The sequence below is a fragment of the Oncorhynchus nerka genome, linkage group LG10, assembly GCF_034236695.1.
Source record: "Oncorhynchus nerka isolate Pitt River linkage group LG10, Oner_Uvic_2.0, whole genome shotgun sequence".
NCBI classification, from domain to species: Eukaryota; Metazoa; Chordata; class Actinopteri; order Salmoniformes; family Salmonidae; genus Oncorhynchus; species Oncorhynchus nerka.
Genome location: NC_088405.1, coordinates 83212019 through 83432716, shown reverse-complemented (window position 1 = coordinate 83432716; position 220698 = coordinate 83212019). Strand labels below are relative to the sequence as shown.

The 220698-nt window shown below is 43.3% G+C and overlaps 1 protein-coding gene across 1 annotated transcript; it reads right to left on the bottom strand.

Moving 5' to 3' along the window:
• Positions 1–10632: 10632 nt before the first annotated feature.
• LOC115136289 (CXADR-like membrane protein) lies at positions 10633–135536 on the bottom strand. The gene is made up of 7 exons (XM_065023841.1): positions 135095–135536; positions 46827–46984; positions 43964–44162; positions 30534–30701; positions 26226–26348; positions 25945–26086; positions 10633–15148 (listed from the first exon to the last, which is right to left on the bottom strand). The coding sequence occupies exons 1-7, from the start codon at positions 135123–135125 to the stop codon at positions 14794–14796; spliced, it is 1176 nt and encodes a 391-aa protein (XP_064879913.1). The 5' UTR covers positions 135126–135536; the 3' UTR covers positions 10633–14793.
• Positions 135537–220698: the final 85162 nt, after the last annotated feature.

The following is a 220698-nucleotide window of genomic DNA, read 5'->3' as shown; positions in this document are numbered from 1 at the left end:
GCAAGCCACTGCTTTCAAGGTAAGGAAACAAATATCTAAATATGTAAAACCGCTGAACTATTCCTTTAGTTTAAGGGAATAACAGGGTTCATAAATCTTAATAAAAAGACAAGTGTTGTTTCCTCTCAGCACTTATCCTTGATAAGTACACAATGAATATCACCAAAACATGACCAGCATTTTAGCTCAGTGCTTTAGAAAGGCAAAATGTGGGTAATCAGGGTAATCAGCCGGAGAACATTAAACATCGGAGACGATAATGAAATCTACCTGACCGTGAGGTGAATTCATGCACTAGGCCTACTCTACTGTCAGACCAAGGACAAACAGCAAAGGATAAAGACATATCATCAGTGCTGGGCTGAACCAAGCACCTCACCTCTGCCACCCTCTTAACTCTCCCCATCTTGAAGCCAAGGTCAGGGGAACTAATGATAAGTTAATGATAAGCTAAACAAACCTGGTGGTCACCTTGAGTACATTCAGCAAATGTTTATAGGTCTCTAAAATGTGTTGAATAATTGTCCAATACTGAGTCACCTGCTATGTTGATCTTATATAGTGTGCATTACATTGAATATGAAGACATAGTTTGAATGTTTGATTGACAGACATTAAGTGCTTCTCTGTTCTGATTGGTTTGGTTATTTTTACTGTATGTGACTGCAATGACAACACACACAAAAAAAATCTTAATAGGGGAGAGGTAAAGTTGACATGTAATTGCTGTACACTGCATTATCAGGATAGCGTCCTACGTGTACAGTTTATTTGCAGGCCAACGCTGAAATAGAGCTGTTGTAGAGAGGGGGACATATATATCTGCACTGTTAGAGAGTGAATTATCCAGGAGCAGGAGTCAATACTGAGAGCAGGGGAAAGGGATCCAGCAACTACAACCCCCACTCTCCGCTGCCTCTCTCCTGGCCAAGCCGCTTTAAAGGTGCCCTTCAAGAGCTGCAGCCTCCAGAACAGCGGTGCCTCTGCTTCTCTCTCATAGGCTGTCTGTGTGTGGTGTGAAGGACGAACACTGTCTAACACCCAATACACAAGCCTAATGAGGGTAGGCTACTTCCCTGGTCTCTGCCTACTTGAGACTTTTGCCAGCAAAATCATCCAGGCTAACTTTTATGATACATCATTGCCTATAATTGTTTCAAACATAGTACTGTGAAGCATTGGTGTCTGATCATGTCATTGGGTTTCATTAAGTCTACCCTGGGTTATGAAAATCAATACTGTGTGTGTGTGTGTGTTGTGCTGATGTCTAAAATGTGATTGGGTTACATTGCTTGTGATTACCTGCTTGGGTTTGATTATATTCTGTATTATTCTAGCCTATTTCATTGCAATGTGTTGAGATACAAGTTATGTAGACTTCCAATTAGTAATGAAATTGTAGGGCTGCCAGCCTGGGTATTTGAGAAATGTGATGCTGATGAGAGTTTAAGCAAAAAAAATACTACAAAGCACAGAGGACAACTTCACCGAGTTGGCCAGACAATACGTTGTGTTAAAGTGCTTGGAATTGAAGTTTTAAATGCACAATAACTTTCAACAAAATGTTGTAAAAACGGTTTGAATGCAGTGTCAAGTTCACAGGATCAGGCTTCTGAATCCGTGTTTATAAAAAATAATACTTTTACAAAAGATCTCATCCATTGATGCCACTGGTTTTATTTTCAGTATACATATTTAAATAAATATGCAACTTACGTTTTACTCCAACCCAACAAACCTCACGCAATTTTTATTGCAATTTTCTACGTTTGAGTATGAGTATAGTGAAGGACGACAGTCTCCTGCCTACCTGTGTCCTCTCGAATTCGACGGAATTGGTGACGGCGGGTTGCTTCGTTGTTGTAGCTGCTGCAAGTACCCCAGACTGATGCTCCTCGTCAAACATTCGTCCTCAGCCTCTTCGAGCTTCAGCTCCGGGATCAAATGTCCGTTGTTTGCCATTTGATAAGTTTAATGCGAAGGGCTAATGTACACAATACATGCGATGTTGCACTTCGTAACGTTGTTAAAATGGGGCAGCTACAAACACCGTTAGAGGTTGCACCCGTGTGAAATATTCTGTTTTTGCTGTCCTCCCTGCATCGAGAGGTTGACCGATTCTCCGACAGAGTGATGTGACGAAGAGCACACGTCGCGGGGGTGGAGTGGGGTAAGCGACGCAAATTAGTACCTCACAGGCACCTGCCCCGTTGCCCTCAAGAAATAAAGTTTGAGCCATGAGTATGCCTATAAAACATAACGATACCCTTATGTTCTTCAATATAACTATTTTTACATTTGCACGCAAAACGTTCAACATTACGTGTCTTTATTTTTTGCCAATGCCTTCCCACTAGTGGAGCACAGCATCAATTCAACGTCTTTCCACGTTGGTTCTAAACTTTCGTTGAAATTACGTGGAAACAACGTTGATTCAACCAGTGTTTGGCCAGTGGGTTCTCGAGGGTAACATGGGGCAAAACGGCCCCATTAATAAAAATGTGTAATTTCTGAAACAAAAAAAGCTACATTTGTATAAGGTATGTCATGATGGTCATTAGGCAAGCAAACCAAAGGGATATGTGTGCGGGATAATCAGCAGCCTGCAGACCTAGAGGCCAGGGAGGGAGTATACATGACAACTCACCAGACATGTCACCCATTGAGCAGTTTGGGATGCTCTGGATCGACGTGTACGATAGTGTGTTCCAGTTCTCTGTGAAATATCTCACCTGAATCACTTAATCAAGGGCTTAATGATTAGTTGCCAACTGGTATGCTAGCTCTGAAATAGATCAAATACATGAACAGCTGCGGGTCCTCAAGGAGAAGTCCAAAAGAAACTTGAGATCTACCGCTCAGATAAAAAAAAATAAAAAACATGACTTAAAAAACTTAAGCCTATGCAACATTAACCAATAAAAACAGTTATGTAGCAATGAGGTTTGTGCAGTAGGCTTTTGGCCCAATACATTATCACATTTTATTGGCTATGTTTGAATTACCCTGCCATTTTGAAATTAAAATTGTAAGTATATGATCACACTGGTAATAGATAATTTGTTGTATTACTCGTGAGGCACAGCTGAGTGAGCATAATCATTTTTTATTTTTTTTATTTTACTAGACTGATGGCCTGCATCTGATGGTCATCTGATGGTCAGATGGCTTTACTTGGCTCATCGCGTTCTAGCGTCTCCTTGTGGCGGGCTGGGCGCCTGCAGGCTGACACCGGTCGTCAGTTGAACAGTGTTTCCTCCGTCAGTTGAACAGTGTTGTCTCTGACTCATTGGTGCAACTGGCTTCTGGATTAAGCGGGCGGGTGTTAGGAAGATTAGTTTGGCGGGTCATGTTTTGGAGGACAAGATCGAAATTGGGGAGAAAATACAAAAAAAGACCCGATGCTAATAAAAACAACGCAAGCTTATCTAAACACTTTGCGCTACTCATTCATTGCACTTTGCTGTACTCATTCATCAACTTGTAGACTTGTTTACGTGCTGCTGTGCATTTTGTTGCTAACCTTACTTTGCTACTTGACAACTTTACGGTTTTTACCTTTTAATTACCGTTTATATATTTTGTTTTTCCCCTCACTCAACTTTTTTTTCATTCAACTTTTTCACTCCGGACGCTTTATCTGGACGTGGTTCATCAGGACCTCCACCAGCCGAAGCTAAGTAGTAACATTAACATGGTGCCTTCTAATTGCAGTCGCTGTACTCATAATATACAGGAGAATGATCGCCTTACGGCGAGGACAGTTGTGCTGCAAGCCCAGCTTTATTCGCAATCGTTAGGCAAGGGTAATTTCAGTGTGGGAAAGGATGAAACAGCATCTGTGCCACCATTAAGTACAGATAGTAGTATATATCCCCTCGCACAGTCCCCGCAGCCGGACAACTTTCTTATGGCTTCTGGAGGGAAATGCTGTAGGAATGCTCAACCGGTGTCGCTCATTTATCCGAAGAAACTTTGAACTGGTTCTCCCCATTAAGCAGTGAGTCAGAGTCAGAGGCCGAGCCTTCTCTGGTCTCTACTCCTCCCGTTACGGGGTCTGAGACGTGGAAGCCTCCCACCATTAGCTCTGACAAATTGAAAACCCTAGTCATTGGCGACTCCATTACCCGCAGTATTAGACTTAAAACAAATCATCCAGTGATCATACACTGTTTACCAGAGGGCAGGGCTACTGACGTTAAGGCTAATCTGAAGATGGTGCTGGCTAAAGCTAAAACTGGCGAGTGTATAGAGTATAGGGATATTGTTATCCACGTCGGCACCAACAATTGCTAGGATGAAACAGTCAGAGGTCACCAAGCGCAACATAGCTTCAGTGTGTAAATCAGCTACAAAGATGTGTCTGCATCGAGTAATTGTCTCTGGCCACCTCCCAGTTAGGGGGAGTGATGAGCTCTACAGCAGAGTCTCACAACTCAATCACTGGTTGAAAACTGTTTTCTGCCCCTTCAAAGGACAGAATTTGTAGATAATTGGCCCTCTTTCTGGGACTTACCCATAAATAGGACCAAGCCTGACCTGCTGAGGAGTGATGGACTCCATCCTAGCTGGAGGGGTGCTCTCATCTTATCTACCAACATAGACAGGGCTCTAACTCCTCTAGCTCCACAATGAAATAGGGTGCAGGCCAGGCAGCAGGCTGTTAGCCAGCCTGCCAGCATAGTGGAGTCTGCCACTAGCACAGTCAGTGTAGTCAGCTCAGCTATCCCCATTGAGACCGTGTCTGTGCCTCGACCTAGGTTAGGCAAAACTAAACATGCGGTGTTCGCCTTAGCAATCTCACTAGGATATAGACCTCCTCCATTCCTGTCATTATTGAAAGAGATCATGATACCTCACATCTCAAAATAGGGCTACTTAATGTTAGATCCCTTACTTCAAAGGCAATTATAGTCAATGAACTAATCACTGATCATAATCTTGATGTGATTGGCCTGACTGAAACATGGCTTAAGCCTGATTAATTTACTGTGTTAAATGAGGCCTCACCTCCTGGCTACACTAGTGACGATATCCCCCGTGCATCCCGCAAAGGCGGAGGTGTTGCTAACATTTACGATAGCAAATTTCAATTTACAAAAATAAAAATGACGTTTTCATCTTTTGAGCTTCTAGTCATGAAATCTATGGAGCCTACTCAATCACTTTTTATAGCTACTGTTTACAGGCCTCCTGGGTCATATACAGCGTTCCTCATTGAGTTCCCTGAATTCCTATCGGACCTTGTAGTCATAGCAGATAATATTCTAATCTTTGGTGACTTTCATATTTACATGGAAAAGTCCACAGACCCACTCCAAAAAGCTTTCGGAGCCATCATCGACTCGAGTGGGTTTTGTCCAACATGTCTCCGGACCTACTCACTGCCACTGTCATACCCTGGACCTAGTTTTGTCCCGTGGAATAAATGTTGTGGATCTTAATGTTTTTCCTCATAGTCCAGGATTATCGGACCACCATTTTATTACATTTGCAATCGCAACAAATAATCTGCTCAGACCCCAACCAAGGATCATCAAAAGTCGTTCTATAAATTCTCAGACAACCCAAAGATTCCTAGATACCCTTCCAGGGAGACACTCAAGTATTTTAGTACTTTTAAAAACCAATCGGCCTATATCGAATCTCCCATTCCCCTAAAAAAATTTGCTGTTGTGCAGCAATTCACTGCCTTCCTGAAGACAAACAATGTATATGAAATGCTTCAGTCTGGTTTTAGACACCATCATAGCTCTGAGACTGCACTTGTGAAGGTGGTAAAAAAACTTTTAATGGCGTCAGACCGAGGCTCTGCATCTGTCCTCGTGCTCCTAGACCTTAGTGCTGCTTTTGATACCATCAATCACCACATTCTTTTGGAGAGATTGGAAACCCAAATTGGTCTACACGGACAAGTTATGGCCTGGTTTAGATCTTACCTGTCGGAAAGATATCAGTTTGTCTCTGTGGATGGTTTGTCTTCTGACAAATCAACTGTAAATTTCTGTGTTCCTCAAGGTTCCGTTTTAGGACCACTATTGTTTTCACTATATATTTTACCTCTTGAGGATGTCATCGGGAAACATAATGTTAACCTTCACTGCTATGCGGATGACACACAGCTGTACATTTCGATGAAACATGGTGATGCCCCAAAATTGCCCTCGCTAGAAGCATGTGTTTCAGACATAAGGAAGTGGATGGCTGCAAATGGACAAAACAGAGATGCTCGGACAAAACAGAGATGCTTGTTCTAGGTCCCAAGAAACAAAGAGACATTCTGTTGAATCTGACAATTAATCTTGATAGTTGTACAGTCGTCTCAAATAAAACTGTGAAGGACCTTGGCGTTACTCTGGACCCCGATCTCTCTTTTGACCAACATATCAAGACTGTTTCAAGGACAGCTTTTTTCCATCTACGTAACATTGCAAAAATCAGAAACTTTCTGTACAAAAATGACGCAGAAAAATTAATCCATGATTTTGTCACTTCCAGGTTAAATTCCTGCAATGCTCTACTTTCCGGCTACCCGGATAAAGCACTAAATAAACTTCAGTTAGTGCTAAACACAGCTGCTAGAATCTTGACTAGAACCAAAAAAAGTATCATATTACTCCAGTGCTAGCCTCTCTACACTGGCTTCCTGTTAAGGCAAGGGCTGATTTCAAGGTTTTACTGCTAATCTACAAAGCATTACATGTGCTTGCTCCTACCTATCTTTACGATTTGGTCCTGCCTACACAGACGCTACAGTCACAAGACGCAGGCCTTCTAACTGTCCCTAGAATTTCTAAGCAAACAGCTGGAGGCAGGGCTTTCTCCTATAGAGCTCCATTTTTATGGAATGGTCTGCATACCCATGTGAGAGACACAGACTCGGTCTACACCTTTAAGTCTTTATTGAAGACTCATCTCTTCAGTAGGGTCCTATGATTGAGTGTAGTCTGGCTCAGGAGTGTGAAGATGAACAGAAAAGCACTGGAACAACGAACTGCCCTTGCTGTCTCTGCCTGGCCGGTTCCCCTCTCTCCACTGGTATTCTCTGCCTCTAACCCTATTACAGGGGCTGAGTCACTGGCTTACTGGTGCTCTTCCATGCCATCCCTAGGAGGGGTGCGTCACTTAAGTGGGTTGAGTCACTGATGTGATCTTCCTTTCTGGGCTGGCGCCCCCCTTGGGTTGTGCCGTGGCGGAGATCTTTGTGGGCTATACTTAGCCTTGTCTCAGGATGGTAAGTTGGTGGTTGAAGATATCCCTCTAGTGGTGTGGGGGCTGTGCTTTGGCAAAGTGGGTGGGGTTATATCCTGCCTGTTTGGCCCTGTCCAGGGGCATCGTCGGATGGGGCCACAGTGTCACCACACCCCTTCTGAATCAGCCTCCAGTATATATGCTGCAGTAGTTTATGTGTTACACCCTCGACAACCACTGTGATTATTATTATTTGACCCTGTTGGTCATCTATGAACATTTTAACATCTTGTACATGTTCTGTTATAATCTCCACCCGGCTCAGCCAGAAGAGGAGTGGCCACCACTCATAGCCTGGTTCCTCTCTAGGTTTCTTCCTAGGTTCTGGCCTTTCTAGGGAGTTTTTCCTAGCCACCGTGCTTCTACACCTGCATTGCTTGCTGTTTGGGGTTTTAGGCTGGGTTTCTGTACAGCAGTTGTCGAGGGTGCAGCAAGTCAGCACCTCAGGAGTAAATGTCAGTTGGCTTTTCATAGCCGATCATTAAGAGTATCTCTACCGCTCCTGCTGTCTCTAGAGAGTTGAAAACAGCAGGTCTGGGACAGGTAGCACGTCCTGTGAACAGGTCAGGATTCCATAGCCGCAGGCAGAACAGTTGACACTGGAGCAGCAGCTTGGCCAGGTGGACTGGGGACAGCAAGGAGTCATCATGCCAGGTAGTCCTGAGGCATGGTCCTAGGGCTCAGGTCCTCCGAGAGAGAGAAAGAGAGAAATAGAGAATTAGAGAGAGCATACTTAAATTCACACAGGACACTAGATAAGACAGGAGAAGTACTCCAGATATAACAAACTGACCCTAGCCCCCCAACACATAAACTACTGCAGCATAAATAATGGAGGCTGAGACAGGAGGGGTCAGGAGACACTGTGGCCCCATTCGAACAATATCGCCCTAGTGTAATGTAATGACTATATTTTACCACTAGAGTGCATCATTGCACCTCAAATGTTTAAATGAGACCCCTAGTTGACCAGTGTCAGTGCCTACAGTGTCAGAGCCAATATTGGTGCAGGGGAATCTTAAGGACAGTGGTTGGTTGTCGCATCAAATTTAACTCGATCAATTATTAATTTGAAGATCAGCTGTCTTACTGTCCAGCAGTTTTCCTGATTGTAATGGTTATTTAAGATTTTACTTATAGACCCCCAAATCTGGAGGGACATTATACAGATGGACGTCGCTTGAGCCGCACTCAAGGGCACAACAGCACGCAGACCCCATCTGGTGTTTTCACACAGCAACCTTATGGCCAGCCGTCTACAATAGGCCTTTCACCGCCCCACCAAATGTTGAGATGGAATAGTCTGTATTCTGATTAGATCTGTGGGTATGGTCTGGGTCTGAGAAACCCCAGGGGTCAAACTAGATAATGATCTGAGATATCACCGGGAATTCGTTTATTTTTTATTTTTTCATATTTATTTGTAAGGTTTATTGGTTTTTGGATAGTGGCAGGCTTGAATAGAAGGGACAGGTGAGAAGGCCAGTCGGCCCGGGATTCGATCCCACGCAGGCAGGGGGACCATACATGTACAGGAGTGAGGGGCCTTAAACACTAGACTAGACTAACTCCAGGCACTAGTATGTGTATTTCAATACTTTACGGGCCAGTTTCACAGACAGATTAAATAGCATGCACATTATAAAATCTCCATTGAAATAGCTTAATACAGTGCATTCGGAAAGTATTAAGACCCTTTAAGACTATTTCCACATTTGTTACGTTACAGACTTATTCTAAAATTGATTCAATTGTTTACACACAATACCCCATACTGACAAAGACCCTTTACTCAGTACTTTGTTGAAGCACCTTTGGCAGCGATTACAGCCTTGACTTCTTGGGTATGATTCTTCAAGCTTGGCACACCTGTATTTGGAGAGTTTCTCCCATTCTTCTCTGCAGATCCTCTCAAGCTCTGTCAGATTGGATGGGGAGCGTCGCAGCACAGCTATTTTTAGGTCTCTCCAGAGCTGTTCCATTGGTTTCAAGTCTGGGCTCTGGCTGGGCCACTCAATGACATTCAGAGACTTGTGCCAAAGCCACTCCTGCGTTGTCTTGGCTGTGTGCTTAGGGTCATTGTCCTGTTGGAAGGTGAACCTTTGTTCCAGTCTGAGGTCCTAAGGGCTCTGAAGCAGGTTTTCATCAAGGATCTTTCTGTATTTTGCTCCGTTCATCTTTCCCTCGATCCTGACTAGTCTCCCAGTCCATGCCGCTGAAAAACATCCCCACAGCATGATGCTGCCACCACCATGCATCACCGTAAGGATGGTGCCAGGTTTCTTTCAGATGTGATGCTTGGCATTCAGGCCAAAGAGTTCAATCTTGGTTTCATCAGACCAGAGAATCTTATTTCTCATGGTCTGAGAGTCTTTAGGTGCCTTTTGACAAACTCCAAGTGGGCTGTCATGTGCCTTTTACTGAAGAGTGCCATCTGTCTGGCCACTCTACCATAAAGGCCTGATTGGTGGAGTGCTGCAGAGATGGTTGTCCTTCTGGAAGTTTATCCCATCTCCACAGAGGAACTCTGGAGCTCTGTCAGAGTGACCATCGGGTTCTTGGTCACCTCCCTGACCAAGGCTCTTCTTCATCAATTGCTCAGTTTGGCTGGGAGGCCAGCTCTAGGAAGAGTCTTGGTGGTTATAAACTTCTTCCATTTTAGAATGATAGGGGCCAATGTGTTCTTGGGGACCTTCAATACTGCAGAAATAGTTTGTTACCCTTCCTGACCAAGGCTCTTCTTCATCAATTGCTCAGTTTGGCTGGGCGGCCAGCTCTAGGAAGAGTCTTGGTGGTTATAAACTTCTTCCATTTTAGAATGATGGAGGCCACTGTGTTCTTGGGGACCTTCAATACTGCAGAAATAGTTTTTTACCCTTCCCCAGATCTGTGCCTCGATACAATCATGTCTCTGAGCTTTACAGAGATTCATTGGACCTCATGGCTTGGTTTTAACTCTGACACGCACTGTCAACTGTGGAACCTTTATATAGACAGGTGTGTGCCTTTCCAAATGTCCAATCAATTGAATTTACCACAGGTGGACTCCGAGTTGTAGAAACATCTCAAGGCGTATGGAAACCGGATGCACCTGAGCTCAATGTCGAGTCTCATAGCAAAGGGTCTGAATACTTATGTAAATAAGGTATCTGTTTTTATTTTTTATAAATTTATATAAAATCTGTTTTCGCTTTGCCATTATGGGGTGTTGTGTTTAGATTGATGAGGGAAAAAATATTTTAATCCATTTTAGAATAAAGCTGTAACGTAACAAACTGTGGAAAAAGTCAAAAGGTCTGAATACTTCCGAATGCACTTTGTGTCCAGGAAACCGTCCTTACACATGCCGGCGTGTCTGAAGTAGAGAACAATCATACCAAGTGGCTATTCATCAAATGCTTTATTACAAACCAAAACAGTAATTATTCAGATATTGTACAAATATACATTTTTTACTCGAGAAGGAGGTATGTACATTTCCTTTTTGGTTTACAACAACTCAAAGTAACTGCATGACATTGTCAATCAAAGAAAATAGAGTGAGAGAGAACATTTCCCCCCTAACACTGTTGGTGAAAAGGGCTTAACGCAAGCGGGACACAGAGAGCACAGTTTAAGAAAGTGCAAAGTACTTATGACTGAATTCTTAACCCAAAGGAGTAAACTCAAAATGAACATAACTTTCCTTTTTTACAGTCATAGCATTTGTTTTAACTGTAACATTTTTTTTGTACAAGATGATCATTTATATATTTATATAAGCATTGAGGCAAAAATACAGTTTTGTTCTTTCTCTAGTTAAGTATCTGTGACATGCATATCCATCATTTTTCAGCTTTGGGTGGATTCTTTCGCTCTTGAACATTACACTGTATGCATGATATCAAAGGTCCCATCACTCAAACCATAGTGGAGGTATTTAGTAGACAGACTAATAAATGACATCAAGATGCAAGTTTTGTTACCTATGGTAATGGCCTTTTGGAGTCGATACATGGTGAAAGGGCAACGTAACGCCTGTGGTTCACGTTGTTCCTATCCCCAGCATGGTTTGGAGCATTCCCATTCCTCCTGTCTGCCAAGCAAGACATTCAAACGAAAAAGGGTGGAAACCCTAATGATTCAGGACACAGAGCCCTCTGCCAGGGGAATTCACAGAGCCACTCAGATAACAGAAAAATCAATACCGGTGCGTATCCTACCCCATCAAACGGCCGTAAGAGCCACATTCAATCATCGGCCTCCCTGTATTGGCTTTTAAAGGTATAATGGGAAATTCAAAGGGGGTTGTGGTGGGTAATCAGGAGCTCTCCCTCAGGTGTTGTCCTCTCATCTCGCCACTCATCCGTCTCCTGGTTTAAAGGTGCTTTTCAACCAGCAGTGAGCAAGCTGGAAGTACTCGAGTCACAGAGACAAAATTGCTATTTTCTTTTCACTCTTTGAACTACCCACGATCATGAAATAATCTCATCAAAAATAGGCCGATTTTACAAAATACAATTATTGATACAAACTCATCTGGGTGATTTCAACCAGGCATGAACGAAAAGCCAGGTAAATTTTTAACCTTTTTCAAGAAGTATAGACTCTCGAGTCACCCGTCCTCATTTGAACCATTTCGGAGGCCAGAGTACGAGTGTGCTCTTATGCTCTGCACCGCTGGACGAGAAGAGCCCTCCCTCCTGGGTGATCTAAGATGAGTTTGCTGGGTTCTCCTGGAGGGCGCCACAGCAGTCACTCCAAATAGCTCCTGACATCTCATCCATTGCATTGCGATTGAGCCAGAATAACAGGGGTGTCTCTTTGGAGGAAGCAGTCATAACACTGAAGGACCAATGTGCTGCTGCGTAGAGGCAGAGAAGACTATCGCTAGGCAGAAGTCACGCATTTGGATCAGATGAAAGCTCAGGCAAAAGTTGACATTTAAATCAGAGAATGGTAGGGCATAATTCAACACTTTCAGCCAGGATATTTTACTGAGGTTGAGTGTTGTTTAAATTCTGTTTGGCCACCATGAAGAGACTTCACTCAAAGCCATTGTCCTTTTCATTCTGCTTGAAATGGAATCAATCTCAGGTGTACCGTAGAGTTAACCATTTAAAACTGTAAATCGGTGTTTAATTGTTTTGTGAATAATACTTTTTTGTGGTGTATTCAATTAAAATGTGTATGTTAACCCAAGGCCCTCTTTAGGATTATCATTACTGTTCTTCTATAATCACAAGATGGTGCTGAGCCAACGCATGTGATATCATATTATGATGTGTATGTTAACCCAAGGCCCTCTTTAGGATTATCATTACTGTTCTTCTATAATCACAAGATGGTGCTGAGCCAACGCATGTGATATCATATTATGATGTGTATGGCCCTTTGCTCGTTTTCTCATTATACAGAATATATTTTGTATTTTTTCAGACACAGTTCAACTGCAGGGGATTAAATGTATTGCTGCAAATCTCTGCTCATTAAAAAACAAGGATTCATCCAATGATTTTGGGCTGGAATTAATCTATATCGCGGAAGTATTTCAAATGTAAAGGTCATTTTCTATTCAGCCGACTGTGAATGCGGTCTCCGCGAACGCGGGAACATTGCCTTTCAATTTAAATGGAGCTATAACGCGGTTCTTGCACGTTAGTTGGTGAATCAAATTGAATCCAGCCCTTTATATACTGCACGGCATAGAACACATTCATATGTTAGTTCATTCATTTTGGATTAATGGAAATGTCATTAACACAACACAAATTAAAACAGAAATGCCATTAACCATCTTCAACAAACATCAACTGTGGCACTTTATCGATAGGGCTTAAGTTCACCCCTTTAATAACAATCTTTAAACATTCTGAAGGAATCTGAAATAAATGAAATAGAAAAAAGGAAACGTAGAATATTAGACAATACATATTAAGCAATAGATATTTCAGCCATTAATAATCCCCATAGTCACATATTCCTATGGCCTTAATTGACGCTGTCCATGAACGTGGGAAGATAACGTTACATAAGTCCAGACTTGTTGAGTGTATAGTGCTGGACGCACAGGAAAGATGGGAAATCAATATTGATATCTTTCGTGTTGCTGCGAGTGACCCATGTGCAGGTGTATAGGATGACAGGTGACGTGTCTAGGTGGAGTCTCTTACTTAAGCTATATCATCTTTGTACAATCACAGGCAAACATCCCTCTTGTATCAGCATCAAACTTTCCTCCACTCTCATTGGTGTGTCAATCGATCGGTGCACCCCCTGCACCCCCTTCCTTACTAAACCAATCACCATGCCTGCTGGGTATCCTGGAGGAGATTACATGGAGGTATGTGATGCCAGCAAAGAAGCCTGGGAGATATTGATTGGCTCGGTGTGGTAGGTGTGGTGCTCAGGCAAGTCCAGAGAGAGGTTTACTTTTCCTGTCTTTTTGTTTTTTTTTCTCTCTTTGTCTTGTCTGCCGTCTGGTTTGTCCTGGTTTGTAGCAGGTATTAGGTGTCGTAAGACAGCCAGACACCCTTGCCTGATCTCTGCTGAGCTATGCAGCCTGTGTATCTCCTTTGTTTGCTCTTTTCCAGTCCTGTTTGCTCTCACTCCCTCCTTCCCTTTGTCCATAGCCCATTCCGCTTTCATGGCTCTGTCGGTTTGGTTTAAAAATACCTCAACTCTACACAGGGTCCTCCTGTGATGACACACATCACTGACCTCGTCGGAGTATGATACACATCACTGACCTCGTCAGAGTATGATACACATCACTGACCTCGTCGGAGTATGATACACATCACTGACCTCGTCGGAGTATGATACACATCACTGACCTCGTTAGAGTATGATACACATCACTGACCTCGTTAGAGTATGATACACATCACTGACCTCGTCAGAGTATGATACACATCACTGACCTCGTCAGAGTATGATACACATCACTGACCTCGTCAGAGTATCATACACATCACTGACCTCGTTAGAGTATGATACACATCACTGACCTCGTTAGAGTATGATACACATCACTGACCTCGTTAGAGTATGATACACATCACTGACCTCGTCAGAGTATGATACACATCACTGACCTCGTCAGAGTATGATACACATCACTGACCTCGTTAGAGTATGATACACATCACTGACCTCGTTAGAGTATGATACACATCACTGACCTCGTTAGAGTATGATACACATCACTGACCTCGTTAGAGTATGATACACATCACTGACCTCGTCAGAGTATGATACACATCACTGACCTCGTTAGAGTATGATACACATCACTGACCTCGTCAGCAAAAACACAATGAATGTTCTGTTGTCATGGGATATCATGCGAACAAAAGATTTCGCTCTGTATTGTTTGTACAGGAGACAAATCCTCTTACTAAAGTCTTCCCTTCGTAGAATGCACTCAATTATACTTTTAGTTGATGATATGGCTGGTTTTCACAGGGTTTCTGGGGGCAGGCTGGGTGTTGCTATCAGCTGTGTACTGGGGCTTCTTGTGTCTGTCTGCGTCTACTCCCTCCACTTCTCCCTCCCTCCCTCCTACACAGTCTGAAAGGCCTGGGTCTGGGCAGGGATCATGACCGGCGTTGCTCCCATGCGGGCCAGGTTCCCGGGGCTTAGCTTTGGGGGAGGGCTGAGCTTGGCCGGGGCTGTGCGGGGCTCAGGGGTCTTGGGGACCACCTGTGTGTAGGCAGGGGGCTGTTGGGGGAAGCTGGGGGGCTGGCCGTTCTCCTTGAGGGCGGCGACGTCAGGAAGCCGGGCGCGGGGCCCCCGGGGGGCAGTGGTGTGGACCATGGACTGGGTGGAGGAGGTGCCCGAGCGGGAGCTTCCAGAACGGGACGAGGAGAGAGAGTTGGGCTTCACCAGTTTGGCTTTGGGAGCCTCCGCATCCTCCCTGAGACAGAAACAAAGACATGTGGCTCAGGACATCGAAGGATGTCACTCAATGAAACAAGATAATATTAATGAAATGACAACCTTCCGCATAATGCACAGTGAGTGCATTACAAGCACATCTATAATGGTTTAAATGCATGCATGACACATTATAACGCACAACGCGTACACTACCGGTCAAACGTTTTAGAACAACTACTCTTTGGTTTTTCTTTATTTTGACTATTTTCTACATTGTAGAATAATAGTGAGGACATCAAAACTATGAAATAACACATATGGAATGTAGTAACCAAACAAGTGTTATTCTTCAAATAACCACCCTATGCCTTGATGACAGCGTTGCACACTCTTGGCATTCTCTCAACCAGCTTCATGTGGTAGTCACCCGGAATGCATTTCAATTAACAGGTGGACCTTAATTGGTGGAATGTATTTCCTTCTTAATGCATTTCAGACAATCAGTTGTGTTGTGACAAGGTAGGGGGGTATACAGAAGATAGCCCTATTTGGTAAAAGACCAAGTCTATATTATGGCAAGAACAGCTCAAATAAGCAAAGAGAAATGACAGTCCATCATTACTTTAAGACATGAAATTCAGTCAACCATCAAGCGCTATGATGAAACTGTCTCTCATGAGGACCGCCACAGGAATGAAAGACCCAGAGTTACCTCTGCTGCCGAAGATAAGTTCATTAGAGTTACTAGCCTCAGAAATTGCAGCCCCAATAAATGCTTCACAGAGTTCAAGTAACAGACACATCTCAACATCAACTGTTCAGAGGAGACTGTGAATCAGGCCTTCATGGTTGAATTGCTGCAAAGAAACTACCAGAGGTGTGGACTCGAGTCACATGACTTGGACTCGAGTCAGACTCGAGACACAAATATGATGACTTACAACTCGACTTTGACTTTAACAACAATGACTCGTGACTTGACTTGGACTTGAGCCTCATGACTCGATCTGACTTGATACCGTCCCCAAGCCCAAATATTTTAAAAAGTTTGCAGCGCATCAGCTCTTCATTTAATGGATTACAGTTTGAATCAAATAGCAGCCAATCAAATTGAGCCAGCTGAAAAAAAGTTGTACGTGGCAGTGCAGAGGAATGTCAGCGGGTGAATTCAGATGGAGCCCTTGGAAAGATGATATATATATGATATAATTATTATTTTCGGATATAAAGACGATTCTGTATCAACAAAAAACAGAGTGCAACTTGCAAAACATGCAGGAAGAAAATTACAGCTGGAGGCGTAACAATTTCCAACTTGGTTCGACATTTGAAGCTGCACAAATAACGGTAAGTTGTGGCTAATATAGCCGACAGCTATATATTTGATTACATTACTGGTGTAGACTAACGTAACATTAAATCAATGAGCCTCCACACAGTCAGTCAGTGCAGGAACATGATCATTGCATCCAAGATTGAGCTACAAATGGCTAGGCAGTTGGTAGCCTAAATCCTGCCTGATGTTACTGCTGTTCCTAAAACCATTGACATACGTTAGCCTACTGTAACCACACAGAGAGAGAGAGAGTGTGTGTGTGTGTGTGTGTTAAGGTTGGGTGATTGTGTACAAGCCTATATCGCCCGATTGCGCCCCATAGCGATCCTCGATAGTCGATCACTATTGGGGGGGTGTGTCTTTCTCATGGCTATCCATGTATTTCCATGGAAATATAACGTTTATTTGGAAAGTAATAAATATATAGATATTTTTAAAAGCATTCATGATTTGCGTAACTGTAATGTACTATTACTCTTGTTAAAAATATGAAATGGTATTACATATGGTGAAGAGCACATTATGACTTGTTTAGGACTCGAAACTCAAAGTTTAGAACTTGAGACTTGACTTGATACTTGACGCTCTTGACTTGAGACTTGACTCGTACTTGCCTGTCTTGAATTGACTTGGGACTTGAGAGACTTACTTATGACTTGTAAAACAATGACTTCGTCCCACCTCTGGAAACCACTACTAAAAGACACCAATAATAAGAAGAGACTTGCCTAGGCCAAGAAACACGAGCAATGGACATTAGACCGGTGGAAATGTGTCCTTTGGTCCAAATTGTAGATTTTTGGTTCCAACTGCCGTGTCTTTATGAGACACGATGTGGGTGAACGGATGATCTCTGCATGTATATTTCCCACCGTAAAGTATTGAGGAGGAGGTGTTATGGTGTGGGGGTGCTTTGCTGGTGACACTATCTGTGATTTATTTAGAATTCACGGCACACTTAAACAGCATGGTTACCACAGCATTCTGCAGCGATACGCCATCCCATCTGGTTTGTGCTTAGTGGGACTATCATTTGTTTTTCAACAGGACAATGACCCAACACACCTCCAGGCTGTGTAAGGGCTATCTTACCAATAAGGAGAGTGATGGAGCGCGGCATCAGATGACCTGGCCTCCACAATCACCCGATCTCAACCAAATTGAGATGGTTTGGGATGAGTCGGACCACAGAGTGAAGGAAAAGCAGCCAACAAGTGCTCAGCATATGTAGGAACTCCTTCAAGACTTTTGGAAAAGCATTCCAGGTGAAGCCATTTCCGGTCACAACTTGCAGACTTGTTTACGTGTTGCTGTGCGTTTTGTTGCCAACCTTACTTTGCTACCTGACAACATTACGGTTTTTACTTTTTAATTACCGTTTATATATATATATATATATATATATATATATTTTTTTTTTTTTCATTCAACTTTTTCACTCCGGAGGCTTTATCTGGACATGGTTCGTCAGGACCTTCAACAGCCGAAGCTAAGTAGTAACATTAACATGATGCCTTCTAATTGCAGTCGCTGTACTCATAATATACAGGAGAACAATCACCTTACGACGAGGATAGCTGTGCTACAAGCCCAGCTTCAGACGCAATCGTTAGGCAAGGGAAATGTCAGTGTAGGAAAGGATGAAACAGCGTCTGTGCCACCAGTAAGTACAGATAGTAACGTTAGTATAAATCCCCTCGCACGGTCCCCGCAGCCGGACAACTTTCTCACAGTTTCTGGAGGGAAATGCTGTAGGAATGCTCAACCGGTGTCGCTCATTCAGCCGACAGAAACTTTCAACCGGTTTTCCCCATTAAGCAACGAGTCGGAGTCAGAGGCCGAGCCTTCTCTTGTCTTTACTCCTCCCGTTACGGGGTCTGAGACGCCGAAGCTTCCCACCATTAGCTCTGACAAATTGAAAACTCTAGTCATTGGCGACTCCATTACCCGCAGTATTAGACTTAAAACGAATCATCCAGCGATCATACACTGTTTACCAGGGGGCAGGGTTACCGACGTTAAGGCTAATCTGCTGGCTAAAGCTAAAACTGGCGAGTGTATAGAGTATAGGGATATTGTTTTCCACGTCGGCACCAACGATGTTAGGATGAAACAGTCAGAGATCACCCAGCGCAACATAGCTTCAGCGTGTAAATCAGCAAGAAAGATGTGTCGGCATCGAGTATTTGTCTATGGCCCCCTCCCAGTTAGGGGGAGTGATGAGCTCTACAGCAGAGTCTCACAACTCAATCGCTGGTTGAAAACTGTTTTCTGCCCCTCCCAAAAGATATAATTTGTAGATAATTGGCCCTCTTTCTGGGACTCACCCACAAACAGGACCAAGCCTGACCTGCTGAGGAGTGATGGACTCCATCCTAGCTGGAGGGGTGCTCTCATCTTATCTACCTACATAGACAGGGCTCCTGTCTAGCTCCACAATGAAATAGGGTGCAGGCCAGGCAGCAGGCTGTTAGCCAGCCTGCCAGCATAGTGGAGTCTGCCACTAGCACAGTCAGTGTAGTCAGCTCAGCTATCCCCATTGAGACCGTGTCTGTGCCTCGACCTAGGTTAGGCAAAACTAAACATGCGGTGTTCGCCTTAGCAATCTCACTAGGATATAGACCTCCTCCATTCCTGTCATTATTGAAAGAGATCATGATACCTCACATCTCAAAATAGGGCTACTTAATGTTAGATCCCTTACTTCAAAGGAAATTATAGTCAATGAACTAATCACTGATCATAATCTTGATGTGATTGGCCTGACTGAAACATGGCTTAAGCCTGATTAATTTACTGTGTTAAATGAGGCCTCACCTCCTGGCTACACTAGTGACGATATCCCCCGTGCATTCCGCAAAGGCGGAGGTGTTGCTAACATTTACGATAGCAAATTTCAATTTACAAAAATAAAATTACGTTTTCATCTTTTGAGCTTCTAGTCATGAAATCTATGCAGTCTACTCAATCACTTTTTATAGCTACTGTTTACAGGCCTCCTGGGCCATATACAGCGTTCTTCATTGAGTTCCCTGAATTCCTATCGGACCTTGTAGTCATAGCAGATAATATTCTAATCTTTGGTGACTTTAATATTCACATGGAAAAGTCCACAGACCCACTCCAAAAGGCTTTCGGAGCCATCATCGACTCAGTGGGTTTTGTCCAACATGTCTCTGGACCTACTCACTGTCACAGTCATACTCTGGACCTAGTTTTGTCCCATGGAATAAATGTTGTGGATCTTAATGTTTTTCCTCATAATCCTGGACTATCGGACCACCATTTTATTACGTTTGCAACTGCAACAAATAATCTGCTCAGACCCCAACCAAGGAACATCAAAAGTCGTGCTATAAATTCACAGACAACACAAAGATTCATTGATGTCCTTCCAGACTCCCTTTGTCTACCCAAGGACGCCAGAGGAAAAAAATCAGTTAACCACCTAACTGAGGAACTCAATTTAACCTTGCGCAATACCCTAGATGCAGTTGCACCCCTAAAAACTAAAAACATTTCTCATACGAAACTAGCTCCCTATTATACAGAAAATACCCAAGCTCTGAAGCAAGCTTCCAGAATATTGGAACGGAAATGGCGCCACGCCAAACTGGAAGTCTTCCGACTAGCTTGGAAAGACAGTACCGTGCAGTATCGAAGAGCCCTTACTGCTGCTCGATCATCCTATTTTTCCAACTTAATTGAGGAAAATAAGAACAATCCGAAATTCCTTTTTGATACTGTCGCAAAGCTAAATAAAAAGCAGCATTCCCCAAGAGAGGATGGCTTTCACTTCAGCAGTAATAAATTCATGAACTTCTTTGAGGAAAAGATCATGATCATTAGAAAGCAAATTACGGACTCCTCTTTAAAATCTGCGTATTCTTTCAAAGCTCAGTTGTCCTGAGTCTGCACAACTCTGCCAGGACCTAGGATCAAGAGAGACACTAAAGTGTTTTAGTATCTCTTGACACAATGATGAAAATAATCATGGCCTCTAAACCTTCAAGCTGCATACTGGACCCTATTCCAACTAAACTACTGAAAGAGCTTCTTCCTGTGCTTGGCCGTCCTATGTTGAACATAATAAACGGCTCTCTATCCACCGGATGTGTACCAAACTCACTAAAAGTGGCAGTAATAAAGCCTCTCTTGAAAAAGCCAAACCTTGAACCAGAAAATATAAAAAACTATCGGCCTATATCGAATCTTCCATTCCTCTCAAAATGTTTTGAAAAGGCTGTTGCGCAGCAACTCACTGCCTTCCTGAAGACAAACAATGTATACGAAATGCTTCAGTCTGGTTTTAGCCCCCATCATAGCACTGAGACTGCACTTGTGATGGTGGTAAATGACCTTTTAATGGCCTCAGACCGAGGCTCTGCATCTGTCCTCGTGTTCCTAGACCTTAGTGCTGCTTTTGATACCATCGATCACCACATTCTTTTGGAGAGATTGGAAACCCAAATTGGTCTACACGGAGAAGTTCTGGCCTGGTTTAGATCTTATCTGTCGGAAAGAAAGCAGTTTGTCTCTGTGAATGGTTTGTCCTCTGACAAATCAACTGTAAATTTCGGTGTTCCACAAGGTTCCGCTTTAGGACCACTATTGTTTTACCTCTTTTACCTCTTGGCGATGTCATTCGAAAACATAATGTTAACTTTCACTGCTATGCGGATGACACACAGCTGTACATTTCAATGAAACATGGTGAAGCCCCAAAATTGCCCTCGCTAGAAGCATGTGTTTCAGACATAAGGAAGTGGATGGCTGCAAACTTTCTACTTTTAAACTCGGACAAAACAGAGATGCTTGTTCTATATCCCAAGAAACAAAGAGATCTTCTGTTGAATCTGACAATTAATCTTAATGGTTGTACAGTCGTCTCAAATAAAACTGTGAAGGACCTCGGCGTTACTCTGGACTCTGATCTCTCTTTTGAAGAACATATCACGACTGTTTCAAGGACAGCTTTTTTCCATCTACGTAACATTGCAAAAATCAGAAACTTTCTGTCCAAAAATGATGCAGAAAAATTAATCCATGCTTTTTGTCACTTCTAGGTTAGACTACTGCAATGCTCTACTTTCCGGCTACCCGGATAAAGCACTAAATAAACTTCAGTTAGTGCTAAATACGGCTTTTTATCATATTACTCCAGTGCTTGCCTCCCTACACTGGCTTGCTGTTAAGGCAAGGGCTGATTTCAAGGTTTTACTGCTAACCTACAAAGCATTACATGTGCTTGCTCCTACCTATCTCTCTGATTTGGTCCTGCCGTACATACCTGCACGTACGCTACAGTCACAAGACGCAGGCCTCCTAATTGTCCCTAGAATTTCTAAGCAAACAGCTGGAGGCAGGGCTTTCTCCTATAGAGCTCCATTTTTATGGAATGGTCTGCCTACCCATGTGAGAGACGCAAACTCGGTCTCAACCTTTAAGTCTTTACTGAAGACTCATCTCTTCAGGTGGGTCATATGATTGAGTGTAGTCTGGCCCAGGAGTGTGAAGGTGAACGTAAAGGCTCTGGAGCAACGAACCGCCCTAGTTGTCTCTGCCTGGCCGGTTCCCCTCTTTCCACTGGGATTCTCTGCCTCTAACCCTATTACAGGGGCTGAGTCACTGGCTTACTAGGGCTCTTTCATACCGTCCCTTGGAGGGGTGCGTCACTTGAGTGGGTTGAGTCACTGATGTGATCTTCCTGTCTGGGTTGGCGCCCCCCCTTGGGTTGTGCCGTGGCGGAGATCTTTGTGAGCTATACTCGGTCTCAGGATGGTAAGTTGGTAGTTGAAGATATCCCTCTAGTGGTGTGGGGGCTGTGCTTTGGCAAAGTGGGTGGGGTTATATCCTTCCTGTTTGGCCCTGTCCAGGGTTGTCATCGGATGGGGCCACAGTGTCTCCTGACCCTTCCTGAATCAGCCTCCAGTATTTATGCTGCAGTAGTTTATGTGTCGGGGGGCTAGGGTCAGTTTGTAATATCTGGAGTACTTCTCCTGTCCTATCCGGTGTCCTGTGGGAATTTAAGTATGCTCTCTCTAATTCTCTCTTTCTCTATTTCTTTCTCTCTCTCGGAGGACCTGAGCCCTAGGACCATGCCTCAGGACTACCTGACATGATGAATCCTTGCTGTCCCCAGTCCACCTGGCCGTGCTGCTGCTCCAGTTTCAACTGTTCTGCCTGTGATTATTATTATTTGACCATGCTGATCATTTATGAACATTTGAACATCTTGGCCATGTTCTGTTATAATCTCCACCCGGCACAGCCAGAAGAGGACTGGCCACCCCACATAGCCTGGTTCCTCTCTAGGTTTCTTCCTAGGTTTTGGCCTTTCTAGGGAGTTTTTCCTAGCCACCGTGCTTCTACACCTGTATTGCTTGCTGTTTGGGGTTTTAGGCTGGGTTTCTGTACAGCACTTTGAGATATCAGCTGATGTACGAAGGGCTATATAAATAAATTTGATTTGATTTGAAGCTGGTTGAGAGAATGCCCAGAGTGTGCAAAGCTGTCATCAAGACAAAGTGTGGCTATTTTAATCTCAAAAGAAAATATATTTTGATTTGTTTAACACTTTTTTTGGTTACTACATGATTCCATTTATGTTCCATTTGTGTTATTTCATAGTTTTGATGTCTTCACTATTATTCTACAATGTAGAAAATAGTCAAAATAAAGAAAAAACATTGAATGAGTAGGTGTTCTAAAACTTTTGGCCGGTAGTGTATGTCTGCATCCATTATGAACTGGTACTTCTTCATATAAAACGGATGTGTTCTTTGCAGTAACAGCAGTAGCTGACCAAATACATGGTACTCTGAATGACAGAATAACTGGTATCCCCTTCTTACAATGAACCCTAGTTAGGTCAGGTAAGGACAGCACCTCATCGACATGCACATAATTGTCACTACTTCATTAACAACCCCTCACCTTCTCTAGTTAAACATCAGTTTGATATCAGACTGTGTGTATGTATGTGTTGCCGCTAATGCTCCATATGTCAACAGGACAGAAGTGACTGTCAGCTACGTGACTCTTCCCCTTGCTATGCCACTCCATTATTGGTGCGCAGCCATCCCCATGTGCCTGCTCCGCTATCGCCAAAAAATAGCTGCTGTTGTAACAAGCACTGCCAGCAGGCAGCAGACAAAATTTAGGACGCTCCGAGGGATGGGGAGGAACCTGCTCTGAGGGATGGCGAGGAACCTGCTCTGAGGGATGTGGAGGAACCTGCTCTGAGGGATGGGGAGGAACCTGCTCTGAGGGTTGGGGAGGAACCTGCTCTGAGGGATGTGGAGGAACCTGCTCTGAGGGATGGGGAGGAACCTGCTCTGAGGGATGGGGAGGAACCTGCTCTGAGGGATGGGGAGGAACCTGCTCTGAGGGATGGGGACGAACCTGCTCTGATGGATGGGGAGGAACCTGCTCTGAGGGATGTGGAGGAACCTGCTCTGAGGGATGGGAAGGAACCTGCTCTGAGGGATGTGGAGGAACCTGCTCTGAGGGATGTGGAGGAACCTGCTCTGAGGGATGGGAAGGAACCTGCTCTTCTGGATTGAGAGGAAAGGGGAGTGTATACACAGGCTGGAGAGAGGTTCCTGCTCTGAGAGTTGAGGAACCTGCTCTTGAGAGGTGAGGAACCTGCTCTTGAGAGGTGAGGCACCTGCTCTGAGAAGTAAGGGACGTGCTCTGAGAGGTAAGGAACCTGCTCTGAGAGGTGTGGAACCTGGTCTGAGGGTTGGGAACCTGTTATAAGAGGTGAGGAACCTGCTCTGAGGGATAGGGAGGAAAGGGGGTGGTACACAGGCTTGAGAAGGGATGCTACACAGTCTGGAGAGGGGATGCTACACAGGCTGGAGAGAGGATGCTACACAGGCTGGAGAAGGGATGCTACACAGGCTGGAGAGAGGATGCTACACAGGCTGGAGAAGGGATGCTACACAGGCTGGAGAGGGGGTGCTACACAGGCTGGAGAGAGGATGCTACACAGGCTGGAGAGGGGATGCTACACAGGCTGGAGAGGGGATGCTACACAGGCTGGAGAGGGGATGCTACACAGGCTGGAGAGGGGATGCTACACAGGCTGAAGAAGGGATGCTACACAGGCTGGAGAGAGGATGCTACACAGGCTGGAGAGGGGACGCTACACAGGCTGGAGAGGGGATGCTACACAGGCTGAAGAAGGGATGCTACACAGGCTGGAGAGAGGACGCTACACAGGCTGGAGAGGGGATGCTACACAGGCTGGAGAGAGGATGCTACACAGGCTGGAGAAGGGATGCTACACAGGCTGGAGAGGGGATGCTACACAGGCTGGAGAGGGGATGCTACACAGGCTGGAGAAGGGATGCTACACAGGCTGGAGAAGGGATGCTACACAGGCTGGAGAGGGGATGCTACACAGGCTGGAGAGAGGATGCTACACAGGCTGGAGAAGGGATGCTACACAGGCTGGAGAGAGGATGCTATACAGGCTGGAGAAGGGATGCTACACAGGCTGGAGAGGGGGTGCTACACAGGCTGGAGAGAGGATGCTACACAGGCTGGAGAGGGGATGCTACACAGGCTGGAGAGGGGATGCTACACAGGCTGGAGAGGGGATGCTACACAGGCTGGAGAGGGGATGCTACACAGGCTGAAGAAGGGATGCTACACAGGCTGGAGATAGGATGCTACACAGGCTGGAGAGGGGACGCTACACAGGCTGGAGAGGGGATGCTACACAGGCTGAAGAAGGGATGCTACACAGGCTGGAGAGAGGACGCTACACAGGCTGGAGAGGGGATGCTACACAGGCTGGAGAGAGGATGCTACACAGGCTGGAGAAGGGATGCTACACAGGCTGGAGAGGGGATGCTACACAGGCTGGAGAGGGGATGCTACACAGGCTGGAGAAGGGATGCTACACAGGCTGGAGAAGGGATGCTACACAGGCTGGAGAGGGGATGCTACACAGGCTGGAGAGGGGATGGTACACAGGCTGGAGAGAGGATGCTACACAGGCTGGAGAGAGGATGCTACACAGGCTGGAGAGGGGATGCTACACAGGCTGGAGAGAGGATGCTACATAGGCTGGAGAATGGATGCTACACAGGCTTAAGAAGGGATGCTACACAGGCTGGAGAGGTGATGCTACACAGGCTGGAGAGGGGATGCTACACAGGCTGGAGAAGGGATGCTACACAGGCTGGAGAAGGGATGCTACACAGGCTGGAGAGGGGATGCTACACAGGCTGGAGAGAGGATGCTACACAGGCTGGAGAATGGATGGTACACAGGCTGGAGAGAGGATGCTACACAGGCACTGAGAGTGAAGTCAAGTCCCTTTTTATACCAACTAGGTGACGTCTGTTCCCACCCCATCTGTTTATGTATTCACTTTTTGTTATTTCTGATTCAATATATTCTGTGTTTTTGTCTATCTGCAAACTGCCTTAACTAACCTAAATCTGTGTGTGTGTGAGCGTGTGTGCGTGTGCGTGTGTGTGTACCTGATCTCGTTAGGGGTCTCCTCCTCCTCGTATTTCTTCTTCTCCTTCTTGCGGAACACCAGCCAAATAATGAGAATGATGAGGAGGACACCGAAGGACACGCCCACCACGGCGCCCGCCACCACACCCATGCCCCGCACATCTAAAATGTACACAAAGATAAATATGGTTCACAGGTTGAAAGAATTGGATAGCTATTACTGTCCTACAGATCATCTTTGGTAACCCTAATGGGGTTATGTGTGTGTACGTGGGTGTTGGTTATAGCCTGGGTTACTCACAGTGCATCTTGACCTCTACGGTGCAGCTCTCCTCTCCCACATCGTTGCTGGCGGTACATTTATACACCCCAGCACTCTCCTTGGTCAGGTTCCTCAGTGTCACTATCTCTGAGTTTTTCAAATCTTACACGAGAACAGGACAAGGTCAAATTCAAATACAATTGTATTTGTCACATGTTTCGTGTAGACTAAGGCCCAGATTCAATCAGATCAAGCGTTACTGGAGATAGCAGACAGCCACATAGTGAGTGTTTTGGAGGTGGAACTGTGTTGGAGCTGTCAAATCGGTGATCAGCTCCTCTTGTGATCATTGTCACAAAGCCACACCCCCCCACTCAAATTAGAAATTCAGAACGAGAAAGTGTAGGCAATATAGAAATAATTTATTTTTCAAATAAATTGAAAAATCACAAATAAATAATGAGGGTTTCTATCATTCTAATGGAGGTGTAGATTACATATATCATCCTAATGGAGGTGTAGATTACATCTATCATCCTAATGGAGGTGTAGATTACATCTATCATCCTAATAGAGGTGTAGGTTACATCTCACGTTTCAAATGTATAAACAAGGCTGCATGGGATTTCTGTTAATACGACTCGGTGCAGCCAAAGGTAATGTCTGCTGTATGTAAACTCAGCGAAAAAGAAACGTCCTCTCACTGTCAACTGCGTTTATTTTCAGCAAACTTAACATGTGTAAATATTTGTATGAACATAAGATTCAACAACTGAGACATAAACTGAACAAGTTCCACAGACATGTGACTAACAGAAATGGAATAATGTGTCCCTGAACAAAGGAGGGGGGGGGGGGGGGGGTTTAATTCAAAAGTAACTGGTCAGTATCTGGTGTGGCCACCAGCTGCATTAAGTACTGCAGTGCATCTCCTCCTCATGGACTGCACCAGATTTGCCAGATCTTGCTGTGAGATGTTACCCCACTCTTCCACCAAGGCACCTGCAAGTTCCCGGACATTTCTGGGGGGGAATGACCCTAGCCCTCACCCTCCGATCCAACAGGTCCTAGACGTGCTCTATGGGATTGAGATCCGGGCTCTTCGCTGGCCATGACAGAACACTGACATTCCTATCTTGCAGGAAATCACTCACAGAACAAGCAGTATGGCTGGTGGCATTGTCATGCTGGAGGGTCATGTCAGGATGAGCCTGCAGGAATGGGTACCACATGAGGGAGGAGGATGTCTTCCCTATAACGCACAGCGTTGAGTTTGCCTGCAATGACAACAAGCTCAGTTCGATGATGCTGTGACACAACGCCCCAGACCATGACGGACCCTCCACCTCCAAATCTATCCCGCTCCAGAGTACAGGCCTCGGTGTAACACTCATTCCTTCGTCAATAAACACAAATCTCACCATCACCCCTGGTGAGACAAAACCGTGACTCGTCAGTGAAGAGCACTTTTGCCAGTCCTGTCTGGTCCAGTGACGGTGGGTTTGTGCCCAAAGGCGACGTTGTTGCCAGTGATTTCTGGTGAGGACCTGCCTTACAACAGGCCTACAAGCCCTCAGTCCAGCCTCTCTCATCCTATTGCGGACAGTCTGAGCACTAATGGAGGGATTGTGCGTTCCTGGTGTAACTTAGACAGTTGTTGTTGCCATCCTGTACCTGTCCCGCAGGTGTGATGTTCGGATGTACTGATACTCTGCAGGTGTTGCCTCCTTGCAACATGCCTAAGGCACGTTCACGCAGATGAACAGGAACCCTGTGCATCTTTCTATTGGTGTTTTTCAGAGTCAGTAGAAAGGTCTCTTTAGTGTCCTAAGTTTTCATAACTGTGACCTTAATTGTCTACCGTCTGTAAGCTGTCTTAATGACCGTTTCACAGGTACATGTTCATTAATTGTTTATGGTTCATTGCACAAGCATGGGAAACAATGAAGATCTGTGAAGTTATTTGGATTTTTACGAATTATCTTTGAAAGACAGGGTCCTGAAAAAGGGGCGTTTCTTTTTTTGCTGAGTTTATAATGCCGGGAGCCACTTGTGGATTTGACAGCTCTAATGCAGTTCCACCTCCGACATCTCCAAAACATCCACTATGCAGATGTCCGCTAAAGCAGATCTGATTGAATAGAGTCCTAACAGTGAAATGCTTTACTTACAGGGTCTTTTCCAACAATGCAGAGTTAAGATAAAACTTTGAAATAGAAATACGAGGAATAAATACACCGTGAATAACGAGTAAAAAAGAACATGGCTAATACAGGGAGTACCAGTACCGAGCCGATGTACAGGGGTACGAGGTAACTAAGGTAGCTATGTACAAAACATATAGGTAGGGGTAAAGTGACATAGTGTAACAGTATAACTTTAGACCGTCCCCTCGCCCATACCCGGGGCGCGAACCAGGGACCCTCTGCACACATCAACAACAGTCACCCACAAAGCATCGTTACCCAACGCTCCACAAAAGCTGCGGCCCTTGCAGAGCAAGGGGAACCACTACTTCAAGGTCTCAGAGCAAGTGACGTCACCGATTGAACCACTATTTAGCGCGCACCACCCCATTACAATAGCAACAGGATAGATAATAGACAGTATTAGCAGTGTGTGAGTGTGTGTGGGTAAAAGAGTTGGTGCAAAACGGGGTCAATGCAGCTAGTCCGGGTAGCCATTTGATTAGTTATTTAGCAGTCTTGTTATGCAGTCTTATAGCTTGGGGTTAGAAGCTGTTCAGGTTCCTGTTGGTTCCAGACTTGGTGCACTGGTACCGCTTGCCGTGCGGTAGCCAAGAGAACAGTCTATGGCTTGTGGGCTGAAGTTTTTTTGGGCCTTTTTTGGGCCTTCCTGTAGCGCCTTGCGGTCGGGTGCCTTGCAGTTGCCATACCAAGCGGTGATGCAGTCAGTCAAAATGCTCTCAATGGTGCAGCTGTTTGAGGATCTGAGGGCCCATGCCACATTTTTTCAACCTCCTGAGGGGGAGAGGTGTTGAGATGCCCTCTTCACAACTGTGTGGGTGTGTGTGGACACAAAGGAACTTTTAGTTCTCAACTGACTCCACAACAGCCCCATCGTTGTGGATGGGAGTGTGCTCACCCCTCTGTTTCCTGTAGTCCACAATCAGCTCCCTTATCTTGCTGACATGGAGGGAGAGGTTGTTGTCCTGGCATCACACTGCCCGGTCTCTGACCTCCTCCCTATAGGCTATCTCATCGTCGTCGGTGATCAGTTGTACCACCGTTGTGTCGTCAGCAAACTTGATGATGGTATTGGAGTCGTGGGTGAACAGGGGGTACAGGAGGGGACTTAGTACACACCCCTGTGGGGCCCCTGTGTTGATGGTCAGCGTGGCAAATGTGTTGTTTTCTACCCTTATTACCTGGTGGCGGTCCAACAGGAAGTTCAGGATACAGTGAGGTACAGTGATTGTGATGCAATTTAAAGCTTTTTTTCAACTATCAAGTGCAAGTGATGGTTATGTGGAGTGTTTGAACTTTGAACAATCATCGGATACATCAAATTAGATATTTTAAGAAAAATAGTGATAGATAATAATGGAAATGTATAAAGTTAAACTAATTCAGTGACCAAACCATGGTCTCTTTGACATTTTCCTGCAAGGTCCCTTTCATAATGTTTCTTCGCATGTGTGGCTCAGTTGGTAGAGCATGGCGCTTGCTATGCCAGGGTTGTGGGTTTTATTCCCACGGGGGACCAGTATTAAAAATGTATGCACTCACTCTGGATAAGAGCATCTGCTAATTGACTAAAACATTGTAATTGTAAAAAATGAGTAGTACTGTTCCCAGTTATAGACTGATTTTTTTACCTAAACTATTCAATAAAGAACAGAAATTCATTGGACGTCGGGCTGGTGTTTGATTTGGGATTGCTAAACTTAATCCTTTGCTGTGACAGATGGGAATGGACAGTTTCCCAGAACAAGTAGGAGTGCTATTGACCAAGAACTTGGCCGAGTCTTCATGTGAGAAATTACTCTACCAACACTTGTCACTAACGCTAACTGGACATGTGAACAAGGTCAAACAAGGATACCGGAGAAGGAGTATTTGCATTGAAATTGGTCTGGCATTCTGACACACACTTTCATTATGTAAAGTACAGTACATGTTCTGTCCCAAAAGTCCTTAAAAGGGGATCTGGAAATTACTCAATGTTTTCATCTCAAGTAGGACATCTTAGTTGGAGTTTAATTCAGTGTATGACTTATGACAGACTTGTCATTATGTCTTGAAATACATTCACACACACACACACACACACACACACACACACACACACACACACACAGAGCCTGCAGTGGACTAGAGGGCTTACCTATGAGGGCCAGTGGGGGCAGCTTTCCCACATACTTGCCCTTGTCCAGCAGCCTCTCCCATTTGTAGTTTATGGGGTCAGAGCCATCTGTAGACTTACAGCTCATCTTAACATCACTACCCTCCAACAGCCGGCCCTCCATCCAACACCGCGGCTTAGACGGCTTCACTGGGGACAGAGAGAAAGAGAGAGACAAACACACACATTTTTGTGTTAGATAATAACAGGTTCATATTTCCCACGACATACCTTTAAAATAACTAAAAAAATAATCTTATCCACAAATGATCTCGTCTTGAGTTCTTTGACTTAAATGAAAGTGCACCTAAAATAAAACAACAGTGATCTTATGTAATGGTTCAGGTACTGTATAAAAAGGACGAGAAGGTACATTAGAAGGTGTGAGTATTGTCAGAATGAGGGCTTCTGTAGTTCCACTGGTGGTGCTGCTGTGTGTGTCTGGGGCATCATGGGCTCAGGGAGACAGGGAGGAGGGGAGTGGAGTTCACTATGAGAGCCAGAAGACCAAAACTTCAGCCTTGACTGACAGTAAGACCACCACCCAACCTGACATCTGGACTGAGCTGAAACACCTGAGAGATGTGGTGCAGAATCTGAGAACCATCATGGTGGAACAGTGGAACATGGTGGAACATGGTGGAACAGAGCTAAAGACATTGAACACAGGTAATATGTGAGTTATATTTTACATTAGGCTGAAATCTAAATTGAGATCAGTGTACACCATTCAGACTTTGATGTAAGTCATGCATTGATGTCAATGGGAGACAATTATAATTATACCCATTGTGTATGAAGTGTACCATATAAAGTCAGTCATATATCATAATACTGACTGAATGTTATTTTAGCCATGGGGACCAGACTGACAACCAGTGAGACCAGACTGACAACCAGTGAGATGAGACTGACAACCAGTGAGACCAGACTGAAAATCAGTGAGACCAGACTGACAACCAGTGAGATGAGACTGACAACCAGTGAGAACAGACTGAAAATCAGTGAGAAAGAACACGACTACATAATGTACATACTGTATGTTAGCTTTGAGATAGTGTTATATGGACCAGAAGAAAGCCAAACATCTCATATTATTGGTTATTGTTGATACAATTACAGCACAAGCGGCAGAGCTGTCAACTATTGGGACCACACAGTGAGAAAGAGGTGGAGGAGCTGAAGGGAGAAAATGCAGGTATTGTAGCTATCCCGAATCTTAATAGTAGACTTAGTGGTTTTGATCCAATTAAGACTAATGTAATGGAGGCCAGGGAGACAGACAGTGAGAGGTGGAGGAACTGAAAAAGCATAATGCAGGTGAGAATACAAAAAATTCTATAACAGTATGTTGTTACAATTATGCTCTTCAGAAACCAATTACAAACAAGGCTAAATTATTAATAATAATAATGTATTCTTAATAAGATCCTCTTAGATGTAAAGTCCCCTGTGTGGTTCTGGTACTGCGTCCGACTGACATTTTTGCTTATAAATCGATCTTGTCAGGTCTTACCAACGTGCTTTCCCATCTTCCTTTTTCTCAAGTTCTGTTCGCTAGTTTACCCTGTCCTGCCCCCGAGCCTGCGGGTTAACTGTACGACAGATTTGTACCTTGTCAGCTCAGGGGTTTGAACTTGCAATCTTCCGGTTACTAGTCCAACACTCTAACCACTAGGCTACCCTGCCACCCCTTGTAATATTACATATTTTACTGTATTTAAGACACCAAAGTAGTAATAACATGTTTAGTGTGAGAAAAGTGATTTAGGACCAGTTAAATGTAATCAAATGTATTCTACGTAATCTCCAAAAGTAATTATTTATCATGACAGGGCCATAGAAAATAACTAGTAATGCAGGATATTCCAAGAAAATATAAAATCTCACCTTTCTGGTAAAAAATAGTTATAAATTGCTGAGGTGTAGCCACTTTTGAGGACACTAGCTCAAGTACACAGTACAAATATGATAAAATGTGATATTATGTATTTCCTATTCAACAAAACTGTATGAATAAGGCCGTCATACAGAATCATTAAAAACATTCATTAAGCACTATATGTCTGTCATTACTGAGTGCTTACAGCAGTATAAAGTAATCTACCAATATCAAATTAGCAATAATGACCAAGTTGACTGGTGCATCACTGACAAGTCTGAGGTCATAGAATCTCCTACTAGATAGACCAACCAGCATGTTAAGTCTCTAGACTAGAACTGTATGTACATGAACCAGTGGTTCTGTTGTATTTTTGGTACACCGGTTCTCTCACAATAACTTCACAACATATATCCCTATGAACAAACTTGATCAAGCACACATACACATTTAAACCATGTTTGAGAAATTCCATTTTTATTAGTGCAGTTTAAAAGGGTAATTTAGACTAGGTTTAAAGGGATGACATAATGCCCACTGGATGATGTCATTGGAAACACTTTTTTTCCGTCTACATTTGTATAATAAAAAACATAGAAAGCCAACGTTTTCACATTTGATGTTGGGTTGGTGCTGGAGATGATGAATATGAGGTTGAGAATTGGTGACAATTTCCATTTAATGTATGTCTGGGAGACCGCTCCAGAATGTTCAACTGGATACTGATGAGTTTTCTGACGTAAATTATGTTATTTTCAGTACTTAAATGTGTGGATGAGAGACCAAACATATTTATTTCCACTAATGAATACATAACAATTTGACAATGTCTCTGTCCTTTCTATGTGCCTCCAGATTTATATATTGTAACAACTTTATATAACCAGATATCAATAAATACAGACACTGTATTCCTCCAAAAATCTATATAAAATCCACCATACAGGATCTTGTCCATATACATTGCTGACAGTGAAAGTAATTAAGTGTTAGCCATTCAGTTATTTAAAATGCGTACTTCTTTACAGTTCCAATACATCTCCAATATCAATAGCCCAGTAAAATGGTATACTATAAATACAAAAGTATGCGGATAGCCCTTCAAATGAGTGGATTCGGACATTTCAACCACACCCGTTGCTGACAGGTGTATAAAAATCGAGCACACAGCCATGTAATCTCCATAGACAAACATTGGCAGTAGAATGGCCTTACTGAAGAGCTCAGTGACTTTCAACGTGCCACCATCATAGGATGCCACCTTTGGAACAAGTCAGTTCATCAAATTTCTGCCCTGCTAAAGCTGCTCCGGTCAACTGTGAGTGCTGTTAATGTGTCTAGGAGCAACAACAACTCACCCGCAAAGTGGTAGGCCACACAAGCTCACAGAACAGGAAAGCCGAGGGCCGACGCACATAGTGAGTAAAAATCGTTTGTCCTCGGTTGCAACACTCATTACTGAGTTCCAAACTGCCTCTGGAAGCAATGTCAGCAGAAAAACTGTTTGTCGGGAGCTTCATGAAATGGGTTTCCATGGCCAAGCAGCCACACACAAGCCTAAGATCACCATGCGCAATGCCAACCATTGTCTGGAGTGGTGTTAGAGCTAGCCGCCATTAAATTCTGGAGCAATGGAAATGCGTTCTCTGAAGTGATGAATCATGCTTCATCGTGGTAGTCTGACGGACAAATCTGGGTTTGGCGGATGCTAGAAGAATGGTACCTGCCCAAATGCATAGTGCCAACTGTAAAGATTGGCGGAGGGGGAATAATTGGGGCTGTTTTCATGGTTTGGCCTAAGCCCCTTAATTGCAGGGAAGGGAAGTCTTAACGCTACAGCATACAATGACATTCTAGATGATTCTGTGCTTTCAACTTTGTGGCAACAGATTGGGGAAGGCCCTTCCTTTTTTCAGCATGACAATGCCCCTGTGCACAAAGCAAGGTTCATACAGAAGTGATTTGTTGAGATCGGTGTGTAAGAACTTGACTGGCCTGCACAGAGCCCTGACCTCAACCCAATTGAACACCTTTTAGATGAATTGGAATGCCGACTGCAAGCCAGGCCTAACCGCTCAACATCAGTGCCGACCTCATTAATGCTCTTGTGGGTGAATGTAAGCAAGTCTCCGCAGCATGTTCCAACATCTAGTGGAAAGTCTTCCCCGAAGAGTGGAGACTGTTATAGCAGCAAAGGGGGGACCAACTTCATATTAATGCCCATGATTTTGGAATGAGATGTTCGACGAGCAAGTATTCACATACTTGTCATGTAGTGTACATTGTTCCACTGGTGGTTCTGGTGTGTGGGTCTGGGGCATCATGGGCTCAGGGAGACAGGGAGGAGGGGATTGGAGTTCACTATGAGAGCCAGAAGACCAAAACTTCAGCCTTGACCGACAGTCAGACCACCACCCAACCTGACATCTGGGCTAGAGGTCGACCGATTAATTGGAATGGCCGATTAATTAGGGCCGATTTCAAGTTTTCATAACAATCGGAAATCTGTATTTTTGGGCGCCGATTTAAGAACACATTCTTATTTTCAATGACGGCCTAGGAACGGTGGGTTAACTGCCTTGATCAGGGGAAGAACGGCAGATTTTCACCTTGTCAGCTCGGGGGATCCAATCTTGCAACCTTACAGTTGTAAGGTGGTATAGAGAGAAATGGTATAGAAATGGTATAGAGAGAAATAGTCCTATAAATACTATATTAACTACAAAGCTCTAACCACCTGCCTCTCATTGCACTCCACGAGGAGCCTGCCTGTTACGTGAATGCAGTAGAAGCCAAGGTAAGTTGCTAGCTAGCATTAAACTTATCTTATAAAAAACAATCAATCAATCATAATCACTAGTTATAACTACACATGGTTGATGATATTACTAGTTTATCTAGCGTGTCCTGCGTTGCAGATAATCAATGCAATGCTGGGGGACTATTCAACAAAAGCACATTTGTGAAAAAAGCACAATTATTGGACGACTGTACCTAACCTTAAACACCAATGCCTTGTTTTAAATCAATACACAGAAGTATTTATTTTTAAACCTGCATATTTAGCTAAAATAAATCTAGGTTAGCAGACAATATTAACCAGGTGAACTTATCACTTCTCTTGCGTTCATTGCACGCAGAGTCAGGGTATATGCAACAGTTTGGGCAGCCTGGCTCCTTGTGAACTAATTTGCCAGAATTGTACGTAATTATGACATAACATTGAAGGTTGTGCAATGTAACAAGAATATTTAGACTTAGGGATGCCACCCGTTAGATAAAATACCGAACGGTTCCGTATTTCACTGAAATAAAACATTTTGTTTTCGAAATGATAGTTTCCGGATTCGACCATATTAATGACCAAAGGCTCGTATTTCTGTGTGTTATGTTATAATTAAGTCTATGATTTGATAGAGCAGTCTGACTGAGAGATGGTAGGCAGCAGGCTCGTAAGCATTCATTCAAACAGCACTTTAGTGCGTTTTGCCAGCAGCTCTTCGCAAGCACAGCGCTGTTTATGACTTCAAGCCTATCAGCCTAATGGCTGGTGTAACCGATGTGAAATGGCTAGCTAGTTAGTGGGCTGCGCGCTAATATCGTTTCAAACGTCACTCGCTCTGAGACTTGGGGTAGTTATTCCCCTTGCTCTGCAAGGGACGCAAGTTTTGTGGAGCGATGGGTAACGCTGCTTCGAGTGTGGCTGTTGTTGATGTGGTCCTGGTTCGAGCCTAGGTAGGGGCGAGGAGAGGGACGGAAGCTATACTGTTACACTGGCAAAACTATAGTGCCTATAAGAACATCCAATAGTCAAAGGTATATGAAATACAAATGGTATAGAGAGAAATAGTCCTATAAAAACTATATTAACTACAACCTAAAACCTCTTACCTTGGAATATTGAAGTCTCATGTTAAAAGGAACCACCAACTTTCATATGTTCTCATGTTCTGAGCAAGGAACTCAAACGTTAGCTTTTTTACATGGCACATATTGCACTTTTACTTCTCCAACACTTTGTTTTTGCATTATTTAAACCAAATTGAACATGTTTCATTATTTGAGGCTAAATTGATTTTTATTGATGTATTATGTTAAGTTAAAATAAGTGTTTATTCAGTATTGTTGTAATTGTCATTATTTTTCGTCCTCCAATAATCAGTATCGGCGTTGAAAAATCATAATCGGTCGACCTCTTATCTGGACTGAACTGAAACACCTGAGAGATGTGATGCACAACCTGGGAACCATCATGGTGGAACAGAGTGGAGCTGAGGAACATGGAGGCCAGACTGAAGACCAGTGAGAGCCAGGCGGTTGATCTGAAAGTGGAGCTGAGTGTCACCAAGACTGAACTACAGTTCACAAGGAACCAGATGAAGGTAGAACAGGAGGAAAATGAAGGTAACTCCAACAGGTAGTGAATTTATGTTATTTCAGCCATTGAAGACGGATGAGAGGAACAAGAGACAAACACCCTGACAACCTTCTACACGAGACAGACAACCTGACAACCTTCTACAAGAGACAGACAACCTGACAACCTTCTACAAGAGACAGACAACCTGACAACCTTCTACAAGAGACAGACAACCTTCTACAAGAGACAGACAACCTGACAACCTACTACAAGAGACAGACAACCTGACAACCTACTACAAGAGACAGACAACCTGACAACCTTCTACAAGAGACAGACAACCTGACAACCTTCTACAAGAGACAGAGAACCTGACAACCTTCTACAAGAGACAGACAACCTGACAACCTTCTACAAGAGACAGACAACCTGACAACCTACTACAAGAGGCAGACAACCTGACAACCTTCTACAAGAGACAGACAACCTGACAACCTTCTACAAGAGACAGACAACCTGACAACCTACTACAAGAGGCAGACAACCTACTACAAGAGGCAGACAACCTGACAACCTTCTACAAGAGGCAGACAACCTGAAACCTACTACAAGAGGCAGACAACCTGACAACCTTCTACAAGAGACAGACAACCTGACAACCTTCTACAAGAGACAGACAACCTGACAACCTTCTACAAGAGACAGACAACCTGACAACCTTCTACAAGAGACAGACAACCTGACAACCTTCTACAAGAGACAGACAACCTGACAACCTTCTACAAGAGACAGACAACCTGACAACCTTCTACAAGAGACAGACAACCTGACAACCTTCTACAAGAGACAGACAACCTGACAACCTTCTACACGAGACAAACACCCTGACAACCTTCTACAAGAGGCAGACAACCTGACAACCTACTACAAGAGGCAGACAACCTGACAACCTTCTACAAGAGACAGACAACCTGACAACCTTATAAGAGACAGACAACCTGACAACCTTCTACACGAGACAAACACCCTGACAACCTTCTACAATAGGCAGACAACCTGACAACCTACTACAAGAGGCAGACAACCTGACAACCTACTACAAGAGGCAGACAACCTGACAACCTTCTACAAGAGGCAGACAACCTAACAACCTTCTACAAGAGACAGACAACCTTCTACAAGAGACAGACAACCTGACAACCTTCTACAAGAGACAGACAACCTGACAACCTTCTACAAGAGACAGACAACCTGACAACCTTCTACAAGAGACAGACAACCTAACAACCTTCTACAAGAGACAGACAACCTTCTACAAGAGACAGACAACCTGACAACCTACTACAAGAGGCAGACAACCTGACAACCTACTACAAGAGACAGACAACCTGACAACCTTCTACAAGAGACAGACAACCTGACAACCTTCTACAAGAGACAGACAACCTGACAACCTTCTACAAGAGACAGACAACCTGACAACCTTCTACAAGAGACAGACAACCTGACAACCTTCTACAAGAGACAGACAACCTTCTACAAGAGACAGACAACCTGACAACCTTCTACAAGAGACAGACAACCTGAAGCCAGTAAATAAAGCTGTCAAATTAGTAGTAACATTGTTTATCCTTTGTTTTTACTTATTTCAATATGTGTAGCACAAGCAGCACATCTGACAGCCAGTGAGACCAGATGTAACGGTTTTCCTCCTCTTCTGAGGAGGAGTATGAAGGATCGGACCAATATGCAGCTTGGTAAGTGTTTTATTTTATTCAATAGCACTGAACACTAAAATACAAAGTAACAAAAAGAATAACTGAAACAGTTCCGGCTGGTAACTAAAAACAAAGACAGAAAACAACTACCCACAACCCATAGTGTGAAAACAGGCTACCTAAGTATGGTTCTCAATCAGCGACAACGATTGACAGCTGCCTCTGATTGGGAACTATACCAGGCCAAAACCAGAAATACAAAACATAGAACAAAAACATAGAATGCCCATCCCAACTCACGCCCTGACCAAACTAAAATAGAGACATACAAAAGGAACTAAGGTCAGTAACGTGACACCAGACTGACAATCAGTGGAGGAACTGGAAAGAGAGAACACAGGTTGTAGTACATAATGTACATACTGTATGTTAGTGTTATATGGACCAGCAGATAGCGAAACATATCTCATATTCTTATTGGTTTTTAATAATACAATTCCAGCACTAGCAGCAGAGCTTCCAACCATGGAGGCCAGACTGACAACCACTGAGAAAGAGGTAGAGGAACTGAAGAGAGAGAATACAGGTTATGTCCCAAATGGTTGTCTGTATGCTATTAAAACAAAGTAGAATATAATATAAAAATGTTCTCAAACCAAAGTCGCTGAATAAAAAATGTGTGATTTTGCAGCATATGATAAGATAAAATATATGCAATAATAATATGTTTACTTGATAATTGTAATTGCTCTCCCATATTTAAAGACTGACCAAAGGTAGCGTTCTCCACTGCTCTGACTGGTACTGTAGGACCCATCAGCAGTGACACTACTCTGACCTATAGCAGAGTCTTCACAAACATCGACAAGGCTTACATCATGCAACATGTAAAGTGTTGGTCAGATGTTTCATGAGCTGAAATTAAAGATCCCAGAATTTTTCCATACCCACAAAAAAACGTATTTCTCTCAAATTTTGTGTACAAATTTGTTTACATCCCTGTCAGTGAACATTTGGCATGCATACTGAAGGAATGTCCACCAGCGCTGTTGCCAGAGAAATGAATGAGACCAGGATCATCAGAGACCAGTCACCCAGACAGCTGATGAAACTGAGCATTTCTGTCTGTAATAAAGCCCTTTTCTGGGGAAAAACTTCTGATTGGCTGGGCCTGGTTCCCAAGTGGGCGAGCCTATGCCCTACCAGTCCCACCCATGGCTGCGTTCCTGCCTAGTTATGTGAAATCCATAGATTAGGGCCTAATTTATATATTTCAATTGACTGATTTCCTTGTATGAACTGTAACTCAGTAGAATCATTGAAATTGTTGCATTTATATTTTTGTTCAGTGTATATATACATAAGAATGAATATACAATATAATATTTTTGTCATGCAGGTATCTTCACTACACCAGTCAGAGGAGTCTACTACTTTAGATTCACTGACTGTGGTATCATGGATGGGTGTACAATATACTTGACCAGAGAATAATGGTTTCTTTCATAATTTGTTTTATTTTGACTGGAACAAGATTGAGCTTATTCCTGATGTGGAAACTGCCTGGAAATTCTTTCATGATGGTTTTCTCCAAATAGTAAACAAACATGCCCCATTCCTCAGGTTCAGGGTTAAAGGGAGGGATAATCCATGGTTTTCTTCTGAGATGTCTTGTATTATTCACAACCATAATCTAGCCTGGGCTAAAGCAAGGAAATCATGTTCTGATGCTGATTGGCTTATTTTTAGGCAGTAACGAAACAAGTGTTCTTTTCTTCTCAGGAAGGCCAAGTCTGAATATTTTATGTCTGTTAGCACTGATAACCTGAATGACTCTAGACAGTTGTGGAAGGCTATTAAGTCTATGTCTGGAAACAGTAATGTTAATGAATTACCGTCATGTGTATTGAAGGACTTTGTTGCTGTATATGACAAAACTGAAATGCTGAATTGTTTCAATCATCTGGTAGGCTGTTTGATTCAGTGTCCTCTGTCTCTGTACAACTCTGTGTGGATGAACCAGTGTCCTCTGTCTCTGTACAACTCTGTGTGGATGAACCAGTGTCCTCTGTCTCTGTACAACTCTGTGTGGATGAACCAGTGTCCTCTGTCTCTGTACAACTCTGTGTGGATGAACCAGTGTCCTCTGTCTCTGTACAACTCTGTGTGGATGAACCAGTGTCCTCTGTCTCTGTACAACTCTGTGTGGATGAACCAGTGTCCTCTGTCTCTGTACAACTCTGTGTGGATGAACCAGTGTCCTCTGTCTCTGTACAACTCTGTGTGGATGAACCAGCGAGAGCTGGACAAACTTTTTGCTTTTTGTCATTCTCAGTGCAGGAGGTACATAAAGCCCTGAAATCCTTATATCAGAGAAAGCCTGCAGGTCCTGATCTTCTTGATCCCTGCCTTTTAAATCTGGCAGCTGATTTCATAGCTGAACCACTTACATATCTGTTCAATCTAACCTTGGAATGTAAAGAAATTCCAAAGATCTGGAAATCCGCATTTGTCCTGCCACTTTTAAAAGGGGGAGCTCCAACTATTTTAAATAATTATAAACCAATCTCAAAGCTGTCACCCCTGGTGAAAATACTTGAAACCCTTGTGAGTGAACAGCTAAAATAGTTTTCATATACTAACTCTACTTTATCAATGTACCAATCGGGTTTCAGGAAGAAGCATAGCACAATTACAGCAGCCATGAAGGTTTTAAATTATATCACTGAAGCCATTGATAAAAAACAGCACTGACTCTCACTTTTTATTGATCTCTCTAAAGCTTTTGATACAGTTGTTCATGCTATACTGAGGCAGAGATTGTCAAGTGTAAGTCTTTCAGAGCCAAGATAGGTCACGTTCTGACCTTTATTTCCTTTGTTTTGTCGTTATTTAGTATGGTCAGGGCGTGAGTTGGGGTGGGCAGTCTATGTTTGTTTTTCTATGATTTTGGGATTTCTATGTTTCGGCCTAGTATGGTTCTCAATCAGAGGCAGGTGTCGTTAGTTGTCTCTGATTGAGAATCATACTTAGGTAGCCTGGGTTTCACTGTTTGTTTGTGGGTGTTTGTTTCCGTGTCTGTCGCCACACGGAACTGTTTCGGTTTGTTCACGGTTTTTGTATTCATAGTGTTCAGTTTATGTTTTTAAATAAACAACCATGGACACTTACCACGCCGCATCTTGGTCCGATTCTTGCTTACACCTCTTCAGAGGAAGAAATCAGCCGTTACACCAGGACACTCTTGAAAAATATATTTCAAATCTCAATGAGCCCTTCCTATTTAAATATAATAAAATAAATATGTCTGTCATCACTGAGTGCTTACAGCAGTATAAAGTCATCTACTAATATGAAACGAGCAATAATGACCAAGTTGACTGGTGCATCATTAACAAGTCACAGAATCTCCTAATCTGCTACAGAATCTCCTACTAGATAGACCAACTATTTTATTTTTTATTTTTTTTATTTTACTAGGCAAGTCAGTTAAAAACAAAATTCTTGTTTTCAATGACGGCCTAGGAACAGTGGGTTAACTGCCTGTTCAGGGGCAGAACGACAGATTTTGTACCTTGTCAGCTCGGGGATTTGAACTTGCAACCTTTTGGTTACTAGTCCAATGCTCTAACTAGCAGTGGTTCTGTTGTATTTTTGGTACTTTGTAACTGTGGTCATTCCTGCAGAAAACCACATTGATATCAATGGAAACAGGATGCACCTGAGCTCCATTTCGAGTCTCATAGCAAAGGGTCTGAATACTTATGTAAATAAGGTATTTCTGTTTTTTATGTTTAATAAATGTGCAACATTTACTAAAAACCTGTTTTTGCTTTGTCATTACGGGGTACTGTGTGTAGATTGATGAGTAAAAAAACAAATGTAATTAATTATAGAATAAGGCTGTAACGTAACAAAATGTGGAAAAAGTCAAGGGGTCTGAATACTTTCCGAATGCACTGTATAAGTGAGATAAATACAACAATGCCTGCTTAGACCATTTGGGCCCTGTTAGTAACTCCTTAGACACATCTCCATAACATCCCCACCATCCACCTCCCTCTCATGGACCTCTCTTCCCCTGATCTCTCTTCATTTTGCTGAGTAGAGTGAATTCTAACCAGGATGCAATTGGGTGGGGTGGGGGGGGGGGCTGAGGAGAAGGGGGAGGAGGAGGCGGGGCCATCCATCTTGTTCCTGTGTCAGTTCCACTTCCCACTGCGCCCCAACCCCAATCCCCCGTCCTCTTATCTTACCGTTGAAGAAGGCGAACGCTAATGTTTTTCTCACAAAAAAATTGAAAGTGGCGTTTCAAAGCTGCGGGCCAATTTGTACAAATGTATGCATAAATGTGTGGTGCATTCTCTTAACGTCTTACTGTGGGAGACCGTGGGAGGGGAGGGCAGGCTGGAGAGAGCTCTATATCAGAGCCATACACAGCTAGATGCTGTATCACTGGTGCTACTTACGCTTTTATCTCTTATGCACAGTCAGGGATTTGGATCGGTAGCAACATGTGGCAGTGGTCCATTGTCTACCCTTTGGAGTTCATTTTCACTTTCACAAGTACGTGACAAGTAACTGCCATCTTATCCTTCAGTGACACCAACAGGATAGTTAGGTAGTGATTCAAACATCTCACCAACAGTGTTTGTGTGGTCATTGTCAGTCAACCACAGTATGAAGGGAGAAAGGATAGTATCTCCTAAATCATTTCTATCCACCACATTAGCATGTATGCCTTTCCTGCACTCAAATGACCTAGTGGCCTCATGGGTGGAATGTTATTCATATTTTTCATAATTAATACTTTTTTTTCACGCAGAAAATGTGTTGTTTCTATGTCAAACGGTTTTCTTATATTTCCGTCTTTTGTGATGTGTATAAAGTGCATGTAATGCATTTCAACTCTATATCTGACATGGTACAGGTGTCTTCTCTTTTTAAGCCCATAACCATGTGTGTGAGGTGTATACATTTGTTTCAAAGTAGATGTTTAAGACTATGAAGAAACACTCTGTGGGACCCTGATTTAGTCCAGTTTAGCAAAAGGTTAAACAATGTTAGACATTTCATATACCAGTGAAACCTTGCAGCAGTGGCGGGAACATCTCTTGATCTCTTGAATGTCTTACTAGATGCCCACCTGTACAGCATCCCTTCTCAAGGGACCTAAGAATGATACTGTATTGCAGTGAATTCGGTGTTAGCCCAACCAAACCCAATTCCCTGAGGGTTTTTTCTGTTTGTTTTGAATTGATCATCCAAAACCTTATATGGTGGTGAATGTTTTAATTTGTTTCTGTTTTGTTTGTTGCTGTGCATTTTCATTTTGATTGTGTGAAAAATCCCCCAAAATACACAGTGGGTCTAGAACTTACTATGAGGTTGACCATGCTCCATTCGTACTTACCAAGTACTATGAGAATGGCCGGGCTTCATTAGGACTTACCCTGTACTATGAGGTTGATCGTGCTCCATTGGTACTTCCCCCCATTCTTCACCTTGCAGCTGTACTCGCCCGAGTCGCCCAGGCTAAGGTCACTGATCAGCAGGGAGGCGTCCCCCTTGAGGTAGTCCCCGGCTAAGGACAGCCGGCCCGCCTCCGCCTCGTTGGGGTCGTACACCCGGCCCGCGAAGTAGGTGATCACCTGGCGGGGAGGCAGGGAAGGTGGCAAGGAGGGAGGGAATGAGGTACAGAGAGATAAGAGTTAGGGTTAGAGGTTCTGGCTGTGCATAGCAGGACTTGTGTAGGAAAGTGGAAATGGTGGTTCTGTACCCATGGTTATCTGGAGAAGGGTTGTGGATATGTGTAGGTGACACGCACATTGATACAGTACACGCACATATGCATCACTTAGGGGGAATGAACGAGCTATGCTATTGACCATTGTCAATCATTGTAAACACAGATATCATATCATTGTGATTATGTGGTGATGATACTACATGCTGTGCTACAATGCCTTCAGAAAGTATTCACACCCCTTTACTTATTCCACATTTTGTTGTGTTACAGCCTGAATTAAAAATGGATAAAACAACATTCTCATCCATCTACATATAATGAGAAGGTGAAAACATGCTTTTAGAAACCTTTGCACATATATTGAAAATTAAATACAGAAATATCTAATTTACCCCTGAGTCAAAACAACGTCACCTCGTATTTTCTGGATACGAGGTGACCTTTGCACACCTGGATTGTACAATATTTGCACATTATTCTTTAAAAAATTATTGTGAAATTGTTGTGAAATTGTCTCCCAGTGTCTGTTGGAAAGCAGACTGAACCAGGTTTTCCTCTAGGATTTTCCCTGTGCTTGGCTCTTATCCATTTAGTTTTATCCAAAAAAACTCCCTAGTTCTTGCCAATGACAAACGTACCAATAACATGATGCAGCCAACACCATGCTTGAAAATATGAAGAGTGATACTCAGTGATGTGTTGTGTTGGATTTGCCCCAAACATAAGGCTTTGTATTCAGGACATAAAGTTCCTTTCTTTGCCACACATTCTGCAATTTTACTTTACTGCCTCATTGCAAACAGGATGCATGTTTTGGAATATTTATATTCTGTACAGGCTTCCTTTGTCACGTCCTGACCTTAGTTCCTATTTTATGTCTCTGTTTTAGTTTGGTCAGGGCATGAGTTGGGGTGGGCATTCTATGTTGTGTATTTTAGGTTTTGTATTTCTGTGTTGGGCCTGGTATGGTTTCCAATCAGAGGCAGCTGTCGATCGTTGTCTCTGATTGAGAACCATACTTAGGCAGACTGTTTTCCCATTATGATTTGTGGGTAGTTGTTTTCTGTGTCTGTGTTTTACCATACAGAACTGTTTCGGTTTTCATTTATTTCACTTGTTCTTTTGTATTCAGTGTTCGGTTTTATTTCATTAAAATATGGACACTTACCACGCTGTGCATTGGTCCGATCTTTCCTACTCCTCCTCAGAAGAGGAGGAAAACTGTTACATCCTTCTTTTCACTCTGTCATTTAGGTTAGTATTGTGGACTAACTACAATGTTGTTTATCCATCCTCTGTTTTTCCCATCACAGCCATTAAATAACTGTTTTAAAGTCCGGGATAAAGTTAACCATAATTCCACTTTGACATTATGGGAAATTGTGTGAAGGACTGTGACACAACATTTCAATTGAATCAATTTAAAAATCAAGCTGTAACACAACAAAATGTGGAAAAAGTAAAGGGGTATGAATACTTTCTGAAGACACTGTATATAAACAAACTGTCTACCACTACATTATCTCAGACCCAAAGACAAAACAAGACATTACTTCATCACTTGACCATGTAGGGAAATTCATAAATTAACAAATGCAGGGAAGAATGCAGATTTTTCTCAGCCCACAGCACTTAAAGTTTATAACCCCCATTGCAGGTATTAAACATCACCAAGGATATCCAAGCAGAGCCTGTAAAGTGGGTGAATGCGATTTTATTTTCTGCGGATAAATAGCAGGCCTTGTAAACTATCCTTCACCGAAGGCAAACTGTAGCAGCACTTTCAATAACCTGCAGGGAGAGAGTGGAGGGAAAATGGAGGGGGCCATATTGGTCTAACAAGCTTGACGGTACCTCAGATATTAGCTTGACCAGTGGCCAAATGGAATGAAAACTCTGCTCACTTGCAGGAGTGCAAATGGGTTGAGTGAAACCAGAATGACTCTAAAAACAAGAAAGTTTGCTGAAAGATCTTCAAAGTTGAGAAAAGTGGATGAGCGATTGATTCAGTACTTTGGGGGTAATCCTAGTCATTGAGAAGAGTGGGTCCCTATATAGACCCATATAGGCCTCAATGAACTGGAGACAGTGACGTACTGTTTGTTATGTCATGATGGGGGAGAAGCTGTGTCTGTGTCCTGTACAAAGAAACAATATAAATGCTGTATTATAGCCTTGTTATGTAATTTTATTGTGTTACTTAAAAAAAAAAAAGGTTTACTTTTGTTTATTTAGTCAATTATTTCTTAACTCTATTTCTGAAACTGCATTGTTGGTTAGTGGCTTGTAAGTAAGAATTTCACCGTAAGGTGTATTCGGCACGTGTGACAAATACAATTTGATTTATAATTTATTTCTGGTTCTACGATCTCAATAGTCTGAAATTGCTTCCTGTTGGCTCCTCTCCTTCTGATCTGAAAACACAGGCAAGGTGACAGAAATATAGACGCCTATACCAGGAATGTGCTTTCACCTGTCTAGTTATGGAGGAAATGTGACAAGGGGAGGAAGCCCCTTTAGGCTGTTGAGATGCACCCAAAGTCAATAACCAAAGGGAGTCACTCACCACTCTCTGCTTGGAGCTGGGCTTGAGTAGGAGCCACTCGATGTCCAGTGTGGGGGCGTCACCTGCCCAGAACTGGTGGTGACAGGGCAGTGTCGCATTGTCACCGACAACCCTCTTCATCTCCGTCTGGGCGCATGCCGTCAACACACCCAGCAGAACTGTGGGGGCAGAGAGGAAAAGGAGCTTAGAGACACTTTACGTGCAAACACACGCAGACACACACACAGACACACACGCAGACACACACGCAGACACACACACAGGCAGACACACACGCAGACACACACGCCAGAACTGGGCTTAAAAGCCTGTATTTAATTATTTATTATTTTCCTTGTATTTGAGTATATTCAAATAAAGTGTCAGAAATAAACTACTTCTGTTGGAAGTATTTTCAAATAATTTCCTATAAATAGCTCACTATTTGAAAATATTTGTAATTATTTCCAAATACTCCTGGGACCAGGGTTAAAATCCGTGGGAGTATTTATTTGTATTTGAAATACTATGTGTATTTCCAAAAACAATATAACAACTACTTGTATTTTCAAATAAAATATATCTGAATACTTAACGTAATTGAAATAGTATTTGAACCCAGGTCTCTCTCACACACACACACACACACAGTAATTGAAGGTATTGGGGGTAATAGTGAGCCTTATACACACAGCATGTGGAGAGAAGATTAGCTTTGTGGTGCTTTGATACAGTGTAAGTAACTAGGTATTGAACCCGCATACTTCAACAATAACATTATCGCACTGAAATAAAGTACAGAAGTTAGCTGCAATGCTGCTCACACTTGTCTTCAAGTCTCAGACGGGTTATTCCTCAAACAAGGATACTCTCAAACATGGTTACTCCACACTCAATCATAGATGGGCCAACCACCTGAAAGAAAAGCATATTCCATAAAAGGTGATCAATGTTATTTTCAATGCCCTCTGCTTTATAAAATCTACCTCAACCCTACAGCACGTCTCCATACAGCTGAAGTGTAAATGTCTCCATTGAAATACATTGTAAACCTTTTGCAGCCTGTCTACAAGGCAGTCATTCCAATGAGAGACAAATGGCCAATGCAACACACCGGGGGCCTTGGTCTGGATTAACTGCACAATGCCAGGCGGTGGAAAGGGGCATGGATAGGATGGCATTAGACTGGCATTAGACTGGTGTCAGGGGGGATTTACACTGAGATCAGTCTCATCAAAATGGATGGCAAAAAAAAGAGAACGAGGAAAGAAAAACAAATGTCCCTGACCGTCCGAGTTTCTGTTGAGTTTCTGTCTGCGCCTCAAATGACACCCTATTCCCTTTATAGTGTCATAGGGCTCTAGTCAAAAGTAGTGCACTATGTAGGGAATAGGGTTAAATTTGGGATTTAACCTCTATCCCAATTTATTGCAGACTCAGTTCATCTCAAAGAGATACGCGAGACCAATCAAATGTGTCCGTCAACAGACAATAATATTGTCTGCTATATATTTAAGCAAAGCGGAGTGCCTGGATACAGCCCTTAGCCGTGGTATATTGGCCATATACCACAAACACCAGAGGTGCCTTATTGCTATTGGTTACCAACGTAATTAGAGCAGTAAAAATACATGTTTTGTCATATCAGTTGTATACGGTCTGATATTTGGGGTGGCAGTGTAGCCTAGTGGTTAGAGCATTGGACTAGTAACCGAAAGGTTGCAAGTTCAAATCCCCGAGCTAACAAGGTTGTTCTGTCGTTCTGCCCCTGAACAGGCAGTTAACCCACTGTTCCTAGGCCGTCATTGAAAATTCATTAGGTAATGATTAAGAACTTGTGAGAATGTTCTAAATCTTTATGAACATGAATGTTCCAAAACGTTTTCTGTCTTATCCTTTGGAATTGAATAAAAAACATTATTCAGTGTAAAGTCAGATATTATATATCAACCATTTACAGTGCCAGGTGAAGAGTTTTTTTGGACAAAAGTCCATTAATTTCATGCTTGTGTAATTATAACTGCAGTCGTATTGAATAAGATGCTATCGACAAGCAGGCTTAATTGTCTAGCACAGCTCAAGCGTTTGCTTTATTGATACACATTGTGAATTCATGTTTGCTGATTCTTGTCCATACATCCAGCCAGTCTCAGTATGCATACTTATAAATACTCCCACCACTTCTGAATCAAGACAACCTCTGCTTCTCTTCTCTCTTTCTGCCTGGGCCACTTTACATTGGTTACACTGGTATAGTCTCACACACACACACACACATACATGACACACACACACACACACACACACACACACATCCTATTTCAAATTCCCCACTTCATCCACTGACCACCACTGAAAATTATTTATACCCACCATGCACCTTGATTGGCGCCACAGCCCCGCCACAAGCTGTGTGTCGTGACCCCGAGAACACTAAAGACACATCACCTCTGCATATCGCCCACTCCCACATATCCTCACATATTCACATTGCTGACAAGTCAGGAGCCCTCGACGACACTAGCCTGCAGCTAGCCAGCTAGCTAACGTCCACCGTTAGCTAGTCCACCGTCTACCGATTAGCAGCACAACTATTACACTCAACTGAACGACTTGATTAGTGTAGTGTTAGCTAGCTACATAGTTGTCTTTGCTGTCTTCGTACCCAAGATAATTGTGTAGTTTAGAGTGTGTAGTTTTATGTAGTTTTATGTCGTCCTTAACATAGGAGACTCTGCTAGCTAGCCAACAGCTAGCCAACGTCTACCGAACAGAACTTCTGCACTCAACAATCCGGTCGCATTTCGCTTCGCTCCACAGGTAGTATCACATTTTTCATTTCATTTCATTACAGTACAACGGCTTGATTTGTTTGATCGTAGCTAGCTACATAGCTAGCTACATAGCCGTCTTTGTATCAAAGATAATTGTGTAGTCTAGAGCGATTTCCTAGGTTAGCTAGCCAGCTATTGTCGTTCTTTTAACGCAACGTAACGTAATCAACACTGCTAGCTAGCCAGCTAGCCCCGAATAGCAGCACAGTAGAAACTATTACACTCAACGGAACGACTTGATTAGTGTAGTGTCAACAACGCAGCCAATGCCAGCTAGCCTACATAGTCAACAACGCAGCCTCTGCCAGCTAGCCTACTTCAGCAGTACTGTATCATTTTAATCATTTTAGTCAATAAGATTCTTGCTACGTAAGCTTAACTTTCTGAACACTCGTGACGTGTAGTCCACTTGTCATTCCAATCTCCTTTGCATTAGCGTAGCCTCTTGTGTAGCCTGTCAACTATGTGTCTGTCTATCCCGGTTCTCTCCTCTCTGCACAGACCATACAAACGCTCCACACCGCGTGGCCGCGCCACCCTAATCTGGTGGTCCCAGCGCACGACCCACGTGGAGTTCCAGGTCTCCGGTAGCCTCTGGAACTGCCGATCTGCGGCCAACAAGGCAGAGTTCATCTCCGCCTATGTCTCCCTCCAGTCCCTCGACTTCTTGGCACTGACGGAAACATGGATCACCACAGACAACACTGCTACTCCTACTGCTCTCTCTTCGTCTGCCCACGTGTTCTCGCACACCCCGAGAGCTTCTGGTCAGCGGGGTGGTGGCACCGGGATCCTCATCTCTCCCAAGTGGTCATTCTCTCTTTCTCCCCTTACCCATCTGTCTATCGCCTCCTTTGAATTCCATGCTGTCACAGTTACCAGCCCTTTCAAGCTTAACATCCTTATCATTTATCGCCCTCCAGGTTCCTCGGAGAGTTCATCAATGAGCTTGATGCCTTGATAAGCTCCTTTCCTGAGGACGGCTCACCTCTCACAGTTCTGGGCGACTTTAACCTCCCCACACCTACCTTTGACTCATTCCTCTCTGCCTCCTTCTTTCCACTCCTCTCCTCTTTTGACCTCACCCTCTCACCTTCCCCCTACTCACAAGGCAGGAAATACGCTCGACCTCATCTTTACTAGATGCTGTTCTTCCACTAACCTCGTTGCAACTCCCCTCCAAGTCTCCGACCACTACCTTGTATCCTTTTCCCTCTCGCTCTCATCCAACACTTCCCACACTGCCCCTACTCGGATGGTATCGCGCCGTCCCAACCTTCGCTCTCTCCCCCGCTACTCTCTCCTCTTCCATCCTATCATCTCTTCCCTCTGCTCAAACCTTCTCCAACCTATCTCCTGATTCTGCCTCCTCAACCCTCCTCTCCTCCCTTTCTGCATCCTTTGACTCTCTATGTCCCCTATCCTCCAGGCCGGCTCGGTCCTCCCTCCCGCTCCGTGGCTCGACGACTCATTGCGAGCTCACAGAACAGGGCTCCGGGCAGCCGAGCGGAAATGGAGGAAAACTCCCCGCCTCCCTGCGGACCTGACATCCTTTCACTCCCTCCTCTCTACATTTTCCTCTTCTCTCTCTGCTGCTAAAGCCACTTTCTACCACTCTAAATTCCAAGCATCTGCCTCTAACCCTAGGAAGCTCTTTGCAACCTTCTCCTCCCTCCTGAATCCTCCTCCCCCTCCCCCCTCCTCCCTCTCTGCAGATGACTTCGTCAACCATTTTGAAAAGAAGGTCGACGACATCCGATCCTCGTTTGCTATGTCAAACGACACCGCTGGTTCTGCTCACACTGCCCTACCCTGTGCTCTGACCTCTTTCTCCCCTCTCTCTCCAGATGAAATCTCGCGTCTTGTGACGGCCGGCCGCCCTACAACCTGCCCGCTTGACCCTATCCCCTCCTCTCTTCTCCAGACCATTTCCGGAGACCTTCTCCCTTACCTCACCTCGCTCATCAACTCATCCCTGACCGCTGGCTACGTCCCTTCCGTCTTCAAGAGAGCGAGAGTTGCACCCCCTTCTGAAAAAACCTACACTCGATCCCTCCGATGTCAACAACTACAGACCAGTATCCCTTCTTTCTTTTCTCTCCAAAACTCTTGAACGTGCCGTCCTTGGCCAGCTCTCCCGCTATCTCTCTCAGAATGACCTTCTTGATCCAAATCAGTCAGGTTTCAAGACTAGTCATTCAACTGAGACTGCTCTTCTCTGTATCACGGAGGCGCTCCGCACTGCTAAAGCTAACTCTCTCTCCTCTGCTCTCATCCTTCTAGACCTATCGGCTGCCTTCGATACTGTGAACCATCAGATCCTCCTCTCCACCCTCTCCGAGTTGGGCATCTCCGGCGCGGCCCACGCTTGGATTGCGTCCTACCTGACAGGTCGCTCCTACCAGGTGGCGTGGCGAGAATCCGTCTCCACACCACGTGCTCTCACCACTGGTGTCCCCCAGGGCTCTGTTCTAGGCCCTCTCCTATTCTCGCTATACACCAAGTCACTTGGCTCTGTCATAACCTCACATGGTCTCTCCTATCATTGCTATGCAGACGACACACAATTAATATTCTCCTTTCCCCCTTCTGATGACCAGGTGGCGAATCGCATCTCTGCATGTCTGGCAGACATATCCGTGTGGATGACGGATCACCACCTCAAGCTGAACCTCGGCAAGACGGAGCTGCTCTTCCTCCCGGGAAGGACTGCCCGTTCCATGATCTCGCCATCACGGTTGACAACTCCATTGTGTCCTCCTCCCAGAGCGCTAAGAACCTTGGCGTGATCCTGGACAACACCCTGTCGTTCTCAACTAACATCAAGGCGGTGGCCCGTTCCTGTAGGTTCATGCTCTACAACATCCGCAGAGTACGACCCTGCCTCACACAGGAAGCGGCGCAGGTCCTAATCCAGGCACTTGTCATCTCCCGTCTGGATTACTGCAACTCGCTGTTGGCTGGGCTCCCTGCCTGTGCCATTAAACCCCTACAACTCATCCAGAACGCCGCAGCCCGTCTGGTGTTCAACCTTCCCAAGTTCTCTCACGTCACCCCGCTCCTCCGCTCCCTCCACTGGCTTCCAGTTGAAGCTCGCATCCGCTACAAGACCATGGTGCTTGCCTACGGAGCTGTGAGGGGAACGGCACCTCAGTACCTCCAGGCTCTGATCAGGCCCTACACCCAAACAAGGGCACTGCGTTCATCCACCTCTGGCCTGCTCGCCTCCCTACCACTGAGGAAGTACAGTTCCCGCTCAGCCCAGTCAAAACTGTTCGCTGCTCTGGCCCCCCAATGGTGGAACAAACTCCCTCACGACGCCAGGACAGCGGAGTCAATCACCACCTTCCGGAGACACCTGAAACCCCACCTCTTTAAGGAATACCTAGGATAGGATAAAGTAATCCCTCTCACCCCCCCTCCCCCTGAAAAGATTTAGATGCACTACTGTTCCACTGGAGGTCATAAGGTGAATGCACCAATTTGTAAGTCGCTCTGGATAAGAGCGTCTGCTAAATGACTTAAATGTAAATGTAAATGTGAGTGAATACAACAGGCTAATGATTACTCAATATGGGCCTAATTAGATTACATTGAGTGGCAGTCAGAAGCTCAGGTGTGACAAGCAGGTGAGAAAGAGACCTCTTTGTGATGGTAATAACTTTGCTTACAAGCTAGTGAAAGACTTGCTAAGTCTAGGCTAGGCCTCTGTACTCAAGAAAGATTTGAGTCTTTATTGCCTTTCGTGAATTAACACTCACTTTACTACTAGCACTGACTTTGCTGATACTGTAGCTACTTGATTGAGGAAAAAGGTACTTACTATGACGGATACTCTATGTGGTTGTCCTACCTAGTTACCTAGCTACCACTTAACTGTAAGTGGGTCGTTATGGATAAGAGCGTCTGCTAAATCATTTGTATTTTTATGTTGTAGCTAACTTAGTAACTGGCATGCTTTGAGAAAATGGCGGAAAGTCAATTTACTATACAATTCATTTCTCCAGCAAACCTGGCAACAGCCACTTTCTGAATGTAATAAAATGTCTGCCGCTAAAAGTATTGGGTCTCCACTCCCCACTCGTTCCTGTTTTAGCACTGTGTTTCGCGTAGTCATTCTTTGCACTTGCTAATGTCATGTTAGGGGAGGACCTGAGAGCTCAGTTAGGACTCAGGAAGTCTCTCTCTCTCTCTCTGTCTCTCTATATGCTTAATTGATTTGTGGAGAAGAGGCCAGTGTTGACTGTGGTTTATACATAGTACTAATGTTTGTGGGTTGTGGCAGAAGCAATGCAAACTGATGCCAGTTTTATGCAAACATAGACATGTGAGTTCATATTAGCCTAGTGGTTAGAGCGTTGGACTACTAACCGAAAGGTTGCGAGATTGAATCCCCCCAAGGTAAAAATCTGTCGTTCTGCCCCTGAACAGGCAGTTAACCCACTGTTCCTAGGCTGTAATTGAAAATAAGAATTTGTTCTTAACTGACTTGCCTAGTTAAATAAATATTGTTTTTGGGAGCTGTTCTGTGTCAACCACATCTCTTTCACAATGTCAATATATTCATTGTGACTTAACTTTCATATGAGTGAATAAATTGGTTGATGGCTATTGATAGAAAAACACATCTCTGGCTTTCATCTCACTTATTTCAAATTCTGAAATAAGTGAATAACTGTTATTCTGAAATAACTGTCACGAACAGATTCTTTAATGATTAAAGGAAATACACAATTACATTACACTACCATATAACGTTCTCTGAATTTGTCCTGTGCCATCCAGATACATGGTCACTCTATCATTGGGTGAAAGTGGCATAACAGAGCAGGTTAAGCCGGTTATGTTATAGAAGACATGCAGGCCAAAAAGAGAAAAATAGATGAGAGCGAGGAGAGGATCCAAGGGGATATATTATCTTACCAGAGGCTTACCAGCAGCAGCACAGTATACAGATGCTGACAGTGTAAAGGATAAAATGACCACGGGGCTATGGATAAAAGCCGACGCTTTCAATTGTTTGCCATCCTTTTTCAGTCAGTTCTCATTTGCACTGTGATCAACCATATGGCCTATGATGTTCTGGCTTGAACTGTTAGTATTGTTGGACAGTCGGTGAAAACAGTACAAAACAATTATACAAAATAGGAGTATGTGTGTGTGTGTGTGTGTATACACTGCTCAAAAAATAAAGGGAACACTAAAATAACACATCCTAGATCTGAATGAATGAAATATTCTTATTAAATACTTTTTTCTTTACATAGTTGAATGTGCTGACAACAAAATCACACAAAAATGATCAATGGAAATCAAATTTATCAACCCTCTGGATTTGGAGTCACACTCAAAATTAAAGTGAAAAAACACACTACAGGCTGATCCAACTTTGATGTAATGTCCTTAAAACAAGTCAAAATGAGGCTCAGTAGTGTGTGTGGCCTCCACGTGCCTGTATGACCTCCCTACAACGCCTGGGAATGCTTCTGATGAGGTGGCGGATTGTCTCCTGAGGGATCTCCTCCCAGACCTGGACTAAAGGATCCACTATCTCCTGGACAGTCGGTGGTGCGACGTGACGTTGGTGGATGGAGCAAGACATGATGTCCCAGATGTGCTCAATTGGATTCAGGTCTGGGGAATGGGCGGGCCAGTCCAGAGCATCAATGCCTTCCTCTTGCAGGAACTGCTGACACACTCCAGCCACATGAGGTTTAGCATTGTCTTGCATTAGGAGGAACCCAGGGCCAACCGCACCAGCATATGGTCTCACAAGGGGTCTGAGGTTCTCATCTCGGTACCTAATGGCAGTCAGGCTACCTCTGGCGAGCACATGGAGGGCTGTGCGGCCCCCCAAAGAAATGCCACCCCACACCATGACTGACCCACCGCCAAACCGGTCATGCTGGAGGATGTTGCAGGCAGAAGAACGTTCTCCACAGCGTCTCCAGACTGTCACGTCTGTCACATGTGCTCAGTGTAAACCTGCTTTCATCTGTGAAGAGCACAGGGAGCCAGTGGCGAATTTGCCAATCTTGGTGTTCTCTGGCAAATGAAAAACATCCTGCACGGTGTTGGGCTGTAAGCACAACACCCACCTGTGGACGTCGGACCCTCATACCACCCTCATGGAGTCTGTTTCTGACCGTTTGAGCAGACACATGCACATTTGTGGCATGCTGGAGGTCAATTTGCAGGGCTCTGGCAGTGCTCCTCCTGCTCCTCCTTGCACAAAGGCGGAGGTAGCGGTCCTGCTGCTGGGTTGTTGCCCTCCTACGGCCTCCTCCACGTCTCCTGATGTACTGGCCTGTCTCCTGGTAGCGCCTCCATGCTCTGGACACTACGCTGACAGACACAGCAAACCTTCTTGCCACAGCTCGCATTGATGTGCCATCCTGGATGAGCTGCACTACCTGAGCCACTTGTGTGGGTTGTAGACTCCGTCTCATGCTACCACTAGAGTGAAAGCACCGCCAGCATTCAAAAGTGACCAAAACATCAGCCAGGAAGCATTGGAACTGAGAAGTGGTCTCTGGTCACCACCTGCAGAACCACTCCTTTATTGGGGGTGTCTTGCTAATTGCCTATAATTTCCACCTGTTGTCTATTCCATTTGCACAACAGCATGTTAAATTTATTGTCAATCAGTGTTGCTTCCTAAGTGAACAGTTTGATTTCACAGAAGTGTGATTGACTTGGCGTTACATTGTGTTGTTTAAGTGTTCCCTTTATTTTTTTGAGCAGTGTATTTATGTGTGCGTGTGTTCATGCGATTATTAACACAAAAGGACCCAAGCTGCTTGGCTGAGTGAGAGTTCAAAGCAGCAGCAGCATAGAGAGAGAGACAGGGAGAGAGAGAGAGACAGAGACAGAGACAGAGACAGAGAGAGAGAGAGAGAGAGAGAAGGGACCTGGGTCCTCTGAAGATGCCCTAGGGGGAGTCGTGCTCCAGTAAATTGCCTCCTCTCCAGTCTTATTATAGGAGAGCATGGGAGCTGGTGGGACACATTGGGCCCCATACCTTTCAAACTGTCCAAAGTCACGCTGCTTGTCTGACTAGCCTGCCTAGCTTGGCTGCTCCCGAGTCAGCACATCACTCGTGCTCTCTGGCTCTGTCACAGAGAAATGCTCAGATCTGAGTAAAAAAACACTGCAACTTCAAATAGACAACTAAAAGAGAAGAGGGCTAACTTCAGCCTGTGAGCTCACTTTGAATTATTTCTGTTTGTCCCATCGTTTGGGGTGAAGTATCCCAGAATGCATCAGTGGGCCCAAAGCATGAGGGTTGAGTGTCGTCTGACTGCTGACTAACCGACTGTGTTAGCCGCACGTTGATATTTCTCCCATCCTTAAATTCAACACAGTTGACGCAGCTCCATGTGTATACTTACCACAGGAGGTTGGTGGTACCTTAATTGGGGAGGATGGGCTTGTGGTAATGAGTGGAATAAGTGGAACGGTATCAAATCCATCAATCACATGGTTTCCATGTGATTGATGCCATTCCATTCGCTCCATTCTGGCCATTATTATGAGTCGTCCTCCCCTCAGCAGCCTCCTGTGATACTTACAGTACTGATCTCAGGAAATGGCATAGGATGCGACTGACAAGAAGAAGAGTGTGTCACTTTGTGTTAGTAGTAAGTCTGCAAGCAAATGCAATGGCATGTGCCATATCTGCATAGTGAAACACACAGCCTGTGAGAGCGGCTATATCAATCACACACACACACACACCCCATGTGTAAGGCAGTTCACATAGCTTCTAGGCTTTGAAATACATCACTCATTACCCTTTAGGGGTTTGGTGTTACATACAGTATGAGTGACTAGCGACTATCGTCACGGTTCAGGGCCAGCCCATGTGGACAGCCTTGGCAAATTGAAAACACTGCTACCTGATGGTGCGACACCTTATATCTTCCCCCTGCTTGACAGACTAGTCTGCCGATAAAAAAATATTGAGTGTCTGTGTTGCATTAAGCCAAGTTCCCTTCAACAGGGCAATATATAGTTATTTAGCCACGAGCCAGAGTTCAAGCCATTTGGACTTTGCAGAGTTTCAGTCTGCGTGGTGACGGACGTAATACTCACCTCCACCACTAGGTGTGCTGTGCCTACTGTATAACTTCATGCCTGTTATAACACTTTTTAGTGGGAAGTTAGGAGAGTAACGAATAAGAAATTAATGACTTTAAACATTGAAAGATGAGCACATAATGTGGCAAAGCACTTTAGCGTGTCACATAAAATTACTGCACGTCAAGCATAATGACCTTTTCCCTGCTGTGCCACCAGCTCTAAGTGAATAGGCCTGAAGGCGAGATGGATTGGCAGGAAGGGGGGAAGTAGCATCTGGGTGACTCAACATCCACAAACACCTCACAACATCGCACACATCTGTTTTGTAAAAATTCACATCAATGCAATTAGACGTGAAACGAACTGACCAAATTAAGTGATATACAAAACCCAACATCCGACTTCCTACCTTTTTCCTTCTCCAAATCACACCCGTGGTTGCTCCTTCCGTAACCTCATTCATCTGCGAGGGGGTAAATCATTTTACGTGTTCCTGCAATTACTCGGCTGTCTCAATCCTGTATGCACTGCATCTGGCCTGCCGGAGAAAGGTTAGGAGTATTTCCTACTCAGTGACTTCAGACAGCACTTTGAAGGTGGGGGACTCTTTCCCATAATCCTTTGCTTCTACTACTGACAAGACCAGTTTCACTTTATACATCTCCTCCGTACCCCCCAAAAAGTGGTATTAGATGCCACCTCCAGGTTTGGAAAAAAGGAGAATAGTACAGTACCCTCTCATGTGGCCAAAAGGGGGGGGTCTAGATCAGCACTCCTACTCTTAGACGCTTTGTGAATACATTGAAGTACACCCACATTCCACACACGACACACACTGAATCGAGGGAAAGATTGAGAGAAGAAAACCAGTCGAAATGAAGCCACCTGACAAGTGGCAACCTTGAAATCCATCTTCAAAGGTAACTGAGATGGGTTCCGTGATATGATGTAGTGAAGCTAAGCCTCCCACTGGTCTCCCACAAAAGCAAGAAATCTGCGTAACCAATTAGATTATGGTAATCAGAGCCCTCATAAACATCACCGGCAGGACGTTCCGACAACTCTTGATTACAGAGTCCTCGTTCCAAATTCCACACTATTCCCTATATAGTGCACTACTTTTGACCAGGCCCTATAGGGAAGGCCCATAGGGCTCTGATCAAAGTAGTGCACTATTGTAGGGAATAGGGTGCTATTTGGGATGCAGTTGAATCTTATCCAACTTCTGCATCTGTGGGGATTCTACCTGAATAGGGGGGACTTAAACCAAAGTCTTGGACTGTGTCCAAATTTGAACTCCTTCCTTATTAAAGTTAACTACTTGTCTGAGCGTTGTCCTCAGTTAACACTTGAGGGTGGAACTCATTGAGATGCAGGCCTTACAGTGAATGCTGAAACTCTGATAAATTGATTCATTCGCTTCCAAAGAAAGATTCCACTGTGTTAATATCTTCCCTAAACAGAGGCAGGGGGAGTCGGTGGACTTGAAAATACTTCAGGTAGTCTTAGACACAGCTGTGTGTGCAATAGGATAGAGACACTATCTTGGCCATTGATTCGCCTTCCGTTCATAATTGTAAACAACTTCAAAGACTTAGACCTTTTCCTTAACTTTTACTGGTTTCACAGCATTGTGAATTGTGGGTTGAAACTCCACATGCCGGTCTATGTTGTGTAGAGACTAGTGTTAAAAGCCGTCACCAAACGTCAAGCTGCCTGCTCCACTGCAGATAAAGCCAGCGACAGTGACTACAGTACATATACCACACCATGAGCCTCAGTAACAATCAAGTCCAGATAAGTGAAGGAGAGGGAGAAGGTGAGAGAGAAGGGAGGGGGAAAACACATACACACACAGTCTTGTACAACTAACTTTGTGGGGACACAAAATTAATTCCCATTCAAAATCCTATTTTCCCTACCACCGAACCCTAAACCTAACCCTAACTACAAAACTACAAAATGTTTTACCTTGTGGGGAGTAACAAAATGTCCCCAGGTGGTCCATTTTGGGTTCTTTTACTATTCTTGTGGGGAATTCTGGTCCCCACAAATATAGTTAAACATGTCCACACACACACACACACACACACACACACACACACGGTAAGGACCAGATTGCTCTATTCCCTCCATGTATGCCACCCAAAAAAGGAGGCCACAATTAACACTAGAAAAAACTATTGGTTCATTAATTACTCTGACATTTTTAAAGTCATGTTCCCACGTCCTCGACTTTTCCTAAATAAGTCTATATAAAACACTGTTATTGTGAGAATCTTAATATCACGAACAGAATGTGTTATAAGCAGTTTTAAGAGGACCCTCATTCACCTGCAGTCATTCACCACGCAGCTGATGGCCCATCGAAACTACACCTAAACTATATTGAATCTAATTTCACACATATAATAATAGGGTTAGCCGAAAGACACTAGTCTGATGGGGTGACAATATTATCAATTGTCAAATTGTATATGAAGAGATGGGTGCAGCTTGGAATTCACACAGAGGCAGGGAAACAGAGTGCCAAAAAGTAACTTTTTAAAATCCTCCTATAGAGTCCCATGCAGGTTTTATTTATTTTTTTATTTAACCTTTATTTAACTAGGCAAGTCAGTTAAGAACAAATTCTTATTTACGGCCTACCTGTCATTGTAAAAACCAGTCAAGGGAAGACGTTTTGATTTCTATATTGTATCAGAAAGAGCAGATTCTGCAGTTTCTAAAACACATACCTTTGTCAAATAAATCTAAAAATTGAAGAGGTGAGCTCTATTTCAAAAGATATATTTTTTCCAAGAATAATTGCTGTTCCATGTGCTCCACACGTGAGCATACGGCAGCATATAGCACAGACTACTAAGAAAATGCTTTATGTATTACAACATTACCTAAGACCTTGATAAACACAACCAAATGAAAACAATTCCGATAGCATATATGAAATGTATTTATTAGACTGTTAGAATGTCATTGGCTCAATGGGGGGGTCAAGCTTTTCTAGAATAAAATCTGCTGGGGTTTCTAGAAAAAAGAGAAAGAAAATAAACTTATATAGGAAAAAAACAGAGGGTAGAGAGGTCAGAGACAGGGAACAGTGACTGTCAGAGAGAATCCCCAGAGAAACCCTTGACGCTCTTCAGAGGCTGCTTAGATCGTTGGTCCACACACACACACACACACACACACACACACACACACACACACACACACAGAGAGAGAGTATGTGTACATTGTTAGTGAACATTGCCTCCAGAAAAATAGATGGCATCGTCTAACAGCCTCCCCGATGAGAAAGAATCCTTTCTTTCCATCATTATCCACAGTCTGAATAATGATACTCTGCAATAAATTGTCTCCGTCTTCTTTCATTGCTCCTGGTGATACGATATGAACAGCTTTGCTGTTGTCTTTTGCTTTAATATGAAAAGGAAATATTCATCATAGAGACTTCATAGTTTATGGACATGCTCTCAGTCCCGACACACTGACTCCCCTCTACCTTCCCCCCACCCTGTTCTACACCCAGGAGGTCTGATCTAGAATCAGGTCCCCAGCATAGTCATTATGATTAAAAAAAGGCAAACTGATCCTAGATCAGCACTCCTACTCTGAGACGCTTTATGAATACCGGGCCATGAACATGGGACCTCTACTCACAACATCAAACCGCTGGGGCACTAAACATCTCACTACATCCCTCTGTAGCTATTATAGTGCTGCTGGTAGGTGATTGAGGAGCAAAGCACTGCAAAGAATGACATCCTGTTTGAAATGGTGAGTTTGTCATAAACCGCCAAGTCATATACATGGCTTGATGTGCTTTGATCCGGACGCTTAGATCTGCAACTCAAGTTGCAGATCTGATGTACAACACATTTGACACAACAATTGTGATAGAAAGGAGAGCTTTCGGCACAAAAGTAATTACCCTGCGGAGACACCCCACAATGGTTGTGGAAACATTTTGTGTACAGATAAACTCAACACAAAAATGTCAGGTTTCACAAGCTCTGTGTCAAATGAGTTGTACACCAGTTGTACAACCTAAGTGTGTACGGGGCCTCAGACTATTTGCTGTAAAAGTATGATTAGGGCAACAAGAAAAAATTCCTTATCAACTGCAATACCACTGTCATATCTGTTTTGCTGACTAAGCATCCGCCTCTATGAGCACTTTGAGTTTTCCAGAGGTATAACAGCGCTCGACTCATCCTTTGTAACTATAAGATATCGTGACTGTTAAATCATCCCCCAAATGTACCAATAAAGGAGAATTCCACCCTATCAGTTCTTTAGTGTCACTGTGAGCTTGACGTCAACTGGCACTTTTACTGTCTCTTAATATATGGCCCTATCACCATGAACAGCTGCTGCCTTAAGGATGCACTGCTGCTGCTGAATTGGAGAATTGACCTTTTTAGATCAATACTTAATACAGATTTTTGCAATTTGCAACTTTTGTGCCCATTAGGTGAAAAATATAGCTGACTGGTGGTTTACAAGTGTGTGTGCATAATGTGCATAATGTGTATATGCACTGTGTGTGGGGGGGAGTATGGGTGTATGCATGCTTGCGTGTGTGTGTGGGGGGGGTATGGGTGTGTGGGGGAGGGGTATGGGTGTGTGCATGCTTGCGTGTGTGTGAGGGGGTATGGGTGTGTGCATGCTTGCGTGTGTGTGTGGGGGGGTATGGGTGTGTGCATGCTTGCGTGTGTGTGTGTGGGGGTATGGGTGTACGCATGCTTGCGTGTGTGGGGGGTATGGGTGTGTGTGTGTGCATGCTTGCGTGTGTGGGGGTATGGGTGTACGCATGCTTGCATGTGTGGGGGGGTATGGGTGTGTGTGTGTGCATTCTTGCGTGTGTGGGGGTATGGGTGTACGCATGCTTGCATGTGTGGGGGGTATGAGTGTGTGTGCATAATGTGCATAATGTGTATATGCACTATGTGTGGGGGGTATGGGTGTATGCATGCTTGTGTGTGTGTGTGAGGGGTATGGGTGTGTGGGGGAGGGGTATGGGTGTGTGCATGCTTGCGTGTGTGTGAGGGGGTATGGGTGTGTGCATGCTTGCGTGTGTGTGTGTGGGGGGTATGGGTGTGTGCATGCTTGCGTGTGTGTGTGTGGGGGTATGGGTGTACGCATGCTTGCGTGTGTGTGGGGGGGGTATGGGTGTGTGGGGGGTATGTGTGTGTGCATGCTTGCGTGTGTGGGGGGTATGGGTGTACGCATGCTTGCATGTGTGGGGGGTATGAGTGTGTGCATGCTTGCGTGTGTGCGCAGGGGGTATAGGTGTGTGCATGCTTGCGTGTGTGGGGGTTATGGGTCTGTGCATGCTTGCATGTGTGTGTAGGGGGATATGGGTGTGCGCATGCTTGCATGTGTGTGTATGGGGGTATGGGTGTACACATGGGTGTGCATGCTTGTGTGTGTGGGGGGTATGGGTGTGCGGGGGGTATGTGTGTGTGTGTGTGGGGGTATGGGTGTACGCATGCTTGCGCATGCTTGCGTGTGTGGGGGGTATGAGTGCATGCTTGCGTGTGGGGGGTATGGGTGTGTGCATGCTTGCGTGTGTGTGTAGGGGGTATGGGTGTACACATGCTTGTGTGTGTGGGGGGTATGGGTGTACGCATGCTTGCGTGTGTGGGGGTTATGAGTGTGTGCATGCTTGCGTGTGTGTGGGGGGGTATAGGTGTATGCATGCTTGCGTGTGTGGGGGTTATGGGTGTGTGCATGCTTGCGTGTTTGTGTGGGGGTATAGATGTGTGCATGCTTGCATGTGTGTGTAGGGGGTATGGGTGTACACATGCTTGTGTGTGTGGGGGGGTATGGGTGTACGCATGCTTGTGTGTGTGGGGGGTATGGGTGTACGCATGCTTGCGTGTGTGGGGGGTATGGGTGTGTGCATGCTTGCGTGTGTGTGCGGGGGGTATAGGTGTATGCAAGCTTGCGTGTGTGGGGGGTTATGGGTTTGTGCATGCTTGCATGTGTGTGTAGGGGGATGGGTGTGTGCATGCTTGCGTGTGTGGGGGGTATGAGTGTGTGCATGCTTGCGCGTGTGTGCGGGGGTATAGGTGTATGCATGCTTGCGTGTGTGGGGGTTATGGCTTTGTGCATGCTTGCATGTGTGTGTAGGGGGTATGGGTGTGTGCATGCTTGCGTGTGTGTGGGGGGGGGGGTATGAGTGTGTGCATGCTTGCGTGTGTGTGTAGGGGGGTTATGGGTTTGTGCATGCTTGCGTGTGTGTGCGTGTGTGTGTACTTCTGTTTGTGTGCATCTCAGTTTATGTGTGAATTCCAAAAAGTCATCTTTGTCTTCCACAGATCAATTCTCTATCCCAGTTGGTTTGCTTGACAATAAAACTTTTATTATCATCATGACCCCTCCAAGTTGGTTTGGCTATCATTATCTGTAATGTAATAGCCTGAAGGTTTGATTGAGCGCCATAGACATTCTTTTAACATTTACGGAGGCCATAAAAACATGACTAAGGTTTCTTCCCAAATGGCACCCTATTCCCTATATAGTGCATTACTTTTGAGTCCAATAAGCCCTGGTCAAAAGTAGGGCACTATATAGGGAATAGGGTACCATTTGGGACTGGCCTAAACACCCCACACAGTAAAACAGTACTAATTGGAGATGCAGGCAGCTGCTCTGGACTGTACCAGCGGCCAACCATAAACTACCACCAGTGCATCGTAAAAACAGCTTCAGTTTGGGTTAATTAGCTCATCCTGTCATCTACATGGAAGCATAACAACACCGTGGCTAGAGGAAAGGAGGGATATTCTAATTTTGTCATTATTCCTCATCCTCCTTCTCAAACCGCACTGGAGGAGAAGATGTGAGGTTCCTTCACTTGGATTTTCTCTTCCAATGAGCTGTGAGAAGGAGGTCAAGGAAACAAGTACGCAAGGAACCAAGGATAGACCTTTGATATTCAGCCACAGCACCATGTTTGCAGTAATAGTGGCCCCTATAGACATTTTTACATTTAATTCCTTGACAGTTGGCCACAGGATATTAGAGTGAGGGCATCATGTGGCATGAAAAGCCAGACAGCTAAATGTCAGGCATTCCTGGAGTTAATTGAAAACAGGTAGCATACCTTCCTCGTTTATTAGCGCTCACTGTAGAGTGGAACATGAGCTAGCCACACTGCTACATAAGAACACATCAATGAGACACTACTTCATTAATAACAAGTGGTCTCTGGGTCCTGAAAAGGAGTAAAGGTAATATGATGTATATAAAACAGGAAGTGCCAGATCTATCCATGTTCCATACCCTTCCATGCTTTCTGTAAACTGGTTCATGGGGTAATAACGGCACATTTAATATAACTGGTTTTAACAGTGGGTGGTTTCTTAATAAGAAAGGGTTTATTTTCAGTAAAACTGATTGATTGAAACAAAGCAACAAGAATACATTAAAAATCAATGAAATATCAATGGAATTATGTGTAAATGAGAGAATGGATAGAAGAGATGGGAACATCATCACCTGCGAAAGCCTCGTACATGTATATCCTTCTCCTCTACTCTGTGCGTTAGCAGATGGAGAGAACACCCAATGGGCTGAGTCTGGTCCTCAAAGAGAGACAGAGGGACAGGAAGAGGAGCCTGTGGCTACAGGGCTAGTTGGGTTGGATTGATAACACTGTCCAATGCTCTTCTCCAGTACCATACTGACTGAGGCTTCCAGATGGTGGATGGAACTGAACTGGAGGATGCCAAGGTTGTATGGTGTCAGTGGAGATGCATGGCCATTTCAATTCAGTCAATTCAGGAAGTAAACTGTAGTTTTAATCTAAACTATTTCGTTTTGACCCTCTAAATTGACTGAATTGAAATTGAATTCACACCAATCCTACACCAAACAGTTTAACAGTAGTCACCCATAGTGTAGTAACAGCCCTGCAGCCATTTGCAGGAGTTAGCCGGACACAGTTGTGTGTGTGTGTATCTTAAAGGCATTGATTTTTCATACACGCTTAGAAAAAGGTGCTACAGTATATATACACTGAGGGAAAAAGCATTTGATCCCCTGCTGATTTTGTACGTTTGCCACGGACAAAGAAATGATCCGTCTATAATTGTAATGGTAGGTTTATTTGAACAGTGAGAGACAGAATAACAACAAAAACATCCAGAAAAACGCATGTCAAAAATGTTAGAAATTGATTTGCATTAGGGAAATAAATATTTGACCCCTCTGCAAAACATGACTTAGTCCTTGGTGGCAAAACCCTTGTTGGCAATCACAGAGGTCAGATGTTTCTTGTAGTTGGCCACCAGGTTTACACACATCTCAGGAGGGATTTTGTCCCACTCCTCTTTGCAGATCTTCTCCAAGTCATTAAGGTTTCGAGGCTGATGTTTGGCAAATCGAACCTTCAGCTCCCTCCACAGATTGTCTATGGGATTAAGGTCTGGAGACTGGCTAGGCCACTCCACGACCTTAATGTGCTTCTTCTTGAGCCAGTCCTTTGTTGCCTTGGCCGTGTGTTTTGGGTCATTGTCATGCTGGAATACCCATCCACAACCCATTTTCAATGCCCTGGCTGAGGGAAGGAGGTTCTCACCTAAGATTTGACGGTACATGGCCCCGTCCATCGTCCCTTTGATGCGGTGAAGTTGTCCTGTCCCCTTAGCAGAAAAACACCCCCAAAGTATAATGTTTCCACCTCCATGTTTGGCAGTGGGGATGTTGTTCTTGGGGTCATAGGCAGCATTCCTCCTCCTTCAAACACGGAGAGTTGATGCCAAAGAGCTCCATTTTGGTCTCATCTGACCACAACACTGTCACCCAGTTGTCCTCTGAATCATTCAGATGTTCATTGGCAAACTTCAGACGGGCATGTATATGTGCTTTCTTGAGCAGGGGGACCTTGCGGGCGCAGCAGGATTTCAGTCCTTCACGGCGTAATGCGTTACCAATTGTTTTCTTGGTGACTATGGTCCCAGCTGCCTTGAGATCACTGACAGAGATCCTCCCGTGTAGTTCTGGGCTGATTCCTCACCGTTCTCATGATCATTGCAACGCCACGAGGTGAGATCTTGCATGGAGCCCCAGGCAGAGGGAGATTGACGGTTCTTTTGTGTTTTTTCCATTTGCGAATAATCACTGTTGTCACCTTCTCACCAAGCTGCTTGGCGATGGTCTTGTAGCCCATTCCAGCCTTGTGTAGGTTTACAATCTTGTCCCAGACATTCTTGGAGAGCTCTTTGGTCTTGGCCATAGTGGAGAGTTTGGAATCTGATTGATTGCTTCTGTGGACAGGTGTCTTTTATACAGGTAACAAACTGAGATTAGGAGCACTGCCTTTAAGAGTGTGCTCCTAATCTCAGCTCGTTACCTGTATAAAAGACACCTGGGAGCCAGAAATCTTTCTGATTGAGAGGGGGTCAAATACTTATTTCCCTCACTGTACGTCTACTCATTTAACGTTTTTTCTTTATTTGTACTATTTTCTACATTGGAGAATAGTAGTGAAGACATCAAAACTATGAAATAACACATATGGAATCATGTAGTAACTAAAAAAGTGTTGAACAAATCAAAGTATATTTTATATTTGAGATTCTTCAAAGTAGCCACCCTTTGCCTTGATGACAGCTTTGCACACTCTTGGCATTCTCTCAACCAGCTTCATGAGGTAGTCACCTAGAATGCATTTCAATTAACAGGTGTGCTTGTTAAAAGTTCATTTGTGGATTTTTTTTCCTTCTTAATGCTTTTGAGCCAATCAGTTGTGTTGTGACAAGGTAGGGGTGGTATACAAAATATAGCCCTAATTGGTTAAAAGACCAAGTCCATATTATGGCAAAAACAGCTCAAATAAGCAAAGAGAAACGACAGTCCATCATTACTTTAAGACATGAAGGTCAGTCAATTCGGAACATTTCAAGAACTTTGAACATTTCTTCAAGTGCTGTCGCAAAAACCATCAAGCGCTATGATGAAACTGTCTCTCGTGTCCACACATTTCAAGGTTGCCTTGAAACAATGACTGGTAAATGATCCAAGACCAGCTCAGTTAATCCCTACCATTGTGAAAATGAGTCGTCATAATGCTGCATCAAATGTACATGATCTTAGGGGCATTGGCAAACACAATGTAAGTAATTAAATTTATGTACCCCTAATTGCACCGAATACATCTGTTTATCCTACAGCTATTGTAAGCAGTAACCACGAGCCTATAAACCAGAGTTACACTGTTAGCACTGAGGCGGTGTGCAATAGTAGGAAAACCAATTATGCAGCTCACCCTGCACTATCAGCTCCAATGTAAACAACATAAGTAAGTCTACCTCTGATACGCTTCCCAGTAAAGCATTAAAAACAATCAAGAAACCCAGAAAAGTGCTAAAATAGCCCATATTAACATATGTAGCCTAAGAAACAAGGTCCATGAAGTCAATAACTTGCTTGTAACAGATGCCATTCATATCTCTGAAACTCACTTAGATAATACCTTTGATGATACAATGGTAGCAATACATGGTTATAACATCTACCGAAAAGACAGAAATGCCAACGGAGGCGGTGTTGCGGTCTATATTCAGAACCACATTCCTGTTAAGCTTAGAGATGATCTAATGTTAAATACTGTTGAAGTAATATGGCTACAGGTTCATCTGCTTCACCTAAAGACCATTCTTGTGGGAAGCTGCTATAGACCACCAAGTGCTAACAGTCAGTATCTGGATAATATGTGTGAAATGCTTGATAATGTATGTGATATCAACAGAGAATTATATTTTCTGGGTGATTTAAATATTGACTGGCTATCATTAAGCTGCCCACTCAGGAAAAAAATTCAAACTGTAACCAGTGCCTGCAACCTGGATCAGGTTGTCAGTCAACCTACCAGGGTAGTTACAAACATCACAGGAATTAAATAATCAACATGTATTGATCACATCTTTACTAACGCTTCAGATATTTGCTTTAAATCAGTATCCAAATCCATAGGATGTAGTGATCACAATATGTAGTGATTCATATGTTGAGGATGTAAAGAATATTTGCTGGTCTGTGGTGTGTAATCAAATCAAAGTTTATTTGTCACGTGAGGAGCAACCAGACTCTGCACTTGACAAATTTATGAAACTACATATTCCAGTTACTAATAAGCACGCACCCATTAAGAAAATTACTGTGAAAACTATTAAATCCCCTTGGATTGATGAGGAATTGAAAAATTGTCTGGTTAAGAGGGGTGAGGCAAAAGGTATGGCAATTAAGTCTGGCAGCCCAACTGATTGGCAAACATACTTCAAATTAAGAAATCATGTGACTAACTAAATAAAAATAAACTACACTATGAAGCAAAGATATATTATATAAAGAATGAGAGTAAAAAGCTTTGGGTCACCTGAAATGAAATTTTGGGGAAAAAAAAGCCAACTTGGCTCCTTCAATCAGACGGCTCATTCATCACAAAGCCCACTGATATTGCAAACTACTTTAATGACTTTTTCATTGGCAAGATAAGAAAACTTAGGGATGCCATGCCAGCAACAAATGCTGACACTACTAAGTTTATCATACCAAGTTATGAAAGACAAGAATTGTACTTTGAATTCTGTAAAGTCAGTGTGGATGAGCTGAAAAACGTATTGTTGTCTATCAACAATGACAAGGCACCAGGGTCTGAGAATCTGGATGGAAAATGACTGAGGATAATAGCAGATGATATTGCCACTCCTATTTGTCACATCTTCAATTTAAGCCTACTAGAGAGCGTGTGCCCTCAGGCCTGGAGGGAAGCTAAAGTCATTCCGCTACCCAAGAATAGTAAAGCCCCCTTTACTGGCTCAAATAGCTGACCAATCAGCCTGTTACCAACCCTTAGTAAACTTCTGGAAAAAATGGTGTTTGACCAGATACAATGCTATTTCACAGTAAACAAATTGACAACAATTCCAGCATCCTTATAGGGAAGGACACTCAACAAGCACTGCACTTACACAAATGACTGATGATTGGATGAGAGAAATTGATGATAAAACGATTGTGGGGGCTGTCGTGTTAGACTTCAGTGCAGCTTTTGACATTATCGATCATAGTCTTCTGCTGGAAAAATGTATGTGTGTTATGGCTTTACACTCCCTTCTATAATGTGGATAAAGAGTTACTTGTCTAACATTACACAGAGGGTGTTCTTTGATGGAAGCCTCTCAAACATAATCCAGTTAGAATCAGGGTAGCTGTTTAGGCCCCTTGCTTTTTTCAATTTTTACTAACGACATGCCACTGACTTTGAGTAAAGCCAGAGTGTCTATGTATGCGAATGACTCAACAATATACACGTCAGCTACTACAGCGACTGAAATGACTGCAACACTCAACAAAGAGCTGGAGTTATTTTCAGAGTAGGTGGCAAGGAATAAGTTAGCCCTAAATATTTCTAAAATTAAAAGCATTGTATTTGGAAGAAAACACTCACTAAACCCTAAACCTCAACTAACTTTTGTACTGAATAATGAGGAAATTGAGCAAGTTGAGATGTCTAAACTGCTTGGACTAACCCTAGATTGTAAACTGTCACGGTCAAAACATATCGATGCAGTAGTAGCTACGATGGGTAGAAGTCTGTCTATAATAAAGTGATGCTCTGCCTTCTTAACAATACTATCAACAAGGCAGGTCCTACAGGCCCTAGTTTTGTCGCACCTTGACTACTGTTCAGTCGTGTGGTCAGGTGCCACAAAAAAGGACTTAAGAAAATTGCAACTGGCTCAGAACAGGGCAGCACGGCTGGCCCTTGGATGTACACAGAGAGCTAATATTAATAATATACATGTCAATCTCTCCTGGCTGAAAGTGGAGGAGAGATAGACTTCATCACCACTTTTATTTATGAGAGGTGAATCCGACATGTTGAATGCGCCGAGCTGTCTGTCTGAACTACTGGCACACAGCTTGTACATTCATGCATACCCCACAATACATGCCACAAGAGGTCTCTTCACAGTCCCCAGGTCCAGAACAGACTATGGGAGGCACACAGTACGACATAGAGCCATGACTACATGGAACTCTATTTCACATCAGCTAATAACAAATACAAATACAAATACAGGAAAGGAAGACTCAGAGTTACCTCTGCTGCAGAGGATAAGTTCATTAGAGTTACCAGCCTCAGAAATTGCAGACCAAATAAATGCTTCACAGAGTTCAAGTAACAGACATACCTCAACATCAACTATTCAGAGGAGACTGTGTGAAACAAGCCTTCATGGTTGAATTGCTACAAAAAAAACACTACTAAAGGACACCAATAAGAAGAAGAGACTTGCTTGGGCCAAGAAACACAAGCAATGGACATTAGACTGGTGGAGAAGTCCAAATTTGCAATTTTTGGTTCCAACAAAGTAAGTGAACGGAAGATCTCCACATGTGTGGTTCCCATCATGAAGCATGGAGGAGAAGGTGTGATGTGTGGGGGTGCTTTGCTGGTGATACTGTCTGTGATTTATTTGGAATTCAAGGCACACTTAACCAGCATGGCTACCACAGCATTCTGCAGCGATACGCCAACCCATCTGGTTTGCGCTTATTGGGACTAGCATTTGTTTTTCAACAGGACAATGACCCCCCAACACACCTCCAGGATGTGTAAGGGCTATTTGACCAAGAAGGAGAGTGATGGAGTGCTGCATCAGATGACCTGGCCTCCACAATCACTCAACCTCAACCCAATTGAGATGGTTTGGGATAAGTTGGACCGCAGAGTAAAGGAAAAGCAGCCAAAACGTGCTCAGCATATGTGGGAACTCCAAGACTGTTGGAAAAGCATTCCAGGTGAAGCTGGTTGAGAGAATGCCAAGAGTGTGAAGCTGTCATCAAGTCAAACTGTGGCTACTTTGAAGAATCTCAAATATAAAATATATTTTGATTTGTTAAACACTTTTTTGGTTACTACATGATTCCATTTGTGTTATTTCATAGTTTTGATGTCTTCACTATTATTCTACAATAATAATAGAATAATAGTAAACATAAAGAAAAAACCTTAAATGAGTTAGTGTGTCCAATTACTTGACTGGTACTGTATATATATATATTTCTTCTTCAGTATAGAACCTAAAGGGGTTAATCGGCTGTCCCCATAGGATTACCCTTTGAAAAACCCTTTTTGGTTCCAGGTAGAACCCTCTGGTTCAGGTAGATCCCTTTTGGTTCCAAGTAGAACACTTTCCACAGAGGGTTTTATATGGAACTCAAAGGGGTTATCCTATAGGAACAGCCAAAGAACCCTTTTGGAACCCATTTTTCAAAGAGTGTAAGAATCAGTCAATTGGTTTTAATGTAATTCCCCATGCCTTTCCTAACCACGGCCTAACCTTGGAGATCTGCACTCATTAGTCATAATGTCTGTAGAGACATATTATCTGCAGGCTAATGTTTACTGAGGGATATGAAACTAAACCTATTTGAGTTTGAATAAAGCAGTGTGCTTTCTAGTAAAGGGATAGTGTGATGGTTTCCTGCAGTTGGGGTTTGGTTTGATTGCATCACGACCACAGTAACTCTGGATTACCTGTCTGGCTGAGCTCACACGGACAGACAGAGAGACAGACAGACAGACAGACAACCCCCCCATCCCGGGCTCTGCATGCCCCAGATTCAGAGGATGTGCTGCTAGCTGGCCCCAGTGGAGGTGGGAGATGGAGACAGAGGAGATTGGAACCAGATGAATGTTGTGCTTACAGGCTAAAGCCCCATCCGTCCCCACACTGGGCTTCTATTCCATATCTCTATCACCTCCAATCCCAGATTAAAACAATGTAGGGAGACGCCATGTCAAACACTGGGCTAGAATAGGGTGTGTGTGTGTGTGTGTGTGTGTGTGTGTGTGTGTGTGTGTGTGTGTGTGTGTGTGTGTCCATGCGCGCGTGCGAGCAGGCGTCCGAGCATGTGTGTGTGTGTAAGAGAACGAGTTGGACTAAGCCCCAGAGGGTGTGTGGAGGATTCTGCTTGCCATAATAATCCTACTTCCAAGTACGTTGTTGGTGTTTAGAATTTTCATTTTGATGTTTAACGCTCTAGAGACAAGCTACACCAGACACATTAGTCAATGTAGTAAGACTGCTGTATTACAGAAAGGATGAAATAAACACGCTGGCTACAATCGAGCAGAGAAACACCAAAGGGGTAAATTGGGATTCAGACAACAACATGTACACCCCACCACTTTTTTGGTAAACAGCTGAGGGATAGGGAGAGTAAAACAGATTAACTAAACTCATAAGGCATTTATATGTTATATTCTTCAAAAATCAATAGCTGTATATCATTTATTTAAAGTCCAAACATGGATGTACCAATCCCAGATGGCCCCTTTAAAGGAGTAGGGAAAGGGATTTACCATAAATGAGCATAGACCGCTCCAGACTCATAATGTAAGTGGAAGTTGAAAAATTTTGAAAAAACTTGAACTCAAAGTCTGGAGGGAAAAAAAATCCCTAATGCGTGGGCTGTTATGATATCAAACTTGTAGATCGTTCGAGACCTTCTCTCTCCTTGTCTCTCAAAGACATGCAGACAAGCACTCACCACACGCACGCACGCACATGCACACACACACTCCCTCTCTTTCTCTCTCACTCTCTCATGATTAAAATGCATACCTGATCCTCCTTCATTACGATTTGGCCACATACCTCATAGATGGGCACTCAGGGCATTCTAATTACTTGAAACATAATCAATGTGCAACCCCTTTAAGCTATGAGAACCCTTGAGTACCAAATAAATGGATTTGCTTTCGGCACGAAGTGTAAAATCTCATTTCTGCTGCTCCGTCTAATTGTTCCACTTAACTAAAGAGAGGATTGTGTACAACGCCAAAGACGGATGTAAACCGTGACGTTCTGCTGTCTTTAAGATAAGTGAAGAAGTGAACTCTGGGCTGCTAGCCTGTCGCATTCCTCTGGTTTTGCTGACTCAGAGGTTTTGTCTTAAAATGAATGACTGAGGCCTGTGGCGCTGCAGTGCTGTGGTACTGTTGTACTGTGGCCTGTATAACTGTGGTGCTGTACAAACTGAGTGTGTACGGGGCATTAGAGTGTGAGTAATCACAAGGATATTTTAATGTCAATGGTGTTCAAGTCTCGAGACTGAGACAGTTATTTCAAAATGTTGATTTTGTGGTCAATTAACAAAAAAGTTGTGGACTTTGATTAGCGCTGGTGGTTATGTTTTTGCTGGAAGATCCACTTGCGGCCAAGTGTAAGCCTTCTGTCAGACACAACCAGGTTTTGGTTAATACTGATCTTAAGTGCCAAGGACTTTTGGAAGCCAAGTAGCCCCATAACATCAAAGATCCACTACTATATTTTACAGTAGGTATGAGGTACTTTTCTGCATATGCTTCTGTTTTTCAATGACAAACCCACCACTGGTGTGCATGGCAAGAGAGCTCTATTTTCATGTCATTTGACCATAGCACCGGCTCCAATCCAAGTGCCAATGCCGTTAATACAACTCCAGGCAGTGCTATGGTCAGACGACATGTGTGTGTGTGTGTGTGTCCACATCAGCAGACACAACTACATTCCTCCTTCTCAGCCCAGCACTACTGGGGCTGTGTCCCAAATGGCACCCTTTTCCTTATATAGTGCACTATAAACATAGTACCCTTTGCAAGGAATAGGGTGCCATTTGGGATGCAGACAGAGGCCCACTGAGGCACCTGAGAAAAATGAGCAGTGCAACTTGGCTGCGTTCAGGCCACTCTTGGGACAAGGAAATTAGAGTTTCTCTTCAGCAGGAAAAACAGGACTATCCACGACTCAGAGATCCATCATCTAGACCTGAGGGGCCGGGACAGGAGGGGGAGAAGGGGAAAGACACTCAGGGACCAACTCTATACTGCAAGTGCTCATTTTAGGCCTGTGTCCACACACATTCACATACAGTGCCTTCAGAAAGTATTGACACCCCTTGACTTTTCCCACATTTTGTTGTGTTACAGCCTGAATTTAAAGTGGATTCAATTGAGTTTTTTTGTCTCTGACCTACATACATTTTGTCTCTGACCTTGTTATGTCAAGCCTAAATAGGTTCTGGAGTAAAGATGTGCGTAAGAAGTCACATAATAAGTTGCATGGACTCACTGTGTGTGCAATAACAGTGTATAACATAATTTTTGAATGACTTCCCCCACACATACAATTAGTGAATTTCAAAACACAGATTCAACCACAAATACCAGGGAGGTTTTCCAATGCTTTGCAAAAAAGGGCACCTATTGGCAGATAGGTAAACATGAAAAAGCAGACATTGAATATGCTTCATTCTATACCTAGAGGGCTCTTAATATCTCCAGGACTGATAAGTACAATTTTAGTCCTTATCTGTTGTGTTTCTAGTACTGCCTTTTTGCTAGCTATGGTCATCTACTTTAAGTGCTGCCTATCTTCCCAGTAGCCTACTTGCAGTTGATTGTTGACACATCCACCAGGATTAAGGGGCAGGGCAATTTGTGACAGTTGTTTTCGTAATCAGTGGCTGTATTGGAAGGGGAGTGTTTTTTCTTCTCCTTCACAATCAACAATTAGTACCGGGAGGTGTGCTCTTCACCTTTGCAAGGCAATTAGCAATTAGCAATTAGTATTAGTTCTTCAGTCTCTCTTGTTTTCTCAGCGGCAACTGTTAGTGGCGGTCTTGTCGCAAAACTAAGACCGTTCTGCCAAGTTGTTATTTGTTGTTATTTGAAGAAGGCTCCACACCACTTTCTCACATGACTATTTTACCTAGTTCTTTTCAGATTATCTGAACAAAAATATAATTGCAACATGTAAAGTGTTGGCCCCATGTTCCATGACCTGAAATAAAATATCCCAGAAATGTTCCATACACACAAAAATATAGTTCATTTCACATTCTGTGCTCAAATTTGTTTATATCCCTGTTGGTGAGTATTTCTCCTTTGCCAAGATAATCCATCCACCTGACAAGTGTGGCATATCAAGAAGCTGATTAAACAGCATGATCATTACACAGGTGCACCTTGTGCGGAAGACAATAAAAGTCCACTAAAATGTGCAGTTTTATCACACAACACAATGCCACAGATGTCTCAAGTTTTGAGGGAGCATGCAATTGGCATGCTGACAGCAGGAATGTCCACCAGAGCTGTTGCCAGAGAATTTAATGTTAATTTCTTACCATAACCACCTCCAACGTCATTTTATATAATTTGGGAGGCCAAATTCAACGTTGTGAACCAAGCGGCCCATAGTGTCGGTGGGGTTAGGGTATGGGCAGACATAAGCTACGGACAACGAACACAATTGCATTTTATCGATGGCAATTTGAATACACAGATACCGTGACGAGATCCTGACGCACATTGTTGTGCCATTCATCTGCCGCCATCACCTCATGTTTCCGCATGATAATACACGGCCCCCTGTCTCAAGCATCTGTACACTATTCCTGGAAGCTGAAAATGTCCCATACTCACCAGACATGTCACTTATTGAGCATATTTGGGATGCTCTGTATCAACGTGTACGACAACGTGTTCCAGTTCCTGCCAATATCCAGCAACTTCGCACAGCCATTGAAGAGGAGTGGGACAACATTCCATAGGCCACAATCAACAGCCTGATCAACTGCATGTGAAGGAGATATTGCACTGCATGAGCAAATGATGGTCACACCAAATATTTTCTGATCCACGCCCCTACCCTTTTTTTTAAAGGTATCTGTGACCAACAATGCATATATGTATTCTCAGTCATATGAAATCCATAGATTAGGGCCAACAGAATTTATTTCAATTGACTGATTTCCTTATACGAACTGTACATGGATAAAATAGTTGTTTTTTCTCAACCATCTACACACAATACCTCATAATGACAAAGTGAAATGCATGGTTTTAAATTGTTTAGCAAATGTATTGAAAATTAAATATCTAATTTATCTAAGCATTTACACCCTACTTTGTAGATTCACCTTTGGTGGTGAATAGGGCTGTGAGTCTTTTGGAGTAAGTCTCCAAGAGCTTTGCACACCTGGATTGTACAATATTTGCACATTATTCTTAAAAAAATTATTCAAGCTCTGTTAAGTTGATTGTTGATTATTGCTAGACAGCCATTTTCAAGTATTGCCATAGATTTTCAAGTTGATTTAAGTCAAAACTGTAACTCAGCCACTCAAACATTCAATGTTGTCTTGGTAAGCAACTCCGGTGTAGATTTGCCCTTGTGTTTTAGGTTATTGTCCTGCTGAAAGGTGCATTTGTCTCCCAGTGTCTGTTGGAAAGCAGACTGAACCAGGTTTTCCTCTAGGATTTTGCTTGTGCTTACAGCCATATTCTGTTTGTTATTATCAACAACAAAAAACTCCCTAGTTCTTGCCTATGACAAGCATACTGTCACGTTCTGACCTAAATTTCCTTTGTTTTGTATTTATTTAGTATGGTCAGGGCGTGAGTTGGGTGGGTTGTCTATGTTTGTTTTTCTTGGTGTTGGGAATTTCTATGTTTCGGCCTAGTATGGTTCTCAATCAGAGGCAGGTGTCATTAGTTGTCTCTGATTGAGAATCATACTTAGGTAGCCTGGGTTTCACTGTGTGTTTGTGGGTGATTGTTTCCGTGTCTGTGTTTGTTCGCCACACGGTACTGTTTCGGTTTTGTTCACGTTTATTGTTTTGTATTCATTGAGTGTTCAGTTCATGTTTTTAAATAAACAACCATGGACACTTACCACGCCGCATCTTGGTCCGATCCTTGCTACACCTCCTCTTCAGACGAAGAGGAGGAAAACCCTTACACATACCCATAACATGATGCGGCCAACACCGTGCTTGAAAATATGAAGAGTGGTACTCAGTGATGTGTTGTGTTGGATTTGCCCCAAACATAACATTTTGTATTCAGGACAAAAAGTAAATTTTTTGCAGTATTACTTACTACTTATTATTACTTATTACTTACTGCAAACAGGATTCGTGTTTTGCAATACCTTTTTCTGTTCAGGCTTCCTTTCTTTCACTTTGTCATTTAGTTGTGGAGTAAATACAATGCTGTTGATCCATCCTCAGTTTTCTCATATCACAACCATTAAACTCTAACTGTTTTAATATCACCATCACCCTAGTGGTAAAATTCATGATCAGTTTCTTTCCTCTCCAGCAACTACGTTAGGAAAGATGCCTGTATCTTTGTAGTGAATGGGTGTATTGATACACCATCCAATAACTTCACCATGCTCAAAGGGATATTCAGTGTCTGCTTTTTTAACTTTTACACATCTACCAATCGGTGCCCATCTTTGCGAGTAATATAAAAAACTCCTTGGTCTTTGTGGTTGAATCTGTGCTTGAAATTCACTACTAAAGGGACCTTACAGATACTTGTATGTGTGGGGTACAGAGATGAGGTAGTCATTTAAAATAATGTTAAACACTATTATTGATTATTGAGTCCAACTTGTTATGCGATTTGTTAAGCACATTTTTAGTCCTGAACTTATTTAGGCTTGCAATAACAAAAGGGTTGAATACTTATTGACTGAAGACATTTCAGCTCTAAAATTGTCAACAACAAACAATCAAATTTGACATTATAGTTGTTGATTAGTGACACAAAATCTACATTTTATAAGTTTTTAATACAGCCTGTAACAAAATGTGGAAAAACTGAAGGGGGTGTATACATTCTGAAGGCACTGTAGATCACATCAAAGAATATTGCTACTCCAGCTGCGCTCTCTTCATCTGAATACGTTTCCTCTCATAGTCAAAAAGCATCTGGTATTTGCGGTGGGCTACTCATTCTCCTAAGTGGAGATTTTCTATTTTTCCCTATCTCACCTGTCCAACTTATCCTTTGAATTCCATGCTGTCACTGTCACTTGTCCACTCAAGCTGAACATTGTTGTCATCTATCGCCCACCAGATAGTTCCTCAATGAGCTTGACACCTTGATAAACACATTTTCTGACGATGGCTCACCACTCTTTGTACTTGGCGACTTCAACCTTCCGACGCCTGCCTTCGATTAATTTATTTTCCTCTCTTTCCTTTCTTTGCCTATTTTGACCTCACCCTTTTCCAGTCCCCTCCCACTCACAAAGCAGGCAATAAACTTGACCTCATCTTTACTAGAGGCTTCTTGCGTACTAATCTCACTGAAACACCCCTCCAGGTCTCTGATCACTACTTTGTTTCCTTTTCTGTCTCTCTTTCCTCCAACCCTAGCCACTCAGCCCCTACCCAGATGGTCATGCGTCGTCGCAAGCTTCACTCTCTCCTCCCACTACTCTTTCCTCTTCTATCCTATCATCGATCCCTTCTGCTAAATCCTTCTCATGCCTGTCTCCTGATTCTGCCTCTTTGACCCTACTCTCCCCATTTTCCGCATACTATGACTCGCACTGTCCCCTTTCCTCCCAGCCGTCTCACCCTCCTCTCCTGCTCCGTGGCTGAGTTACTCATTACGAGCTTACAGAACAGGGCTACGGGTAGCTGGGCGACAATGGAGGAAAACTACAATCCGGAGGACCGATCATCCTTTCACCCCTTCCTCTCTACCTTCTCTTCCTATGTAACTGCTGCTAACCCCTCTGCATCTAACCCTAGGAAACTATTATCCATCTTCTCCTCCCTCCTTTATCCTCCATCCCCTCCCTCCTCCCTCTCTGTGGATGACTTTGTTAACCACTTTGAAAATAAGATTGACAACATCCACTCCTCATTCACTCAGCCTATTGAGTCCACTGGTCCCACTCACTCAGAACTACCCTACGTCTTGACCTCTTTCTCCCCTCTCTCTCCAAATGAAATGCTGCAACTAGTGAGGTCCGGCCGCCCGACAACCTGCCCAGTCGACCCCATCCACTCCTCCCTTCTCCAGACCATCTCAGGACACCTTCTCCCATTCCTCACTTCCCTCATCACCTCATCCCTGATCACTGGCTGCAGAGGGGACTTCAAAATGTCCCGAGTCGCTCCCCTCCTCAAGGAACCAACTATTGGCTCCTCTGTGTCAAAAATTACAAACCGGTATCCCTTCTTTAGTTTCTTTCCAAAACTCTGTCTCTGACCAACTCTCTCACTATCTCTCTCAGAACAATATTCTTGACCCTAACCTTCAAGATGGCTCACTCAACCAAGACTGTGCTTCTCTGCGTCACGGAGGCTCTCCACACTACCAAAGCTGACTCTCTCTCCTCTGTTCTCATCCTCGTAGAGCTATCCGCTGCCTTCGACACCGTGGAACCATCAGATCCTCCTCTCCACCCTCTAAGGGCTGGGTGTCTCAGGCTGCTCCTACCAGGTGATGTGGAGAGTGTCTTTGTCTGCACCATGTACTCTCACTACGGGTGTCCCCCAGGGCTCGGTTCTGTGCCAACTCCTCTTCTCGCCTTAAACCAAGTCACTCGGCTCCATCATATCCTCACATTGTCTCTCCTATCACTGCTATGCGGTTTACACTCAACTACTTTTCTCCTTCCTCCTTTTCTTACAGCCAGATGGCGACACACATCTCTGCTTGCCTGGCAGATATTTCAGTTTGGATGTCGGCCCACCACCTCAAGAAGGAGCTGCTCTTCCTCCCGAGGAAGGCCTGCCTGCTCAAAGACCTCTCCATCATTGACAACTCCACGCTGTCTCCTTGGTGTGACCCTAGACAACACCCTATCGTTCTCTGCAAATATCAAAGCAGTGACTCGCTCCTGTAGGTTCATGCTTGAACACATCCGTAGAGTACGACCCTACCTCACGTAGGAAGCGGCGCAGGTCCTAATCCAGGCACTTGTCACCTCCTGTCTGGACTACTGCAACTCGCTGTCATCTGGACTCTCCGCTTGTGCCATCAAACCCCTGCAACTTATTCATAATGCTGCAGCCTGCCTGGTGTTCAACCATCCCAAATTCTCCCATGTCACCTCACTTCTCCGCACACTCCACTGGCGTCCAGTCGACGCTTGCATCCACTACAAGACCATGGTACTTGCCTACGGAGCAACAAGAGGAACTGCCCCACCGTACTTTCAGGTTATGCTCAAACCCTACACCTCAACCCGTGCACTCCGTTCTGCCACCTCTGGTCTCTTGGCCCTCCCACTCCTACAGGAGGGCAGCTCCCGCTCAGCCCCCGCTCAGCCCAGTCCAAGCACTTCTCTGTCCTGGCACCCCAATGGTAGAACCATTCCGAAAAAATCTGAAACCCGACCTCTTCAAAGAGTATCTTAAATAATCCCAAAGCAAGTTTTTCAGGATGAAAATGAAACGGAATGGAGCTAAGCACAGGCAAAATCCTAGATGAAAACCTGGTTCAGTCTGCTTTCCAACAGACACAGCAGGACAATAACCTAAAACACAATGCCAAATATACTCTGGAGTTGCTTATCAAGAAGACAGTGAATGTTCCTCAGTGGCCAAGTTAGTGTTGACTGAAATATACATGAAAATCTATGGCAAGACCTGAAAATGGTTGTATAGCAATGATCAATAACCAATTGGACAGAGCTTGAAGAATATTGAAAAATACAATGGATGTTGCACAATCCAGCTGTGGAATGGTCTTAGAGACTTACCCAGAAAGACTCACAGATTTAATTGCTGCCAAAAGATGCTTCTACAAAGTATAGACTCTGGTGTGTGAATAATTATGTAAATGAGATATTTCTGTACTTAATTTCCCAAAGACTCCTAACATTTCTAAAAACATATTTCACCTTGTAATTATGGGGTATTGTGTGTAGATGGGTGAGAAAATACATCAATTTAACCCATTTTGAATTCAGGCTGCAAAACAACAAAATGTAGAATAAGTCAAAGGGTATGAATACTTTCTGATGGCACTGTATATGTACACACACACAAATACTCCAACGCACACACACACACACACACACACAACACACACACACTACATAAATATTCACACACATCACAACCTCCCCCCAATCTTTCTCTCCTGCAGCCACTCTGCACGCGCACACACACACACACACAAACACCAGGGCTGTGAGAACATCACCCCCCCCCCCCGATCCAATTACAAGAAATTATGAAATCATGCTCAGCATTGATAGGAAAAAGTAATAGATCAAAGGTTGCATCCTAAATGGTACCCTATTCCCTATGGGCCCTGGTCAAAAGTAGTGCACTATATAGGGAATAGGGTGCAATTTGGGATGCAACACTGGGAGCTATGGAGCTGAAGGATCTGGAGCTATCATACACAGGCTAGGTCAAGGCGATTGAGTCTGCCTTGGAGTACCAGATGGGTGGCGTTTGAGCTTTTGTGACTATTACATTGGTTTCATTGCTTGACAAGGCAAGCTCAATCAAGCACAGCTAAAGTGAAGTATTTTAAAGAAAACAAATATCTGTCAAACCCAGGTCTGAGAAACGGGCTATATTGTTTAGCTTGTTTAGCTAGCCCTGGACACAATTTATAGGCTAGCCTTCCTCGTATCAGGAGGAAAAGGTCACGTCGTGTAATGTTACACACACATACATGGGGAGGAGACATTCTTTAAGATTTAAGGACTTTGGGATGAAAATATGCCTGGTGTGTCTGATAAGGGGTATGGAATATGTTCTCAACATAGTTTCTTAGTGTGTTTTGATGAGCAGACACACACATGTATGCATGCATGTAGATGTAGGCATGCACACTGTACACACACACTCAACAGCTAGTTTATTAGGTACATCACCCCGTTCACGTAAATGGTTCACGCCTACAGACAGTGAGTCACATGGCCATGGCTTGTTATATAAAGCAGGCAGACAGGCATCAAGGCATTCAGTTACAGTTCGATTAAACATTAGAATGGTCATAACGAGTGACCTAAGCGACTTTGAGCGTGGTGATCTAAGAGTGGTATGATTTAAGCCAGCAGCATACCACCCTGCATACCACTGCTGTCTTGCTTCTGAAGCTAGGCAGGGTTTGTCCTGGTCAGTCCCTAGATGGGAGACCAGATGCTGCTGGAAGTGGTGTTGGAGGGCCAGTAGGAGGCACTCTTTCCTCTGGTCTAACAAATATCCCAATGCCCCAGGGCAATGATTGGGGACACTGCCCTGTGTACGGTGCCGTCTTTCGGATGGGACGTTAAACGGGTGTCCTGAATCTCTGAGGTCATTAAAAGATCCCATGACACTTATCGTAAGAATAGGGGTGTTAACCCCGGTGTTCTGGCTAAATTCCCAATCTGGTCCTCAAAAAACCATCACGGTCACCTAATAATCCCCAGTTTACAATTGGCTCATTCATCCCGCTCCTTTCCCGTGTAACTATTCCCCAGGTCGTTGTTGTAAATGAGAATGTGTTCTCAGTCAACTTACCTGGTAAAATAACGTAAAAATTATCATTGGTACCAGGCTTGCCGGATCCAGTATTTCAGAAACGTCCGGCCTCCTGGGCTTTCCACGCATGTCTAGGGTTTACCGAGAATGGTGAGACAAACAAAAATCATCCAGTCAGCGGCAGTCCTGTGGGCGAACACAGCTCGTTGATGAGAGAGGTTGGAGAATGGAAAGAATCGTGCAAGCTAACAGGCGGGACACAAACAGACAAATAACAGCGCAGTACAACAGTGGTCATGGATTGGCTATTGCAGTAAACGACCACACCAGTGTCATGATGTTGCCTTCTTTGGGGATAGCGAGTACCATCCTCCTCTCTCTGCACCATCCCCCTCTCTCTCTCTCACCCCCTACCAACAGGCTCTGTTAGGCTAGTCATAAATTACTTGAGGAGTTCTGTCCTCATGGCCAGAGTATAAGAGAGAGTGAGTTTTCATAGGGAGAACAAAGGAACTTCTTCCATATCACAGAACTTGAGAACTGAACAATATTCATGTTCTGGAGAATGTATGAACGGTCGGTGAAGTAGCCAACTACGAACTGGTCCGTTTTGTACAATTTTGTGAAACTCGTGAGAGATAATACAGCCACATTACCATAACTCTGTTTATACAAGAGTCTCCGTTGTGAGGCTTGCATCTAATTGTTGTATAAAATGAATGAGTAAAGATTAAACTATTTGTGAAATTATGTCATGTGATTTTAAACTGTTTAATGAAGGAAAATACAATTCCCTTTGGAGTTTAACTAAATCATTGGCCCGCCCTATGAGCACAGACATTGATCTGGCATCATGGGGCAGCCCCTTTCTACGGTTACGAATATAACCCCACCGGGAGGAATTGCCTTTAGATCAGCTTACCTCGATAACCACGAGAGGGCTAAGGTTTCAGACCAGCTTACCACAAGAGGGCTAAGGTTTGAGGAGAGACCATAAACCTGAGTATAAGCTAAGGTTTGAGTAGATTGCTGAATCTTTTAACCATACCACGTGGTTGAACTCTGAGACTATCGATCTGACAGAATAAGAGCTACTCTTCGATACTAATTATTAGTCTGCAGCTAGAAATTATGTACCCGTGAATGCGAGGACCGACACAGCCGAAACTTCTATTCTATAACATTATTGCTGAATGTTACTCTGAACTATCCATTCTAACCACGGCAGAGAGAGAGAGAGAAGGCGGACAAACTCCCCAACAGAAACAAACTTTCCAACAGAGATCACGATGACACACTGAGCATAAATATATATATTGATTGCAATTATTCCCGAATGAGTGAGCATTCATGTGCAAAGGATTAGCATTTCAATTGTTAGAATTATCAAGGGTGTAGTGATTAATTTGCGTAATTCCCGCCTTTTGGGGCGGCAGGGTAGCCTAGTGGTTAGAGCGTTGTGGACTAGTAACCGGAAGGTTGCAAGTTCAAACCCCCGAGCTGACAAGGTACAAATCTGTCGTTCTGCCCCTGAACAGGCAGTTAACCCGCTGTTCCTAGGCCGTCATTGAAAATAAGAATTTGTTCTTAACTGACTTGCCTGGTTAAATAAAGGTAAAATAAAAAATAAAAAATTCTTAGTCTACACCCACTTCCCAAGCCGCAATGCCGGTTTAGCCCACTAGGGCACATCCCCTATCATTTCCTTGTAACCATATCAACTTTGTTTGTTTGTATGTGCATTTCTGTGATTATTCAGTTAGTTAATAAATAAATGATTGAGACAATTGATGTATGGAGGATTCATAGTGAAGACTGGGTTTGTGCAGATAACCAACTGCACAAACCCAGTCTTCACTATGAATCCTCCATACATCAATTGTATAGGGAGGTAAAGAATAATTCATTAATTAGAAGACTAAATGATCAGATATTAAAATATTTGAAAATTATATTAGCGAAATTATAACTTTGTAATCTGAATATTTTCCTTGGTGCCCCAACATCCTAGTTAATTACATTTACCTGATTAGTTAATCATTACAGAGAATTGATTTGATAAACTAACTGGCTTCAGTTTACTGATGCCAAAGACACGACACCGGGTTCCACTACTATCAACTAAATACAAGTAGAAGCAGTTCCAATGGGCACACGATCACCAACACTGGACAACTGAGGAGTGGAAAAATATTGCCTGGAAAAACAGCGAGCTCAGTTTACTTGAGTGGCCTGGTCAGTCCCCAGACCTCAACCCAATAGGGCGTCTTTGGTATGTGATGGAAGGGGAGGTTCGCAGCATGAATGCACCGCAATCCAATCTGCAGCAACTGCATGATGCCATCATGTCAGCATGGAACGTTTGACACCTTGTAGAATGCCCAAATAAGTCAGGCTGTTCTGGAAGCAAAGGGGGTCCAACCCGGTACCAGATGGGTGTACCTAATAAACTGACCGGTGAGTGTACATGCACTGACACGCGCACACACACAGTTTCCAAAAGTTTGCAACTATAATCACACTGAAAACATCTTTAACTACTGCAGAATTCCAGCCCAGTCCATCCCAAAACCACCAGTTCATATTGACCTCCCCCAGCCGTTACCGTGCACTGATGACAATATGCACTGATGATCCAAGCCACTGAACTGTGTCATTCACCACAGGCCAAATAGCCGGAGAGGTCCAAATTACCAGAGATCAACATATGTGCATAATGCTGATGATTCCCACCACAATCCTTTCTGGACCCGACTCAAGTCAGTCAAGTAGCAGTGGGTGAAAGATTTATTTACTGCCCAATGGATCTCTTGGAGACATCCCCTGCTTGGGTGCGGGGTGTGCTGGATACTTCCAGTGTGTGTGTGTGTGTGTGTCAGAATAAGTTTTTATGGCTGGTTTGGATAAAGAAAACAATGTACACTACCGTTCCAAAGTTTGAGGTCACTTCGAAATGTCCTTATTCTTTTAAGAAAAGCACATTTTTTGTCCATTAAAATAACATCAAATTGATCAGAAATACAGTGTAGACATTGTTAATGTTGTAAATTACTATTGTAGCTGGAAACAGATGATGTTCTATGGAATATCTACATTATCAGCAACCATCATTCCTGTGTTCCAATGGCACGTTGTGTTAACTAATCCAAGTTCATCATTTTAAAAGTCTAATTGATCATTAGAAAACCCTTTTGCAATTATGTTAGCACATCTGAAAACTGTTGGTCTGATTAAAGAAGCAATAAAACTGTCTTCCTTTAGACTGGTTGAGTATCTGGAGCATCAGCATTTGCGGGTTCGAGTACAGGCTCAAAATGGCCAGAAACAAAGAACTTCTGAAACTCGACAGTCTATTCTCGTTCTGAAAAATGAAGTCTATTCCATGCAAGAAATTGCCAAGAAACCGAGGTCTCGTACAACGCTGTGTACTACTCCCTTCACAGAACAGCTCAAACTGGTTCTAATCAGAATAGAAAGAGGAGTGGGAGGCCCCGGTGCACAACTGAGCAAGAGGACAAGTACATTAGAGTGTCTAGTTTGAGAAACAGAGTCCTCAACTGGCAGCTTCATTAAATAGTACCCGCAAAACCCCAGTCTCAACGTCAACAGTGAAGAGGCGACTCTGGGATGCTGGCCTTCTAGGCAGAGTTGCAAAGAAAAAGCCATATCTCAGACTGGCCAATAAAAAGAAAAGATTAAGATGGGCAAAAGAACACAGACACTGGACAGAGTTACTTTGCCTAGAAGGCCAGCATCCCGGATACTATTTAATGGAGCTGCCAGTTGAGGACTTGTGAGGCGCCTATGTAGATATTCCATAAAAAATCTGCAATTTCCAGCTACAATAGTCATTTACAACATTAACAATGTAGACATTGTCTTCCTGACAGAGAAGCTTGCTACATTTTTGTATGGTAACACAATTTAGTGACATATTTAGTGACTGTATATAGGTTTAATATTTAAGATACATGTTTCATTACTATGACAAAACTAAATTGTTTCAGGTTCACTACTTAAATGACAGAGGAGTATCTTTCTTGCTCATTGGGCTTAATTCCAAGCAAAGTCCATATTCTGACCAGGCTACATTGGGGAGATGGTGATTCATTGTCCAAAAATTCCAAACCATCAGAAACACTTTTAGAAGTCACGGCAACTGTGTGTGTGTAAGTCTGCCTGTGTGCGCTAGTGTGTGACAGACCACATTCCAATGAAGTGTGTGAGATCAGTGTTTAGATTACAGCAAGACCAGAGTATGAGGTAGATGTCTCGAAGTGGCACCATAGCAACAAAAAAACTAAAATAGCATGAAAATGTATCCACTCACTTTTGTACATTGCTTTGGATATGAGCTTCTGCTAAATGACTAAAATGTAAATGTAACCCCTGCTTTATGGAGACCCTCTTCCCCATGCTACACAATCAATCCCCTTATCTCTTCTCCTTTTCTATACCCCTCCTCTCCTTACCCTCTCTTCTCCTCTCTGTTCTTCCACAATAACCCTCTCCTTTCTTTCCTTTTTTCAATCTCTCTTCTCCTTTTCTTGCCCTCCATTCAGTTCCTCTTCTCATGTCACCTTCTGTAGACTTCTGGAGGTATGATGAGGGCCATCTGTTAAACTAGTGTTCCTCAACACGTTCTGTACCAGGTACAGGCGAGCTATGGTCCTCCTCAGGGACTCGGTGGATTAAAGGACTGACTGAATCTTTTAGTTATGATTTGATGGACCGCTTCTGAGCAGCTGACCTGGACTTAAGAAACACAATTTTCTTTAGCAGTCAGAAATGTTCATGGGTTGGATGGAAACTATTGTCCTTCAAGAGGATAGTTTTACTATCTGATACCATACTGTACTAACTATGAACTGTACTAATCACTGTATAGAAAGTGAGTCAAAAATTCTGCAAAAATATCATTTGAATGCCAATGTATTCGTTAGCTGACAAAGTCACGAAAACGATGTGCGCGATCCAATAGTGAAGAAGTCAGTGTGTTGTTGTGATTCTGGAGCATAGTAAGTAATCAACACAATAACTTAACCAAAAAAATTCCCCAGCGCTACTCTGAGCTCTCAGTGTACCTTGATTTGAAAAATGTACTTTGCAAGAAATGACTGAAACACATAGCTGCATAAATTTACATTTAAAAATCAAGGTCAGAATATTTATTCTTAAAACAGCTCAGGTAATTTATCAATTTCTTGCCAAGCAACAAGTTCCTCTGCATACGACCTCTGAAATCACAAACAACAGACAGCATTTCAACTCTTGGGCAGATCGTGACACTGATTTTAAGTCGCAGGCAGGGCTTCGTCATCACACGAGCGTGAGTCCAACTCACCTCAGCTATATTAACTATTCTTTCAATTCTGTCTTCATCACATAAGCAAACTTCCTGGATTCCTTAGGACTCCTTGTGTCTCAAGGCCATAGATGGGTTAGCTGACAAAGTCACAAAAACGATGTGCGCGATCCAATAGGGAAGAAGTCAGTGTGTTGTTGTGATTCTGGATGGTCAGATGGCAGCTTCTTGTCATTTTTGCTAGCTATGTGGAGAATCGTCAGTGGCTTGTTTCAGCTGTTTCAAATGTATCTTGTTCTTGATAACATGTCTTGTTTTGAGGTGTTTTGAATGATGTCATGTCTATGCTAATATGGCAAAAATTCACTAGCTAGCTAAGTACAAATGTAACAATGTATTTGAGAAACAACAAGTGTTCATTGTGCAAATTAATTTATGTTTTCAATAAACATTAGAGACAAAATATAGTTTACATGTTGTCAACAATCTAAGCCAAACCCGTCTGTTTTGCCCCATAGTTGCGCACGTGTCGGTTTTGTTGCTAAACAACCAACCGGTCAATAAAGGTTGTTATGTCTCTAAAACTCTTTCATAAAAGAAAGAGGGAAGGAAGGATGAGAACGAGGGAGGGGAGTGCTGACAGCCGAGAGATGGGCTTTGATCATGATTGATCTCTACAACATTTAGCGTTCACACAGGACACACTCCTCCGCGCGCGCACTCCTCCGCGCGCGCACTCCTCCGCACACGCACTCCTCCGCACACGCACTCCTCCGCACACGCACTCCTCCGCACACGCACTCCTCCGCACACACACACACTCCTCCGCACACACTCCTCCGCACGCACTCCTCCGCACGCACTCCTCCGCACGCACTCCTCCGCACGCACTCCTCCGCACGCACTCCTCCGCACGCACTCCTCTGCACACACACTCTTTTCCGCACACACACACACTCCTCCACACACACACTCCTCCACACACATACTTCCAGGGGACACGGACGTAACTGTGTGACGCACACAGTCCTGAAAACACCCAACACACTAACAGCAGAACCCATAATCTAAATCTCAAACTTTTCAAACCATCAAAGAGGTTAAATTTCAAAATACAGCTTAAGGACTTAACCATTTAACATTTATTTGGTGACATTGCCATCTGATTGTGTCCAATTGATCTGTTCAACTGCTAATAATGTGGTTTGGCATGGTATCCAGCTGTAAGGCTCGTTTAGCATTCACTAGATTTAATGAGGACAACAGTGACATGTAATTCCCCTGCACTGCAGATGGACTGACATCATCATCATCATTATCCTCATCATGTGCTGAGACTGTCTTAATGTGAACACTGTAATCATCAGCTGCAGCAGCAGCATCATAAGCCCCAATGGTATAGTGGTGGAGGTACAGCAGTCATGGTCTAGTCATGGTGCTATCATCAACGGTCACATAACCATGTTTGTTCTTGTCATGGGTCAAGATGAAGGCAACGAAGGCCACCTTATGCGTTGACTATCCACCGAAGAGTGCAGCTTGGGGGAGATGATTTGTACCCAATTGTAAGCAAGCTTGATTGTATGGTACAGGGGTAAATGACATTACTTTTCATCCAATCTCAATCAAACTTGATAGTAAGAAATGGTTGCATAACCACTCCAAACTTAACCTCTTCCTGTACCCGTGGAGAAGAGAAGAAAACAGGACGAACCCCACAGCCTTGTTTTTGTGCCTCTGTCTGTTTCAGTCAGTATGACTAACACTAACCAATGCAGGGACGTTGGCCTGCGCCCAGGGTGCCATTTGAGATTGGCACAGTCAGTGGCATGTTCACGAGCTGAGTTTGACACGGGGTGAAAAACATACAACGACTCTGATTGAAGCAGGATGCTGCTTGAAGCGCACGGTGCTGCAGATCTCCCAGCCACCAGGGTGGTAATAATACATCTCCACAAAGAAGATGAATAAGCGTGATTTAGAATAATGAGGTATTAGGGGATATTATGCCTCCTGAGAACAGAGGGAAAATACCAAATGACTGGTTGGTGCTGCCTGCCTCCTAGCCTCCTTCTCCCCTTCAACCACCCAACTCTATGAAAAACTCACCTGCTGTACAATTACAGACTTTTCCTCACAGCAAGTTCCTTGTCAAACAAATCTGTGTGGGGCTTTACTCTTATCATCAATGATAAGCGGGGACTGTGAAGCAACACAAACATTGGCATAGACACAAATGCGCACACACACACACACACACACACACACACAAACACTTGAAGTCAGAAGTTGACATACACTTAGGTTGGAGTCATTAAAACTGGTTTTCAACCACTCCACAAATTTCTTGTTAACTTCTTGGATATGGGGGGCGCTATTTTAATTTTTGGATGAAAAACGTTCCCGTTCTAAACAAGATATTTTGTCACGAAAAGATGCTCGACTATGCATATAATTGACAGCTTTGGAAAGAAAACACTGACGTTTCCAAAACTGCAAAGGTATTGTCTGTGAGTGCCACAGAACTGATGTTACAGAAAAAAAACAGATAAAAATCCAATCAGGAAGTGCCGCATTTTTTAAAACCGCCTCATGCCAATGACTCCTTATATGGCTGTGAAGGAGCTAGGAGTCAGCTTACGTTTTCCACGTTTTCCCCAAGGTGTCTGCAGCATTGTGACGTATTTGTAGGCATATCATTGGAAGATTGACCATAAGAGACTACATCTACCAGGTGGTCGCTTGGTGTCCTCCGTCGCAATTATTGCGTAATCTCCAGCTGCAGTATTTTTCCGTTTGCTTCTGATGAAGCCAACTGCCACCACTGATATATTATCGAATAGATATGTGAAAAACACCTTGAGGATTGATTCTAAACAACGTTTGCCATGTTTCTGTCGATATTATGGAGCTCATTTGGAAAAAAGTTTGGCGTTGTAAGTGACTGCATTTTCCGGTCTTTTCCTTAGCCAAACGTGATGAACAAAACGGAGCCATTTCATCTACACAAATAATCTTTTTGGAAAAAATGAACATTTGCTATCTAACTAAGAGTCTCGTCATTGAAAACATCCGAAGTTCTTCAAAGGTAAATGATTTTATTTGAATGCTTTTCTTGTTTTTGTGAAAATGTTGCCTGCTGAATGCTAGGCTTAATGCTATGCTAGGCTATCAATACTCTTACACAAATGCTTGTGTAGCTTTGGTTGAAAAGCATATTTTGAAAATCTGAGATGACAGTGTTGTTAACAAAAGGCTAAGCTTGTGTTTGAATATATTTATTTCATTTCATTTGCGATTTTCATGAATAGGAAACGTTGCGTTATGGTAATGAGCTTGAGATACGGGATTGCTCGACGCTAGAGGTTAACAAACTATAGTTTTGGCAAGTCGGTTAGGACATCTACTTTGTGCATGATACAAGTCATTTTTCCAACAATTGTTTACAGACAGATTATTTCACTTATAATTCACTGTATCACAATTCCAGTGGGTCAGAAGTTTACATACACTAAGTTGACTGTGCCTTTAAACAGCCTGGAAAATTCCAGGAAATTATGTCATGTCTTTGGAAGCTTCTGATAGGCTAATTGACATCATTTGTGTCAATTGGAGGTGTACCTAAGGATGTATTTCAAGTCCTTACCATCAAACTCAGTGCCTCTTTGCTTGACATCATGGGGAAATCAAATGACCTCAGAAAAACAATTGAGCACCTCCACAAGTCTGGTTCATCCTTGGGAGCAATTTCCAAACACCTGAATGTACCACGTTCATCTGTACTAACAATAGTACGCCAGTATAAACACCATGGGACCACGCAACCATCATACCACTCAGGAAGGAGACGCGTTCTGTCTCCTAGAGATGAATGTACTTTGGTGCGAAAAGTGCAAATCAATCCCAGAACAACAGCAAAGGACCTTGTGAAGATGTTGGAGGAAACAGGTACAAAGTATCTATATCCACAGTAAATTGAGTCCTATATGGACATAACCTGAAAGGCCTTGTCACGTTCTGACCTTAGTTCCTTTATCATGTCTTTGTGTTAGTTTGGTCAGGGCGTGAGTTGGTGTGGGTAGTCTATGTTCTTTTTTCTATGTAGTATTTATGTGTTTGGCCTGGTATGGTTCTCAATCAGAGACAGGTGTCGTTCGTTGTCTCTGATTGAGAATCATACCTAGGTAGCCTGTTTTCCCCATTTTAGTTGTGGATGATTGTTTCTGTCTGTGTCTTTACCAGACAGAACTGTTTCATTTTCGTTCGTTCTCCTTGCTATTTTGTTTTTGGTGTTCAATGTTAATAAATTATCAACATGGACACGTACCACGCTGCATATTGGTCCGATCCTTCATACTCCTCGTCAGAGGAAGACTAATATCGTTACAGGCCGCTCAGCAAGGAAGAAGCCACTGCTCCGAAGCCACTGCTCCAAAACCGCCATAAAAAAGCCAGATTACGGTTTGCAACTGCACATGACGACAAAGATCGTACTTTTTGGAGAAATGTCCTCTGGTCTGATGAAACAAAAATATAACTGTTTGGCCATTGTATATATATATATATATATTGTTTTGTTCACAGTGATTTTTATCATTAAACTGCGCCGTTGTAACAGTCTTTGCTCTCCTGCACCTGACTTCTCTACTGCCAGTACGCACTCCTTACAAGCTGAAATAAATCACTCTCCTATTATTCTGATGTTTCACATTCTTAAAATAAAGTGGTGATCCTAACTGACCTAAGACAGGGAATTTTTACTAGGATTAAACATCAGGAATTGTGAAAACCTGAGTTTAAATGTATTTGGCTAAGGTGTATGTAAACTTCCGACTTCAAGTGTACGCACTATACATACACATGGATTTAGTACTGTAGATATGTGGTAGTGGTGGAGTATGGGCCTGAGGGCACACAGTGTGTTGTGAAATCTGTGAATGTATTGTAATGTTTTAAAAATGGTGTAAACTGCCTTAATTTTGCTGGACCCCAGGAAGAGTAGCTGCTGTTTTGGCAGCAGCTAATGGGGATCTATAATAAATACAAATACAGTTAATTAATGTTTGGAGTGGAACAAAACAAAGCAAATCCTGCCTCACTGACATTCATGGATCCTCTCCCTACTCCCTATGGGAATACTCTCTTAGTGCTCACAGTTCTGCTTTCGTCTTCTACGCCAGCGTCCAGCCCTGCCCTGCCCTTCCTCTTCTTTTCTATTCTCCTCTGTCTGCTTCCCCTCTCTCCTTCACCCATCCACTCATCACCCCCTTCTCTCTTCTCCTCTGTCTGCTTCCCCTCTCTCCTTCACCCATCCACTCATCACCCCCTTCTCTCTTCTCCTCTGTCTGCTTCCCCTCTCTCCTTCACCCATCCACTCATCACCCCCTTCTCTCTTCTCCTCTGTCTGCTTCCCCTCTCTCCTTCACCCATCCACTCATCACCCCCTTCTCTCTTCTCCTCTGTCTGCTTCCCTCTCTCCTTCACCCATCCACTCATCACCCCTTCTCTCTTCTCCTCTGTCTGCTTCCCCTCTCTCCTTCACCCATCCACTCATCACCCCCTTCTCTCTTCCCCTCCTCTGTCTGCTTCCCCTCTCTCCTTCACCCATCCACTCATCACCCCCTTCTCTCTTCCCCTCCTCTGTCTGCTTCCCTCTCTCCTTCACCCATCCACTCATCACCCCCTTCTCTCTTCCCCTCCTCTGTCTGCTTCCCTCTCTCCTTCACCCATCCACTCATCACCCCCTTCTCTCTTCTCCTCTGTCTGCTTCCCTCTCTCCTTCACCCATCCACTCATCACCCCCTTCTCTCTTCTCCTCTGTCTGCTTCCCCTCTCTCCTTCACCCATCCACTCATCACCCCTTCTCTCTTCTCCTCTGTCTGCTTCCCCTCTCTCCTTCACCCATCCACTCATCACCCCCTTCTCTCTTCTCCTCTGTCTGCTTCCCCTCTCTCCTTCACCCATCCACTCATCACCCCCTTCTCTCTTCTCCTCTGTCTGCTTCCCCTCTCTCCTTCACCCATCCACTCATCACCCCCTTCTCTCTTCTCCTCTGTCTGCTTCCCCTCTCTCCTTCACCCATCCACTCATCACCCCCTTCTCTCTTCTCCTCTGTCTGCTTCCCCCTCTCCTTCACCCATCCACTCATCACCCCTTCTCTCTTCTCCTCTGTCTGCTTCCCTCTCTCCTTCACCCATCCACTCATCACCCCCTTCTCTCTTCTCCTCTGTCTGCTTCCCCTCTCTCCTTCACCCATCCACTCATCACCCCTTCTCTCTTCTCCTCTGTCTGCTTCCCCTCTCTCCTTCACCCATCCACTCATCACCCCCTTCTCTCTTCTCCTCTGTCTGCTTCCCCTCTCTCCTTCACCCATCCACTCATCACCCCCTTCTCTCTTCTCCTCTGTCTGCTTCCCCTCTCTCCTTCACCCATCCACTCATCACCCCCTTCTCTCTTCTCCTCTCTACCCCTCCTCTGTCTGCTTCCCCTCTCTCTAGCCCTTCCTGTCCTCCAACTTCTCTCTGTCTGGTGAGTTATAGGGCCATGGATCTGCCTGTTTTCAGGCCACAGCACTTCTGCTTGACCCGCTGGCCTTCCTTTATTAGACCCACCCCACCACTGTAAATTTGACCAGACCAAATCCCTACTAATGTTTGATTCATACCTCGAAGCAAAGGTCAAGTTATCCTCTCCTCAATAATTCAAGACAGCTGCTTTTCTAAAAAAAAACAGGACACATATTAGGAGGGGTGGAATAGAAGCCAAAGACACTCAATAAGCCACCTACTCAAGAACTGCCTATGCTTCTGTTTTTCTCTCTGCACATTTCTTGGCAGCCCTTCAGTTGAAACAAAACCACCAGTCATAGTCTGTGCTGCATTGCAGTCCAGAGCCCAACTCCCAGAGAGAAAGCTGAGTAGAGGTAGGGTGTGACTGAAAGTAAGAAAATAACAGTGGTATGGGAGCAGTGTGTCTGTGTGTGAGAGTACATGTGCACACGCATGTACGCATGTGTATCCATGTGCTCATGTGTGTGTGTTGAGCGATTTATGGCGTACACTGAACGCAGAGGAGAGCCAATGCAGTGGAGCCCATTGCAGCTGGTGACAGGACGATGGTGTGTGAAGGAGAGGTTTGACTCTCTGCCAGGTTAGTGTTGTCTCATGTACACCGCGATTAATGCCTAGCCCTATGGTACACAGCAGGCAACGCAGTATGGAAGGAACGGATACTGGGTGGCTTGGTCTCGTTCAAAATACAGGCACATCACAGTGTTTGGTGTCAGACAACCTAAGCAAGGACAGCAGGTAGCTTAGCGGTTAAGATCGTTGGGCCAGTAACCGAAAGGTCGTTTGGTTGAGTCCCGAGCCAACTAGGTGAAAATCTGTCAATGTGCCACTAAGCAAGGCACTTAACCCTAATTGCTCCTGTAAGTTGTTCTGGATCAAAAAAAGTGTCTGCTAAATAACTAAAATGTCAATGCAAGGGATGACCTTCACTTCACACGAATACATGCCTATACCAACCCTACAAACATCTTGTTTGTGAGTGAATACATCCAAATGACAGGTTATTCCCCCTCACAGCAAGAACCTATCCCGCACACAGGGCTCCATCTGCACCCACAATGCACCACTTTTACGGCTCTGGTCAAAAGTAGTGCACTACATAGGGGATAGGGTGCCATTTGTGACCTAACCTGAGGGTTTTCTAAGGGCCGCTGCCCTCGCTCTGAGTGTGTAAATGCTGCACATCACCTTGTATTTTAATCAGGCAGCGGAGATTGATGCTCACGGGCCGTCATGGGTGGGCATCCATCAAATATGCCCCCAGCGTTTCACTCCTGTCAGCAGGGCTGGAGGGAGACACACTGCCACCCCGGGTTGAGTTAGGAGATTCCCACCTAAGCATTATACAGTGGACACACACACCAGCATTGAGACACCAACATAAACACACACACGCACATGCATATACACGCGCACACATGCTCACAAACACCTGCATAAACAGACACTAACATTAACACACACACACACACCAACATAACATAGATCAGATCCATCCAGGCCACATTGACAGGTCATCCCAGGAGACAGATTTGGATGGATATGGACATTGATCAAAGCGCTTCACCTCTACTTCGCTTAGCAGTCCCGGTTAGCAGTCCCAGCAGCCCGGTTAGGCCCAGCCGAGGAACACCAGTCATTCAAGAGGTCAACTCATCAGAATATTTCATTAACACAACGGTGTGGGACACACACACACACACACACACACACACACACACACACACACACACACACACACACACACAGCAGGCAAATAATTCCTTTAGACAGATAATGCTCAATGAGAAAGAAAAACTGTGATGTGCTATTTCAAGTGTATTGTTCAAAATTGAGAATAGCTCTGGGACGTATTCAGTCAAACCAGGTGAGGTCGGGTTTCGAGGATGAGGGAAATAAATTATTACTAAAATAATATGTATTTTAATGTTGTTGTGTTCCATGTAGTAACCTTTTGATAGCCTGGGTGTCAGTCGATTTCTGTTCTCTCGCCAACTCCTTATGGAATTGTCATGCAAAACATGTTTGACTCGACAATGACAATGGAGTTGGTAGGAGCACAAACAGATCTGGGACCAGGCTAACGTTTAGAGTGCAAATTCAATCAAACTCGGAAGGAGGAAAAACATTTAGGACTGCAGTTACTAGTTTGTATTGAGCTCTACAGTATTCCACTTCTAACTCATTTCCTGTCACAATGACACACGCCTATAATCCACTGTTCTAGTGTAAAAATGGCATAGAAACAAGATGGAGGATCATTAAAATATAAAACACAGTGTTGAGTTAGCGTTCCTGCAAAAGCTCCAGCAGTCTAGCTTAGCAGCCATAGAGCCAGTTATGACCAATACCTTAAAAGCCCTATTGAGGCTGCTGTGTAACCCAACCCCAGCCATATGTGAACTTGTTTATAAGCAAGCAAACAAATGAGAAGGAATCTGTCTCACTCATACATGTCTGTATAAGAACGCAACATTCCCCCATCAACGTGACATAAACACACACTAATTCATTCATGGTCCAATTCCAGTGTTTGTCTTTTCATTACTCATATGGGATGACCAGGCCACTCTGGCTTGCGCTATTGAGTGCATCCTAAAGATAGTTGGCCTATATCGGTTTCAACTGAATGTTTAGGTGTTTACGGCCTATCACGTTGGTTTCCTTGTGGAAATACTGTCACCGTTGAAAGTGCTATAAAAACAATAGTTTTTCGTGAGTCTGAACCAAATCTGAAAGAATAGCACGGATAAAAATACATGGATGACAATCAAGGGATTGTAACCAGTAACTGACAGAGGGAGACAAAACAGGCAGCTTGAAAGAAAAAAGACAAATGGCGAGAGAAAGACCGGACAGGGCGAGCCGATGCTGACTAACTGAGTGAGCGAGCTAGAGAGTGGAGGAGCTCGCTAATGTAATTAATGCCCACTCGCCCTCGCCACGCTTCCTGTAACTGCCTAACACATTCTATCCCCCTCATGTACTGAAATGCATCTGCGAGTGAGAGAGCGGGGCTGGCTGTCTGGCTGGCTGTGCCGACGGGAGCAGCTGGTGTTTTTGCTATTTTTCGCAGAGGACGTTAACATAACCTTCAATGCGGTTCTCCTCTGTTTATTTTTCCCAAGCTTGTATCAGGGATATTAGCTAGCTAGCTATTTTCTATGCTTGGGCTAAGAAACATATGTAGCCTGCAGCCATCTGGGGTATTGGGGGTGGAATCCAAAACATCCAGGGGGGTGAGAGAGCCCAGAAGCCCGACAGCAGACTCCCCTCCAGCCCACAGCGAGTAGAGGAAAGTCCAGAGACATGAAATAGACTGTGTACCAAATAGTACCTTATTCCCAATCATGTGCACTGCTTTTGACCAGAGCTCCATAGGTCTTGGTCAAAAATAGTGCCCTGCATAGGAATAGGGTGCCATTTGGGTCGGATGCATGTAATGGCTCTTTCTCCAGTGCCAGGGCCATAAGCCAGCAGGAAATCCTGGATGAGTGTCTAACATTAACACTATAGAGAACTGAATCCCTCCTGTCCTGTCTAGAGGTGTCATGCCCATTGAAACTGATGGGACATGTGCCATTTGACCACTAAAAATACACACTATATGGTTTATTTTGTGCATAATTAATCTAACATTTGGCCATCAGTGCCCCCTTAAAAGATACCTCTGCTTCTATGTGTCCAAGAAATGACAGTGGTGGCTGATCACAATCTAGAGTCAGCTCTGTCTGCATATATTTTAACTTCAACATCAATAGAACTTTCAATCCATTTCTTCAATGTCCCTTCAACAGTGCTGACGCAGCAACAGTGTTGATTTAATCGGGGCACCATCGTAACTAACTTGCTCACCACTGTGTCATCATCACCATTTGAACAGGTACAGAGCTCTCTTTTAATCTAGGTGTTTGACTAGTTTGACAGAAGAGGGCTTTTGCATGAGGACAAGCTGAGATCGCTGAACCACTTCTCTGTCTGCATCCCCATGGGCCCTAGCTAAAATAATTGCACTAAATAGGGAATATGGTGTAATTTAGGATGCAGCCTCTGAGGAAGAAATCAAGACAGAGAGATGTAGAAACAACCCTAACTGGCCTGGTAGTGGTACATTCTTAAGAAAAATCTTATTGAATATTCTCATTGAGAAAGGAGTGAAAAATCCATTGAGGGTAGATCCCAGTTCACTAATGAACTACGTACTTTCACAGTCCATTGTTAGTGAGGACAATGTTTAATGCAGCTGTAGCGTTTAAATCAAAGAGAATAGGAATTGAATAGGGATATACAAAATATAGAGCATCAGAAAGACAGCCATATATTAAGACAATATACGATATACAGTGCCTTGCGAAAGTATTCGGCCCCCTTGAACTTTGCGACCTTTTGCCACATTTCAGGCTTCAAACATAAAGATATAAAACTGTATTTTTTTGTGAAGAATGCAAGGAGGAATGGGAAGAAATGTCAGTCTCTCGATGTGCAAAACTGATAGAGACATACCCCAAGCGACTTACAGCTGTAATCGCAGCAAAAGGTGGCGCTACAAAGTATTAACTTAAGGGGGCTGAATAATTTTGCACGCCCAATTTTTCAGTTTCTGATTTGTTAAAAAAGTTTGAAATATCCAATAAATGTCGTTCCACTTCATGATTGTGTCCCACTTGTTGTTGATTCTTCACAAAAAAATACAGTTTTATATCTTTATGTTTGAAGCCTGAAATGTGGCAAAAGGTCGCAAAGTTCAAGGGGGCCGAATACTTTCGCAAGGCACTGTATAAGAAGATATACTGTATATTAGTACATCACTGGGGCCGTGCTCCCACACATCCAGGATATGTAGTTGAAATGATGCCTGAGGAAGGCCCACAACATCATCAAAGACCCCACAAACCCCAGCCACGAGCTGGTCACTCCCTTACCGTCAGGCAGACTGTATAGAAGCATGAGGTCTGATACCAACAGGCTCAGAGACAGTTTCTATCTACAAGCCATCAGACTGCTGAACACTTGAACTGGACTGACCACCTGCACTGACTCTCTGCATCATAGCACACACGCACTCACCTCTTCCCAAAATAAATTGTTCCTTCCTGTATTTATTCTATTCTACTAAGCCATATACTTTATTCTATTCTACTAAGCCATTTACTTTATTCTATTCTACTAAGCCATTTACTTTACTCTATTCTAACTAAGCCATTTACTTTATTCTATTAAGCCATTTACTTTACTCTATTCTACTAAGCCATTTACTCTATTCTACTAAGCCATTTACTTTACTCTATTCTACTAAGCCATATACTTTATTCTATTCTGTAGTAATACAGATTGAAATGTATTGTCTGCTGAAGAAAAAGCACTAAACAGATATTATTGTTCAGGTTATAAGATATAAAAATAAATAATTTACTCACTACAGCACAATCTGCAAACAACCACAACAAGTATTCCCAACCAAATGAAGTGCACATTTGTCTGCATATTTGATTCACTTCACGTTGTTAAGCTGCTCCACAGCTCGTGAAGCGAAAACAAGTGAAAACCGCCAACAAAGGAGAACTTCAAAGGACTGTTCACTGACTAACCCACAAGAGACACTGAGAAAATAATTTCACTGCTTCAGAGAAAGTGTTTCTAAAGACATAGAAACAGAGGCTCTGCTTCATTAACTTTGCCATACCCTGTATGAATGAATATACATTATCCCTAAAAATACCCTAATTTCAAGAAAGTAGACTAATACCGCTAAACAAAATGCTTGGTTCCAATGCTGTTTTTTAAATGCATCAGTGATTTTACAATATCTAACAACCAAAAGAGGAGATGTAGAGGAGTGTATTTTTGTGCTGGAGTACCTCTTGAATGACTAACAGTTAACATACACTGACACTATTTCCTGTATCTACACTATATATACAAAAGTATGTGGACACCCCTTCAAATTAGTGGATTTGGCTATTTCAGCCATACCCGTTACTGACACATCTATAATATCGAGCACACAGCCATGCAATATCCATAGACATAGAATGCCACCTTTCCAACAAGTCAGTTTGTCAAATTTCTGCCCTGCTAGAGCTGCCCTAGTCAACTGTAAGGGCTGTTATTGTGAAGTGGAAACGTCTAGGAGCAACAATGGCTTAGCGCCGAAGTAGTAGGCCACACAAGCTCACAGAACGGGACAGCAGAGTGCTGAAGCACGTAAAAATCGTCTGTCCTCGGTTGAAACACTCATTACCTAGTTCCAAACTGCCAGCACAAGAACTGTTTGTCGGGAGCTTGGAAGGTGGAGGTGGAATAATGGCTGTTTTTCATGGTTTGGGCAAGGCCCCTTAGTTCCAGTGAAGGGAAATCTAAACGCTACAGCATACAATGACACTCTAGACGATTCTGTGGTTCCAACTTTGTGGCAACAGTTTGGGGAAGGCCCTTTACGGTTTCAGCAGGTCAATGCCAATGTGCACAAAGCGAGGTCAATACAGAAGTGGTTTGTCGAGATCGGTGTGGAAGAACTTGAGTGGCCTGCACAGAGCCCTGACCTCAACCCCATCGAAAACCTTAGGGATGAATTGGAACGCCGACTGTGAGCCAGGCCTAATCGCCCAACATCAGTGCCCAACCTCACTAATGCTCTTGTCGCTGAATGGAAATAAGTCCCCACAGCTATGATCCAATGTTCATGTAGAAGAAAACCTTCCCAGAAGAGTGGAGGCTGTTATAGTAGCAAAGGGGGGGCCCAACTCTATATTAATGCCCATGATTTTGGAATGAGATGTTCGACAAGCAGGTGTCCACATACTTTTGGTCATGTAGTGTACCTCCGCTGAGGCTACCACACAGGTAGGGAATGCAATGAGTAGAGTTTGTAAAATAGGCACAAAATCCCCTATCACACATACAGTACAGTAACATCAAAGTAGCCACCCAAAATAAGATGGAAAATAAAAAGCAGGGTATAAATAGCTCAGACCAAACTAAACATTAACAGTAACAAATGAATGTGATAAATAAGTACAGGTTAGACCCAGGGGGCATTAAAAACCAAATCAAAATTAATTTTATGTTTGAGATTCTTCAAAGTAGCCACCCTTTGCCTTGATGACAGCTTTGCACACTCTTGGCATTCTCTCAACCAGCTTCACCTGGAATGCTTTTCCAACAGTCTTGAAGGAGTTCCCACATATGCTGAGCACGTGTTGGCTGCTTTTTCTTCACTCTGCGGTCCAACTCATGCCAAACCATCTCAATTGGGTTGAGGTCAAATGATTGTGGAAGCCAGGTCATTTAATGCAGACAGTCCATCACTCTCCTTCTTAATCAAATAGCTCTTACACAGCCTGGAGGTGTGTTTGGTCATTGTAATGTTGAACAACAAATGATAGTCCCACTAAGCACAAACCAGATGGGATGGAGTATTGCTGCAGAATGCTGTGGTAGCCATGCTGGTTAAGTGTGCCTTGAATTCTAAATAAATCACTGACAAAGCACCCCCACACATCACTGACAAAGCACCCCCACGCATCACACCTCCTCCTCCATGCTTCACGGTGGGAAACACACATGCAGAGATCATCTGTTCACCTACTCTGCATCTCACAAAGACACGGCGGTTGGAACCAAAAATCTCAAATTTGGACTCATCAGACCAAAGGACAGATTTCCACCGGTCTAATGACCATTTCTCGTGATTCTTGGCCAAAGGAAGTCTCTTCTTCTTATTGGTGGTCTTTAGTAGTGCTTTCTTTACAGGCAATTCGACCACAAAGGCCTGATTCACCCAGTCTCCCCTGAACAATTGTTGAGATGTGTCTGTTGCTTGACCTTGGCATGGTTTACTGGAACACAAAGAAGCATTACCTGGGATAATATTATTAAGGACTATTATTAACGAATTAGCGTTTTTAGCTGAACATTCAGTACGGGCGTAGCTGAACATACAGTACATTCCTATCTGAAGGTGATCCTGTGTTACTCAGTTGGTAGAGCATAGTGCTCGCAACAGTAGGATTGTGATTCCTGCAAGGGCCACCCATACGAAAATGTATGCACGCACTACACTAAGTATCTTTGAATAAAATAATCGGTTAAATGGCATATCTTCTGTCTCTGACACTTCATAAATTCATACAATTTCTTCAAGTTTGTAAAATAGGCACAAAATCCCCTATCACACATACAGTACAGTAACATCACCTATACTGTGTGTAACGGATGTGAAAAGGCTGGTGGTGCGCGCTAAATAGCGTTTCAATCGGTGACGTCACTTGCTCTGAGACCTTAAAGTAGTGGTTCCCCTTGCTCTGCAAGGGCCGTGGCTTTTGTGGAGCGATGGGTAACGATGCTTCGTGGGTGACTGTTGTTGATGTGTGCAGAGGGTCCCTGGTTCGCGCCCAGGTATGGGCGAGGGGACGGCCTAATTATACTGTTACATGTGCACAAGTCTCAATAGTCAATATATTTTTAAACCCCAGTTGACTTGGTGCCATGCCGTGTTGTTCTTGTTCAAAGCAGACCCACTGTGGTGTCGTAGGTAGTTGAACCTGCGGTCTTCTCTGGTCATTTTGTTTTTACGTCTGCCTCCCAAATGGTAGCCTATTCCCTATATCATGCACTAGTTTTGACCAGTGCCCATAGGCTAGGGTAGTGCACTACCCCTAGGGAATAGGGAAACCATTTAGGGTACCATTTGGTACACAATCTGTGTGCCAAATGGCACTGGAGCAACTGCATGGAAGAGCACCAGTAAGCCACTGGAACGGCATTGGAGCTACGAACCACCCTTGATGTCTCTGCCTGGCCAGTTCCCCTCTCTCCACTGGGATTCTCTGCCTCTAACTGTTTGTCCCTGTCCGGGGGTATTGTCGGAAGGGGCCACAGTGTCTCCCATCCCCTCCTGTCTCAGCCGCCAGTATTTTTAAATTTTTTACATTTCACCTTTATTTAACCAGGTAGGCTAGTTGAGAACAAGTTCACATTTGCAACTGCAACCTGGCCAAGATAAAGCATTTGCAAATCGACACATACAACAACACAGAGTTACACATGGAATAAACAAAACATAGTCAATAATACAGTAGAACAAAAGAAAACAAAAAGTGCAAATAAGGTAAGATAAGGGAGTTAAGGCAATAAATGGGCCATGGTGGCGAAGTAATTACAACATAGCAATTAAAACACTGGAATGGTAGATGTGCAGAAGATGAATGTGCAAGTAGAGATACTGGGGTGCAAAGGAGCAAGATAAATAAATAAATACAATATGGGGATGAGGTAGGTAGATAGATGGGCTGTTTACAGATAGGCTAAGTACAGGCGCAGTGATCTGTGAGCTGCTCTGACAGCTGGTGCTTAAAGCTAGTGAGGGAGACAGCTTCAGAGAGTTTTCCAGTTCGTTCCAGTCATTGGCAGCAGAGACTGGAAGGAAAGACGACCAAAGGAGGAATTGGCTTTGGGGGTGACTAGTGAAATATACCTGCTGGAGCGCAAGCTATGAGTGGGTGCTGCTATGGTGACCAGTGAGCTGAGATAAGGTGGCGACGAGAATGAAGCGAGGGCCAACCAAGCGTACAGGTCACAATGGTGGGTAATGTATGGGGCTTTGGTGACAAAACTGATGGCACTGTGATAGACTGCGTCCAGTTTGTTGAGTAGAGTGTTGGAGGCAAATTAATAGATGACATCACCGAAGTCGAGGATCGGTAGGATGGTCAGTTTTATGAGGGTATGTTTGGCAGCATGAGTGAAGGATGCTTTGTTGCGAAATAGGAAGCCAATTCTAGATTTCATTTTGTATTGGAGATGCTTAATGTGAGTTTGGAAGGAGAGTTTACAGTCTAACCAGACACCTAGGTATTTGTAGTTGTCCACGTATTCTAAGTCAGAGCCGTCCAGGGTAGTGATGCTGGACGGGCGAGCAGGTGGGGGCAGTGACCGGTTGAATAGCATGCATTTCGTTTTACTTGCGTTTAAGAGCAGTTGGAGGCCACGGAAGGAGAGTTGTATGGCATTGAAGCTCGTCTGGAGGTTAGTTAACAGTGTCCAAAGAGGGGCCAGAAGTATACAGAATGGTGTTGTCTGCGTAGAGGTGTATCAGATAATCACCAGCAGCAAGAGCAACATCATTGATGTATACAGAGAAGAGAGTCAGCCCGAGGTTTGACTCCTGTGGCACCCCCATACAGACTGCCAGAGGTCCGGACAACAGGCCCTCCGATTTGACACACTGAACTCTACCCGAGAAGTAGTTGGTAAACCAGGCGACGCAATCATTTGAGAAACCAAGGCTGTCGAGTCTGCCAATAAGAATGTGGTGATTGACAGAGTCGAACGCCTTGGCCAGGTCGATGAATACCGCTGCACAGTAATGTCTCTTATCGATGGCGGTAATGTCTCTTATGATGTCATTTAGGACCTTGAGCATGGCTGAGGTGCACCCATGACCAGCTCTGAAACCAGATTGCATAGCGGAGAAGGTACGGTGGGATTCAAAATGGTCAGCAATCTGTTTGTTAACTTGGCTTTCGAAGACCTTAGAAAGACAGGGTAGGATAGATATAGGTCTGTAGCAGTTTGGGTCTAGAGTGTCTCCCCCTTTGAAGAGGGGGATGACCGCGGCAGCTTTCCAATCTTTGGAAATCTCAGACGATATGAAAGAGAGGTTGAACAGGCTAGTAATAGGGGTTGCAACAATTTCGGCAGATCATTTTAGAAAGAGAGGGTCCAGATTGTCTAGCTCGGTGGATTTGTCTGGGTCCAGGTTTTGCAGCTGTTTCAGAATATCAGTTATCTGGATTTGGGTAAAGGAGAAATGGTGGGGGCTTTTGGCGGGTTGCTGTGGAGGGTGCCGGGCAGTTGACCAGGGTAAGGGTAGCCAGGTGGAAAGCATGGCCAGCCGTAGAGAAATGCTTATTGAAATTCTCAATTATAGTGGATTTATCAGTGGTGACAGTGTTTCCTAGCCTCAGAGCAGTGGGCAGCTGGGAGGAGGTGCTCTTATTATCCATGGACTTTACAGTGTCCCAGAACATTTTTGAGTTAGTACTACAGGATCCAAATTTCTGTTTGAAAAAGCTAGCCTTAGCTTTACTAACTGCCTGTGTATATTTGTTCCTAACTTCCCTGAAAAGTTGCATATCACGGGGGCTATTCGATGCTAATGCAAAACGCCACAGGATGTTTTTGTGCTGGTCAAGGGCAGACAGGTCTGCAGTGAACCAAGGACTATATCTATTCCTAGTGCTACATTTTTGGAATGGGGCATGCTTATTTAAGATGGTGAGGAAGGCACTTTTAAAGAATAGCCAGGCATCATCTACTGATGGGATGAGGTCAATGTCATTCCAGTATACCCCGGCCAGGTCTATTAGAAAGGCCTGCTCACAGAAGTGTTTTATGGAGCGTTTGACAGTGATGAGAGGTGGTCGTTTGGTCGCAGACCCATTACGGATGCAGGCAATGAGGCAGTGGTCACTGAGATCTTGATTGAAAACAGCAGAGGTGTATTAGGAGGACGAGTTAGTTAGGAGGACATCTATGAGGGTGCCCGTGTTCATGGATTTGGAGTTGTACCTGGTAGGTTCATTGATAATTTGTGTGAGATTGAGGGCATCAAGCTTGGATTGTAGGATGGCCGGGGTGTTAAGCATGTCCCAGTTTAGGTCACCTAGTAGCACGAGCTCAGAAGATAGATGGGGGGGCAATCAATTCACATATGGTATCGAGGGCACAGCTGGGGGCAGAGGGAGGTCTATAGCAAGTGGCAACAGTGAGAGACTTGTTTCTGGAAAGGGGAATTTTCGAAGTAGAAGCTCGAATTGTTTGGGTACAGACTTGGATAGTAATACAGAACTATGCAGGCTATCTTTGCAGTGGATTGCAACACCGCCCCCTTTGGTAGTTCTATCTTGGCGGAAAATGTTATAGTTAGCAATGGAGATTTCAGTTTTTTTTGTGGTTTTCCTAAGCCAGGATTCAGACGCTGCTAAGACATCCGGGTTAGCAGAGTGTGCTAAAGCAGTGAGTAAGACAAACTTAGGGAGTAGGCTTCTAATGTTATCATGCATGAAACCAAGGCTTTTACCTGGGGAGGGGGAGTGGAGCTAGGCACTGCAGGACCTGGATTAACCTCTACATCACCAGAGGAACAGAGGAGAAGTAGGATAAGGGTACGGCTAAATGCTATAAGAACTGGCCGTCTAGCACGTTTGGAACAGAGAGTAAAAGTAGCAGGTTTCTGGGCACGATAGCATAGATTCAAGGCATAATGTACAGACAAAGGTAAGGTAGGATGTGAGTACATTGGAGGTAAACCTAGGCATTGAGTACTGATGAGAGATATAGTTAAACCAGGTGATGTCATCACATATGTGGGAGGTGGGACAACATGGTTGGTTAAGGCATATTGAGCAGGGCTAGAGGTTCTACAGTGAAATATTGACAGTAATCACTAACCAGGACAGTAATGGACGAGGCATATTAATATTAGAGAGAAGCATGCGTAGCCAAGTGAACATATGGGTCCAGTGAGAGGTTGGGCTGACTGGGGAACACGGCGATAGCAGTGGTTAGCTGATTGATAGCTGGTAGCTAGTTAGCTAGCTAGCTTCGGAATTCCAGAACGGAGGTAAATAGAAATAGTTTAGGAAAAAAAAAACTGATCCACACCACATTGGGTGAGGCGGGTTGCAGGAGAGTATTTTGAAGTTGAGGTTTAGGAAAAATATTAAAAAGAATGTGAAGAAAACGTGAAGAAAAAGATATATACACATGGGACGAGACAAGACAAAGACGTCTGACTGCTACGCCATCTTGGATACACCTATTTATGCTGCAGTCGTTTACGTTTCGGGGGACTAGGGTCAGTCTGTTATATCTGGAGTATTTCTCCTGTCTTATCCGGTGTACTGTGTAAATTTAAGTATGCTCTCTCTAATTCTGTCTCTCTTTCTATTTCTTTCTTTCTCTCTCGGAGGACCTGAGCCCTAGGACCATGGCTCAGGACTACCTGGCCTGATGACTCCTTGCTGTTCCCAGTCCACCTGGCCGTGCTGCTGCTCCAGTTTCAACTGTTCTGCCTGCGGCTATGGAACCCTGACTTGTTCACCGGACGTGCTACCTGTCCCAGACCTGCTGTTTTCAACTCTCTAGAGACAGCAGGAGCGGTAGAGATACTCTGAGTGATTGGCTATGAAAAGCAAACTGACATTTACTCCTGAGGTGCTGACCTGTTGCACCCTCGACAACCACTGTGATTATTATTATTTGACCCTGCTGGTCATCTATGAACATTTGAACATCTTGGCCATTTTCTGGTATAATCTCCACCCGGCACAGCCAGAAGAGGACTGGCCACTCCTCATAGCCTGGTTCTAGGTTTCTTCCTAGGTTCTGGCCTGTCTAGCGAGATTTTCCTAGCCACCGTGCTTCTACACCTGCATTGCTTGCTGTTTGGGGTTTTCGGCTGGGTTTCTGTACAGCACTTTGTGACATCAGCTGATGTAAGAAGGGCTTTATAAAAACATTTGATTTGATTTGCTCTATGGCATGCACCAAGCACATAACTCAAACACCTACGCAGCTGCTCCCCTGGTTTTGAATAGATTTTCCACAGATACTTCAACAATGAATTGACTTGCGCCAGCACATCTCTTAACGAGCGGGCGGAGGGAGATTAATTTTAGAAAGCTGCTGACTTAGGAACGAGAGGGCTGATGGACGTGACAGTGTGGAGGCGCTTCGATCACTGTGATGACCATTAGAGCCTTGTTTATTTGCTGTCAGCAAGTTGCGTGAATGGTGTCCTGTTTGCCAACTGGGGTGGGCCAGCGGGGGTGGGGCATGGATAGCCCTGGAATTCGAGGGGGTGGTGAGAGGGGGGTAAATGTGAGATGGTTCCTTGGTGGATGCAGCCCAACCCCATCATACCTTTCGCCCTCCTGAAACACACACACACATGAGCCCTCTTTACCCCAATGACTCACATGAAAATGTCAGGATTATGCCACGGAATGGTGAAGTGACATTAAGACAAGGGAACATTTACCGCATTTCTGGACCATTTGTTAAGGTGAGGTGGGGGTGGAAGGAGTCTGGTGGATGGATAGGTGGGCGGCTCGCGGGTACGGGGGTGTACAACACATGGGTGGGTCACGGAGCAGTTAGTGGTGGGCAACTTGCAGAGGGGCAGGCTGTTCTGCAGAGGGGGTGAGGGGGAGGTGTGTGTGGGTATGTTTGAGAGAGAGAGAGACTGTGTGTGTGTGTGTGTCTGTGTGTCTGAGTGTGGAGAGGTCCTCCCTGTGTGACGACAGTGCAGTACAACCCAGAACAGGTGGGGCCCATAGCAGTGTGCCAGCACTGCAGAGGGGATGTGAGAGGAGGGAGGGAGAGGTGGTGAGGTAAAAAGAGATAAAAAGAGAAAGGTGGAGACCTGTGCTCTGACAGAGAGAAGCTGGATGTGTGCTGTCCAGGACAGACAACCTTTCTACCTCTTTTTACTTTTAGTCTCACTCTCCTTCTCTCCTTCTCCCTCTCCCACTCTCCTTCTCCCTCTCCCTCTCTCCTTCTCCCTCTCCCTCTCTCTCCCTTTTCCCCACCTCTCCCCACTCTTCTCATCCCTCCTATCTTTCTCCCTCTCCTCTCCTCTCCCCTCCTCTACCCCCTTTCCTCTTCTCCACTCCTGCCTCCTCTCTTTTCTCCTAGTTGGACAGTGTAATAGGATAGTCTTCATTTGGCAGTAAGAGCCCAGCATGCCAGCCCTACCAGCATTCAGATCCATCAGCTACAGGGGGTTGGAGGGAGAGGCAGAGCTGAGATTTCTCTCTAAAACAGCATTTCCCAAACTTGGTTCTTGTTTTTTTCCCCTAACACTACACAGCTGATTCAAATGAACAAAGCTTGATGATTAGCTGATTATTTGAATCAGCTGTGTAGTTCTAGGGCAAAAACCAAAATGTGCACCCAGGGGGTGTTCCAGGACCAGCTTTGGGAAACCCTGCTCTACACACACACACACACAGACACACACAAACTTACTGGCAGATACAAACACAAGAACGGACACATACTCAAAAACAACCAAACACACACACAAACATTTCTCCGTTCGCTCACCGTCCTCAAGATGTCAACAGATTGATGGGGGTGGCTGTGCTGATTCATCACTCACATTAGCAGAGAGAGATGCAGTATTTGGAACAGACACCTACAGGTAACCGCTAAAATAAAGGAAATACCAACAAAGTGTCTTAATAGGGCGTTGGGTGACTATGTTCCAGAACAGCTTCTATCTGCCTTGGCATAGATTCTACAAGTGTCTGGAACTCTACTGGAGGGATGCGACACCATTTTTCTATGAGAAATTCCATAATTTGTCTCAGGCGCCACTCCAGAATCTTCCATAAGTGTTCAATTGGGTTGAGATCTGGTGACTGACACACACACATACACCCACCCTTTAACCCCCCTATGCTCCTTTGACACCCTCTTTCAAAGTCACAGAGACCTCTTCTTCTAGACATGGTAGCCAAAATAATGGGCAACTGGGATTTTTTTTTGTTACCTGTGTGGAAGCACATAATTTCAATATACTTTGTATCCCTCATTTACTCAAGTGTTTCCTTTATTTTGTTACCTGTATGTACCCTTCCAATGGGACAGACAGGCAGAGGAACGATGGAACCATATTCCCTATGGGCCCTGGTCAAAAGTACTGCACTATATAGGGAAGGGGGCCCATTTGGGATGCAGACACAGACATGGAGATGCTTGTCAAGGAGGGAACACAACACACCTGCAGTCACAGCGAGCAAGTCCTGGAGAGCAGGAGTGAGAGAGGGACAGAGAGATATACAGAGAAAGAGTGAGTGAGTGGGTTGTTGCATTGCCACAGAGAGAGAGTGAGTGACTGGGCTGTTGCATTGCCACAGAAAGAGAGTGAGTGGGTTGTTGCATTGCCACAGAGAGAGAGTGAGAGAGAGAGAGAGAGAGAGCGACAGAATGAATGTCAATGTCACAGTCACAGCTCCGTGTTCCTCTGTGGGCATGAGACGGCCAGTGTTCATGATGGATGAGCTGCACACACACACAAACACACACACACACACAATTGCGCACACACACACACATACACATACAATGCAGTCCTGGTGATGAAGAAGGAATAAACACACTCACACACTACTAGTAATGCAATACAATATGCATTTTGTATGTGTGTGTGTTTGTGCATAGTAGATATGTGAGTGTGTGTGTGTGTGTGTTAGGCTGTATGTGTGAATAACACTGCTTTGAGATACCATTTGTGAAATATGTACTGTCCCAGTGAGCAAGACAAGTGTCATGCCTGGGACTAATTTCATTGGCCTGTCTCGGTCCTGACTAGAGTGAGGGAGGAACCATAAGGAATTATCCCCACGGTAGTTTCCCAAATGGTACCCTATTCCCTATATAGTGCACTACATTTGATCAGAGCCCTATGGAGCCTGGTCAAAAGTAGTGCACTTTAAAGGCAGTGCCATTTGGGACACCCACGGTGCCTGTGTGTCTTTCCCCTGTGCTAGGGGTTCATGAAATACAGTGTCTGTTAGAGGGTGTGTACTACTGTAATCATGGGAATGAACCCCACACCATTGGATGTGAGCATGAAACATGGATGTGAGCATAAAGCTAAATGACTGTAATGTAAATGAATATGGATGCCTCCCACAACACTTCCCCACCTTGCATTTTCTATAGAATGAACAATAAATACCAGCAGTCATCACTGTTTAATTCATAACTAATGTATTCCGATAGTGTAGTGAGCTGTTGTCTCAGGTTGTGTGCTCTAACATCCAGTGAGCTAGCATCAACCCCAATCTGCTACACTGAGAGTCACCAGGACATGTCGGGAGGTAAGGCACAAACTCCATATTTCACACTGTTATTCCAGGTAACAGTGTCATCAACACAACCACGTCTAATCCCACGTCCCCACCCCCCAACCACCACTCTATACCCTGCTTTCTGCCCTATCAAGCCATCCTGAGAAGGGGCAAAACTGAACTACCGGCCCAATATCTCCTTAATAAGCATATTAAAGGTCAAAAGGTCATTTTACCATGTCTCACAGCTACACCACATGACCTCTTCACATCCCGGGAAACGTTGTATGTGACCACAGTGGTAAAAGTGAGGCTTAAAGAGTGACAGCACAGTACGGTACGTGTGCCGCTACAAGGGATATCTCATATTTGGAGGCTTCGTTCTCACAAATAAAGCATGAATGTACCATGTTAACTGGGATGGTAGAAATTGAATCCCATCTCGTGCCTGTGATCTGGCATCTCTTCTCATCTATAAATCCATTTCCCACCTCGCTCAGTCAGTTGTACTGTGACATTTGGGGACATTTAGAGTTGACGTGCTCAGTGGCGCTGACGACCAGGCCTCATCTGACCATGCATGCTGGGATTCCTTCACACACCACAGTGGATCTGCCGTCGTTTGAGTTAGGGAGTGGGGACATTAATACATTCTTAAAACATATTTGACACATTCTGCACACTCTATCCATTCATTCATTGACTAATGCACTATTTCCTCCAATAAAGTCGATCGGGTCTTTTTTCCTCCTTCATATGATTTAGACCGGATTATGTCTTCTTACTGAAAAACACTGAATGAAACCTGAAATATGCAGTGGAAAAGGGATTACTAGGTAATGGATTTATTCAAATGCTGAATGGAATACAAGATAAGACAATAAGAATATTTCCAGAAGCGGTGCTATCTAAGACAGAAAAACAATGAAATGTGCAAAAATAATAATTTGAAGGACATAAGAATGACATAGACCCCCATACAAGAGATCTTTTGGACTAGTCTTCACAATTATATCTCTATACTCGCAATCCTGTTAATGCTACACCTACGGCTCAGGCATTGCTATTAAAAAGTGAACAAAGATATATTAAGCCGATCAACGCCAAGACGTGGGAACACAAACAATTATCATTTGTAGGCAGGCTGATCCTATAAACAACATCTCCCTCATGCCCTGTTGAAGCACAAATGACTTAATAAGATTGGGTTGGTGTACATCATACCTCACAAAGGAAACAGAGGCTGAGAAACAAGAAGGGTGCTCAGAAGAGCCAGCCTGCTAAAGATGCCAGACACCTCTCCTTTAGGCCTTAGCAGTAACTCTGTGGGCTTGATGATGCATGTATGGGAAGCTCTACGTTTAATGATGGTTTCCACAGAATGTTATGGGGTTGAAGATGTCCAATGAGGCATTGTTTCCCGGTCTCTGTGAAGTGATACTGGGTTGGCGTCGTCTTTGAAGCGTTACGAGGCTGATGGTTTTCTGAAACGCTACCGGGTTGACACTTTTTATGAAAAACTATGGAGCGAGCATTGGTGATTCCTTTGTAACCTTAAAGAGTTGGGGCTTGCTGTGAGCTGTTGACGCCATACCACAGACATTCCCTTTGGGCAAATTGTGTAACGTTATTATGATGCTGCTACAGAATATGCCTTCTTTGGTTCTACCTATGGAACACTATGGGTTAGAGAGAGTAGCTGAGGCAGCAGGCATCTCTTTGGCTTTTCTCACAGCTAAACCAAACCAGAGTAGAGGGACATTTTATTGGCTTGTTAACAAGGATGGGGAGTGAGGGGATTGTGGAGGGAGGCAGGGAGGGCATGGAGGGTCCAGTGCTGGCTCATTATTCACTGTCAGGAGTGCATCCACGTGTAGTGGTTAATAAAGTGGATGGCATCTTCCCCGCCTGACAGGACATTTTTTAGACGAACATCTGTAGACCATCAATGCCACCGTAACGTCAGACGGTAGGAGTCACTCGTTTTATCCCATCATTCCACTGGGAAATAGTGCCGCTAAAACAAGGAGGATGCCATGAGCTGAAGATACTGGAGTTGTAATTGTGATTATTTCTCTATTCCATTTTTTGTTGTTGCTGTTAGCGAGGAAATAGTTAGTGGCATTAACCACACACGTTTCCGCTAAAACCCCAAACAGGCTCAATTTGTTTCTGCTATAAAAATGAGCAGCAGCGCATAACCACAATGGCTATTTTCTTTCTTCCAAGGAGGAGTCATGTCAGGCCTTAAAGAGATGTGATAGGAACTCAGGAAGTTTTTTCATTGAGGGAGATGTTGTGTTACCTCAGTCTGGGTCCATTGGAGAAAATCCTTTAATGAGACACATGGAGCAAATTTTGGGCCTGTGCCATGCCTGCCCAGAATCCAACCACCACACCACAGAAACATAAAACCAGCGAGGATACACATCTGCACGTCCAGCACGGTGGAAAGGCTCCATTTCACACCGAAGTTAAGTCTAACGACTCGTAAAGAAACAGGAATGGTGGTACCATCTGTTCGGGGGGAGAGCGAGATAGAGAAGAGGGAATAAAAAGAGCTACTTCAGCAGCATTTTCTGCTCTATAAGCATGGTGGTTCCCTAACCTAAGCTTAATAGTAGGTGACTTAATATCCTAGCACAAACAGGATCAATCCTATCCTATCGCCACTGCGTTTTCATTTTCACTTCCTTTCTGACACGCAGAGCAGAGCGGAGCAATCACCTACCGCAGGGAGTTAATGTCACTCTGCTGTGCATAAAAATAATTTTGTCATAAAAAAAAAAAGGTTCAGGCCTTCCGAGTGGTGCAGTGGTCTAAGGCACTGCATCTCAGTGCTAGAGGCGTCACTAAAGATCCGGGTTCGATCCCGGGCTGTGTCACAGCCAGCCGCGACCAGCAGACCCATGAGGCGGAGCACAATTGGCCAAGCGTCGTCTGGGTTAGGGGAGGGTTTGACCGGCCTGGATGTCCTTGTTCCATCACACTCTAGCAACTTCTGTGGCGGGCCGAGCGCATGCACACTGACACGTTGCCAGTTGGACGGGGTTTCCTCTGACACATTGGTGCGGCTGCCCTCCAGGTTAAGCGGGCAGTGTGTCAAGAAGCATTACAGCTTGGCCGTGTTTCGGGGAGGCATGGCTCTCGACCTTTACTTCTCCCGAATTCGTACGGGAGTTGCAGCGATGGGACAAGACTGTAACTACCAATTGGATATAAAATAAACTGGTTCTGGTATGATCTGTGCGATATAAACATTAGGACAACCTCTTGCTGAGACAGAGGCTGCCCTATTATGCAAACCGTATTTGTGGCGTCAATGAGTGTACATCTCAAAATGCCAAGATCTCTAGTCAATTAATAAAAAAGAGTTCCTAACATTGACCTTAATACAAAGCAACTCTAGACAATACACCATCAAATACAGAAAAGTCAAACTAAGGTGTTTGGATTAACGTAAATGAACAGCAACGGAATGAATCACTGCAACATACCATCACCATTATATTTCACTTTCATTGATATTTACTTCTCTCGCTAAACACTTTGGAACGACCCTGTTTTCATAGTTAACTCCAAACCCACAAGAATGACAGTAAATCATGCTGTTGATGTGAACGCATGCAAAAACACACAAACAAGACAGTGTCTAACTAGTCTATAAATCTGCAGGGTGGGGTTTACAATTTAAGACAAATATTTTGGAAGGGAATATTAGCTCATGAAAGCAAGATGTGGATATGGTTTGAATTACAGTAAACTCAAACCATTCAAAAAACATCTCTCAACGCTTAAGTACTGTAAATCTGGTTGTAATTTAATCACTCACAGCTCACAGTGAGGTTTGGTTAGTGGGTCACAGGTAGGGCTGTTGTGGGGCGCATTACCGCTAACACCTGCAGTCACTAGTCATGAAGGCAGTCAAATTTCATGTGACCGTTTAGTCACTGTAATTAGGCTTCTCCAAGCTCTGATGTTGCTGATGGTCATTAGTAGCATACCAAACTTGCTAACTGCCTGGTACTCAGCACACTAGTGTCCCTCTAATCACTCTGACATCAATGCAAATGTGTTCAAAAATCTAATCAAACACTTCATTAGAGCCCATGAGTTCATGTTGCGCAACATTTTAATAGGCTCTGCAATTGCGCAAGAAAACGGAGTGATGGTGTGTGAATCTCATCAGCTGTCTATAGGCTAGGCATACTATATTTATTTCTCAACCTTCCTAATATTAAGCACATTGCTTCTCTTTAAAAACAGGAGTATAGCCTACCTGGCTGGCATGAAAATGAACCATGGGAAAAGCCTTCTCCATTCGCTATTTAAGTGCATAGATGACATGTATTATTCCCGCTGCCCCTGTTTCGAGACAGGTGTATGATAATGGTCCATTCTAAATCAAAACAGATTTCACACATATATTATTTAGTATATGTAAAGACCAGAGTATATCAATAATAGTCTGATGCGTGACAATATTAGCCTGTCACTTGTGAATGATGCCCAGCATAAGAAACAGCCTTTTTTATGAAACTTTTAAAAAATCATAGTCACACATCTCACGTAGCCTAGCACACCTCATGTAGCCTAGCCCATAGGCCTATATGTTTTGATAAGGTTTGTATCACAACTAAAGTGGCCAAATTAAGCACAACAATCCGCTTTACAAGGAGTTTACAGTCTAACTGGCATACATAAGTCAGCTATGAAAAGCCAACTGACATTTACTCCTAAGGTGCTGACTTGTTGCACCCTCGACAACTAATGTGATTATTATTATTTGACCATGCTGGTCATTTATGAACATTTGAACATCTTGGCCATGTTCTGTTATAATCTCCACCCGGAACAGCCAGAAGAGGACTGGCCACCCCACATAGCCTGGTTCCTCTCTAGGTTTCTTCCTAGGTTTTGGCCTTTCTAGGGAGTTTTTCCTAGCCACCGTGATTCTACACCTGCATTGCTTGCTGTTTGGGGTTTTAGGCTGGGTTTCTGTACAGCACTTTGAGATATCAGCTGATGTAAGAAGGGCTATATAAATAAACTTGATTTGATAAGTAGCGTGTGAGTTTCAAGTTTGGATTATATCATTTCCACCATAAAAATGCACCATCTAATAAAAGTATTACATGTATAATTGCATTTGCAGCCACTTTCGATAATGATGTTTTGCCACGAATGTCTTACAGCCTACTGCACATTGCTGCACTTATTTTATTGATCTATTTCCCTTTATTTAACTAGGTAAGAAAAGTAAATGTGGACCATTCTTCAAATATCTTCAATATGCACCTTGGAATTGGATAAGAATGCGCACAGTTGCATCCCCGATATGTCTGTGTTCATCTGTAGCCTGTGAGAAAGACCCGGTCACGTGATGGGAGAAGAGCAAAATGGACACTGGCCACAAAATGCATGGATTATGCATTATGGCCACAAAGGGGATGCTGCCGTGAAATTAGAGGTATTATCAAGTGTTTGTCAAAGTGTGAATGACAGACTAATGAAGTGTGTACAACCTGCGTAAAAAACAAAGCACAGCTCAGGCCTTTCAAACAACTTTTTTCAAATCCTCATTAGAGTCGCATCATTAATACATTTATTTTTTGACCCCTTTTTCTCCCGAATTTCATGGTATCCAATTGGTATTTACAGTCCTGTCCCATCGCTGCAACTCCCGTACAGACTCAGGAGAGGCAAAGGTCGAGAGCCATGCGTCCTCCGAAACACAACCCAGCCAAGTAGCATTGCTTCTTGACACAAAGCTCGCTTAACCCGGAAGCCAGACGCACCAATGTGTCGGAGGAAACATAATACACCTGGTAACCGTGTCAGCATTCATTGTACCCAGCCCGCCACAAGAGTCGCTAGTATGCGAAGGGACAGCAACATCCCTGCCGGCCAAATCCTCTCCTAACCCGGATGACGCTGGGCCAATTGCGCCACCACATGAGCCTCCTTGTCGCGGCCGGCTGTGACAGCGCCTGGACTCGAACCAAGAGCTCTAGTGGCACAGCTAGCACTGCGGTGCAGTGCTATAGACCACTGCCCATTCAGGAGGCCCGGACAACTAAAGTTACATGAATAACTCTAAATTAAGCATGTAGGAGTACCTATTTCTTTGTTAACCACTCAACACAGAATAGCCGTATGTGTGCACTCCCTCAAATCATTTGGAGAAAATATTTATATTTTATTCAGCTTTGTTAAATTGTATTCTTCATACTATAAAATAATGCCACGGAATTCTAAGCAAATCTTGTCTGCTAAATTAACTAGTGAAGCTTACAGACATTTGGCAAAGCCAGATTCGGACCTAGGAAGCCACGGAATTTCGATGGGGTACCGTCATACTTCTCCAGAAGGAACAGTTGGGCATCGCTGACCTGGGCGGACGGCTGAGCAGACTGGGGGATTGGCTCACTGTGACAATCCATGGTAGGAGGCCTCCTCCATGGCCATACCTAGTTACGTCAGCTGGTGTTGGTGGAGTAGATGACCCTGTTCGTTGACCATCTGGAAGTTGGTTTTATCCTCCGCTGCTTCCATATTTTGAGGTAGTATTCTGTAACGTATATGCCGGGAGTCAGGAAGCAGGTGCAGAAGGTGAGTTTAATAATGGAAGGATACAAATGAACCAACATGAGAAGCGTACTGAACGTGAGAGAAAACAATAATACCTGATGACATGTGAGGGCTAAATAAAGGGTAAGAATCAAGGAGAAACTAATGACCAGGTGTGCGTAATGATGGGGAACAGGTGTGCGTAATATAGTTGCCAGGACCGGTGGTTAGTAGACCAGTGACGTTGAGTGCAGGAGGGAGGGAGCAGGAGTAGGTGGGACATTAACATAAGGACAACTCAGTATGCTATTCTGTTCTTCTGAAATAGACTACATTTTCTCTTTAGACCTGTCTAAAATAAATGATGTATTTATTGTGACGGCGTAGGCTATATTACATGGATTTATTAGACTTTTAAAAATGCACATGTTCCAAAGGTCTGCATCAGTGGCTTGTAGGCTATGTGTGGAAGCCATGTGTTTTTGTTAATTAGCTGTCAATTATTGTGAGACTGACAGTTATTTGCTTGACAATCACCGGCTGACAAAATTTTGTGACCGCCACAGCCCTAGTACTACAAGAACAAGTGTATTATTTATTGGGATCCCCATTTGCTGACGCCATGATGACAGCTAACCTACTTGGTGTTCATACACAACAACAACAAAATAGTTTACAGACTTAAGACTATAAAAAGTTTAGTTGATATTAAAAGACAGCCACACAGGCAGCCCCAGGCACTGCATTACAGTGTTGCGGAATCACTACAGCCTCGGGTTCGTTCGCCCGGGGGGGGCTTTACCTGGCTCATCGTGCTCTAGCGACTCTTTGTGGCGGGCCGGGCACCTGCAGGCTGAGCCGGTCGTCAGATGAACAGTGTTTCCTCCGACACATTGGTGCAGCTGGCTTCTGGATTAAACGAGCAGGTGTTAAGAAGCATGGCTTGGCGGGTCATGTTTCGACTGATGACGCATGACTCATCCTTCGCCTCTCCTGAGCCCTTCTGGGAGTTTCAGCAATGAGACAAGACCGTAATCATGACCCAAAAATGACTAACAAGAAAGACAAGTCACACAATTGAGTAAAGACATTAAATACATTTTAACAGGTGTTGTGTCTTTGGCTATGCCGGATTAAGTGATATGACATGCTATTCTATAAAATCCTTTCTCCGTAATTAATATTACCTGATTGAGCTAATCATGTAAATGTAATTAACTAGAGAGTCGGGGCACCATGAAATAATATTTATAGAGCTGTTATCTTCCCGAATAAACTCTTAAACTCTTAAATATTTTACATCAATAGCAGTCAATATTAATCGTCACCTTAATTCAGTCTCATCTGAAAGTTGTAAATTCTTGGTTACCTTCACGAACCCTGGCTAACAAGTTGAATCAGCAATACAAAATTGGGTTTTATTATTTATTTACTAAATACCTAACTAATCACACAGAATTACATATACAAAGAATGAATCATACCTTGATCACAAATTACATCATAAAGGAAAACGTCCCTAGTGGGCGGAACAGATATGACAGCTGGTTACACAAAAGAAAAGGGTCTGGGTTTGAGTGAAAGAACGGGAAGACTGAGGGACAAAGGGAGAAGCTGTGCTATCGTAAATACAGTATCTTATGCATTCTAAATTACCGCCCATTTGGAAAAGGAAAATGCAATAAATATTTATTCTGAGCTGCGTTTCGGTAGGTTGGTGGTAGATGGAAGGCTGTGTTGCCAAACCGAGTCCTTTGAAGAATGTCTCTGGTGGTCAATTGGACACGCTGTAGTAATGTCGTTGTGTGATAGACGGGATACTCTGTCTGTTCTTTCCTAGACCGCGTTTGCAGCTGCTGTTGCTAACTCAACGGCTAGGAGGTATCACTTCTGTATTGAATAAGAGTTAAAAGTTCATACCATTCGAAACCAAATCTCACGCTGAGGTTGGCTTAGTTCTGTAGTTGACATGTTAGTCCTTTTAACGCAGAGGCTGCAGACCTCACGTACTTGGAACCGGAGGTTATATTGTCGTCAAGGGCTTATATATTGGAGGGAGAAGGGCGTGTTTAACAGTCTACAGCCCATGTCTCTTCGCAGGGGCGGGTCACTGATTGAGCAGAGCCCTAACCTTACGAAAACCCAAATCTCTCATTGGAAGCTAAAATTACATTGAATCTTTTCACCAATAATTTTATATTCAAACATTTAAATTGAACAACAATACCATGTGAATCCAATAACTCTGATGTGTAGACTGTACACTGTAGAGTTTATGTCCTCCTATCATTGAGGATCATCAGATGACAACTGAACTGACATCATATTCATTAAGTACCACCGCATATGTTCAATTGTTCAATTGGTCGGATTACCAGAATATAGTTCATTTCCCCCCACCTTCTGATGTTCCCAGAATCTCTATGTTAACCAAGGGGTTTTCAAATTTACATCAGTAGGGTAGAGAGAGGAAAAAAGGGGAAAGAGGTATTTTTAACTGTCATAAACCTAACCCCAGGCCAACATCATGACACAGGACACAGAGACAATAAGAGTCAACAAACACTAGACGTGTTAAAATAACTAGAAGTGCTTTTATGGAAGAAAAAAAAGATACAAGTACAGAGCATCCATCGAATTGCTACAATTTGTGCAGAGCATGAATTCCATACCAGGCATTGTCCAGGGCAACCATACATGTAATTATGATTAGGTTGCATAAGCTGACAATAAACCGTATGGGGCATGTGAATGAACTTTAAATCAAACAAATGATGCATAGCATCTTTCCACCTACACAATAAAGCCCATTCAAGACCAGAACAGGCTAGATGAATGACATAAGGAACTAAAGCAGATTTTAAGGTAATCTTGTGACATATGTCACCATTCTACTGGGGTAAAGTTATCACCAGAAAATTGTAGTCAGTGCATGCCAGTGTTACTGGCCTCCAGTTTCAACAAGTTTGGCTCATCTCTCATAGGCTATCCATTCCTCTCTCCATTCATGCTATTTGAGACTAGTGCCAAGGGAGGTAGTTGCCTGCCGCATGTTTGGCTGTGATGGGCTAAAGGTGGGCAGGGGGGCGGGGGAGTCCGGCAGCAGCCGTGTCACTGTGATTTCTGTCAGCCACTGTGATTTCTGTCAGCCGACTGAAGTGACTCTCAGTGAGGTGGTGTGCCCCCTGTTGTGCAGCTCTCTTCTAATTAACACTGAGCCCCCCACCACCACCTCATCCTCTCCACGCGCCATCACCACTGTTTAGTTCAGCCACCACAGAGAAACACTCATCTCAGGCACAGAGGTGGCCTGGGTGAGAGATGTTGTTTACCACTACGGCAATACAGCAGAGGCATGAGCAGTCAGGAGTCAGGATTACAGTCTAGAGCACAAACTCCTCCAACAACACTTCTAATGAGATTTATAATGAACCAGAGGAAACTACTTCAGAATCAAGCACAGACTGTAGGTTTTATAGATTTTCCCTTTTGTCACTAGTATTATGATTATTCCTGTTTTGATTGCAGCCAAAATCCAAATAAGAATTCCTCCATAGGCCAATTGTGCAATATGCATTTAATTCAACTGGGACAAGACGAGGACCATCAATATTCCACCAGCTCTGCTGAGTTGACATGTCACGCCAGTGGGCTGGCCTGATGTGAGCATCTGAGCAAGACGCTAGCTAGCGCTAACGTGGAGTGCAAGGTGACTAATTGACTTGGAGAGGAGATGGTGTGTGCGTGAGAGGGAGCGCCTCCGTGGCAAAGTCGACGAATATCTCACTGTAAGAAAGAAAACAGAGCCCCTATCTAGATCCACTTGATTGCAGCTTCCACTGAGAGAGACAGAAAGAGAGGGAGAGAAAGAATGAGGGAGAGAATGGAGTAGAGAGAAAGAGAGAGCGAGAGAGAGTGAAAGAGGACAGAGAGAGAGCGAAAGAGGTGAGACAACAGAGAGAGAGAGAGAGAGGGAGAAAGAAAGAGAAAGAGAAAGAGAGAGATGAGGCCAGAGCACAGCAACATGTCACTCCCTAACCTCATCTCCACATTTGACAGATACTTTGCCTGCCCCTGGAGGTTCAGTCTAAATATAACCTAGAATAGGGGACAGATATGGTTTTAAAATCACTGTTTGAATTCATCTTGATAGATCACATGAAGGGGTTTATACACATGCATGTAGGCTATGTTGCAGGATAGGTCATTCTATGAGGCATGGTAAAGTGTGAGCTGTGGGACTCCATTCCTAGAAGTGTGATATTTCATATGTGGATTATTTGGAATGGAAAGAGGGATGAAGAAAGAGAAAAATCAAGAATCGTAAAAGGTCAAAATCTAAGTGTTCTAAAAATAGAGTGTGAAACGTTAACAAGCCAATGGGCAAAAAGACAAATCCGAGGGATGAACTGACTGGGGAGCAACACTGACTGCAAGGAGACAGAAGACTCATTTTCCCCATCAGCTCTCTGACACATGAACAGTGCCAGGGTTATTCACCATTCCAGTCAGTCATCTAAAAATGGTTTCCATTGGAAGCTTTCAGCTTGTTCCAAAATGGATGTCACAAGAGGATTCAATGTGAAATGCTTCTTACACTGTACTTCATTGTGTTTTTCTGATCATTAGTTTTGTTCCCTCTAAGCTGCACGCGTGGGTGGGAACCGAGACTGCCTCTCAGAAGAAATTTCACCCTGAGGAGAGAAGCACGAGATTCAACTTCACTCAAATTTCGCGAGTTTTCCCCTTTAGTTAACACTCTCAATGTTCCCTTTACTTTGAGAATTGTGATCGAATCAACGCAATATTAACCCCTTTTAATGGAACATACCGAAACAAAACCAACTGTGCAAGACTTAGTATGCAAAACAAACTATGCAGAGATTATGTTGTAGGCAGAACGCATCTGAGTAGGATTCTATTGCATTGACACAAACCACTTAGCCAGTACTCTACACAGACCTACACAGACCGGTGCAGCGTAACCAATCAGAACTGCAGTAGGCCTATATGCAAATACACCATTGCCATATATGGATCTGTGCCGTTCACTTTGAACTGGACTGTGTTTACAGCATGAGGATCATGAGTAGATGCGCCTGTTTTGAGATCAAAGCGGGAGCTGCATGTAGCCACGTGTGCACATCTGTTCATATCCTTTGCTAGTTAGTGAGTTATTATACCAGTTATAGATCATTTGTAGTCAGCAATAAGGGAGGGGGGGGGTTGCTTCCTACAAGAGCACAAAACGTGTGTACATTTCTATACATATTTGAAAAGCGAGTCGGGTAAATAGTTTGTATTTGTCTTAAAAGGGCAGTGTTGTATTTTGAGACGGGCTTAAATAAGATAAGTAGCCAATAGGCAGAGGGTAGCATAATTTGGCTGATTCTCTGTGATAATGGTATGGGAATAATAATGCATTTTATTTTGTAAAGTGGTTTCTTGCATCATCAACAACACAACAATATTTTCAGACACCTCCTTGTCTGAAGGACAAGTGGATTAACAGGCTATTCTTCTATTCAAAAGTCTAATGGAATGTAGGCATACATTGAACACCACACATTGGCTGCTTCTGTAGGCTGAATGATAGAACAGCTATTTCCATGTTAAAATGTTATGGGATGCCTTCTCTCCATTGTTTTTGATGTTAGGCCTACATTATAATCAAATAACCACAGTAGCCTATTTGACCACTGTCTGAAACTGTATCTGTAAAGTGGGTACAGCCTCAGTGCTCACAGTAAACGCACTTGAAGTTCCACAGAAATTTCACAACGTTCAAGACTTGAAATTTGCTCAGTACCACCAAAAATTGAGAGGAATCATTGGTTGGAGGATATTGGATGTAATGGATAATAATAACATTTAGCACTGTTTGGATATCTCCTCCTGAGGTGTGAGACTAGCCAGTGAATTACGACAAGATCATTAATCATTCTATAATATCTAGGCTGTTCTATACACTGAAAGAGGTAGTTAGCTCATTCAGATGTACTTTATAGCCTAGTTTAATATTATAGGCTATTGTCAGGGATTTATCAAAGGCACAAGTTGAATTACTTGTTAAAAACATACTTAGGCTTACATACAGTTCTGTGACCAAACTCATAAATGACAAGGTTGGATTAGCTGAACTTTCCCCAAATGTTTTTTTTCCTCACGGACTAGCCAACTTGTTTGGTTTGAAATGCTCCAAGGCAAACTGACTATATCATGAAACCATGTTGTTTCTGCCGCTTGGGCCGGGCTGCATGGCCTGTCTAACTCACTGCAATGATGCAACTAATGAACATTCAGTCTCATCACCCTATGGACAAGCAGGCTAATTGTGGTGACGTGCCCCGCTCTTGGTCTCTCCCGACAGTTCAACGAGATTGGGACATTACCACACACGTGTCTGTAGGCATGACCTGATGACAAACACACAAACAACATAGTTCAGGAGGACTTTCAGGATGACTAACATTACTCTCTTTCATATTTTCTGAATCCCATATGAATGTAAAACATTTCACATGATAATGAAAAAAAGTAGTTTTCTAAGTCAATAAGTAGGCTATAGCCTAGGCCTAACTATAGCCTTCTTGGATGAGATTACTAAGTTGCAGCAAATACCTAAAACTGTAGTCTATAGGGTGTTCACCCATGAAATTATTTAATTCAATGTTTCCCCAAAAATATATTACTTCAATGGAGAATTGCATTTAAAAAAAAAAAATGTCTTATGAATCACACTTGTGTAAAATGGCGCCGGAGCAGAATGCAGACATTTCACATGACCCCAACCGATTGTGTTTTTTGTTCGTTTATCTGCGATGTTTGTAACTTATTATAATTTCTTTACTCTATTTGTACATATTGTTGCCGCTAACGTCTATTTGCTACTATGGCCTATTTATTGCCATACTTCCTCATGCCATTTGCACACACTGTATATAGACATTCTTTTTTTCTATTGAGTTATTGACTGTACGCTTGTTTATTCCATGTGTAACTCCGTGTTGTTGTTTCTGTCACACTGCTTTGCTTGATCTTGGCCAGGTCGCAGTTGTAAATGAGAACTTGTTCTCAACTAGCTAACTTGGTTAAATAAAGCTGAAATTAAAAAAGAAAATTTAAATGACAGAAAATAACTTCTAGACATCAGGACTGTGATTACTCACCACAGACTAGCAGAATCCTTTTTCTTCTTTCACAACTCTGACGAGCCCGAGGTGGAGGATATACGGCTCCCTCGGGAACAGGCCCCGACCCCAGTGATCTGCATGAAGAGGAGGCGGAGAAAGAGAGACCGGAGAGCGGGCTGTCTTCTGAGAAGTCGGAGGCGATTGTATAAACCCCCACTTCCGTCAATTCTGCTAGCAAACATGCAATCTTTGGACAATAAAATGGACGAGTTATTGGGAAGATTAAACTAACAACGGGACATTAAAACAGTAACATCTTATGCTTCGCGGAGTCGTGGCTGAACAACGACAATATCAACATACAGCTGGCTGGTTATACGATAGAACAGCGGCGTCTGGTAAGACAAGGGGTGGCGGTCTATGTATTTTTGTAAACAACAGCTGGTGCACGATATCTAAGGAAATCTTGAGCTATTGCTCGTCTGGGGAGTTTCTCATGATAAGCTGCAGACCACACTACCTACCGAGAGAGTTTTCATCTGTATTCGTTGTAGCTGTTTACATACCACCACAGTCAGAGACTGGCACTAAGACAGCATTGAATGAGCTGTATTCCGCCAAAACCAAACAAGAAAACGCTCACCCAGAGGCAGCGCTCCAAGTAGCCGGGGACTTTAATGCAGGGAAACTTAAATCAGTTATACCAAATTTCTATCAGCATGTTAAATGTGCAACCAGAGAGAAAATGTCTCTGGACTACCTATACTCCACACACAGAGATGCATACAAAGCTCTCCCTCGCCCTCCATTTGGCAAATCTGACTATAATTCCATCCTCCTGATTCCTGCTTACAAGCAAATATTTAAGTTTTAAGTTCCTCGGCGTACACATCACAGACAAACTGAATTGGTCCACCCACACAGACAGCATCGTGAAGAAGGCGCAGCAGCGCCGCTTCAACCTCAGGAGGCTGAAGAAATTTGGCTTGTCACCAAAAGCACTCACAAACTTCTACAGCTGCACAATCGAGAGCATCCTGTCGGGCTGTATCACCGCCTGGTACGGCAACTGCTTCGCCCACAACCATAAGGCTCTCCAGAGGGTAGTGAGGTCTGCACAACACATCACCGGGGGCAAACTACCTGCCCTCCAGGACACCTACACCACCCGATGTCACAGGAAGGCCATAAAGATCATCAAGGACAACAACCACCCAAGCCACTGCCTGTTCTCCCCGCTATCATCCAGAAGGCGAGGTCAGTACAGGTGCATCAAAGCTGGGACCGAGAGACTGAAAAACAGCTTCTATCTCGAGGCCATCAGACTGTTAAACAGCCACCACTAACATTGAGTGGCTGCTGCCAACACACTGACTCAACTCCAGCCACTTTAATAATGGGAATTGATGTAAAATATATCACTAGCCACTTTAAACAATGCTACATAATATAATGTTTACATACCCTACATTATTCATCTCATATGTATACGTATATACTGTACTCTATATCATCTACTGCATCCTTATGTAATACATGTATCACTAGCCACTTTAACTATGCCACTTTGTTTACATACTCATCTCATATGTATATACTGCACTCAATACCATCTACTGTATCTTGCCTATGCCGCTCTGTACCATCACTCATTCATATATCTTATGTACATATTCTTTATCCCCTTACACTTGTGTCTATAAGGTAGTAGTTTTGGAATTGTTAGCTAGATTACTTGTTGGTTGCATTGTCGGAACTAGAAGCACAAGCATTTCGCTACCCTCGCACGAACATCTGCTAACCATGTGTATGTGACATATAAAATTTGATTTGAGTTGATTTTAAATTTAAGCAGGAAGCACCAGTGACTAGATCAATAAAAAAGTGTTCAGATGAAGCAGATGCTAAACTATAGGACTGTTTTGCACAGACTGGAATATGTTCCGGGATTCCTCCAATGGCAATGAGGAGTACACCACATCTGTCATTGGATTCATCAATAAGTGCATTGACGACGTCGTCCCCACAGTGACCATACGTACATACCCCAACCAGAAGCCATGGATTACAGGCAGCATCCGCACTGACCTAAAGGCTAGAGCTGCCGCTTTCAAGGAGCAGGACTCTAACCTGGAAGCTTATAAGAAATCCCGCTATGCCCTCTGATGAACCATCAAACAGGCAAAGCATCAATATAGGACTAAGATCGAGTCATACTACACCGGCTCTGACGCTAGTCGAACGTGGCAGGGCCTTCAAAGCATTACAGACTACAAAGGGAAGCACAGTTGCCCATTGACACGAGCCTACCGGACAAGCTAAACTACTTCTGTGCTTGCTTCGAGGGAAATAACATTGAAACATGCATGAGAGCACCAGCTGTACCGGAAGACTGTGTGATCACGTTCTCCGCAGCCAATGTGAGTAAGACCTTTAGACAGGTCAACATTCACAAGACTGCAGGGCCAGACGGATTACCATGACGTGTACTGTGCGCATGCGCTGACCAACTAGCAAGTGTCTTCACTGACATTTTCAACCTCTCCCTGTCCGAGTCTGTAATACAAACATGTTTTAAGCAGTCCAACACAGTGCCTGTCCCCAAGAACACTAAGGTAACCTGCCTAAATGACTACTGACCCGTAGCACTCACGTCTGTAGCCATGAAGTTCTTTGAAAGGCTGGTCATGGCTCACAGCAACACCATCATCCCAGAAATCCTAGACCCACTCCAATTTGCATACCACCCCAACAGATCCACAGATGATGCAGTAACTATTGCACTCCACACTGCCCTTTCCCACCTGGACAAAAGGAACACCTATGTGAGAATGCTATTCATTGACTACAGCTCAGCATTCAACACCATAGTGCCCTCAAAGCTCACCAATAACCTAAGGACCCAGGGACTGAACACCTCCCTCTGCAACTGGATCCTGGACATCTTGACGGGCCGCCCCCAGGTGGTAAGGGTAGGTAACAACACATCCGCCCCGATTATCCTCAACACAGGGGCCCCTCAGAGGTGCGTGCTCAGCCCCCTCCTGTACTCCCTGTTCAATCATGACTGCACGGCCAGGCACGACTCCAACTCCATCATTACATTTGCCAATGACACAACAGTGATAGGTATGATCACTGACAACAAAGAGACTGCCTATAGGGAGGAGGTCAGAGACCTGGCCGTGTGGTGCCAGGACAACAACCTCTCCCTCAACATGATCAAGACAAAGGAGATGATTGTAGACTACAGGAAAAAGAGGACCGAGCACGCCCCCATTCTCATCAACAGGGCTGAAGTGGAGCAGGTTGAGAGCTTCAAGCTCCTTGGTGTCCACATCACCAACAAACTAACATGGTCCAAGCATACCATGACAGTCGTGAAATGGGCACGACAAAACCTATTCCCCCTCAGGAGACTGAAAAGATTTGGCATGGGTCCTCAGATCCTCAAAAGGTTCTACAGCTGCACCATCGAGAGCATCCTGACTGGTTGCATCACTGCCTGGTATGGCAACTGCTTGGCCTCCGACCGCAAGGCACTACAGAGCGTAGTGTGAGTGAGAATAAAGACGACTTTCAAGTAGTAAGACGTATAAAAGCAACAGATACCATGAATATGAAGGAGCTAGAAGAGTCTTATATGGTGAACTACCGAGAGGCTAAGACAGGCAAGCCCCATACTATTGTGGAGAGCATTCTTTCTGCTGCCGCGGATATGGCTGGAACAATGCTGGGGGTAAAGGACAAAAAAACTATACAGACAATGTCTTCATCAAACAACACTGTTTCACAACGCATCAGTGACATGGCAGGAGATGTTTTGAAACAATTACTGTTTTGTATACAAGCCAGTGAATTATATGCGTTACAGCTGGATGAGTCAACAGACGTGGTGAGCCTGGCACAGCTCCTGGTATATGTTATGTTAATGGAGGTCAATTAAGGAAGACATCCCCTTCTGCAAACCACTGGAAACCAGGACAACATGAGAGGATATGTTTTAAGTACTGGACAGCTTTGTGACATCAAATGGACTTTGGTCGTCAAGATGTGTTGGTATCTGAACTGATGGAGCAAAAGCCATGACAGGGAAACATAGTGGAATGGTAACAGAAATGCAAGCAGTTGCTCCCGACACCACTTAGGTACACTGCAGCATCCACTGAAAGGATCTTGCTGACAAGGGAATGCCTGACAGCTTGAAAGACATTTTGGACACTCCAGTGAAAATGTTTCAATTTGTTAAAGCAAGGCCCCTGAACTCTTGTATTTTCTGCATTATGCAATGATATGGGTAGCGACCATGTAACGCTTTTACAATATACAGAAGTGTGCTGGTTATCAAGGGGCAAAATAGACAAGTTTTTTAAAATTGAGAGACAAGATTAAAGTTACGTTTTCTTTTCTGGCCATAATTTTCACTTGTCTGACCGCTTGCATGATGACGACTAGCCTATCTGGGTGATGAAACTCGACTAGCCTATCTGGGTGATATTTCTTCTAACCTGAATGATCTGAATCTAGGATTACAGGGACTCTCCACAACTATATTCAATGTGCAGGAGAAAACTGAGGCTATGGTTAAGAAGTTTGAGCTCTTTTCTGTCTGCATTAACAAGGACTAAACACAGGTCTTTCCATCATTGTATGAGTTTTTGTGTGCAAATGAACTCAAGCTTACGGACAATGACAAATGTGATATAGCGAAGCACCTGAGTGAGATGGGTGCACAATTATGCAGGTACTATCCCGAACGGACAATGCAAACAACTGGATTCGTTATCCTTTTCATGCCCTGCCTCCAGCTGCTTACCGATATCTGAACAAGAGATCCTCATCGAAATCGCAACATGCGGTTCTGTGAAAATTAAATTGAATCAGAAGCCACTGCCAGATTTCTGGATAGGGCTGCGCTGAGAGTAGCCTGCCATGGCAAATCGCTCTGCTAAGACACTGATGCCCTTTGGAACCACGTACCTATGTGAGAGTGGATTCTGGCCCTCACTAGCATGAAAACTAAATACTGGCACAGACTGTGTGTGGAAAATTATTTAAAGTCTGGGACTCTCTCCAATACAACCCAACATTGCAGACATTATGTCATGGCTTTAGAAGCTTCTGATAGGCTAATTGACATTGTTTGAGTCAATTGGAGGTGTACTTGTGGATGTTTTTCAAGGCCTACCTTCAAACTCAGTGCCTCTTTGCTTGACATCATGGGAAAATCAAAATAAATCAGCCAAGACCTCAGAAAAAAATTGTAGACCTCCACAAGTCTGGTTCATCCTTGGGAGCAATTTCCAAATGCCTGAAGGTACCACATTCATCTTTACAAGCAATAGCACGCAAGTATAAACACCATGGGACCACGCAGCCGTCATACCGCTCAGGAAGGAGACGCGTTCTGTCTCCTATAGATGAATGTACTTTGGTGTGAAAAGTGCAAATAAATCCCAGAACAACAGCAAAAGACCTTGTGAAGATGCTGGAGGAAACAGGTTCAAAAGTATCTATATCCACAGTAAAACGAGTCCTATATCGACATAACCTGAAAGGCCGCTCAGCAAGGAATAAGCCACTGCTCCAAAACTGCCATAAAAAAGACAGACTATGGTTAGCATCTGCACATGGGGACAAAGATCATACTTTTAGGAGAAATGTCCTCTGGTCTGATAAAACAAAAATATAACTTTTTGGCCATAATGACCATCATTATGTTTGGAGGAAAAAGGGGGGAAGCTTGCAAGCCGAAGAACACCATCCCAACCATGAAGCACGGGGGTGGCACCATCATGTTGTGGGGGTGCTTTGCTGCAGGAGGGACTGGTGCACTTCACAAAGTAGATGGCATCATGAGGAGAGAAAATTTGGTGGATATATTGAAGCAACATCAGTCAGGAAGTTAAAGCTTGTTCACAAATGGGTTTCCAAATGGTCAATGACCCCAAGCATACTTGCAAAATTGGAGGACAACAAAGTCAAGGTATTGGAGTGGCCATCACAAAGCCCTGACCTCAATCCTATAGAAATGTTTTGGGCAGAACTGAAAAAGTGCGTGCGAGCAAGGCGGCCTACAAACCTGACTCAGTTACACCAGCTCTGTCAGGAGGAATGGGCCAAAATTCACCCAACGTATTGTGGGAAGCTTGTGGAAGGCTGCCCGAAAACATTTGACCCTAGTTAAACAATTTAAAGGCAATGTAGATCCCGAGATAGAATTGTGATGAGGCATATATCTGGGGATGGGTATAAAACAAGTGGTAGTGTGTTGAAAGTTTCCAAAAGTACAGTGGTCTCCATCATTGGGAAATTGCAAAAATATGGAACTCCCCAGACTCTGCCAAGAACTGTCCGTCCGACCAAACTTGGCAACCAGGCAAAAAGGATCTTGTTCAGGGACGTGACCAAGAACACAATGACCACTCTGATAGAACTACACAGTTCCCTGGCTGAGATGGGAGGACCTGCCAGAACGACAACAGTCTGTACAGCACTTCACAAATCTGGGCTTTATGGGAGAGTGGCCAGGCGGAAGCCACTCCTGAGAAAAAGGCACATGAAAGCACGCCTGGAGTTTGCAAAAATGCACATGAAAGACTCAGAGACCATAAGGCAAAAGATGATGTGGTCTGATGAGACAAAAAATGTACTATTTAGCCTGAATGCAAAGCGCTATGTCTGGCGAAAACCAGGACAGCTCAACACCCGTCTAACACCATCCCTTCCGTGATTCATTGTGGTGGCAGAATCATGCTATGGGGATGCTTTTCAGCGGCAGGGACTGGGAGACTGGTAAGGATAGAGGGAACAATGAATGGAGCCGAATACAGACAAATCCTTAATGTGTACCTGCTTCAGAGTGCAAATTACTTTAGGCTGGGGTGAAGATTTACGTTCCGGGACAATGACCCCAAGCATACAGCCAAACAATGCTGGAATGAATTCAGAACAAGAATATCAAAGTCCTTGAGTGGCCAAGCCAAAGCCCAGCGTTGAACCCTAATGAAAATCTGTGGAAAGACTTTAAGATGGCTGTTTACCACCACTCCCCATCTAACTTAACAGAGCTTGATAAAATCTGCAAGGAAAAATGGGAGAAAAATCCCCAAATCCAGCTGCAAAATTGATACATACATAGCCAAGATGACTCAAATCTGTAATCACCGCCAAAGGTGCTTCTACAAAGTATTGACTCAGGGGTGTGAAAACTTCTGTAAATTAGATGTTTCTCCATTTCATTTTCAATACATTTGCAAAAGATTGTGCGTAGATGGATGAAAGATGAAATCCATTTGGGGCAGCAGTAGGGCTAGTGATTAGTGCGCTGGATCGAATCCCCGAGCTGACAAGGTAAAAATCTGTCTTCTGCCCCTGAACAAGGCAGTTCCCCTGGTAGGCTGTCATTGTAAATAAGAATGTGTTCTTAACTGACTTGCCTAGTTAAATAAAGGTTACATTCTTACAAGTTTTTTTATTTTTATTTAATCCATTATGAATTCAGGCCGTAACACAACAAAATGTGGAATAAATCAAGGGGTATGAATAGTTATTGAAGGCACTGTATATGTCTTCTTATGTAATCATAGAAAGTGTGCATGTTCAAGATAGCATACATAGGTCGCAGGTCTGTGAGATCTTCACAATAGGTGTAATAATCTGCACAGAATCTTGAGCAACATTGGGTCACTTGCATGTACGTTTAATGTAATCTCAACTGTAATCCAGGTCATTTGGTTGTGCTATTAGATGTAGCATAGTGATAACACATTAAGTTGTTTTCTAAATACAACATATCTGTCATATTCCAATTTGAATTTGGTTGTGCTTTAGATGGTTGAAAGCATAATGATAACATTGGGAAATCAACAAACTTATTGCTGTCTTTTTGAAAGGTTGAAATCTCATTATTTTTCCTTGCAGAACACCCAGTATCTTAGAGTCAGTGGCGGTTCTGGGGGGACGACGACGACGACGACGACGACGACAACAACAATAATGGACCCCCTTGTGGCCCCCCTAAATGTGGAGTATGAAATACATTTTCACATAACTAATTTTTGCTATCTTTCTTTTTTTTTTACCTCCGTTATTAGACAGTGGCAACGATGATGATTATGAACATGGTATTTTGCCTGCTAATGCCTGCAGTGAAGAAAATGATGACAACAATAACGTCTAATGTAACTGGCCCCTGTAACAGTACAACTGGCCCCAGCTTGCCCCCTCCCAGTTGAAATGGTCTAGAACCGCCACTGCTTAGAGTTGCCTTGCACTACACTTCACGGAGGATACATGTCTGCGGTCGTGCAGGATCCGTACATATGCCCCCTCACTCTCTCCTCTTTACACAGGATAAAAAGCGGGTGCAATAGCTGTGCGCGCAGCCCGCTGAAAAAGAGGGACCTCTACAGTTGCGAGCGTACACGGCACACATGCCCTTCCGGTGCCAGTGCGAGCGGTTTCACACCAACACATTTCCTACGGGACAAGAAGCACGAATATGATTGGCCACTCATCACATTTGCAAGGTACAGTACTACAGCAACATCACCGTGAACAAAGAGCACTGGAGTTGGAGTGACTGCAGTGGAGAGATCTCAAACGAAGCCCTCACAAATAGAGATTTGCACAGCATATTATAACATTATGAAAGGGACAATATACCTCTCTATATCCACATGCATGTTCAGGTTCATTTTAAAAATAGATGTCAATGTGACTTCCCTGGTTAAATATAGCATTCAAATAGAAATATGTATTTGTTTAATTTTGATGATATTTTAATCACCAAGCACTGTAAAATCATATGCACAAATTGATGATGATTACATTTTCAGATACCAATTATGGAAAAGATAATATTCAATCTACTTTATTTAGAAATTAGGGAAATGACAACCCTGATCTATGAGTCACCAACTGAACATTTCAGTACCTGTTCTGCTTGTTTTTGGGTATGTAATTCCCCTTCTCTGTTGGTGCTGAATGGGAATTGGAAGGGTAAGTATTGGTGCTGCTGGTGACTCCCATAGTGGAGATCACAGTGGCATCCAAAGTACTTCACTACAGGGGCTGACTGGGACCAGAAATGGCTAATTATTAGCCAAATAATGGTAATAAGTTGTGATATCTTTCCAAGTTGTTTCTTCATCACCTTGTATAGGCAACAGAAACTTTAAAAAAGCCTAAAAACACAATAGGCCTAGCTATATACATTTTAAGGTGTGTTCAAAATACCTGTTGGACGCTCATAATCACCCTTAGGACAACTTGAACATGCATGAACTCATGAATACGCAAATGTAAATCGACTTCGTAATGATTGTCTAGGCGACATTATTTATCATTAATTTGAATGAGCTTCAAAAAACACAATAGTTACGTTTTCAGATATGCTTGGGATGGATGGAAAGGTTCTTGCAATGGGGAGATCTTTAACACATCTTTAAACTGGGACGGCATTGTAAAATATTATTTTGATTCACACTTACCTATCATCTAAATTTCTATACAGCCCAGAATAAAGCATAGGCTACTATGCTAGTTCACGGGTAACATGGATTGCGCTACACTTTGGCACGTTCTTATTTAATTAATATAACGGCGCGTGGCTCATGCACTGAACTTACCCAGGAACAATGTGTGAAATGAGCCAGACATCACGACTCTCAGCTGGAGCGAAAATTCCACAAAAACCAGCAGAACACCACGTCTTCTTTCTTCCCTAAAATGAGTTTAAGTCATATACCTGTGCCCTCAAATCTGAATTAAATTGGAATCGTGCGAATGATGTTGGTCTATAGGTAGGCTACAACGCATATCACACATGTCATTGTGCTCATTCAGAAATAGAGCCGCACATGTTCATTGTTTCTCGCAGAACACCCGGTATCTTAGAGTTGCCTTGCGCTACACTTCACGGAGGATACATGTCTGCGGTCGTGCAGGATCCGTACATATGCCCCCTCACTCTCTCCTCTTTACACAGGATAAAAAGCGGGTGCAATAGCTGTGCGCGCAGCCCGCTGAAAAAGGGGGACCTCTACAGTTGCGAGCGTACACCGCACACATGCCCTTCCGGTGCCAGTGCGAGCGGTTTCACACCAACACATTTCCTACGGGACAAGAAGCACGAATATGATTGGCCACTCATCACATTTGCAAGGTACAGTACTACAGCAACATCACCGTGAACAAAGAGCACTGGAGTTGGAGTGACTGCAGTGGAGAGATCTCAAACGAAGCCCTCACAAAAATAGAGATTTGCATAGCATATTATAACATTATGAAAGGGACAAATACCACTCTATATCCACATGCATGTTCAGGTTCACTTTAAATATAGCATTCAAATATAAATATGTATTTGTTTAATTTTGATGATATTTTAATCACCAAGCACTGTAAAATCATATGCACAAATTGATGATGATTACATTTTCAGATACCAATTATGGAAAAGATAATATTCAATCTACTTAATTTAGAAATGAGGGAAATGACAACCCTGATCTATGAGTCACCAACTGAACATTTCAGTACCTGTTCTGCTTGTTTTTGGGTATGTAATTCCCCTTCTCTGTTGGTGCTGAATGGGAATTGGAAGGGTAAGTATTGGTGCTGCTGGTGACTCCCATAGTGGAGATCACAGTGGCATCCAAAGTACTTCACTACAGGGGCTGATTGGGACCAGAAATGGCTAATTATTAGCCAAATAATGACAATTCTGTGCAAAACCCCCCAATTTAGACTGGCCCACTGGGCTGAAATGGGCCAGCCCATCTGGCCTTTGCCAGAACTGGCCTATGGCCATTCTGTCTCTACTTCACTATCTATCAGTCCTTCCTTTGTTTTTCCACAGGGTTCCATTCAGGCAATTCAATTGTTATTTTGTTCTTGCTTCGTGACTTTTATTTTCAGAATTGAATTTCCTCACACACAGCTTGGCCTATGATGTATTGCTTTTGCTGATATGTACCAGAGCAAGCACAGCAGTCATGGCTGGATTACTAAATCCTTGATAAAACTGCAAATGACTGGCAAGCTCGCAGTCTTCGATCTAGCCACAACAGAATGAGGCTGTCATAACATGGGCACCGTACGCATGGCATATTGTCAAATCGTTCTATAACTTCACATTCTAGCAATTACTAGATCGCTTTTAATTTCACCCTGTCCATTTCTGATGAGAAGTCTAGCGCCACCAGAATAAACGAGACAAAAGCTGAACATGATCTTAAATGTGTTGACTGTGAATCTGTCTTGAAATAGCAGAGTGTGGAACAAAGACCTGGGCTCATTAAAAATGAATCAAGGGTATATTGGCCCTCATGTTTCCCCCTGCTCAGGGATTCTCAGTGTGGATCAATGATGGCTGAGGACATTACCATCTCTCCCAATAATAAAGCTTCACTTATTATAGCAACCATTCCAAAATGCTAGGAACGATCATTACAAAGTTCAGTGCCAAATTACTGCTTGGTTATACAAACATAACAAAACTATTATTTCTAAACAGACCTTAAAGTCATTCATCTACATTGGACAAACAGATGAAACGCCGGAGTCACGTTTCATTCCTGTCATGATTGCGCACAAAAGTGAAAATCGAGAGAGAGAAAATATGATCTCCTTCATTGTTTTTGTCAAGAGTGTCAAAAGTGAAACCATGAGAGAGAGAGAGACAGATATATACAGACAGAGACAGGGATATATCCAAACCAAGAGCAAACCTCAGCAGTCTATAGGATGATGATGATCTTATCTCAGCCATACTATAAAGAGTTGTCTACATACTGGACATGATCTCTCACCAATCGTTTCAAAGGATTCAGGAATGGACAGGATGTCACTGGTACACCACCATTGGACAAAACGGTTATCCTTTGAATTCTAATTGGCTCAGACAACTCAGCTCCAACTGGTATTCATCAATCAGTTATTCAGACTGAGAAGACTTGTCAACCTCAGCAGCCATTAGAATGAGTACTCTAAGGCAACAACAGTAATCACTAAAGGACATGCAGAATTCCCTATCTTAGGTCAGTGAGGATCACCACTTCATTTTAAGAATGAATGAATGCTGGTAGGGATCTGCTCTGACGCCAACCACACACAGAGACAGAGAGACAGAGAGAGAACTGCAGGTTAGGACGACACCGGATGGACACCAGAGGGCGTAGTTGTAGCAGTAGCAGATGTGACAGTACACCCCCCCCTCTCTACGGACGCCACGACCCGGCTTGTCTGGGTGTAAGGTGTAAAAATACTGTAAGAAGGAGGGATCTAGATTATGACAACGGGACACTCCTCAGGCCCGTATCCTTCCCAGTCCACCAGATACTGCCACCTGTCCGCAGTCCGCAGTCTCCCTGGAGGATGGAAGCTTGGAGAGGGGAATGAAGTGAGCCGCTTTAGAAAATCGGTCAATAATAGTGAGGATGACTGAGTTACCATATGATGGGGGAAGCCCAGTGACGAAGTCCAAAGCTATGTGTGACCAGGGGCGACTCGGTATGGGAAGAGGATGAAGCAGGCTGATATGAATTCTCTCCATGGTGGGCCACCAAAATCGCTGACGCAGGAAGGAGACTGTCCGGTTCATGCCAGGGTGACAGGTGAGGTGAGTAGAATGGGCCCATTGAAGAACATCAGAACAAACTGAATCTGGCACAAACAGAGCCTTACATGAGCCTAACGATGCAGGAGGATGGCATAATGGTCTCAGGCTTGGAACTCTGCGGTGAACTGTCGAGAGAGGGCATCAGGCTTGGTATTTTTAGATCCGGGCGACAAGTGAGTGTGAAGTTCAATCTTCCAAAAAACAATGCCCACCTGGCCTGCCGAGAGTTGAGACTTTTGGCGGTCTGGATGTAGGCTAGATTTTTATGATCCGTCCACACAATGAAGGGAAGTACTGAACCCTCTAACCAGTGACGCCACTCCTCAAGAGCCGGCTTAACAGCTAAGAGTTCCCGGTTGCCTATGTCAAAATTTCTCTCTGCAGGTGAGAGCTTGCGGGACAAGAGGGCACAAGGATGGAACTTCTGATCCGCGGGAGAACGTTGAGACAGGACTGCACCTACCCCGGTGTCGGAAGCGTCCACCTTGAGGACGAACTGGTGTTCTGGGTCTGGCTGGGTAAGGATTGGAGCAGAAGTGAAGCGGTGCTTCCCGGAACACTGCCTCTGCCTCTGGGAACCAGTGGAATCGAGTAGAGGTTGAGGTGAGAGCGGTTAGAGCTGCCAAACGACTGTAGTCACGGATGAATCATCTATAAAAATTAGCAAATCCCAGAAAACGCTGTAACTGCTTCAGATTCGCAGGCACAGGCCCCTCTGTGACTGCCCTAACCTTGGCAGGGTGCATTCATAGCTGTCCTTGAGCAATAATGTAACCCAAGAAGGACACAGAGGAAACATGAAACTCACATTTCTCAGCCTTGACAAAAAGCTTATTCTCCAATAGCCTTTGGAGAACTTGGTGGACGTGTTGCTTGTGAGCCTCAATGTTCTTCGAAAAAATAAGAATGTAATCCACATAGACAAAAACAAAACACCCAATGACATCCCTCAGGACATCCTTCAACAAGCCCTGAAAAACAGCTGGGGCGTTAGTGAGGCCAAAAGGCAAAACGAGGTCCTCAAAATGTCCAAGTGGTGTGTTGAACACCGTTTTCCACTCATCTCCCTCTCTGATGCGGACAAGATGGTAGGCATTCCAAAGGTCCAGTTTAGTAAATACTGTGGCACAATGGAGGGGGGCAAAAGCAGAACTGATAAGTGGCAAGGGATACTTATTCCTGACGGTGATACTATTCAACCAACAGAAGTCTATGCATGGCTTCAGTGACCCGTCCTTCTTCTTGACAAAGAAAAATCCAGTTCCCAAATCAAATCAAATCAAATCAAGAAAAATCCAGTTCCCACCGGAGAGGAAGAAGGCCTGACATGTCCGACAGCCAGTGAGTCCTGGATGTATTCCTCCATGGCCTCTTGCTCGGGGCGAGAGAGGTTATACAACCTGCTACTAGGGAGAGGAGCTCCAGGCTGAAGCTCGATAGCACAGTCGTAAGGCCAATGAGGCGGCAGAGATGGGGTGTGGTGCTTGCTGAATACAGGAGCTAGACCGCGATATTCTGGAGGAACAGAAGACAGGTCTTGAGGATCTGGAATGGACTGGGGTGCAGACAAGGCAGGAGGAAGGGCAGAAAGTAGACAATTAGAATGACAAAATGTACTCCAAGTAGTAACCCTTCCGGTAGACCAGTCAATCTGTGGGTTATGTAGCTTTAACCATGAATAGCCCAGAACCAGAGGTGAGTGAGAACAGTCGATGAAATGGAACCTGATCTTTTCCTGGTGATTACCAGAGAGACGCAGAATGACAGGAACAGTTCTCTCCAAAACACGGAAGAGTAGCTTTCCATTGAGAGTGTTGGCTTCCAGAGGTGAATCAAGCAAAACAGTGTCCAGGCCCAACTGCTTAACAACCCCCCGGTCCAGAAAACTCTCGTCGGCGACTGAATCGATGAGAGCAGGCAGAGGAAAAGCCTGCCTCTGCCACACAAGGTTGGCCTCAAGCAGGGGTCTGGGAGATGATGGGCAGGCGATTTGGCTCAACAGTATATCCCCCACAAATGCTGAGCCCTCTCTTTTGCTGGACACAGGGTACAAGTGGAGACCAGGTGACCAACCTGGCCACAATTTAGACAGCTCCTAGTACTGATACGCCGCTGCCTGTCCTCTGGAGATAGACGAGTCCGGCCGAGCTGCATGGGTTCAGGATTGGAACCTGCCTGGTGATGTGATGCAGTCTAATAATTTGAGCAAGGCATAGAAGCAGATGCTATGGGACATGCAACCCTACCCCCCCTTTCCCTCCGACACTCATGGAGACAGTTGTCAATGCGGATAGTGAGAGAAATTAGTTCATCAAGTCCATCAGGCTCCTCTCTGGATATCAACTCGTCCTTGAGGGTCTCAGTGAGTGCGTTCCGGAATGCTCCCTGAAGGGCCTCATCATTCCAGCCGCTCTCTGCGGCGAGGAACTCACATGCCATCTCAGCCACACTCTGAGAACCTTGATGAAGGGACAGAAGTCAATTAGCAACATCCTTTCCAAGACCTTCCTCATCTCATCTGTGAATCCACTGTAAGAGAAGCAGATAGATGACGGTCTCACAAACCGCAGTGGCACAAAATACATTTTGGAGCGTTCACTAGCATATGAGTAGGGCTGTTGCTCAAACCCTAGTAGCCTAGTGGTTAGAGCGTGTGACTAATAACCGGAAGGTTGCGAGTTCAAACCCCCGAGCTGACAAGGTACAAATCTTTCGTTCTGCCCCTGAACAGGCAGTTAACCCACCTGTTCCTAGGCCGTCATTGAAAATAAGAATTTGTTCTTAACTGACTTGCCTGGTTAAATAAAGGTAAAATAAAATAAATAAAAAATAAAAAAACATTGGACAATAAAGGCTCTGCAAAGCCCAAGATTGCCACCATAGCGCTCAGGAGTCGGGAACAAAAGGCTCCCGGAGTGGAGAAGAGGAACTGGAGACAGGTTGTGAATTCTAAACGGAGGTTCGGACCTGCAGGTCAGACAGGCTCCGTGAAAACTCCTTGATGTTCTCTAGCAGGGTTTTCAGGGCTTGGTCATGTTGGTCCAGAAGGGTGCCTTGACCAACAAGAATTTGGTGAAGAGCTGGAGAGTCTGCTGGGTTCATCTTCTGTCCAGATAGTACTGTTACGCGGAGCGAACACAGGGGAACCCAAGAGTGGACTCAGATGCAGAAGCAGGGATGAAGGAACCGAAAATGTTTATTGTACACAGAGAGATATGGAGTGCAGAACCGGGGTAGCTCAGATGAGTTGCAGAAAAACCCGAAGTGTAGAGTGAGGTTGTAGTTGACTGAGTTGAACAGGATAAACAGGTCCTGAGGGGAATCCAAGGTGGTGGTGGTGAGTGAAGTCCAGAGCAAGGTGGCTGGTGGTGAGACGTGGTACAGGAGACAGAGAGGTACTGCAACGAGAGGACAAAACTGTGTAAGGCAGGGAAACAAGCACAGCAGGGCAACAGGATCTTGAGAAGTGACAAAAGGCTAGGATAACAACTGACTGAGCAGAGATTACGATCTGGCAGAGTGGTGGTGGCAGGAATGAGTATATGTAGAGGTCTTGATTTATGGGATGATTTGCAGCTGGTAGGGATCTGCTCTGACTCCAGCACACCTGTCTCCAACCACACAATCACACCAAGAGAGAGAGTGTATGCAGGAAGAGAACTGCAGGTTAGGACAACACCGGGTGGACACCAGAGGGCATAGTGGGAGCAGATGTGACATCCACAAGGTTCCCACAATAAGTTGGGTGAATTTTGTCCCATTCCACCTGACAGAGCTGGTGTAACTAAGTCAGGTTTGTAGGTCTCCTTGCACGCACACTCTTTTTCAGTACTGCCCACAAATTTTCTATAGGATTGAGGTCAGGGCTTTATGATGGCCACTCCAATACCATGACTTTTTTGCCCTTCAGCCATTTTGCCACAGCTTTGGAAGTATGCTTGGGGTCATTGTCCATTTGGAAGACCCATTTGTGACCAAGCTTTAACTTCCTGACTGATGTCTTGAGATGTTGCTTCCATATATCCACATAATTTTCCTTAGCTTTTTTGTAAAGTGCACCAGTCCCTCCTGCAGCAAAGCACCCCTACAACATGATGCTGCCACCCCCGTGCTTCACAGTTGTGATGGTGTTCTTTGGCTTGCAAGCCTCCCCATTTTTCCTCCAAACATAATGATGGTCATTATGGCCAAACAGTTCTATTTCTGTTTCATCAGACCAGAGTACATTTCTCCTAAAAGTACAATCTTTATCCCCATGTGCAGTTGCAAACCGTAGTCTGGTTATTTTATGGCGGTTTCGGAGCAGTGGCTTCTTCCTTGCTGAGCGGCCTTTCAGGTTATGTCGATGTAGGACTTGTTTTACTGTGGATATAGATACTTTTGTACCTGTTTCCACACATCTTCACAAGGTCCTTTGCTGTTATTCTGGGACTGATTTGCACTTTTCGCACCAAAGTACATTCATCTCTAGGAGACAGAACGGGTCTCCTTCCTGAGCGATATGACAGTTACGGGGTCCCGTGGTGTTTATACTTGCGTTCTATTGTTTGTTCAGATGAACGTGGTCTGTTGATACAGATGAACCTTCAGGCGTTTGAAAATTGCTCCCGAGGCTGAACCTTCAGGCGTTTGAATATTGCTCCCGAGGCTGAACCAGACTTGTGGAGGTCTACAATTCTTCTTCTGAGGTCTTGGCTGATTTCTTTTGATTTTCCCATGATGTCAAGCAAAGAGGCACTGAGTTTGAAGGTAGGCCTTGAAATACATCCACAGGTACTCCTCCAATTGACTCAAATGATGTCAATTAGCTTATCAGCAGCTTCTAAAGCCATGACATCATTTTCTGGAATTTCCCAAGCTGTTTAAAGGCACAGTCAATTTAGTGTATGTCAACTTCTGACCCACTGGAATAATGATACAGTGAATTATAAGTGAAATAATCTGTCTGTAAACAATTGTTGGAAAAATGACTTGTGTCATGCACAAAGTAGATGTCCTCACCAACTTGCCAAAACTATAGTTTGTTAACAAGACATTTGTGGAGTGGTTGAAAACAAGTTTTAATGATTCCAACCTAAGTGTATGTAAACTTCCGACATCAACTATAAGACTATTCTATCATAAGACTAAAATGGTGTCCTAATTGGAACCACATTCCCTACAAAGTGCACTACTTTTGATCATGGCCCATAGGGCTCTGGCCAAAAGTAGTGCAGTATGTATTGGTGACTAAACAAAATGTGCTCATGGTATTTCACAGAAAATGTATATTTTGCATGAATAACTCAGGAGTGAAAGATGTATGAAACCCCAATGAATACACTCACAATCAAAGGTTATCAGTTTAGAGTTTTGTACTTAGTATATGCCATCTACATCTTAAAAATTTGCCAAAGTGAATGAAAGAAACTGTAAGCTGAGAATCACTCACTGGAGAACATAGAGTACAAGGGTGTCTTTGGGTGGTGGGGTGGTGGGGTGGTGGGGGCGTGTGTGTGTGTTTGTGTGTTTGTATGTATGTGGGTGCGTGCCCTTGCATGCATGTGTGTGTGTGTGTGGTTTAAATATGTATCTCCTGTTAAAGGATCTGCATTAGCTCCTCTGAACATCTACACAAGGACAGTGGACTGTAAACACTCTACATACTATTGATTGGCTAATTTACGCTAGCTTTTCATCTCTGTGTCCCAAATGTCACCCCATTCCCTATATACTGCACTACGTTTAGCCAGAGCCCTATGGGCCATGGTCAAAAGGAGTGCACTTTGTAGGGAATGTGGTTCCAATTAGGACACAGGTTTAGTCTTATGTAAGATTACTGTCGTTGCCTTAGAGTATTCATTCTAATGGCTGCTAAGGTTGACAAGTATTCTCAGCCTGAGTAACTGATTGATGAAAAACAGTGGGGGCTGAGTTGTCTGATCCAATTAGAACTGAATGTATAACCGTTTAGACCAATGGTGGTGTACCAGTGACATCCTGTCCATTCCTGAATCCTTTGAATTGATTGGTGAGAGATCATGTCCAGTATGTAAACAAGTCTTTATGGTATGGTATCTGCCTGAGGAGAGGAAGGACCCTATAGTGTCTGCCTGAGGAGAGGAGGGACCCTATAGTGTCTGTCTGAGGGGGAGGAGGGACCCTATAGCATCTGCCTGAGGAGAGGAGGGACCCTATAGCATCTGCCTGAGGAGAGGAGGGACCCTATAGTGTCTGTTTGAGGAGAGGAGGGAACCTATAGCATCTGCTTGAGGAGAGGAGGGACCCTATAGTGTCTGTCTGAGGAGAGGAGGGACCCTATAGCATCTATTTGTCTGAGGAGAGGAGGGACCCTATAGTGTCTGTCTGAGGAGAGGAGGGACCCTATAGCATCTATTTGTCTGAGGAGAGGAGGGACCCTATAGTGTCTGTCTGAGGAGAGGAGGGACCCTATAGTGTCTATTTGTCTGAGGAGAGGAGGGACCCTATAGTGTCTGTCTGAGGAAAGGAGGGACCCTATAGCATCTGCCTGAGGAGAGGAGGGACCCTATATCATCTGCCTGAGGAGAGGAGGGACCCTGTAGTGTCTGCCTGACGGTAGAAGGGACCCTGTAGCATCTGCCTGAGGAGAGAAGGGACCCTATAGGGTCTGCCTGAGGGGAGGAGCTAATACTCTAAGTAAAGTACATGGGAGTAATCTGATCTGATGTGATCTAAAATAATTGTGTGGTCTTGTCCGATAACAGCCTGTTCAAAACTAGCCTGCAGGGAGGGATGTTGCCTCACATCCATGGCCTTCATGGCAATTTGTATCAGGTGGGCAATTTGGGATTTCAGTTGAACTGATAAATTGCCAAACCAGACTGTGATGCCGTATCTCAGGATACTCTCTATGACCACATGATAGAACAGGAGCAACTACAAGTAGGAAATAGAGGCATTGTTGGACTCTGAAGCAGGCACTCTCTACTTGGACCTTCCAGCTCAACACATTGTCCATGTGTACGTCCATGGACTTATACCAACAAACCTGTGCTATGTTGGCATTGTAGAGAGTGTCGGTGAACCACAGGCACGTGGTTTTGTGATGAAACACCATCTCCTCCGTTTTCTTTATATTAAGAATGAGATGGTGCTCATCACACCATTTGACAAACCTTTGCATCTTTGACCTGTACACAGTAGTATCAGCATCTTTATACATCAGACCAAGAATGGAGGTGTCATCAGAAAACTTGACAATATTGTTATCAGGATTACTGCTAGTGCTTTAATTTGTGTACAGTGTGAATAAGATGGGTTAACTCACAAAACCCTGTGCTAATGTCTCTAACCTCAGAGAGGGTACTGTGAACTCTAACCTGCAGAGTACGGCTAGTCAGGAATGAGTGTTACCACCTTAAAGTATAGGGCTTAACACCCATGTGCTTTAACAGGCTGAGTATGACATGTGGCTGTAGTGTGCTAAACGCTGAACTGAAGTCAATAAATAACAGTCTAGCATAGGACCTGTTGGCGTATTCATACATGTGTGCTTGAAGACTCCAAGGAGTCACCCAACAATGTTTGTTATTCCAAGAAGAAAGACCACAACTGGGCCATTTGATCGTTTCTTGACATTTCTTTTTTAATGTGACATCACATGGCAGAAACATACACGTTCATGACAGTCAGCGAGTTAGTCTCTAAAGGGGCTCTTTTCCGAACATCGGTTGTTTAGAGAGGGTGGCAACATTCATGCAAATTGCCCTGGGATTTGCTTTCTTCTCAGAATAGATTTTTCCTGAAATTATGGAATGGTCAGCTTCAAAAGCCTTTCGCAACATTGGCCTGTTTTTTTCTCTTCCCAATTATTTATCAAGATCGTCTTCTGAAAAAAGAGCACAGAGGGTGGTTGGAACGTATTATCATGACCTGATTAAGGAGAAGAGGGAGAAACCTCGACTGGCAGCAAAACAAGAAAGCGGACCTGTCAAATGTGACAATGCAGAGGACAATTTTCAAGTGCAGTGCTGTTTCATGCACATGACAGTTCTTTATTCATGCTTTACTTGGAAACGAAGAAGATCTGAACAGGCTCTTGATTGTTTAGTCATGGATGACATCATAAGCCCAATTTAAAAGCCTCTGCTGCTATTCGTGCGACATGATGCTGATTCTTTCAACTCCTCTCACCTGCATGGTCGATGACAACGTGGGGTAGTACAGTATGCTATTTACTGTCGGTGTCATATTGCAAACTAAGACACAACTTTCTTCAGGCAAATTAGCAGACTATTTAGGGCAGCGACGACACGGGTGAAAGTGGGTTTTGGCAATGATTAATTTAACATGTCCTCAGTTACAAGGCATTTAAGTTTAGCATCCTTATTTAGGTCATTCAGAGAGCCTTACTTGTAAACAAGGCATTTAAATAGCGTGTCCCCTGGCAAGAGGAAGTTAAAACTACTGTGCCGGGTCAGGTAGAACTGCTTAGCTCATATGCTCAAATAGAGCTCTTGATTAAGCAACCCACCTTACAGATGAAAACGTGTCCAGGGCACAGCCCAATGGGCATAGGACATGATAAAGACATCTTTTTAACCAGGTTTTGCCCACTGGGAGGTTGCTGAGCCTTCCAGGGAAGAGGGAAAAGGACAGCAACACCAAAATATGAACTTAAAGACCTATTTATGAATCCACGTGCCCTTTTATTAATATTTCATTACAGCTTTAGTTGCAGTCATTTTTGTTGAGGCCTACATCATTTAAAGGGAAAGAATTTCAGAGGCAAGACATTTGGATTGTCCTGCAAAATTATGGTTTGACTGAAAAGGAAAATCAGACTCACTTGTTTTTCCTTTTAGGCTGATGTAAGTGATTATTCAGGAACGGCTGCACAGTTCTATCCTTTTTGGGGTATTCAATGTTTTACTTTAAATGCTACCTGTGTGGTTGGTCCCATAGTGGTAGACCAAATGAACCAGAAATCAACTAATTGTAATATCTAGTGATGGTATTGCAGTTTACTGTCTGCTATGGATGAATGAATGAATTAGGATTTAAGGTGGGGATTTCAATATACATTGAGGGATTCCGAAGAATTGGATTTCGAAGCCTTGAGCCTACAGTAGTGGTGTGTGTTTGTGTGTGACAGACACTCTGCAGGCACTACCTAACATCTCCTCTTCTTTACTGTTTGCAGGATGATTGTGTGTGTGTGTTGACTGCAGGACTGCTACAGTAAATCAACAGGCGCTCTACTCTAGATTAAGCTGTGGAGGAGTACCCATAACACTCCCACACGTGTTCATTAATCAAGCAGCTAAAGTAAGCACCCTCCCAGATAACATTGCTAAGATTCCTAACATTCTTTTTTCAGTTATTTTACACCAACAAATCCTTCATACTGTAAGCTTCTATGTGGTTCTTTTTTGTATTTAGTCAAACTTGATGGTTGTCTTGGATAGGGCTATGGTGGTCTTGACATTTTGTCAGCCGGTGATTGGGGATTGTGAAGACAATAACTGACGATCTCACAGTAATTTACCTTTAACATAAACACATTTAGTATCTCCTGGCTTTGACACTGATGCAGACCTTTGGAACGTCTACATTTTAAAATGTCTAATAAACACATGTAATATAGCCTACATTATCACAATAAATCCATTATTTATTTTAGACAGGTCTAAAGAAACACGATATGAAGAAAATGTAGTCTATTTCAGATGAACAGATTAGCATACTCTGAGTTGTCCTTATGTTAATGTCACGCCTACTCCTGCTCCCACCCTCCTGCGCTCAACGTCACTGGTCTACTAACCACCGGTCCTGGCAACTATATTACGCACCCCTGTTCCCCATAATTACGCACACCTGGTCATCAGTTTCTCCTTGATCCCTCCCCCTTTATTTAGCCCTCACTTGTCATCAGTCATTAGTTATTATTGTTTTCTCTCACGTCCAGTACGCTTGTCATGTTTGTTCATTTGTATCATTCCATTATTAAACTCACCTTCTGCATCTGCTTCCTGACTCCCGGCGTATACGTTACAGAATACCACCTCAAAATATGGAAGCAGCAAAAGATAAAGCCATCTTCCAGATGGTCAACGAACAGGGTCATCTACTCCACCAACACCACGACCAGCTGTCGCAACAAGGTATGGCCATGGAGGAGGTCTACCTCGTTCTCCACCACCTCGACACCACCAGCGAGGCTCTCCATTCACCTATCAGAGGGCCTCCTACCATGGATCGTCCCAGTAAGTCAGTCCCCCAGCCTGCACAGCCGTCTGCCCAGGTCAGCAATGCCCAACTGTCCCTTCTAGAGAAGTATGACGGAACCCGATCGAAATGCCGTGGCTTCCGATTCCAGTGCTCTATCTATTTTGCCTATCAGACGAGAGCCCCCACCACCAAGAGGTCCAAGGTTGCCACGGTAATTTCTCTGCTGACAGTCGTTGGAGTGTGGTACAGCCGTCTAGGAGAAAGGAGGAGTCGGCTTCCTATGAGAGGTTCATGGCTCAGTTCAGGGCGGTCTTCAGACATCCTCCAGAGGGCAGAGAGGGAGGTGAACAACTTGTTCAACTCAGGGTGCCCAGACCGCTGCGAAGTACACTCTCAACTTTTGGACTGTGGCAGCCTCCAGCGGACGGAATGAGCAGGCACTCCACACTCTATTCCGCAGTGGACTGCTCAAGGAGGTCCAGATGGAGCATGCTGGGATGACAACATATCCTTGGACGCTCTCATCTTGTGGGCCATCCATCTGGATAACCTTCTTCGGGAGGATAAATATCACCACCTGGGGTCCAGGATGCCGGAGGACCTGCTTTGCCGTACCCTGTGGTTCCACGCCGGTTGAGAGTCCTGTAAGTGGCATTCCAGCCCATCAATTGGTCCTCCTGTATCGTTGGCCCCGTATGTTGGGACGTAGATGTGGACATCAGCCAGGCTCTGGAGAGGGAACCCGCTCCTGCTACCTGCCCTCCAGAATGCATCTAAGTCCCCACGGGGGTAAGAGATCAGCTGTGGACGTGCGCACATATATTACTCGTTGCTGGACACCCAGGTATCACCCGCACCATGCAATCCCACTCCGAGGCACAGGCTACAAGTGAAGACAGACACATCGGGGACTCAACTGCACGGCTCCGAGGTGCATGTTGAAGATATTGGAAGAACTGTCCACATTTACTTTTCTTCAGCCAACAAGATGAGTAGGCCTAAGGAACAGCAAAAGCACTAGCCTATACCTATCTAATTTCCTCCATAGTACAAAAGTTGAGCTATTGTATTGTGTCCTAGGAATGAAAATACGTATGCCAGTTAGGCTCTACACCTGATTAATATGCTTAATTTTAAGAACTTATTTGGCTACTTTAGTTGTGATACAAACCTTATAAAAACATATAGGCCTACTTGAGATGTGCGATCATGATTTGGAAAAAGTTGCAAAAAAAAGCAGGCGCAACAGCTGGGTGTCATTCACAAGTGATAATATATTATTCTATTCTAGATTTAGGTAAAATCCACAAATATTTCATACAAATAAACTTTTGTGGATATATGTAGATAGTTTATTAAGATGAAATATGGAAAAAAGACATGTAGAAAATCTGAATGTAAGATTAAAGCCTTTGAAAGTTACTACTACTGAATCCCAATAACTGTGTTCTTTAGCAGAAAAACTGTGTAAATATGTCTTTTTTTTCATCTGTGCATAGAATGACCATGCCAGATCTTTAGTTTGACAAGTACTCCATAAGAATGGGGTGGCAGGGTAGCCTAGTGGTTAGAGCGTTGGACTGGTAACCGGAAGGTTGCAAGTTCAAATCTGATCTGTCGTTCTGCCCCGGTTCTGCTGTCATTGAAAATAAGAATTTGTTCTTAATTGACTTGCCTAGTTAAATAAAGGTAAAAAAATAATAAAAGAAGATGATGTGTAACGAACTGGGCTAAGATGACTGATGATGGCCACATGCAGGCTCACGCACATGTTGCACGCACAGACACCTCCTGATATTGCCAAATTGCACCCCCCTATAACGCTGGGTTTTAGAGAAATGTACTTTATCAAATGTGAGTTGTTTAATCACTGCACTATATAAATATGTTCTAGGAATGCATTCTTCACCCAGTCTCAAGTATGTCCCAAATGGCACCCTATTCTTTATATAGTGCACTATTTTCTGGTCAAAAGTAATACGCTATATAGGGGAAGGGTGCCATTTGGGATGCACACTCTGCATACCGATCACACAATTAAAGAGATTGTGGGGGAAACATTGTCTGGCTGAAGTACACAGTGTATTATATCATGACTGTTTACCATTTCGTGTGTACACTGCTCAGGAAGCCAATCACACTGAGTGAACAGTCCAGGCTGGCTTCCAAATGGCACCCCATTCGCTAGATAGTGCACTACTTTTCCACTTGGTATGCAGTGCCAGTGTTAAATGTGACCAGACATTCCAAAGATCAATCACTTCATTTTAAAAGTGGCCATCTTGAATTGTGGCTCCGTTTGTTACATACGGAAATGTAAATCAGAGTAAACAACCACGATTGTCACGACTTCCGCCGAATTCGGCCCTGCTCTTTGTTCAGGCGGCGTTCGGCAGTTGACGTCACCGGCCTTCTAGCCATCACCGATCCACTTTTCATTTTCCATTTCCATCCGTTTTGTCTTTGTCTTACACACCTGGTTTCAATCCCCCAATGACTTGTTCATTATTTAACCCTCTGTTCCTCCATGTTTGTTTGTGAATAATTGTTTGTATGTAATATGGTCCATTATGTGGGCTCGCTTCATTGTATTGTATTTGTCTATTTTGAGTAAATTACTTTTATTTACTCATATCTGCTGTCCTACGCCTGACTCCTCTACACACAGACAACATTACAACGATAGGTTGGACAAGCCTTCAACTGTATGGATTATACTGCCACCTACGTCAAATTAAAGCAACATAGGCCTACTAAAAATCCTACAGTAACGATATCAAGTCACACGAGAATACTTCGCAGTGGGCAAAACTGGTTGAAATGACTTCAATTCAATCAGTTTGGCAGACTAGATTCTCCCACCGGTGGCATAACGATTGCCACCTGTGTGAAATATTTAATTAATTTAGGCTCCAATCTGTAAAGATGGACTCATAAAGAAGAGGCAAGATGGTCGCCAGATACCCCACCAACAAGCACTTCTCTCTGAAGGTATGGGGCTGTGGCTTTACAATCTCCATCCAGGGACACATATCTTTCCCCTCATCCCACGGCTGGCTTTTTGGTGCTTGCCTGCTTTTCATTGTGCACCCCAGTAAAAATGGAAATACAGTATTTTATAGATTTCTGAAATGGAAATAGGTTCTTCTCATAATATGGCTCTGGTAGCTCATAGGCTAGGGAGTGGGTATGGGTATGACTAGGGGTATGGCTCGGGAGTGAATATGGGTTACACACATCCCAAACAAACACTGAGAAGGGTTTTCGAATGAGACCTGTTGCTTAGGAAGTTAATTGGTATTCATAGATTGGTTGAGATATTTGCTGAAGTGTGAGGAGATATTCAGTCAAGAAAGTGTTGTGGCATCTTCATTATGGCACAGTACAAGTGGTAGCATTAGATGTAGTAGTAGTAGTAGTACTAGTAGAAGTGGTAGTACAGTAGTACTAGCAGTAGTAGTAGTAGTAGTAGTAGTAGTAGTAGTAGTAGTAGTAGGAGTCGTTGTAGTAGTAGTAAAAGTAGCAGTAGTAGTAGTAGTAGTATATTAGTAGAAGTAGTAGTAGTCATATTCATAGTAGGCATAGTAGTAGTAGTATACTAGTAGTAGTAGCAGTAGTAGGGTAGTAGTAGCAGTATGCTAGTCATGGTAGGGCAGTAGTAGTAGTAACAGGAGTAGGAGTAGTAGTAGTAGTAGTAGTAGTAGAAGTAGGGTAGTAGTAGGATTATTATTAGTATTAGTAGTAGACCTGGAAGTAGAGTGGTAGTGGTAGCAGTAGTAACAGCAGAATAAGAACAATATTTGATCTATTTAGTAGTAGGGTAGAAGTGGTAGTAGTAGTAGGCTAATAGTAGTAGTATGTTAGTAGTAGTAGTCATAGTCATATTAGTAGTAGTAGTAGTAGCTGTAATAGTCATAGTAGTAGTGGTAGTAGTAGCCATAGTAGCAGCAGTAGTAGTAGTATGTTAATAGTAGGAGTCGTTCTAGTAGTAGTAGTAGTAGTAAAAGTAGCAGTAGTAGTAGTAGTATATTAATAGTAGTAGTAGTCATTCATAGTAGGCATAGTAGTAATAGTATGCTAGTAGTAGCAGTAGTAGTTTTAGTAGTAGAAGTGTAGGGTAGTAATAGCAGTATTACTACCCTACAGTAATAGCAGTCGTAGTAGGGCAGTAGTAGTAGTAGGAGTAGTAGTAGTAGTAGGAGTAGTAGTAGTTGTTGTATTAGTAGTAGTAGTAGTAGTAATAGTCGTAGTAGCAATAACAGCAGAATAAATAAAAAAATGATCGATTTAGTAGTAGTAGTAGTAATAGTAGTAGAAGTAGTAGTATATGTAGCAGTATAATAGTAGTAGTAGTCGTAGTCATATTAGTAACAGTAGTAGTAGTCGTAGTAGCAGCTGTAGTAGTAGTAGTAGTAGTATGTTAGTAGTAGTTGTAGTAACAGTAGCAGTAGATATAGTAGTAGTCGTGTTCATTGTAGTCATAGTAGTAGTAGTATGCTAGTAGTAGTAGTAGTTGTAGTAGTAGTAGTAGTAGCAGTGTGCTAGTTGTAGTAGGGTAGTAGTAGTATTAGGAGTAGGAGTAGTTGTAGTAGTAGTAGTAGTAGTGGTAGTAGTAATAACAGCAGAATAAGAAACATATTTGATATATTTACTAGTAGGGTAGTAGTAGTAGTAGTAGTAGTAGTATGCTAGAAGTAGTAGTCGAAGTCAAATTAGGAGCAATAGTCGTAGTAATCATAGTAGTATGTTAGTAGTAGTAGTCGTAGAAGTAGTAGTAGTAACAGTAGCAGTAGTAGTAGTAGTATACTAGTAGAAGTAGTAGTCATAGTCATAGCAGTTGTAGTAGTAGTAGTATGCAAGTAGTAGTAGTAGTAGTAGTGGTAGTAGTTGTCATCGTCATCGTCATAGTCGTGGTCATAGTAGTAGTATGCTAAAATTAGGTGGATTAGTAGTAGTAGTAGAAGTAGTAGTAGTAGTGGTATTAGTAGTAGTAGTAGGGTGGCAGTAGTAGTAGTAGTCATAGTCATAGTAGTAGTAGTAGTAGTAGTAGTAGTAGTATGGTATTAGTATGCTATTAGTAGTAATAGTAGTTGTAGAAGGGCAGTAGGAATAGGAATAGTAGGAGTAGAATTATTATTAGTAGTAGTAGTGGTGGTAGTAACAGTAACATTAGTAGTAAGGTAGAAGTGGTAGTAGTAGTAGTAGGCAAGTAGTAGTAGTAGTAGTAGTAGTTGTAGTAGTTTTATGCTAGCATTAGTAGTCGTAGTGGTAAGTAGTAGTGGTAGTATGTTAATAGTAGTAGTCGTATTAGTAGCAACAGTAGCAGTAGTCGTAGTAGTAGTAGTAGTAATAGTAGTAGTAGTTGTAGTAGTCATAGTATTCATAGTAGTAGTAGTATGCTAGTAGTAGCAGCAGTAGTAGTTGTTGTAGTATTAGAAGTAGTAGTATGCTAGTCGTAGTAGGGTAGTAGTAGTAGTAGTAGAAGTGGGAGTAGGAGTAGTAGGAGCTGTAGTATTAGTAGTAGTAGTCGTAGTAGTAGTAATAATAGCAGAAAATATGATATATATTTAGCAGTGGGGTAGCAGTAGAAGTAATAGTTGTAGTAGTAATATGCTAGTAGTAGTAGTCATAGTAATTTCAGTAGTAGTAGTAGTAGTCGTAGTAGTCATAGTAATAGTTGTTGTGGTAGTCATAGTAGCAGCAGCAGTTGTAGTAGTATGTTAGTAGTAGTAGTAGTAGTAGTACTAGTAGTAGTACTAGTAGTAGTAAGAGTAGCACTTGTAGCAGTAGTAGTATGCTAGTAGTAGTAGTAGTAGTAGTCGTAGTAGTAGTAGTATGTTAGTAGCAGTGGTATTGGTGGTAGTTGTCATCGTCATAGTCGTGGTCATAGTAGTAGTATGCTAGTAGTAGGTTGAATGCTAGTAGTTGTAGTAGTAGTCGTATGAATGTAGTAGTAGTTGCAGAAGTTGTAGTAGTAGCATGTTAGTAGTAGTAGTCGTATTAGTAGTAGAAGTAGTAGTAACAGTACAGTAGTAACTAGTACTAGTAGTAGTTGTAGTAGTTTTATGCTAGTTTTAGGTAGTAGCAGTAGAATTAGTAGTAGTAGTAGCATGCTAGTAGTAGTAGCAGTAGTAGTAAGAGCAGTAGTAGTATGCTAGTAGTAATAGTAGTTGTAGTCGTGGAAGCAGTAGTATTAGTTGCATGTTAGTAGTAGACGCCGTAGTAGTAGTAGTAGTCGTTGTCGTAGTATTTTTATGCTAGTATTGTAGTCGTAGAGTTAGTAGTAGTGGTAGTAGTATGCTCGTTGTAGTCATATTAGTAGTAGTAGTAGCAGCAGTATGCTAGTAGTTGTAGTCATGGTCATAGTAGTATTAGTTGTCTTCGTAGTAGTAGTCGTCGTGGTAGTAGATGTAGAGTAGTAGTCGTAGTTGCAGTAGTAGTGTGCTAGTAGTAGTAGTAGTAATAGCAGTAGTAGTATGCTAGTAGTAGTAGGGTAGAAGTTGGAGTAGTAGCAGTATGTTAGTAGTAGTAGGAGTAGTAGGAGTAGTTGTAGTAGTTTGATAGTAGTAGTAGGGCAGAAGTAGGAGCAGTAGTAGTATGCTAGTAGTGGTAGTCATCGTCATAAAAGTAGTAGTGGTCGTAATAGAAGTCATAGTAGTAGTAGTCGTAGTCAAAGACGTCGTTATTGTCGCAGCTGAAGTAGTAGTATACTAGCAGTAGTAGTAGGAGTCATAGTAGTTGTAGTAGTGTATTAGTATTAGTAGCAGTGGTAGTAGTAGGGTAGCAGTAGTATGCTAGTAGTAGTATTAGTAGTAGTAGTAGTAGTAGGGTAGTAGTAGTATGCTAGTGGTAGTAGTAGTATTAGTAGTAGTAGTGTGCTAGTAGTAGTCGTAGTAGTTGTAGTAGTAGTGGGGTAGTATAAATAGTAGTGGGGTAGTAGTATTTTACTATTAGTAGTAGTAGTAGTGGTAGTAGTACCAGTAATAGTAGTAGTAGTAGTACTAGTAGAATGCTAGCAATAGTAGTAGTAGTAGGTTAGTAGTAGTAGTGTGCTAGTATTAGTCGTAATAGTAGTAGGGTAGTCGTAGTAGTAGTCATAGTCGTAGGAGTAGTAATAGCAGTAGTAGTAGTCATAGTAGTAATAACAGCAGAATAAGAAAAATATTTTATCTATTTAGTAGTAGGGTAGAAGTGGTAGTAGTACTAGTAGGCTAGTGGCGGTAGTCATAGTCATAGTAGTAGTAGGAGTCGTAGTTGTAGTCATAGTAGTAGTAGTAGTAGTCGTAGTAGTAGTTTCATGCTAATAGTAGTAGTCATAGAGGTAGTAGCAGCAGTAGTAGTAATGGTAGTATTAGTATGCTAGTAGTAGTAGTTGTAGCAGAAGTAGTAGTAGTAGTATGTTAGTAGTAGTAGAAGTAGTGGTAGTAGTAATAGTAGTAGTAGTTGTAGTAGTGTGTTAGTTGTAGTAGTAGTAGTAGTAGTAGTAGTAGTAGTATGGTAGTAGTAGTAGTAGTAGTAGTAATTATAGTAGGGTAGTAGTAGTAATAGTAATTTGCTAGTAGTTGTAGTCATAGGCATAGTAGTAGTAGTCATCATAGTAGTAGTCATAGTAGTAGTAGAAGTAGTAGTAGTAGTCATAGTCATAGTAGTAGTGTGCTAGTAACAGTAGTCGTAGAAGTCGTAACAGCAGTAGTAGTAGTATGTTTGGAGTAGTAGTTATAGCAGTAATAGTAGTAGTAGTAAGATTAGCAGTAGTAGTAGTTGTATGCTAGTAGTAGTTGTAGTAGTAGGTTAATAGTAGTAGTAAGTAGTAGTTGTTGTCGTCATAGTTGTAGTCGTAGTAGTAGTATGTTAGTAGAAGTAGGAGTGTTAGTAGTAGAAGTAGTGATAGGGTAGTAGTATTTTAGTATTAGTAGTAGTAGTAATAGTAGTAGCAGTAGTAGTAGTAGTTGTAGAAGTGGTAGAAGTAGTAGTAGAGTAGTTGTAGTAGCAGTAGTAGTAGTTGTAGCAGCAGTAATGGTAGTAGTATGCTAGAGGTAGACATAGTAGCAGTAGGGTAATAGGAGTAGCCATAGAAGTCGTAGTAGTAGTAGTATGCTAGTAATTGTAGTCATAGTCATAGTAGTAGTAGTAGTAGTCGTCGTAGTAGTCATAGTAGTAGTAGTAGTAGCAGTAGTAGTATTCATATTCATGGTAGTAGTATTTTAGTGGTAGTAGTTGTAATATTAGTAGCAGTAGTAGTATCAGTAGTAGTGGTATGCTAGTAGTAGTAGCATTAGCAGTAGTAGTAGTAGTAGTAGTAGTAGGTTAGCAGTAGCAGTAGTGGTAGTAGTAGTAACATATGCAGTAGTAGTAGTAGTAGTAGTAGTGGTAGTAGTAGTAACAGTAACAGTAGTAGTAGTATATTAGTAGTAGCAATAGTCATATTCATATTAGTCATAGTAGTGTTAGTATGCTAGTAGTAGCAGCAGTAGTAAAAGTAGTATGTTAGTAGTAGTAGAAGTAGTGGTAGTAGTAATAGTAGTAGTAGTTTTAGTAGTATGTTAGTTGTAGTAGTAGTTGTAGTCGTAGTATTCGTAGTGTTAGTATTATGCTGCTAATAGCAGTGATAGTAGTAGTAATAGTCATTGCCATAGTCGTAGGTGTAGTAGTAGTATGCTAGTAGTACAAGGAGTAGTAGTAGTAGTAGTTTGCTAGTAGAAGTAGTCATAGTCATAGTAGTAGTAGTCATTGTAGTCGTAGTCATATTAGTAGTATGCTAGTAGCAATAGTCGTTGTAGTCGTAGCAGCAGTAGTAGTAGTATGTTAGTAGTAGTAGGTATAGTAGTATTAGTATTAGTAGTAACATTAGCAGTAGTAGTAGTTGTATGCTAGTAGTAGTCGTAGTAGTCGTAGTAGTAGTTTAAAAGTAGTAGTAGTAGTAGTAGTTGTCGTCATAGTTGTAGTCATAGTAGTAGTATGCTAGTAGGTAGTAGTAGTAGTAGTAGTATGCTAGCAGTAGTAGTAGTGGTAATAGTAGTAGTAGTAGACATTTTAGAAGTAGTTGCATTGTAGTTGTAGTAGCAGTAGTGGTAATTGTAGAAGCAGTAATGGTAGTAGTATGATATAAGTAGACATAGTAGTAGTGGGGTAGTAGTAGTAATCATATAAGTTGTAGTTTTTGTAGGAGTAATAGTAGTAGTAGTAGTAATAGTAGTAGTAGTATTAGTATTAGTAGTAGTAGTAGCAGTAGTAGTAGTGGTAGTATGCTAGTAATTTTAGTCATAGTCATAGTAGTAGTAGTAGCAGTAGTAGTATTCATAGTCATAGTAGTAGTATTTTAGTAGTTGTCGTCGTAATATTAGTAGCAGTAGTAGTATTAGTAGTAGTCATTGTAGTCTTAGCAGCAGTAGTAGTAGTAGTAGGTTAGCAGTAGTGTTCACAGTAGTGGTAGTAGTAGTAACATATGCAGTAGTAGTAGAAGTAGTATGCTAGTAGTAGTAGTAGTAGTAGTCGTTGTCGTCACCATAGTCGTAGTCATAGTAGTCGTATTAGTAGTATGCTAGTAGTAGCAGAAGTAGTAGTAGTTGTAGCAGTTGTCATCGTCATGGCCTTAGTCGTAGTAGTATGCTAGTAGTAGGTGGAGTAGGTATGTTAGTAGTAGTAGGAGTAGTAGTACTAGTAGTAGTAGTAGTGTAGTAGAAGTAGTAGAAGTAGTAGTAGGGTAATAGTATGGTAGTAGTAGTAGGGTTGTAGTAGTACCAGTAGCAGTAGAAGCAGTATCCTAGTAGTAGCAGTAGTAGTAGTAGTAGCAGTATCAGTAGTGTGCTAGTAGTAGTTGTTTGCTTGTCTTAGTAGTGGTAGGGTAGCAGTAGTAGTCGTAGTATGATGGTAGCAGTAGTAGTAGTAGTCGTAGTAGTAGTAGTAGTAGTATGGTAGTAGTTGTAGTATGCTAGTAGTAGTAGTAGTAGTAGTTGTAGTAGTCGTAGTAGTAGTAGTAGTAGGGTAGTACTATTAGTAGTAGTGGTAGTAGTGGTAGTAGTAGTCATAGTAGTAGTAGTAGTATGGTAGTAGTTGTAGTATGCTAGTAGTAGTAGTAGTAGTAGTAGTTGTAGTAGTCGTAGTAGTAGTAGTAGTAGTAGTAGGGTAGTACTATTAGTAGTAGTCGTAGTAGTAGTAGTCGTAGTAGTAGTAGTAGTAGTATGGTAGTAGTTGTAGTATGCTAGTAGTAGTAGTAGTAGTAGTTGTAGTAGTAGTAGTAGTAGGGTAGTACTATTAGTAGTAGTCGTAGTAGTGGTAGTAGTAGTCGTAGTCATAGTAGTAGTAGTATGGTAGTAGTTGTAGTATGCTAGTAGTAGTAGTAGTAGTAGTAGTTGTAGTAGTAGTAGTAGTAGTAGTAGTAGTAGGGTAGTACTATTAGTAGTAGTCGTAGTAGTGGTAGTAGTTGTCGTAGTAGTAGTAACAGCAGAATATGAAAAATATTTGATATATTTTCCTTGCATTTTATGGAAATTTATCTTCTTCTTATCCCAACTTCTCTGAAAGACACTTAAATACTCTGCTACAACTACTACTATTACTTGGTGTGCAGTTACACAGCCAAGGGTCAAGAGTTCACCGAAGAGTTCTATATATTGACAAGGATTTCTGCTATAATGACTTGAAGCTCATCGCATTTAAATGATTCACCAAATGCCCGCTATATACATTGATCATTAATCAAATGTTTTCTGCAAATCACATTTATTGACGTGCCAGCCTCTATTTATACAAATTATAGCTGAAGTTGTTTATAGTCAGTGGTGTGTTTGGCCTTGAAAAAGAGAAGCATATGTAGAAAAGTACCTCATATGATGACGCATGGGGCTATTTTGCTTCCACTGGTCCTGTGGCCATTGTTAAGGTCAACGTCGTCATGAACTTTATCCAGTACCAAGACATTTTAGCCAGAAACCTGGCTAACTTGTCCGCAAGTGGATCTTTCAGCAAGAAAATTACCCCAAGCACACATCAAAATCCTCAAAGAAATGGTTAATTGACCAAATATTCTACATTTTGCAATGGCCATCGGTCTCCGGACTTGAACCCCATTGAAAACCTGTCGTTTGAATTGAGGAGGGCAGTCCATAGGCGCAAACAAAGGATATCAAAGATCTGGAAAGATTCTGTATGGAAGAATGTCTTAAGGTCCCTCCCAATGTGCTCTCAAATCTCACAAAACATGTCAGAAAAAGTCTCCATGTCATTATCCTTGCAAGGGAAGGGTGCTAGAGTAATGAAAACATGGGTCCAAATAATTTTGACCCCTACATTAAAAAAATATATATATTACTTGTTAAACAAAATCTATTACTCTGAGCAATATCTATTACTTTAATGCAATATAGCTCAGTATTTGTATTATTTATTTTATAAAGTATTCTTTGCTGTATATCTTTATCAAGGGTGCCAATAATGATGTACCTGGCTGCATAACTTTTAAGAGTTCAAGGGTCAGTGGAGTGGATATTTATTGTTAGACTGTGTGTGTGTTTGTGTAGTTTGTGCGTGTATGTGTATGTATGTGAGCGTGTGTGTGTGTGTGTGTGTGTACAGCTTGTGCTAGTTGGTGTTTGCATGTGCATGTGCGTGTGCGTGTGTGTGTGTGTGTGTGTGTGTGTGTGTGTGTGTGTGTGTGTGTGTGTGTGTGTGTGTGTATCTATGTATGTGTGCTAATCTTGGTATACAGTAGTACTGCACCTCTGACTCTCTAGACACAGGCTGATATGATGTTTCAAGGTACAGGTCCGAAGCGATGCGGCTTCCTAAAATAAATACTCCACAACCGTTCACCACTACCATCTGGATGTGAACAGTCACTCCACAGGACTCCACAGTCTTGGCCCAGCCTTTGGCACAACCCTGTACAACTATGGTATTAGGGTAGCCTCAGTCTTGAGGGTAGAGCAATGGCAACCTCAATGAGATGGGGAGTCTAGAAAATATACTGTGCTCCACTGCAACCAACAATGTTCCACCGCACTTTAAACTGAAAAATGTTCAGAGTAATTCACTTTCTACAAGAGGCAATTATCTTTTTGGTTGGCTCTTGGCCAGTGATCGGAAGATATATTGTAAACATATGGCATCCCTGATGACATGTTCATCATTCATCTTAAGACAAATAGCCCCGCAATATTTTTCTGTACTTCCTAAACTGGAATGAAATCAACACCATATGGTGCCAATAGTCTTGGCTGCCATGTTGAGTATTATAAATACAATTTCTCATGCGATACAATTACATCAGCAGCCAAAAATATGAGCAGGAACAGTGGAAGGGCTCAAGTTCCCAGCAAACAACTGTGATGCTCAACAAGGCAATGGGATGTGGATGTGGTACTTCAGAGTAGAGAGTTACAAGTTACTTGTTAGTACTGTAGTTTAATTACCAACCTGGGTTGTAATTCACTAGAAACCAAAGATGCAACACACTTTTCATTGCAAAACTATTTGCTACTGTGTGTACAAATTAATACCAGCCTGTTCTTACATGATAAATGCACACATACTATGTGAAGATGCAGTAACATTTACAAAGCATAGGTAAATGTATCTTGTATTTATTAATATGCTCCAAAGTTGGTCAGGCAAAGACAATCTTATAACAGGCAGCTTATGTTATGCTGATGTTGTTTTCATGTTTTTATGTCATTTGTATTGTGTGAAGGCAAAGACAGATTATGTTTTTCTATTATATTCTATTCTATGTCACTCTTATGTAGTGTAATGCCATGTGGATTTATGCAAGGTTATGCATGTTCATATCAATGACTGATCATTGATAAATGAACCAACTACATCGGTGATATAGGAACCACCCTTTTAAGTTGATAATACAAGCCAATAAATTGGTGGCAATTCATTAAAGGCAGTTGTTCAATCTTGATCAATAGACGGTGGCCCTAGTCTAGGAGCATTTCTCTTGGTCTTGAATTCTGCTGTTGACAGTCAATTTCTGAGCGAGGGTTGAATCAAATGATTCATGTCACATTTCATGTGGCTGTGGATTGGTGATCAATAAAAGGTTTTCGCACACTACACAACAAATACACACACACACACACACACACACACACACCCACACACACACACACACACACACACACACACACACACACACACACACACACACACACACACACACACACACACTCACACACACACACACACACACACACACGCACGCACACACACACACACGCACACACCCCATCAATTGAACATGGCGTCTTTGTTTATACCATTGTGGTATTCAAACATGAGTCCTTCTACCTCTTGCAGTAGAATCGAGGTGGGAGAGAGGTGGGAGAGAGAGAGGGGGGAGAGAGAGGGGGAGAGAAAGAGGAGGAGAGAGAAAGAGCGTGAGGGGGAGAGAGAGGGGGAGAGAGAGAGGGGGAGAGAGAGGGGGAGAGAGAGAGAGAGAGAGAGAGGGGAACATATAAAAAAAGAGAGAACCATTCTTTGTTGCTGACATTGTATTATTATTGCTCTAAAGTCAAGCAATGAAAGAGTGTGAGTGTGTGGGTGTTGTGTTTCTGTGTGTGCTTTGTGTGTGTATGTTGTGTGTGACTTCCTTTGGTATAACCCAGGTAAATGGGAGGGTAAACAGTACTTTCCAAAGATAACAACATGGCAGGCTTTTGTAACGAGGATTCATTTCGGAAACACAATTTACACTAATTAACTTTCGGAACAGATTAAATTACAAACTCGATTCAATTACAAACTTGCATCACACTTATGAAAAGGAACCAAAGAACAGAGCATTTTGGAGCATTTTCTCAATGTTGTCGAAAGCTGGGATCAAGCTGCCAAGCATTGGGTTTGAAATTCACTGGTCATCGAGGAATACTGCACTGAGTGATGGGTGCATCAATCACTCTACACACACGTGTCATCATTTTAAGTGGGTTATTTAAATTAATTAAATACTGCCTTAGCGTGAGCTTCCGGAACCATTAGACTTGCAAATTATGTTGGGTTATGGCGCCCAATACTAATCCTCAATTCTTCATTTATAATCCATATCTGTCCCCCCAAATGGGCAGCATACGCCATCCTCCTCTCATACTAGGACAATGCGCAGGCCTACTACTGACTTCATGAATGGTGATGTTCCTAGCCTCCTACATGCTCTATGATGACAATAAAAACAAAGTAAGCCAAAGCTGTGGCGTGACAAACAAGATTCAGAAGTTCTCTGCTGCGCCCTTATTTCCAAGTTGCAGCAATTATGCTAATATGCCCAGCCTTCTGAATATATTACTCAAAGCCCAACTAAAACCAGATTTCATTTCCCAGTGAAATATGGTTGATAATTTCATTACACTCACAACAACACCCTTTCTCACAAAGAAAATATGTCTGAAAACACAATTTGTCATATACAATGCATCATGCTTTCTTTGAAATTCTATGAGGAACACTAATGAATTGTGAGAACATTGGAGGAATAAAAAGACTGGAACAGTCTTGTGGCCCTCCCTCCTTCAAGAGACCAGAAGTGGCATATCTTCATTTCCCCTTCCTTTTCCCAGCCCTTTTGGACACTATAGTTCAAATCTTGCACTTGACCCCCCCTTCTAGCTCTGACTTTGCTGATAACTACTTTATTGAGGAGAAACATACTATGCCTGTGATATGTGGTTGTCCCACCTAGCTATTTTAAGATGAATGCACTAACTGTAAATCTTTCGGGATCAGATGACAAAAATGTAATGTACCTTTTCAAGTTTAGCACAAATAAAGTATTGGGAACCATGTAAATGTCATATCTATTGTGTCTATATTCAGACAGACTCAGTCTCAGTAGGAATCCTATCTGAACCTGTTCAATATTAATAATAACATTTGAAAAATTCTGACAATAAATATGTGCTACTCACAAAAATGAATTACAAAAGGAACTACAGTACATTAAAAGCTTTATACTCAGTTTCTGTTTTGGAAGCATAAGCAATTCCTTGCTTGCAAGTAAACTTTGACACTATTTGAGTGATTAGTGTCCCTGTAATGAATACGATGGGAGACAGAGAGCTGGTTTCAAGCGCAGGGCGCAGCAGGTGTTTATTTGTAAAGGACCACAGGAGGAGGCAGGTAGCTGGGTCCAGGGGCAGGCAGAAGGTCATACAAGAAGGTCCAAAAAGACAACAGTACAGGCAGGAAAAATGCTACTAACGTAGTCCGGGCGATCAGGCAAGAGGTTACTGACAGGAAATCCGATAGGCAAAAGTACAGGCAGGGAATAGGCAAAACGGTGTCGTTAGTGAGGATGGACAAAACTATGATACACAGGAGGACTAATACGGGAAAAACCATAGCTCCGAATAGAAATGTGTATCAAAACAAACAATACCTCACAATGATGGGGCGCAAAGAACTGAACTAAATAGAGTATGTAAATGACATACAGGTTTGTGAACAGGTGATCAGAATTCAGGTGATTGGGATCTGGAGAGTGAGCTGCATTCAGGGGATCTATGTGTTTGAGAGTGTGAGCTGGAAAGTGGGCTGGAAAGTGAGCTGCATTCAGGGGATCTACGTGTTTGAGAGTGCGAGTTGGAAGCAGACGTTACAGTCCCACTGTACATCAGATCACAGAGTCCAGCTAAATAGGACAATAACACTTTGCAGATCCTTGACCTAGATCTTCTGTAAAAATAACTCCACGCTAAACAAACTAATTTTGAGTCATCCAATCCACTCTGAGCCCTGGCCTGGGGAGAATAAACATCTTATTTACGAACATCTGTCAAAGCTCATGTCTTTTTCCGTTCCACGGAATATATCAAACACGAGCTCATGCTTGACATGTCCAGATCTCTTCTCTGTTTGACACCGCCAGGCCGGATGAATTAAATGGCATAAGTAAATCCATCAGGAAGTGGGGAAAGTAGAATATACCTACCATGTCTAAATAGTAGAAGAAAAACATGGCCCCTAAGACGTCGTCTTAAATCAGTATTGCTACGAACGATCTTGGTCAAGTGTATTAACCTCTCTAGGGTAGGGGGCTGCATTCGGAATTTTGGATGAAAAGCATGCCCAAATTAAACGGCCTGCTACTCGGGACCAGAAGATATGATATGCATATAACTGGTAGATTTGGATAGAAAACACTCTAAAGTTTCGAAAACTGTTAAAATAGTGTCTCTGAGTATAACAGAACTGATTTAGCAGGCGAAAACCTGAGAAAAATCCATTCAGGAAGTAGTTTTTCTTTTGGTTTCGTAGTTTTCTATTCAATGCCATTACAGTATCCATTGACTTAAGACTCCATTTGCAGTTCCTATGCCTTCCACTAGATGTCAACAGTCTTTAGAAATAGTTTCTGGCTTGTATTCTTATAAATGAGGGAGTAAGACCAGTCTGAACGAGTGGACCCTAACGTGACGCAGAGTTTTTTCAGGCGCATGTGCATTTCTTACTTACCTTTTATATTGACAACGTTATTGTCCGGTTGAAATATAATAGATCATTTAGGCTAAAAAACAACCTGAGGATTGAATATAAACATCGTTTGACATGTTTCTATGAACTTTACGGATACAATTTGGATTGTTTTGACTGAGTTTGAGCCTGTGGATTACTGAAGAAAACACGCTAACACAGAGGTTTTTGGATATAAGGAGACTTCATCGAACAAAAGGAACATTTATTGAGTAAATTAATGTCTTCTGATTGCCACCATATGAAGATCATCAAAGGTAAGGGATTAATTTTAACTCTATTTCTGAGTTTTGTAACGCTTCTGCTTGGCTGGTTACTGTTTGTAATAATTTACCAACTGGGTTATGTTCTGGGCTAGGTATGCTTTCGCCGAAAAGCATTTTATAAATGTGACACGGTGGTTGGTTTAACAAGAAGTTAATCTTTAAACCTATGTAAAATATGTTTTGTTTTCTGAATTTTTATAATGAGCATTTCTGTAATTTAATTTGTCGCTCTGCAACCTCACTGGATGTTGGCCTTATGGGACGCTAGCGTCCCACATACCCTAAAGAGGTTAAAATACAAAGTGCTTAGAATGGGTTGGTACACACTTGTAGTGAGTACTGGAACCTTGCATTTTCTACTGCTTGAGTACAAGGACCTCTTATACAATCTTGGCCTACAAATATGACGTGTACCGGCACCTAAATATGATGAGAGCCAGCATCTTAAATGAGTACCGGCACCTATTTCAGTGGATTTCAGGCACTGGCTATAACCCAAGAGGTCAGTTGTTTTTACCTTAATTTAACTAGGCAAGTCAGTTAAGAACAAATTCTTATTTTCAATGACAGCCTAAGAACAGCAGGTTAACTGCCTGTTCAGGGACAGATTTGTACCTTGTTAGCTCAGGGATTTGAACTTGCAACCTTCTGGTTACTTGTCCAATGCTTTAACCACTAGGCTACCCTGCCGCAGTAGAATTACTTTAAATATACTTACAGTGCAGTATCATAATTGGTGACATATGAGACTAATTCACTTTCTCCTCACCCCTGAGGTGCATTATTGCTATTATAAACTTGTTACCAACATAATTAGAGCAGTACAAACAAATGTATACGATCGGATATACCACGTCTGCCAGCCAATCAGCATTCAGGGCTCGACCCTACCCTGCTCGACCCAGGCTGTCTCTGCCTGGCCGGTTCCGCTCTCTCCACTGGGATTCTCTGCCTCTAACTTGTTACGGATGCGGTCCCTGTACAGGGACCAAAATCAGTGGAAATTTCAGAGCGCCAACTGTAGTACTCGATAAAACTCAAACTTTAATTAAAACACACATGAAAGGTACTCAATTAAAGCTACACTCGTTGTGAATCTAGCCAACGTGTCAGATTTGTAAAATGCTTTTCGGCGAAAGCATGAGAAGCTATTATCTGTTAGCATGCACCCCCCCGAAATACCTGAACGAGACCTAAACAAAAGAATTAGCGGTAGCCAGCGCTACACAAAACGCAGAAATAAAATATAAAACATTCATTACCTTTGACGAGCTTCTTTGTTGGCACTCCTATATGTCCCATAAACATCACAATTGGGTCTTTTTCCCGATTAAATCCGTCATTGTATACCCAAAATGTCCATTTATGAAGGCAGTCTGATCCAGGAAAATTCACCTTTACAAGACGCAACGTCACTTTTTAAAATTAAAAAAGTTGCCTATAAACTTTTACAAATCACTTCAAACTACTTTTGTAAACCAACTTTAGGTATTAACCTCTTCAGTCGACCCTCTACTTTTTTGAACATTCTGTTAAAAATCGCGCAACATTTCAGCGCCCTGCTACTCATGCCAGGAATATAGTATATGCATTTGCTTAGTCTGTGTGGATAGAAAACACTCAGACGTTTAAAAAAATGAAATCACTGCTGTGGCTTTACCAGAACTGCATTTACATCGAAAAGCACAGGAAAAACTGATCACTGAAAATGGGGAAAATATATCCATGCGCTACTTGAACCCATTGATAAACGTGAACCACAATTAATTGACTGAGGTTGCAGTACCTACAGCTTCCACAGGGTGTCTAGAGTCTTGTCATTTCCCTTCGAGTTTTTTCTTGGTCAAACACATACAGGACACCGTATCTAATCCGGTCTAGGACCGGATATTTTCGTTGAGTTTCTAGCCGGACATTTTTCCAGACGGACAGCTAATGATCTTTACATCGCCTCCTGATGAATTTTATCGCTTATTAACGTTTACTAATACCTAAAGTTGCATTACAAACGTATTTCGAAGTGTTTTGTGAAAGTTTATCGTCGACTTTTTGAATTTTAAAAAATGACGTTACGTTTTGAAACGATGTTTTTTTCGTTTATCACACAGTCTACATATAACGATATCTAGGCTTTATATGGACCGATTTAATCGAAATAAAGACCCAAATAGTGTTTATGGGACATCTAGGAGTGCCAACAAAGAAGATGGTGAAAGGTAATGAATGTTTTCTATTTTATTGTGCGGTTTGTGTAACGCCGAAATGCTAATTATTTTGTTTACGTCCCCTGTGGGTCTTTTGGGGTGTTGCATGCTATCAGATAATAGCTTCTCATGCTTTCGCCGAAAAGCATTTTAAAAATCTGACTTGTTGCCTGGATTCACAACGAGTGTAGCTTTAATTCGATACCCTGCATGTGTATTTTAATGAACTTTTGAGTTTTAACTAATACTATTAGCATTTAGCGTAGCGCATTTGCATTTCCAGAGCTCTAGTTGGGACGCAAGCGTCCCGGGTAGAAGCAACAGGTTAATAAACGTTAATAATCGATAAAATTGATCACGGGGAGATCTGTATTCGATAGCAGCAAGTCTTGAAATCATCGTCCATTTTTTCACTTTCATAACTTCCTCGGTGTACCCCAAGACAGGAAGTGCCTATACGTCATCCCACCAAGGATAAACATGCAATGAAATGCCAGTACTGGCGACATCGTGTGGAAGCTGTAGGCATTGTAAACGGGACTATTTTCTATCACCATAGACAATACATAGACTGCCGGATGAATTTTTTTTGTGTTTTTGGTGAACAGTTTTCCTTGAGATATTTACTCCTAAACACGTTCTGTTATAGCCACAGACATGATTTAACCAGTTTTAGAGACTTCAGAGTGTTTTCTATACACACATACTTATCATATGCATATACTATATTCCTGGCATGAGTAGCAGGACGTTGAAATGTTGCACGATTTTTAACAAAAAGCTCTGCGAAAATTCGCATCATCCCTATTACAGGGGCTGAGTCACTGGCTTACTAGTGCTCTTTCATGCCGTCCCTAGGAGGGGTGCGTCACTTTAGTTATTATTATTATTTGACCATGCTGGCCATTTATGAACATTTGAACATCTTGGCCATGTTCTGTTATAATCTCCACCCGGCACAGCCAGAAGAGGACTGGCCGCCCCTCATAGCCTGGTTCCTCTCTAGGTTTCTTCCTAGGTTTTGGCCTTTCTAGGGAGTTTTTCCTTGCCACCGTGCTTCTACACCTGCATTGCTTGCTGTTTGGGGGTTTAGGCTGGGTTTCTGTACAGCACTTTGAGATATCAGCTGATGTAAGAAGTGCTATATAAATACATTTTATTTTATTTGATCCACCCAGTTTATAATTGGTGATATAAGAGACTGCACTTTCTCCTCCTAGCCCCCGCTCCCTACGCTGATCCCTCCGCTTCTGTGGAACCGGACCGTGAATCGTTGCCGGAGGAACCGTACCGTGGATCATCGCCTGAGGCTCTGAACTGGGAACCACCGCTGGAGGCTCTGGACTGCAGCTTGTTGCTGGAGGCTCTGGACTGCGGATCATCGCTGGAGGCTCCGGACTGGGGACTGTCGCTGGAGGCGCCGTGCCCTGGATTTTCACTGCAGGCTCCGGGCCATGGATCATCACTGGAGGCTTCGTGCCATGGATCATCACTACAGGCTCCGGGCCATGGATCATCACTGGAGGCTTCGTGCCATGGATTATCACTGGAGGCCCCGGGCCATGGATCATCACTACAGCCTCCGGGCCATGGATCATCACTGGAGGCTTCGTGCCATGGATCAACACTAGAGGATTTGTACGTGGAGCTGGAACAGGTCTCACCGTACTGAGGAGATGTACTGGAAGCCTGGTGCGTGGAGCTGCCACAGGGCTTACCAGGCTGAGTAGCCATACTGGAGGCCTGGTATGTGAAACTGGAACAGGTCTCACCGGACTGGGGAGATGCACTGGAAGCCTGGTGCGTGGAGCAGGCACCGGATACACTGGGCTGTGGTGGCGCACTGGAGGTCTCGAGCGTAGAGCTGGCACAACCTGTCCTGGCTGGATGCCAACATCCGCCTGGCAAATGCGGGGTGCTTGCAGAGAGCGCACCGGCCTGTGAATGCTCACTGGAGACACCGTGCGCATCACCGCATAACACGGTACCTGACCAGTCACACGCTTCCCACGGTCAGCACGGGGAGTTGGCTCAAGTCTGAACCCTGACAACGCCAATCTCCCCTTTTAATTTGAAATGTTCCACCAAATACAATAAACAACTCAACGAGCATAAAGCTAGGAGTGCAAACACATGCAACATACAAAGACAAGATCCCACAACAGAAGGTGGGAAAAAGGGCTGCCTAATATGGTTCCCAATCAGAGACAACGATAGACAGCTGCCTCTGATTGGGAACCATACTCTGCCAACAAAGAAATATAAACATAGATTTCCCACCCTAGTCACACCATGACCTACCAAATAGAGGATTTAAAGGAGCTCTAAGGTCAGGGCGTGACAGGACCCTAGATGCAATGACGTCAGGCTGACGGCTCTTCTGTGACATCATGATCATTAGCTGACTGTAAAAGGGCATTTTGTAGGGAAAAAAGTAGTGACTAGAAATATACCTTTATCTGCATCGGAAATGGCATAATTATTATATCCCATGCCAACTTTTTTCCCTCTGGGGAGAGCCTCTTCATCTATGAAGCCGACAAGACCCGTCTTGCTCTTATTCCTTCATTAAAAAACCTCACTTCCTGCTCTCCTTTTCACAGTCCATTCTTCTCTCTCCCAGTGGTTTGAGATATAATCAATTATTCAGTTCACTCAAGAGACAGAGAAACCCTGTGCTCAGAATCAGTCCAATTCAGTCTTCATCATTTCCTGACAGCAGTTACTTAGCCTTAAAGGGCCAATCGGCTTGATGAAAAAATAACTAAGCGTTTCCCCGCAACGGTTTCTGTAAAAAGCTGAGGGATGGGGCTGGAGAAATGTAAGAACTGACCATCCATTGTGTCAAAGTTATAGTTTTAACTACGTTGTGAGGCTATACTGTGTTTGTTTACATTTACTTTGGGTTCTGATGGGGTAAACAGTTGAAGTAAGCTCATAAGGCATTTCTAAGTTATATTCATCAAGAATCAATGGATAAATATCAATAATTTATACATCCAAAAGGGATGTAGCAACAGCTGATTGCCCCTTTAAGAAAACCGAAATGCCATCTCATCCAATTCTGTACTACATTATCCATTTCATATGATATGTTACATCTTGGAAATGTATTTTTTCATGTTTTTACATTTTTGCAATTCGTATGATACAGTGGGGCAAAAATGTATTTAGTCAGCCACCAATTGTGCAAGTTCTCCCACGTAAAAAGATGAGAGAGGCCTGTAATTTTCATCATAGGTACACTTCAACTATGTTCAACTAAAATCAAGAAAATCACATTGCAGGATTTTTAATTAATTAATTTGCAAATTATGGTGGAAAATAAGTATTTGGTCACCTACAAACAAGCAAGATTTCTGGCTCTCACAGACCTGTAACTTCTTCTTTAAGAGGCTCCTCTGTCCTCCACTCGTTACCTGTATTAATGGCACCTGTTTGAACTTGTTATCAGTATAAAAGACACCTGTCCACAACCTCAAACAGTCACACTCCAAACTTCACTATGGATAAGACCAAAGAGCTGTCAAAGGACACCAGAAACAAAATTGTAGACCTGCACCAGGCTGGGAAGACTGAATCTGCAATAGGTAAGCAGCTTGGTTTGAAGAAATCAACTGTGGGAGCAATTATTAGGAAATGGAAGACATACAAGACCACTGATAATCTCCCTCGATCTGGGCTCCACGCAAGATCTCACCCCGTGGGGTCAAAATGATCACAAGAACGGTGAGCAAAATCCCAGAACCACACGGGGGGACCTAGTGAATGACCTGCAGAGAGCTGGGACCAAAGTAACAAAGCCTACCATCAGTAACACACTACGCCGCCAGGGACTCAAATCCTGCAGTGCCAGACGTGTCCCCCTGCTTAAGCCAGTACATGTCCAGGCCCGTCTGAAGTTTGCTAGAGAGCATTTGGATGATCCAGAAGAAGATTGGGAGAATGTCATATGGTCAGATGAAACCAAAATATAACTTTTTGGTAAAAAAAAAAATTGTATCCAAAGAACACCATTACCTACCATACCTACTGTGAAGCATGGCGGTGGAAACATCATGCTTTGGGGCTGTTTTTCTGCAAAGGGACCAGGATGACTGCTCCGTGTAAAGGGGCCATGTATCGTGATGCAATGCAAGGGCATTGAAGATGAAACGTGGCTGGGTCTTTCAGCATGACAATGACCCCAAACACACCGCCCGGGCAACGAAGGAGTGGCTTCGTAAGAAGCATTTCAAGGTCCTGGAGTGGCCTAGCCAGTCTCCAGATCTCAACCCCATAGAAAATCTTTGGAGGGAGTTGAAAGTCCGTGTTGCCCAGCAACAGCCCCAAAACATCACTGCTCTAGAGGAGATCTGCATGGAGGAATGGGCCAAAATATCAGCAACAGTGTGTGAAAACCTAGTGAAGACTTACAGAAAACGTTTGACCTCTGTTATTGCCAACAAAGGGTATATAACAAAGTATTGAGATAAACTTTTGTTATTGACCAAATACTTATTTTCCACCATCATTTGCAAATTAATTCATAAAAAATCCTACAATGTGATTTTCTGGATTTTTTTTCTCATTTTGTCTGTCATAGTTGAAGTGTACCTATGATGAAAATTACAGGCCTCTCTCATCTTTTTAAGTGGGAGAACTTGCACAATTGGTGCATTGCAAAAATGTAAAAACATGAAGAAATACATTTCCAGGATGTAACATATCATAAGAAATGGATAATGTAGTACAGAATTGGATGAGATGGTACACAAAAAAACGTGAACCAGATTAGGATGGTGAGCACCACCTTCAAAACTATTGGATTAAATTATACAAAAGTCCTGGAGCATCACTTTAAGTGAGAGTGAAAAGAAAGAACTTTCCTTCTCTTCAGCTGCCAGCTCCCAGCTCTAATCCACGACGACGTGAATGCACACAGTTGCTTCATTTTAGGAGACGCCGGTCATGTCGGCGGCCCTGGCGAGAGCGAATCAATCGGGAATTCTCCAGTCGAGTGTGAACGGATGGCCTTGTTCCTTCAAACTGATGAATTCCTTCCGACCGTGCAGTCATTTATTCATTCATTTAGTAAGCTTAGTGACCTGAAATCATATGGTCTGATATCTGTTAATTTTCTAGTTAACTACTCTTGAAGCTATAACATCACACAACCATTCTACCCACATAGCCAAAATACAAATTAGTGAATGTTCTTCAAGTAGTTATACATTCTGGGGTGGTTTCTCAAACACAGATACAGCCTAGTCCTAAAAGCAAACTCAATGGAGAATCTTCATTTAACATTTTTTGTTAAATGTTTTGTCCAGGATTAGGCTTTATCTGTGTCTGGGAAACTAACCCTAAATATCAATATCTATACATATATATCTATATCTACAGAATATCAACTGCAGATATTTTGACAGGCCTTTGAATCGATAGAAATTGCAAGGGGGCAAGGAATATGAATCGCCCTGACATGATCTCAATGTGTGTTGAACAACATTTTCACATTTGCCCTCTCTTAGCATTCATCAGTGTCTTGGGATCTGGCGAGGGTGTCAGAACGGATCAGAAGTGCAAAGCGAAGAAATGCTGTGGCCTGTACTAGAAGAGTCTGTAGGAACTTTTCACACACCAATCGCATAAAACACATTTCCACAGCTCGGCCTGCCTATTGCAATTTTCCTCACCAAATTCCTATCTCCCTCGCGTAGCTGGCAACACCTTTTATTTCCACTTCAGTGGGGCCGGCAGGCGTCTCACAGCGTACAGCTCTCTGTCAGTCTGGACGATACAATGATGTCACAGTGATCATTTTGGAGATATCGGTAGACTACTTAGACCTACAGGGTTTGGAGATGTTGTTAGAATACGTTGTCCTACAAGGCTTCGAGATGTCGGTAGAATACTTTGTCCTACAGGGTTTGGAGATGTCGGTAGAATACTTTGTCCTACAGGGTTTGTTAACTTAGGGATAGGGGGCAGTATTTTCACGTCCGGATGAAAAGCATGCCCAAAGTAAACCGCCCAGAAGCTAGGATAGGCATATAATTGGTAGATGTGGATAGAAAACACTCTAAAGTTTCTAAAACTGTTAAAATAATGTCTGTGTGTATAACAGAACTGATTTGGCAGGCGAAACCCAGAGGACCAACCATCCAGTGGAAAGAAAATTGAGGTCATAGTATTTCCCATTGGTATTCTATTGAAAGCCCTATTTAATAGGAACCTGGTTGCAGTTCCTATGGCTTCCACTAGATGTCAACAGTCTTTAAAATTGGTTGATGTTTTTCTTTTGAGAAATGAAGAAGTACGGCTGTTCTTTGTAAATGTCACTCCAGATGGATTCTACTGTTTGGTGCGCGTGAACTGGAACACGTTTTTATTCGGTATTGGAAACAGTTTATCCCGTCTTAAATTGTATCGATTATTTACGTTTTAGGAAACCTTAGGTTGGATTAGGAACGTTGCTTGAAATGTTTGGACCAAATTTACAGGTAACTTATTAGATACTTTGTAGTCATGTTGGGCGAGTTGGAACCGGTGTATTTCTGAATCAAACGCGCCAAATAAATGGACATTTTGGGGATATAAAGAAGGACATTATCGAACAAAATGACCATTTGTGATGTTTCTGGGACATCTTGGAGTGCCAACAGAAGAAGACCTTCAAAGGTAAGGCATTTATTATATCGTTATTTCTGACGTTGCGGCTGAATTAACAAGAAGTTAAGCTTTATTTTGATGTATTACACTAATATTTTCGGTTATCTTGAATATAGATATTTCTGTAGTTTGAATTTGGCGCCCTGCAATTTCACTGGATGTTGTCAAATAGATCCCGCTAAAGTGATTGTTACGTGAAGGGATCACTAACAGGTTTAAGCAGATTCATCAGAGTGATATATATATTTTTTACTGGATACAGGGACTGACAAGATCTCGAATTTCAATCTGTCACAAAATTATTCAATCTTCATGTTTTCAATAAGATATAGAATATGCTGTTGAAAGAGCAATCAGGCATCAGTGAATATCAAGGACCGTATCACCATCATCATCATTATCACCACCACCATCAACCATCCTAATCTAACATCCCCCCACCTACAGTATATTCATGTACCCATCTCTGTGTGTCCAGGATCAGGTGGTGGTGTGATAAACGGGGGTCGCCGTGAGGGTGCAGCGGCACCTGGAGCAGAGAGAACACTGCAGAGTGGGAACACCAGCGTAGCACATCCAGCTGCAGTCCACTTACAATACTATTGACACATGCAAAACACACTGCATCGTATGCAGCACTGAGGTACAACAACATGTATGTAAAATACACACACACACACACACACACAAAATGTCCCTGTCAGTGCACCCCGATGTTCCCAGGTGATTCTTCCATTCAAACAAACCAAACCAAGCTCAACCTTCATTACATTCCATTGTCTGCCAAATCAGAATTTACCACTCTGTGATGGGGGGGGGGTGTCTGTGTGTGTGTGTCTGTGTGGCTGCAGAGGCAGAGAGCGAAAGAGAAAGAGAAAGAGAAAGAAAGAGTGGGAGTGACTTTGAGGGTGTGTTCCTGAAGGACAAGTGAGAGCGGTAGCTAAAGCAGATGGTCAGCAGAAACAGCCTTGTATGTGTGAAGGACATGCACACACACACACGCACGCACGCACGCACGCACGCACGCGCACACACACACACACACACACACACACACACACACACACACACACACACACACACACCCACACACACACACACACACACACACACACACACACACACACACACACACACACACACACACACACACACACACACACACACACACAGACACACAGGGCGGCTGGTGTGAGCCAAAGCAGCACAGGCACCTGCACAGAGAGAAGGGGGGTGAGGGGAGGGAGGGAGAGGGAGATAGAGAGAGCGCTGGGACAAGAATGAGAGAGTGTAAGAGTAGGAGGGAGAAAGAGAGAATAAGAGATGAAGAAAGGGAGAGATAGAAGTCAAGAGAACTGGACGATAATAACAGACAATAATTTCTGAATACAATTTACAGTGAAAATGCTCTGTTTCTGAGTCAATACATTAAAGAACAAAGCATAGTTTCTTGATGAAAATTATATTGTTGAATTTAAGTTAGATGTTATAATAATATACACATTATTTGTGTTGAATCTGTGATTGTTTAAATGTGCAGTACACTGTATATAAAGATCACGCAAAACTTTAATCCATTCCACTATACCTTATACGTATTGTATAAAATTTGTGAGAAAAAAATGACTTCAAATGTCATATTTATACAAGTCAGGATGAGGTCCTTGCCACCCACGTCCACTGATACAGCTCCTGGTCTGTGTGTGTGTGCGTGTGTGAACTAGTCCCCAGGCTCGAATCGCTGGTTCGACGGAGAGAGAGACAGCTGGTTAGTGTGTGTGTAGTTTGTCCTTGTGTGTTTCTCTCTCCAATGTCCACATGCACAGGGAACATGGTGTGTGCAACTCATGCTGTCTCTATCGCACCACCTTCACCAACGCCAAGAGCGCTAAAAATATCTGACATTTAATTTGTTTCGAGAGGGAGAAAAAAAACTAGTTAAAGACTCAATATGTTGGATAGATGGGAGGAGCGCTCTCTCTCTTTCTTGGCTCCAACACTTTTGCTCGGCCGCTGCAATCTGTGGTCAGTGACTCACGACATCTGTTATTGATCAATCAGCACCGGGGACCGAAATGGCTCAAGTGTGTGTGTGTGTGTGTGTCCATGACTGTGTGTGGCTCTGTGTGTGTTTGTCTGTGACAGTGAGCGTGTGTGTCTGAGTGTGTGTGTTTGTGCATGTGTGCGGGTGTGTTTGTGTATGTGTGTAAGCGTGTGTGTGTGTTTCGTCATGCGTGCGGGCGTGTTTGTGTGTCCCTCTCTCCCTCTCTCTTTTTCTCTTACCAGTGGGTCTGACTCACTGCTTTGGGGAGTCTCACACCTCTGTATGGGGGAATATCCTCAAAAGGCAATTACAATCACAAAAATGGCAACCCTACAGGCATCCCCTCCCTGGTAGCCTATAGATTTCTATCTGTACAGTAGCAGCCAAGATCATGTCAGATGAATGCTGTGGCCCAAAAGCAATTTTTCCCAACTGGAGACAGGAGCCATCGGATTTCTCCCACTACCCCCCGGATCTATTTAAAGGATTGTTAATGATTAGCCTTCACCCGTTCAATTGTGTTTGGAATTCTAATCAAGGCCGACCGCAGTGTGAAGATAATGCAAATATCCATCCTGGTTATTTCCTATAGGTCTCTTTCCTTTTAAAAAGTCTTAAGTCTAGTGTAGCATGCATGACATTGTCATTTCAAGCATGTTCATGTTAATGATGTGAAGAGCCTTGGAATTGTTGGAAAGCGCTAGAGTGGGATGACCTGGGTTTGAAGTATGTAGAGCCAGAGGTGAATGAACAATAATGGGTAAGTGTGACACTGTACAAGACATGGGCACGTCCATTATACATGATTCAAGCTTCATGCTCTGTCCGTCCCTATTCCATTTCACACAATGAGGATCTCCAGACCCACAGGCCAACTCTAACTAACTCGCCTTGCATTATTGAAAAGATTCCCAAAGAGTGTCCCCCACAGCCATTCTTGAGGTATTCTTAATGGTCCATCTCCTTCACCAGAGGTAAAGGTAATTGCTCAAAAGTTTTGCATGAATAAAATAAGTTGGTCCCTTCCTGCACTGTAGCTTTTGCCCTTGCGGACATTGTTTCACTAGCTGGCAGGCAGCGGATGTCAATATTCAATCCATAACGTCACTTAGGAGATGAGACAATCCCATATAGCAGAGCATTGCATCAGCACTTTTTCACCAGGCCTGCTCATTGGTATTCTGTGCAGTGGGCTCCCATGCACATTACTCCACTTGAACTTTCCTCCACTGAGGCCAGAACAAAAACAATCTATAGTCATTTTTTCTGATGCACCGGAGGGGGTGGAAAGAGAAGGAGAGAGAGAGATGGGGGGATAGTGAAAAAGAGTTGCGGAACCGAGAGAGAGTAAAGGTGTCAGCATGCTTCAGTTCGGCTGGTGTGCTCCTGTACTCCCTTAAACTCCCTTAAAAGACTTTCGATTGAAAAGCGAGAAAAAAGCGGCAATAGTACTGGTTGTCCATTTTGAAAAGCCGTAGCCAGTATACAGTTCCTCAAATTAGTCTGATTTGATCAAAGAAATCTGTTATTCATTTTGACGTTTTTTGCCGAAGAGATCTTAGCCGCGCAATTTTACATCTAAGATGTTTGGTGCATTATTTCTCAATAAAAAAATAGCATGAAAACGAGTCATCTCTTGTTGAATGACAACAAAGACTTTATTGAAGAATCCCTACTGTTGACCAGTCACCGCCAAAGGGGCGTAGACTCCAGAGAAAATGTTGTGTGCCTGAACAGCCGAAAAAACCCTCACAGAAGTTCAAAACTAACAAAAACATCACAAAATGTCATAATATAAGCACAAACTGTTTTGACTGGGAAGCATGCAGATACCTTATGAAGGAAGTGGGAGAAAGAGAGGTTGAAGTTACTGTATGTTTATTCCTCTGAGCATACAGTACAATAGTTTACATTTGAGTCATTTAGCAAGACACTAACTCAGAGCAATTTACAGTAGTGAGTACATACTTTTTAAATCAAATAAAATCAAATCAAATCAAATTTTATTTGTCACATACACATGGTTAGCAGATGTTAATGCGAGTGTAGCGAAATGCTTGTGCTTCTAGTTCCGACAATGCAGTGATAACCAACAAGTAATCTAACTAACAATTCCAAAACTACTGTCTTATACACAGTGTAAGGGGATAAGGAATATGTACATAAGGGTATATGAATGAGTGATGGTACAGAGCAGCATACAGTAGATGGTATCGAGTACAGTGTATACATATGAGATGAGTATGTAGACAAAGTAAACAAAGTGGCATAGTTAAAGTGGCTAGTGACATAAGAATGCAGTCGATGATCTAGAGTACAGTATATACATATGCATATGAGATGAATAATGTAGGGTAAGTAACATTATATAAGGTAGCATTGTTTAAAGTGGCTAGTGATATATTTACATCATTTCCCATCAATTCCCATTATTAAAGTGGCTGGAGTTGGGTCAGTGTCAATGACAGTGTGTTGGCAGCAGCCACTCAGTGTTAGTGGTGGCTGTTTAACAGTCTGATGGCCTTGAGATAGAAGCTGTTTTTCAGTCTCTCGGTCCCAGCTTTGATGCACCTGTACTGACCTCGCCTTCTGGATGATAGCGGGGTGAACAGGCAGTGGTTCGGGTGGTTGATGTCCTTGATGATCTTTATGGCCTTCCTGTAACATCGGGTGGTGTAGGTGTCCTGGAGGGCAGGTAGTTTTCCCCGGTGATGCGTTGTGCAGACCTCACTACCCTCTGGAGAGCCTTACGGTTGAGGGCGGAGCAGTTGCCGTACCAGGCGGTGATACAGCCCGCCAGGATGCTCTCGATGGTGCATCTGTAGAAGTTTGTGAGTGCTTTTGGTGACAAGCCGAATTTCTTCAGCCTCCTGAGGTTGAAGAGGCGCTGCTGCGCCTTCTTCACGACGCTGTCAGTGTGAGTGGACCAATTCAGTTTGTCTGTGATGTGTATGCCGAGGAACTTAAAACTTGCTACCCTCTCCACTACTGTTCCATCGATGTGGATAGGGGGGTGTTCCCTCTGCTGTTTCCTGAAGTCCACAATCATCTACTTAGTTTTGTTGACGTTGAGTGTGAGGTTATTTTCCTGACACCACACTCCGAGGGCCCTCACCTCCTCCCTGTAGGCCGTCTCGTCGTTGTTGGTAATCAAGCCTACCACTGTTGTGTCGTCCGCAAACTTGATGATTGAGTTGGAGGCGTGCATGGCCACGCAGTCGTGGGTGAACAGGGAGTACAGGAGAGGGCTCAGAACGCACCCTTGTGGGGTCCCCGTGTTGAGGATTAGCGGGGAGGAGATGTTGTTGCCTACCCTCACCACCTGGGGGCGGCCCGTCAGGAAGTCCAGTACCCAGTTGCACAGGGCGGGGTCGAGACCCAGGGTCTCGAGCTTGATGACGAGCTTGGAGGGTACTATGGTGTTGAATGCCGAGCTGTAGTCGATGAACAGCATTCTCACATAGGTATTCCTCTTGTCCAGGTGGGTTAGGGCAGAGTGCAGTGTGGTTGAGATTGCATCGTCTGTGGACCTATTTGGGCGGTAAGCAAATTGGAGTGGGTCTAGGGTGTCAGGTAGGGTTTTAATACTTCATACTGGGAATTGAACCCACAACCTCAGTGTTGCAAGTGCCATGCTCTAACAACCGAGCCACATGAGGACATCAATGTTATTAAAAGGTTTCAGCGTTTTATTAAATAGAATGTTAATATGTGTGTCAGACACTTTTACCTGTGTGACTGCATCATATTCTGTCTTCATAATCAATTATGACATGAAAATAACAAAATCTTAAGGGCTCATTCTCACTCATTCTCAGTGCTCATTGCATTATTAATAGCTTTTCAGCACACATTTGAATCTTCAGTTTGAACACTGTTGAACCTCCTTAAATTGAGAACTTCATTAAACAATGAGGGCTCCTGTTCTGTGAGGAGGAACAATAAAATTAAAATAAAACACGACTAAACAAAAATCTTTTCAAACTTGGGGCCCGACGCCCCCTGAGACCCGAGTGGCACCCCTGACATTAAGATTGCACCACTCTATGGATTTTCCTGCCCACCACTGCCCATTAGGCAATAGCAGGTGTCTCTTTGCATTGAGACGGGTACTCTTCAAGACTTTTCGTCTGTGACTTAATGGCTTTACTCATCGACGTGCTGTCTTTCCTCATTAGGGCATTTGTCTTGTACAATATCTGGATGCATGACCTGGCTTCCACACTTGGGGAGGAGTGTGTCAGCGTTATACTGCTGCTGTATCAGACCAAGAAATGTACATAACACAGCAGTTGCTGGACAACTGACTTCTAATTCTACATTTTACGGCCTTTAAAAATGTTCTCCCTAATTTTAGCTACATAAAGCTTGTAACCACAAAGTAATAAAAAATGGCACTTCACTTTACATTAAGTTGCTTGCTCCTGGGAAGTAAAAATACATGTACAGTATATCCCTTGTAACAACATTGTAATTACAGAGTTGGTTGTTAAAAATTGTTACATTTGTAAGTACAATCTAACTTAAAGGATGTCATGATGTGGCCCTTTCTCTCTCCTAAACCAGGTTTATTACCTCAGGTCATAAATACCGGGTTAGAAACTGCCATGCAGTACGGGGGTAGAGGGCCTAGAGAGAACAAAGAAAGACTTGGCCAAACTCCTAAATCCCCAAAATGGGAGAATTAAACAATATTTCTACTTTTGAAAATGTGGGAATGGTCCATGGACACTTAAGGGGCAGTCATGTTGAGTGTGTTTCATTTGGTGATCTCATGAAGGACAGGAAACACACGCAACTGTACCTCCAAATGTGTACATTTCTCAATTATGGTGTTTGCATCTAATTCTTGTATAAAATAAACGAGTAAAGATTAACTTCTTGGTGACAGGGGGCAGTATTTTCACATCCGGATGAAATGCATGCCCAAATTCAACTGCCTGCTACTCATCCCCAGAAGATAGAATATGCATATTAGTTGGTAGATTTGGATAGAACACACTGAAGTTTCTAAAACTGTTTGAATCATGTCTGTGAGTATAACAGAACTTATTTAGCAGGCGAAACCCCGAGGACAAACCATTTAGATTTATTTTTTTGAGGTCACTCTCTTTTCAATGAGATTTCATTGAGAATCCAGATTTGTAAGGGACCTTCTTGCAGTTCTTATCGCTTCCACTGGATGTCAACAGTCTTTAGAAATTGGTTGAGGTTTTTCCTTTGTGTAATGAAGAAGTACGGTCATCTTGAACGAGGGTCACTTGAAGTGTACTGTTAGAGGCGCGTGACCAGAAAGCTAGCTACAGTTTGTTTTCCTCCTGTATTGAACACAGATCATCCCGTCTTCAATTTAATTGATTGTTTACGTTTTAAAAAATCCTAAAGTTGTATTACAAAAGTAGTTTGAAATGTTTTGGCAAAGTTTACAGGTAACGTTTGAGATATTTTGTAGTCATGTTGCGCAAGTTGGAACCGGTGTTATTCTGGATCAAACGCGCCAAATAAATTGACATTTTGGATATATATCAACGGAATTAATCAAACAAAATGACCATTTGTGATGTTAATGGGACATATCGGAGTGCCAACAAAAGAAGTTCCTCAAAGGTAAGGCATGAATTATATTTTTATTTCTGCGTTTTGTGTCACGCCTGCAGGGTTGAAATATGCTTTTCTCTCTTTGTTTACGGAGGTGCTATCCTCAGATAATAGCCTTGTTTGCTTTCGCCGAAAAGCCTTTTTGAAATCTGACATAATGGCTGGATTCACAACAAGTGTAGCTTTAATTTGCTATCTTGCATGTGTGATTTAATGAAGGTTTGATTTTTATAGTAGTTTATTTGAATTTGGCGACCTGCATTTTCCCTGGCTTTTGGCCAGGTGGGACGCTAGCATCCCACATATCCCAGAGATGTTCAACTGTTTGTTTCCCTTATTGGAAACAATAACAGCCTTGAACTTTTTTGCCAACATAAAAGGGATATACAGTGAAGTCAGAAGTTTACATACACTTAGATTGGAGTCATTAAAACTCGTTTTTCAACCACTCCACAAATTTCTTGTTAATTAACAAACTATAGTTTTGGCAAGTCTGTTAGGACAGCTACTTTGTGCATGACACAAGTCATTTTTCCAACAATTGTTTACAGACAGATTATTTCACTTATAATTCACTGTTTACATACACTAAGTTGACTGCCTTTCAACATCTTGGAAAATTCCAGAAAATTATGTCATGGCTTTAGAAGCTTCTCATAGGCTAATTGACATCATTTGAGTCAATTGCATTAGTACCTGTGGATGTATTTCAAGGCCTACCGTCAAACTCAGTGCTTCTTTGCTTGACATCATGGGAAAATCAAAAGAAATCAGCCAAAACCTCAGAAAGAAAATTGTAGACCTCCACAAGTCTGGTTCATCCTTAGGAACAAACGCCTGAAGGTACCACGTTCACCTGTACAAACAATACTACGCAAGTATAAACACCATGGGACCACGCAGCCGTCATACCGCTCAGGAAGGAGACGTGTTGTGTCTCCTAGAGATGAACGGACTTTGGTGCGAAAAGTGAAAATCAATCCCAGAACAACAGCAAAGGACCTTGTGAAGATGCTGGAAGAAACAGGTTCAAAAGTATCTATATCCACAGTAAAACGAGTCCACATGACCTAAAAGTCCATCCAGAAAGGACGAAGCAAATGCTCCAAACCCGCCATAAAAAAGCCAGACTACGGTTTGCAACTGCATATGGGGACAAATATCGTACTTTTTGGAGAAATGTCCTCTAGTCTCATGAAACAAAAATAGAACTGTTTGACTATTTGGCCATAATGAACATCATTTGGCTTTGAGGAAAAAGGGGGAGGCTTGCAATCCGAAGAACACCATCCCAACCTTGAAGTATGGGGTTGGAGGCATCATGTTGTGGGTGTGCTTTGCTGCAGGAGGGACAGGTGCACACAAAATAGATGGCATCATGAGGAGGGAAATGATGAGGATATATTGACGCAACATCTTAAGACATCAGTCAGGAAGTAAAAGTTTTGAGAATGACACAAACATTAATTTTCACAAAGTCTGCTGCCTCAGTGTGTATGATGGCAGAGTTATCAGATTAATTACAATTAATTGCAAAGTCCCTCTTTGCCATGCAAATGAACTGAATCCCCAAAAACATTTCCACTGCCTTTCAACCCTGCCACAAAAGGACCAGCTGACATCATGTCAGTGATTCTCTCGTTAACACAGGTGTGAGTGTTGACAAGGCTGGAGATCACTCTGTCATGCTGATTGAGTTTGAATAACAGACTGGAAGCTTCAAAAGGAGGGTGGTGCTTGGAATCATTGTTCTTCCTCTGTCAGGCATGGTTACCTGCAAGGAAACCCGTGCCGTCATCATTGCTTTGCACAAAAAGGGCTTCACAGGCAAGGATATTGCTGCCAGTAAGATTGCACCTAAATCAAACATTTATCGGATCATCAAGAACTTCAAGGAGAACAGTTCAATTTTTGTGAAGAAGGCTTCAGGGCGCCCAAGAAAGTCCAGCAAGCGCCAGGACCGTCTCCTAAAGTTGATTCAGCAGCGGGATCAAGGCACCACCAGTACAGAGCTTGCTTAGGAATGGCAGCAGGCAGGTGTGAGTGCATCTGCACGCACAGTGAGGCGAAGACAGCAAAGATGCCACTTCTCTCCAGGAAACACATTAGGGACAGACTGATTTTCTGCAAAAGGTACAGGGATTGGACTGCTAAGGACTGAGGTAAAGTCATTTTCTCTGATGAATCCCCTGTCCGATTGTTTGGGGCATCCGGAAAAAAGCTTGTCCGGAGAAGACAAGTTGAGCGCTACCATCAGTCCTGTGGCATGCCAACAGTAAAGCATCCTGAGACCATTTATGTGTGGGGTTGATTCTCAGCCAAGGGAGTGGCTCACTCACAATTTTGCCTAAGAACACAGCCATGAATAAAGAATGGTACCAACACATCCTCCGAAAGCAACTTCTCCCAACCATCCAGGAACAGTTTGGTGACAAACAGTGCCATTTTCAGCATAATGGAGCACCTTGCCATAAGGCAGAAGTGATAACTAAGTGGCTTGGGGAACAAAACATTGATATTTTGGGTCCATGGCCAGGAAACTCCACAGAACTTAATCCCATTGAGAACTTGTGGTCAATCCTCAAGAGGCAGGTGGACAAACAAATACCCTGTCATGCCCTGACCTTGGAGATCCTTTTTATGTCTCTATTTTGGTTTGGTCAGGGCGTGAGTTGAGGTGGGCATTTCTATGTTTTGTGTTTCTATGATTTTCTATCTCTATGTTTTGGCCGGGTATGGTTCTCAATCAGGGACAGCTGTCTATCGTTGTCTCTGATTGGGAACCATACTTAGGTACACTTTTCCCACCTGTGTTTGTGGGAAGTTGACTTTCTTTATGGCACTTAGCCTTAAGCTTCGTGGTTTTGTAGTGTGTATTGTTTTGTTCGGTGTCTTTTTTTAAATTAAAGAACATGTACGCTAACCACGCTGCACCTTGGTCCGCTCCTTTCATCAGACGTGACAAACCCACAAATTCTGACAAACTCCAAGAGTTGATTATGCAAGAATGGGCTGCCATCAGCCAGGATGTGGCCCAGAAGTTAATTGACAGCATGCCAGGGCATATTGCTGAGGTCTTGAAAAAGAAGGGTCTGCAAATTTGGACTCTTTGCATCAACTTCATGTAATTGTCAATAAAAGCCTTTGACACTTATGAAATGTTTGTAATTATACTTCAGTATTCCATTGTAACATCTGACAACAATATCTAAAGACACTGAGGCAGCAGACTTTGTGAAAATGTATATTTGTGTTATTCTCAAAACTTTTGGCCACGACTGTATTCTTATATACTTACAGTTGAAGTCGGAAGTTTTCAGTGGATTGTGGCACGGAAAATCAGCCTTCCACTCTCTGCATCCCAAAGACTACGTGTAACCTCGCCTCTGGACCTATACACACCTGCTAATATTAGCAGCCCTATATGGGCACGCAGGTCAATATCATCCATCCTTTTCTCCATATTTACGGGAACCTTCCAAATTTGTCATCTTCAGGATGGCTGGTGTGATGAACATGTAGAATGTTGAGGCGATGTCCTGGGCATGGGGTCATCCTTATGACATTTTGTACTGCCATCCTGCCCTGGTTGTCATATGGTGACAAGGACCATGTTATTTTTCTCTTCTTTGACAAAAATGTCTCTCTTTCAGCTTGGGGGATTTCTTGTTCATCTGAAGATGGTACATTATGCTCTGGGTTGTATTCTTCCCCATATTCTACTTCAGATACCTCTTCTTCTAAATCATTGTTCTTTTGTTCCTCCTGGACATCTGAAAAAATGTTGATCTAAATACCGGGTAGAAACTGCTATGCATTCTGGAGGTAGAGTGCCTAGAAAGAAAAAAGAAAGATTAGGCCAAACTCCCAAATCATCAAAATGGGAGAATTAAACAATAGTTCTACTTTTGAGAATGTGGGAATGGTCCGTGGACACTTAAGGGACAGTCATGTTGATTGTGTTTCATTTGGGGTTTGCATCTAATTCTTGAATAAAATGAATGAGTAAAGATTAAACTATTTGTGAAATGATGTAATGTGATGTTAACCTTTAAAATGAGAGAATTGTCTTCCAAGTAAAGTTTAACTTGTCAGTGGCCAAGCCCCCGTGATGCCAGACATTACATCAGGCATCATGGAATCATCCTTTCCTCTGAAATGTATAAAACTACCCATGACGAAATGTACATTTCATGCCAAAGAGACCCACGGTAAGATGGACGTCTCGATTCGTTAACCTCTTTAAGCTAGGGGGCACTATTTTTATGTTTGGAAAAATAACTTTCCCAACTTTCTATTTCTCATGACCAGATGCTAGAATATGCATATAATTGTCAGATTAGGATAGAAAACACTCTACATTTTCCAAACCTGTAAAAATATTGTCTGTGAGTATAACAGAACTGATATTGCAGGCGAAAGCCTGAGGATAATCCAATCAGGAAGTACCTCTTATTTTGAAACCTCTGTGTTCCTATATGCGTGCCTGTCCTCCATTTAAAGGGATATCAACCAGATTCCTTTTTCTGTGGCTTCCCTAAGGTGTCAACAGTCTTTAGCCATAGTTTCAGGCTTTTACTTTGAAAAATGAGCGTGAAGGATCACATTGCGGAAGTGGAGAGGTGGGGGCTCTCAGAGTGAGATGGTGCAAAATTGAGTGAAGCGGCCATTGTTCCTCCCGCTGTTATGGAAAAAGCTACACACTCGGTTGATATATTATCGAATATATATTTTAAAAACTACCTGAGGAATGATTATAAAAAACGTTTGACATGTTTCTGTGGACATTATGAAGACTATTTGGAATTTCCGCCTGCGTTGTCGTGACCAGTCTTTCCTGAGGATTTCTGAACATAACGCGACAAACAAATGTCGGTATTTTGGGTATAAAAATAATCTTTATGGGAGAAAAGGAACAATTGCTGTGTAACTGGGAGTCTCGTGAGTGAAAACATCCGTAGATCATCAAAGGTAAACTGTTAATTTGATTGCTTTTCTGATTTTCGTGACCAAGCTTCCTGATGCTAAGTGTACATAATGCTATGCTAGGCTATCGATTGACTTACACAAACGCTTGGATTGCTTTCGCTGTAAAGCATAATTTCAAAATCTGAGATGACAGGGTGATTAACCTCTTGCTTCTACTCGGGACGCTTGCGTCCCAACTAGAGCTCTGGAAATGCAAATGCGCTACGCTAAATGCTAATAATATTAGTTAAAACTCAAACGTTCATTAAAATACACATGCAGGGTATTGAATTAAAGCTACACTCGTTGTGAATCCAGGCAACAAGTCAGATTTTTAAAATGCTTTTCGGCGAAAGCATGAGAAGCTATTATCTGATAGCATGTAACACCACAAAAGACGGGACGTAAACAAAATAATTAGCATATTCGGCGCTACACAAAAACCGCACAATAAAATAGAAAACATTCATTACCTTTGACCATCTTCTTTGTTGGCACTCCTAGATGTCCCATAAACACTATTGGGTCTTTTTTCTCTCGATTAAATCGGTCCATATATAGCCTAGATATCGTTATATGTAGACTGTGTGATCAATGAAAAAAAACAGCGTTTCATAACGTAACGTAATTTTTTTAAATTCAAAAAAGTTGACGATAAACTTTCACAAAACACTTCGAAATACTTTTGTAATGCAACTTTAGGTATTAGTAAACGTTAATAAACGTTAATAAGCGATCAAATTAATCACAAGACGAAGTATTTCATAAAGTACTGCACATTTAAACGTGATCACATTTAAACAATCACATTGTTTAGGGAAAGCTATAGCTTTATGAAAGTCTCCTTTGCAGACAAGGAGAAATTAACCAGGAGAAATTAAAAGACAGGAGAAAATGTTTCAGTTTGACTTTTGTTTAATGAATTTGTCAAAGATTCATATTCAAACCATTACAATTAAATTCCCCATTTCAGACTCAAAGAAATCATTTTTTTTAAATTGTCATGTTTTTTTATTTATTATTTAGTGTTCCTCTGTAGCTCAGATGGTAGAGCACTGTACTTGCAATACCAGGATGGTTGGTTCGATTCCCGGGACCACACATATGGAAAACATTTATGTACGCGTGACTAAGTCACTTTGGAAAGAATGGCAAATGTTGCACTATATAGGGAATAGAATGCCATTTGTGTCACAGACGTGGTGTAACGTAGGTCTCATCTGAATCTGGCTACGCTGGTCCTTTGGGAGTCAGTACAGCATTAATATTCACACACAACACATTCAGCTGATGAATCGTAACTTGCATGTGAAGCAGGAAACATTGGTGCATCTATGTGTACTAATTCAAAGCATATTATTAAGAGTCTGAGCGGAGTGTTGTACATGTTTTCCCAGAGGACACTTACTGTCCCATCGTGCTGTGTAGTATCTTGTCCTTCGGTGCATCCAAAATGGTACCGTAAAGTGCACACATTTTGAGCAGATTCCTATGGGTCTCAGTCAAAGTAGTGCACTATATAGGGAATAGAGTGCCATTTGGAACGCAAAACTTCTCTCTCTTAATTAGGCCTGGATCCATTGGTCTGCTATGCCATCTGTAGGCTACCCCTGTCTCTCTTTGCCATGCTACCTCTTTTTATCTGGTTTGTCAGTTTCTATCAGCGCAAAATATCTAAAAATGTTCACACACTCCAGGAAACATGCACTTTTCTGACCTGCAGTCCCCCTGATCTCCCATTCCCTGAACAATACTGGAGCTACCCCCTTTCTGACAATGAGCAGACTTCTCAGATGATTCTATCCCTATCAAATAGAACATTGTTATTTTTTGTAATATTGATAAAACTTTTCATGGTAAAAACTTGGATAATTGACTATCAACTCTGATAAAATGAGATCTAAAACCTTTTACAGTATATCTATAGGAAATACATTATAAAAAAAGACATGCGAGAGTGATAGTTCTGACCACGTACTGTCAATAATCAGCCACCACTTTTTAATTAGCCTCTTTGACGCCAATCAGATCTATTAACGGCTAGGAATCAATACCCAGAGTTCTGATGGTTGAAGGCCCTCCTGCCATCCCCTCAGTCACCTGTGCATTTTCTCTTCAATAGGAATCACAGTTAGAATACCAACACAAAGTGGTCTAGCGGTCTAAGGTGCTGCCTCCGAACAAATACACTGAGTGTACAAAACATTACGAACACCTTCCTAATAATTCACCCTCTGAATGGCACTCATACACAATCTCAGATTCAAGAAAAACTGTAAATGTCCTCAAAGAGGCAATTAATCTTGCAGCAGTCATAAAACAAATAACATCTAAAATTGTAAAATAAATAGCAAAGGATATTTACAAACAAATAAGTGCAATTTCATTGTGCATGTGCTTAGTGCAACATTTGTTAAGTTGCAGAATTGCATTCGGAATAAAAGAGTACTTGGCCCTATTTTTTTTAACCTTAGGTAGTCTGTACCTGCGTCCAGAAGGAAGGAGCTGGAATTCAGGGTGGAGTGGATAAGAAGAGTCAACCACAATTTTTTGTGCCTTTATGGAGGGCTCTGCCCAGGTAGAGAGATGACAGTTCTTACAGTTGCTGCCCCATTATGTTTTCACAAGTCCTGACTATCTTGCCCAAACTATGAACAACCTTGATATTCCGAAACCAGCAGGTCAAGCAGTAGGACAGAATGCTCTCAATTAATCATTTGTAATAGAGAACCATGATGGTTAGATCAACATTAAAAAAGTGCAGTTTCCGTAGGAAATACAGTCTCTGTTGGCCTTTCTTAAAAATAGTGTCAGTACACTGATCCCAGGACAGCTTGTTGTCAATGACAAGCCCAAGGTATTTGTACTCCTCCACTATTTCAATAGGCTCACCTTTTATCAGTGATGGTGTGTGCATGTTAATGCTCCTTCGAAAGTCAATCACCATGTCCTTTGTTTTTGATGTATTTAAAATTAAATGGGATGACTCACACCAGACAGTAAAATCATTCAGAGCTGGTCCGTGCTCCGTCTCATCCACTTCGAGAAGATTGACCAAAGTAGAAACGTCAGCATATTTGATCAGGTGGCGCCCTGGGAACCGGCTCCGGCAGCTGTCTGTATACAGTATCTATAGTACTGGTGAAAGAACACTGCCCTGTGGGGTTCCACCTGAAGTAGTGCGCAACTCAGAGAGTGTGTTGCCAACTCGTACCTGCTGAGACCTATCAGTTAGGAAGTTAGTGATCCATGTGATAAGCATAGCATCAAGTCCGAAGTCTCCTCAGTCTGTCTGCAAGGACCAACGGATTGATTGTGTTAAATGCAGAGGAGAAATCTGTCAACATGATACACAAATGGGTTTTACTGCCGTGCAAATGCATGTGCACAAGATGTAAGAGTGAAAGGATGGCATCATCTGTCCACCTTTCTGACCGGTATGCAAATTAGAGAGGGTCAAGAAGGTGACTGGTGGTGGTGTTGATGATGTATGTCTTGATGATCTTTTCAAGAGATTTCATCAAGAGAGAGGTCAGAGCGACAGGTCTGTAATTATTTGATGCAGACAGATGAGAGGTTTTTGGGACAAGTACAACAGATTTTTCCATAAAGAGGGAATTTCCAATGTACCCAGGGACCGCTGAAAGAGAGAGAGCAGAGGACACCGCTCAGCTGAGTGGAACAGTGTTTCAAGACACGGCCACTTATTGTAATGAACACGAGGGGAGACAGAGAGCTGGTTTCAAGCACAGGGTGCAGCAGGTGTTTATTGCAAAGGACCACAGGAGGAGGCAGGTAGCTGGGTCCAGGGGGCAGGCAGAAAGTCATACACATGGGGTCAAAAAGGGCAACAGTACAGGCAGGGAAAAGGCTAGTAAAGTAGTCTGGGAGATCAGGCAATAGGAAGATAACAGGCTAAATTACAGGCAGGGAATAGGAAAAAGGAGTCATTAGTGAGGCTGGCAAAAACTATCATACACGGGAGGAGTAAATCACGGGAAAAACAGCAGGCCGAAAGGTGTGCGTCACAAAACATTTACATTACATTTACATTTAAGTCATTTAGCAGACGCTCTTATCCAGAGCGACTTACAAACAATACCTCACAATGATGGGGTGTAAAGAACTAAAGAGTGATTGATAATGACAGGTAGGTGAACAGGTGATTAGAATTCAGGTGATTGGGATCTGCACAGTGAGTTGCTCAGGGGATCTAGGTGTTTGAGAGTGTGAGATGGAAAGTCAGCTGGAAAGTCAGCTGCATTCAGTGTTTGAGGTTGTGAGTTGGAAGCAGACGTTACACTTATGTTATTAGGCCCCGGGCTCTTTCTTGCTCCAGTGCTTTTGAACACTTGTGGTACGACTTCCTCATCGATGACAAGCGCGCTCTTGGTTGCCATGACATCCTCTTTCAGACAGGCCAGGGAAGCGGGGGAAACCCCTGTTTCAAAGCGGGTGAATAACTTTTTTAGTTCATTGGCTGTAGAGAGGCACACCCTCTCCTCCAGGCCTAATCTGTCTCAAGGCTTAAAAATCATTCTGTAACCTGTCACCTTCCCTTCATCTACACCAATTGAAGTGGATTTAACAAGTGACATCGATAAACGATCATAGCTTTCACCTGGATAGTCGTTGTCATGGAAAGAGCAGGTGTTCATAATGTTTTGTACACTCAGTATATATCGCTGCAGCATGGGTTTGAATCTGGCCCACTGCTATTTCAGCATACTCTCTCCTCTATCTGTCATCTCTATCCTATGTAAAAAAAAAAAAGAGAATACCAAGACATTAAAGGCCTACAACATACATCAGATCAATATCAATTCCTGTGCGTCGGTACAACAATGGTTGAAAGCTTCTTTGGCTTATCCTGCGATGTTGTCAAAGAGATCATCTCTCCTTTGAAACGGAGCTTTCACACTAAACCAGATAATCTGTCAAAATGCTGTAGATAATTAGAGATGAATGTAGATTGAGAGTTCTGTCTGAGATAAACCTGAGGATCTCCGCGGCAGCTGCTGCTCCTTCCATACCTTGAAGGAGTGGATTTAGTGAATTTGCTTTGATCAGTAGCCGTGCGTGGGTAAAAATCACTGAGGAAGCCAAGCCATAGAAAAAAATCTATATTACAACCGACGTGTTGTGAAAGGTTATACTGCAAACAACACAACTGTTTGTTCTGTTAGGTTCTAATTCCCAGAGTAAAAACTCAATGGACACTATGAAAGCTTAAACTGAGTTTATTCTTCCCAGAGGGTCAATACATCAAGACGTTGTTCACACAAACACTGATATTTAACCCTTTCTCTATGCTGAGTCTCTTCCTACACATCTGAACAAACATTGTATCTTTATTGCTTAAGCAGGAAACTAAGTAATATGGGCCATAAACTTTTATTTCTCCCTCAACGTGACCTGTTCTCGACCCCCCTTCATCACTAATCCATGGCTCTCTCCCCTTATCAATGCCTGCCATATGTGATCGCTTTCTCTGCATTAAGTACATTCCAAGCTTAATTGCCCCCAACATATACTTTCCTCCTATAGATAACCATGAACTTCTGGTGTAGACTCTCTAAACTTAAGCACCCCCTCAGTGACATGAATAAGTATATTTCTGATTCTCAGAACCCAACAGTTCATATGCCTTACGACCATGTTATATAGGCCTAAAGGCCTAGACAATAAGATGACACAGTAGTAGAATAAATTCAACCACACCTTTGTCTCATCGCAAAACCGGAGAGCAACCTCTGTCTGGTGAAGTCCAGAAAGCATATTGCATGTAACAAACAGTTACATGACCGACAGCATGGTCAAGCAAGTTAATGTTTCCAACATTTTCTGACTACTAAACAACTGTTAATTCAGGCGACGACTTACGCAAGTTGCAAAGAAAACAGGAGCTGCCTCCACTATTCCAGCACCATTTCAACATCAGGGTGGCAGGGTAGCCTAGTGGTTAGAGCGTTGGACTAGTAACCATGCAAGTTCAAATCCCGAGCTGACAATGTTATGCAGGTGAGTGAGGACCCAACAGCGATTCAACAGAAACAGAGTCTTTTAATGTCCAAACAGGGAAAACATAAATCCTCAATCTTTACAGGAGATGTCCAAACAGGGAAAACATAAATCCTCTATCTTTGCAGGAGAGTCCTCCTTCTAGTAGTAGAGGAGAATTGCAGGGCTAGCGGCAACAGACTGCAGGTCCCTCTGGGTAGGCGCGGGCCGTAGAGGACAGAGACACCTGCTCACACGCAGCATCTGATGAAGAGGCAGATTACGACAGGACGGGACAAGGGCAAAGCAAACAAGAATCCGACAAGGACAAAAGCAGAAACAGAGAGAGAAATAGAGACTTAATCAGAGGGCAAAAGAGGAGACAGGTGTGAGAGAGTAAACGAGGTCGTTAGGAGAATGGGGAACAGCTGGGAGCAGGAACGGAACGATAGAGAGAGAGAGATAGTAACCTAATACGACCAGCAGGGGGAAACAGAGAAGAGAAAGCACAGGGACAAGACATAACATGACAGTACCCCCCACTCACCGAGCGCCTCCTGGCGCACTCGAGGAGGAAACCTGGCGGCAACGGAGGAAATCATCGATCAGCGAACGGTCCAGCACGTCCCGAGATGGAACCCAACTCCTTTCCTCAGGACCGTAACCCTCCCAATCCACTAGGTACTGATGACCACGGCCCCGAGGACGCATGTCCATAATCTTCCGGACCCTGTAGATAGGTGCGCCTCGACAAGGACGGGGGGAGACGAACGGGGCGCGAAGAAAAGGCTTAACACAGGAGACATGGAAGACCGGGTGGACGCGACGAAGATGTCGCAGAAGAAGAAGTCGCACTGCGACAGGATTAACGACCTGAGAAATACGGAATGGACCAATGAACCGCGGAGTCAACTTGCGAGAAGCTGTCATAAGGGGAAGGTTACGAGTGGCCGCGACAATACCTAGGACTCTTAGTCCTACGCTTATTAGCGGCTCTCACAGTCTGCGCCCTATAACGGCAAAGTGCAGACCTGACCCTCTTCCAGGTGCGCTCACAACGTTGGACAAAAGCCTGAGCGGAGGGGACGCTGGACTCGGCGAGCTGGGACGAGAACAGAGGAGGCTGGTACCCGAGGCTACTCTGAAAAGGAGATAGCCCGGTCGCAGACGAAGGAAGCGAGTTGTGAGCGTATTCTGCCCAGGGGAGCTGTTCTGCCCAAGACGCAGGGTTTCGAAAGGAAAGACTGCGTAAGATGCGACCAATCGTCTGATTGGCCCGTTCTGCTTGACCGTTAGACTGGGGGTGAAAACCGGAAGAGAGACTGACGGAAGCCCCAATCAAACGGCAAAACTCCCTCCAAAATTGAGACGTGAATTGCGGACCCCTGTCCGAAACGGCGTCTGACGGAAGGCCATGAATTCTGAAAACATTCTCAATGATGATTTGTGCCGTCTCTTTAGCAGAAGGAAGCTTAGCGAGGGGAATAAAATGAGCGCCTTAGAGAACCTATCGACAACCGTTAGAATAACAGTCTTCCCGCTGACGAAGGAAGACCGGTAATAAAGTCTAAGGCGATGTGAGACCATGGTCGAGAGGGAATGGAAAGCGGTCTGAGACGGCCGGCAGGAGGAGAGTTACCGGACTTAGTCTGCGCGCAGTCCGAACAAGCAGCCACGAAACGACGCGTGTCACGCTCCTGAGTGGGCCACCAGAAACGCTGGCGAATAGAAGCAAGCGTACCCCGAACGCCGGGATGGCCGGCTAACTTGGCAGAGTGAGCCCACTGAAGAACGGCCAGACGAGTAGGAACGGGAACGAAAAGAAGGTTCCTAGGACAAGCGCGCGGCGACGGAGTGTGAGTGAGTGCTTGCTTTACCTGCCTCTCAATTCCCCAGACAGTCAACCCGACAACACGCCCCTCAGGGAGAATTTTTTATATTTTTTTTATTTTACTAGGCAAGTCAGTTAAGAACAAATTCTTATTTTCAATGACGGCCTAGGAACAGTGGGTTAACTGCCTGTTCAAGGGCAGAACGACAGATTTTGTACCTTGTCAGCTCGGGGATTTGAACTTGCAACCATTCGGTTACTAGTCCAACGCTCTAACCACTAGGCTACCCTGCCGCCCCAGGCGGGGTCGGTGGAGGCTACTGAAGAACTGAAGAGACGGGACAAAGCATCAGGCTTGGTGTTCTTTGAGCCCGGACGATAAGAAATAACGAACTCGAAACGAGCGAAAAACAGCGCCCAACGAGCCTGACGCGCATTAAGTCGTTTGGCAGAACGGATGTACTCAAGGTTCTTATGGTCAGTCCAAACGACAAAAGGAACGGTCGCCCCCTCCAACCACTGTCGCCATTCGCCTAGGGCTAAGCGGATGGCGAGCAGTTCGCAGTTTCCCACATCATAGTTACGTTCCGACGGCGACAGGCGATGAGAAAAATACGCGCAAGGATGGACCTTATCGTCAGAATGGGAGCGCTGGGACAGAATGGCTCCCACGCCCACCTCTGACGCGTCAACCTCGACAATGAACTGTCTAGAGACGTCAGGTGTAACAAGGATAGGAGCGGATGTAAAACGCTTCTTGAGGAGATCAAAAGCTCCCTGGGCGGAAACGGACCACTTAAAGCACGTCTTGACAGAAGTAAGGGCTGTGAGAGGAGCTGCCACCTGACCGGAATTACGAATGAAACGACGATAGAAATTCGCGAAACCGAGAAAGCGCTGCAGCTCGACACGTGACTTAGGGACGGGCCAATCACTGACAGCTTGGACCTTAGCGGAATCCATCTGAATGCCTTCAGCGGAAATAACAGAACCGAGAAATGTGACGGAGGAGACATGAAAAGCGCACTTCTCAGCCTTCACATAAAGACAATTCTCTAAAAGGCGCTGGAGGACACGTCGAACGTGCTGAACATGAATCTGGAGTGACGGTGAAAAAATCAGGATATCGTCAAGGTAAACGAAAACAAAGATGTTCAGCATGTCTCTCAGTACATCATTCACTAATGCCTGAAAGACAGCTGGAGCGTTAGTGAGACCGAACGGCAGAACCCGGTATTCAAAGTGCCCTAACGGAGTGTTAAACGCCGTTTTCCACTCGTCCCCCTCCCTGATGCGCACGAGATGGTAAGCGTTACGAAGGTCCAACTTAGTGAAAAACCTGGCTCCCTGCAGGATCTCGAAGGCTGAAGACATAAGGGGAAGCGGATAACGATTCTTAACCGTTATGTCATTCAGCCCTCGATAATCCACGCAGGGCGCAGGGTCCCGTCCCTTTTCTTAACAAAAAAACCCGCTCCGGCGGGAGAGGAGGAAGGGACTACGGTACCGGCGTCGAGAGCTACAGACAAATAATCTTCGAGAGCCTTACGTTCGGGAGCCGACAGAGAGTATAGTCTACCCCGGGGGGGAGTGGTACCCGGAAGGAGATCTATACTACAATCATACGACCGGTGAGGAGAAAGGGAGGTGGCCCTGGACCGACTGAAGACCGTGCGCAGATCATGATATTCCTCCGGCACCCCTGTCAAATCACCAGGCTCCTCCTGTGAAGAGGGGGCAGAAGAAACAGGAGGGATAGCAGACATTAAACATTTCACATGACAAGAGACGTTCCAGGAGAGGATAGAATTACTAGACCAATTAATAGAAGGATTATGACACACAAGCCAGGGATGGCCCAAAACAACAGGTGTAAAAGGTGAACGAAAAATCAAAAAAGAAATGGTTTCGCTATGATTACCAGAGACAGTGAGGGTTAAAGGTAGCGTTTCACGCTGAATCCTGGGGAGAGGACTACCATCCAAGGCGAACATGGCCGTGGGCTCCCCTAACTGTCTGAGAGGAATGTCATGTTCCCGAGCCCAGGCTTCGTCCATAAAACAGCCCTCCGCCCCAGAGTCTATCAAGGCACTGCAGGAAGCTGCCGAACCGGTCCAGCGTAGATGGACCGACAAGGTAGTACAGGATCTTGAAGGAGAGACCTGAGTAGAAGCGCTCACCAGTAGCCCTCCGCTTACTGATGAGCCCTGGCTTTTACTGGACATGAAATGACAAAATGACCAGCAATAGAGACAGAGGCGGTTGGTGATTCTCCGTTCCCTCTCCTTAGTCGAGATGCGAATACCCCCCAGCTGCATGGGCTCAGCACCTGAGCCAGTGGAGGAAGATGGTAGTGATGCGGAGAGGGGGGAAACGGATAATGCGAGCTCTCTTCCACGAGCTCGGTGACGAAGATCTACCCGTCGTTCTATGCGAATAGCGAGTTCAATCAAAGAATCCACGCTGGAAGGAACCTCCCGGGAGAGAATCTCATCCTTTACCTCCGTGTGGAGACCCTCCAGAAAACGAGCGAGCAACGCCGGCTCGTTCCAGTCACTGGAGGCAGCAAGAGTGCGAAACTCTATAGAGTAATCCGTTATGGATCGATTACCTTGACATAGGGAAGACAGGGTCCTGGAAGCTTCTTTCCCAAAAACTGAACAATCAAAAACCCGTATCATCTCCTCCTTAAAGTTCTGATACTGGTTAGTACACTCAGCCCTTGCCTCCCAGATTGCCGTGCCCCACTCACGAGCCCGTCCAGTAAGGAGAGATATGACGTAGGCGATACGAGCTGTACCCCTGGAGTACGTGTTGGGCTGGAGAGAGAACACAATATCACACTGGGTGAGGAACGAGCGGCATTCAGTGGGCTCCCCAGAGTAACACGGTGGGTTATTAATTCTGGGCTCCGGAGACTCGGAAGCCCTGGAAGTAGCCGGTGGATCGAGGCGGAGATTGTGAATATGTTTCGAGAGGGCGGAGACTTGGGCGGCCAGGGTCTCAACGGCATGTCGAGCAGCAGACAATTCCTGCTCGTGTCTGCCTAGCATCGCTCCCTGGATCTCGACGGCTGAGTAGAGAGGATCCGAAGTCGCTGGGTCCATTCTTGGTCGGATTCTTCTGTTATGCAGGTGAGTGAGGACCCAACAGCGATTCAACAGAAACAGAGTCTTTTAATGTCCAAACAGGGAAAACATAAATCCTCAATCTTTACAGGAGATGTCCAAACAGGAAAAAATAAATCCTCTATCTTTGCAGGAGAGTCCTCCTTCTAGTAGTAGAGGAGAATTGCAGGGCTAGCGGCAACAGACTGCAGGTCCCTCTGGGTAGGCGCGGGCCGTAGAGGACAGAGACACCTGCTCACACGCAGCATCTGATGAAGAGGCAGATTACGACAGGACGGGACAAGGGCAAAGCAAACAAGAATCCGACAAGGACAGAAGCAGAAACAGAGAGAGAAATAGAGACTTAATCAGAGGGCAAAAGAGGAGACAGGTGTGAGAGAGTAAACGAGGTCGTTAGGAGAATGGGGAACAGCTGGGAGCAGGAACGGAACGATAGAGAGAGAGAGATAGTAACCTAATACGACCAGCAGGGGGAAACGAAGAGAAGAGAAAGCACAGGGACAAGACATAACATGACAGACAAGGTACACATCTGTCGTTCTGCCCCTGAACAGGCAGTTAACCCACTGTTCCTAGGCCGTCATTGAAAATAAGAATTAGTTCTTAACTGACTTGCCTAGTTAAATAAAGGTAAAATAAAAAAATAAAAAATCCCCATTGCTTTGTCTAATACAGTGACTAAAATATGCAAAAAAACAATTTAGTCCAATCAAAGTAAGCTAAATATGATGTGGCTGTTTCTGTTTTGTGTGTGCGTGCAAGCAGAAGAACATGTTGACTCACCCTACATGTAGAGAAATGCCAATGCCATCCTCCTCTCTTTAATGTTGATTAAATGGTCTATGACTATCATACACAACACATTTTTGTTGTTGTTGCTGTCCTAGGCTACCTGGCTTAAATGCTTGCTCGCTAGCTAAGGAGGCCAACCACACAACGAGATGCTACAATTCAAGTTGTTTCTGTCAATTACTTATTTCTCTTGATGCGATGTGATAGTAGTGAAGCCAAATCCAAACTGGCTTCCCCTGACACTTTTTTTTTTGGTGCGCCAGGACCATTCACAGTTGAGCTCAACGCTGATCGGCTATTATTTTATACTTTTTTTTAAATCAAGGGAGGCCAAATGCTTGCTGCCTTCCCTTGAATTCAATGCTACAGGCGAAAACAATGTCATACTCTTTATAAACAGACAACATAAGATAGATGGCCTACACATATAGAGGTGCGCTGTTTCGCTTGCTCGGACGCTTAATCCGGTGAGATACATCCAGCCAATTATGAAAACACAGAGAGGAAAGATATATATATATATGTATATTGTTTTGGGTCAATTTATGGGGGAAGCCGCCACTGGTTTTTATTCAATCTTTATTGAGAGCTATTTTTCTCAGCCACCCTATTATTTATTTTCATTGTAATTCCTCCATCACCCAGAGTCCGATTGATCAATACTTAATTCCAAGTGCTTGCATAATGAAGTGGATTAATTCACATCCTTCATGTGCTAAAGACCTGAAGTGCATTGTTTTTTTCCAGGCCCGTGGTGTTTTCATTTATACTACGGTTCAAGGGAGAAAATACGTGACCGGGAGGTCAGGGCAAGGTCAGGTTTCACGGTAGGTTATGTATGCAAGGGGCTAGTTCTCAGTCCACACTGTATTTCCTCTTTGAGCAGACAGGGAGAGTAAGGTTCTCAATTGTACAACTGTGTTTATGAGGTAGTTTTGGTAGGACGGACCATAGAGATCAGAGAGTAATAGGATACGGCGCCTGTCAAATTTGATTGATTGCTGACCTTATGACCTGATGACATGTACAGAATATGTGCCCCCGCCCCGCCCCCCCCCCCCTGTTCGTGTGGTCATGTGTTAGAGGGTGTTTGAACTTTTGGGGCCCATGCCCCCCCTACACCCCCCAGTTTTATCTCCCTTATGGTTGTTATCTATGAAGCAGGAATGTCTGGGGCTATAGATAGCGCTGGGGCCTCAGCATTATAAATGGCTAGAACAAGCCATTTTTTAAGACCTGAATATTAAGCATCTAAAAATATGTCTACAAGGGGAATTCTCGGAGTCCTCTGTAGCTCATGTCACGAACCCAACGCCAAAAGCTTGGAGGATATTTTGGTAGAGGCTCCCGAATGTTTTAACGGATTTCTGTGTACAAGCGAGGGCCATATTTCGTACATATTCAACCCGGAGGAATCTACGGTTAAGATATTCACAGACAGCGTGTCCCAACCCTTTTATCGTGCAGAACCCAAGCCTTTTTCTCTAGCGCTAAGGATGCGAGAATGGCTTAAAATAAGGCTAGCTTTGTGTCAAATGGAACGTGCCCTGAGTGCTTCAAGGCTGCCAGGATATGCGCTGGAAGAACAAGTCTGTGGACGTCAGGACCTAATGGCCCTGAGAGTCACATCCATGGGCTATACCCCGGACTCCAGAGTGACAATTTTAGCATGTGAACAATTTGACAGGTCAAATGCTACGAAAACGGTCAGTCCATATGTATCCTCCAAAGCATGCAAGGATGTAAATTTTTTTCAAATAATGTTCAGTTTTAAATGGCGCGATTACCACATTTTCCGAACCCTGATGAATAAGCTGGACAGTCTTTTCGAAAATCGTGAACAATTACGACGATAGCCTAGGTTATCGTTGAGACATACCCCGGAACAACATATGTTATCGTTGAGACATACACCGGAAGAACAACAAGTTCAAAGGCGGATCTTTCCCTGGCAGGAAAGTGGACAGAGCTTCGACGGAGCGCGGAAAAGACTTTGTGATGGGGAATTGGAAACGGATAATGTTCAGGGCTAACAGGACCCCATATATCTGTAAGAAATAGTTAAAATAAATGTTGAATTATAAGGTGTGTTAAAATGTAGGTGTTAATTTTTGAAAATGTATACCCCCCCATTTAACTAAGGGGTAGAGCTCTTTTCTCTCAAGCTAGGGTCTGGCGCAGACAACTGTAAGATCTGAAAAAAAACATGTATTATTTTATAGTCTATTCCTACATTGGGTACGTTATGAACATTACGTTTTATTAAAGTTTGTAATAATGTACAAAGACCTGCATCCAAGGTTTTTTTATTTTTACATAAAACACGTGTGCTGCATGTTTAAATATTATTCAAATGGGTTACTTAATTCAAACATGTCTTAAAGGTTGTACGAAATATTTTGGAATTCAATAAAAGGAATGTTTAAAAACGGTATCTCACCCTTTAACTATGGGAAAAACCTATTTAACAACTTATTCCAACTCTGTCACGAAGTAAAATAGAATCCAGTATTTGTGTGTGTGTGTGTGGGAGGGGTCTTGAGGCGGAGCAACAGGTGTGTGTGTGTGTGTGTGTGTGTGTGTGTGTGTGTGTGTGTGTGTGTGAAAATCCTAAAGTTGGGGGGGGGTCCCAGAACACTTATCTGTAGAGAACCGTTTGAAACCAAGGTGTGCACTATCATGCATAAGGCATGTCGAGATATCAGCCGAACAGCGGGGTTAAACATAGATATCTCTAATCTGCGGCCCCCACACACCCGGTTTGCAGACAGAATGTCACGACATCCCCGCCTGTTGTTGGCGTGTAGCATACATCTCTCAAAAAACTCATTCCGAACTTTTAGATAGTTAGGGACAGAACTATTTTTTAACGTTGTCAGCATTGCTTTAGCGCAAACATAAAGGCCCGAATATTGAGCTGCACGGACAGATTAAAATAATAATAATAATATTCGGAATAAGGGAATCTCGCATAATGGATATTTCTGAAGGTGAGTAAATGAAAAAAAACATATTTTAAGATTTGTTTGAATATTATTGGAATATTAAACCCTAGTTATTTGGGTATTTCAAAAAAGCCCAATATAGGTTTAAAAATAAAAAAAATAAAAAAAAGTGTAGATATAGCGTATAACTGTTAACATTGTCTAATGGAATCTAGGATCCCCGACATTTACGCAGCTTTTACGCGATTTACCCGATCTGGAACATGATGGGGGTTCGCAGGAGCAAAAGTCTGGCAGACAATCACCAACGGCCTTTTTTCGTTGTAAGTCCTTATAATTAAACACATACCCAAGAAATATTTATATATAAACATTTTAAAAATAGGTTGTACTATTTTTTAAAACTATTTTTATGTATTTACAGCCGACATACAGCCCTTTATGATAAAGGATGCGTTATGGCCAGCTGACACGCAGGACTTTGATGCAATTCTACCGTTCTGTACGAGCGCTTTTTCAAACTCACCGCGAATCCAGGGAACATCGACCCCCTCCCGACATATTCCAGACCCCAACAGGCAACGATCAACTGTGGCCCAAGTACACTGCTCTGAATCAAGCCCACCCGAAAACTACTGTTGGGCCGGGAACTTGCTGCTTCACGAGCCGGCGCTCCAGGGACAAGGTATGGGACCATTATACAGTTTTGTTATTAGTTATCAGCCTTTTTATTAGTTATAGATCTGTTGATAGCCTATGTTAAAACAAGGACAAATAATGTTTTTTCAGACTACCCGGAGACAGATCCAGCAGAATCGGGAAAGCTAGAGGGAAAAAGTCACACACCCCCGGTTTCGGCGATTCGTCACAACAAGCGCCAAAAAAGCCGAGGTATTTTAACTATGTACTGTTAATATATATTATTATAACGGAAAGGTATTTGACATTTGTTTGTAGCTAACATATATATTTTTATATCTAATAACGTAATTATGTATGTATTATTTTCATTCAGACTCCGCACCGGCGAAAAACGGCACAGACGACCACATAAATCTAGAGCTGGGGGATTCCGGCGCCCCGAGCATTCCGAATGAAACACCCAAGAGACCTGTTTTTAATGACATGTCAGATGTTGATGACCAGCTATTCTGTGATGCGGCCAACCTTATAGACCCAGTCAATTCTACGGCCTCAATACCTGCAGACGAACAAGAAAGGTTTTTCACATTATTTTCTAGGGCTTTGAAATCGAGGAATGTTTTGCTATACAAACGACTGGGGGATTTAATTGAGAGACAGTACAGAGACGATATGTTATTCTGGCATAGAACAATTCCACGCATGTTAAACAGCAACCCCATTAAAAAACGCAAATACAGACGCTAAAATCATACATGTAACACCAACCATTACAGAAAGAAAAAACGAACACTCTTAATTATCCCAAAAAATGGCAGAACTAACGCAACACGGGAGACAGTTGAAAGCCTCTTATCCCAGATTCCAGACGAACTCCTAGAAGTTATAAGACGTATGAACGATTCAGGAACGTTAGATGAAAGCATATTAACACAGATTCCAGCCGAACTCTTAGAAATGATTAATCGTATGAACCAGTCAGGGGGGGTTGAGGAAAACACGTTATCCCAGATTCCCGAAGCCCTCATAACCTTAATTAATCGTATGAACGCGAGTCAGACAATTTCGGCCCCGACAACCCCGACAACGATAGAACAACCCGTAACGCCTAGGTCCGTAGAGTCTGAAACGCCACAAGATGTTTTTGGGGAATTGGACAATTATCTAATAAATCTGGCTGCAGATGTTCAGGATAGACGTGTCAGGGTTGTTTACAGGAATAAATTCAACAATACAGAGATTCGACAGTTTTTCAATTTCCTATGTGTGAATCAGAATCTTGACTATGCTGTATTTTACATGATGATAATGGACACTCTGAATGACCTGTTAGAAACAGCAAGAGATTATGGCGAACCTCGTGATGTCTTACAGTTGGAAATATGTGGAGATAGCCTGCATAATTCAGCATCTCTTATTTTACCCAATGGCGAAGCAGATCTTGAACAATTTACAGCGCTGGTAGAACGCCTTGTTCAGTCAAATTTAGCCATCATAGCCGATCGAACCCTAGAGCTTGTAGTGCAAATAATACGTCAACCACAGGGGGCGGGGGCAGAGAAGGAAGCTTGATAGCCTAATGCAGTCAGAAATCATAAGCAATAAAAGGGCCTACCTCATAAACGTTCACAATCCCGATAATAAGCTATGTTTTGCAATAGGCCTAGCGCATTTACTTAACCCCGGATGTACTGATCTGACGGCATTGCAAAAGGCTAGAGAGATCCAAACGGCGGTGGGTCTCGGGATCCATGAAGGCGTGGCATTCTCAGACATTGTCAAATTTGAAAACCTTCTGAATATCAAGATTGTGGTTTTGTACCACAGTAGAGCTAATGCAGCTCTCTTGAAGTTCCAAAACACCCCCCAACCGCACCCCCAGATTCTGCACTTTTATGTGCAAAACGAACATTACTATGCCGTTACAAACGTCACGGCGTTCCTAGGGGCAACCTATGTGTGTAGATCCTGCCATACCGGCTACAGCCGAAAGGGGGGGCACTCGTGCCGTTATAACTGTTCGGTATGTCAGGATGCCGAGTGCCCTATGCAGACCCTAAACTTGACACCTTGTGAGGATTGCCATCGCACATGTCGTTCGACCTACTGTTACGATAAACACAAAATTGAAACATGGCACCCTAAGGCCGGTAAATCTGTAAGCATTTGTGCCATTAACAAGAAATGCCCAAAATGTCATTGCAATTACAGCCTTAAAATAGATAGCCCTAAACCACATGTTTGTGGAATCCTACAGTGTCCAATCTGTAAAGGGGGTCTGAAAAGCAGAAATGCTGAAGTGGTTCAAGAAGTGACACACGAGTGTTATATTCAGCCCTTGGCTGAAGATGAACCTTCAGAGAAATATGTGTTCTATGATTTTGAGACAAATCAACAATCGGGGATCATTTGCCTATTTTTGTATCTACCATGACATTCACGGGGAAAAGTGGTCTGCAGAAGGATCCAATTGTGCACTACTCTTTCTAAAACATTTTAGAAAACCACAGTACCGAAACTTTACGTTCATAGCGCACAATGCTAGAGCCTACGACTCGTACCTTCTTCTGAACCCCTTGATAAAGCAAGGCATAGCGCCGAGGGTCCTAGCGCAAGGGAGTAAAATCCTGTGTTTTGTAGATCCCGCCTTCAACCAGAGATACATTGACAGTTTAAGCTTCTTACCCATGAGATTGGCTCAAATGCCAGAGGCCTTGGGTTTTGAAAACTCTGTGAAAGGCTGGTTCCCCCACTTCTTCACATCTGAGGAGAATCTACACTATATAGGATCATATCCCAGCCCAGAAATGTATGGGTGTGATCAAATGTCTCCCAAAGAGCGAGAGAGATTCATGACTTGGTATGAGACAGTAAGACATGGCACCTTTGATTTCCATAAAGAGATGGAATCATACTGTGACAATGATGTGGTTATACTTCGTGAAGGATGCCTCAGATTCAGAGAAGAGGTAATCAAAGATGCAGGTATTGACCCTTGGAGTTGTACAACGATTGCATCGGCATGCATGAAAACATACCGTACACACTATATGCCGACATCCTCTATAGCGATCCCTCGCCTGACAACTACCGACGCCAGTTCAAGGCCTACTCTAGTGGGTCCATTCAATGGCTAGAGTATATGGCCCAGGATAAAGACATTTTTATTCAACATGCTTTGAATCGAGGGGAGAAGGCGTTTGGCTCTTACCATGTAGATGGCTACACCAAGATTGACGGGGTTGAGACCGTGTATGAGTACAACGGTTGTTTCTTCCATGGTTGCAAATCTTGCTTTGTGCCCCAGAACATATGTGTCCTAACCCAAAAGACTTTTGGGGAAATGTACGAAGAGTTTCAAGACAAAGTTGATTCGTTACAGGCTACTTACGGTCTAAAAGTGGTTGTTTTGTGGGAGCACGAATGGACAGCCCTCAAAAAGTCTGATCCTCATGTTCAAGCATTCCTTTCCAGCTTTGACATCCCAGAACCTCTGGAGCCAAGACAGGCCTTGTATGGCGGCCGTACCAATGCTTTGACATTGAGGTATGTAGCGCAACCCGACGAGACAATAGGCTATGTGGATTTTACATCCCTTTATCCGCATGTAATGAGTTCCTCATGCTATCCTATAGGTCATCCTGAAATTATTCATCGTGATTTTGACTTACCTCAAAACTATTTTGGTCTGATCAAAGCAACAGTCTACCCTCCAAGGGGTTTGTTTATACCTGTGTTGCCTTACAGGGGCCCTCAAGGAAAACTTTTCTTTCCCCTTTGTCGCACCTGCAGTGAAAACATACAACAAAACCCATGTGATCACACAGATCAAGAAAGAGCACTGACAGGTGTATGGGTCACAGCTGAATTCTCTAAGGCTTTAGAGATGGGGTATCGTGTGGCCAAAATCTTTGAAGTATGGAACTTTCCAAAGAAATCAGACACTCTTTTTAAAGAGTACATCAAGACCTTCTTGAGATGTAAGCAAATGGCTTCAGGCTATCCTGCATCGGTCACAGATCAAGAAAGTAAAGACAGGTATATTCAAGACTATCATGACAGAGAAGGCATCCTTCTTGACCCTGACAGAATAGAGGTCAACAAAACCAAACGAAATGTGTCGAAATTGTACCTAAATTCGCTTTGGGGCAAATTAGCGCAGAGGTGTAATATGTTGACAACGTCGATTATTAAAGACCCTGAAGAATTTTTGGAATTCATTTTTTCGGACCAATACGAAATTTCACATTTTTCATTCTTGAGTCAAGACATTGCCTTGGTGCAATGGCAACGTAACAAGAAGTGGGTTCTACCCCCGGGTAATGTAAATGTGTTTCTTGCAGCATTTACCACGGCCTATGGCCGACTTGAACTGTACAAGCTCATGGAGCAGCTTCAGAGGCGGGTACTTTACCACGACACAGACTCTGTGGTCTATGTAAGCAAACCAGGGGATTGGAGCCCCCCACTCAGCAACTATCTTGGTGGCTTAACGAGCGAACTCGCAGAGGGTGACCATATCACAGAATGGTCATCCTGTGGGCCCAAAAGCTATGCTTTTAGAACGCTAAAGAATCACGTGGTATTGAAAGCCAAAGGAGTGACTCAAAACTATGAAAATGCCCAGCGTGTAAACTTGGAATCAATCACACGCTTGGTCGAGGGGTTCCTAAATGACAGGAATAGTGACTTGGAGATTTTGAGCTCCTACAAAAAGATTGTTAGGGATAAAAAGGGCTTCCATCTGAGGAATGCCCCACTCATTAAAAGATTCAGGGTTGTCTATGACAAGAGAGTGCTTTTGCCTGACGGGACTACATTGCCCTATGGCTACTGACTTATGCTACAGGCAGCAGTGTCAGGCGTGACTCAAAAACTATGAAAAAAAAATACACCTCGTGTAAAAACTAGGAATCAATCACACGTTTGTTTGAGGGGTGGTTCCTAAATGACAGGAATAGTGACTTTGAGATTTAAGAGCTCCAAAAAAAAAAATTGTTGTGTATAATAAAGGGCTTCAATCTGAGGAAGGCCCCACTTACTAAAAGATTCAGGGTTGTCTATGACAAGAGACTGCTTTTTGCCTGACTGGACCACATTACCCCCTTTGGGTGTTGACTTATGCTACAAGCTACAGGGGTCTTAAAGCTTAAGATATAATGACTGCTGTAGAAGGTTTTGACCCCCGGTTGCAACTACCATTTTCGGCCTTAATCGCAGGGCCTTCGAATAGTGGTAAAACTTGTTTTGTAAAAAGTATTTTAGAGAATTCTGAACATGTGTTATCTCAAAAGCCTGATAATGTTGTGTGGTGTTATTCATGTTATCAACCTCTGTATGATGAATTGTTGAAGACAATAAAAATCAAGTTTGTTGAAGGAATACCTGATACCCTGTCTGATGATGAACTTTTACCTCCTCATAAAAACAATCTGTTGGTTTTGGACGATATGCTATTTGCAGGTAGCGAACATCCCGAAATTGCCCGAGCGTTTACCCAATATACGCATCATAGAAACCTGTCCGTGCTTTACTTGGTGCAGAATGTGTTTCACCAAGGTAAAAATAGCCGCACCATCAGTTTGAACGCCAATTACATGGTTTTGTTCAAAAATCCTAGAGACAAACTACAAATTAACACTCTAGCTCAGCAGATGTACCCGGAAGGAAATCCTACTTTATGGAGAGCTACGAGGACGCAACCCAAGCGCCATTTTCTTATTTAATCGTGGATTTAAAAGCAAATACTCCAGAACACCTGAGGCTACGAACCGGTCTGTTCCCGTGGGAGTGGCCGGCTGTGTACATTCCTAAAAAAAAGTAGCCGCTATGTCTCTGCGTTTAAAAAGAAACTTGCCCTCTTGAGAAGCCTAGTTGGGGCTACATCTAATGAACGGAAGGCCATCTTGGGTCACTGTTCTTCAGATCTCATATTATCCCTATGTGAGATTGCTTTGAATCTTCTCAAAGGACGCATTCCACTCACCCTGACACAATTGAAAAAATTAAAGAGACAAAAGACCTCGATCAAGCTCTTTGCCAATAAAAGGGTCAGTCTTCAAAAGAAACGACATAGCATACAACAGTCTGGCGGTTTTATTCTACCTTTACTAAGTATAGCCGTGCCCTTCATCACCAGCCTTATTGCAGCCCGACGTGGTGGTTGAACACATAGGGTGATGGCCAATAAAATGTATCTGGTGCCACAACAAGAGTTGGATAGACTTAAAAAAACAAATGCAGGGGCCCCGAAAATATCAGACAAACAGCGGAAAATGATTTGGATACGGCCATGAAGGATATTTTGAATCAAAAAGGATTGAACCCCTATGATAAGGTCCAAAAATACACAAACCTCTTGCAAAGGTATTTGTCCTTGGTGAAACAAGGGGAGAGAGAGACAGGCCATTTAACTATTTCCCTACAGGACCCTTTAAAAGATGACGAGCCTCGCGAGAGCCACGCCCTGTAAGGCCGGTACCTGCGAGCTTACCATCTGAAGATCAAATGCCTGTTGAAGATAAAGTTATGCATGACTTGTTAACCCATGTTCCAGCACGTAACAGGAAAAATGTTAGCTACATTATGAACAAGCTAAAAGACTCAAATGGGGCAGCTACTTGGAATGACAAAGGAGAGTTTATCCTTCAGGGGCTGTTGTCAAGGGTTCACATATACTTGACTTGCTTAAAAGTACCACATCTGCCCACAAGGTGGCTGATGACCGAAGACCTCCAGGGTGGCTTCAGTTTCTTAAGGCCCTGGCCATCCTCAACATACCCCTCTCGGGTGTACCCAACTATAAGATTCGGCAACAGATTCACTCTTTAAAACACAAACCGTCACCGAGATACAGCACCCCTAAAGATGCCCCAAAACCCTCGCATCCTTATGAAATGAATGACGATAACCCATTTACCCCCTGAACGCCTCTGGACCTTTCCCTAATCCCGATCTCTCTGGGTGGTTAGCCTTTTGAATGACTTTTGAATGACTATGATTAAATTCAATAAATTTTATTTGAAAAATAAGCAATTTAACATTTGTGGCATTCTTGAAACATTTGGCGTGAGCATACGCCTTGATTACACGTTCTTAGAGGATACACATTTGAACACTTTTGATATTTTCTAACAAAACAAGCTACAACTTTATCATTACTTCTTAAATCATCCTTATAAAGAGACATAACATCTTCAAAAGAAACTCCCGGGCTCTTTGGCATAGGTAGAATACACAGTGTTGACCGCATGTCGTTGAAAGGGTATCTTGCACCTGTTTGATATTGTAGTATATCTTTGAGCCATTTTTGGTCAGAAATTCTTTAATAGATTTGGGGAAATGTGAAAAACCGGTGGGAAACCATAGGAATCAAAAAAGTTGAGATTTTTCTTCCTCCTTCCTCTTCTAAGGTCACAGCTAGCCAATGTTCACCCGGCATGTTTTTAGGATGGGTATTGACAATAAACATTGCAGGCCGCACCTTCCATTTCTCCATAGGTAATTCATCACAAGCCAACACTCCGCAAAATTGTTTTCCAATCAGTCGGCTCATCAGCCCTTCCAACTCTTGGGTATTCATGTCTTTGCTCAACGATCCTTAATAATAATCTACTAAAACCTGTCTTCGGCTATTCACCTCCAAGATTGAATCAGAGCAGGCATAAACAATCATGCTAACCGTACAGGCTAAAGGTGTACGGAAACGCATTTCCAGCCTGAGGTTACCTTGGGACACCACAGAAAGATTTCCTGAGGTGTCATCATCTGGGGATAAATTGAAAGCATACATTGTGTAACCCTCGGCAAAATCATTTCTGTCAATAGGTAAAGAGAGATCTTTTAGATGCCTCCCGGTAGCCAGGAATAGATTGTAAAATTCTCGCACAGATATGTTGTTATTAAATTGCGGTTGGAAAGCCTTAGCAGGGACCTGACGTTCGTCCTGACACAGAGCGACATACTCTGCATTGAAGTGTTGAAAATTAAAGGGGTTTTTATTTAAGCTGCCCGTATTGGAGGCGTGATCAACCAAACCTATAACTACGTATCGCGGTAAAGGGCCTAGAAATAGGTTTTCTTGACTGCAGATTCTGCTGCCCACAGGTATGCTAAAGGTTTTCATGGTAATTCTTTGGAGAGGGTAAAGGGCATTTCCTTTCAGCAAAGCCTGTGAGTGACCCAGACGAACTGCCGGAGATACCGATACTTTTTAATAAAAAGCGTGGCCCCCAACACTTTTAAGCTAAAGTCCCCATCCGTTGCAGACATTAGGCAAAACTCATCCTTGGCCCTGGTTAATTTTAGTCTTAAATCAACCGCATTTAAGAGTAAACGTTCTTGAAAGAAAATGTCAGAGTGTATAGGGCCTAGCAGATGAAACTCTCGAGATTCTGCACAGTAGCGAGCCCGGGCGGCCAGGCCTTTATTTGCACCTGTGGATGGGTCTGTCGATTCCATAGAGCCTCCTGCAGTATCCTTGCTAAAAAGCCCTGCGCTGAATTGGGTCTTGAGAGTGTCTTCAGAGTAGTTGAGTAAGCATTCCATGATGGCACGGTAGGGGTATGTGGCACTGCTTTGACTGATTAGCCGTTCCCCAAAGTCACATCCACTTGGGAGAAGATGGTGGCCACTGGGTAATTAATGAGACTCACTTTGGCATCGTTTGCAATATCAGTACCATCTCTTTTGGTTACTTTTAGACGCAAATGCACCAAGGTGTTGTTGAGGTCCAGATAGTTGTCACCGTTGCCTGGTATGAAAAACTCTATGGGGCCGTTGTCTGTAATGGCAGAGAGTGGGGCTATCTCCACATAACTGGACCTCTCTACTGAATGTTGGGTTAAGGGGGCCGTGAAAAGATCGAGCTCTGTTTTTATAGCTTCAGAGGACATGCGGTGTAAAAGAGCCATGGTGCTTGTTCTTTTAGAAAATACTTCCGAGTATTCTTTTTACCGTTTTTGGTCCAGACCTCCTCACTTTACCCCGTCTTTGACTAACTGAGTTTCTTTTAACCGTTAACCGCCGTTTTTTAGGCTCAAGTCTTCGCCTTATACCTGGCGGTCTCTTATTCGGTCTTCGAGACAACATCATCAACCCCGAGCCTTCTTGACTCTCGACATCTGGTGACGCCCTTCTGTTTATCGCATTGGCGACAACCTCACTTACTATATTTTTGCTGCTGATTTTAAATGCGGTTTGGCTATGCTGAAGCCTCTCTTCATAAACGGTAAAACCATCCTAAAGAGATTACGAAATATCCCTCCGATCCCCGAACCATACATGGTGGGCGATCCATAATATCCTGGTAACCCATTACCCACTTGATCCACATAGTATGTGACATACCTGTTAGGGTCGAGGTGTCGGTGTTCCATAATTTTAATTTAGATGTATTATGTATATAAAATATATAATACTAATATTATATATGTAGAGAGGTTTTGGTTGGTCTAAAGTGGAGTTTTACAATCGTTTTACCATAAGTAAATTCAATGTTTTCGTTCTGATCCGTTTTAAGCTCAACAAGAATGTTTTCAATATATTTCTTGCTTACAGGTACGTAGTGTGGCTTGTCGTAGGTGACAGTGACGATGTCCCCATCCTTTCCATCTATATGAACCGTTCTCAGGAGTGGCACACAGCTGTCTCCGACCCTTTGATAGGATATGATGTCGGTATACACAAATATGTTGTAAAATCCTGCATGTATATCCGCGGGAATGGGAATAATTTATCTCTCACATACGTCCATGTATTGGGCCCCATCCCTAACATGTAGGCTAAATTACCACTGGTCTTTATCCCCCGGAAGCATCTCCTGAGATTTGTACCCTTTATTTATAGGGTTGTACATCAGGAATATTTCCATACTGTTCTGCGATAGCCGTTCATTCAACTCGGAGACGAGCCTTTCGACGGTTCTATAGAACCCTTTTTTAACCTTAATAAATTTAGCAGGTTCCGTTAACTTTTTGAAATAAAATTCCCGGTCCTTATCTTTGATATTATACCAGCTATGGGGGTATGTAATCTCGCTGAGCCCTACTTTCCAGGCCTCTGATAACTCTATAGGCTTTGGAAAATTGGTTGTATAATTAGAACTCTGATTATTACGATATATGTGTGCTGACGCATTACTGGGGAGAGTCAGGTAGAAGCCGCTGTGTTCCATTATGCCCTCCGTTGTACACCCGAATGAGGATGTATTTTATCATACATGGGGGTTTAAATTAACCCCTGATGCCTCCACTACATCCTTCTCTAATACCCAGCTGTTGAATTTTAGCGGCCAGTTTTTCCAGCGAACCAGCACCCATTTTTGACCTTTCTCTCTCTTTTGATCTAGAATCTCCTCTACGTGAAACACCTTGTCTTTACCAACCGTTACCTTCTGTAATTCCTGCTCATAAAAAGATCCCGTTATAAGTTCCCCGTCATAATCTTTTAATATGTAGACCGGGGGTATGCGCGGCAGACATTCTGTAACCGTGAAAAGCTCATCACTGTATCCTTGCAGTATTTTTTATCGAAAACACCCCTCAACTTGGATATACGAACCAAGTCCCCCACAATAAATTTAAAATGTATTTTTTCTTACGGCGAAGAGGGAGCAAACCATACAGATTTTTAAAGACTTGAAAGAGTTTTCCGAAGAGACTTCGGAGGGTTTCATCCTTATACTTTTATGATAACTATTGTTATACGCAATTACTAAATCTTGAACTATATCGATATATCTATGCGTGTTGTGCGCTGTAAAATAGCGCCACATCCTCTCCTTCAGAGTCCTGTTAAAGCGTTCAACCACAGAAGCTTTCAAATCCGATCCTGTAGCAAAATGTACTATATTGTGCTTTTTCATTAGTTTCTGAAAGGTCTTATTAAAAAATTATTTTCCGCCATCGGTCTGCACTTTCTTGGGGGCGCCTCCTTCCTTCAAGATAGAGGCAAATGCCCTGGTCACCTCAGCGCCGCTCTTATTCTTTAAGACCCGGACAAAAGCTATTTTAGAGAAAATATCTATGACCGTTAGCATGTAGCGGTTTCCTTCATTTTTATCTGCAAGGGCCTGCATGTCACATAGATCCGCCTGAAATTGGGACAATGGGTGTGTAGAAAAAACTCTATTTCTAGGAAAATGTTTTCTCACGGGTTTATGTAGAGTGTGCGCATCTTGTTCGGATAGCCACTCAGTGACTTTAGCATCGCTTAACTAGTTGCTCCTACCCTCTACTTTTTTGAACATTTTGTTAAAAATCGCGCAACATTTCAGCGCCCTGCTACTCATGCCAGGAATATAGTACGTTCATATGGTTAGAATGTGTGTATAGGAAACCCTCGGACGTTTTTAAAACTGGTTAAATCACGACTGTGGCTATTACATAACGTGCGTTACATCGGAAAGCGCAGGAAAACCTGATCACAGAAAATGGAAATAAATATCCTTGCGCCACTTCCAGCAATTGTTAACAGTGAGCCGAATTAGATAAGACCGAGCATTCAACTCCCACAGCATCCCCATGTAGTCGAGTATCTTGTGAATTTAATCCTCTTTGATTCTTGGTTGAACCGAAAGAGGGGCACGACGTACCTCCGGTCTCCGCCCAGATCATTCCGGAAGAGCTCTCTCCTGAAATTTTTTCCAAGACGACAGCTAATGATATGTACATCGCCTACGGATGATTTTTATTGCTTATTAACGTTTACTAATACCTAAAGTAGCATTACAAACGTATTTGAAGTGTTTTGTGAAAGTTTATCGTCTACTTTTTGAATTTTAAAAATGACGTTACGTTGTGAAATCGCTGTTTTTTTCGTTTATCACACAGTCTACATATAACGATATCTTGGCTTTATATGGCCCGATTTAATCGAAATAAAGACCCAATAGTGTTTATGGGACATCTAGGAGTGCCAACAAAGAAGATGGTGAAAGGTAATGACTGTTTTCTATTTTATTGTGCGGTTTGTGTAACGCCGAAATGCTAATTATTTTGTTTACGTCCCCTGCTGTGCTTTTCTGTTGTAGTGTATTGGTGCATGCTATCAGATAATAGCTTCTCATGCTGTCGCCGAAAAGCATTTTAAAAATCTGACTTGTTGCCTGGATTCACAACGAGTGTAGCTTTAATTTGATACCCTGCATGTGTATTTTAATGAACTTTTGAGTTTTAACTAATACTATTAGCATTTAGCGTAGCGCATTTGAATTTCCAGAGCTCTAGTTGGGACGCAAGCGTCCCAGGTAGAGGTAAGAGGTTAACCTGTGACCTGTTTCTTCGGCTAAAGCGCGCTGTAAACGCTCCTTACCACCATAAGACCCCGGGTTAGAGGGATTATAATAAATGTTTTTCAAAATCTGCTCTGCCATCCTTCTTGCCTCTCTGAGGTACAATAATGTTAATGAGCCACTTTCAAATAACAACAACATTTCATTTTCATTTTGGGGATTTTTATTTTCATGAAAACATTAGGTATTACGTATACAGACAATCCCTAATTCGTTGCAGGATACATGCCCCCCCTTTCTCTATGATCGAATCATGTAAAACCTTGTATATTTGGGTTAGATTAACAGGTTTGTTTCGCTGAATTTTTACAACAGACACATCCGCTATAAAAGTATATAAACAACAAATATGATACATGGTACAATTAAAGGGTGTTTCAAACAAATAAAGTAAAATCTTAGACAAGGTTGTTTCTAGTTCTTCAGAATCACCACCAAGCCGGGTTACCATTTGTGTCCATTGTAGAACCTCGCCAGCATGGCGTACATGAGTCATGATTTGGTCCATTTTCAAAACACGCTCTACATTAGCCCCGGAATTGGGGGTTTTGTAGAACGAGACATTGTTCACTTTATTTTCAATAATTTGATGCATAACACTTGTAAGTTCTCTCAAAAGAAAAAATGTATTTATTCTATCTAACATCGTATACATATAGTTACCCATTGCTCTACATCTAAATAACAAAAATGTCACTCGGGCTCTTGGGGTTTATTGAGCCAGAAAGCCAACACATCCGACACCACAGCCTCCCTGTATTTGTTATCCTCCACCAGGGTGTGTCGGATTTCTTTGAGTTTCTGGTGTATGTGAATCGCCTCCTTCAGCTCGTGTAGGAACGCTTCGGTTACCCCGTAAACTCTGGGGATAGACGGCACAAGGCCCATAGCCTCCAGGGCTCTGACCAGCGATGGTATAAACCGGCGGGACCAAAGTCTTTTCACCAGCGCCTCAAAATTGTTGAAGAAGTAGTATCTTGGGGGATCGTATAGGCAGGGGTGCCTTCGCTGGCTGGGGTGATTAATCTCACAACCGATGCATTTTTCTCGTATATATTCTCCAATCACCACGTCTAAAAGCGCGGCTACTGAGGCCTTGATTGTGTCAACAAAAATAGTACTGACCACCCCATCAAACACGTCCTCAGGTTGTGTACAGGTAGGGGGTGTCGAGGGTCTTGCCAGGGGGGAGTAGAATGGAGGGCTGCGAGGCATACAATCCTTAGTGTCGGGAGCCCAGGCCGTTTCGGAGTTCGGGTATGCGTTAGGAATATCCATGGTCAATGCGTAGGTTAAGAACTGTAGGTTTTAAGAACCAGCCTTTTTATTCTTGAACCAACCCTCGGGGTATCTGGGCGGGGTTAACAACACAGCTTACCTCGCTTTCTTTGGGGCTGCCTCTCCTGACGTTGTATCTTCTTGGGGTTGCTTTGAGTCGTAATCCTCAGGATTCGTATATATTATGCACTTCTTTATCCGTACAATGCTCTGGCGCTTTTGGCTCTGTACAAACAGAGAGTCCAACAGCTCCAACATTTGCAATTCCATTAAAGGCCAGCTTTTAAGGGGTATAAGCATTCGAAGCCGGAAATCCCCGTCCGAACCGCCAGCCCTGATGTTTTGGTTTCGGATTTCCGCGGTGCTGACGTAAAATTCCACGCACCCGCAAGGCCGTCCATTTATACGTTGTAATTTAACTCTGTGAAATACTCTTCCTGAGGTGTCCGGGGTACCTTCCCAACGGGTCTCGTAGCCTGTGAACAAGCTGTAACCCTTGGTGATACGGCTCAGTTCGGGACACAAAACCTGTCGAAAAACCGTCCAGTCTTCAACATCATAAGTCACGCCTAATTTCTGGTCGGTATATTCTTCTCCTTCGGCTAACGTATAGAGTTTCACGCTACAGGCCAAGTAATCAAACAGATGCCCCCAATGCTGTCCATTAGACATCAACACTTCATCTTTCAGCGCCGTTGCGGGCGGTATCTGGGTTCTATACACGTTTAAAAACCGCTTTTTGGTGCATCGTATATTGCGGCTGTATACTTTGCCCTTTCTCGATGTTTCAGACGCGGTCCTGCCTCCGAGGCTACAGTCATCACAGCTTTACCACTGATCGCAAAATCCATGTTTAAAAAATAGGGTTTACGGTTCTGGGTTTCGAAAGCCTTGTTCTGGACATTTATAATGCTGAGGCCCCAGCGCTATCTATAGCCCCAGACATTCCTGCTTCATAGATAACAACCATAAGGGAGATAAAACTGGGGGGTGGAGGGGGGGCATGGGCCCCAAAAGTTCAAACACCCTCTAACACATGACCACACGAACAGGGGGGGCGGGGCGGGGGCACATATTCTGTACAGGTCATCAGGTCATAAGGTCAGCAATCAATCAAATTTGACAGGCGCCGTATCCTATTACTCTCTGAGATCCTATTAAATCTAGATATAATCTTTGCTTGTGAATTGTAAGAAGGTAAATCTCTGTGTGTGTGTGGTGTGTGTGTGTGTGTGTGTGTGTGTGTGTGTGTGTGTGTGTGTGTGTGTGTGTGTGTGTGTGTGTGTGTGTGTGTGTGTGTGTGTAACTGAAATATATCCCACTCCTTAGGAAACGGTGGCAGAATACTCTCTTCTCTGAGTAGTAGATATTGGACAGACTGGTATGTTGCACTGCTAGTGACATAGCTTTGATCACAATATGCAGTAGAGCAGAATGGTACAACATCCATGTTAGGACAGCTTCAGTCTCAGCAGAGAAGTCGTGCAGAGACTTTCCTAATATGGACACTGTATAAGTGCACTTAGTTACGATAGGTAAATAAAACAGTGGTACACGCTCCAACTCCTTAGCCTTATGGTGAGGTAGCTGTGTTGCAAGCACAGCTTCAGGTGCAATCGTTAGGCAAGGGCAATTTAAGTGTAGGAAAGGATGAAACAGCATCTGTGCCACCAGTAAGTACAGATAGCAGTATAAACCCCCTCGCACAGTCCCCGCAGCTGGACAATTTTTTCAAGGCTTGTGGAAAGAAATGCTGTCGGCATGCTCAACCGGTGTCGTTCATTCAGCCAACAAAAACTTTCAACCGGTTCTCCCCATTAAGTAACAAGTCGGAGTCAGAGGCCGAGCTTTTTCAGGTCTCACCTCCACCCGTTACGAGGTCGAAGCTGCCGAAGCCTCCCACCATTCGCTCTGACAAATTGAAAACCCTAGTCATTGGCGACCCGCAATATTAGACTTAAAAATAATCATCCAGCAATCATACACTGTTTACCAGGGGGCGGGGCTACCGACGTAAAGGCTAATTTGAAGATGGTGTTGGCTAAGGCTAAAACTGGCGAGTGTAGAGAGCATAGGGATGTTGTTATCCATGTCGGCACCAATGATGTTAGGATGAAACCGTCAGAGATCACCAAGAGCAACATAGCTTCAGCGTGTAAATTAGCTAGAAAGATGTGTCCATATCGAGTAATTGTCTCTGGCCCCCTCCCAGTTAGGGGTAGTGATGAGCTCTACAGAAGTCTCACAACTCAATCGCTGGTTGAAAACTGTTTTCTGCTCCTCCCAAAAGATAGCTTTTGTATATAATTGGCCTTCCTTCTGCGATTCACCAACAACAAGGGCCAAGCCTGGCCTGATGAGGAGTGACGTACTCCATCCTAGCTGGAGGGGTGCTCTCATCTTATCTACGAACTTAGACAGGGCTCTAACTCCCCAAGCTCCACAATGAGATAACCAGACTGCCAGCTTATTGGAGTCTGCCACTAGCACAGTCAGTGTAGTCAGCTCAGCTATCCCCATTGAGATTGTGTCTGTGCCTCGATCTAGGTTGAGCAAAACTAAACATGGCGGTGTTCAAATGAGCAATCTCACTGAAATAAAGACCTCCTCCATTCCTGTCATTATTGAAAGAGATTGTCATATCTCACATCTCAAAATAGGGCTACTTAAATTTAGATCCCTCACTTCCAAGGCAGTTATAGTCAATGAACTAATCACTGATCATAATCTTTGATGTGATTGGCCTGACTGAAACATGGCTTAAGCCTGATGAATTTACTGTGTTAAATGAGGCCTCTCCTCGTGGGTGCACTAGTGACCCCATGCATCCCGAAAAGGCAGAGGTGTTGCTAACATTTATGACAGCTAATACATTTTTAGAAAAAAAACTGCATTTCCATCCTTTGAGCTTCTAGTCATTCAAAATTCAAAAGGAACTCACACATCTGAGCTATCTGTTTTGCAGGTGCATGGTATCAGTTGAATAAGATGAGAAAAAAGAAAGAAAAACCTGCACACTGCACTTGATAGTATCACTGCTCTTTAATAAGCTTAACGTATCGGCCTCAAGGCCTTCGTCAGAGCTTTTGGTCAGAGCTTCTAGTCATGAAATCTATGCAGCCTACTCAATCACTTTTTATAGCTACTGTATACAGGACTCCTGGGCCGTATACAGCGTTCCTCACTTAGTTCTCTGAATTCAGCTTTTGATGATCTTTGGTTGGGGTCTGAGCAGACTATTTGTTGCGATTGCAAACCTAATAAGATGGTGGTCTGAGAGTCCAGGATTATGAGGAAAAACATTTAGATCTACAATATTTATTCCACGGGACAAAACTAGATCCAGGGTATGACTGGCAATGAGTAGGTCTGCAGACATGTTGGACAAAACCCACTCAGTCAATGATGGCTTTGAAAGTCTTTTTGACTTTTCCATGTGAATATTATCTAAACCCTCAAGCTGCATACTGGACCCTATTCCAACTGAACTACTGAAAGAGCTACTTCCTGAGCTTGGCCCTCCTATGTTGAACATAATAAATGGCTCCCTATCCACCAGATATGTACCAAACTCACTAAAAGTAGAAGTAATAAAGCCTATCTTGAAAAAGCCAAATCTTGAACCAGAAAATGTTTTTAAAAAGATTGGCCTATATGAAATCTCCCATTTCTCTCAAACATTTGAAAAAAAGATGTCACTGCCTTACTGAAGACAAATAATGTATACGAAATGCTTCAGACTGGTTTTAGACCCCATCATAGCACTGAGATTAGAGGTCGGCCGATTATGATTTTTCAACGCCGATACCGATTATTGGAGGACCAAAAAAGCAGATACCGATTAATCGTCCAGTTTGTATTTATTTGTAATAATGACAATTACAACAATACTGAATGAACACTTATTTTAACTTAATATAATACATCAATAAAATCAATTTAGCCCCAAGTAAATAATGTTAAATTTTGTTTAAATAATGCCAAAACAAAGTGTTGGAGAATAAAGTAAAAGTTCAATATGTGCCACGTAAGAAAGCTAACGTTTCAGTTCCTTGCTCAGAACATGAGAACATATGAAAGCTGGTGGTTCCTTTTAACATGACTCAATATTCCCAGGTAAGAAGTTTTAGGTTGTAGTTATTATAGGAATTATGGGACTATTTCCCTCTATACCATTTGTATTTCATTAACCTTTGACTATTGGATGTTCTTAAAGGCACTTTAGTATTGCCAGTGTAACAGTATAGCTTCCATCCCTCTCTAGGCACTAACCAGCAACACAACGACAACAGCCACCATCGAAGAGGCGTTACTCATGCAGAACAAGGGAAACAACCACCCCAAGGCTCAGAGCGAGTGATGTTTGAAACGCTATTAGAGCGCGCTAACTAGCTAGCCATTTCACTTCGGTTACACCAGCCTCATCTCGGGAGTTGATAGGCTTGAAGTCATAAACTGTGCAATGCTTGACGCACAACGAAGAGCTGCTGGCAAAACGCACAAAAGTGCTGTTTGAATTAATGTTTATGCGATGGCTTCTGCCTACCACCGCTCAGTCAGATACTTAGATACTTGTATGCTTAGTCAGATTATATGCAACGCATGACACGCTAGATAATGTCTAGTAATATCATCAACCATGTGTAGTTAACTAGTGATTATGATTGATTGTTTTTTATAAGATAAGTTTAATGCTAGCTAGCAACTTACCTTGGCTTACTGCATTCGCGTAACAGGCAGTCTCCTTGTGGAGTGCAACGAGAGAGGCAGGTCATTATTGCGTTGGACTAGTTAACTGTAAGGTTGCAGGATTAGATCCCCCGAGCTGACAAGGTGAAAATCTGTCGTTCTGCCCCTGAACAAGGCAGTTAACCCACCGTTCCTAGGCAGTCATTGAAAATAAGAATGTGTTCTTAACTGACTTGCCTAGTTAAATCGGCAAATCGGCGCCCAAAAATACCGATTTCCGATTGTTATGAAAACTTGAAATCGGCCCTAATTAATCGTCCATTCCGATTAATCGGTCGACTTCTAACTGAGACTGCACTCGTGAAGGTGGTAAATTACCTTTTAATGGCGTCAGACCAAGGCTCTGCATCTGTCCTCGTGCTCCTAAACCTTAGTGCTGCTTTTGACACCATCGATCATCACATTAGAAACCCAAATTGGTCTACACGTACAAGTTCTTCCCTGGTTTAGATCTTATCTATCGGAAAGATATCAGTTCACCTCGGACAAATCAATTGTACGTTTCGGCGTTCCTCAAGGTTCCTTTTTAGGACCACTATTGTTTTCACTATATATTCCA

What these genes read in the sequence shown, in the direction of transcription:
- LOC115136289 (XM_065023841.1), bottom strand. Translation starts at nt 135,125, where the DNA reads ATGTCTGGCTCATTTCACACATTGTTCCTGG. An exon ending in CCAGCTCCAAGCAGAGAGTG is followed by an intron (nt 44,163 to 46,826) that starts GTGAGTGACTCC and finishes CCTCCCCGCCAG; the next exon opens with GTGATCACCTACTTCGCGGG. An exon ending in GATCAACCTCATAGTACAGG is followed by an intron (nt 30,702 to 43,963) that starts GTAAGTCCTAAT and finishes CTCTGTCCCCAG; the next exon opens with TGAAGCCGTCTAAGCCGCGG.